The sequence below is a fragment of the Vanacampus margaritifer genome, chromosome 2, assembly GCF_051991255.1.
Source record: "Vanacampus margaritifer isolate UIUO_Vmar chromosome 2, RoL_Vmar_1.0, whole genome shotgun sequence".
Lineage (NCBI taxonomy): Eukaryota > Metazoa > Chordata > Actinopteri > Syngnathiformes > Syngnathidae > Vanacampus > Vanacampus margaritifer.
Window position 1 is genome coordinate 18,134,207 of NC_135433.1, and position 236,543 is coordinate 18,370,749.

General features: G+C 40.2%; 13 protein-coding genes, 1 long non-coding RNA gene, 1 other non-coding gene and 1 pseudogene across 25 annotated transcripts; 11 read left to right on the forward strand and 5 right to left on the reverse strand.

Moving 5' to 3' along the window:
• Positions 1–32,600: 32,600 nt before the first annotated feature.
• On the reverse strand, positions 32,601–35,351 carry LOC144042639 (uncharacterized). The gene is made up of 3 exons (XM_077555471.1): positions 34,780–35,351; positions 34,405–34,519; positions 32,601–33,341 (listed from the first exon to the last, which is right to left on the reverse strand). The coding sequence occupies exons 1-3, from the start codon at positions 34,794–34,796 to the stop codon at positions 33,132–33,134; spliced, it is 342 nt and encodes a 113-aa protein (XP_077411597.1). The 5' UTR covers positions 34,797–35,351; the 3' UTR covers positions 32,601–33,131.
• Positions 35,352–36,027: 676 nt separating this feature from the next.
• Positions 36,028–49,094, forward strand: hid1a (HID1 domain containing a). The gene is made up of 19 exons (XM_077557115.1): positions 36,028–36,208; positions 36,614–36,763; positions 37,668–37,838; positions 38,146–38,262; positions 40,315–40,421; positions 40,508–40,624; positions 43,304–43,511; positions 43,591–43,647; positions 43,721–43,861; positions 44,354–44,444; positions 44,876–45,027; positions 45,102–45,180; positions 45,251–45,415; positions 46,443–46,670; positions 46,772–46,908; positions 47,501–47,587; positions 47,687–47,778; positions 47,854–48,012; positions 48,122–49,094. The coding sequence occupies exons 1-19, from the start codon at positions 36,143–36,145 to the stop codon at positions 48,183–48,185; spliced, it is 2,388 nt and encodes a 795-aa protein (XP_077413241.1). The 5' UTR covers positions 36,028–36,142; the 3' UTR covers positions 48,186–49,094.
• Positions 49,095–49,934: 840 nt separating this feature from the next.
• otop2 (otopetrin 2) lies at positions 49,935–56,094 on the reverse strand. Its single transcript, XM_077557118.1, has 7 exons — positions 55,848–56,094; positions 54,738–55,120; positions 54,505–54,641; positions 53,145–53,203; positions 52,934–53,058; positions 50,586–51,388; positions 49,935–50,175 (listed from the first exon to the last, which is right to left on the reverse strand). Exons 1-7 carry the CDS (start codon positions 55,898–55,900, stop codon positions 50,005–50,007), a joined length of 1,731 nt encoding a protein of 576 aa, XP_077413244.1. The 5' UTR covers positions 55,901–56,094; the 3' UTR covers positions 49,935–50,004.
• On the forward strand, positions 56,028–63,362 carry LOC144043473 (uncharacterized). Its single transcript, XR_013291111.1, has 3 exons — positions 56,028–56,076; positions 59,990–60,599; positions 62,815–63,362. It is a non-coding gene; the product is annotated as an uncharacterized LOC144043473 (long non-coding RNA).
• Positions 57,915–63,391, reverse strand: LOC144043466 (tripartite motif-containing protein 16-like). 2 transcript variants are annotated; one of them, XM_077557123.1, is made up of 6 exons: positions 62,786–63,391; positions 61,891–61,986; positions 59,903–60,136; positions 59,561–59,729; positions 59,412–59,477; positions 57,915–58,489 (listed from the first exon to the last, which is right to left on the reverse strand). In XM_077557123.1, exons 1-6 carry the CDS (start codon positions 63,125–63,127, stop codon positions 57,954–57,956), a joined length of 1,443 nt encoding a protein of 480 aa, XP_077413249.1. In that variant the 5' UTR covers positions 63,128–63,391; the 3' UTR covers positions 57,915–57,953. The 2 variants fall into 2 exon arrangements, with proteins under 2 accessions (XP_077413249.1, XP_077413250.1); XM_077557124.1 differs by lacking the exon at positions 59,903–60,136.
• Positions 63,392–64,412: 1,021 nt separating this feature from the next.
• On the reverse strand, positions 64,413–78,859 carry ush1ga (Usher syndrome 1Ga (autosomal recessive)). 3 transcript variants are annotated; one of them, XM_077557128.1, is made up of 4 exons: positions 78,425–78,859; positions 68,655–69,063; positions 66,756–67,549; positions 64,413–65,111 (listed from the first exon to the last, which is right to left on the reverse strand). In XM_077557128.1, the coding sequence occupies exons 1-4, from the start codon at positions 78,586–78,588 to the stop codon at positions 65,108–65,110; spliced, it is 1,371 nt and encodes a 456-aa protein (XP_077413254.1). In that variant the 5' UTR covers positions 78,589–78,859; the 3' UTR covers positions 64,413–65,107. The 3 variants fall into 3 exon arrangements, with proteins under 3 accessions (XP_077413254.1, XP_077413253.1, XP_077413252.1); XM_077557127.1 differs by having other exon boundaries at positions 68,610–69,063; XM_077557126.1 differs by lacking the exon at positions 64,413–65,111 and having other exon boundaries at positions 66,752–67,549; positions 68,610–69,063.
• A 5,131-nt stretch (positions 78,860–83,990) lies between these two features.
• Positions 83,991–89,830, forward strand: LOC144043460 (proton channel OTOP2-like). Its single transcript, XM_077557117.1, has 6 exons — positions 83,991–84,449; positions 84,522–84,658; positions 84,745–84,803; positions 86,739–86,932; positions 87,015–87,886; positions 88,535–89,830. Exons 1-6 carry the CDS (start codon positions 84,026–84,028, stop codon positions 88,703–88,705), a joined length of 1,857 nt encoding a protein of 618 aa, XP_077413243.1. The 5' UTR covers positions 83,991–84,025; the 3' UTR covers positions 88,706–89,830.
• Positions 89,831–90,790: 960 nt separating this feature from the next.
• On the forward strand, positions 90,791–99,461 carry dnaja3a (DnaJ heat shock protein family (Hsp40) member A3a). Of its 2 annotated transcripts, XM_077557121.1 has the most exons (12): positions 90,791–91,035; positions 91,326–91,450; positions 91,527–91,610; positions 91,690–91,896; positions 92,409–92,561; positions 95,798–95,945; positions 96,015–96,079; positions 97,388–97,516; positions 97,608–97,723; positions 97,816–97,913; positions 98,894–99,020; positions 99,129–99,461. In XM_077557121.1, exons 1-11 carry the CDS (start codon positions 90,813–90,815, stop codon positions 99,004–99,006), a joined length of 1,461 nt encoding a protein of 486 aa, XP_077413247.1. In that variant the 5' UTR covers positions 90,791–90,812; the 3' UTR covers positions 99,007–99,020; positions 99,129–99,461. The 2 variants fall into 2 exon arrangements, with proteins under 2 accessions (XP_077413247.1, XP_077413248.1); XM_077557122.1 differs by lacking the exon at positions 98,894–99,020.
• A 497-nt stretch (positions 99,462–99,958) lies between these two features.
• Positions 99,959–109,295, reverse strand: hmox2b (heme oxygenase 2b). 6 transcript variants are annotated; one of them, XM_077557132.1, is made up of 8 exons: positions 109,209–109,248; positions 109,079–109,122; positions 108,664–108,762; positions 106,962–107,061; positions 104,326–104,545; positions 103,758–104,249; positions 102,614–102,737; positions 99,959–102,433 (listed from the first exon to the last, which is right to left on the reverse strand). In XM_077557132.1, the coding sequence occupies exons 4-8, from the start codon at positions 107,030–107,032 to the stop codon at positions 102,306–102,308; spliced, it is 1,035 nt and encodes a 344-aa protein (XP_077413258.1). In that variant the 5' UTR covers positions 107,033–107,061; positions 108,664–108,762; positions 109,079–109,122; positions 109,209–109,248; the 3' UTR covers positions 99,959–102,305. The 6 variants fall into 6 exon arrangements, with proteins under 6 accessions (XP_077413258.1, XP_077413262.1, XP_077413257.1 ...); XM_077557136.1 differs by lacking the exon at positions 109,079–109,122 and having other exon boundaries at positions 104,326–104,443; positions 109,209–109,295; XM_077557131.1 differs by lacking the exon at positions 109,079–109,122 and having other exon boundaries at positions 109,209–109,295.
• A 1,435-nt stretch (positions 109,296–110,730) lies between these two features.
• Positions 110,731–120,807, forward strand: tedc2 (tubulin epsilon and delta complex 2). The gene is made up of 9 exons (XM_077557130.1): positions 110,731–110,962; positions 111,348–111,391; positions 112,954–113,464; positions 113,694–113,747; positions 113,833–113,911; positions 115,483–115,627; positions 118,538–118,630; positions 119,391–119,578; positions 120,505–120,807. The coding sequence occupies exons 1-9, from the start codon at positions 110,859–110,861 to the stop codon at positions 120,646–120,648; spliced, it is 1,362 nt and encodes a 453-aa protein (XP_077413256.1). The 5' UTR covers positions 110,731–110,858; the 3' UTR covers positions 120,649–120,807.
• trnat-agu (transfer RNA threonine (anticodon AGU)) lies at positions 111,063–111,136 on the forward strand. The gene has a single exon. It is a non-coding gene; the product is annotated as a tRNA-Thr (tRNA).
• A 6,412-nt stretch (positions 120,808–127,219) lies between the features above and the next one.
• On the forward strand, positions 127,220–131,272 carry LOC144043472 (transmembrane protein 100). The gene is made up of 2 exons (XM_077557139.1): positions 127,220–129,612; positions 131,196–131,272. Exon 1 carries the CDS (start codon positions 127,476–127,478, stop codon positions 127,842–127,844), a length of 369 nt encoding a protein of 122 aa, XP_077413265.1. The 5' UTR covers positions 127,220–127,475; the 3' UTR covers positions 127,845–129,612; positions 131,196–131,272.
• Positions 131,273–139,247: 7,975 nt separating this feature from the next.
• On the forward strand, positions 139,248–155,536 carry ccnf (cyclin F). The gene is made up of 17 exons (XM_077557116.1): positions 139,248–139,499; positions 140,197–140,348; positions 140,488–140,594; positions 140,677–140,744; positions 142,566–142,762; positions 142,994–143,047; positions 143,185–143,289; positions 145,739–145,816; positions 147,509–147,663; positions 147,757–147,921; positions 148,051–148,174; positions 149,526–149,703; positions 149,790–149,877; positions 150,600–150,699; positions 150,785–150,918; positions 151,785–151,960; positions 153,815–155,536. The coding sequence occupies exons 1-17, from the start codon at positions 139,487–139,489 to the stop codon at positions 154,279–154,281; spliced, it is 2,361 nt and encodes a 786-aa protein (XP_077413242.1). The 5' UTR covers positions 139,248–139,486; the 3' UTR covers positions 154,282–155,536.
• Positions 155,537–156,398: 862 nt separating this feature from the next.
• abca3b (ATP-binding cassette, sub-family A (ABC1), member 3b) lies at positions 156,399–201,106 on the forward strand. Its single transcript, XM_077557111.1, has 31 exons — positions 156,399–156,665; positions 157,548–157,630; positions 160,193–160,439; positions 165,140–165,267; positions 166,146–166,311; positions 170,868–171,127; positions 171,231–171,347; positions 171,667–171,787; positions 174,806–174,979; positions 175,194–175,375; positions 177,300–177,446; positions 177,537–177,666; positions 178,874–179,028; positions 181,466–181,621; positions 181,705–181,915; positions 182,016–182,166; positions 182,247–182,345; positions 185,008–185,206; positions 185,282–185,588; positions 187,438–187,711; positions 188,017–188,221; positions 188,293–188,512; positions 189,489–189,647; positions 189,777–189,949; positions 191,981–192,115; positions 192,245–192,439; positions 194,128–194,315; positions 195,500–195,670; positions 196,721–196,917; positions 197,005–197,078; positions 198,156–201,106. The coding sequence occupies exons 2-31, from the start codon at positions 157,577–157,579 to the stop codon at positions 198,285–198,287; spliced, it is 5,127 nt and encodes a 1,708-aa protein (XP_077413237.1). The 5' UTR covers positions 156,399–156,665; positions 157,548–157,576; the 3' UTR covers positions 198,288–201,106.
• A 3,279-nt stretch (positions 201,107–204,385) lies between these two features.
• LOC144043462 (cytochrome P450 2K1-like) lies at positions 204,386–222,875 on the forward strand. Its single transcript, XM_077557119.1, has 10 exons — positions 204,386–204,528; positions 206,540–206,881; positions 206,944–207,106; positions 215,811–215,960; positions 216,790–216,950; positions 217,862–218,041; positions 218,241–218,382; positions 220,537–220,721; positions 221,098–221,239; positions 222,503–222,875. Exons 2-10 carry the CDS (start codon positions 206,666–206,668, stop codon positions 222,688–222,690), a joined length of 1,527 nt encoding a protein of 508 aa, XP_077413245.1. The 5' UTR covers positions 204,386–204,528; positions 206,540–206,665; the 3' UTR covers positions 222,691–222,875.
• A 69-nt stretch (positions 222,876–222,944) lies between these two features.
• On the forward strand, positions 222,945–229,824 carry LOC144042729 (cytochrome P450 2K1-like; annotated as a pseudogene). The gene is made up of 7 exons (XR_013290969.1): positions 222,945–222,960; positions 223,828–223,962; positions 224,792–224,954; positions 226,785–226,904; positions 228,352–228,581; positions 228,669–228,801; positions 228,846–229,824. The product of XR_013290969.1 is annotated as a cytochrome P450 2K1-like (transcript).
• The last annotated feature ends 6,719 nt before the right edge of the window (positions 229,825–236,543 follow it).

Below are 236,543 nucleotides of genomic sequence, written 5' to 3' on the forward strand. Positions count from 1 at the left end.
CAGCGTTGCCAACTGCACCTTTCCTAATTAAAATCATTACAAATTCCAGACGCACCATAAAGTATTAAATGAGGCTTGCGTGTGTTTCTACATATGCAATTGTTCTCCTTACAAGCGAGGCTGGCAGTGTACTCATGGATATGACACAAACTAGATTAAATTCAACACAAATGTCAGGAAACTTGTTTTACCTGATGTTCTATGTCATTTATTGAGTGTTTGCGTGTGTGAAGAGTGTGCACGCTCGGTGTGGTTTCAGCAAGAGCAATTTGTCTTATTTGATATAATTGATGTCAGACACGCGGCGTGATTCCGTCGAGGATTGGTTTTAAAAGGCATGAGGAAAAAAAAGGCAACAACAAATGATCTCAACAAATGCTCTATGTAATTAAAAGAGGAAGTTTATTAATTACGGCTGAAGTCGTTGCCTAATTAGTCGTACAGTTGATTATTGTGTGTGAGTGAGTGGGGGTGGGAAGCGCTGGAACGTTATTCTTCGAGAGGATTCAGTCACCAAATTAAAGGTTGAGTTTCAAAACCACTGTCCCATTGGAAATGTAATGAATTCATTCAAATTATTAACAGTACAGAAAGACTCACATTTTAACATTTTTAAAGTGCCAGCAAAGTAAAATAAATAAATAAATGATTGTAAATTTGAGACACCATAGAAAATGTTACCATCCCTACCAAATCTTAATGAATAAAAAAAAGCCACTTTATAGCTTAATGGAGGAAAATCAAGCTGTTCCGTGCTGAATATGCAAAACCACGCCTCGATGAAAAATAGATGCTAATTCGTCAAGCACAAGAGTCACCAATGTGGTGTCCACACGACCAGGTAGCCCCCAAGGACCACATGAGTAGCCCATGGGCCTGTTCTAAAGTTCTAGCTCACCACCGAGACGCAGGTAATTTCGTTGTGTTGGTATTCTGAAAGATAGTGCCACTGGATGACCAAACCATAGCATTGATAGAGGCAAGTTAGTGGGTGCAATGCCAATGAAATGATTCATCCACAAATAATTTAAACTCATTTGTTTATTAGTCCGAATGCGAACGTTACAGAAGTAATTGGCTCCCGGAGCCCGGAATGTTTTGAAGGATTTATTTTTTTTATTTTTATTTTTGCTGGCTCAAAGGACCGGCGGTTCCGATATAGGAGCGGCTAACTTAATATAAACTGAAACGCTACACTACAATTATACAATAAAAAATCACCTGGAACTAATTATAACTAATGTAACTGCGAGTCAATCTGGTGACCGTCGTTTGTATTATATATTACTTTAGCTTACGCTAAATGCTATCACCATTATCCAACCATTTTTGCTTGGCCCCAGCAGCTATTGGAAGCTGGCTGTGTCGTTTGCCTCACGGTCCCACATTGTAACATTGGAAATAGGGGTGTTAGAAAAAATCGATTTGGCAATATATTGCGATATTACAGCACGCAATTCTCGAATCGATTCAATATGCGGCCGAATCGATTTTTAAACATACATTTTTTATAGAAATATTCAACAAAACTCTTCTTAGGGTTAGGAGTCACACATTAAGCATGGAAGAATGTTATATTAATGGAACATTAAGCCTTAATATTTTATTTCAGTGCTGTTCAAACATGAAACAGACTGCGACGGGTTTGTCAAATGCAGTGGCTCAGTTATAAACCAGAATTTTCAGATAAATACATTTTCATACAAATCTTACAGTGTACATGTACAAGTTTGCTAATTAGTATTTTCTAAATTTGAGTAAAAAAAAAAATCGCAATAATCAATTTACCGTATCGGGATTCATCGGTATTGAATCGAATCGTGACCTATGAATCGTGATACGAATCGAATCGCCAGGTACTAAGCAAGTCACACCCCTAATTGGAAACGTGCTGCCAGAAATGGTCAGCTCACGTTTGTAAGTACGTTCGTAAATAAGCAGAGGTGGGTAGAGTAGCCAAAAATTGTACTCAAGTAAGAGTAGCGTTACTTCAAAATAATATTACTCAAGTAAATGTAAAAAGTAGTCGTACAAAAAAATCACTCAAGTACAAGTAAAAAAGTATTCGCTGAAATAAATACTCAAGTACTGAGTAACTGCTTGAACATTAAGTCTGATTTATTTTTAAAAACAATGTTGCATGCTGGCATCTTCAAATCATAAAATAAAAAATAAAAACAAAAATAAACGTTTTGAGCTCGAACAACAGTGCAAGCAGAGACGTTAGCCCAAGTGTAGATATTTTTATTTTAGCCTTCCGAAAAGGCTCAGCAGGACACACACATTGTTATGGCTCATGTTTGTCTTTGTTTGTTTATTGAACGTAAGACGACAGGTCATAAACCTGGAAAAAACAAATAGAAATAATATCACAACGATATAATGCTAATATTACATGTATCATTATACAAATACATGCACTGTATACATTGTGTTATTTATGGTTTAAATGCATGTTCTATGTTTCATTTGATTTCAAATAACATCTATTTTTTATTACAACAAAGCTGATGCACAATAATCGCTATCTAACCCATAATGCTTTGCAAGGTTGGCTCATGCGCACAACGTGTCTCTTCTGCCCGTCACTGAGTCAAACAAACGTGCTACGGTTTACCCAAGCTTCACATAGAAATCTTCTTAGTGTAAGCACTGCACGCAATAGTCACAAGGTGTGTTTCCATTACCCTCAGTTTTGCGCAAAAGGCAAGTTGGTAATGGAAACACATGATTTTGGAAGAAAGAAAAAAAACACTCAAATATCGCAAAAAAAAGTTTTAACGCTCTCATGAGGTGGTTTTGAGCCGTTTCGAAATAGAAATATTTTGCAAAAGTGTAATGGAAACACTTTTTGCGCATTCCCTGTAGTCATGTGACCCCCGCCCGGTCACAGAGGAAATAAGTTAGGAAGTACGGGGCCACTCGCGTTCGTGTCGGAGCTGCCTTCCGGGGGGATAACAAGTATTTTTAAGCACAAAGCGATTAGCTGTTATGGAGCCAATATGCCGCCATTCAACGCACGTCCCATATCGTTGCATGAGAAATGTCCGTTGCCCCTGGCAACGAGCAAACAAGCGACATGAGGTGCACGTCGTCTTGAAATCCATCCGTCCGCACCATAACACGAGATATAAGCGCGCGCGCACACACACCAACACCAAATGGCCGAACCCGCCAGATGAGGGGAGGGAGATGTTTTTAAAGTAATATTAACTCCAGGCGTCTGTCTTCCGCAAACATCATGAGCACCTCCTACAGAACTGCGAGATTGCGCGAGACGGGACATTACGAGAATTGCGCCTCAATGTGTCTGCAGAAATGCTCCCGTACAGTCAGTCAATTGGAGCGCTGACGTGAAAATACGGTAAATTAAATACATGAATGGGGCGGCGGCTAACGACTCTAGTGAGCCCAATGTATCGGAGTAAGAGTAGCGTTTCTTTTTCACACATCTACTCAAGTAAAAGTAAAAAGTATTGTGTGGTAAAACTACTCTAAGAAGTTTTTTTTTTCTCAAAAAGTTACTCAAGTAAATGTAACGAAGTAAATGTAACTCGTTACTACCCACCTCTGTAAATAAGTGGCCAAAGTGGGCACACCAGAAGGCGCAGCACAATGATTGAATTCATGTCTCCTCTTTAGTCATTGAAATGCATACTCTGGAGGGTTTAAGTCTGGAGATTGACTAGCGAAGTCTAAACCCTTTATGTTTGTCTTCCAGTTGTGAGGTTCAGGGCTTGAATTTCAGGCTTTCCTGTATGCTTGCATGTTTCCCGGTGCTTGCATAGATTTTTTGCAGGTACTACGTACTACGGTTCCGCTTTGGAATAGGATGCTTAGTTGATTCAGATTTGAGGGTTGGTTATGGATCCCAGAAGGTACCCACAAGGGTTGAGAGGGTTACTTTTCAAATGTAATCCATTACAGTTACAAGATACCTGCTAAAAATGTAGTTAGTAACGTAATCCAAGTACCATAATATCAAAGTAATGTAACTGGATTACTTTTGGATTACTCCAATATTGAGTATGCTCATGAAGACAAAATAATAATAAATATCACCACAATATATATTCTATACATTGTGCCCCTGCTATTTGCGGGTGAAAGGGACCTGGGCAGCCTACAAATAGTAAAAATCCTTGTGTAATTAAAAAGCATGTAGTAGGCTATTGATTGATTAATTGATTGATTGATTGAAGGCCATATGCTGTGGCCCGCGTGTGGAGGACACGACTAGTCAGTTTGTTTGTCGCCACCTCCACAACATGTAGCAACGGTCCCACTTGCGCGGGCGTGCACGTGCTCTCTCTCACTCTGTCCTTCTCTCTCTCTCGCCCTCTTTCGCACTCTCTTTCATCGTAGAAATTGTAATCCCTCAAAGTAATCCCCATTTTTAATAAATGTACCTGTAATCTGATTACATGTTTTTTCCTGTAACTGTAATGGAATACAGTTACTTTTTTGTTTGCAATGTGATTACGTAACAGCGGTACATGTGTTCCGTTACTCCCCAAGTCTGCCCACGACAGGCACTTTTCCCCGACAAAAGAGCCTAAACATAAGGAGCGATTCTCTGCTACGATATCACAAGTGAGAATTCACAGGATGGCAATGAAAAAGACAACTGTGTAAAAGCTGTAATGCTCGGCGTGTCATCAACAGCAGATCATCAACAGCAGAGAAACCAGTTCTCAGGTTCATAAAGTAAACAACCGTGACCCAAGTTTCAAGCCCTGAGGAAAACATGCCAAACAATACAGTTCATTGATCTGTAATGCCTTTCCTTGTATATGTCACAGCATGCAATTAAGAAAAGAGCATCATTCTGTCGTCCAAAGTAGAATGTGTCGTACTCCACAGCAGCGTTGTCATCAAGTGTAATGCTCTCCGCTCTTCAGTTTTCACTTTTACGCACACACACACACACACACACACACACACACACACACACACACGTGTCAGTACTTCTTTCCCTTCCATTCTAGTCATGCCAAAACAAGGAAGAACCATTCTTCACGCTGCAACATTGAACGGACTCTGGCAAACCCTGACGAGAATTCGCTAGTTTTGCAAACATTCGCCCCTCACCGGGCTACAAGTGCTCTTTTGCATGTTTTGGCACAAGCGATGGATTAGTTACTTAGGGTGCACTCACACTAGGGCCATTTCTTCCGTATCGTACTGAAGCTCACGTTTGCTGCCTCCTTTTAGATGTTAACTGAGCTAAAGTCTCACCAGATTCGTTGTCCGTGATTTTCTTTTTCTTTTTGAGATTATTTTTTTCCAGAACATTTGAATAATGCATTGGATTTATAGAGCGCTTTTTTTTTTGGACACTTCACAGTGGTTGCATTATTCGTGCACCCACACATTCACACTGTGGTGGCGGTAAGCTACTTAAGTAGCCACAGCTGCCATGGGGCAGGCTGACAGAAGCGTGGCTGCCAGTGTGCGCCTACGGCCCCTCCGACCGCCACCAAACATTCGCACTTTCCATACACCAGTGTGAGTAGCACTGGAGGCAATGTGTGTCAAGTGCCTTGCCCAAGGACACAACGACACATGACTTGGGGAGAGCGGGGGTCGAAACAGCCGACCTTCCGGTTACTAGACGACCGTCTCTACACCCTGAGCCTAAATTTTAGCTTCGCTCCAAACTGTAGCACGACAAATACCTCTGCTATTTCCGGATTTCTCATGAGAATTTAATAGGGGAGAAAAGTGACACGTTCTCTACTTCAACGTGAGTGTGAAAACCGCAGCAGTGATACATTCCCACCATGACAAATTCCACAAATATTGCCGACATGGTGTGTAGAAAGTGCTCGTTTCGACACAAACATAAGAAATGTTGATCTCATCTAAATAAAAAGTGATCCTTCATTAATGTCTCTAAACTGCCCATATGTGTTAGTTAGTATAGTTGTTTGTTTGTCTATATGTGCCTTGAGAAGAGCAGGCGACCAGTCCAGGGTGTACTACACCCCAAAGTCACCTAGGATAGGCTCCAGATAATCTGACAGCCTCATGAGAACAAAGAAAATGGACACAGGGATGTAAAGCCGTTGATGAACAGCAACTGAGTCGTCCACGTAGCACAAGAGGACCAAATAGTAACAGTGGGCGTTTTTTCTAGAATAACCCATTGTGGGGACCCAATGTCCCAAGAAAAAAAAAACAACTATTTTTGGACAAGTATATTTGTGGAACAGGACCACTTGCTTAACGGATAACAGAAATGTGGCTGAGGCAAGCGAGTGAAAAATGGATTTGGGAGAGATACGTTTGGGTGGGGTGCCTCCTCCTCCGCCGCCGCCGCAGCCGCCACCGCTTCCCGTCCGGGAAAAATCCATTCATCATTTTTTCACGTCTCCGTGTCGTGGCTTACTTTGGCAATAGGCACGAGTGTGGCAATGATGACACGCTAGATTGATGAGGTGCAGGCAGGGGGTGGGGGTCGGGGCGGGGGGGGGTATGGTCAAAGCAGATGTGGCGTGAGATGGGGCGCGGACGGATCACAGGAGGTGGGGGCAGGGGGGCCAATGAAGGTCATCATGTTCTCCAGTGCCCCCATTAACAACATGCACTCAATGGAGGCTGCACACACACACACACACACTCACTAACACACATCCACTCCACGTGGTAAAGTGCAGCACTTAGATTATTTATACTGACCATGTGATGGCAAATATCAGTGAATTCTTTCAGGAACAACAAGCAGAAACTCGCCAGGAGGGCATCATGGGATATAAAGTTTGGAGGACATTTGCTGTCTACTTGACGGATTAGTTTCTTTTCACCAAACGTTTTATGCCGTTTAATCTTCAGCGGCATCCATGGAAAAATGATGGTGCCATCAAAGTCTGAGGACTAAAAAACAAATCCTGAAAAACAACAAGTAACCACAATGCATCCTGCTGTTGTGCCTACCCTAACCCTATCTCAAGTCATATTTCTCCTTTGAAACCAATGGAAATGCCATTAATTACATTTAAAAAAACTGTTTGTTTTTTTCAATTCAATGGGCATCGTGCTGCTCCTTCCAGTGCGCAGACATGCAAATACACATGGAGATGGTCACAACTCCTCAGCACACTGTAATAATATTACTCATTTAGTATAAAGAATATATGCCTGTGAGTATTGTTAGATTGTCTGCCGACCTATGTTGAAATTCTCAAGTTCTCACAAGACCTCTGACATCAGTAGGCCTACGTCACTTAAAAAAAAAAAATCACTGATACTCCCCTTTGCCAACTGGTGTCAAGTAAATTCACAATATAAACAATTCACATTTCAGTTTTTATAAAGACTTCTGAGAGATTAAATGCAGAAAAATGGCAGCGAAAAATGTCTGTTTCTGTTTATTATATATTGGGATGGGTAAGTACTGTTACCAGGTATTGGTATTGAGCTAATACCCAGCCTTTTTTTCAAGGTATTGCGATAGCTCTCGATACCCGTATTGGCTGCCCTCTTGAAGCTGTTTTACGATCAGAAAATGGAAATTAGGGGAACAGAAAATTGTCATAAATTTCTTTCTTTTTCTTAAACATGCTATATTGGGATATTATATTATGGTAGGTCTTTCCGCAAAATTATCATCATCATTGTCATTGTTTTTGGGGGAAATTTAAGAACGAAAAGTATTAGTAGTATCGGGATCTGTGACAATTTACGAGTTGAGTACTTGTGATGGTATTGGTCTGAAAAAAAATATTATCGTAGATCTCTAATTATATATTATGGGCATTTGTAGTTCAGTGTTTTGGGGTTGCGGTTTGATCTGTTTTTAGACTTGCATTTGCAATAGGGGTGGGAATCTTTGAATGTCTCACAATTCGATTCGATTCCGATTTTTGGGTCTGTGATTTGATTCAGAATCGATTTTCGATTCAGACCGATTTTTGATTCAAAATGATTTGATTGACAATAATTTTTGCTTCAATCTATAGATGTGCAAGGAATTGTAATGATCTACTCCAGTCTAACTCGCTAATGCTAATTAATGCTAATGCTACTCGCGGCACTTTTATCACTCAAAAGAACTGCACCACACTGCAAAAAAAACATTATGAACAGCTAAGCTGTCAATCTAATAATTGGAAGATGTTTCAGTTTTAGATGGTCAAATAAGAAGATTATTGTAAAGATATTTCGGGACAAATTGTTATAGAGAGCAGCTTTAACATTTTGCATTGCTGCACCCCCCTGGTGGTGAAACTGCTCGGCCAGACAGTCAGCGGGAAACACAAGAAACTGCAAGGAGGTAAGTGAAACCAAGCGGAACTAAACAGGAGCCGTAAGTAGTATCAAAAAGGTGTTCTCGAGCCCCGCTTTGCAAACTGGCACATGGCGCTTCGTGGTAGTCGTCTTCCCAACTCGGTAGTTGATCAGAACCAGGTGGGTTGGACAGCCATGTGCTTTCCATTTGTGCAGGATGTAAACGCGTTCAATGAGATCCAAATGTGTCTGCCAGAGTGCGGAGGGGAGGGAGGGGCAAGTGGCAGACGTTCAAAGGCCGTTAGATTACGGGCGGGATTGAGAATAAAAACTTCACTGGCTGGGATTGGGCCATTAAATTGGTTGATGTGCGCGAATTGATGGGATGTGACTGTGGTGTTCATTAGCAGCTGCCTTCTTTTGTGCACACACACACAAGCACACATGCAGTTGTGTTCAGAATAACAGCAGCGGGTTATTTTATAACGTAAAAGTGAAAATCCTTATATGGTAAAAATGTATCCGGTGTATAATTTCTTTGCAGGATGGTAGGAAAAATGAATGTTAAATAGCAACATCTGCATTTTTTTTTTTGTTAAGCCAATCACTACATATCAGTATTGTTTCTTAGAACGGCTTCACTTCTGTGTTGCATCAAGCCCACAGACGTCTGGCCAAAAACGATAAATGAATGAAGCTCAATACACGTACAATAGCTTTTATTCCCTAGATTTTGCTGTCCTGTGAATCACTTCATGGATATCTAGTTATATAAGCACGGTTGAGAAGTGCTTTACATCTTTGTTGCATGAGGTCAAAGAACTTGTGGCAAAAAAAAGTCAGTTTAGCACCAAATCCATACAGTAACAATGATTCCAAATGTTATGCTGCCCTCTGAATCAGTGACTTAAAATTTAGTTTAAACACTGTCTCTGAGAACAACTTCACATCTGTGTTGCATGGAGTCGACCAACTCCTGAATAAATGTCAGTAAAGTTCACAAATCTGTACAACAGTATTAAATGTAATGAGTTGGTCATCCTGTGTATCACAAATGTTGTTATATAAACACTGTCTTTGAAAAGTGCTTCGCATCTGTGTTGCATGGAGTCCACTGAAATATGGCTAAAAGTCAGTAAAGCTTGAAATGCGTACAATATATTTATTCCCACGATTTTGTGGTCGTGTGACTCAAAAAACTGATATTTTGTCATATAAGCTCAGCTCCTAAGACATGCTTCACATCTGTGTTGCATGGAGTCAACCGACCCCTGGCAAATTTAAAACAAAACAAAAGCAGAATTTAAATTAAAAAAAATTGACAAATGTAAATCCTAGATTTGGCTCACTTGGAAGTTTGCAAATCCCTCATCAGTCACTACTGCTAAGAAGCACGCACGTAAAACCTTAAAGACTTCCAGGCGGCCTCACCTTATTTTTGATTGGCCGCCATAACGCCGCCGTGGAAACGAGTACGCACACATGAAATGCAGACGCATTTAGGCCCGAGCCCAAAGAGAACCGTCGTAATGAGCAATTTCACACGCTATAAAAAGCGCACAACATCAGGCCAGACAGATGCGCCGGTTAGGTGATGACAAAGCATTTACAGTTGTGGAGTTGGAGCGCGTGGAAAACACAAGAGCGAGGATTGGTTATGATTGGTCTCGTCTTCGCGCCGTAGTGGATCACTGCCACCGTTCTTATTAACGCTTGCCGATGCTTAATGAGCTCATTAGACGCCACCGTCGGCTGATTGATGGCAAAACGTGCCGGGCCCAAGTGAGACGTATGAAAGCGGAAGGTGATGGAGGAAAAGACGAGCTCGCTCACTCACAAACGAGAAAAAAAGACCATGCTGTGAGATTCCAGTGACCTGACTTATGGGTTTCTTGAAACAAGTCACTGTTTATTAGATTTTTTGCTAGAGTGTTTTTTTTTTTTTGCCAGATAGTGACAGTACCGTACAGTACTTAAAAAAAAAGAGGCTTAAAGCAGTATTGCCACCTTTAATTGCGCAAAAGCGTACTAGCTTAATGCTAACAACAAACAATACACAACACTATAGACGGGCTAGGGAATGAGGACTCGTTTTAGCCCTACTTAAGTAGTATCTTGGAAAATCATGCTTCTCTGACCCCATCTTATGCCTGTGATTGAACTTTTAATCATAAATTCTTAACTTTGACGTGGTGTACCTAACATTAGCCAAGTATTGCGTCAATCATTTGCTCATGGAGAAGCAAGGATCGGCTCTTGCAAAGGAGAGTATTGTAGCTTCTTCGCCAATTTATCGCCGGTTAGCAAAAATGAAACTCCTCAACTGCGTTCAATTGTGTCCTTGGCACCAAATTATTACCAAGGATAGATTACAAAAGCAAATGACATTAAAAAAAAATAATTAAAAATATTCTATTATATTTTAAAGGAAATAAAAACAAGAGGGTGTTGAAAAAAAAAACAATGACTGAAACTACATTTGAGATTTTTAGAACTAAGTAAAACTAAGTACAGTGGCTTGCAAAAGTATTCGGCCCCTTTAAACTTTCGGACCTTTTGCCACATTTGAAGCTTCAAATAAAGACAACATTTAATTATTATTATTTTTATTTTATTTTTATTTGTTGAAGAATCAACACCAAGTGTGACACAATCATGAAGTGGAATGAAATTAAATCTATTTGAAAGTTTTTCATTTTTTAACAAATAAATAACTGAAAAGTAGGGCATGTGAAAATATTCACCGCCCTGAGTTAATACGAACCTTTTGCTCCGGTTACAGCTGCATGTCTTTTGGGGTTTGTCTCTATCAGTTTTTGCACACAGAGAATACATTTTTTGCCAATCCTTCCTTGCACAACAGCTCCGGCTCTGGTTAGATGGAGAGCATTTATGTACAGCAGTTTGCAGATCTTTCCACAGATTCTCAATTGGATTCAGGTCTGGACTTTGACTTGGCCATTCTAACATCTGGCATTGTTGATTTTGCTTTATGTTTACCACCATTGCCCTGTCTGAAGGCAAACCTCTGTCCAACTCTCAGGCCTTTTCCAAAAGTAAAAAGACTGCAAATGTTAGTTTTTCTGATACAGTACTGATACTCTCTCAATTTCAACCTGATTGAAAGAACAGTGCGCCACAAGATGGTAAAGCTTGTGAAATCTTTTTAATCCTAATCCTGCCTTAAACTTCTCCCACAACTTTGTCCTAGTATGTTCCTTGATTACACATGTGGACTCTATTAATATGTTTATCATCATCAGACATTTAGGTCAACATTGGATCATTCAAAAATCATCAGGAAACTTCTGAGTCAGTTGGCTGCACTGAGAGAAAAGGGGATAATAAACAATGAATAATTTATACTAACCTTATTATTTAAAGCCATGAACCTATTCATATAGAAAAAAACATTAAAAGCAACAAGTGTACTGTAAAGTACAGCACAGCTATTTTTCTTATTAAATGTACAAAGTTAACAAGTGTTTATATGGGAACTGTGTGATGCGTAACTCGCCCCCAAAAAAACAATTTTTTTTAAGCGACCTCTCCATGGAAATCGCGGTGTGGAACGTCTCACACACGAAAAACTAAACCAAAACCTAACCCTAAAACAAATTTTTTTTAAACTAACACACCCGCTCTAAAAACAAATTCAAAGTAACTGATTAAAAAAAAAAACACTACTATTATTTGATTTCTAAAACTATTACAAACCTGAATGGCAGCAAATGGCGACACAGCGATAGTGTTATTGCTTTGACCTGAACACAAAACAGCATTAAGGTGAGTTCCAAAAATCTATAACTAGACAAACTTGTGAGTGTCAAACTGTAAGTATGCGAAGGTTCACTGTCCTTTATGAACATTCACCTCTCAGCAGTCACACAATGAAACAAACACAGTACACCTGTGCAAACATCAGGACTTGCGGGAATAAAAAGACAGTGCTGAAGGCAAAACGTCGCTGTTCAAATGATACCCGAGTTCATCCATCCGCCGCCTCGTCAATAAAAGTCGTGTGAGCGAGCGAGCGAGCGACGTGGTCATAGAACAAAGGAGGTAAAAGCGGGGAAAGTGGCCGGAGCACAAAGAGCACAGCGATGTGTACGGGAGTGTGAACGATGTTATTGGGCTGGACGTTTGCTCGCCCCCGGGCCAGCTTGATAGGTCATTGTGTGTGAATCAGACAGTGGAAGAGCACCCCCGCCGGTGTCGCATTCCCACCGCTGATCGAAAGAGGGAAAAACATGCAAGAGAAGGTCAGCGCTAAAGCTAAAAAAGCAGCCAGGCGCTCACTTTTTAGCTCTCCGTCCCCATTGGGCCAGATGTGCTTTCAACTCCAGCTGTTGCCAGACGTGGATATGGCGCCATCTGCTCCAGCGCGTGTGACAACTGCATGTATTTTGTAAGAATCAAATAGAGTAACTTTGCCATTTGTGATGCTGATCCCGGTGCTCCATGACAGGATCACTGGACCGTCGACAATCGTGTTAAGTTTTATTACACAGGAACCACATTTGCCAACTACACTGGCTCTGCTTCTGTTCATGTACAGGGGCGTGCAGAGAGTCGGGCCGATGGGGCTGTGGCCCCCAGGCCTCTACTTGAGGGGGGCATCCCTCCTCCATGTAAAAATGTATTCTGCCATGTGATATTAACCTTGCTCTGCAAGATGAATTCTCGCTGTATTTGGGAGTTCACAAACTCCTGAGAATACATCTTGTACCGAGCCCGTTGATTTCCACCGACCAATCACAGAGCAACATTGTGTTTGGGGGCAGCTGTGACGAAACCAGCAAGCCAGCGCCGACACTGGGACAAGCAAACAAACCTAACATGGACAAATGGATGCTGCAGTGAATTCTGTTCTTGCAGAATTACTCACCGTTTCCTCGTTGAATGTTGAACAGCGAGAGGCACTTCATGCATTTTTAGCTGCAAAAGATATTCATGCTTTTTTACCACCTTGACGACAACAAAGACGACATTTTCATCCGTGGCCATGATTGGTCAAAAGAAACGTGCACAATGCCACATTTTCCAATCAGCTCGAGGTATTGTACAGAATGTCTTGCCTTTCCCGAGCAAATCACCGCGCAGCAGTCCCAGATTGATATTGTGGAAAACTCCTTTGAGTGAATCTCAATATCAATCTGCCTATTGCCAGATTAATGTGATATTCCCCAACAATTATGTAATACTCCACAGCAGTGGTCCCCAACCACCCGGGCACGAAAGTAGACTGGTGCCTTATACTGACAATATTATTAAGTTTTAATGTTAACTATCTGGCAAGTAACTATGTTTGGTAAATTGAACATTACTTACCTGATAAGGAACCACATTTGCTAACTTAAATACAAACACTTTGTTGGGTGAGTAACAATGGTAACTTCCAATGCTGGCTCTTTTTCGGATAATGAACAATTTGGTACCTTTAATGTTGACTTTTTCTGAGAAGGAACCACATTTGGTAACTCACGGTCATCTATCTGATAAGGCACCATAGCTGGTTAAGTAGAATTTTAATTATCAGACACAGGTCCGATATTTGGCCTTTAACTTTAATGATTAACTCAATCAGCTAAGGCAGCATATTTAGTAATTTAATTGCGAACTATTGGTTGAGGAACAATATTTGGACATTTGAATGGTAACTTTTTACTGGGTGAGGAACAATATTTGGTAAGGTATGTGAATGCTAACTTGTGAAGCCACGAGAACCAAGTGATTTCAATCAGTAAAAAGAAATGTTGAAAAAAATGTGGTGACAGAAAATGTTGAAAACGGCTTGCATTGTACTCCAACAAATGTCTACTTGAAAGTTCCAAAGAGGTTCATGCTCTCCTCTGAATTCAGCCACAGATCTTTTCAAAGCAGCACTTACTCTTCCACTGCCTTGACATCATAGCGCATACAGTATATTTCAATAAATAAAGCCAGAGATGTGACTGATTTTTTTTTTTTTTTACTCAGAAAGTGATCTTTTGTGTGATGCCGGCCTGTAAAAGCTGATGAGACGTATAAAGCCATAAAGTGTTATGAGAGCCCCGGAGATGGCAGATTAAAACGCGTGGGGGCAATTTCCAGCTCTAACGCGGAAGGCCGCCGCTGATCTACAACTGCGCTTTGCTTCGGCAGCCAGAGAGAATGGCTTGTATTTCAGCAACCTTCATAAAGCCACTTCACCAAAGGGAAGCGGACAATCAATTAATGCCCCCCTCCGCGGCAACAATGGCGCGCCCGGACCGGGAGAAATGCTTTAAAACCTGCCGTGCGCGACCCCTGGACTGGCATTGAGCAGGAAAATCCCCATCTTTTTTCCCCCCTTTGAATGCCCCTCGGCTTTCTTTGTGTGTGTTCTCATGCGCCGTACGTGTGTTGAAAGGCAAACTATTGAGCGCACATCCTTAAAAGCCAATGAAAATAAAGCTGGGGAAATGGTAGGCACTCTGAAGCAACAGGGAGGAAAGCACCGAAGCGAGTCTGAGAAAGCAAAAGGGAGACTTCATAAGGTTTAGCGACCCTCCTCTCAAATATACGCCGGTCATAAATCCCCCACTTAATGTCCTCTAGGCTTCACTTTTTACAGCCGGCGACAATGGCGCTGAGTGAGGGCCTATTTTTATTTTATGTTAATCAACGCGCCAACTTTCAACACTCGCGCATGATCTCCACTTCCAGTAATGGAAGTTGACGTTACGCTTTGTTTCATCACACCAGACGCTCATAACGACAATTAATCCTAACGTTAGCGCCGTTAGCAAACACACATGTAGCGCACATGGCCTCCATGCATGAGGCTGTGAAAAGCGCCACATTGGCAATGTGTGCACAGATTCTACTATTGTTGCTATGTACTGTATGTCCTGATTTAACCATGCAACCCCCACACGGAGTATTAGGGTACTGTTACATCATTGTTATATATGTTGTTATTGTTATATATACATCATTGCTGCACTTCTTATTTATTTAATTAGAATTTTATCTCTTTCTATTCTGTTGTTTTCTCTTTACTGTAAACTGCAGCTGGACGGAGTCCAGGAAAAAGTTCCCCACGGGGAAAGTAAAAGTATATCGTATCGTATCGTATCGTATCGTATAAGAATAAATTTGTGTAATCCGTTAGCCTAATAGCATAATTGCCATTTTTGAATGTTCTCGGAAAAGGTTGTATACAACCACTGGGGATTACCTGAATAACTGAGAATCTACACAGAAAATGGGAGTAAAATTGCAAATATATTTCCTCCGCAGGGTCTCCCTTAGAGATAGGGTTTGAAGCTCGGTCATCCGGGGGGGACTCAGAGTCGATCCGCTGCTCCTCCACGTTGAGAGGAGCCATCTGATGTGGCTGGGGCATCTGGTTAGGATGTCACCTGGACACCTCCCTGGTGAGGTGTTCCGGGCATTTCCCACCGGGAGGAGGCCCTGGTGATGACCCAGGACACGCCTGGGACTTGGGAATGCCTTGGGACCCCCCGGTGGAGCTGGACGAAGTGGCTGGGGAGATGAAAGTCTGGACTTTCCTGCGAACAACCCCGGATAAGCGGATGAAACTTTAAAAGGATAAGGCCGTACTTAAAAAACTAACAATTTGTCTTATACAAACTCAAAATATTCAATAACAAATTTTAGACAGTTGTTTCTGATATTAACTTATACCTACACATACATATTCAGAAACATCATAATGTGATTGTCATTGTTAAATTTTTAGTGTTCAATCAATATACAGTAAGCAGTGTTGTTTTAACACTGTCAGAATAAATGTCCTTGAGTGTTAGGGTGGACGTTGACTGTAACCTGAATAGTACTACCTTGAGTGTTAAATTGACCACACCTGGCCTCATTTCTGGTGAAGGGGAAACTTTCCAATTTTCCAACGCGCTGGCGACAGGAGGCGTTTAGCTTTTAATTAAGAGTGTTTTAATTCAATAGCGATGCATCCAGTTGTTGTTGGGGTGGTGTGGATCAGTGATAGAGTGGTTGTCTCGCAACCCTGAGAGCGTGGGTTCGATCCCAGGCCAGTGTGACTATGACTAACGTTTACATGCAGTCAATATTTGGGTTAAGGTTACATGCGTGGTGGAAAGAGTTACTCCCATTTACATGCTCATTTGTGCTCGATTGGAATAACCCGTTCGGACAACGTAATTACGTAAGCAATGTCATTTCCGCTTTTAACTTACTATAAGTTCAATAAAATAAATATTTATGTCACTCACCACGCTAAATAAAGTAGTCGGGTTTCCTCCTGGCTCCAGAAGTGTGTTTCTTGCTGCGAGTGTCATGTTTGTTGACATTGACGTTGAGTATTTCCGGTGGGTTACACGCCAGAAGCACAGACTTATATATTTGTATTTACTGTATGTGTATATAGGCACAAACTGTGGTGTTTTCGCTGTAGAGAGACATAATAACGTGAAAATGCAGCTGAGAAATCAATGTATTTGAGGGGGGCTTTGTTAGCAACTAGGACGGAGCTACCATACAAGCCGTGACTACATAGACCAAGATTCTTTGCGAATCAAATAAGCGAAGAAGAAGAAAAGAAGACGAAGAAGAAAATAGCGAGCATGCGCACAGCGAAGAACATTGCCCCGATCGATCGAGATATTCCGAATGCGTTTATATGAGCAAGAATTCCGGTCATGAAAGGACTAGGAGTAACCCGGGCTCTTATTCGAGTTTATAAAAACCTGAATATGCTCTTATTCGGTTTTTTTGCGCGTGTTTACATGGCCTTACAAAACTCGAATATTGCCAATATTCAGGTTTTAAAAGGGTTACTGCCTGCATGTAAACGTAGTCTATGTTGAAAGTATCCTTATGAAAGATACTGAACCCGCAAGTTGCTCCTGATGCTGTGTCATCAGTAGGTGAAAAGGTAGTCAAAATTTGAAGCGCTTTTAGGAACTTGTTAGGTGGAAAAGCGCTTGTAACGAATACAGTGTTTGTTACGTCTACTTTGTATGGAGCACTTTAATATTCACTCAGCACTTTTGCAAAAGTCACTTAAGAGAATGATAATTTGCACAAGAAAGAGTCATTGCATATACTGTAGTTGTTAAATATTTATTGAACTGGTTGCCCACAGGTCTGGCCGTGACGGCAGCCGGGGAGGGCGCCAGCCTGTGGAATAGATGTGATTGAGCAATGTGCAATATTTTCGACCGTTTGTTTTATATTGGCTATTCTTTTGGGCGTTGTGTGCGTTCGGTGAATAACGTGCGAGTGGTGTGTATTTTACTCACATGCTCTTCTTGTGTCCAGGGTGGTGTCGGATCAAAAGAGTCCCAAGTCGATCAGACACCACTAAAAGGGTGTGAGCTGGTCCAAGTGGAGGAGTGTGAATTTTAAGGCCTAGATACACAAATCCAACGGCAGCGTTGGTCCGACGGCATGCGCCGTCTGATCAGTGTATAAATTACTGTCGTAAAGTCGGATCGAGTTGGAATACGTCGGGGAGGCATTTTCAGCAAATTCGACACGTTGAATCATTTGATCACTGTGATTGGCTGTTAGCTAGCGAATCAGCGCACGGGGCAAGAAGAGGAAGTGACGAACGTGGATAAACAGTACTAATGGAAAGCCTGTGCATCATCACCCTGCTGTACCCTGCGCATTTGAACGTACAATGTCTGTCTGGACAGATGATCGGGACTTTGTCTTTTTGATTCAAGAGATACCGGCATTGTATGATATTACCGTTATAGGGTATGCTGACAAAGGTATGAAAGCCCAACTATGGTATGACATGGGGACGCGTCTAGATATAGCAGGTAGGATTTACTTTTATACTTGAGAAGTATAGCAACGGTTTACGTTTTTATATCCCGCCCCTGTTAAGAGTTTTCCGGTTCCCTTTAGGAAAAATGACTACCGCCATCGATGGTATGGAAGGGAATTACTTCTCGCGCATATGCTAAAGGTACGTAATAGTCAGGGTCAGTGCGGTGTGTATTTACGTCATTGACGTGCCGACGTCTGGGCCGACGCAACAGAAGGTAGGCATCGGTCACATTTGGCCGACGTCGGATTCGGTGTATTTAGTATTTAGTTTGACTAGTTGGGTTACATTGGGGAAAGAGTTGTTAGTTTGTTAATATTTTTTTCGTTTTCGGTTATAGTTTTGCATTGAAGGATTTTAAGTTAGGCTAACGAGCTAATGGTTAGCAACTGTGGAGTTTATTGGTTTGATCCAATTGTCTTGTCCCTATTTAAGGCACCTGTAATCATTGTAGGAGAGACTGCTGCTGAAGACACCATGCTCCTGTCCAAACCACTTTTTTTGCACAGTGCACTTTTTTTGTGTTTTTGCACATTTGAAGAATAAAAAGAAAGAAAAGTGCCACCTGAAGCCAATTGCCTCCTCTCGTTTGTACTCACTATCCATCGCTCCAGCCTGTCTTGATCACAGTGCTATATGAATGCAGTACCATTTACCACAGTTAAGTGTAGTTTCACGAGGTAAAATGTTTAACACTGACACTAGTGTAATACACCAGAGTTAGTTAAGTGTTGTTTGGCAGAGTACTTTTTTTTTTTTAACACTGACACTAGTGAAAAGTACTTTCAACACTACTCAGTGTTTAGCTTTTTAACACTTTACAGTGTTGGAGTAACACTGGTTAAGTGTGGAAAAAAAGTAACACTTTGAAAAGTGTAAGATTTACACTCATTGGTGTCGATACACTTTTCTAGAGTTAGATTTAACACTCAATATTAATCTAACACTGGCAATTTTGCTGTGGAATAATTTAGTAACATGAAAATTAACGTATACTTTTAGTAAATTTATTTGCAAAATGAAGAGATATGATGTAAAATTTTTAAAGAAAAATAATAGTAATAACATTAAAAAAAAAATTTGGGGGTTATTCTGCAGGAGAAAAAGCATCAATGTTGGAGTTAGTCTCAGCACAGCGAAGCATGCAGCATGGCTCACTGTGGCATGCCTGTCATTATCTCCACTCGATCCAATGCATTACTCATTGTTTTCTTTGGAGGAACTTCTTTTGTTTAGCTTTTTTCTTCTTCTCTTGGCTCTGTATCCATGACTGTGTGATGTCATCGCCTTTCTCCTTGTTTGCCCCGCCGCCGTTTTACTGATGGTTCATCAAAAGGTCATGGCCCTGTGGCTCTTTACAGCATTCGTGTTTTTCTGTTTGAACATTTTTTGTACATGAATGGAAAAAGGTCAACTCAAGGCCAGGTAAGTTCTGCCCTCCGAGGGCAATGGCACATTGTACTTCTCTTTAGAAAGTCTTTGAACATCCACTTGGTCTTTTTTTTTTAAGTTGCTGGTGTGGTAGAAAAAGAGAAATGTTTGGTCGCCATGGTCTTGCTTTCACGTTCGACAGAGGGGTGATCATCAGCACTGCGGACTTGATAGATGTCTTTAATAACGGCTCTCCCTGCTTTTACGGCCCTCCAGGATTCGTTGTTATTAAGATGGAGGTCTTATTATGATGACCACCGCTTTCATTGTCTCCCACATCAGGTAACGCGTTGGTCGGAATCAACGCACTGTCCGAAGACCACACTCCTCCCCCACACCAGCCAATGAAAGCCCACCTCTACTTCCACGGATCATCCACTTGACTTCATGATGACTAGTCAACAATGCAGTATTTGGAACACGGCCTCCAGTAGGGATTGTGACGTACAGTGAAGTCATGGCTGGTCAATGTCAGATTTACAAATTTGGGAGTCAAAAGTTGGCAAATTTGCCATTAAATTAGGAGCTTAACAAAAAAAATTGTATTCTCTAACCTGATCTTTGAATCAGATTTTAGTCGCTGGCATTGGGCTTTCTTTATCAGTGTCACATTGTATACACATTCAGAAACCAAGCAAAAGCATTATGTAGTAAGATGGTCATCTTTAAATACTTAGTCATTTTTGTAGCTAAATACTGTCATGTTGTTGGACTTTCAACACTTAGTCCCTGTCAAAACATCAAACTAGTTGTCCACTCACAGAGGTGGCAAATTCAGGTCCAGAAAGTAAAAACTCAATTTGGCTTTAGCCCCAGGTGCTAGCTATCTAGCGCCCTAGCTAGCTCCCATGGAGCTCATTTACCTGCTAGGGCGCTAGCTAGCTAGCATCAATGGCTAAAGCCAAACTGTGGCAGGATTTTTACTTTCTGGACCTGGATTTGCCACATCTGCCTCTCAATCAAACTTCTGCCACATAACGTGGATGATCCACCTTCACGCATGCTCACACACTCATCTAATCACAAATCTAAGAGCAGCCATGTTAGATTTTTGATTTACAATCAGTGAGAGAGGATAGATAAGATGGTGGCATCCATGTGTGCTGCATCTGCTTTGGCTCACAATAGATGTGTCAAACTAGGAATCTGTCACAACAGCTCGACGGAACATCACTAAAACTACGACCACCAGTTTGTGTTGACTGTGAGCGGATCCAGCGATTTTGGGTTAGTTAGTCATCCTGTGCTATCTCATTCTATGAAGGGTCGGCATTTACCACTAACATACTGAAGGCCACCACTAGCAGTAGTCAGGTTTTTTTTTTGAAATTTTTAAGCAAATTTACTGAAAATGCGACTTATGCCCGTTTCCATCTGTTCTTCTTTTGCAAATATTGAGAGGTGACTCCGCCGCTGTAGGTGGCGGAATACACCATAGAGATGTGATTTGATGTGCAATGACATCGTAGTTTGCTTTTGTAATTCTTAATAAACCCTAGCGTTTCTTTGCTATTTTCCAGCTAAAATTGTATTATTATTGGCTTCTTTAATTAATTCCAAAAATATTTCTGTTTCGTCATCCCCCCAAACATACCTTACTTTATCGTCCGCCATTGCTTTGTTGTGATGTAACATCCGGTCAAAACGTGTGACATGTATCCGGTCTTGTCAGCGTTTAGTCACAAAACCTGTTTCCATAGCCAAAATTAGCATTTTCCTTTTTTCGATACGCTTCAAAATCTACCCCTTCTAAGCGTAAAAACGATTTTGCACATTTTGGTTACTTTTTCGAATTTCTGGCGTTTCCATTCAGTTTTATTTTCGCATATCTTGAAAATTCGAATGAAAATGGGTACGTAATGCACCTGCCAAAACCGCAACTGAGCACGAGCGATGCCACTCCTGCACTTTGATGTGCAGTCAAATGTTCTTTGTAATTCATCATCTTCAGAAATGTTGACATCTACGTACAGGTACTGTGCAGGGCGTATCCGTGTGCTTCGCGGTAAGATGTTTACTGCACTGAATTATTAAGTATACAACAACCCTCGAAAGTGTTTGGAATACTATTAAAGTGTTTTAAGAACACCGTTTGTTGTATATTTATAGATTAAGCGTTCTATAGGCAATTATAATCACGTCTGTTATTTGAGTTTAGGCTTGCATCCACCTCGATTACCACGGTATTTAAAGTAGCAATGATCCAATTGTCACTGGGGTAACTTTGTCCAACTTCCTGTTTGCTCTCTTACTGGGACACTTTTGGGTGTCAAGAGTGAAGGGGTGACTGGACTGTCTATAATTAAGTTGTATGAAATCCACCTGGTAACACATGTCCACGCTAAATTAATGCATGGCCATTTTGTTTTGTACAAAAACACCACTGAGCTCGATTCACAACAGCGTCAGATGATGACTTTAATGATCATTTGCAAGACGGAGACAGCAAGGCGGAAGTGGCGCTGGTCTGGGGATTAACATCAGGACGTCGGGAGCCATATTAGAAGCCATCACTGCTGCACAGCACAGCGCCAACACTTTATTGAGCTTCCATTTCTTTGGCGGCCACGCTAAACACTCTCCCCTAGTGACTCTAAGTAGCTCGGGCATAGATTTGGTGAGGGCCCATGTTTTATTAATTTGCAGATGAGCTCAGCTATTGATGGGCGCTGGCCGCCCATGGGTTCAATTAGGATAATACAGGGAGATGGGCAAATTATGGGCAGCTATTTAAGTGGGAGTGTATCTCTTCCTGACAGTTATAGTCCAAAGGTAACAAATTGCACCTCGGTGACTGCGAGAGGCGCCATCCCCGATTCTCCGTAGCAGGTTAGTGGCCACCCTCGTGCAGAGTCTAAAGCGGGGTAGGTACACACACATCGATCTTCAACATAAATGTGAAAAACCCTACACATTGTGAAGAAATAATTTGAAAGTGTGTTCCTACTGCTTTTATCGTATGCGGTGGCCTCCAAAAGAGCAACATACAGACCTACCATGTCTGTTGTAGTGCCAAGACTGACCTGTAGGAGGTAGCACAAAGAGCAGACTCGCAGAAGCTGGGCTAGGTGTTAGCTTAATTCGTAACTACAATGGAGTTGCAAACTCCTGTGCTTTTCGTTTTATTGAAGTGAATGACTTGTGACACATGCTTATAAACACTCAATATGACAAGTTTTAGATGGATTTTTGTCTATTTCGACAGGTACACGGTTCTGGCAAAATTGCAATATTGTTAAAATAAACACTTTATGGTTGAAGAGAGCCGGGAAAACTTTGTTTCTTAATTGACACCCACTTCATGTCATCAACAGAGTCTTTAGCCACGTTTCCACCGCAGGACGTTCGGGTATGGAGAGGGGGGGAGGGACTTTCACAGGAACCGTCCTCTCAGCCGGCCCGCTTGTGGCTGTGTCTCCACTGCGGAGTACGACCCATTTCGCCACGTCACGAGTTTTGATCGACACGGAATCGCCGTGCGACGGTTTCTCCCGTGACGTCACCCAAGCACCGCGCAGCGAAAATCACAACAACAAGGAAAGAGAAAAACTTAAGGTGGTTTCTGTTTTTTTATGCTTTTTATTTTATGAACTTGGCGTGGATGGACGGTTTGAGTGAGAGTAGATGGCGTTTAGATGAAGAATTTGAAAAGACTGACTCGCAAGTCGCGAGTTTCGATCGACACGTAATTGTTTCTGTGACGTCACCCAAGCAAGGCGGCGCAAAAATCAGAACGAGAAAAACTTGAGTAAGAGTAGAGTGGAACGAAAATAGGCAAAGGATTATTAGGAGAATTGTTTTGGTGGAAGAGACTTAAGCCGAGAATGCATCATCGTCACGCATCATCGTCATTTTTTATACAAAATAATTTTTAGCCAATCCGCACAAAAGCCTGATCGGGAGTTTATCGGGCTGGTGGAGTACCTACCCTCGAGTAGGACCTCCGCTCGTCCCCGTAAGTTCCTGTAAATGTGGCCTGATTGGGAAGGCTCCTGCAGTGAAGACGTGCACATACGGGGCTGGCCCCGTAAATTTACCCCGAAGTTCTTGTGGTGGAAACGCGGCTTTAGGCTCAGCCCAACTCGGTGTCGTTGCCACGCATAAGGTGCTTTTCCATTTGCCCACTTTCACACAAGACGGCCTTACTTAGCCCAGAGTGCTCACTTTTCCATTTGACTTTTTCGGGCTTGAGTGTTTACAATGAAACCGCTGTTCAGAACCCTCTCAGAGATGGTTTTCCTGGTTTTACATGAGCAAGACAGCCGTCAACAAAGTAATAAAAACAATAGCGCTTTACAACAACATTGAACCAACCACACCGCTCGCCGGGTCCCATTCATTTGACTGAGAGGTCTCCAGCTGCAGAAAGTGAGCCTCACCACTCCTCTGGCCCGGCGATTGTTGCCCACGGTGCGGGGATGGCGGCTGCCGGAGGACTTGAAAATGACGAGCCATTGACTTGAAGAGGCAGCCAAATAAATGAGACTGATCTCTCCATTCAGTATGAATGAGGGCTGACGGCGAGTTCTTGCGTGCCACTCGCAAAATCACTTTTGCACTATTTCGTCCGTGGCACATATGAAATTGTAAATATATGCGTTCTGCATACGTTTTCGTTGGCCAAAACCTCATAAGTCATAATTGGAGAAATTTATTATTTTATTTTTTTATCTATACTTTTGTATGTTATGTTATTGGTTGAACAATCATGCAGTTTTTGGGGTCTCTTGAATAGTGACGATTTTGGAGGTACAAGTTTTTGGCCCGACAGCAGCGTTATACCGTATTTTGGTCTTGAGGGCAGCCGGCTGATGGTTTAAAACCAGAGATTGATTTTTCGTCTTTATGTAAAAGCTTCTGTGCATTGACTAGGTTTAAGATCTACTATTGTCGGCCCGACCATTTTCAGCCACATCCGAGAATTGGGCCTATGCTGACTTTGATTGCAAAAGCGGTGATATACTCAAATTTGGCCCAATTGGCGGTATGTGTGGAGCGCACTCAAGCTCCAAAGTAACGAAAGAAACTGATAATCGTGATAATCGTTCTATTTCATGTCACAATCACGAGGTTAGTGGCTTGGTCAAACTCATTGTTGACCACACACACTGTGGAAGGATTTGCGATCGTAAATAATGAACAGGATTGCCGGCCCCTCCTGTTTTCAGATCAGGATATCAGAATATGACTTTTAACCAACGCTGCAGCACAGGATAATCTTTTAGAGCTATCTATCAATCGTGCCGTAGCTGATTTCACAAAGGAGAACCCATGTTCAAATTTGCTCTGATTGTCTGTATGTGAGCACCTTGCTAGAAGTAGCGCACTTAATGCTCCAACGGTCCAAACGTGAGTCACGTTTTTAGGGGCACGAGCCAACACTGGCCGTAAAAGTCTGCGGCGCGAGGGACAAAAAGACCGCGCTCAGCCTTTCTTTTCAGGCTTCTGGGGGTGAACATTTATGATGATCGATAGAGGCCTTGACTGTGACTCGGCTGCGCAATGAAAACAGTCTACTGTACATTGTCTCCGGCGCACATTGTGTGAAATTGAATGGGAGGAGGAGAAGGTTGGGGGGGGGTGGGTTGTAGCCGTAAAGTGGAAGCGGAGACACTGACCCGAGCATGCCGGTTATCTCAGAGACTGGCCAGGAGCTTTGCTTTCTGCGTGTGTGTATGGGGAAGTGTTTATCAGCTGTGTGTTTAGACTAGCTGAGCTGAGATTAGCCAGCGCTCGTCGCCAGCAAGCGCAATTGTCAGGGCCAGCGTGGACGGATTTGTACACAAGTGAAGAAGAAGGTCCTCCAGCTTTTACGCAAGTTGTAAGAGCCGTACCTTTTTATCGACTCTTAACTACCCTCTCAACCATACGGCAAGTTGCACTTTTACGACCTTTCAGTCTGAAGTCAGTCGGCTAGAGACATTTGAAGTAGTGCATAGCTCAAGTAGTACTTTAAAAACCGCTTGAGCTCCAAATCTGAGTTATGATTAAGGGGAGTTTAAGCCTTTATTGCGAAATTAGTTCACAACTGTGTGGTCTTTATGCCTGTTGTTAAACTGCAGCTCAGATCAGACAAATAATATATTATTGAAAAATGTAAAATAAATAAATAAAAAGTTATCTTTTTAAACATTTTTTTTATTAATATTTATTGTAATGATTAATCATGTAGTCAAATTGAGTTTAAGAATCTAAGACTTTTTTTTGTTCTTGCCTTCTTTTAAATGTTTTTATCTTAATACTGTATTTATTGTATATCTGACTGAAAAGGTTTATGAAAAAAATTCTATAAGGTCAAAAAAAATACGCAATTTTTTTAAATTTTTGTCTTTTTTAAAATGTTTTTAAATTCATGTTTTTATTATTTGAAAAAACACAAATGGGCCAAATTTGGTGTGATATATTCCAGTTAGCAAAAGTTTTTAGTAGATACATTTTTGCAGGGCAAACATGTGTGGATGTATTGACCTTTTGCACGTGATGTCACCGCCCTCATGGGAACGCCCCCTCCAGGACGCTGGACGGCAAAAGAACCACTTGTCTGTATTGTTGCCATTGAATCTCGCACAGCGTAAAGTCCTTCATCTAATCAATGATCTCATAAAATGGTCTTATGTTGCTGTGCGGTCGGTTGTCCAGACAGACAAGGGAGTAAACCAAATGTTGCTTTTTTTATCGCATACCTAGGGATAGGTCTTTCACTGCCACTGACGTTTAAAGACGTCAAGTAAAAACCTACGCTTCACTGCCAATGACATCAAAAGACGTCATCCAATGATTTTTTTTTTTTTTGAAACGGGTAGAGGAAACCCTTCCGCATGTCTGGTGAAAGTTTCAAGTCTGTCTGTTGTGCCTAAGGACTATTTTTGGCCCCTAGAGGGCAGCGATGACTCTCTTTTGACAAGATCGGGTGGGCGTCAGTAGAGGCGGAGCTAGAGCGTCGAGCAGGAGATGAGAATGGAAGACAAAGGAAAAATGGCGGCCGGTCGCGAGGAGCTCACGCCCGAGACGTTTTTTTCAAAGACCAAAAGTATCGCTGAAAAAGCACATTGTTGACGACGATGATCATCATCGATGATGAAGATGAGGGTGGTGACTCCGTGGTTGAGAAGCATTGACGCGGCAGTAGAAGACGTTAGATGGAGCTAGATGGAGGAGGGAACGGGCAATGGCGAGCGTTTGCAAGAAGCTCTACACTTACAAGACGAAAGGCATCGACCAACGCTAAAATAGTACATTGATGACGACGGTGATCATCCTCGATGATGATGAAGGTGAATCCGAGCTTGACGGCGAAATTGGAACCGCTGACGCGGCGGCTATGACGGTGTCGTAACGCGGAGCGCAACCGAACACGCACAGGCGGACGTTCGATCGGACGACGGAGAGTGCCCCGAGTCCAATGCATATTCATCGGAGGAAGTGTGTACAGTCTGCTACTTGCTTTTTATTCCCCGGAAAAAAAGGCCGTCAAGAAAGTGTAACGTTTGCACGCAAAACGGACCAATGTGAAAGTGAAAGTAAACTGTTGTGCGAGTCCTGGCGTCTCCTTGCACGCAGGAGAGCGTTACAAAAGGAAAAACTGTATTTGAAACATCCACATAATTGTAAGTAGTACCACAGTTGCACACATTTGTAAATAGTTTGCGAAATTGTTTTGTCAAATTGTTACACTGTTGAATGGAAATAAACGTATTTTGCAATCAAAAAACACTTTTTCATTGTTGGTGAAAGCGTTTTACAGAAGTAAAGCACTATTTAGGTGTTTGTGGCATCATTCATGGACAAAAAGATGTGTACAATTCACTAGAGTGCATGAAATAACATCGTTTCACAAAAAGCTCTTTTTCTCCGTTTTTTGTTTCAAAAGAGAGAATTTCGGTGAAAGTAACCATTTTCTATTGTTGATTACTGAAGAACGGAATAAGGTAGAAACAAACTTTTTTTTCTGATGAAAGATGAGAGTCCAATCTTTCATTTGATAGTATGTGTGTTTCCATAGTCCAAACACAACATTTTCTGTGGACCTTGAAAGATCACTCAAAATGCTTAAATCGGCTGGCAGTGGGGACAACCCGTTTCTGAAAACGTCTGGCAGTGAAAGAGATAATGAAGACAAAAGACGTCGGTCGATGGATAGCAGCAATCAACAGAAAGGACTGGCAGTATTCATGAATTTGCAGCGATCATTTTTTGCGCGGTTAGTAGATAAATGTTCATGCATTTTACTAGTAAACGTACACTCTAATAACAGAGGTGTCGAATTGCGTGTTTCAAATCACATCAACGAGCCAGATAGTTAGCGTCCACTCCAACTGCACGAACACACAGCTTAGTTTTCAAATGCACCTTCTTCAAAATTATTAAGTGCATTTGACTGTTTAATAACGGGGGATTTCGTCTTTGTGCTTGGAGTTTTTCACTCTGGAACCGGAGTCATATTCATGAAATGACTGCATATCTTGCCACTACGATAGTCATTTGTTCCATGCTAGTAAACGTAGTAACACAACATCATCACAGCGTTTCAATATAGAACGGAATGTGTCAAAATAAGTTAGTTGGCATGATAAACAAGTTTTACCTTTGCATTAAGAGGTATATTGTTCCCCGTGCGAGTGAAGCATCTCGTCCCAGAGACTCATATGATATAGGTCGTGCGCTGTGAATTTCGGCAAAGTCGGCGATTTGATTAACTTGGTAAAAACAGCAGGGAACAGAAGTTAAAGGGCTGTTTTCAAATTAGCGATCTCCAACTAAAGTAAATATCGCGCTCTATGAGTCCCGACTAAATGTGCCACTTCGACTGACAGGCGACCTTCGTTTGAAGTAATAGATTCCATGGCTTGATGGGCAATAATAACTTTTAATTTGTAAAATAGCAGTCGCTTAGTCACTAAGTCGCTCCGGGTCACGTCCACTTCCATTCAACACACATTTCCTTCCGCCGTCCATCATAGGGCAGTCACGTGATCACGTGACGTCGGTGCAAATGGTCAATAGGCATAAAAAAGACAAAATAACATTGATCAGCTCCCACAGAATTTGACAGTGGAGACAAAGGCTTGATTGTTCACAATTTTTATACACTTACCAATTTTCTCATTCAAAGTTTTCACGGTTCTTAACAACATTGCTCTGTGGTGTGTCAAATTCACAACGCATTTTCATTTCCACCCGAAGCTAGCAAAACATTCTATTCGCCACGCTAATCCATTACCAGGTGAGCCGAAAGACATAAATTGGCCAATTGGACGATGCAATTGCAAAATGTGTGATGAGCGATAAGTTTACTTTATTCTCTGAACGTCATTGCAGAGGAGTAAAGTCGACACAAGTCCATCTATTCGACTTGTAATGGGAAGACATAAACTTTGAAATCAACTTCCCTCCTGATTGTCATCCTGCGAAATACTTAAGCAACCTAACACACTGACCTCTCAATCCTTGTCCAAACCACCGTGTCCCCCCTTCAACTTTCCCCTTCGCCAACCAGGATGGGGCAATAGGGCACGGCTAAAGTGCGCGCTGGGTCATTAATTCTTTGCATGGTGGGCGAGCCTTCCCCGGAAAAAAATGGCGGCGGGGAGGAGACAAAGCAGATGTTTGGCTTGGCGTCGGAACCTCGCGGACGCCGAAGCCAACGGGCACCTCATGCCAGGCAACAGCTGCCCAAACATTCTGGCAAAGGCAGCTCGGATTTAGCTCGCTTCATTCTGCTTTCCATCCCGTTAGCCGTGACATTTTGGTTACGTTGAAAACACCCGAAGGCCCCGTGTGTCTGTGGAAACTTGAAAGGGAAGAGATGTTTCGCAGAGCTTTGGCATGGTTGCAGCATGAAAGTTGAAGGTGAACCCAGACGCTGATAAATAGAAAATACTTTTGTTGTTGTCACGTGGATGTTCTCGCCTTTGAGGAAAGATGAGTATCTGAGCCCAAAGGACATGGCCACAAGGAAAGGAGACACGACTAACCAATGTATGAGTTTTTTTGTTTCTGTTGGCCATAGTAAACATTTAACAATGTATGCGCATACATAGACCCCAGAACAAGGACAGTTCATTTAACGCTGTCTTGCCTCTCCACTCAACTGATATGAATCATTCATCACCGCCCACCTTCGTATATCTGTGTGCCACCTTAATGTACGTGTGCTTTTAAAGACACATTTCAAAAAAAAATGACTATCTTGGGAAAACTGATTCATTTCCATAATTCCATTCAAAAAGTTAAACTTTCATCCATTATAGAAAGTATTCATTTGTTTATTTTTTTCATAATTTGGGCTTCCACGAAGAACAGGGTTTCCAAAATTATAATACTGTTAAAACGGCAAAGTCAGATTTAGAGTAAATCTCATACAAACAGCCTGCACACAGATTCTTCTAAATTAGTTTACAGGAGGCAGAGTGTGCTGCCCTCTACTGAGCTTCTCGTGAACTTTTTGCCCTGTTGTGCCCTGCTTTATTCTTTGAATGCAAAGGAGTGGATTCCGTTATTTATTTATTTTTAAATAAGGGTGTTTTATTTTAAATAAGGAGTATAACTATTACAAGATATTCTATTAAATTATGGGATTGGAGGTTGAATGTTACAACGAGAACAAAATCATAACATTTTGACATTGAAAGAAAGAAAGAAAGAAATTTAATTTCATGGGATTTTTTTTTTTGGGGGGGGGGGAGTCACAAGTCACATTTTCAGCATTAATGTATTATTACTTTATGACACTGACTGAAGTTGTCATTTTTAGATGGGGGGGTGTAATATAAGAATAAATATGTAATTTTAATGAGGATTGTGAAAATGCATCTTCCTGTCTCCATATACAAATAGGACTTAAAACTAAGTGTTACTTATTTCCTGATCATATTTGGACTATAAAATTAGGACTTTTATCTCTTAATATTATGAGTATTATTATCAATAAAATTAAAACTTTTTCCCCTGACATTAATAGGGCTTTGATTTGTAAATTATCTTTATAATAATAAGATTATGACTTTATTTCTGAACATCGTTTTCTTTTTTGCAAAACCGGTTTTCTTTTTTATTTTATGTAAAATTTGAGCTTTTTACCCCTCATGATCAATTACGAATTTCCCTCCCAAAATGATGACTTTATTTTAATTTTTTTATCAAATGAGGACTTCAAATATGATATACATTTTTATGAACAGTATTAGAATATTTTGTCCCAATATTTTGGCTTTAGCTTGCTAACTCCTACTATGACTTTATTTTCATAAAATTTCGACTTCTTACCCCTCCCAACATTACAAAATTGTATTTGTGTAATCCTAAAACTTCTCCTAATATTATGTGTTAAAATTTTCCCACTAATTATTGTATTTTTTTTTATTAGGGCTTTTTCTCTTAATATTGCCCAAGCTGGGAGTTTGATTTAATATGTATTATTACAGTATGTAAATTTGTTTTCTGCTTCTAATGACATCCCAGCAATTAGTGCTGTTTATTTCCAAAGGTCCCGTGAAAGAGGTATTCCTCACAGAACAATAACAAGCACCGATATGAATGCCTTATGTGACTGTGTGTAATAATAACGAGGCCGTCTCTAGTACAGTAACAGCGTCATGAATCAGAGAAATGCCTCATGCTGAATTATCATCGGCTCATTCGTCATCTCTAATTTGGCATCAATCACGGGCGGGCCGACTAATGGGGGACCAGTCGCGGCTATGGTGGTAACCATGGCGACATCGGTGACACTAATACGCGTGATCTGTTATTGTGCGTGTGAGACAAGGACGTGTGGTGGGCTAATTAAAGAAGTCTTTGGCTGCTCCTGCCTTACACACAGGTCAGAGCTCATTAGTGAGGGTCTCAATGCATGGCCAGTCATTCATTAACAGACAGAATGTGAGCATTGAGACAGTTGCTGCTTAAGAGTTATGATGTAGAAAGAAAAAGAAAAGATAAGATACAGTCAGGTCTATAAATATCAGGACATGGACACAATTCCGTTTCTTGTTTGCTCAGCGAGTTAAATGCATGCTCAATCGATTTATGTCAGGTGATCAAATTGGCATTTGCTGAATATGAGCAGCTAGAACACTTCAGAATTCATCCGGCTCAAGTCAGGAAACAATTCTGTTGGGAATTTTTTCTTCTGTTATTTCATTTCAGATCCAAGTGGCGGCGTTTGGAGTCAAAAAGATGAGAATTGTGGTGATGCCCCAATAGAGATCCTGAGGTCACGTGACTTTCTCTGAACACTCCCCCCTGCGGCACGAAAGTATTGGCTACAATGGCAAAAACTAGCGTTTAGCCGTCAACTTTCCGCCCAAGAGCATTAACAGTCAAGGACATGATATACATAGGCGAGGTGGACATGTTGGATTGCCGATGAAGTGTCAGGTTTTTCCCAACTTGGCTACGCTGCTAACGTGGAATTACCTCCTATGTGGCCGGTGAGTGCTTTCAAATCTGACCACACAAAGTTTTACAAGTTTGTACAATTCGGATTTATTTCCCCGTTATGTGTGCTCAAAATGCCATCGAAGTTAACAGTTTCACACAAGTCTTGCAGTGTTTTTTAGGTACGTTAGCAACTTAGCAGCTGCTAAATCGGCCGCAGCCGCCATCATTTATACCATAAAAAGTTTATGGTGTTGGTCAGTTATTAAATTCAACTGTGTAAAATCTATTAAACCGTAGCAGCACAAATGAAACATATTATTTCCCCCTACATTTTACATTTTGTTAGCATCTGCTGATTTAGCCACCATGTACAAAGTGCAACAATGGCTAGCATTGGTTCCTTTTTTGGTAGCCTGGAGCATGCTCGATCCGTTTTTATGCCTCTTCTCGTTGTGGCAGCTGGTCCACAACAGCTGCCAATCATTGTTAAAGAATTGTGGAATTTGCAGTTTACTCAAAGTGGCAGATGCGTTGTCTATGCTGCCAAAATGGCTGTGCGAACGGCCATTTTGGAACGCGTGACGTCAACGTCAGGATCTCGATAGGGGCAACTTTTTCCCATACTTGCTAAGTTGCTTTAAGTCGTCTGGAAATCATCTTGGTGTTAAAGTATTAGATTTTTTTTTTTTTTTTTTTTTACATGCTCTTGTGGTTGGGAGAATAGATGATTGTTCCATTAATAAATAAATAAATACAAAAAAACAAACAAAACTTTTTATTATGAATTGACTTAAAAGAACAGTGTCAACATCATGTTCCATTCATGTACAGAACTAAATACAAGAAGAAAAGAAGAGGGGGAAAAAAACTGACAGGCTGAGCATTCCCTGGCTTTTAGGATGAAGAGTGCACATGCCTGAATAAACAGGCACAACAACATTAGAGGCTGCGCTGAGTATTTTTACTTGTTTAGTAGTCGATCTCTTCACTTAACAGAAAAAGTTCAAATATGCCGCTAAGGAAGGTGCAACTTGGAAATTATTATTATGTAGAATCTGGAGATGAGTGTTTTGGCCCTAACTACAAGGGGGGAAAGGACAGAAAAGTTCACAACCATGATCTCCCTGAGACTTTACAACCACCCAAAAATCCTAAACCAGTCAAAGCGGCTGGTCCTAAACTTGTCATTTAGGGAGCTCCAAGTCCAATTTTAGCATTAGTTTGATCCCACTTCTTAAATTATTGCTGACTCTTTTTCCTCCCTGATACCTGACCAGGAATGATAGCGAGGTCACAGCTGCGTCTCTCGAGTTTGGCAGCGGCTGTGCAGGCTCTGGAAGTGCGCCTCCCTCAGGATGCGGTTGATGTGCAGGTAGGAGGCGGGCGGTTCGCACGAGTCGCCGGAGCTGAGAGGGCTGCAGGGGCCCGCGGCGCAGCGGCTGCCGCTGCAGCTGCCGGACGCGTGCTCCGGACTGCTGAGGTTGCTGGAGCTGTTGGACCACTGAAACGACAAAGTATCCTCGTCAATCAAGTATTCTGAGCGGTGTCACACTCATTGACAGATTCAGACAGAGAGTGAGAGGGAGAAAGATCTTTTTTTAATTTTTAAAAAAATGTTTCAATGGAAAGACGCGCAGAATAAAAACCTGAATTTCGTTTGGACCCCACCTTTTTGGTAGACGCCGTGGAGACGACCCATGCTGTGCCAAAGTAATTACCCCCAGAAAAAAAAAACGCCGGCATTGAGACTGACTCCGATAATGACGAGGGGGAACCTGGCATGTTTGATGGAGAAATTGCTGAGCTGTTCAATTCGGATAGAGAAGATGAAGACTTTGATAGATTTGTGGATGAAAACTGATCAAACGATAGCGTGAATACATTGTTAAATTACTGAATAAAGTAGAACCAAACTCACTGTTTTGCTCCTGTTGTGTTGCTCCCGCAACCTGTTTTAGCAAGCATGCACCCAATAACGCGGTGCGCTTTATGTGGGTTACATTAAATATCGCCCAGCCCTATTTCACTATCTGCCAAACTGCTTTTTGTGAAGTTCGCTGCAAATATATAGGGCTCGTTTCTTAAGTGTCTGCTCACAAGTCTAGGCAAAAAAAATGAATAATTGACAAAATGACAGTTTTAAAGTACTTAGTAGTGGTTATTTTTCAATCACCCAAAGCTCTTCCTTATATTCTAGCTACTTTGCCTTTCAGCTCAACACATTTTTTTCCTTTGTCACAGTGTGTGTGCGAGAGAGTGCGAGTGCGTGAGTGCAAGAGAGAGAGAGAGAGAGAGAGAGAGAGAGAGAGAGAGAGAGAGAGAGAGACAGAGAGAGAGACAGAGAGAGAGACAGAGAGAGAGACAGAGAGAGACAGAGAGAGAGAGACAGAGAGAGAGAGAGAGAGAGAGAGAGAGAGAGAGACAGAGAGACAGAGAGAGAGAGAGAGAGAGAGACAGAGAGAGAGAGACAGAGAGAGAGAGAGACAGAGAGAGAGAGAGAGAGAGAGAGAGAGAGAGGGCGTAGTCAAGCTTGAGTACAGAATCAATTATGAAGGGTACCTTACCTCTGAGTCCCAGGCATCCCGTCCCGGCTCGGGGGAGAGTGGGTGAGCTTGGTTTGGCCGTTTGGCTTGAGGTACCAGATGGCCACTCTCATCACCACCGCTGTGCTGCCTTTTCCTGTGTAAAAAAACAAACAATTCACAAATGAACACAACATTAAATGTAACAGTAAAATGCATTATGATCAGCTTTACAGACGCCACGTCTATGTGTGTATCTTAGCAGGTAATGGCGTTCATATTGAGTCTGCACTTTTTCTTATCACTTGCTTATCAATGCTAACACGAATAATGACCTCCAGGCTGCCATCACTGTCAGCTGGTCACGTTAACTGGCGAGCTTCTAGTAATTATTCTAGCACCAAACAAATCACTCACCTGCTTTCGGTCAACATGTGATGACCATAAATGCATCAATGTCGATGAATTCCTTTAAGATTCTCCCTCTATGTCCAAGAACCTCGCTAGCAGTTAGCTTGCATTTGCCAGCTATTTGCAAGCTTACCTAGCTGAGTGGCTAATTGGGTTTTAAGTGATGAAATTAGCCATTGCTACTAGAGAGAAAATATTGCAATATAGATATGTGTGTATGGATACAAATTTTGCAGCTACTTTACATCACCTAATGGTTAAATGGTGTACAGTATCAGTATCAGTACAAGATGTACAAGTCAAGCCCTCTTTCTTGTTCGTCATACACAAGCTAATAACGTTAGCCTTTAGTTCGCTGATAAGCTCAAAGTAGACACCTAAAGTTCATATTTTTAAAAACGATTTAAACGTCTTTCCTGGTTGTGTTAAAATTCCTACACATCTGATTAAAGTACTACTATCAAAAAGCTTTTCGTGTTTAGAAGTTTTAAAACCCAACAGCTAACACGTCGTTAGCAGCCGCCGGCCGCTGCGCTTGTGTTTACATGCTACTACGCCTGCGCAGAGACCTTCACGGACGCATTTAAGAGATGTTGGAAAAATCTAAACTCCGTTTGGTGTCCTGCATTTTGTGTTCTTAAATAAATTTATAATAGCAAACAAAAAAAACATTGTAATAGTGATTGAAAATAGTTAAACATTTTGTTTTAGCTTTCAAAAAGCATTTCATACCATATTTGATTTCTGATTATTACTGTGACGGATTTAGTACATCGTCAGAATAACTTGAAGGCAACATTAAGTACAGCACAGGAGTGCGCGAGCCCAGCAGCAACCAATTAATTAAATCAATTTTATACCACTTATTCTTGAGCATTTATATTAATTTTAAGATATAAAGGACGCGGTTTAACATTGAGTTTATGCTTATTTGAGGGGTGAGGGAATAAAAGGTATCCAAAAGATGTTGCTGTTTACAAAAGCATCTGCTTTATATACGCAGCCGTCGCTGTTCTACTCATTTTATTACATTTAAACAAATCCTCATCATGCGTTTTGAACCACACTAAGTCAATAATAATAATAATAATAATAATAATAATAATAATAATAATAATAATAATAATAATAATAATAAATGGTCGTAATATTGATAAGAAATGAGTGAAAATCTCTAAAACAAAATTTTTTTTTACGTCATTTAAAACCCGGAAGTGACCAACCAATGACGTGAATACACAGCAAAACAGAACACCGCCCCCTTCTCCTATGAGTCAAGGGAAAGGACGCAGGGGAGATTAACAAGAAACCTCAGCGGCATCGGCGCCACACTTATTATTATCATTTATTTAAAAATAGATAATCGACAATGGGCAGTACCGACTCAAAACTGAACTTCAGGAAAGCAGTGATTCAGCTGACAACCAAAACGCAGGTTAGACGCTATTTGTGCAAATGTAAGCGACGAGCGCATAATAATCAGACAACGCGTTCGCAACACACTGTCCCTTGTTGCATTTAACCATGTAAAATAAATCCTTTGGCGTTTCCCGATTGAAAGACCGCATTCACCGAAATGAAAATGCGTCACGTTACCAGCATGGCGATAATGTCATATAATGCCATGCAAAATGTTTCAACAAAATTATGGCCTGGTTAAATCAAAGCTGCATGGTGTTGACAAGGATGCGGCAGGTGCACGGTGTTTACATTGTCATCATCACTCACTGGACATGCTACACAATAGACACGCAGTGATGCCTACAATGTACTGCCATCAGTGCCATGCCACACCAGTGTCTACATTTCTGTTTATTTAACATTTCCTAATGTTTTGCAGCCAGTAGAAGCCACAGATGATGCCTTCTGGGACATGTTCTGGACGGACAGCACCACCACAGTCCAAGACGTCTTCGCACTGGTTCCAGCTGCAGAGATCAGGGCTCTAAGAGAGGAGTCACCTTCCAATTTAGCCACCCTGTGCTATAAGGTAAACACAACATGCAAATTGTTGGCTTTGCCTGACTTTTTGGAAAGTGTGTCACGGTCCAATGCTTCCGAACAATGTTACGCTCTCAGATGTGGAAAGAAGTGAGTCACTTCCCTTCTCCTGCTTTCTTTTCCGCTTCCTGGCTCCTGCCTGTGGCCGCTACAAAGAATTGGTCGATAATACAATACAACCTACTTGCTCATGAAGTGTACAGCGAGTACCAGGATCTAAAAGTGGTACAAACCAAGAATGCAACACAATAACAATGAAAAAAAAATCTCTCTGGTCTGTTGAAATAAAAAATGATCACCTGGTGTGATTGTAAAATATATAGTGTGTTTTTAAAGCATCCTTAATTCTATACCCTAAACTTCAGCTTTACAGATGCCACATCCATTGTGTGCATCTCGACAAGAAAGGGAAGTAATTGTAGTTTTTATTTTGTCTTCAATGGAGAGAAAAAAGAGGGAATTTTGGTATGTCATTCATAAAATCATCGGGGCATGGCGTCAAATAGATGAGGAAGGGTAGAAGTTGGCGGAATTGTACCTTCTCGTTTCCAGGAAAGTTTACTTAACCAAACTTAGCGATTACCAGGCATTTTAATGGTAAGTCATTTATCTAATAAATATTACATTTGTAAAACCGTATGGTACTAAAAATACATTAAAATCAAATAATGACAGTAGAATATAAATTATCATTCAATAAAAATACATTTAAAATGTGTTAAAGTGCTCCACCTTAAACTTTGACAGTTTAGTAAGTACTGTATATACATATACAAGATTGAACACTTTGAACTGGAGAAAAGGTTTAGTATTCCATGAAGTGCAGCGGAAATAAATAAGAGAGGTTTCCGCAAGAATCACGCATGCCATGTATGTTTTGTGGCACTGGTCAGGCTGTGGAGAAACTGGTGCAGGGCGCCGACTCCGGCTGCCCCAGTGAGAGGGAGAAGCAGGTGGTCCTGAACTGCATTCGTATCCTGACCCGCATCCTCCCCTACATCTTTGAGGACCAGGACTGGAGAGGTTTCTTCTGGTCCACCGTGCCCGGTGCCGGCCGGGCCGGGGTGAGTGGAAAAAAACACAAGTTGTCGTGTGAGGATACGCTTGGCTTGCGTCACTCCGATGATGACATGGAATGAACGGTGAACGATGTTTCCTCATTCCAGATGTGGGAGTGATGATATTGTTTCTTTATTTTGACAGTGTAAAGCCCGCCACACATTTTTGTTACATGGTGACTATTAGCAGTTTTTTTTCTCCAATATTTTTAAATAATAATACAAAACTGTTCAATTGTATGTTTTTATGTGTGTCAACTGTATGTATATTCTCTCTGGAAAGTTTGAAAATGACAAGGTTTTTTTTTTGTAGGCAGAGGAGCTGGACGACGACGAAGGCGCTCGCCCCCTGGCCGAGTCGCTCCTCCTGGCCATCGCCGACTTGCTCTTTTGTCCCGACTTCACCGTGCACAGCCACAGAAGAGGCCCCGTAAGTCCTCTGTTGCTACTCGCTTCTGATGACCATGAACAGTGAACACGGATCGGATTTTACTGTGTATTTTTATTTTGTCCTCAACGTTTCCTCCTTCCTGCCGCAAATCTACCCCACTAAACCTGTTGCCCGAGTTGGCTTGAAAAATAAAAACAGAGCGTGATGACCCTGTCAATCATAACAGGAAAAGCGCTTTGTAACTAATGGGCCTAAAGGAATGTTGCAGGTCTGACTCAATGTGTTTTGGCTCTGATTCATGGAGTCATTATTTCGCCGAGTGTGATCGTCTTGGTGGAAAATGATTGCTTAACTGACGCTAATATCAGCGCCTGCAGGTCACACTTTGATTGGCTAGATAGAAGGTTTGAATTCAAAATTGGTACTTTTATGCTAATTAGAATTAGTGATAGACAGATATGTTTTATTCAGGGCTGATACCGATTATTAAGACAAGGAGGCCAGATAACCGATATTTCAAGTCGATATTCATTTGCAGTAAAAGAAAAAATATTTGCGTCAGATTGAACAACAAAATCAGGTTGAAAATATTGGAAAGTCCAAATTTCTCAAGAGCATATATATATATGTATATGGAGTAGACAGCTTTGTTTAAAAATGATCACATTTGCAGGGAGGTTCCCGGGTCATCACCATGTGTTAATCTAAAATTAAAAAAGTAAAAGACTTCCTAAAGTTTTCTACTGTCGCTAAATTTTTCCCAAAAATGTTCGTAATAGGGTTCAAAAGATCCTCGCAGACAGTGAAAATTTGTCTGAACATGTTAAAAATGTATTTGCAACAACCAACAACTGTCCGTGGAAATCTTACAAATCCTGATGAAAAGCCAAAATTCGCTACATTCGCAAGCATTTACCACTCGGTGAAATGCCAACTTTAATGGCCTTCATATTCGTAAAAAGGCCGATGCCGATATTTGTCGCACCGATAATCGGCCTAGACGATAATCGGCCTAGACGATAATCGGCCTAGACGATAATTGGTCTATCCCTAATTAAGATAGCGTCACAATGCCACCAAATATCTATCCATCCATCCATCCATCCATTTTCGTAACCGTTTGTCCTCACAAGGGTCACGGGGAGCGCTGGAGCCTATCCCAGCTGCCTTCGGGCAGTAGGCGGGGTACACCCTGAACTGGTTGCCAGCCAATCGCAGGGCACCAAATATATATATTTTAAATTTTAAAGTTACCACAGGCTTTTTCCTGGCTCAAAATGAGGCAGAGGTGGTATCATCCTGACTATGATGGGTGACACTGACTACCGATACCAGGTGTCGGTGCCAATACCAATTATTTTACTACTACTACGTTCTTGCGGCTGTGACCTATACCATTATCGGCCGCCCTCCTGCAGCCATTTTACAATCAGGGACTAGAACTAAGAAATTATATGAATACAAAGTTGCCATTATTTTTTGCCATTTTTTAACTACAATCATTTGAAATTCATCCACTAGTACATATTAAATTGTAATTATAGTTCAGCGTTGTTATAAAACACTATTATGTTTATTGTATATACCGTGTTTTTATGACTTTGGCAATGACTGGAGCGCGCCACCTCTGCCTCACAACCAGGAAATGGGCGTGCGCGACGCTTGATCCATGAACTGTTTCCTCATCGGTACATTTAAAGTTAAAAAAGAAAAAGAAAAAAAGAAAGCTGTTTCTTCTTCGGTTGTTGCTTCAGGTCTTTCCGGTGAACTGCTCTTGTTATAGTGCCTCCCTAATGGCACAACACTGCAACTGCAGTTAAAATGCGTTGCTGCTGAGCTCAATCAACACACTGTGTTGAGCGATATCAGTGGCTCAGGAGGTTGCGATCAAATAAGGTGGAGATGGCCTGAATTTTGTACACAGGAAAGACCTTGCAACAGTAAATAAATTAATAATGCTCACTCAAAAGTCATTTATATTTATAATTTTTTTACTCGAGTGAGTAAACTGGAAACACTAATCCATTCCATTCAATCCATTATCCAATTATAATTTTGGCTGATACAATTTGATGTGAATGTGTGTTGCAGGACTCAGTGGAGAGCATGCACTCCATAGACAGCTGCGAATACATCTGGGAAGCGGGAGTGGGCTTCGCGCAGTCCCCTCCTCTCAACTACATCCATGATTTGAATCGGTGAGTCCGACTTCTCCTTGTGCTTCGTTCATCTTGTCGGACTCACTTTTGACTTATTCATGTTGGTTGTATTTGATGGCGGCCAGCACGGAGCTGCTGAGGTTGTTGCTCACCTGCTTCTCCGAGGTCATGTACCTGCCAGCCTCGACGGACAACCACATCCTCAACCCTTGGGTGACCTTCTTCTGCTCCACCGAGAATCGGTGAGCCGACAGGTGCTATGTGTGTGTTCTCATCCCTATATGCAAGTGGTGGGCCAAACATTGAGTACTTGGGCCTTACGCAACCTAATCCACATACTATCATGTTGCAGATGTAGAAACCAAGAGTACACAAAACCACCATCTACCAGCTGTGCCATCAACGGTACATCATCTGGAGCTATATGCAATACATTCAATATATAAAACATGACAATCATGAAGAAAAAAAAAAAGGAAAGCACATTCTACTAACCAGAGGACAGATTTGCATTGACGCACGAAATGATGATGTGCTAACTGTTAATTTTTTTTACAATTACATTATTACTGGTTGTTTACAAAGTACTATACAAAGCTGTTTTGTTTGTTTGTTTGTTTTTTACAAAAACTATGGTTACGGGTTCTTGTAGGGTTCCACTATATGGTGTACAGACTAAGCTTCAAAAAGTGAAATCCGTGAGCATTTGCCCATGCAAGGGTTGTAACTGCCAAGAATAGCTCTAATATGGCGGCAAAAGACTTTTGTCTATTAGACAAGGTTATGGCCTGACGAAATGAAACTCCTCGCCGAACTTCAACTTGCTTTCTTGGAATGTGAGTGGTTGAGGGATGGTGGACCCAAATGCAGGGAAACAGGAATCAAGTGCAATGCGTGGAACTTTAATTTACCATTGGGAAAAAGGTGAGCAGATAACCATGACTGGACAGGACATGAGTAGACTGGTCGCCTTGACAGGACGTGACTGGTCTGGTCGCCATGACTGGACAGGACGTGAATAGACTGATCACCATGACTGGATTAGAGAGTGACGTGACAGAACTGATTTGACTGGGCTATGGCTTCTTGACTGTGACGAGGACGACTTGGCTAGGTGTGACGAGGACGACTTGGCTAGCTGTGACGAGGACGACTTGGCTAGCTGTGACTAGAACGACTTGGCTAGCTGTGAGGAGGACGATTTGGCTACCTGTGACGAAGACGACTTGGTTAGCTGTGACGAGGACGACTTGGTTAGCTGTGACGAGGACGACTTGGTTAGCTGTGACATCGACGACTTGGTTAGCTGTGACGAGGACGACTTGGCTAGCTGTGACGAAGACGATTTGGCTAGCTGTGACAAGTATGAAGTGGTTAGCTGTGACTAGGGCGACTTGGCTAGCTGTGACGAGGACGACTTAGCTAGCTGTGACGAGGACGACTTGGTTAGGACGACTTGGCTAGCTGTGACAAGGACGACTTTGCTAGCTGTGACCAGGATGACTTGGTCAGCTGTGACGAGGACGACTTGGTTAGGGCGACTTGGCTAGGTATGACAAGGACAACTTGGCTAGCTGTGACGATGACGTCTTGGTTAGGGCGACTTGGTCAGCTGTGACGAGGACGACTTGGTTAGCTGTGACGAGGACGACTTGGCTAGCTGTGACTAGAACGACTTGGCTAGCTGTGACGAGGACGACTTGGCTGCCTGTGACGAAGACGACCTGGTTAGCTGTGACGAGGACGACTTGGCTAGCTGTGACGAAGACGATTTGGCTACGTGTGACAAGTATGAAGTGGTTAGCTGTGACTAGGACGACTTGGCTAGCTGTGACGAGGACGACTTGGCTAGCTGTGACGAAGACGATTTGGCTACGTGTGACAAGTATGAAGTGGTTAGCTGTGACGAGGACCACTTGGTTAGCTGTGATGAGGATGACTTGGCTAGCTGTGACTAGAACGACTTGGCTAGGTGTGACGAGGACGACTTGGCTAGCTGTGACAAAGACGACTTGGCTAGCTGTGACTAGAACGACTTGGCTAGCTGTGACGAGGACGACTTGGCTGCCTGTGACGAAGACGTCTTGGTTAGCTGTGACGAGGACGACTTGGCTAGCTGTGACGAAGACGATTTGGCTACGTGTGACAAGTATGAAGTGGTTAGCTGTGACGAGGACCACTTGGTTAGCTGTGATGAGGATGACTTGGCTAGCTGTGACTAGAACGTCTTGGCTAGGTGTGACGAGGACGACTTGGCTAGCTGTGACAAAGACGACTTGGCTAGCTGTGACTAGAACGACTTGGCTAGCTGTGACGAGGACGACTTGGCTGCCTGTGACGAAGACGACTTGGTTAGCTGTGACGAGGTCGACTTGGCTAGCTGTGACGAAGACGATTTGGCTACGTGTGACAAGTATGAAGTGGTTAGCTGTGACTAGGACGACTTGGCTAGCTGTGACGAGGACGACTTGGCTAGCTGTGGCGATGACGACTTGGCTGTGACTAAGACTATACACACGAACTTCCACACATAACATAGGAAATGCACCCACACCGAGTATACAAACTCAACAGACTAATTACACTAACACTAATGAGACATGTCAACACCTGGAGAAGGGATGACCAGGAACACAAGACAAAAAACACCAACCACAGACAAAAACAACAAGAACACCCACAACAAACAAAAACCCAACCCCCACAGAACCGAAACATAGTAGATTAGTACACATACATACAGGAAGCCATGCAGCCAATATAAATATGATGAAATTAAAGATTAGACTGTTGGGAAATACATATTAGAATTAAGGTTGTATAGGTCAGTGCTTCTGATAAGAGTTTGACCAGAAGTCAAACCACAGCCACAGCATCTAAACAATCCAATCATTTTACACTGCTGTTGTTTTTCCTTGCAGTCATGCTTTGCCGCTGTTCACTTCATTGCTCAACGTGATAAGCGCTTACGACCCGGTGGGCTACGGCATCCCGTACAACCACCTGCTGTTCTCCGACTACCGTGAGCAGCTGGTGGAGCAGGCCGTCCAGATCCTCATTGTGACTCTGGAGCACGACGGAGGGCCTTCCCACTGCCCGTCGTCTGCGTCCAGCGTGGAGGAACACGAGGTTTGCCAACAAACACAACCGCCGATCGTTTATGGGTGTCGATGATTCACTTGAATAATTATTCCCTCCCTCTGCGCAGTCCACCGGCCCCGAAAACCTGTTTGTGAATTATTTGTCGAGGGTTCACAGAGAGGAGGTATGACCCAGACAACATCGCTGAGGTTACACGAGGATCTTGTGACTGAGGGTTTTGTTTGTGTTCCATTCAGGATTTTGACTTTGTGCTGAAAGGCTTGGCTCGTCTCCTCACGAACCCTTTGACTCAAACGTACCTGCCGAATTCCACCAAAAAGATCCAGTTCCACCAGGAGCTCCTGGTGCTCTTCTGGAAGCTCTGTGACTTCAATAAGGTAGGGGAGCGCTCACTCTTGCCTTCACAAGAATAGCATTTGGAAAAGTTCAAGTGAAGATCAATATGTTTATAATAGCTTGATTTCCATTTATGCAAATGCGTTGGCAACACTTTACTTTGTAGTCTGAATCTGAGTCGACCAATTCTGGTGAACTGCTATTCCAGATGTAAAGCAATTCCCCAAAGCATTTGTTATATAATTTCATATTACTTGAAAGATGTTTTTAAGGATTGTGAGGATATTATACTACTAGGATTTTGAGCTTTCCTCTTCTTTTGTCACAAACTGCTACTCCAGTTAACACAGATGTGCTTATAGCCTAAAACTAAATATTACTTCGAGTTAAGAGACATGAATTATGCCTTTGTGTCTTTGATGGCAGAAAAAAACCCTTTACCAAGCACACTGATAATATTTGGAACTGTAAACAAACATTCCATGTGATCTGAGCAAAATTAAAAGTCAGCCCATTTTGTGTTCCCATTCCAGAAATTCCTCTTTTTTGTCCTGAAGAGTAGTGACGTACTGGATATTTTGGTTCCCATCCTCTACTACCTTAACGATGCCAGAGCCGACCAGTGTAAGTCTTCTCGTGCATTTTTTAAATCAGAAACACCACCCCCCCCCCCCCGCCCCTTATCTATACCCAGCTCATTGGTTTTTACCCAACAAGGGCTAAAAACTACCCACAGAGATGATTTAAAGCTACCAAGAAGTTGTTACCGGGTTAATCAGTATATAGTAACTTATGATTAAAAAAAACAAACAAAAAAACATCATTTTCATCCTGACTAGGATTTGAACCAAAATGGCGACCAGCTTCAGTTCTTCAGTCCGCCCAAATCCAATCTTCAACCCAATCTGATGGGTCAAAAGAATTAACCCAGCATAAAAGAAACCCAATGTGCTAAAAATCCACAGCTCCTCAACGAGTGGGTTAGAAAAATCAAACAACCCTGCATTTCCAACTTCTAAAAGTAAGATGTTTTTTTGTTTTGAATGTGTGTGCAGCACGCGTGGGCCTGATGCACATCGGGGTGTTCATCCTGCTGCTGCTGAGCGGCGAGAGGAACTTCGGCGTGCGCCTCAACAAGCCCTACGCCCTCCATGTGCCCATGGACATCCCGGTGTTCACGGGCACTCACGCCGACCTGCTGATCATGGTGAGAGGCCCGACGGCGTCGCCACGGAGACCAGACCAGCCAACCAGCTGTCGCTCTGTTTGCTTACTTTGCAGGTCTTCCATAAGATTATCACCACGGGCCACCAGCGTTTACAGCCTCTCTTCGACTGCCTGCTCACCATTGTTGTGAATGGTGAGTCATTTGCCTGATTGTTAAGGATTTAAAAACAAGTAGTTCACTAAGAAGCATGTTTTCTTCTCAGTGTCGCCGTATTTGAAAAGTTTGTCCATGGTGGCGGCCAATAAGCTGCTCCACCTGCTGGAGGCCTTCTCCACCAGCTGGTTCCTGTTCTCCGCCGCTCAGAACCACCATCTTGCCTTTTTCCTCCTGGAGGCGTTCAACAACATCATTCAGTATCAGTTTGATGGTAAGGGGACCCTCAGAAAACGGAAAGGAGATGGGTGCCATGTCGGACGGAAACGTTTTATGTCCAAATATGGTTAATTGAATATTTTTTCACAAATCAATACTGTTAGTCTGTCTGCGCGTCATCTGTCACTCTTGCAACTGTTTGTGTTCAAACCCGCCTCCTCCCTCACTTTGCAGCAGCATTATGTCGTCTCAAGACTGAAAGTGTGAATGTTTGAGACAATAACAAGTGAAAATTGTTTGGTCAAGTACATTCGCTAATAATAGGAACTGGTCCGCCATGAAGTTAAGCTTGCATGCAAATTATTATCCATTGATTAAACTGCTTGGTCAGGTCATTGTTTTTTGTTTTAGTTTTAACTTATTTATTTTTTATTTTAAATTGAATCGCTCATGGCTTGGACCTGTAGAAGTGTTTGGGGTAGATGATGTAACAGTTGTTTGCTTTTGTGAAGTTTTAACAGCTTTTTGGGGGGGAGGACGGGGGCGTGTGCACAAACTGTGATGTGGACAGCTGGTGCAAACACGTGCAATCAATGACAACATCTTAATCAACATATTTTTTAAACATACTGAATTAGCAGTTGAAGATGAATGTTGGGTATCGTATTTGTTGAACGTTATATGCAGTTTAATGTATTATAAACTTAAACAATGCAGTGTTTTGTAACGTTTAAAAATCGTTGTAAAATTGGGATCTTAACATTCAAATGTATTTACAATTTTAATTGACAAATTTCATGTGATACATTTTCATTAAATCAAAAACCAAGTGCAAAAATCTTAATATTCAACTTTGACATTTGCATAAAAAATACTGGTGTTCTGTGTATCTTAACATTTAAAATTTTTATTGTCACTTTTGCTGTGAACCATGTTTATTTTTAGAATTTGATTATAACAAAAATACCATTGAAACATGCTAAACCAGTTTCCTCTGAGTAAAGAGCACGCTCCATTTTGCTTTCATTGCTTTGAGATGTGATTAATCAACCAAGCGATAAATTGCTGATTATCCTCCCCAGGGAACTGTAACCTGGTGTACGCCATCATCCGCAAGCGTAACCTCTTCCACCAGCTGGCTAACCTTCCGTCGGACCCGGCCACCATCCACAAGGCGCTGCAGAGGAAGAAGAAGTCGCCCGACGTCATCTCCCGCACCAGCTCACAGGAGACCGTCTCCATGGAGGGTTCCCGCCCCGCCGTGCCCGCGGAACCCGGCACCCTGAAGGCCAGCCTCGTTGCCATACCTGGTCAGTCAACCTACTTTCATTATCAAACAAGAAGTCTAAAAAAAAAAAAGGAGCTATTTTAGTTTGAGTTTTTTTGTTAAAAATAACCTTGTTTTGTACAGGCATTGAAAAACTGACTGAGAAGTCTCAGGTGTCCGAGGATGGTACCATGGTGTCCGTCCCCAAGATGGAGCACTCAGAGAAAATTGCAGCCAGCAGGATCAGCGACACTGAATCCAACTCGGGCAAAGACAATGAAGTCAGTGTGCATTTGTTGTTAAATGGGAAGTCAACCCCCCAAAAAATTTGGGCAATAATATGGCATTCGGGTTAATATTGTGTTAGTGGAATACCAGTTAAGCAGCAAAATCCAGCCGTTTTTATCCATCTCAAGGCAGCCATTTTGCCACTTGCTGTCGACTGAAGAGGACATTAATGTTGCTCAGGGCTCTGTTAACAACCAATCACAGCGCAGCTTCAGAAAAAAGGTGAGCTGTGATCGGTCATTGCTGGGCCCTGAGCAACTGTGATGTCATTTTCAGTCGACAGCAAGTGGCAAGATGGCCGCCTCCTGAGATGGATAAAAAAAAACGGCTGGATTTTGCTTCATAACTCATTCCACAAATGTGATATTAATCAGAATGTCATGTTTACACTAGTGAGGTCACATAGAACATATTATTGTATGTCTATTTAAGGTTGACTTCCACTTTACGAAAAGTGGGAAGGGCTAGATGAGCATTAGCGTCTTAGCTGCGGTCGCTGCTTTGTGGGCAACAATCCAAGTAGGATTGGGCACTTTGCTGTGAAGCTGAAGGAAAATTGTTTGTGTAACTTTTCGTTCCTCACAGGATGTTTTCTACACTGAGGCAGAAATGGAGAGAAGACGCTTGTCAAGTGCTTCTCCAGCATCACTGTGGACTCCCACACCAGACTGGGTCAGCAGATTTCTCTCTTTTTCACTACAGCACAGGAAAAATTCAAACCTACCTAAAAACAAGCATTTAACTCCGGTTTCCCGTCTTGGATCTTCGCAGGTCCTGTCCTGGAAGTGTAAACTCCCCTTGCAGACCATCATGCGTCTGCTGCAGGTGTTGGTTCCACAGGTGGAGAAGATCTGCATCGACAAGTACGCGCGTGTTGCATCAAACGCCTTTGCATGTCTTTACATTGATGATAAACGTTGCCATTGATGTCCCGGCAGGGGTCTGACAGATGAATCGGAGATCCTCAAGTTCCTCCAGCACGGCACGCTAGTTGGCCTGCTGCCCGTCCCTCACCCCATCCTCATCCGGAAGTACCAGGCCAATGCTGGCACGGCCATGTGGTTTCGCACCTACATGTGGGGTGTGGTCTACTTGCGGTGAGTACTGGAATGTATCCCCCACTATAAACACGGGTCTACTGTATTGTGATTTTAATAAGCGGATTAATTGTAATTGTGTTATATTTTGCTTCCCTCCACTCTCCAGCAACGTGGACCCTCCCATCTGGTACGACACGGATGTGCGCCTCTTCGAGATTCAGAAGATGTAGGAGTGCTTCAAGCTGACCGCATTGAACCTGCCTCATAATCATCACGACGCATGCCAAGCGCTCGTTTCGTATCCGTTATCAATATTGTTCATAGGCAACTTGTTACATGTTGTCATGACCTTTCTTTGCAGCTGGTTTTAGTTTTAGCTGAAAAATATCAGGTCAAGTTGGACACATGAGTCGACGTCGTCCTAGCGACGCCAGTTTTGGTGGTGTTTTTTGCCACTGCATCATGGGTGCATTGGTCTCCAATAAGCGAAGTGCGGATCTCGACTGCACGGTGCATTATGGGTAGCGGTGTGGTGCATTGTGGGTAGGCTAAACTACCATGCGGTCATTGAAAATGATTTGGATCTAATGGAATGAGCTCTGATTTCTAACATTTCAACCACTGGAAAGTTGCTGTTTTTTATTTAATGTATTTTAAACATGCATAGCAGGTGGTTTACTGACTTCGGGGGTTGACTTGCAAGCTGTACAGTTACGCAAAGACTTTCACCTCTCTAATCTCCACCATTCAAATGACGGTTAGTTGGTAGTCTCGCTTTTTTTGTCACGCATGCACTTTGCTTATTTGGGGATGCATTTTAGTTAATAAGCTAGTATGCTTGTTTGACACCTCGTGAATTTCTGGCCATGCCAATTGCCACAAAATTCAAGTCTCACACGTTATGCTCTTGCGGCTCACCTGTGTAAACATTTTAATCTTCTTGACATGCTTTAAAGTCAACTTGAACCTTTTTTTTTTATGTAACAGTACAAACGAGACTGGATTGTGGTGTTTCTAACGTTGCTTGTTTGAAACAATGTACCTTAAATTATTCTGAATATTCAGTATATATATATCGCTATGTGAAATGTGTTCTGAATACTAAATGCAGTAACTAAATATTTTGAGAGACACAAACATATGAAGTCAAATTGGCTGTTTTACTTTTTGACCAGAAGATGGCACTGTTTTCCTCCCTAAAGGCGCAAGGCCACATTTGTTTTTAGTTGGGCTGTGTTCAACCTGCTTAACTCTTTCACTGCTACCTTTTTAAAGCAGAGTTCCCCATATTGCCAGTTATTCTATATATAGCATTTGGAATATTAAGACCCATAGAATGTTCTGTAGCACTCTATACATCTAACCTACTCCATCCTTCAAAAAAGTAAATTTACAAGGGGGAAGAGTTTTTATTTTTTTCCTCTTTTTTTTTTTTTTTTTTTTAGTAAAGGGCAATAGAACGCTGGAAATGTTTTTGTGACACCTCAATATATAAATCAAAAACAAGCCTGAAAAAAAAAAAACACTGGATGGGAAAATGGAGGGCATTTTCACTCTTTGCTGCATCAGGCACACCATGTGGTGTATGGAAGAAGAAAAAAAACTGACATCTCTACAAAGATAGGGCTACTGCTTGCTCAGTTTTGCAGTTTTAATTCAATGTTTCACTTTTTATTGTGGTTGTGCATAACATCACTGCATCATACCAACAGGTGTCTCAGATATTTTGTCGCTCATTCAAGCGTGACAAACTCATTTTCATCACAGGCCACAAAGCATTTCCTGATACTTTGTGTTGTAGAATGCACTGTTGCAACAGGATTGCTAAATACAGTAAATACCCCTGGAGCTACGCGTAGAATTTATGCAACTTTGCATGACCCAAACAAGTTCTTATAGTCCAAAAGGGTTTCAGGTCAGACAACATGGCACAGCTTAAAAACATGTTTGGGCAAGCAGCAGAACAAAAACAAAGGAAAGAAACTGACATCTAATTTTATTGAATAAAATAACATTTTAAAAAGCTGCTGTGAATAAAGGGGGCAAGAACTACGAAATGACGTACACTTCAAAGAGACTGGCCACAGAGTGCATGCGGTAGAAGATTCCGAAAGGGAGTCCGATGTTGACGATGGCCGTCCACATGGTGAACTTGTAAAACTTCATCTCCACGTTGTGGTCAAACTGAGGCCGAGCGCCAAAGGCAGGCATGATCCATAGCTGCAAAGTCAACGACAAGCAGCGTTAAACCTAAAGGTCTCTTGTCAGTGATTCTCAGTGTGGATGCCCTCTAGTGGTACACAAAAGAATCACTGAATTTAACATCCAAACATTGATATACAGTATATACACAGCGGCTTGAACTTCTTTTTAATTCAGTTAGCACATTGTTTAATACTTTTTTGTTTTTAATCAGAGTATACTCAATTGATGGGATAATCAGTGGAATACTTGATATTTATAGTAGCTGCATCCGTACGTAGTTTAAAAAGTGCTCATAGCATTTGGGAAAGGGGAAAAAAACAAAATGCTGTAGCAAACTTATTTTGGAAAGGTCCAACGCAGCGCCACGCTAAAATAGTGATTCACCGTATGGATCGCGAAGCGCTTGGTGAGACTGGTGAACTTACAATGATGTTGGCAAGCATCAGAAAGGCGCACACTTCCTTCAGCACTCTCCTCTTCCAGCTTGGCCGCATGGCTGCCATCAGCCTGCATCTCGACTTCTGCTCTGTGATGCCGCCGGCCTGGCCGCGCTCCTCTAAGGCGTGGGCGTTGGTGTGCAGGGCGTCCTCCTGCATGACGTGGAAGGGCTCGCGGTGGAGGCCCTCGATGATGAAATAGTTCTGCAGGCACAGCTGCAGCACCATAAGGACGGCCCACGACAAGTTGAGGGCGTCCAGGTTGTCGCGAACCCCCGTGGCCACCACCGCCACCGCGGAGAAGTAGCTGATGATGAACTGGCCCATGGAGGCCCCCACTAGCAACTGCACATCCAGGCTGCGGGCGGGGTTCTTCTCGGACACGTGCTCGCGGCGGTCCAGTCGGTAGATGACGCAGCCTGCTGCGGTGGAGACGCACATGAGGCTCACGATCACGATGTTCATGACAAAATGGATGAGAAGGGCATCGCGGCGCACGGCTTGGTCGTCAAAGGTGATCTCCACCTCGTACACAACGAAGGTCACCACGCCCACCACGACCAGCAGGAAGCCCAGCACGGGGCCCATTAGCACCTCCCTGGGACGGAACTTGGCCCTGCTGCGGCCGTGGTCGTCCACCAGGCGGCCCACGTTCTTCCACATGACGTAGGCCATGGCGGAGGCAAACAGGCTGTACTCCATGTTGAAGGGGTACAGGTAGTAGAAGGCCTCCTTAAAGGTGCTGCATGCAGAGTGACTGCAGCTGCACTTGGACACTTGGTCATAACTGTCTGACATGGAGACAAAAAATAAAAAATAAAAAATGGATGCAGTACATGATGACCTCTTCGAGCCACATGATGCGCACAACATTGTGGAAAGACCACATATCACAGTCTAGTCTGAAGTCTAGACAGACAATTATTAAACACGACCATTGCACAGGGAACTTTAATTCATGTCAGATCCTTTAGATGCCGTTTTGGTTAGCAAGAGAGCGATGTATGTATGAGCGATAATGTGAGATTACTACAGATTGCTAGTGAGAAGATGTGGCAACTGATAAATATATGCACAGCATGTTTTCTTTTATTATATGTATATATTTTTCAACAAGGTTATTATAGTTAAGGAAATAAATTAGAATTAAAAAAAATATTTTCATTAACAAAATAAAATACATTCTTTTGAAAAGAAACAAACTACATTTTAGGTTTATAAAACTGTATAGCAAAAATGTTCACCTTTCAGGGTCCATTTTAAATGTATTTATTTCGGTATTGCTGTACGTCCATACAAAAAATGGAAAGTCAAACAGACGTTTAAGAATTGTAGCTTTCTTCATTTTATTCTACAATATTTAATGACTTTTTTTTTTAATCTTGCACTTGACAAATACAGCATACATTTTTTTAAATAAACCAATAAAAACTACCAAAGCATTTTTAAAAAAAAAAAATCAACTAATAAACCTAAACGAATTAAATCTAACAATTTAAAAAACTAAGTCAAAATTAAACAAACTAATGTAAAATCCCAAACTATAATAATCTGATGTAGCATATCGTTTTTATTTTTGTTATTTTTTACAGTTATATGTTTTGGGGATGAAACTGAATGCAAAAACACATAAATCTAAAAACGAAAAAGAAAAAAGAGAAATGGACATAAGTGTTTTTCACATAGCAGCAACGTTATACATTTTTATTTTAGCTTGTGATAACCACTGCTTTATTGTTCTGTGTCCTTGAGTTTCCTAAAAGGTGTTTGAAATGTATTACATCGATTTAAGTAGGGGACAGTTATCAACTCGTTCACTCACAGCCATTTTCACTGAAGCAACCACCTTTGCTCCCGGCTGTTTTACCTGATTGTGCGAGGCCCACAGAATATTGTGTTCTATTGCTATAAAAACATGGAACCTACCAAAAAAAATATATAAGATTAGAGTCTCTTCTTTCATCAGGGATTTTTTTTTAAAATATTTCTAACCGTTTCCGTTTTGTAACAATTAGCATTAGAATAGAGCTAAGTTTCATCATTATTCACAAATCTGTTTAAAACGGTGGGTAAAGAGCTTTTTTTTGGAACATGGCCCTGGTTGATCTCTTATACTCTGCTGCCACCTGCTGGCCGTTTGTGTAACAACTACCATTGCTTCAAGCATTCTCTTCAGTTCAGTGGCTGCATCAAAGCCTTCGGTATGCACTAGCATAAGAAAAACAAAAACGTTTAAATATGTTTTTGGGACCATGGCAATATTTAAAACAGAACTTACTTGTACGTTTTAGGGCGCAAATGAGTTAAGGTTCTAAACTACCTAGTAACTCGTATACCTCTGTACATCTTGGGTGAGATGCTGACGTTCAGATTGGGAGCGTCCATCTGGTGAATGGACTCCTCGGTGACGGTCGCCATCCACACCACCAGGTTGGTGGAGAGCATGAGCATGAGGCCGCACCTGATGTGCGAAGGAACGACCAATCAGGAGACTTGAAATGGCAACAGACCACTTTGGGAACGGAACTCTGAGGGTGGCGTTCGTACCGAGTCACGTTTGTGTGCAGCTGCACGCAATCTTTCGCGTGGACCCACAGGAAGTAAGTCTGAAAAAGAAATAACCAGTTAGACCAGACTGATATAAAGCAGAAAACAAACAAACATTTGAAAAAGGATTTTTGATTTACCTAAAGAATGGCTTAGAATTATTATTATTTTTCGATTGTTATATCTAAAGATTACTATAAGCAAACAATTTAAGTCCAGGATAGACTCCTAAAGCTATTGTGCTCTCTTGTGCCTTTTAAGTCCACTGGAAGATAAGGAAAAGGTGACCTACTTGACTCAGCACAAATGACATCATGCTCTTCTCACAAGGGTTAACGTTCTAAGCCAAACTATCAATGGTATTATTTACAGTAGTATTTTAAAGTTTCATGCCTTCACTAAGGATTGCCTTCTACACCAGAGTGTAAAGGAAGTTCTTCTTTGTTGGGCGACTTGGAAGCAAATATAAAAGACATACTATTGCCCAGCTAGCTCCTAGCTATAGCATTAGCCACGGTTGTGTACAGTGACAGTAGCAGTTGAGGCTAACGGCAGGTGTGCTATGAATGTAGTTTCTTATTATTGAATTTTGCTACTGTGCAATAAAGTTATTAAAAGAGCACCAGTAGCTGTTTCCATACAACCTCTATGGATTACAGTTTGCTCTAAGTAGCAGTTACATTAGGCTATACTTCACCAAATCCATCTTTCCTTTACAGAAACGCGCTATTCGTGTCGTTTTCGGATGTGGATACAGAGATCACACTAATCCAACATTTATACAAGTAAAATCCTAAAAATGTAATGAATTGATGGAGTTTAACCGCCTTAAAATAATGTATAAAGCCCATCATTAAATTTTACCAAATAAAATGCTAATCAAATTTTAAAAAAAGGGAACGCGAGTACAAAATGAGGAACAGATTTTTTTTCAAAACCTAAATACATAACAAAAAGAAAAGAACGGTGTACTTGCAACACAAGGTGTCAGTTTGTGGAACAATCTGGATTATAAAACTAAATCATCTCCATTAATTTGTATATTTAAAAAAAAAAAAAAAGTATAAAAGCACTACTATTGGAAAAATATACTGTATTTACAGTATATAGCACAAGGTCATGCCGTTGAATTATTTAGTTTGTTACAAAGTCTGCTTGCCGTAATTTATTTTGTGGTGTTCATTTTTTGTTGTTGACAAAGTTAGAAGTTTGACGTCTCTAAGTCCCCTTTCATAATAATTTTGGAATCCAATATTCTATTAGCTAAAGACATTTACTTTATCAAAACGGTTTTAAAACGGGGGATCACTAAACTGTACCATTTATCGAGCAATCAGAAAGATTTAGAAAGGAATGTAACCTGGGTGACTAAAAACACAGCTTGCACAGCAGGGAAGGCCACTTTGACGGCAGAGTCGCAGTGAAGGTAACCGATGTAGTTGGCCATCTTGAAGATATCCATTAGCAGACTGAGCAGGCCAAACAGCACAAGTCCAGCTAAAATATATATATGGATACATAACCATAATTCAGCCATTAATTAAAATCAATCTATATAGCACAGGATGATTCGCAACACAGCCCACTGTTTACCTCGGAGCCACACGGGCCCCGCGTGGCTGTCCTGAGTTATGAGGTCTTTGTTCTTGCGGTAGGTGACTGTGGTGTAAAAGAGCATCCAAAGCATGGTGAGGGCGAGGAGAACAATGAGCAAGATGTGACGGTGCACAGGCGTGACGGCCACGCTGTTGAAGGCGCTGCTGCTGACCAGCGCGCAGCCCAGGATGAGGACGTTGATGCACAAGATGCCCGACAGGAGCCAGCCACCACCGCGGTGGGCGCGCTCGGCCACCGCCTCCACGTGGTGCACGTCCGCCCGGGCCGCCTCCATGTCGTCCAGGTGCTGGATGTTCTCCATCTGGGCGGCAGTTTCGATGTTGGATGGGTGGGCCTCGGTGTCGCCGTTTGTGGTCTTCCTGCAGGTTCGCATTAGAAAGAGGCAAAATTGCAAACTAAATGTTTTTGTTTAAAGAATATAGCTTTTCATTAAAACACCTTCATTTTCCAGCTCATTCCCATGGAAATTTTCCAATTAGGATTTTTAACAAAATCCCCACATCCTACCATCCCATGGAAAATTACCAGAAATTTTCCACCCCTTTGCAACCTGAAAAACAAGAAAGTTTGGGTATTTTATCATATGCTCCCTTTCTAATGAATGGTGGTGGTCTCAACATGGGTTTTCACAAATAGTTCACATTTGAAAAGCTACTATTTATTTATTTATTTTTTACCCAATTTCACTTAATTGGTGTGAAAATTGACAAGGTCTTGACTTGAGTGAAACCTTAATTTCAGTCTGTCTGCTCTGGTATAGTCACAAAGAATCTTGATCTGGAGTGTCTCCAAATCCTGCAAGTATATCGTTGTTTTTTTTAAATCAAATAAACATGCCCAGATTTTACAAATAGTAAATTTGCTAGACAAAATCATAATTCTACTACGCAGCATACATGCTTTTAAGACATTTTTGTTTGGTGGTGTGAGCTTTTCAGATGTAAAATATGGGTCTTGCCCCAACACGTGCCCTGCCCAATCTAATGATATTCAATAGACTGTGTCCAAATCCTGCCTTAAACCCAGTCTAGGAGGAGCTTTATTAACAATATGTCAATTACAATTAGCATTTAGATGTTGCCTTACCTCGTACACAATAAATTGCAGGTCCTTAGCATCTTTTCTGCCACAGTTCTCATGATGTATTTTCTTTTAGCCTTCACACAATACAATAAAAAAAACTAAACATTTTCTTTAACAAATAATAATATTGCCAGGCTTTAAAGGGCTTCCTGGGAGATACCACCAAGAGAGAGAAAAGAAGCGTCTGGCGGCTGTGGCCGTACTCGGGGAATCCTTACGATACGACCACCAGGTGAGATTGGTTTCAACTGATTACATGACGTCACTTCCGGCTTGATACTCTACCGCAAACCTTTTTATGGCTGCGAGGTAGGGGGACGTGTATTTTTTTTTACCCAGATAGTAAAGACGTTTGTGATTAATAACAACAAGTTATGTCGGTACAACACTATATTTTCATGTAACTTTTTGAATGGGAAAGGGTGTCAAAGATAGAAAGAGAAAGAAAACCACACACGTTTTAACCGAGAGACTGCCAATTATGTCCGATAACGACGCAACCGCCGCGGCTACAATGGACGTTGTTGTCAGCGAAGAATCCTCAAACGCCGTTTTTGAACCGAAGAATTGAGAAAAATCTTAATAACAAACACCATGGTGCACTCCTTATTCTTGGTGGAGATTTTAATGAGTGTTTAGATGACACAAAGGATAGATACCCTGCTAGATTATCCCAAATGTCTACAAACAATAATTTTGTGTCTTTTTGATTGATGCTTGGAGATTTTTTTTAATCCTAATGTGGTGGAATTTACAAGGTGTAATAGAAGTATGATATTAAACTCTAGAATTGATTTATTTTTAATATTTTCATAATTTTTTCCATTTGTTTATCATCAATATGCCCCGTTAACAGACCACATGCAAATAATTTTGAGGTTGGGGGTAATCCAAGACAATCCTGGCCTAAAAGAATTACTTAGTGAGAAATCGTTTAATGAATCAATTCAAAGTTTAATAAATAACAGTCTAATTGAAAATGTTGACAATAACCTTTGCAGGAAATGAGAATTTTGTTAGATTATGTGGACAATGTCAAATCTAAAGCACTTATTTAGTTTTTGGACTGAAAATGAAATGCTTTGGACAACTGAGACGGACAGACTACACACTCGCAGCAGAACTGGGACGTAGCCCACACGTCGCAAACAGGAAACGGAAGCAAAGCTGATGTGTGAAATTCAGGAAGTCGGAAGTCCCGCCTCCTCCGTGGCATATACTCCATAGATGGCTAGCTACAAAATATATATATATAATTATATTTTATATATATTATATATATATATATATAATTATATTATATATATATATATATATATATATATATATATATATATTACTGTATATGAGGAGGATGAGCATGTCCAGTGGATCCAAAAATGTTGAAGACGTCCTCATAATATTAAATGTAAAAAAAAAAAAAAAAAGTTTCATAACCGGTGCTCTTCAAATTTGGCAGGAATTTTTTTTTGATTAATAAGCATTTTTTAGTAGGCAATTAATCATGATTAATCAGAATTCTAAGATGTGATTAATCTGATTAAAAACATAATCGTTTGACAGCTCTAATATATATATATATATATATATATATATATATGTGTGTGTGTGTATTTATTAATTATGAGTTATATTCATCAGATATTTTTTTCAAATCGCATACATAAGATAAGATCGCCAAACGCAAATAGTCCTGTACCACTTTGACAACTTCACCATGCAACTAAGTAAGTGCCACTGCTTATCAGAAGCTGAGGATGTGAGATCATCCTTGCACCCAACAAAACTTAATGCAGCTCTGCTTAACTTTGGGCTTTGACATGATAGCAGGGGCATCACACTCATGTGGGATGTGGATGTTTCTGTGTCATAGTGTTTCAAACAGCATAGACTGGTCATCACTTGAAAGTAGCTCTGGACCTTTACCCAGCATGGCTGATTAAGACATGAACCATATCATGTAAATAAGCTCTACTGTTACATCACAGTGGGTGGAAGTGAACAATGGCTCACTCACAGACATGTTTAGAAAAAAGCAGATAAAGGATTGTTTACAAACCAATACAAAAGTACATTTTCCATGGTCTGCTTTAATAATGGCAGGAAGCATCACTTTGTATTAACCAGACAAACTACATTCTCCTTCTTTGAGAGCCATGCAATGAGATACAATGGCTCAATGAAAGCAGCATTGTATTTATGCAGCAGTCTCATGGACCCGCTCACATGGTAAAACGACACGTGGCCGGCACAGAAGTCAACGTAAACGCCGATTCTTGTCACATCCTGAGCCTCCAATGGCGTTTCCACACCGGCGTGCCAGGCGGAGACACCTCGGCTGTTCCTCCCGACGCACCACGAAAAGTCGTTGGTGGTGATGCAGCTGGCAATTTCTTGACCCTTGCGCTCGATGCTCTTGTAGGTGACGCCCACGTGAGCCCCCTCGCCGCTCAGCTCCGCCTCGGCGTAGTGGCGGCCCTCGTAAATGCTCTGTGATGTCATCGCCTGGCGCCAGTGCTCGAAGCGATCGGGATGGTCCACGTAGCTGTGCTGCCAGGGGCTGGTGTTGGTCACCTTCCTGTTGTCCGCTGTTAGGCGCAGGAAGTTATGGACCGTGTCTGGGTCAAAGGTCAAATTCTTTGCATCTGAAGGGAAAAATATGTTTATATATATATATATATATATATATATATATATATATATATACTGTTACTACATTATTTAGGGATAATGCGCTCTGGGAGGAAATTTCAGGTTGAACCTTAAATGCACTACAGTGTTGTTTTGCGATACGCTCGACAGCTCGAGGTACAAGCTTTCGTCCAGCTGATATTTTTCTTTGAATTGCAAGCATAAACTTGACGAGCACTATTCAACTCACTCACTTTAAGCAGAACTTTGGCAAAAGCCCAAAAAATGAAAAACTAAAATAAGTCTTTAAGCTGTTTTTTTTTCACTCCCAGTTGAAGTTAACTGTAAGAAATAAAAGATTTTAAAAAAGCTGCACATTTTGCATAAAAAAAACCCACATGGTTAAGCCTTCAGTCTGGTAGCTTAATGCTAATGTTAACACATAATGGGAACCATATATACAACTTTTCAAAACAACTGATATTGAACACAAACGTTGCAGAAACTCATTTAAAAATTCAATATAACCGTCACAGTCATGACTTCTTTATCCTCTGCAAGGAGCTAAACTGAGCAGAGCCATCCATGTGCAGTATATCCGTCTGTCTGTCTTATGCTGCCCCCGGGTGGCCAAGAAGGGCAGCAGCACAAATACCATTTAATTGATGGCAAGTGGGGCGAAACATAGTTCATTATTTTGAATTCTATTCAATAATATCATTACTTAAAGTACAATATTACAGTGTTATTTTTTTCTCATTCAAATAAACACATTCCCGAATTGTCTTTTTTTTGGGGGGGGGGGGGTCAGGCAGAACGGATTATTGGCAATTCCATTCATTTCAAAGGGGAAAGATGATTTATGATATGTTTTATATATTTATGTATGATATATTTATTACATATTTATATATAAAACAGGAGATTTTTTTTTACATTTTAAAAAGTCTTCCGAGGTCTTTGGATCAGGCAAAAAAACTTGCGGCGTCTGGGGTTGGCTGCCTGGTTGACAGATAAATAGAAAACACAACAGTTAATCCACAGAGAGGATTTAAAAAGAATCACACTTCCCCTTTGCATCACACCTGGAGAAATGGCACTGAGCCTTTCGTGGTAGGAGGCGAGAATTAAGTCACACAGCTCTTGTGTGACACACGCTACGACCTGGACGTAAGAGTACACATGGTCCACACGAGTCACGCTGACGTTGGGCAAGCAAACGTCCGCCGCTCCCTCTTTCCACTGCGAGTATTCCTACAACAAAACAAAGGATACTGTGAACATAATAGCATATTTATTGAATACTTTTCCTCTATGAGCCTTTTTGTTCCATAATGCTTAAATCTGTGTACACTGTCCACTTTTGAGATTGCGTAAGAAGCCCTAATCCCCCTCCTGCCCAATTATATAACTCGTCTGGTGCTGACCTGCAGGAAGGACACGTCGCACTCGCTTCGCGCCACTTTGTCCATCCTGGCCAAGGTCTTACTAAGCTCCGCCTTCCTCTGCTTCAGGTGAGCCTCTACGCCCTCCGCCTGGCGCAACGCTCGCCTCTGCTCTGCCTCCAGCCGCACCGCCGCCTGCTTCCTGGCCTCCGCCACCGCCTCCTGCAGCCTGGAGAAGTGCTGATCCACCTGAGCAGACACCTCTTGCACCACAGACTGGAGAGCGAGCCGTAAAAAGGGTTTGGAAAACTGACAGATGTACCGAATCATTTTTTTATAACGCAAACAAACGAAAAAGTTGTAATGTACAGCATATGTAAAATAGGGTAACCCCAAACCTAAGTTTTTTTCAGTTCACGTCAGCAGCAGTCACTCGCTTTTCGCCAGCTGGAACGTTGATGCCTCTTGTTTATAAACATTATGAAAGGGTATATATCAACGGTTTCTGACTGTCATTGCGATGAAATCTTGTGCACAAGTCCACACCATCCAAGACCAAGACTTGCCCAAGATCAGAACTCACCAAGACCAAGACTTTTTAGAAGTTGAGAGACCAAGAACATGGCAGGACCAAGACAAAGGCAAGCCCAGACCAAGACAAGACTATGACGAGTCAAGACCGGGACAAGAACAAGACCATAAAATTCTACATAAAAAAAAATATGACAAGATTGAACAGGTAAAGTGCATTCTCTCTTAACTCATTCACTGCCATTGACGGCTATAAACGTCCAAAATTCATTTGAACTATTTTTATTAGTTTAACATTTTTTTTCCACTTTTGTATGTATGAAAATGTACATTTAGAACAGACGTAAAATTTGTGATTAATCGTGAGTTAACTAGTGAAGTCATGTGAATAATTGCAATTAAAAATTGTAATCGCCTGACGAGATGATTATTAAAAATTCGGGGCGCCAGGCGATTAAAATTTGTATTCAATTTTTTTTTTAAATAATTAATCGCATGAGATTAATAGTCAAGATTAATCACAAATGTTATATCTGTTCTAAATGTACAATAAAAAAAATCTAGGTTCTCATACTCTTGTTAACAAAAGTAGAAAAAAAATGTTAAACTAATAAAAATAGTTAAAATGATTTTTTGACGTCTATAACCGTCAATGGCAGTGAATGAGTCAATTTGAACGCTATTTTAAATAAATTTGACAGACAAAACACTGTATGTAAATCTTTCAAAGCACATTAAGCAAGAGTCTCAAATCTAAATTAGGTTTAAAAAAATCTTGCAAAAAAATGAATCCCTTTATGAGTTTTAAAATGAAGAAGAGCCGTTTAGTTGATTTGACATAAACTACAACCTGGAAGCATCTTAAGTTTAGCCTGCCACATAAATGTAAAGCACCCAGTCGCGACTGTAGCCACAGCTAACGATAGCAACAAAGACGCTAATTGTAGCAACTCACGAGCCATAGGAAAGTTCTTCATCAAACTGAACTCTAGAAAACCCCGCGTATGAGCAAGTTGACGAACATTCCTGTCAAGTGGATCGTTACAGGCCGATAAATACAGTTGAAGGCGAAGGAGTAATCGAGGCGTTGCAAACAGCGTCCACTGACCCATCATACAAACCACTGTGCGGGACTACACTGATGGCTAAAATCAGCAAGATGTATGACGGTGAAAAGAAAAACAAACTTGATTTTCTATTCGGGGGTGACGGTCACCTAATTGATGAAACCTTAAAAGCAACCACACACCATTATACAGATAATGTGCACTACATACAGATACTGTACATACAGACAGCGGAATAATTGGAAAAGGGAACAAACAACGTACATTAACAATGTATTTCAATAAAAATACCTTTGAGGACTTTTCTCAGCAGTTTTTAGACGAGTTAAAAAAAGAGAGATGAATTTGATCAATGAAGTACAGATCATAATTAATTAATCTCTCAATCATTTTTTTTTTTTAATCTCATAGCAGCACTATCTTAAATGTTACCTTCATGTTGTCATTGTTGCTCCGCAGCTTCTCCATTGCTTTTTCTGTGGCCACAACGCTCCGCTTTATGTCCTCGTGCTTTTTCTGCAGCTCATCCTGGAACAAAATAAAGTACAGCCAAATTGTTAACTTGGGCATTACAAGGACAATATCTGAGTTGGTCACAACTAGAGTGAGCTAACTAACTTTTTGTCATCGTTTGTTAATTTCAGAAATGAAGAGAAAAGGTCTTTCAGGTGAATACGGTCAGTTTTGACAAATGGAGGCAGTCCATTATTGCACACAGTACTTTTTTCTTTTTTGCTTAGGTGTCACTGCATATGCATGTTAGCATAAATGAATACATTTACTGTATTTTATTAAATATTGATAGATTCGACAAATGTTTGGACAACTAGTGTGCAAAAGTTTTATGTAAACAATTACTCTGCTCTGTTTTAAAAGACAAAATAGTAAGCCCATTGGAGTTCTTGGTTAAAATAAAAGACAAAATGGAGTCAGCCAAGAAAAATGCAAACTGGACTTAGCCCACTCTAGTGCTGTAAAAAAAAAAGACAAAATAGTTAGCCCATTGGAGTTCTTGGTTAAAATAAAAAACAAAATGGAGTCAGCAAAGAAAAATGCAAAATGGACTTAGCCCACTCTAGTGCTGTAAAAAACAAAACAACAACAACAACAAATAGTTAGCCCACTCTAGTTCTCAGTTTAAAGAAAAGATAAAATGGAGGTAACTAACTTAAGTTATCACCTTTAAAAGTAATAAATAAATAAATAAATTTATTAATTAATAACACACACAAGAAGTTAGCCCACTCCCGTTCTCAGTTTAAAAAGGGAAAAATGGACTTAGCCCACACGGCTCAGTTTGCAAATGTAAATGTAAATGTGTTCAGACCGTAATCTGAGCCCTCGCCTCCTCCAAAGACATAGTGGCGTGATCTTGGTGCCCCAGACCGCAGCAGTCGGAGCACAAGCAGCATCCGTCCGTCAGGCAGAAGCGCTCCAGCGGAAGACAATGGACATCGCACCTGCGTGCATCCACGTGACGCAGAGGTTCCACCAGACGGTGGTTCCGGAACTTGGCGTTCTCTAGATGAGGTCTGACGTGATCCTCGCAGAAGGATACCAGGCAGGTCAGGCAGGATTTGACTGCCTTACCCGGCTCGCCCATGCACGTATCGCAGGGGACGGTGGGCTCCTCTTGGCTGTTACAGCCGCTTGTCGCCATGTTTGTCATCGTCCTTCATCCGAGCCAAGTTTGTTTTTTCAACTTCAAAAGTCCCTTCGGAGTGTGAAAGAAAATACTTGCAAACCACGCCCAATGTATTATTGTCTCAGTTTACATTCCTCCCTTGAGTCTTCGCTTTGCCTCGCTAATTAAAAAACACACACACACACAATCCAAAGAGATAAAAGGAAGGAAATGAGGAGTGGACGCCGATCCACGCCTAGAGAATAAACTTCCTGTTGGTCATTTTACTTCAAATGGGAAGTATGTGAGTCTGGAGTCTGTTCTTTTTAAACGTTTCATGGCTATTTGAGCAGCCTTTTTGCAGGAGGTAGTGTTTCCTTTTGATTCTATATGGGCTATGGTGACACGTGTCTTGCAGAAATGATTCAATATGACCTACTCACTACACCAGGTCAATTATTGAACCACAATTTTCACAAAATAGTAAGTCCAGTTCCCAGGAATTTATTTCCAGATGTTTAAAACAAAAAGTTTTCCCATTAAACAATAAATCACGCTGCACGCCTACATTTGGGTTTTTCCTGTGACGATTACATTTTGAGTTTGAGATGTAACAACACAGAGATGCCCAGGCGTAAAATTTAGTCTTGTGTCACATTGACCCTGTTTTCAGTTCACAGTGAAAATAAATGCATTGGCTTCTTTGTTCTGTTACTTATTGAGAGGAGTGTAAAGGGCCTTTTTCGGCACGGGCCCGTATCATTTCTTATTTTGGACACGGGGGTGGCAGTTCTGTCAAGATGAACTCATTCAATGCCATTGACGGCTATAGACGTCAAAAATTCATTTGAACTATTTCTATTAGTTAAAAAAATAATAATCCACTTTTGCAAACAAGAGTATGAAAACCTAGAAAAATATATATTGTAAATTTAGAACAGATATAAAAAATCTAGGTTTTCATAAAAAAAATTTAATGAAATAAAAAAATGTTAAACTAATAGAAATAGATTACATGATTTTTGGACATCTATAGTCATCAATGGCAGTGAATGAGTTAAAAGAAAAAAAAGAGAAAATAAATTGCTCGTACAAGAATGACACAATGGCATTTGTCCGTTTTTTTCATGGAGAATGACATCATACCTTACGAATAGCCAAAAAGGACGGCGCCATTTGCATTCTAGGGCAGAGGTTACCATGGTGACTGAAAGTAAATAAAGTATTTGATATACACCTTTGGATCTGGATCTGTACCAAATTTTAACAGGTTATTCCTTGGCAGATGTCATGTTTGGGTTCTGTTTTTTCCTTGTGTGTCTCCCTTGGTCTTGTTAAGTGTAACAGGAGCAGCAAACATGACAGCAGAAGTATGGTACAAATTTCTTTTGTGCTATGTATTACTGAAAACAAACCACAATGTGAGTGTAATTGCTGTCAAATTGCAAAAGCTGAGAAAGTATACACAAACATGAAGCATTTATTACATGATGTAAACCAAATACTAACACATTAACACTGTGTTCTTGTGCAAAGAAGTACACAGAGACGATAAAATGTTTTCAAAGATATTGTTATGACGGACATTATCTATATAAATATTGACTCAACATGCACTAACCAGCATGTGCAAGTACAACAAATGATGATAGGCAAGTCCTATAAAGTTATCAAGGGATGCGTTCACACACTGGAGTAAAATCACTACTGCAAATATGCAGTCGTCCTGCCTTGGCAGAAACTAAACTTGCTATGTGTAAACACAAGGCCAAATGAAATGTGATATTACATTAACAACATAGGAGGAGCATGCTAGAAAAAAAAAAGCATGTCCAGTGTGTTTAGTGTAAAACAAGAGAATATACAGGCACGAGAGTCTCAGTCAACCCCACGGGGGCAAACATATCCCATGACACAAGTTTGTTCAACCATACAACTTTGAATCTTTACATGGATGCTCTCCATGTTAGAGGTAGATGGTTAAGTCAACGTCTCTCTGAAGCGATGCTCCCAACTCCGTCTGAATCATCTGCACAACACAATGGGGAAAAAACATGGCTAAAAACTGTCAACAGCATAAAAACTTTTTTTTTAACTGTAAACAAAAAAACAAAACGTTTTAGCACTCCAAACTCAGCGCAGTGTAGAATTAAGTTAACCACTGTTAATATTAAACATAAAAGCAATAAAAATGCCACCACCATAATGGAGACCTCTTTCAACACAATCCTATGTTGTCACTTGTCAAAACGTTATCGCTCTATGTCATCATGCCTCATTATTGAGCTACTTTGTTAGGCTACACTGTTATGCTAGGTCATTAGACGACATCATTACACAGCATTATGCTAAGCCGTTATGCTAAGTCATTAGGCTACATTGTTATGCTATATTGTTATTTTGTGGCGGCCGCGGCTCAGGGTGTAGAGGTGGTCGTCCAGTAACTGGAAGGTTGGCTGTTTGATCCCCGCTCTCCTATGGAAGGTGCGAATGTTTGGTGGCGGTCGGAGGGGCCGTAGGTGCACATTGGCAGCCACGCTTCCGTCAGCCTGTCCCAGGGCAGCTGTGGCTACTTAAGTAGCTTACCGCCACCACAGTGTGAATGTGTGAGTGCATGAATAATGTATCCAATCTATTGTAAAGCGTCTTTGAGTGTCTAGAAAAGTGCTATATAAATCTGATGCGTTATTATTATTATTATTATTGCTATGCTAAGATGTTATGCTATTTTTATGCTAAATGATGATGCGCAAAGATGCTACGCAACACCGTTACTCTACATAGTTACGCTAATTTGCTACACCGCGATGTTAAGATGCATTGTTACGCTCTTACGCTACGTTCTTACATTACCTTGCTGCCTTGCTATGCTGCATTGTTACGCTACATTATTATGTCATACTGCTATGCTGCGTTGTTGCGCTGCGTTGTAACGCTGCGTTGTTACGCTACGTTGTTACGCTGCGTTGTTACGCTGCGTTGTTACGCTGCGTTGTTACGCTACGTTGTTACGCTATGTTGTTGTGCTACGTTGTTACATTATTACACTATGTTATTACACTATGTTTTTAATTCTACTTTCTCACACTACATTGTCGTGCTACGTTTTTATGTTACGTTGTTAACCCTTTATGCTTCAGAGTTATGCTTGGGCATTATATTACGGCTTTATGCTATGGCACAATGCACCATTGGAACAGGTTGCAGGTTTGTGTGGATTCGGAGTGATGTCATTGAAGTACACATATGGAGCAAGGAAGCAGGTTAGACCTGGATATTTGAGCCGCTCAACCTCAACCTACGCAGATGTAGAGGTGTATTGAGACAAAGACTGCAGACATTCTTTTTATCCATGCTATTGCTTCAAAGGAAGGTCTAACATTCAGCTTTTGGAACACATCCGTAAATGCAGGCGAAGCTAGGCATAGATCAGATGCTGTCATCCCTTGTGACACTGAACACTACCTGAAACGTAACAAGTCATGTAGTGGGGGTTATGCATTAACACGTATCGAATCATCTGAATGGCTGTGTGGATGTTGTATCCTGCATTTGACTGCCGACCTGCCCAGGGTGTACAACGCCTCTCAACCCAAGTCAGCTGGGATAGGCTCTAACTCACACACAACTTGGAGGAGAAGTGCTCAAGAAAATAGATGAATGAACTACTTACAGTTCAGTGTCCTCAATGCACTCTGGGTCTTCTATGGTCTCAAGGCGTCTCTGACAGGCATCTAAGATCTTTTTCCTGGGTCCTAAAGGGATGTGGATGCTCTTGAGATCATGGTCCGAGCAGAGCAGCAGTGCTTGGAGGTCGATCTTCTCCCTCCTAAAGATGGAGAAGAACTCGCTCATGCTCTGCGTGGCCAAGAAGACCTCCAGAGGGCTGGTGTGGGCCTCGTCGTCATCGTCCAGCCCCAATTCCACCTCCTCCCAGGGAAGCTCCTCCAGGTTTCTCTCCTGCAGGCTGCGAGCGCTTCCGATGCTGTCCTCATCCAGGCTTCGGTGAGGGTGCAGTCTACTGCGTAGACGGACCGTGTTGCCTGAGCCATCAGTCCCGTCTGGATCGCCCAGGTCAAACATCCCCCCGCTCACGTAGTTCCTCCTGAAGACCATGGTGCCTAGACCGGGCCGGTTGAACAGGGAATCATGTCCCGAGTCTGTGCTAACCTCCGAGTGATCTGCATTGGTCCCGTGCAGGTCCGGCTCACTGATGGCACGTGAAATGGCGTCGTCATTGTGGTCTCTGAGAAACATGTCGCGAATGTTGCGGCGGCCATAATCCTTCGGATTGACGTATGTGCCAGGTTTGAGGAACATGACATCGTTGCCCAGTTGAAGTCCAGAGAGGGAGCGTACACTTTTCCTCCCGTCCTCATAGATCTTAAAGGTCCCATCTCCTTGTTTCTTTTTCTCCAGCTTCTTCTGGATCTTTGTCTTCCCTCGGTTTGTGGCATGAAGAGTAGCCTGCAGCAACACAGCAGAGACGTACTTCAGTTACTTACAGAACACTTTATGAGACCAAGAACATTTTGATCATTTTAACTTTGGTAACTTTGTTACTTAAACGGACCATACATGCCGATCCATATGTCTGCCAGTCTACTGTTTCACTGTGTTTGTTGGTCAGTCTTTCTATCTGTCTGTCCTTGTGGCACTCTGTCCTCTCTGTTGGACGGTCTTGTCTGTTGGTTGAGCAGTACTTATGTCTATCGATCACACTTTTGTCTCTTCATCTATCCATTGTTAATCAACCTGTCTTTCCTCTTTCTTTCTGTTGGCTTGTCTCTGGTCAGTGGGTTTATCTGTGTTCCATCTGTCCACCCTGTATCTGTCTGCCTGTCTGTCTATCTGTTTTTGTCTCTCCATCAGTCTGCCAGCTCTCAATCTCTGCGTGTCTGTATATTAGTTAGTGATATTAGTTGTTACATTAGTTGGTTGGCCAGATGTTGGCCTGTCTGTCCACCCATTTGCTTGTCCTTCCTGTATTTTATGTTCTATCTATCTATCTATCTATCTATCTATCTATCTATCTATCTATCTATCTATCTATCTATCTATCGATCTATCTATCTATCTATCTATCTATCTATCTATCTATCTATCTATCCATCCATCCATCCATCCATCCATCCATCCATCCATCCATCCATCCATCCATCTATCTATCTGTTATGCTTTTAATTGATTGATTGATCAGTCAGTCCCTTCGTCCAGCTGTCTGCCTTCTTTAATTGTATGTGTCCAACTAACAGTCCATTGGGCTCTCTGTTGGGCGAGTTTGTGTAGTTGGTATGTCATGTCTGTTGGTTAGAAGGGCTTTCTGTCTGTCTATCTTTTTTTACATCTCTCTTGTTGTTCTGTCCATTCGTCTGTCTCCCCTATATCTGTTAATCTATCTGTCCATCTTTTGATAGCCCCCATCACCCCAGCTTCATATAGCTATTGACATTATAATGAGTGTCCTATAAATGATTACTGCAAATCACTGTCATATTTGCTGGACAGTTTTAAAAGTGTTGTTGACCTGTGAATATGGCACACTGACGTCGGCTGCGTTGAAGTTGTGCACCTTGTGGCTAACAGAGCCGCTGCTGTAACTGGAAAAACTCATGACGTCCGACACGGATGCCTCGGGCACCTCCTTATGGAACTTCTTTTCCATGCGCTTATGGTGCTTCTTCTGCATCTTGGCGCACTCTTTGATACGCCGCTCGGCGTCTCGAAACGCCCGCTCTTTAAGTTTGTTCACTAGCTTGGGGTTGAGCCCCATTTGCTTGGAGGCAATGGAGTCCAGGTAGCGGACGCAGTCCATGTGATTCTTGGTGGCAGCCATATCGAGCGGCGTGTGGTAGTCATTATCCAGGCACCATATGTTAGCGCCAAACGACACTAGGAAGAAAAGGCAGTTGTGGTGACCATTGGCCGCAGCTAGGTGGAGTGGTGTGTTGCCCCATATGTCACACTTGTCAGGGTTCCCACTGTGAAACACAACAATATGGTTAGCTCCAAGATTGAAAGTTACATTTCCATCAAGCAGTACAGAACGATTCAGTTTGGTTCTCGATGTTACCCTTGCACTTTTGAAAGACAGGTTATTGGTGTACATGTTGAAGAAGTAAGGTGTGGTTCACTTGAGCAAATATGCACTGTAGTCCATTCATTGGTCAACAATGCAGGAACGCACCATTTGGAACCACAGTGCTCACCGTCATCACGGGTCTGGGGTGACTTGGACCTCCCTGCCACCTCAGTTCACCAGGAATCTTTATTATTTAATTCTTTGTAGTTGTAATTTGGAGAAGGCCCTTGTTTGGAGACTGTACCCTAGTGCACAATTCAAGGTCCATAAGAGTTTGGTGTAAAAGAACTTGAAAACTTGTACTGGACCTTAACTTTTCTAACGTGGCGGCACCCTAGGCTGTCAATTCACAGTCAATCTTGTTGTTGCCTCCGTGAGAGTCACACAGCGGCTGATCAGGCTGTAATTTGAGCTTCGGCTTGTCGCTGCTACTGCTTCACCACCTGGCTCGTGTTACAGGCGAGGCTTTCAAAAGGTTTCAGCAGGCACCAACTGCATAATTGTGCATGGCGGATGATGTCACACCACATTCCTCAAGTCTAACCATGATTGGTATGACAATGTGGATCTTTCAGATCCTGCATCACAAGTTTCAAAAGAACGTGTTGTTAAATGTGAAACCATTACGTATCCTACTAATATTTATACATTTATATCAAAAGATGTAAGTACAAGTAGCATATCTATTAGGCTACTAGTGGTAATATCTGGGTGCTAAATGGGTAACATTCTGTCAAGTTGTGTGCGCGGCAAGGGCATTTGTTTGATCATGTATGCGTGTACCACAAAAATGTTGTCACTGGACTCTGCTTCCATTATTACAGTGGTGAGAGCCACATAATTTTGTAATCTTTTTACATCTCCACCACCTTAAATTATTATCCAATTAAGGAACCAGGGAACTTGTTTAAATTGTGGGGGGGAAATGTATTGGCACTTTAAGTTCTGGCATGAATAAATGGGGAATTGTGGTTGTTACAGTCCTAATCACTGTTATTGGCACCCCTTCATTTTTTGCATGATCTCGATAATATCTTCAGAAATAAATGGAAATGTACCAAATTTATATCATCAGGACCTTTTAATTGGATGTCCAAAGTAATTCAACAAAGGAAATTGTTTTTCAACTTACATAATGTAATTCCAAAGAATAAATAGAAAACACAGGCTGCGCAGCAACAATGGCACCTCTCTTTGATATTTGGTTGCACACCCTTTGGCAGTGATGACAGCTTCCAAACGCCTCTTATAGCCCTCTCTAAGCTTCTTGCAACTTCTTCGCCTGGTATTCCCCCCCCCCCCCACTCTTCTTTTGCAAATTGTTCAAGCTATTGAATGTTTGCAGGTTTCTTTTTGCAATGGCACATTTCAGCTCATATCAAAGATTTCCAATCGGATAGAGATCAGGAGTCATTGCTGGCCATTTTAAATCAGTATTTTTTTGCTTTTTAACCATTCTTGTGTGCTTTTGGATGTGTGCTTTGGGTCTTTGTCTTGCTGGAGGACCCCTGACCTTTGACTCAAACCAAGTTGTCTAACATTTGATAGGACATGTCCCCCTAGAATTTCTTGATATTTCTCAGATTTCATGATTCCTGTGACACGGTCAAGGCCTCCAGTACCAGATGTAGCAAAGCAGCCCCCCAGGATGATGGATCCTCCACCATGCTTAACTGTAAGGAGGGTGTTCTTTTCCTTGGAAGCTTCATTGCGCTGTCTGTAATAAAACTGTCGGCGTGCATTGCCGAAAAGCTCAATTTTTGTCAGTCCACAGAACATTTCCCCAAAAGAATTGTGGTTTGTCCAGGTACTCCTTGGCAAAGGTTAGCCATTCTTTTTTATGTCTGTCTCAGGAATGGTCTTTGCCCATGAAGCCCTGTTTTTGGTTCAGTGTGTGGCGTATGGTACTTCTTGAAACCAAGATCCCAGACTGTTCCAGGTTGGCTTTCGGGTCTTTGGATGTTTGACGTGGTGTTTTTTCCACCATTTGCACCAACTGTGGAATATTTCTGTCATCACCCCCCCCCCCCCCCCACACACACACACACACATACCCACACCCTCCCACGCACACACGTCCATGGAGGTTCTGACAGTTCCATGCTCGTCAAACTTCTTAATAATATTACGCACTGCTGAACAAGGGCTACCAAAATCTTTGGAGATGGCTCTATACCCTTTGCCGGTCTTGTGTTTGCGAATAATTGCACTTCTGATGTCCTCAGACGGCTCCCTTGTATTCACGATTTTGACAAAGGAAAAGGAGATAACAGGTGTCTTTTAAAAACATCAAAGTCATCATTCATCGGTTAATTCATGTCAATTGGGTGCCGACAATTTAGAGCAGGAATTCTCATTTGTGATTTGCCAAAGGTGAGTCACAATGTATTTCCATAATGATTTACAGGAAAGGATGCCAGTACTAGTGACAGAGCACATTTTACGTTTACTATTTTTTCTGCACATTGTTTATTGTTTTAAATTGTTTTTTTTAATCATTTGGTCTCTTGGATAAAAAGTTCTCTATAAAAAAATAAAATGATTTACTTGATTCCTTTTTTTCAGAAGATATTCCACATTATGTACTTAACCTTCATGGGTGACAATAATGGTGAGCAGGACTGTATATGAATGATGTGCTACATAACCTAACCTTAATCAAACAGGTCCTCAACATGCTATAAATAAATGTCAAACAAGGACATGTGAATATCTGTGTTAAATTTATCATACAAAGTTATTTATGATGTTCCCAGCTCACGTTACATAATATACGGAACATGATAGCTTTATGTGTGGTAATTTATGCCCTGTCATGTAAAATGTTGGATACAAGAGATGGTCGTCCGTTCATTTACCCCTCGAGTGTCTTTTATCGTATTATGAGATGTTTGATTTTCATGATAGCCATTTGCCGAGCACCGCATCTTCCCCTCACACAGTCGTCATTATCATTCAATGGCAGTTATTTATGGTTAATGTTAGTAACGTTATGTCAGGCTTGTATCATTAGAGGATTACTACAGTATGTCTTTGGCACGTATAGGCCTGCGGGGACTCTTGTTTACACTGATTCCGTGGGAAATGGTGCATTTTGTTTTGTGTCGCACATGATTTTATTACTATTACTAGTTGTATTGTTGCCTTTGAAAATGACTGATTTATTGTATTGGATCAAATTAGATGTAGCACAGGTGTACCTCATCTGTCATTTTTGAGTGGGACAGCATCACAGTACCGGTACTTGAATTATTCCTCCATTTGACACCGTGTTTAATTAAGAGGCTTCATAATGGGCCCATTTTTCTGACTTGGACACAAAACAGGTCAGCCGTTAACGATGAGCCTGTTGTGTGCTTCACCATCCAATCAGTGCCTCATGCTATAGCCCTTTTACGCTGCCTGCAAAAGTCTGTATTTTTCTGCTTTTTCTCCTGTTCTGTATAAACTGCACTGACAGAGATTTGGGAGGAACCATTTTTGGCCTTCGTGCTTCGTCTGCAGTAACAGAGACAGAATGGCAGGATAGGGATATTACCGCATTTGTTTTACACAGTGACAGAACTCTTACAAAATGTGGGCATCCGAGTCTTAACAGGATATCTGACATCAAACCACTTTTGATTTTCAGAGAGAACCCAGCCAAGGCGGAATATTGCCTGAAACTGTGCGCACTTTCAGATGTCAAGTGTCGTTCAGCCACGTAGAGCGGTGACAGAAAAACAGCCAGTGCCCGTTTCTGGCATGTGCAATATATTCGGCCAAACAGGACAGAACTGCTAGTTTGCTACATGAATTGGTTTCCTTTCGTGTATTTTCTATTTATCTGGGAAGCATCTGCTGTTAAGTCAAACTGTGGCAGGTTTGATTATTTCTGGACCTGGGTTTGCCACCTCTAAAGGTTTCAACAAATTTGTTATTTCAGAAGTTCGTATCAAACTGCATACCTTTTGCATTAATCAGTAGCCAAGACGTAGCTCTGACCTAATGTATGTAGCAGAGGTGCAATTAAACGTTGGTACTTTAGGCTTGTTCATCACATTTGCATTTTACAAGGAATTTGCGTGGTTTAGCACACGCTTGTGGATACAATTCTCTGTTTAATCTAGACACATAGTGAAATTTTTCCAGTTATTATCCATCCATCCATTTTCTTAACCGCTTTTTCCTCACAAGGGTCACGGGGGTCGCTGGAGCCTATCCCAGCTGGCTTCGGGCAGTAGGCGGGGTACACCCTGAACTGGTTGCCAGCCAATCGCAGGGCACACAGAGACGAACAACCATACTCACAATCACACCTATGGACATTTTGGAGTGTTCAATTAGCCTGCCATGCATGTTTTTGGAATGTGGGAGGAAACCGGAGTACCCGGAGAAAACCCACACAAGCACGGGGAGAACATGCAAACTCCACCCAGGAAGGCCGAAGCCCGGACTCGATCTCACGTCCTCTGCACTGGGAGGCGGACGTGCTAACCAGTCATCCACCGTGCCGCCCCCAGTTATTAACATTAGCTAATTTTGCATTTTTTTGCTCATTGGTGCACAATGTTAGCAAAACTATGGGAACACGTTTTGCTAGCATTAAAAGTTGATTGCTTAAACACACGACATGCAATGTACAGTAAATGTCAGTATGACCGCTATGTGAGTTACTGTAAAGAAAAGGAAAAAAGAGGGCAACTATTAAGAGTGCAAAGGGTTTTCTTTCATTGTGTCGAATGATCAAACCAGTATTCTTTATAATTGACAGTAAATATTCATTCGTAGTAGATTTCAGAATCTTTACTAGTTAGCCTACTTAAGTGGTTGAATCAGTAGTCAGTGGTACCTTAACCTACAAGTGCCTCAGCTTTAAAATTATTATTAATATAAAATTTGAATAAGGAGCGAGCTTCAGATACGCTGCAGCTCGATCCAAGTGAAGAAAAGGAACCTGAGGCCGACATACAACTGTGTATAAGACCAAATGCAGCCATGCTGTTTTATCTGCTAAACAGGCAATCTACCCCTTATTTTATCAAGCGTGATCTTTTGTGATAACAGCCACGTTATAAAAGTCACAACGATCCGCACCAGCTCTTGTTAAAGTGTCACAGCAACGGCATACATAACAGTGCAACCATTTAGGACGACATCATAATTCACGCTCTTTTACGGGCCCCAACGTGGACGTTCTGGCCAGTGCGCAGTAAAATATTGAAGAGGGAACGCATGGCTGAAGAGCATTTAATGAAAGGCGATAACTCGCACATGACCTTGAACACGGTGGTGGTGTAGTTGTAGTGGCATTTCAGAGTAGACATTAAACCACCCTGCCTGGTGCTTAAAATGACTAACTATCTTCTGTCTTCATGTATTGCTCACAATTGAGGGGAAGCCATTACTAACAGTGTAGACAGGGAAATTTTCGTGCTCAAGGGCAGCAGGTGATTTTTTTTTTAAAGGACAGTTTGGCCAGGTCACTTGTAGATAAAGTAAAAAAAAAAAAAAAAACATAGGTCCCTTAATACTTCGCGGTTCACTTATCGCGGATTCACTATACAGCATTGCGGATTTGTATTTGGGCCCAAAACGGTCTCAACTGCTCAGTCAGCTGCAGCAATATTCGGCATTTTTCAAAGACCATATTGCCTTTCCACGTGTGATGTTTTTGTTAAAATAGCAGTTGCTGTAAATGTTCAACATCGATAGCCCTTCTATGACATTTTACAGTATGTCCCATGGGTGGGAACATGGGCTTGCACCTTTCAAGGGGTCCAAGGTCGATTTACAAGTTTAACATTGAACAATTCATCAAAAATAACTGTTAAATAAGGGTAATAATAATAATAATAAATATTTAATTGAATAATAACCTCACAACCCATTCTCATTGTCATGTTCATAGTAGTAAAATATTCAAATAATAAATATTTACAATTGTTTTAATTATTATTGGAAATACAATTACTTTATGAAATTTGAAAATGTTATGTTATGCTATGTATATTCACTTTACTAAAATATTTTATTTCATCATTCACAAATATGTAAATGGACAAGTATCCAATTTAACTGTATACTTAGATTTACATTATTATTTTTTTGCTATTAATATTGGCTATTGAACGATAAAATCTTGGTTAAAATACACTTTAAGATGCATAAACAACCCATTTTTCTGTTTGTGCCCCTGAACAAAGGCTCACGTTTTCAAACGAGTCACGCAACAAGAAGTTCAGCGCCATTGTTGTTTACAATGGCTCATTTTCAGCCTGCAGCAAAGCTTCCAGTCACGTGCTGGCACCACGTCTGGGGACCTTCATCCTCCTCCTGGCTAGGTTAACATGCATCTTAAAAGTTCTCCTGAGGGGCCCACATTTTTCGCATAGTGGACTTCGGGATGAGTCAAATACATGACATGGCATTGTTGAGTGGGAGATAGCATCACTATCAGAGGTCATTTGTCTTGTTGTTAAAAAATAAATAAATAAAACAAAAATGGGGGGGGGGGGGGGTAGTGCAAAGTCACATACTGTGTTTTACATAAGCAATCTGTTTTGAAGTTATCCAATGCAGTTAGATACGTTTCTATTTTTGGTCCAAACTGACAACTTTTACCACCACACATTCTGCCATATCAAAGATAACATTTGTAATTTGTGTCATCATCAAATCAATGAAATGAGACACGGATATGGATAAATATGCTACCAAAATTTGGTGGGCACTTTTTCCACCTCGTCTTCCGAAATGTTTCCTGAACTTTAATAGCTTCAGTAGTTTTCCGCCATAATTTAATTTGCACTTTCACCACCCACGTCTAACCCTTTCACCAACAACTTGCCATTGTTTAAGTCATTTTTGTGAAGTTGTGCCAACTAACAAATAAACATACAGTAGCAATATTAACAATAAGTAAGAGTGCTCCATTTTGAGATCAAGGCTCAAGGTCATTTGCCTTGTCATCCATCTACTTTAAAGTGCAACATGAAAGAAAAAGGTGTGACAAATCAATTAAAAACTTTTTCAACAAATAATGTGGCATATAACCTTCACAACTCAATTGGATAAAAAATAATCTTTTCGAGGTGAGGTGTAAAAATATCTGAATAAATGTGGTTGCACTAATTTTGAACGGTTCAGGTAATTTTCCTTAAATGTTTTGGGGCGATTTTGTTGTGGTACAATGAAACCAGGGTTAAACTTTTTGGCCTTAATTCCATAATGTGTCACAAACATGAAACTGCTCATCACCAAAACAACTTTGGGGTTATTTTTCTTCCACTAGTAAAGGATTATGAGCAGTTCCAAATACCAGTAAAAAAATTAAAATCAGGGCTCTGAGACAGAGCAAAAAATGTCAGGAAAAGTTTACGAGAACATTTTTTTTTAATTCAATTGAATTGAGTCAGAAATTACATTAGTGGTCAAAAAAGTTCTGATGGTCCCATTTTTTATGTCACAAAAACCTTGCATTTGAGCAGGTGTGTGTAGACTTTTTGTACCCGTTGCACTTTTTTTTTTTTATCAAAAACAAAAATCAGCTGTTGCAAAGATTTGCATCAACATCAAATTCATTTATAAGACTGAACTCGGACATTAAAATTAGTGTATTATGAAGAGGAATAAAATTATTTTGTCCTCTTTGCGTGTTCCAAAACTTGAAGACAGATTTAATGTAAGGAAAACCACCTTTGCAAAAATGATTTTAATCTAACAGAGATCTCTGGACATCGTGACAGGCTCCAAACATCACATAACAGGTGGAATTTCAGAGTGCCGAATGTGCCTCTTCCACGTGTAAAATGGCTTCTTATAGTTAAAACCGACCGCCTCTCTTTCATTTGTAGACAAAACATACTCTCTTGGTACTTTTCCGTGAGCGATGGCGAAAACAGAGTCAGGGGTGCGTGTTCGAAGCAGATTCTGTTCTCAAGGACCAAATGTGTTTTCCCACAGAGAAGGAACTTCTAGACCAAATAATATGTCCCAGCTTAAGGTCAAATTATACTCTACTTGCTTTACACATCTATAAAACATTTCAACATGGTTAATATAAAGAATTAAGATGTTAATAATGTATAACAATGGTTAATATATAAAATAAGGAATTTAAATGTTACTAATATCTAACAATTATTAAATCAGAAAAACAAATGTTCCCCCCCAAAAATGAGGAAAAATATATACAGTATAGAGAGATATGAATATCCCACCAAAATTAAATGGTCTCGTTTCCCATCACGCAAACTTAAATCCGTTTTTGCATAGTCATTCCAGTGAACAAATATTCCACCAGAATTGAATGGGCTTTTTTTCCACCCACGCCTTACCCTTTCACAAACTTTTCATTGTCATTGTTTCTGGTAATCGGATGTTTTTTTTTCACATCTGTAGTTATAAGAACTAAAAAATAACAAATAAAAGGTAATAGTGCTGTTTTGTGATTAAGGCTTTTTCACATGGCATTCTCAAGAGATGAGATCACCATTCGAGGTGCCCTCTTAAAAGTGCAACGTTAAAGAAAAAAAAGGGGGGGGGGGTTCAAATATTACTTGCATAAGAGCAACTTTTGTATCCAAATTTTACCCAAACAGTAATTAGTTTGGAAATGACTGTGTTAGTGTTTGATTCAAAACGTGTGCATAAATGTTGATCAGTTCTCCTAAGTCAGCTGATTTCCATGAATATCACTTTGCTTAAAAAGCATAGATTTGCTTACATTGAGGACTAAGTAAATCAGAAAGTTTTCACTTTTGAAAGACTGAAATTAGAGGATTTACATTTTTTTCAAATAGCCATAAAGACACTTCAAATTATTTGCCTTTTCTTTCCAGTTTGTGTGCAATAATGCTTCTTGGCATGACCAATGTTTTACTGATTTTCTGTGTGCAGAGCCACCATTGGTTATTTTGTTATTTTTGCTACTTATGCTTTATAGTCATTGTGTTTTACCGCAATATGATTTAGTTACAGTATGTAGTTTTGGAGTCAGTTCAGAGAAGAACAGTTGAATGTAATTATAAGATCATTTGCTCATGAAAGCTTTTTGTAAAGCCTCCACCCCTCTCCCCCCCACCTTCTACGCCTAGTTCTAATATTTTTGTTAACTTATGAGATTGCTTAAATTGAGGGCCAGACACTATAGAAACGCCTACACCAAACTACAACCACATTAACATTCCTTGCCCGGATTTGTATTTTAGTGTAAGTGTATTTAATGAAGTGGCCTGTGTGAGGTTTTTTTGTTTTTGTTTGTTTGTTTAAGTACCCACCCCCTCGCCACGATGAGCCGCAGAGCCTCCAGGTTTCCGTGGTAGGCCGCCCATAGAGTCGGTGTCATTCCATCCTCGTCGGGCGCATTGAGGTCCTTGCGGGTGGCCTCCTTCAGCAGGTCCAAGTAACCGTCCCGTGCCGCCTTGTGGTACCTGTCGTTCATGGCGAACCGTTAGTCCGTCCTCGTTCGTTTGGCTTCATCGGCACTGCCATTACCACCAGTACCACCACCTCCGCTACCGCTGTAGCTTCTCCTCGTCTGTATCCTCATAACGGAAGCCGAATTGCCGAGTTGCCGACCCACATGCACCGGAGCTTCGGGCGGTCGGTGTCCAGGCTCCCGAGTCCCGAGTCCTTGTGCGCGTCCCTGGTATCCAGGGAGGCGACGACGCGCTCGCTCATCGCTCAGGCCGCCTGAACAGTGCTCCCCCGTGGCCGACCTGCTCCTAAACACAAACACTAGTGACCCTCACAAGTATGCACGCACTTATTAAAATCCAAATACCACCACCACGGCTACTACTTCTTCTACTAATATTGTGGATACTAGAGATCACTGGTACCACGATTAGCTACTGCTGCTACAGCAACAAAAGGGTCATAATTGGAGGACATTTTACATCTCACAGTCTCACCCATCAAATTTTAAATAATCCACATGCAAAATACTAAAACTGGCAATTTCTAAGTAAATTTACTTGTCTTGAGACCAAATATAAAAAAATATAATAAGCGTAAAGAATGCTAGAAAATAACTTGTGGGCAGTATTTTATTTTGAAATGGCTAGATCAGAACCATCAAAAAGTCCAAAACGGGTCATAATAACGCCTAGGCGTTTTTAAAATATCAAATATGTCTGGAGTACACCCTAAAATGCCATTTTCTCTTGTCCCACCCCCCTAATGATCAAATTGAAGCTCAAATATAACAGTTCAAATCAAATGTAATTTTCTTTTTTTTTTGTAGGCTATTATTTGGTATATTGCTGTCTCGTAACTGTGAGAACGTTTGTTTTAATAAACATAATATTTCAAATATTAATTATTATACATGTTACGTGTGTCCCACATGCATGTAACCCCATTACTATGACCTTTTTAGCATTTTTAGAACTCAACTGAATAAAATAAAAAATCCATAGGTGAAATAAAAAGAAGCAACTGTAATAATGTGGTTGTACAAGAGTATACACCCTCTTCGAACTGGAATGTGGCTGACTTGACTCAACACACAACTCACACCATTCACGATGCCTCTGTTGAACCTTAAATAAACTTTAGCTGTTCTAGTCTTTTGTGCATCTTAGATAAGACCCCAGTTCCTGTTGAAGGAAAATAACCCCAAAGCATGATGCTGCCGCCACCACCATGCTTCACTGTTCTTTTGATAATGATGATTTTTTTATTTACTATGCAGCTTACTCATGTTGCATTTGTTTTTAAAATTGCTTGGCAGGCCGGGGTCAATGTCCCACAGGCACCAGGTTTCTCTCCAAAATAGCCAAATCATGCTTTGTTGGCAAAACTTTAAACCATTGACTTAGCTGTAAGGTGGAAAATTTGGGCCTCTTCTGTTACAAAGTTCTCTTCCTTAAAACTCATCCATGGGCTTTTGAAAATTTGACAGAAGGCAAACAACTGCGACTTAAATATATTTCCTCATTGCGACAGACTCACGAGCAAGAATAGCATTTGACGTGTGCTCAGTGCTCTCTTCATTGTTATTATTTTAAGCCTGGTGTCTCTGATGACAAGTTTGGGCATACACAAGGAAGGTTATTTTTCTCACACAAGCTGTTGTAATGTTTAAAAAGCACCTAAGTCAGCCTCACCCTGACAAGCATCTTGCACAGCAGCTCATTAAAGATAATAAGTAAGTAAGAAGTAGCTGCCGCTAGCTGATCACTGAATTCAAGTTCTCTCACACGGTACCCAATTGAAACCTGCATGACAATGGATAGAAATAGATAAGACTGAGGATAAGATAGATGTTGACTTGTGGGGGGGGGGGGGGGGGGCAGGTTCATGTGACTCGCCCATGAGCACGCACACACATGCACATGCACAAAACATCTTTATAGGGGTCTTGAATAGCATTAAAAACCTGAACGTATTCCCTTCAGGCGTGAAATCAAAGATAGGCAAATGCACTCGCTTCACACGCCTATTTGGAGAATTCCCATCATGAGATTGAGATCCTGAGGCTCAAGTCAAAGATCATAAGAATAAAGCTTTACCAGTCCTGCAAATGGGGCAATTATTATTTTACAGCAGCAAAGTGGCCAATAGCAGCCAGCGCACATGAAACAAAAACGTCAAAGAGTCACATATATCAACGGTAGACTCATATTTCCTGTTCTTTAGCCAATGAGACTACGGTAAGCAGAATGAACCCAAGGAAACAAGTACATAATGTTGTGTATATATGAATTGTAGCCTGGACATGAACAGATAGGATACATGTAGATGTAAACAGCTGCAAGAATAGCCAGTAGCATACATGTGCAGACCTGGAGGTGTTAAGCACTAAAAAGCGCGATATAAATAAAACTATAAATGCATCTGTATGTGGATATTGCACCTGAATAAATAGGGTATAGAAAGATGTGAATATGAACAGCAGTAACAATAGTCAGCAGCAATGTATTTAGCAAAAAACAACTATACATTTTCCATTAGTCTGCTTCAGTATCAGCGTATGTGGCTATTGTGCCTTAATAAATAAAGCAGATGTACAGTATACAGATGGGAATATGAACAGCTGCAAGAATAGTCAGCGGCGTTGTACGAAGCAAAAACAAAACAATAAATAACTATTAATGTATCAAATAATCGGCTTCAGTATTGTGGCTCCTGTACCTGGATGATTCGATTCTACAGTATAAACAGTATGCATATGTAAATGTGAATAGTGAGTAGCATTGGGGGAGTTTTTTTTTTTCTTTTTCGAAAAGAATCCAAAAATGTAGTATGCCCATCTGTCCAAGGAACTAACAGTGAAAAATATATTTATAGGAGTACTATCAAGCAAATATATACAGTGTAAGTACAGAATGTATCGTGTGTGTTCTGAGAAGAAACCGACTTCAGTGTACTTTGAAATTAGTGAGAAAAACATACTACCTGAAAACAGGTGTTGAACTTTAGTGGAATATTATGAGCAAAACAGGCCTTGTTTGGCCATAATATGGCTTTCTGCTCACGACAGATTTATTGACCTTTATGGCCCCTCCAGCTGTGTTTTGGATGCCTATAAAAGGGGGGATGAATACGTCTGCATCCCACACTTGCGGTCAGGTCACTCGACAGGTAAGGTCCAACCTCCACATTCACTTTTTGTTGTGTTATTTTAAACGAGTGCAAATGCATGTCACTGGTGAGAAGTAACAAGGTACAAATGCTTTGCTACTGTACCAAAGTAGACTTTTTCGGAATTTTTACATTTGACAACTTTTTACTTTTGCTCCCTACATTTGAAAACTCCATTTACACATCTACTCCTCACTTTGTCAAAATAGGCTTGTTACATAATTCAACCTCTACACACAATGTTCCAAAACAAGTAATAGAGAAAAGATTGATTGATTTATAAATATTTTGGGGACTTTAAAAATGATGACTAAACAGAACCAGAGAAGCAAGGTATTTTTCATCTGTGATTTATTTATAAGAGAAATGTGACTTCATAATGTTGCCAGGTCACTTTGCAAAAGAGATTGAAAAAAAAGTCAAAAAAAGTTAGCAAATGTATGTAAATGTACAAACCCAATTCCAAAAAAGTTGGGACACTATACAAATTGTGAATAAAAAGGGAATGCAATTATGTGGTTATGTGGAAGTGCCAAATTTTAATATTTTATTCAGAATCGAACATAGAGAACAGGCTAAAAGTTTAAACGGAGAAAAGGTATCATTTTAAGGGAAAACTATGTTGATTTTATATTCCATGGTGTCAACAAATCTCAAAAAAGTTAGGACAAGGCCATTTTCACCACTGTGAGGCATCCCCTCTTCTTCTTACAAGTCTGCAAACGTCTGGGGCTCGAGGAGACAAGTTTCTCAAGTTTAGAAATAGGAATGCTGTCCCATTCTTGTCTAACATGCGTCTCTCAAACTCTTCAACTGTCTTGGGCTTTCTTTGTTGCACCTTCCCCCTTTATGATGCGCCAAATGTGCTCTAGAAGTGAAAGAAGTGGACTGCTGGCTGGCCATTTCAATAGCCGGATCCTTTTCCTACGCAGCCATGACGTTGTAATTGGTGCTGCATGTGGTCTGGCATTATCGTGTTGAGAAATGCAAGATCTTCTCTGAAAGTGATGATGCCTGGATGGGAGCATATGTTGTTCTCCAATCTCAATTTACCTTTCTGCATTGACGAACCCTATACCATCAAAGATGCAGGCTTATAAACGGAGTGCTGATAACAACTTGGCTTGTCCTCTTGAGTCAGTATGACAGAGCGCCCCAGTTTTCCACAAAGATCTTGGAATCGTGATTGGTCTGACCACAAAACAGGTTTCCACTTTGCCAGACTCCATTTTGGCCCAGAGAAACGCCTGCGCTTCTTGGTCTGCTTTAGAAATGGCTTCTTCTTTGTACTGTGGCGTTCCATCTGGCAACGGCGGCTGACCCGGTGGATTGTGTTCACCCACAATGTTTTCTGGAAGTATTGCTGAGCCCTTTTTGTGATTTCCCTTACGGTGCACATTCCTGTTTGCGGTGCAGTGCCGTTTAAGGGCATCCAGTGGGTTTTTTCCGCCTTGACCCTTACACACAGACATTGTTCCAGATTCTCTGAATCTTTGGATGATGTTATGCACTGTAGATGATGATGACTTCCACCTTTTTGCAATTTTTCCCCGGTAAACACCTTTTTGATATTTCTCCATTATCTTTCTGCGCAAAATTGGAGGAATTGGTGATTCTTTACCCAAGTGCCATTGACTTTTCCAGCCTCTTATTGCTACCTGTGCCAACTTTTTTTTTAGATTTGTTGGCACCATGAAATTTTAAATCAACATTTTTTCCCTTAAAATGATACATTTTCTCAGTTTAAACTTTTGACCTGTCATCTATGTTCTATTCTGAACAAAATATTGAAATTTGGCACTTCCACATAGTTGCATTCAGTTTTTTATTCAAAATTTGTATAGTGTCCCAACTTCTTGGGAATTGGGTTTGTAGTGTATAGAAAAGCTGGAGCTAATTCAATTTAGCTTTTTTTTCCTTCCAATTCAATATGAGCACTACAAAAGTTAAAATCCAAAAAGTTAAAATCATATTTCAGTCAGATTTTTTTTTAACTTTCACTTTGGTAAAAGAGCTAAATCTTCTCTTTGACCTAAGCACAGAGCGTGAGAAGTGAGTATGGTGAATATGGCACCCAGTGGGAAATGCTTACTATTTGTTGATGAACTCAACTGAACCAGTGTTGCAATGTCAAAGTGGCAATTATGTTGGTACAATTCACGGAAAATTTTGCATGTGGGCGGGTTCTTCGTGGGGAATGAATGGCAAGCTTGTCAAACCAGTCACATCATAACACCAGACACGGATGCTGCCGCAAACTCACTTGCGATCTTTTGTCGCAGGGATCTATTATGTGCTTGAACACCGGCTACCCATGTAACTGTCTGGCCGACGGAAACACTTGTGAACCCTGCAGGATGAACAAAGACGGGGACGTTCAGGTGCACGACACCTTGCACAGCGGTGCGGCGGAGAACACAGGTGAGCCCGATCCCCTGAGCAAAATAACAAGTGCTCCGAATAAGGAAAGGGACAGAAACTGGGGATGGATTCTGTCCGGGGTCATCTTTATCAACATCCTCATGCTGGGTATCGCGCTGGTGAGCGGAAGCGCCTACGAGCACGTAGACATCAGCATGTCTGACCTCCAAGTTTTCCTTGTTATCATCCTCATCCTCACCTCCATCTGGATGATCTACTACATCATCTACACGGCCAGGATTGAAAACGCCGTGGCTTACAGGGACCAACACGCCGGACCCGTATGGCTCAGGGGTATGTAACCTTGACATGTCCATTTTGGGGGGACGAATCTGTGTCAATATTGTCCATATTCTTGCTCCGCAGGAGGAATGGTGCTGTTTGGACTCCTCAGCATCATTATGGACATTTTTAAGATCGCGAGCTACGTCGGCTTCCTCCACTGCGAGTCGGCCATCAAGATTGTTTTTCCCGTGATCCAACTTGTTTTCATTGTCGTGCAGGTAAGTCTCAGTCAAGTTCGCTTTCTAACTAGAATAGGTATCGGTGCAATGACTACAAATTTTTCAACTGGCAAATCTGTTTGTAGACGTACTTCATGTGGGTCCATGCAAAGGACTGCGTACAGCTCCAAAGGAACCTTACACGGTAAGTGATTTTAATTGTAAAAAAAAAAAAAAAAAAAAAGTACAGTACTAAGTCTTAACTTTGCCATAGTGACCACCCGTACCATAACGTTGGAGTCCTTAACTTTTGGTGGACATAGATAGATAGATAGATAGATAGATAGATAGATAGATAGATAGATAGATAGATAGATAGATAGATAGATAGACAGACAGACAGACAGACAGACAGACAGATGGATAGATTGAACTCTCTATTGACGTCACAAGTAGTTTTGAACTGGTTGTGCGACTCGTGCTGTATTTTCCACTGGTCAAATTCCAAACTACATGATCACATAGGTGTGAGAATAGACTCAAGTTCCATTTTATTTTACAAAGAAAGGGCTGCGTTTAAGTGTACATCGAATAAAATGACTGTCAATCTTTTTCAAATCCAAAAACAACAACACAATCTAAACAAAAGAGGAAAGCTGCCCCAACTGTGAGTCTTGAGGAACTCCTCTCTCCAAAGTCGGGCGGAAACTACAAGTCAAGAAAGTAGGACTTTAGAATGAAAACATTATAGATGGATTAAACTACAAGCACATTCTCACACTTACATGCTTAATGATTCGGTCTGATGTGTGGAGTTAATAGATATGGGTATAAGTGCCAGCTATAGCCTACATATCTTCTCGGGGGGGACCAGAAAACAGATTACAGTGCTTTGGTATCATTCACTTTGCTGTTAAACAAAGTTTAACATTAGGTCAAAAACAGCTATCCATAAAAACTACAAAACACAACCAAAGAAGAAGCCATTAAATTTGGGTACGGATCCAAATAAAGGTGACTTCCTTAGGAAATATGGCCGAATCAGTACATGTCTGTTTACAGGGTTGGAGAGTCCAGGTCCAGCAAGTAGAAACCCTGCCACAGATTGGCTTTAACCACAGGTGCTTCTACTCAACTGGCAGGTAAAGAAGCTCACCGCCACCTGTTGAGTAGAAGCACCTGTGGCTAAAGCCAATCTGTGGCAGGGTTTTTACTTTCTGGACCTGGATTCCCCAACCCTGCCCATTTCTACGGCACATACGTTAAAACAAGTCAAAAAGGACAAAAAATTTAATTACATTAATTGCGCGGGATGAGCTCAGATTTTAAATCAGAACATCTAAAGACAGCCTTTAAAAGTGTCCAAATTGTCAATTTGAAAGAAAGATTTTTTTTTCTTCTAAATATAGCTATCCATTATTACTGTCTTGCTTGTCATATTAAGATGAGATGGAGCCTATCCCAGCTTACTATCATGACTGGTAGTGAAACAATAGTGGTAATTTGTCATTTAAAAAAACAAACAAATGTTCAACTGTTTACAATTAGAACAGCAGTTAGACTTTGTGTCAGGTACATTACATTTAAAGCCAGCCTAAAAGCGGTCCTTCCGACTTTTGACCATTTTTTTTGTTTTGTATTAACATGCATGAGATAAAACTTGTGAACGATCATGAAGTTAAATAAAGGTTGATTCTACATTTGTTTGCGGAACATGAAGGTGTGTTTTTGTCATACCGGCGAAGCAATCGCAAAGCACTATTTTGCGTCACCGAGGCATCATGGAAATGTTAGTCAGAATGGAAGAAGTGGCACCGCCCTTCTGCTTAGTATTCTCCTGGATCCAGGAAGTAGCCTGCTAGCTGAATGAAACCCGGTTAAGGCACATATTTTACATTACAAAAATCTCGGTTGTACCTTCTGCCATCTAATCCAATAGTATTTAATTATTCTGCCTGTCACTATACGATAGATGAGCAAAGAAACATTATATGGAGTAAAAATGATAATAAATTAAGTGACATTGGATAACTTCCCGGTGGTTGGGTCTATGCCATGCCATATATGCCATATATGACGTTTGTTACCATGACCACAAATCAAATCCTCACAATGGATATTTTCATGATGGTTCATGCAGGTGCGGTCTGATGCTCTCCCTCTCCATTAATCTGGTTTTGTGGATGGCTGCGGTCACGGACGAGTCGCTCCACCAAACAAGCCACCCAGAGGGTGACCACGGCGGCGACCACGGCAATGACACACATGAATCCGACGACCACTACGACAACAGCTCTCACAAGATCTTGGGGCGGATGCAGTACATCAGTAAAGGTACACAAGAAGACATTTGACAAACTTTTATGGGTGAAACAAAATGCCAACATGCTAACCCCGTTCTTTCTTCGCGCCACAGCGAGTTACGGAGAGGACGGATGCGATTGCAGCCACACGTCCTGCAGCATGTTCAAAGAGGCCTACTTCTACTTGTACCCCTTCAACATCGAGTACAGCCTCTTCGCCTCCGCCATGGCCTACGTCATGTGGAAAAACGTCGGCCGACTGGGCGAGGCTCACGACCCGCACAGCCACGGCCACGCCCACAAGTTCCACCTCAAGGACGCGCTCATTGGCCCCCTGGTAGGAGTCCTCCTGGTGTTCTCAGGCCTGGCCACCTTCATCGTGTACGAGATGGACATGAATGAGGACGGAGAAGATGACCACAGCAAGCGAGACCAAGCGCTGTTGATCCACTTTATCATCAACATTGTGATTATAAGCCTTATGCTGGTGGCCACTGTGGTCGGCGCGACCATCTACAAGCTGGACCGCCGGGAGCACGACTCAGAGAAGAACCCCACGCGTAGCTTGGATGTGGGCCTGCTGGTAGGAACCTCTATGGGGCAGTTCATCATCAGCTACTTCACTATAGTCGCCATGGTGGCATCCGGAGCCCAGGGCCACCTTAACAGGCTCAACCTGACCTTGGCTATACTGATGGTGGTCCAGATCGGGCTGCAGAACTTCTTCATTGTCGAAGGTCTCCACCGGGAGCCTTTCCACGAGGAGCACCACACGCCGGTGACCTCAGTGACCAACATCTACGCGCTGGAGCACTACAGCAAAGAGCTGAACGGTCTGGAAGGATCAGAAATAAGGGCAAAACCGGAGCTGGAGCTGCCGACGGTAACGCCGTACGGCCACATGGTGCACTACCCACACAAACTGACGTGGAAGAGGAGGGTTCTGAAGGAGGTGTCTGTCTTTTTAATGCTGGCCAACATCATTGTGAGTATCCCACAAACACTATTTTGTTAAGGTGGCAAAAGTACATGTAAAACAAAACAAACGAAAAAACGGGAGAAGATAGCGGAACAGTGAACGCACCCAAACCAGTGAGTAAAAGGTTTTAAATTGCCTAAAGATGCCACAAGATGGGAACAAAATACTACTTATGTCTAAATGAACCTTTTCAACTTGTGTCGACATACTTCCTTGACACTACAATGCCACCAGATGGCGCTAAAGTCATACTGTCACTGGACAATATGTTAACAAAAAAAAAAAATCCATCAATAATAAAGAATTTTTTCAGATAAGGTGGAGAATTTCCAAGCGCCGGGAGCTTGTGTGCGTGTGTCTGTGTGTGTGTGTGTGGGTGCGTGCGCGCGTGTGTTTTCACCTCGCTTTATTTCATTGTGTTGGCGTCCGTGGAGGTTGAAAAGTCTATTTTGACAAAGTAAGGGGTAGAAAGCAAGGTTATCTGATTTCAAATTAAGAGAGTAAAAGTAAAACGCTGTCAGCAAAAAAATCAAGTTCAGAAATCTTCTTAAGTACAGTCACAAAGTATTTGTACTTCTTACCACTGATCTTTCAAACTCTTTCAAACCAACCAAATTGCTAACATTTCTTTCTTCTCTCATCTTTCTTCACCAGCTGTGGATCATGCCAGCATTTGGCGCTCGCCCTCAGTTCGACCACCCGGCTGAAACGGAATTCTACGACTTCAACATCTGGGCCGCCATCGTGAACGTCGGATTGCCTTTCGCCATCTTTTATCGCATGCACTCAGTGGCCGCCCTCTTGGAAGTGTTCGTCATCTCATAAATGGTCTACCTTGCTTGTTCATTCTGATTTTCTACCATACCAGCAGTCCCCCAACCTTTTATGTAGACCGGTTTCACATGAGGTGACTTTTTTTCGTAGACTGGCATGTAAACAAAAACAAATGATTGAAAATACAACTTACCTTTAACTACACTCAATGTAGTTGTTAGTGCTGGTCCCATCTTGGGGAAATTTTGAGCATGTTATGTCCAGTCTGCTCTAAAATTTTGTTTTGGGGCAGCTTTGCAGAAAATCCCACTTCACAAAGATAAGATGTTGGGAAAGGAAGGAAAGTATTTAGTGTGTATTTGACAATTCTGAAAGATTAATTGTCTGATTTGCTAGCTCACTGGTAACCATAAACCGGTATTTTAAGTAGGACTGCTGATTTTTTCTTAGATACAGTTGGTGGTTCTTTTTCATCTGTGTATCACACATCACTTGGTCTTGTTCCCTTTCTACAGAGGAAGTTTGGTTTTAACTCATTTTTGTTAGCTTGTGGGCTTATTTTTTTTCTTTATTTTTTTTCTGTTTATTTTTTACAGGATATATCGTATCCTGACTTGTGTACAGACACCTGATTTTTAAATCAAAACTTCTTTAAAACTCGGAGGAGCTATGCAATATATTTTTTTCTGTTTAGTCATTTTTTGCAGCCCGGTGTTTGGGGATCTGATCTATACCGTTTATCCTGTTCAGGATCACAGGGAAGCTGGACCTTATGCCAGCTGTCTTTGAGTGACAAGAGGGGAAAATGTTTTTTGTACCTTGGACTAATCGCCAGTTCATCACAAGACATGCTGTAAGACGGACAACCAGTCACGCACACAATTAAAAGTGTTCATGGCTAAATATACATGAGTAAACCAAATCAAGCAGTTGAAGAGAGAGGAAAAACATGCAAGCACCTTGTTTCTGTGCTGTTTAATTTGTTCGTACAGTATAAATGTGAAATGTTTTGTTTCTTTTCTAAAGACACTATCAAATTGCATTAAATTTATGACTGATGTTATTGTTATTGATGTTTTTTGTTATTATTATATGATAAAGGTATTTGACTGCGTAAATAAGTGTAAGTGTAATGTTTAAATGCTGGATGAGTGAAAATAAATTAATTGCACTGTTTATAGGCTTCAGCTTATGTATGGAAAAAATAAAAATAAAAATCTTAATAAAAATGTTTTGAGGTGGTGGTGATCATTGCCTTTTTTTGAGATGAATCCCTGTATTAGATTGCCAAACGGAAAAACAGCATTCCTGCCTTGTATTCTGACTGTGGTCACGTGAGGGAAGCAAGTTAACAACCACTTTCAAAATATCTTTTGAAAAATACAGTATGTTGCATTTTCAAATGCAGTGTCAAAACAGTTTGGCATACCCCCGAAAGCCCAAAAGCATATACAGCAGTTAGCTATGATGTTTCCTAGCCAAAGGCTGAGGTGCACTGTATTTGTTTCTAAAGTAGCTACAGCATAAGTGATGTTTCTTGATGCTTACCCAAAATTGCATGCTCTAAATGGGAACTCGATACACTTAAGTAGTGTTCTGAAAAATATCAGATTTTTTTTTTTTTACATGCAGTTTTTTTGTTAGCTGTCTGCGGCCCACTATTTGGTCCCAACTCACAACTCAGTTGAGAACCACTGCTTTAGACAACTCAAAAAGTATTAAGGATGTTTAGACGTTGATGCAATACAATCGGGACGTAGGATTGTGCTACTGAAATTAAAACATTTACTGCATTTTATGGGTTATATTTGGTAAATATAGTGCACTTTTGTTGCTGAGAAAGGGTAACAAGTTAACAACTCTGACTTTACTCACCTAGAAAAAAAGGACTCAAAAAGTGTATTCGCTTTAAAAACGCCAGCAGGTGGCAGCGTCGCTCTGCCAACACTGCTGACCCCTCAGAGTAAATAGTTTTAACGTTTAACTTTAAATTGGCAAACTCCCCCTCCCTCTGCTATTTAGATAAGTACTGTAGATTTATTATTTTCAATTGTTCATTTCTAAGAGTGCGTTTTTCAGTTTTCTAGAAGCTAAAATAACGCAATACAGTGACGTGACACTTCCTGTCATGCGCAGTGCGCCACGAGGTGGCCACAGTATGGGAATGATGGCGTCCTCAGCAGCGCGATGTTCCTCACGCTGGGTAACTGTCATCGTGTCCTCTGGGCATCACCGCTACCCCCGTGTGGCAGGTACAGTTGTCTCCGCTTATCGTGGCTCGCTGCGGGGCGTCTGCACGTTCGCAACCGGGATGCTTTGGAGCGGCGGGAGCTCGGCGTGTGGCGGTGCTGGGAAAGAGTTGACATTGAGGGGGCTACCAGGTACGTGACGTTTGGTTGTAGCATTGGGCTAAGCTAAGCTATGCTAGGCTAGGCTAGTTTATTTTGTTGTCATTTCTGTTTTGAGCTTGGACTTTTTCTTCCAACAGAACTTCTTGGTAACGTAACACATGAGTATTTTTTGAAGCATACATACAGGTCGTTTAACTGTGCCAGTGGATGTCGTCAGAGTTAGACAATGTTTTACTTATCTTTTTTTTGTTTGTTAGCATATTACATATACCTTTAGGAGGTTTTGTTGATTTGCAGTTATTGAACTGTCCTACCCATAGGTTTCAAAGCAGCCCAGTGCGCATTTCACACAAGCTCTTTGGCCAACAATAAGCAGGACTTCTACCAGGTCCTTGGGATACCTCGCACAGCAACCCAGAAGGAGATCAAGAAGGCCTACTATCAGGTCTGTTTTTACCGGCTAAATTTTCAGCTCATATTTGTCTGTACTTTCACAACCTTACTGTTTTGTCGTCCCCCAGATGGCCAAAAAGTACCACCCAGACACAAATAAAGATGACCCAAAAGCCAAGGAGAAATTTGCTCAGCTGGCCGAAGCTTACGAGGTTTGGCGCTATTACTGTTCTAGCTTTACAGTGTTCATTATAATACACAAGTCTCTATAATGCAACATTTATTTCCCAGGTCCTCAGTGACGAAGGAAAGAGGAAGCAGTATGACACGTACGGTTCTGCGAGCTTTGACACCGGACAGGCAGGAGGCGGGCAGCAGTACTGGTCTGGGCAGACACACAACGCGAACCCGGAGGAGCTTTTCCGCAAGATCTTTGGGGAATTCTCCGCAGGACGTGGATTCGGAGACTTTAATGCTATTTTTGATCAGCCACAAGAGGTCCGTCGCACAGTAGCTGGACCATGATTACAGTGGTGCCTTGAGATATGAGTGACCAAACTTTTTTCCGATTTGAAAAATTACCTAATTACAATTTTTTTTTGTTAACTCAATATTGTGATTATGATTTAATGCATTTTTTTTTTAAATAAACACAAGCAATACATTAATCTGCATTATAATAAACAATATCAGATTTATCATACATAAACATTCCAGTGTTTATAGGTTAGGTTTACACTAAAATAAAGCCAGGTGAACCATGAATTAATATGAAAGACAGTTGACTTAAATTAGAATGAACATAACAAAAACTTTAAACTAAACTTGCAACTTTTAAGTATTCACTGCTGCACTTCCACAAAATGCTACCTAACAAGTGTGGGTTAAATGAGCAAATTAAAGTTGTACTTTAAGGCACCACTGTATCTAATATTTGGTTATAAGATGCCTTTTTGAGACAAAGTATCTATATATACCCACAATTTGTGTTGTTGTTTTTCTATGCACAGTACATCATGGAGTTGACGTTCACTCAGGCAGCCAAGGGAGTCAACAAAGAGATGTCCGTTAACACGGAAGCTGCCTGCCAGCGCTGCGACGGGAAGGGCCACGAGCCAGGCAGCAAGGTTCAACACTGCCACTACTGCAACGGATCCGGCATGGTAATCTTTTCTTCTTCAATGCAATTCCTTTCATGCCCAAAAGCCTGCTGTTACTGAATGTCCTCAAATAGTGACGCTCTAATAGATGCCGTCATTAAATGCCGGATGCGCTGGTACCGGCAAATAAACACATCAGCATGGTTTTACAGCTGTGCAGTCACTACAAACAAAGCTATAACAATGCAAATTACAGTTAAAATGCAGAAAGTGAGACTTGAGCCTAGGGCCCAACCGATGTTGTTACTGTTATTGTTTTAAGGCCAATTCTGACATTTTGCAGAATAAAATTTCCGATAACTGATTAAAGCTGCTCTCTTTAACAATTTGCTCCAAAAATATCTTTACGTTAGCGTTTTTATTTGATTATTTACGACTCAAATGTTTTTCTAATAAGCAGTTTAACATAGCTGTTCAAAAAGGTTACGGCCAATAGTTTTCAGACTTGAGTTGTCCGCACACTGCCTGCGGATGTGACTTCATGTGCGCGTATCATATGAGAAGAAGGTAATGTGAAGTTTCATTTTTGGGCAACAGGTGGCGGTAGCGATTCGAAATTGAATTTTCTGTTCAGTAGCTTTCATGCAGAACATTTGACTTTGCCATTTAGTATTTGTTTCACTTTAAAATGGTGACAAAATTTCGCAAAAGAGACACTTTTTTTTATTGGATTGTGGTAATGTTTGGATGTCACTATCTTTGTCTTGTGTTCTAATGTGGAAAAGTGTATGTTGGCAACATTCATTTTGAGCTAGATACAAAAATGTATCGTTTGGACCGTTTTTCTCAAAACTAGGGATTTCAACCTGGTAACAATAAAATTGCTGTAACGATGTCATTTTTTAGGTACGTCCATGTGTTATATATCATTTTAACTCTTTGACTGCCAAGCGTTTTCAGAAAAGGGATGCTGTGAGTGCCAGCCGATTTAAACATTTTGACTGATCTTTCAAGGTCCACAGAAAATTTTGTGTTTGGACTATGGAAACACACATACTACCAAATGAAAGATTGAACTCTCATATTTCATCTGAAAAAAAAAGTTTTTCTACCTTATTCCGTGAATTTAGTGAATTTGACACCTTTTTTTTTTTCCATGAATGATGCCACAAACACCTAAACAGTGCTTTACTTCTGTAAAACACTACCACCAACAATGAAAAAGTGTTTTTTGATAGCAAAATACGTTTATTTCCATTCAACAGTGTAACAATTTGACAAAACAATTTGGCAAACTATTTACAAATGTGTGCAACCGTGGTACTATTTACAATTCTGTGGACGTTTCAAATACAGTTTTTCTTTTTGTAACACTCCGCTGCGTGCAAGGGGATGCAGCAGGATTTGCACAACAGATTAGTTTCACTGCGATTGCCCCTTCGCGTGCAGACGATACACTTTCTTGCCGGCCTTTTTTTCCAGGGAATAGCAAGTATATACTGCAGTGTGTGTTTGGCCATGTTGCCATCAAGTCTACTCTCAGGATCATGATACGGTGACGTTACGGTGGTGTTACGTCTGTCTTCCTCATGTCCTTCACTTCCTATACCGGGTGGTAAGAGATGTTCTGATCCATCGTATCCACTCCATTCATGGTGGCATCGTAGTCCAGAACCAGTGTCTTCTCCGTGATCAGACTGTACCCACTCCTCCGATGAATATGCATTGGACTCGTCCAATTGAACATCCGCCTGAGCGTGCTCGGTTGTGCTCCGCATTTTCCGGCGTTAGCATCGCTAGCCGGTGAGGCTTTATGACCTGATCATAGCCACCGCATCAACGCTTCCAACTTCGGCGTCAACCTCGGAGTCACCATCATCATCATCGTCGTCATCAATGTGCTCTTTAACATTGGTCGATGCTTTTCGTCTTTCAAAAAAATGCTCAAGCGTGAGCTGCTTGCAACCGGTCGCCATTTTCGCTTCCTCAGACATTCTCTCCACAACACTCTAGCTCCGCCTCACGTCTTCTACTGACGCCTACCCAATCAAAGAGAGTCATCGCTGCCATCTACGGGCCAAAAATAGTCATTATACTAACTAGCTCTGCTTGATACTTTCAGCACAGCTGGCCAAGGCTTTCCTCCACCCGTTTCAAAAAAAAAAAACATAGAGAACGTCTTTGGCAGTCCTCCGTAGGATTTTACTAAACGTTATTTAACGTTTTTGGCAGTCAGAGTTAAAGAGAATTAAGTGTAGAATTCAAATATATCAATATCTAAATTTAGATTTTTTTTTAAACATGAGGACCCTTTTGCCAGAGCTGGAAGAGAAATCATCAGATTGTTGTCGATTTTAAAATAGCTAATATCGGCCCGCTGATTAATCAGTCAGGCCTTAATTTAGACAAGCAAAGCCATGAGAACTGGGGTTATAAAAAAAAAACGCATGACAAACAAATCCAACATCAGCATGGTTTTATAGTTATGGCGCAAGTGCAAACTAAAACTAGTGTTTAGTTGGAGTGTTAGACAAACCAAATGAGAACTGGTTTGAATAAATACCCAAAGCGTGTGCCATCTAAAAATAGATTACATGGTCTAGCCATTCTGCAAGTGCAAGCTACAAATAAACATGTCAGCGTGGTCTTCTAGCCATGCAGCAAGTACAAACATTTTTCAGGCTTTATTCTATAGAAGAAAAATAAACACGAGAACCGGTTAAGAAAAAACAACACAAGAATACAACATGACAGCCAGTCTCACAGCCATGAAGCAAATACAACTTAATAACACAGTTCACGTCGGCATGGTCTTACAGTCCAACATTTTTTGGGCTTCATTCTTTAGAAACAAAAACCCATGAGAACTGGTTTGCGGGAAAAATAATATAATACATAACAAAGTAGTAAGTACACATTGGCACAGTCTTACAGCCACGCAGCTGTTGCGAAATAAAATGGGGCTTTAATCTTAAGAGAAAAAACAAGCCACTGGGTTGGCACGCACTCCGTTAATACTGTTAACACTCAAAGCATATATACAAAATACAAGTCTCCTTTCGAATGGGTCCCTTACCACAATAAATCCACACTACAGCATTTTCTAAGTTCAGGGGGGGGGACCCTCCACAATTTGCAGAAATAAGCAGCAAGAGCAAAATAAAAAAGTGTTTTACTTGTCACACTAATTTATACAAATCCGGATCTCCTTTCAAACTAGTGCCTTGCCACATTAAACACCTGTTACACAGTTGAGTAGGAAAAAAGAAATACATGCGTTTGTATTTCATTCCTCGCAGGAGACGGTGAACACGGGCCCGTTCGTGATGCGCTCCACGTGTCGACGCTGCGGCGGCAAGGGAACGGTCATTTCCAACCCGTGTCACACCTGCCGCGGGACCGGACAGACCAAGCAGAGGAAAACCGTCACGGTCCCCGTGCCTGCAGGTCTGTCACGCCGCAATTCTGATAAAAGTAACTTCACGTTGACTAACTGTTAAACGTGTTGTCCTTTAGGAGTGGAGGATGGCCAGACTGTGCGAATGCCTGTTGGAAAGAAGGAGATCTTCATCACATTTAGGGTGAGTGGCCACACGCCACATTCCAGTGCTGGGTGGTACGCCTCACCTCGTAGTGCCTCCATTTCTCCTCTCAGGATAGTTGGACTCATTGGTTGAACAATTCCTCTTCAACCAATCAACAGCTGTGTGTGTGTGGGGGGGGGGGGGGGTGGGTCAAATTAAATAAATGACTAACTTCAAAAAAAGAAAAATGTCCTTTGATAATTAACATTTACAGATTTCATAGGGGCTTCCATTCAACTATCGTTGGATGCAACGATAGTCTAGTTACTAGTAACAAGCAAAAAATAATGGTTGATTGACAACTCTGCCTTTGAGCAAATCCCACCTATCAGTTTTGCTCCCAAAAACGTATAAATGCGTTATATTTTAAATTTCTTAAGTGTCCCAAAGACGTATTTATACGTTTTTCTAAGAGTTTACTTTTATTTTTATGTTAGAGCATACGGAAGGCTTTTAATGTAGCCTCTCAACTGCAAAGAACGGTGGAAGAAATTGTAGTTATTACACAACTCGGCCAGCAGGTGGCAGCAGAGCATAGGAAATGAACCAGGACCATGTTGAAAAAACCCTCAATCACTCAGAATTCTAAATAGATTTGTGAATAATGATGAAACTTAGCTATATTCAAATGCTAATTGCTACAAAACGGAAACGGAAGAAATATACTTTTTTTTCCCCCTGATGAAATAAGAGACTTTAATCTTTTTTTTGGGTGGGGTACGTTTCATGTTTTTATAGCAATAGAACACAATATTCTGTGGGCCTTGCAAAATCAGTCGAAATCCAGTAAAACAGCCGGGAGCAAAGGGGGTTGCTTCAGTGAAAATGACTGGGAGTGAATGAGATAAAGGCCTCCTCTAATTAAAACGCCTTGCTTTAAAAAAAAATTGCCCTAATTGACAGTTACATACAGATTTCAAAAGGTTTTCGTTTTGAAAAGCTACTACAGATTTTGATGAAACTTCCTGTTCCAATAAAAGCCTCCTCTCTAATAAATGTCTTTCTTCATTTTAATGCCTTGTTTACGTAAGTCAGTCAAGGATACAGCTTTCAAAGTTTTTTTTTTGTTCTGGCAATGTTTCGAATGAAACGGCCTCGACCAATTACGGCCTTCTTCCAAGTAAACGCCTTCGGTGAAATAAATGCCAGGTTCACGTCAGTCACGTATACAGATTTCAAACGTCTTTCATCCTGAAATGCTCCAACAGATTTACGCAAAACTTCCTAGGTGCTATCCCGGGTGTCAAGTAACTGCCAAAAGTGGAATGTTTAAAATCCTTCAATGCAAGTTGTTTGTGGTTTCAGGTCCAAAAGAGTCCCGTGTTCAGGCGTGACGGCGCCGACATCCACTCGGACCTTTACGTCTCCGTGGCTCAAGCAATCCTGGGCGGCACGGCCAGGGCACAAGGCCTCTACGAAACACTCAATTTAGCGGTAAATGCTTCTCACGAATGCATCATGCAGACGACGACGTGTCATCTATTTGACTTTGATGAGAGGGATGCTGCTCTGGTACTTGGATCAGATCCCGGCTGGCATGCAGACAGACCAGAGGATCCACCTGGCAGGGAAAGGAATCGCCCGCGTCAGTGGCTACGGCTTTGGAGATCACTATGTCCATATCAAAATTAAAGTACCCAAGTAAGAAAAAGGGGACATGCGAATCTTCAATCGGAAGAGCTGACCAGTCTGGATGACGCCTTTTTTTTTATTTTATCCCCCCTCCCCCGCAGGACGCTGACAGACCGGCAGAGAGCTCTCCTCATGAGCTACGCCGAGGACGAGGCGGAGGTGGAAGGAACGGTTAACGGTGTCACAGCCACTACCACAGGTAAGTCAAAACATCTTTGCACCTTGAAATGAGTAAAAAATAAAATAGCACTCGTATTTCTACAGTACAATAGAGTAATAGCATAATTAAGTCGATGGGAAATTGGTTCATTATTGTTTGTCAGGTGTGTTTGCTTTGGCCACAAGTGGGCTGTATAATGCATACAGACAGAAACAAGCTAAACTGCACTGTCATTTTTTGCAGAAGATTAAAACTCATTCACTGCCATTGACGGTCATAGACGTCAAAAAATCATTTGAACTATTTCTATTAGTTTAGCATTTTTTTCTACTTACTAACGTAGATTTTTTTTATTGTACATTTAGAACAGATATCAATTTTGTGATTAATCGTGAGTTAACAATTGAAGTCATGCGATTAATAAGTAAGAATTTTAATCGTCTGACGCCCCTAATTTTTTAATAATCATCTCAATTACATTTTTTTATTTCACTAGTTAACTCATGATTAATCACAATTTTTTATATCAGTTCTAAATGTACATTTTCAGACTCTTGTTAACAAAAGTGGGAAAAAATGTGAAACTAATAGAAATAGTTCAAATGAATTTTTGACATTTATAGCCGTCAATGGCAGTGAATGAGTTAAGAATTTATGCCTGTCTGAGTATTGCTATATTGTCTGCATTCATATGTTGCTGGATTGTGTTAAAATATATGGTGTTTAAAACCATTTCGTGTTGTGGTATATGGTGAAGGTAAATGCTACAATGTGTAGTTCTCTTTTTGTCCGGTGTAGTTTGAGAGTAAACTTCAACTGGGAGTGGCAATAAAAAGCTTGAAGCTTCTTATTCTGAAGAATTGTATATTATCTGCCAAACCGCTGGTAGTTAAGTTGACTAAGTTGAGGTCCCACTGCACTTTGTAGTAAATTTTGTAGTAAAGTGGAATAGAGCACACCTGAAGATGGTTCATCGACTTTCCAGTAGTCTGTCTGACGCAGGGTGAATCTGTGTCCAGGTGGGGGCAGCAGTGGTAAACAATTTGAGAAAGGGCATGACATGAAGGAAGGCCAGTTGAAACGAGAGGAAGGCTTTTTCTCCACACTCAAGAAATTGTTTAGTTCTTCCTGACAGCCACAAACCAGGTAGGACGAGTACAGTTCATCTCTGGTTTGTGGCTATCGGGCGCCAATGTCCTCATAGCATTTCAAGCATATTCCGGTTTCTTCTTCTTCTCCTCCTCCACCATCCAGGTAAGAGGTCTTCTTGGAACTGAGAGGCTCAGTCGCCCAGCGCAGGTACAGCCATGCCGTCGTTCTTCCCTTACGCATCCAACGAAGCAAAGGAGATCCATTTCCGGCGGACTTACGCTTTGTCCATTTTAGCTCCAAAGACTATAAAAGATGGCTAATCGTAGCATTCTCCACCTGCACAAACGTAAATGACGTATGAAGACACATACATTAAAGGTTTGTCATTATGCGCCTTGCTGTCATCATGTTGATCCACTAATGTTATTTTATAAGTTTATCTGGCTTTCTGCGCAATCTTTAAATTTGTGTATATGTAATAAACATAAAACTTTATTTCCTCCCCCTTTATTCTGTGTCAATATATCCACGAACAAGGCACAACTGGACACACCTCGTGCAGCATAATAACGTAACGGTATTATTAAAAACACCACTTTAATGTTTTATTCACTCACAAGGGAAATTCACCTTTGCAGTATTCACACTTAAAACATGAAGCTATGGGGCATGCTGAATTACTGTTGAGAAAACATTAAACGTATCCATACAAGTTTTAAATCAGGATTGGAAGTGATGGGATGAAAAGTTCCTTATTTTCAAGAGAAATCACACTTTCAATAAAACTGGGTATTTAAAAAAAAAAAAAGTCATGCAGATTTTTTCTCCCTAAAACAAAGTAATTTATGTACTACATTCTTGGGGGGTTTATCCCTTTAATACGCCTTTTGTAAGAACAACTTTATTCAGCTCAACTAATAAGGACAAACGCTATATAAAATGTTTAAATGAAGAAAAAGTTAAGCATTTGAAAGAGAACCAAACACTGCATGTCAGTCACATGAGTTTTATTGTATTAGTTTTCTTCTACAATCCACTGCAGTGATTAGTTGTCCAGATGATAAGATGGGAGTCGTACAAGTGCATGCAAATGCATAAAAACATTCCACTTGTTTTCCAATAGACTATTGTTCTGTAGTCCCTGGAGTCATGCTGGACTGGTGATTTGCCCTTCTTTGACTGTCACATGACATACGAGTCTCCAAAATAACAACACATCACTTCAATGAGCGTGGATGGCCTTGTCGAAGAGCATTAAATCGGTGTTGAAAAAAATCCTTCGAAAGAGTAATATTAAAATGTGAAGGAAAAAACTGAAGTTAAAATTAACTCATTCACTGCCACTGACGGCTATAGACGTAAAAAATTTATTTGACCTATTTCTATTAGTTCAACATTTTTTTCCCACTTTTGTTAACAAGAGTATGAAAACCTAGAATTTTTTATTAACTATTACAGTAATGCGATTAATTACAATAAAATAAATAAATTGCCTGCCTCCCCTAATTTTTAACAATCTTTTCTTAAAAAAATGTTTAGGTTTTCATACTCTTGTTAACAAAAGTGAAAAAAAATGTTAAACTAGTAGAAAGTTAAAATTATTTTATAGGCGTCAATGGCAGTGAATGAAGTTAAACATGTCTGGTTTCAAATTAAAATCACAAAACTGTGCAATTACACCGTATGTACACAGCAACAATAAACCACTAACCAGCATACAGTATGAATTAAAGAAACCATGAATTTATCAATTGGTACCTAACCTGAGGCAGTTCCGACAAATACTCAAATGGGCCTTCATATACTGTCGATGTGCTTTCTAAACTTGATATACAAAAACAAAATGGCAACAATCTCCTTTTTCCATCATACGTAAAGTAATATTACAGTATTATCTATATAGGCTTCTTTGGCATCTTAAAGCGATCTGTCCATGTTCAGAGTCAAATTGCGATATAAAATAGGCAGTTTTCATTAATGCATTAAGCCTTGTTGCATGATTCCAATGTACTTCTCACTAGCACAAATTTGTATATATCACAGGGATGACGCTGTGATTCCTTAAATAGCCGCTGCTCTCTCATTATCGTCCAAATTCATAAATATTATGGATTGTGAACTTGTGATCTTGTGCAGAACAGAGGTGGCATCTGTAAAGCCGACATCTAGAGATTATTATACTATATTGTAATATACATTATTAAAATAGGATTTTACTTGTAGGATTTATTTTTAATAGGCTAAATAAATGCATCCATTTCATCTAATCAACATCTTAATGACTGACTGGTGCTTTCTGCAGTTGCATAAATGGCTACTATGAGAAAATGTGCTAGTCAACAATAAAGGCCCGCATAGGAATGATGAAATGTAATCCAACCTTTTTTTTTCGCAGTATGTCAACGCAGTTTTGACTTTATATACCTTAATATCAAATAAAAACAAAAGATTATAAGTGAGAAATAAACCGCTCTATTAATAAAACACATCTTCTTTCCTGAGTCAAATCGAGTCCCTGCATGGCCGAAAACACACTCTTAAGAACGCTCATCCGCAACATATGCATAATAGGTTTTACCAAGCAATTATCATTAACTCGTTCACTGCCATTGACGGTTATAGACGTAAAAAAATAATTTTAACTATTTCTATTAGTTAAGCATTTTTTTCTACTTTTGTTAACAAGAGTATGAAAACCTATTTTTTTATTGTACATTTAGAACAGATAAAATTTGTGATTAATCGTGAGTTAACAATTGTCATGCGATTAATTACGAGTAAAAAATGTAATCGCCTGACGCCCCTAATTTTTAATAATCATCTCATCAGGCGATTACATTTTTTAATTGTAATTAATCGCACGACTTCACTAGTTAACTCATGATTAATAACAAATTTTATATCTGTTCTAAATGTACATTTTCATACTCTTGTTAACAAAACTGGGGGGGAAAATGTTAAACGAATAGAAATAGTTCAAATGAATTTTTGACGCTTATAGCCGTCAATGGCAGTGAATGAGTTAAACATCATCTTTGTCTCAATGTACAGCATAAACCTGTGCTTCAATCATCTGTCAAGTTATGGGAAAGTGTGAGAAAACCTAATGTGACAACAATCCCAGGATGGATGGATGGTGCAAAGGAGGTAGAAAAAAAAGAAGCTTGATAGACAGGTGAGGGTCAATATGGTCCTTAAGATGAACGCATTGGAATTCCGCATCCAGGTGTCTTTTTCTCTTGCTGCACGAGGCAACTTTGAATACACTTGGTCTCCAAGCCTGAGAAGCCTTCTTGCTGCGTTCCGTCCTCCAGTGTTATTTTCTCCTCGGCTCCCTCCTCACATCACATACCAGGCGGCCAGGCCGGCTAAAGCGGCGAACCACGTGGCGATGAGGACCTGGCCGGTGGGGTGACGCAGGACGGCCATGGCCAGCTGGCACACGTACGCCGATCCACCCGTTGCCGCTAAAATGAGAGGAGCGATATCAATAAAGGTGCTCAGTAGGGCTGCAGCTGCCAAATATTTTTACAACTATTTTTGTGTCCAAACTATATGTCAAAATACAATTCTTTTATTCACTTTTTTTTTTTTTAAGGTGTGTTCACTTTCTATGTTCTCGCTAGGGGCTACAAACAAAAGCGTACCCATTTGGGCAGCATAATAGGGACATTTGCTGATGTCGCCTCCCGTGTCTCCATGAACGGGCATTGCTGCTTCGGAGACCTCCTCCTCGAAAGTTTTCCCGATTTCCTCCAGCTCCTCGAAAACCTGCCAGCATAAAACATTTGAAATGATTTCCAGCAGTGGGATGTAACAAAGTATTGTACTTAACTCATTCACTGCCATTGACGGCTATAGACGTCATAAATTCATTTGAACTATTTCTATCAATTTAACATTTTTTCCACTTTGGTTAAGAGTATAAAAACCTAGAAAACATTTTTTGGTACATTTAAAACAGATATAAAATGTGTGATTAATCGTGAGTTAACTAGTAAAGTCATGCGATAAATTACAATAAAAAATTTTAATCACCTGACACCCCAAATTTTTAATAATCTTTTCTTCTTTTTTTTAATGTAAAAAAAAAAATTTAATTATTTTTTTCAAATTTTTAATAATCTTTATTTTATTAAAAATTAGGGGCGTCAGAGGATTACCATTTTTAATCGTAATTAATCGCATGACTTCACTAGTTAACTCACAATCACACATTTTATATCTGTTATAATACAATTTAAAAAATCGAGTTTTTTATACTCTTAACAAAAGTGGGAAAAATGCTAAACTAATAGAAATAGTTCAAATGAATATTTGACGTCTATAGCCGTCAATGGCAGTGAATGAGTTAAGTAGATTTTGCAGAGCCGTGACCATTATGTTGTAATAGCTTTGGAGATTTTGTTAGTTTGTATTTATTTGGTTTTGCCCTTATTTAGTTATACGTTTCTTGTTAGTTTTTATGCTTCAGTCCAGTTAACTTTTTATTAGTTATGTTTTGTTTTTATATGCAGTATTTGTTGAGTATGATGCGGAAAAAAAGTGTCTACATGTTGATGCACCATTTGTGTTCAAATAGCCATTGCTTAAAGATCCAAATTTGTCTATGGTGTTTTGCATTGTTTGTTAGCATTAAAGGTATCAGACTTTTGTAAGGCAAAGTTCTGCATGTATGTTGTTTTAATGATGTAGTTTTATGCTTAGTTTAATAGTCAATAAAAACGGAAACCAAATGAATGCACTGCTGTAGGTGAGAATTGGACTTTCATACATTAACTGGCGTTTTACCTCCATGTTGAATTGAAAGGCCTTGACGGCCTCGTCCACCAGCCTCTTCTTGGCCTCGGCGTCCAGTTCCAGCTCGTTCATGCGGCTGCGGTAAAGCTGCTTGAAGGCCTTGGCGCTGTCGATGGCGTCGAACTGATAGAACTCCAGACCCTCCCCCGTAGGGGGGAGCTTCAAGGCTCTCTGCGCCACCTTCTTCAGCACCTGGCCCCCGGACAGGTCGCCCATGTAGCGGGTGTAGGCGTAGGCCACCAGCAGCGCCGGGTCCTCCCGGCCCACTTGGTGGATGCGGTCCACGTAGCGTTGGGTGGCCGGGGAGCAGCTGATCTCGCTCTGCCATTCAGGGCCGTAAAAGTATTCCAGGTCACGGGCCAGGGCCTCGTGGCGGTGCAGCTCGGACGGGAAATAAAGCGGGGCGAAATCGGGGTGCTCCTTATTTGTTTCAATTTCCTCTTCCATGGCGGTGTAGGTGTAGTAGAGAGCTACGGCGCCCAGCTGTGAGGGGAAATATCAATCATGTTTTCATCTCCGTCAAGCCCATCTGTGTTGCTTTCATCTCCTCCTGCCTCACCTTGAAGAGCTCTTTGCGGATTCGCCCCTTGAGGAAGTCCTTTACAAATTGAGTGTTCTCCGCCTTTTCATGAACCTCTTTGGTACCGGCAGCCAGCATCTCGGATAAATCATCGGGCCTGGGGAGAGGAAGGGAATAATGTACTGCGCTCGCTTTAACGCACACTGGTTCTTCTTTGTTTAAGCTTGATGCAGGTATGTCCAAACTTTTCCACTGAGAGCTGCACACAGAAAAACGGTAGCAAGGAGTGGCCCCTTCACCTTCAGTTTTACATGGTGAAAAACATCTCGAACTAATGTAGGTCAACATGGGTGAAGCAACATTAAAAAGAGTCAACATCTTAGTGTTCTGTTATCAGTGAGAAGGGAGTCATTGGTATCAGTGTGGTAAGTTCATTTTAAATAATTGAAAGTGTTACCTTTTAACATTCAGCTTTTCATTATCTAACAGTGTGATTGTTAGCATGGGAAATGTATTTTGTTTAATTAAAAAAAACTAACATTGTGCAGAATGCCAAATCTCGCTTCTTTTTTGTCATAAAGGCAGTAATGTAATATCTTGCAATGTTGAACATTGTCTTACTTTGTAACATTTTGAAAACATTTATTTTTAAAAAGTTGTAATATTCTACTTAACTCATTCACTACCATTGACGGCTATAGACGTCAAAAATTCATTTGAACTATTTCTATTAGTTTAACATTTTTTCCACTTTTGTTAACAAGAGTATGAAAACCCAGAAAAAATGTGTGTACATTTAGAACAGATATAACATTTGTGATTAATTGTGAGTTAACTATTGAAGTCATGCAATTAATTACAATTTAAAAATGTAATCGCCTGACGCAATTTAAAAAGAAAGAAAGAAAAGATTAAAAAGAAGGGGTGTCAGGCTTGGCCAGCTGTGCTGAAAGTATCAAGCAGATCTAGTTAGTATAATGCCTATTTTTGGCCCCTAGATGGCAGCGATGACTCTCTTTGGACAAGATTGGGTAGGCGTCAGTAGAAGACGTGAGGCGAAGCTTGAGTGTTGAGGGGACAATGGCTGAGGAAGCCATAATGGCGACCGGTTGCAAGCAGCTCACGCTTGAGCATTTTTTTCAAAGACGAAAAGCATCGACCAATGCTAAAGAGCACATTGATGACGACGACGATGATGATGGTGACTCCAAGGTTGACGCCGAAGTTGGAAGCGTTGACGCGGCGGCTATGATCACGTCATAAAGCCTCACCGGTTAGCGATGCTAACGCCGGAAAACGCGGAGCACAACCGAGCACTTCTGCTCCGGCGGACGTTCAATCGGACGACGAAGAGTGCCCCGAGTCCAATGCATATTCATCGGAGGAGTGGGTACAGTCTGATCACGGAGAAGACACTGGTTCTGGACTACGATGCCACCATGAATGGAGCGGATAAGATGGATCAACTACCCGGTATAGGAACTGAAGGACAATGAGGAAGCCAGACGTAACACCACTGTAATGTCACCGTATCATGATCCTGAGAGTAGACGGTTGCACACATTTGTAAATAGTTTGCCAAATTGTTTTGTCAAATTGTTACACTGTTGAATGTAAATAAACGTATTTTGCTATCAAAAAACACTTTTTCATTGTTGGTGGGAGTGTTTTACAGAAGTAAAGCACTGTTTAGGTGTTTGTGGCATCATTCATGGAAAAAAAAGGTGTCAAATTAACTAGAGTGCATGAAATAATATCGTTTCACAAAAACCTTGATTTCTCCGTTTTTTGTTTCAAAACAGAGCATTTGGGTGAAACTAACCATTTTCTATTGTTGATTACTGAAAAACGGAATAAGGTAGAAACAAACTTTCATTTGGTAGTATGTGTGTTTCCATAGTCCAAACACAAAATTTTCTGTGGACCTTGAAAGATCAGTCAAAATGCTTAAATCGGCTGGCACTGACGGCATCCCTTTTCTGAAAACGTCTGGCAGTCAAAGAGTTAATCGCATGACTTCACGAGTTACCTCACGATTAATCACAAATTTTATATCTCTTCTAAATGTACATTTAAAAAAATTCTAGGTTTTCATACTCTTGGTAACAAAAGCGGATTTTTTTTTTTTAAAACTAATAGAAATAGTTCAAATGAATTTTTGCCGTCTATAGCCGTCAATGGCAGTGAATGATTTGAAAACAAAATTACTTTTTTTCTCCTTCTTTTGCGTTTTTCACATTAAAATAGTGTGATAGCTTAAAAACAATATCTCGATCTTCTATATAATCTATATAATATAAAAATATAATTCAACATTTCCTGTCATTCTAAATTAAGTGCTGTGATATGTTTTAACATAAAAAATTTGGTATTTCTTGTATAAAAAAAATTATTATTTTATATATATATATATATATATATAAATTAATTGTATTGTGGGTATGTCTTGTAACCTACTCATGTGGGCAACATTTTATTTTATTAAAATAAGTGATGGAGACAATGCGGGGGTGGGTGGGACTTTTCCAGTTCGCAAATGGTCCCAGGGTTTAAATTTTGACAGCACTGCTTTATTGCATATACTCAGCAAAAAAAACACTATGTTGACATTGTAATTATGTGACTTTCCTTGTGTTGTGTTTTAAGAGATGCTGCAAAAACAAGGGAAGGTTAACCTGAGGTTGTCTCCTTTCTCCTCATGCACGGGCCCTCCTCCATTTGACACGTTCTCTGTCGTTGTGGCCATTTTGTCTGACGGTCGTCACCCCTAGAAATCTTTAGAAGAAGAGTTCAGCTGACATTTTGTGGAAAATAATGCACCACAAAAATCAAGGTTGCTAGTTATAGCAAACTTCAGTGTGATAGGCATACAACTGGAAATAGAAGTTACTGTGATATAGGAAATGGACTAAGACAAGTGCTCATCACAATACAAGCAAAATAATTCTGCATGTGTACATCACATTAGAGGCCAGCACAGTTATTTATGTAGTATGGATTTCTAACTCCTTATATAGAAATAGACAAGTTGTGTCTCTAAAGTGCCTGCCCATCCGTCAAGGCAGCTTTATTCATGTTAGCTCATTCACTGCCATTGACGGTTATAGACGTCAAATATTCATTTTAACTATTTATTAGTTTAACATTTTTTCCACTTTTGTTAACAAGAGTATGAAAACCTATAAAAAAAATGATAGTACATTTAGAACAGATATGAAATTTGTGATTAATCGTGAGTTAACTCATGAAGTCATGCAATTAATTACGATTTTAAAATATTATTGCCTGACGCTCTTAATTTTTAATAATCTTTTCTTTCTTTTTTAAATCGCGTCAGGCAATTAAAAATTTTAATTGTAAGACTTAAATAGTTAACTCACGATTAATCATAAATTTTATATCTGTTCTAAATGTACAATAATTTTTTTCCCAGATTTTCATACTCCTGTTAACAAAAGTGGGGAAAAAATTTAACTAATAGAAATACAGTAGTTCAAATTACTTTTTGAGGTCAATAGCCATCAATGGCAGTGAATGAGTTAGTAGCGCATTTCATATACAAGACTTTACAAATAAAAAAATTCAAGAGTAAAAGATAAGTAAAATAAATAAGTTGTTAGACGTTTGGCTTAGTCCATCACTCATGGGTGGCCACAGCGAGGAATGCAACTAACCCATGACAGAATTGTCTTCTTAAAATTGCTTAATGTACAGTGCAAAGACAAGATTTTGGAAAAATTTGGTTTTGCAAATCACTGCCGTCGGACTGAAACATTTTACTTCCAAAATAGTCACTTTTCAGGGGACCACAAATTAGCATTGCGCTATCAAAGAGAGCAATCCATTTTCAACACTTGAGCTTGGTCAATCATTTGTAAAAATACCATCCAAATGTGAACTGATCAATAGTATACATTTTTGAAAAAATATGAAATGTATCAAATTGTGACTTATGAACAAACACTTCTATGCCTGAGGCTGCGCAAGTCCCCCCCCCCCCCCTCTACTTCGCAAGAGGTGGGGTACATGTAATTTGCAATCCAAAAGTTCCGTCGACTGGGTGATCATCATGGCAGCACAATGTTAAATGGACGAGCCATTGACCCACCCTACACTTATATAATTGCAGTTTGCAAGACGCAAGGTCACTTGTCGCTTGCAAAGCTTCCTCTGTCTATTTGACATCAACATTCTGATGAAGTATTTTTACTTTGTTACTTGACCTCTTGTTTTGTTGATTGCCATTAATGCTCTGATTTAAAAAATAGTTTCTTACCAGTCACCACACAACACTTGAGTAGTTTTGCACTTACTCTTACTACTAAAGTAATATTGGTAATATATTACTTGAGTCCATTTTTGGGATATTCTACCCACCAGTCAGAGGATGTTCAGATCAGGATATGTGTTGTTGTTGATGTCCCTGAGATTATGTTGTTGATGATGATGCAGCGTCAGCTACTTTAAAACCAGACTCTGTAAAGTTGACAATGCAGCAGCAGGTTGAAACTAGCGGATACAAACAGGCCTGGTTTAGTTCTATAGTACAGGTCTATTGACACCACGGTAGCTTTAACCAGACTAATACTGGCAGACAAAAAGCAGCAAGACAAAGGCCTTATGTCACTCAACGTAGAGCCTAGGTGACATAGCTACAATTTAGTAAGTGATGATTAATTAGAGACATTTATAACCCTCATCTAAATACGAGTGAGATGTTTCACCTTTGTTATGACAACATTGCAATAAAACAACAGCTAACTTTGCTTGCTAACAATACACAAGCTAATACCTAGCAAGCTCGCGGACGAATTCCGTACCGAGGTGGTCGACAATCTATGATAAAAAACATATGTTTAAGCTTTTTCTTCACTTTTAAAATTCAGATTTAAAACGGCGTGTTGCTATAATGCCGTACTAACCTTCACTCCAGCCACTACGCGTCGCTCGGGTGAACTACAGACTTCAAGCTAAACAGACGTCCATTGCGCATGTCAGGCCCCGCCCCAACCCGGTTTTTTGGTGGTCACATGTTGTGGCCACGTGGTAAAAACAGGAAGTGGTCAGTGTGCCAGTTTCTAAACGTGATTTTACAGTAAGGAAATACACTAGACAGGTAATGTCTTTCAAAAAGTGGTGTCAAATAACTAAGCTAAAATAAGGACATGTCAGCGTGTTTGTATTACACGTGCTTAATGTTTTATGTAAACTACTGTGGTGCTTCCCAACAGATAAGATCATTGAAAACTGATTCTCATTTGCAATGCTCTACCGGCTGCAAACTAAACAGTAAAACAAAGCAACACAAAAACAAATACAATAAAGGGAATTCACAACAAAGTGTATATATAGTATGTAATACATTACATCAAATAAAATGTTGAATAAAAGGTTCACATCAGGCTAAAAACAGGTGCAGTGATCACTATAAACGGTAGGCCTGTTTGGATGAATGAGGTGAGTTTTATTACTTGATGAAGAGGGTTCCAGTCATATGGGCAGGGCATGCATTGAAAATAGAGTAGTAGAGTAGTGTGGACTTTGGGAATAGAGAATGAAGGTAGGAGAACCCAATATGTGTTTAGATGGATGGGTGGGTGGATGGATGGATGGATGGATGGATAGATAGATAGATAGATAGATAGATAGATAGATAGATAGATAGATAGATAGATAGATAGATAGATAGATAGATAGATAGATAGATAGATAGATAGTATTGCAAATTATGCAGTTAGGACGCTGACTCCCATCACTCAACTCAACTCTGTATTTATAGAGCCCTGCTGTTTTCCTAACATGCAACCCAGGGGCAGTAGATACAATGAAAACAACAGAGGCCCCACCATTGAACCCTGTGGAAAACCATACGTTCCGTGCATACATACATACATAGTCATATACAGTACATTAGCACGTAGCTGATTATGGGAGAAGAAGTAGGACAGATGAAGAAGTAAGGGAATATTGTGTGTATATGAATATTAGGGCACGTCATTAGTATCATGACAGATGGCAACGGATGGGTGATTTGATTGTTGGCAGGAAAGGAGCAAAATGCTGAATGTGATGAGGCATTGCTTCCAACGAGGCCAGCAAGCTGCTGTATTTCCAATGAGTTGGTTCTGGGAGCATTTCTAGTAAATTCAAGGAGAACTAAAACAGTTCACGAACTTGATCGATTCTTCTGTGAATTTTGATACATTGTATGAATGACTCAAGCGTAGCGGTGTCACTTCTTGTTCTCGCGAGAGTTGGCACACGACGATGAAGCAAAGTCACAATGTTGTTTTCTGTCATTGTTCTTGTGGATAAAAGTCATTTATATTCAGTAAAATGGGTATACATTGATTTACGAGCATTAAAAAAAAGATTTCTCATTGTTTAAATAACTGCCTTAACTTTTACTTCTTAGACTTTTACTTCCGCCTACGTCATACGGATTTGCGGGGTCGCGCTCTGTTTGTATTTTTTTTAAATAGAAAATATGACCGCCGACGGCAAATTTTGACACTTTAAATCAACTAATCCTAGTTTTAATGTTCTTTTAAAGTTAAGAACAGTCAAGAAGTATGTCGCTGCTTACCGCCGTCGAGACAGCCATAAGGTCGTGCAAAGACGAACAGGCGAGGGTCAATGGCCGCATTCAGTTTTACAAAGAACTACTAAAAAGCCTGTAAGTACACTCTGTTTACTCTTTCAGGCTTATTTTATCATTAGCGGCGTAATGACTTACTCACGATTGAATTCGATAATTATTGGCTGTTACGGCACACGGCGCTGTGGCTTAGTTGGTTAAAGCGCCTGTCTAGTAAACAGGAGATCCTGGGTTCGAATCCCAGCAGTGCCTTTTTAACGTAATGTTATTTTTCATTACAACATCAAACACTCATCTGGACGCTTTTAGTGCTGTAGTCATACATTCAGTTAATTGTTTCACAGCATTGATGAAAAAGTATAATGTGGTCAAATTACTGTCAGTGTAATTTGTCTCTATTGAATTCTATCTATAAAATTGCTTGCTTATGTATAATTACTTCCATTCTGTCTTTTACCTACAGGACAGCTCCTGAAGAACCAGAACCAACTAATGATGCTCCAAACGGTAATTTTAAATAAATAAACACAAGTTAAAAACAACAGAAAACTGTTGTGCTCAGTATAGGAAAGGTTCACTTTCTATGCAAACTGGTTCAAAGTTCAGCTCACAATTTTTAAAATGAACTAGTTTGGTTCATAGTTCATAATTCAACATTTAAAAAAAATTCTCATGCTAAAAAATGTATGTATATATATATATATATATATATATATATATATATATATATATATATATATATATATATATATATATATATATATATATATATATATATATAAAGCAAATTTTTCATCATGAGAAAAAAATTTTGTACACATAATAGTACACTATATAAAACTATATTATCGGCCATATCTTCTTGGCTCTCTTCCCTCCACCGTGCAGGAAATAAGAATACTGCTAGTATTATGACCACTGTTGTTATTGTTACTAGTCTCTTTTTTAATTGTCACTACATATAGCAAAACTGTAGCTAAGTTGACAAACTTCAGACACAAGTAGTACATTGCTCTTGTTTGCTCCACATGTGCACATAAAAAGCACAACGTCACAATAAAAGCACCGCATATTTTCATTTTACTTTGACTTCATGGTCACTGTACTAGATCATCTATACAGCTAGATAACTGCAAACTATGTACCGGGTAAATTGGTAGATATAACATTAGCTCTTTGTTTATATACAGTCCTGCTCACTGTTATTGGCACCCCTTCATTTTTTGCATGATCTCTACATTATCTTCAGAAATAAATGGAAATGTACCAAATTTATATCGGCAGGACCTTCTAATTGGATGTCCAAAGTAATTCAGCAAAGGAAATTGTTTTCCAACTTACATAATGTAATTCCAAAGAAGAAATAGAAAACACAGCATGTGCAGCAACAATGGCACCTCTCTTTGAAATTTGGTTGCACACCCTTTGGCAGTGACGACAGCTTCCAAACATTTCTTATAGCCATCTCTAAGCTTCTTGCAACTTCTCCGCTTGTGCTTCCCCCCACTCTTCCTTTGCAAATTGTTCAAGCTCTTGAATGTTTGCAGGTTTATTTTCCCAATGGCACATTTCAGCTCATATGAAACATTTTCAATCGGATTGAGATCAGGAGTGATTGCTGGCCATTTTAAAACAGTATTTTTTCCTTTTTAACCATTTCTTTGTACTTTTGGATGTGTTTTGGGTCTTTGTCTTGCTGGAGGACCCATGACCTTTGACTCAAACCAAGTTGTCTAACACTTGGTAGGACATGTCCTGTAATTCATTAAGCGTGTGTGGTCAATTATAATCATTACAACCTAGTTATTCCAACCACAAAGTGGCACAGGCTGCTATTTATTTACCTGAGGGGAAAAGAAAATGCCATTTTATTTGAGTTGAGGCGCTCATTCATTTTAGTGAATGATGCTGGTTGCATCACTCTGCAAGTAGCTGGCCGTCAGAGGCCATTATTTGAGGAAATATGGAGCTAATTAGATTGTGTAAGTGTACCCAATATACTGAATATGTATGTCTGTACACGTCGTGAAACTTATGTTGTGTGAAACGTCGTTTGTGTATTTGTTCAGACACAGCAACATCATCCCCATTGGAGACACATGAAATGAAACTGCTTGAGAAAGCATTGGAAAAAGCCCTTCATGTGCGCACTGGCACAAGGTTTTCCAGTAAATACCCCAAGGGAACAAAACCCACTCAATTTCAAAAGGACATTACTGCCATGCCCAAAGAGGCGACTTTAAAAGCCTCTGCTGCTTTCAAAGGAAACCAGACGACCATCAAATCAACTCTCAAGTCTGCCAGTAGTGACAGAAAAGTGCCCAAAAAGCCTGTGACATCATCAAGATCCTCAGCTGCCTGCGGTCCCGGAAAGTGTAAAAGCACCACCAGTAAAAATGTGACCAAGACCCAATCGAAGACCGTGCATCATCAGGCTGCAAAAAGTGTCCAGCACAATGCCTCAGTGAGCATCACTGGTGAAAATATCACGACGAGTGGTGAGCACCAGACCAAAGTTTCAGCTGCAACGTCACATGGCATAAGAGACGCGGGAGATCACAGCCTGCCTCAACCAAGAAGGTACGCCATGTTTGACCCAAGTAGTAATCTAACTCGTTCGTGTGAAATTGTGCCATGTTGAGACCATATCAAAACCTTTTGAAACTGTTTTACCCCTCCCACAGATATTTAAACTTATTAAAGGTCACTTTTTTGACAAATTAAAATCAAGAGGCGGGGCCTTCTGGGGCGGGGTTAGGGTTATGGTTATGATGATGGCATGATTTTCTCATAAATTGTCTCCTGCCAGAGAACAAAGCAACTTGAAGGAACAGTGGATTTGTCTGAGGCTCAAGCAAAACAGGTGGGCAAAATCACTGTCTTTATTTGTCCGACTGTTACCAGCTTCTTTCTCACTTTTCTAATTTCGCCATTTCCTTCCTCGCCAGAATGTGGGACAAAGTAATGGCCGCTCAAAGGAAACCTGTGCCCGGGAGGAGTCGCTTCATGGAGAGAATGAGAGCAACGGTATATCCTTCCTCTTTTCTACGCCTGTCAAACTGTGCTGGGAAAATTCTCACGCAGATTTTCCCCCTGCTGTGTGTCAAAAGATTTTCTCACAGGACACTTCTTTAGGGATACCTGCTTAATCTTCATGGGTTCTAATACAAAAGTTCAATTTTTTTTTTAAATCAGCTTTTGAAAAGCTGATTAAAGCTAAATCTTGATGGACTTGAATATTATTGTTGTATTTACATTTATTATTGTGGTCATCTTTGCAAAGTTTTTTTTTTTCCCAGCCACTTGGGATCACAAGGCGTTCCTAGGCCAGTCAGGAGACATAATCTCTCCAGCGTATCCTGAGTTATCACCCGGGTTCTCCTTCTGGTGAAACATGCCCATGACCTAACCAGACCAAAATTCTGCCAGAGGTGAGAGTTGAAACTCTTTTCAACTCCCACATCTGGGGAATCTAACAGACGTTGCCAGAAAACCCTCGCAATACATTTGGGTCCAAGTCAGTCAGACCGGCATCTTCCTCCACCACTGAAGGCACCAAACACACCGCCAGGTGGTGATCAGTTGGCAACTCCGCGTGTCTCTGCACCCAATTGCCACCAGACGCTTGGCAATGAGCCCCACCTCCAGGTCTGGCTCCAGAGTGGGGCTTAGGTGATCAGCGTCCAGGCAAGGAAAAACATTATCCATTTATAGTATCCCTCCCAGGGGCATAAAGCTCCAAGACAACTTAGCTCCTAAAATTTTAGGGACACACAAACCCATCCACCACTGTAAGGTGACAGTTTACGGAGGAAATGGCTTCAACTAACGATTATTTGATTCATTATTCAGTTTTTTGGAATGCATGATTTAGATGTTTTTTTTATTTAAATGTCATCCTTTCAATAACAGGACACAAAAATACAAAATGTTTGAAAATTGGATGGGAAAAAAAGTTTGAAAATATAAATTGAGTCCAATTAGAAAAATCGCAATAATTAAATTTAAAACCAAAGCACCCTTTTGGCTATGCAGCACTAGACTATTGTTTAGCATGTATGCCTCCCAGTCGAGATGTGTGCGAAGTTTGCATGTTCACCCTTGCTTGTGTGGGTTTTCTCCGGAGACTTCCTCCCACATTCCAAAAACATGCATGTCAGGTTCATTGAAGACTTTAGGCTATGTCCAGAATCATTCCCTATCCACTATACTGTATAGTGGCCTGTACAGTGGGTTCACTATTTTATAGTGCTGCTTGAATATCCATCCATCCATCCATTTTCTTGGCCGCTTTTCCTCACTAGGGTCGCGGGGCTGCTTGAATATGTACCGACTAAAGGTTATCCCTCAATATGTCCTTAATATATTACAAACTATGCATCTTGAATAGTAGTGAACAACCAATGATCATTAGAAAAACAATATATACCATGATTTGTTGTGCAGAATGCAGATACCAAAAAAGTAACACAACAACAACAACACAGATGGACTTACTGTACAGTGCTTAGGTTATATTACTTTTGTAAAATTGCTCATCTTTAATAGATGGATAGTTCTTATATTATGTGTGTTTTTTGTCATTGCGCCGTTTACAGTTTCCCAAGGACTGGCCACCTGGAAGCCCGGAGCAGATCGGAGGTCTGGTTGGCAGACTGACTCACCAGGTCGACGAACTGGCCCAGCAGTGCCAGACAATGGGCCTTCTGGATCCGCAGACCCCAGAGCAAGGCGCAGAACCGGGTAAAGTCCTTTAACGAGCGAATCGGAAAAACAACTCAAGCTGTTGAGTGATGCCGGTTGACTGCCAAATTCTCATTTCAAACCAATCTTCACAGATGGGAGGGCTTGTCTGCCTCACTGAGGTTCAAGGTTTGAATCTTCCTCCCACTCTCCAAAATAACTTGATAGGTTCATTGAAGACTCTAACACTAATTGTCCATTGTGAATGTGAGTGATTATTTGGTTACTGTACATGTGCCCTGTGATTGGCTGGCATCCAGTCCAAGGGTTCATCTCTCCTCTTGCTCACCAGCCATCCAAATTAGGATAAGCAGTATGGAAAATTGATGGTTGAAAAAATTGTAAAAAATCTATTCCAAGGTTGAACTCTCAGCTTTGTTGGTCTTTCAAGTAACATTTTAACATTCCAAACTCTCTTATAAGTGTAAAGAGAAGTTAACCAACTTGTAGTGAACTTAAAGTAAAGTAAAACTACTAAGACTCCTGACACTAATGTGAGGAAACCGCAAGATGTTTGCAGAGGGTTTCGGGCACCCAGTGGTTAAAATTGATATTGCAGGAATATTTACTTTTAGCATCTGCTTAGTAAAAATGTGTATAAAACTCATGTTAAAAAGGGTGTAATTATCATATTGTTCTAAGCAGCCTGACCATTCATAGTAGGTTAAATTTTTGGTTCCATGGGTCATCACACTTCACAATCCAGGTAGCCTTTTGTCATCACTGACACAATTCTGGTGACACATAAAGGGAAAAAAGGAAATACGCATGTTTGGATGCTGGCTAAAAAAAATGGCTGAAAATGGGAAAAACTCCACAATTATTTAAAGTGGTTTAGCTAAAGTGAGGAAGGGTGATTAATTGATTTGAGCAATTATTTGTGTTTTAAAAAAATACATGGGAAAAACAAATGCTCATATTATAAATTAATTAACTCATTCACTGCCATTGACGGCTATAGACGATATAAATTCATTTGAACTATTTCTATTAGTTTAACATTTGTTTCCACTTTTGTTAACAAGAGTATGAAAACCTAGAAAAAAAAATTTGGGGTGTACATTTAGAACAGATATAAAATTTGTGATTAATCGTGAGTTAACTCGTGAAGTCATGCAATTAATTACGATTAAAAAATTGAATCACCTGAAACCCCTAATTTTTTAACAATCTTTTCTTTAAAAAAAATTAAAATAAAATAATTGTAATTATTTTTTTCCAATTTTTAATAATCCTTTTGTTTTTGTTTTGGCGATTACCATTTTTAATCGTAATTAATCGCATGACTTCACTGGTTAACTCACGATTAATCACAAATTTTATATCTCTTCTAATACAATAAAAAAAAGGTTTTCATACTCTTGTTAACAAAAGTGGGGAAAAAATTTAAACGAATAGAAAATAGTTCAAATTAATTTTTGACGTCTATAGCCGTCAATGGCAGTGAATGAGTTAATAGCTGAGGGTGGGAATTGCAATTAGATTATTTTTCAAAATCCTTCAGCCCTACCTGCCACCATTGTGGTTTGTGTCTGAACTCTGAAGCACACTCGTTATCTCCAATTTTGCTCATAGTGTGTCTTGAAGACAAAAAATTATCAAGTTGCAGTTGGTATCTCAAAAAAAAAAAAAGTAAGACAAGGCATTCGCATGGTAAATGCACCACCGTACAAACAATGACAACATGGCTGTGAACAGAGAGGAGCTTGTTTGATGAAGCGTAAAGTGTGCCCAATTTGTTGGCTGATCGCTCCTCTAGTGAGTACTTCTCAAAAAAGGCCACTTTAATTTCCGCCAAGAAACAGACAGCATCTGCAAAATCAGCTTCACATTTTTCTCCAAGAAAGTTAGCCTGGCGGAAAGCATTCATTCACGCAGTAAATCATGCTGAACATTGCCATTTGTATGTTGCAGAAGCAGTGAGTTATCGATAGCCGAGGTATGTGCGTTCCAAGCCTTTGAAATCTTTTGCGGACCTCGTCTTGCCTCACGTGTACAACTTCGAGAAAACACTTATTTTCACATTATGTATATGTAAAGAAAAAAAAGAAAATGATTCAGCTCTGTTGTCTCTGTGGAAGTTGATGCAAGTTAATGCCGGGTAAAAACTTGTTTGGTATGAGCAGAAATGAATCAAATCCTAAAAGGGGGGAAACTAAAAGCAAAACTTTTTGTCATTCCGTTGTCATTTGCTTTTTCCATTAGTGAAGTATAAAAAAATCCATTGAAAGTAGAATTCGTTTTTTTTGTAACAAATTAATTAATTAATTTTAAAAAATTGAGAGAGAGAGGGAGATTTTACTCTAGTACAAGGCCATATCACCCAGCGTTACTTTGAAGCCTCCACTGCAGAGGTGGGCATCGAGGGCCAGAGTCCTGCAGGTTTTGCAGGTTGCCTTTCTCCAACACAGCTGATATATGATCAGCTCATCAGCAAGCTCTGCATAAGCCTGATAATGAGCCTGTTGATTGGAATCAGCTTGCGTTGGAAGTGAGAAACCTCCAAAACCTGCAGGACTACGGCCCTCGAGGACCGAGATTGCCCACCTCTGCTCCCCTGTATATTTACAATGTCGTGAGCTTTCAAAGTGTCATCCTGCCTCAATGATAAGAAGCAGGTTTGAGGCCATTTTTAATTAACCTTGACAGAAGAGTAAAGCATGCGAAGAGGAAGAACTTATTACATTTTGAATTCATTCCAGGCATTTTTATTTTTACTTTGACCTTGACAGAGGCCTAAGAGCTGCCAGGAAGTGGTTGGCTGACCAATTTACACTGTTGCGCATCTCATCTGCCCCATTTGAATATACCTTGCAAAGCCATGGGCAGCATATTTCCATTGAACAACTCCCATTTCATTCGCCTTAATGATCCAATTCAAATTAGTTTTGTTTTTTTAAATCACTGCAGGGATCAAAGAAAACAGGTGTTTCTGCCTAACACCAGAGAGACTGCAAATAACAGCACTGGAGCTCCGGAATATTACGGAGCGAGCAAAACAAGGTAGAAATTGAGCTCTTTTTTTAAAAAATTTTCTTTCTTCATATTTGTGCCAATTCCATGTTAACTCTTTCACTGCCATTGACGGCTATAGATGTCAAAAATTCATTTTAACTATTCATATTAGTTTTTTTAATTTTTATTTTTCCCACTTTTGTTAACAAAAGTATGAAAACCTAGAAAAAAAAATTGTACAATTAAAACAGATGAATGAATGAAATTTGTGATTAATCGTGAGTTAACTAGTGAAGTCATGTGATTAATTAGAATTAAAAATGTGAATCGCCTGACGCCCCTAATTTTTAGTAATCTTTTGGTTAAAAAAAAAAAAGATTATTAAAAAAATGTCTAGGTTTTCTTACTCTTGCTAAGAAACTGGAACAAAAAAAAAGTGGAACAAAATGTTAAACCAATAGAAATAGTTCAAATGAATTTTTGACGTTTATAGGCGTCAATGGCAGTGAATGAGTTAAAGGGAGCCAACACTGTGGTCATGTATTCCGCAGTAGATATGACTACCCAAACCCTAAACCGTTTTCAGATATAGTCAGATAAAGTATTTACTTGATTGATTAATTTCACACTTGATGGGTGGTTAGGTACTCAGGTGACCCATTTCTGTAAACAAGCAATTAAAAATAATGTTTTCATTTAAAAGCCGTTCTTGCTGCCATGGTTCGTCAAGCACATGACAAGCGGAGGCAGCAATCGTTTTAGAGTCATGGTTTGCTCACGCTCTAAAAATAGCCATATATTTCATCAGAGTGGGAAGCATGGGATCGATGGAGGCCGGAGGGAGTTTGCCTTTATGCCGCCGGGCCAGAGGAAGATGAGGCAATCGCGCCACACCTGCCCGTGACCATCACTTACGCCTCTGAGGCTGAGCTGCGACAGCTGGAGGCAATCAGGATGAGAGTGGCTCTGCTGCAGCAGGAGATTTACCTGCAGCAGGTGAGTGTTGCACACTGCACTCCTTTATGATTACATTAATATTAACTACAAAGTGAAATTGCACGTGAATGCTAAAGATCTGACTCCAGAATGAATTGTTGGAAAGTTGATTCAAATGGAAGAACATTTCCATAAATGTGGGATTTTTGTGGAAAATTGGAATGCTGAAAAATGAGGGAATCTGGGGAATGGGATAAATAGTTCCCAGGATTTCCTGAATAAGATGAACATTTGAAATGTGGAAGGAAGAGTTCCATATTTAAAACGTTTCTCAATTTGGGAATTTTCTTGTGAAAATGTCTGAAGTCGAGGAATGTGAGAAATAATTAGGTATGTGTGATGAGTGGGCTGAATAGTTTGAAGATGGAATGTTTTGAATCCATTGGGAAAAAAATGTCATGAAGGGTTTATTATGCAAAATATCTCAGATTTGAGAATTTTATCGAGAAAATTTGATATTTTGGGTAAATAGAAAAAACAGTGCTAGCGATTAGTATTGCTGTGTAGTATTAGTGCATTTTACAAGTATCCATGCATGCCTACTTCTCAACATGTCATCACTTGGCTTCACAGTTTGAAGATAACTTGTAAAAGGCGATAAATGTCTTGTTCATCGTCTTATATTAAAGAAAACTGTGTGTGTGTGTGTGTGTGTGTGTGTGTGTGTGTGTGTGTGTGTGTGTGTGTGTGTGTGAAACGTAGGAATTTTGGCAATGTGAAAAAATGCAAGGCTGAATTTCCTGAATTTTGTGACTATTTGGAAGTTCAAATCGGTCAAGAAATGTGCGAGCACAAAATGGGGCGAAATAATGAAAATAAAGAATTTGGTGTAAAACAGCCATTTAAATGCCCTTCATCTTTCACACAATAATTTGCTTTTATAAATGTTGCAATGAGCTGATAGTGTTTCCTCGTCCATGTGACAGGCGCTGCTGGACGCTCTGTCCCCTCAACTGGCCTCCATCATCCCTTCATGTACCAACTACAGTGTGCTGAGAGGCTTGTACTCGCTGCTGGGTGAAGGAGGTCAGCGTTTCCCTGCCATAGTCCTGGACTCTGAGACCGAGTAATGATTGCCCCTCTTTTCAAATCACTAAGTAATTGTTTTGTATGACCTTTTCCCAATGAATTAATGGTGAGCTTTTCATTTCTTGTATCATGTATGACGCAATGAAGATGATTGTAGAACTGAAATAATAAACAAATAAAAGAACCTCAACACTGTTTAATGGCATTCATTATTTATAATGCCATTCATCGGCCCATCCATTAACTTATACCGCCTACTCCAGCTGACTTTGAGCAGAAGGTGGACTACTGTACACCCTGGACTGGTCGCCAGTAAATCGCAAGGCACTTACTTTTTCAATGATAACTGAACCATCCTGGCTGCATAGTGTCTTTAACTCATTAGTCAAAAATTCATTTGAACTATTTCCATTTTTTTCCCACTTTTGTTAACAAGAGTATGAAAACCTGATGCCCCTGATAAAAAAAGAAAAGGAAATGTTCAGAATACCAAACCTAAAGTCATTCGCCGTCTATGATGCAGAGAAACAGCTCAATGTGAGGGGAGTATGAGTACGAAGTCTTGGGGGAGGTCTTAATGGGCTCGTGCCCATGGATGGCGCCGACCTTAACAGACGGGGCGACAGGTGGCTCTGAGTTCACGCAGCAGGACGTGGGTGTTCGAGGCCTATTGAACACATCAAGGCTGAGATGATACACATGGGGAGCTGCTGCTTGGCCGTATGCTACGGTCTGGAAGCTCCAACATTTCCCTTGTTGGAGAGCGGGGGTGGTGATAGAAAAAGAGCTGAAGTTCAAATGTTCTGGTAAGTGAGTCTTAATCAATAAAAGCACTCAAGGCGCAGTTGCAGGCTTAGAAAAAGTCAGACCTCTCCTCCAGGATCAGAAACGGCAGACAGCAACCAAGCAGTGTTTTTGTACTGCAGTGTAACGAAGGGCCGCCGATGCAGTGCCACCAGATCGCACATGGGTCCCAGTGGGAGTGGCGCCTACGCAACGCAGCCTTCCTCTGACCTGAATGCAGCTGATCAGCTCACTCCCACCAGCTTGACCTCACCCCACCCGAGTTTGACCTGTCTCATGCCAGCGTGCCAGTTTTCCTTCTCCCCCAAAATCCTTATTTTCCTCGGAGGAAGACACTTTTGTTTCCCATGTCGTCATGAGCAAACGTTTAGCTATCAACAGAATTGCTAATTTGTCAAATAACAGTTCTTTGGCGGCTTTTTGCAAGGTAGCGTTCATAGGGTTTGAGCATGACTGCAATAAAGCCCAATGAAAAAAATGACTGTGCTTGGCCAACTAGGTCAGTGGGGTGCGAATGTAAGTGTGAATGCTTGTCACAATGAACTAACTGGTATACCCACCTCTCGCTCAAAGTCTAGTCAATTTTATTTGCATATTGCAAAGTGACAACAGAAGTTACCACAAGGCAATTTACACATTAATCAGGTCAAGAACCACATTTCTCATATAATACTGTATACTGTATATCGTTGACGTGCGACATCTCCAAACCTTTTCAGTTAATCAAAATAAATCAGCATGTTTGTTAAGCCACTAACATTGTTTTGTCAAAGAGAGCAAGTCGTTTTTAATATATATATATATATATATATATATATATATATATATATATATAGATATTATTATTATTTTTTTTTTTTTATTATTATTATTATTTTTTTAAATGAGTAATCTAAATAATAATAACAGACCCATGTGGGGACTGGGGAATGACCAATAGTGCAGATTTGTGAGAAAATATGAATATTTTACATAGGATGCCGTAGCAAGAAGTGAAGCCACCAGCGACCATCTTGCGTTGCTACAAAATGTGCCTAAGTGGAATACACAGATTTCTCTGCGGCATTGTCATGTTATTTTCTGTACGGTAGTGTATATAATAAATGTTTTCAGCAAAAAATGAGCACAAGTTGTCAGGAACAGTGGCAACACAAGATGGCTGCCCCTGACTTCAGCCGCGAGAGGTCATCGTGACTCCAGGTTCTTTTATACGCCCATGCTCAAAGTTAGAAACCTCAAAAAGAATTCAGGCTCTGTGAGGTGACCATCTGCCTCGTCTGGTGGGTTTTAGATAGAGGGGCTGAGCAGCTGGGGGAAGGACGAGAGAACAATGGGCACAACAACAGCTGTACAAACAACAATAATAATTCCACGAAGGCGGCACAGCAAGAGAAAAAAAAGACAAAAAGAGAAATAGAAACAAGTTGGTAACATACTGCATTTTTGGTAATGAGATGAGAAGGATAGTGAAAAGAGAGGAATAAGCTCAGCCCCATCCATCTAGGCCAGGGGCCTTCAACTTGTGGCTCTGGAGCCACATGTGGCTCTTTAGTCCCTTTCCTGAGGCTCCCTGTGGATCTCTATAACAATTAGTAGAAATTAATACTTTGTTTACATGTTTATTTATTTTTTCTTAAATAAAATATTCATTTAATGAATTCATTATTCACATTAAAAAAATGACTTTTTTTTTTTCAAAATGACCTATGAATGTCCAAAAAGTAACCATAAAATGTCCCCAAAAAAACAAGAAAGGCAGAAAATTACCATAAAATGTCACTGGATTTGCTACAAAAGTCAGAAAATAGCAAATTAATTAAATAAAATGCAGAAAATATCATGTTAAAAAAGTTACTATAAAATGTCCCAAAAAAAAGAAACCTGAAAATGACCAGAAAATGTACATAAAATACCCCCCCCCCAAAAAAAAAGTCTGAAAATGTTTTGTTTTTTTAAACAACAAACAAACAGAAAAGAAAATGTATAAAAAGTAATCATAAAATGTCCCAAAACAAACGAAAAATCTATTTAAGAAAGGGCAGGAAAGAAAATGTTCAAAAAGTAACCATAAAATGTCCCAAAACAAAACAAAAAGTCTAAAAATGTATGAAAAATCACAAAAACAAATCCCAAAACAGAAAACAAAAGGTCGAAGAGAACAAATCTCTATTTATTGGATGCTGCATATTTTTCTGTTCTGGTGCAAATCTAATCAGCTCTTGGGTACTCAGTACATTTGACTAACACGAACACACTGTTTCCTTCGTCACAATCTTCAAATGTCAGACAGATTTTTGTTTGTTTATTCGGCCTAAAATGGCTCTTTTGACAAGAAAGGTTGCCGACACCTGATCTAGGCCTATGGCAGCACAACTGATGAGCCAGAACAAGTCTGAGTTATCCCTGAAAATAAGCTTGAATTAAAAAAATAATAATAATAAGTTTACACTTGAATAGTGAGGCCAAGTGGTAAATTTTACCAGTGATTGCATTTTTTTTTGCTTTTTCTTTTGCTATTTTTCGCTTGGGATGTGAAGATGCCGTATACAACTGAAGTTACACGAAGTAATCACATGCACGTTAAGATTCCATCCAAATATTAAGTTAGAGATTAATTGACTACCAAAAGTTTAAAGTGTAATGTTAATCATTGCCTCAAACAGGACAATTGGACCCTGGGCCAGATATTGCTTTTTCCACAAACATTTTGAGGTTGCAATCAGTTATTGCCGTGCTCACAGCTTTTCATTTGAGTGTTTTACATTCATGGCCCAAGAAGTGTTTTTTTGTACAAAACGCACTTTAATCATGACTTTACCTACTGCATTAGCATAGACTAGTAATACAGAGTGTCCATAAAGTCTCTTTACCATTTCAAAAATTTATTAAAAATGCAATTGATTAGATATTTTATTTAGATTTGTTCTATTGTATTCAGCGTTTATTAAAGTTTTTTTTATCACACTGCATTTGTGTGTTTCAGGGATCCTGTGTGTCAAAGGTCAAAGGTCGCCCACTCCTTCCTTTATCTAACACTGTCCCTGTCTCCATAAATTTCTTGTGCCATGCACGAATTGACAGACGTGATGGTGGATTTCTTCCATACTTAGTTCTGTAGTTCCGCTGAGTCTGCCTATCCGATTTTGTTTCAATAAACCATGAGACACATTGCGCCTTCTCTTGAGGGGTAGCCATTTTGTAGGGGTTCATTCAACATCACTTCTTTGACAAACAGGATCCCTGAAACACACAAATGCAGTGTGATAAAAAAAAAACTTTAATAAACGCTGAATACAATAGAACAAATCTGAATAAAATATCTAATCAATTGCATTTTTAATATTTTTTTTAAATGGTAAAGAGACTTTATGGACACCCTGTATACTATGGTACGTTCTTAACTACAAATTAGGGTTGCATCGCTGTCATCGGAAACAAAACTCATAAGTAAAACCCAGGACTTTTTGTAGCTGATTGAAGCTTCTCTGTCCTAAAAAAGATTTACTGGACAACTTTAGAAACTTCGCAATTAAAAAATGATGTCTTGGATTTTTCTTGTATTTGACACTCACTACGTTTACATGCAATCAATATTCGGGTTAAGGTCAAAATTCCAGTCGGAATAACTTGTTTACATGCGGACAGTTACTCCCGTATGCATATCCCGATCTAAACTGTGACGCACGGATGTCATTACGCAAATTGACCTAATTTCCACTTTTAATTCTCTATGATTAATAGAAGACATTCATGTCACTCACCACATTAATAAAAAATTGTCAGTTTCTTCCTTACTCCAAAAGTGTGCCGCTCTGCTGCGTCTGAGTTTCTCTGTCTGTTTACCTTTGCTAGTGTATTTCCGGTGGGTTGCATGACAGACGCACAGACATACAAGCGCTCATATGTGTGTTTATATACAGAAAATAATGTGAAATGCAACGTAAGATGGCCGCCACACAATTCAAGTAGTTCCTGTACTGTAGATCCCGATTCCTTGCGAATAGAGCATGCGCAGAACACAAACAAACTTTCCGTTCAGTAGAGGTTCCGTTATCCGTTTATGTAACCAAGTTTTTGGGTTAGAAAAAGGGTCTTGTTCAGGTTTTTAAAAGCATTTTTGATTTGACATGGCCTTTCAAAATCCAAATATTCCCAATATTCAGATTTGGAAAGAGTTATTGACTACATGTAAACGTAGACATTCTTAGAAAAAGGGGCATTGAGGGATGACACATTTCCTACTTAAAAGAGGCTAAAAAGAAATTCCACAGAAACTCAAATGCTCCCCCAGGAATCTGTGCATGCTCTTCAACATGTTGTTTTCCCCTCCAGTGCTCACAAAAACATTCCTCTCTTCCCGTTCCCCGCTTTGTTTCGCGTCTGCTCCTCTCGAGTTCTCCTTTGGAGCGACAGCTTTGGTCGCTTAGTCACTGTGTTGATCTGTTCAACTACATTTGGGTGTGCTCTATTCTTTATTTCCAGGGCGTTCCCCTTTCACAGAAGGGAAAGTAGTGTACTGTATCTTACAGGAAAAGAGCGTACTGTATCTTAGAGGATCTTCCACTAATGGAGGCATGGTTGGCATACATATGAGAATATTAGGTATCCAATTATCTCGTAATGTGGGCCTTGAGGAGCAGGCGTCCTTTTATCTAATCACGACGAGACAGCCAAAGTCATGCTATTTCCTGCCATTTTTAACCCTTAATTCATTTTGGCCGCATTTTCAGTCGTAAAAAGACTCACCGGCCGCATTAAGTACCATCTAATGAATGCTGTGGCAAAAAAAAACGCAGGTTCTTAGGTTCAGTGTACGAATCTTGGTCTTCATTTGTGGAGTTGGCATGTTCCACTCGTCCTTGTGTGAGTTATCTTTGGGTGCTGCAGCTTCCACATTCTAAACGGTCTGGATGTGAGTTCAAATGGTTTGTCTACATGTGCAAATCTGCGATTTGACCGGCGACTAGTCCAGAGTGTACCCACCAAATTTGTCCAGGTCACCTGTGGCGATGAGGATATGCTAGGCATGCTAGAAATTGGGTTAATGGATGGATATTGTTGGACTGCGTGGTTGTACTGTACCTAATCAAGCGTTTGGCTCTCATTCCCGCATAGTTGTAACATCAATAGACCAGTCTCGCATCATGTTATTCTGTCTTCTCCAAGGAACGCATGCCTACCTGACAAATGGAGAGAACGTCGCGGATCAGAGTCAGAGAGACATCATATGCAGACACAAAAAAAGTAGCAGGGCTAGTGGAAGGTTGATTTTATGTCTACTACTCCCTTTGCTTTTCATTCAACAAGACCCGGCATCACTGGTGTTGATTTGAGTAGGTGGAAAAGGAGTGGGGGCAGTTATATTATCATGTGCGGGAATGGTTAGCCGTATTTGTGCATTTAACGACATCTGCTTGGTGTTTTGGCCAGCCTCCATATATAGGCTCGCTCATTAAAAAAAAAAGAAAGAAGAAGGCGTGGGTAGATCGTGTCCACATGTGGTGCATCAGTAGTGAATTTTCATATGGTGGTGACACACCTTTGTTATTGCAGAATGGCGCAGTGCATGTCAAATTGACGACAAAGGAGGGATTCTCCTTCACACCGCAGTTGGCTTCTGGCTTTTTGTTCTCTAGTGAATAACATTGAAAATACTACAATTGTGATGTATTGATGAAGAGATGCAGGAAAAAGAGGGAGCTGTTAACTCTCCCCTTTCCTGCTTTTTATCACCCCCTATTCTCCCAGATTCAGAGTGGCCCGACGTCACGCAAAAGGACACCAATGGGAGCACTCGGACTTCCCCACAGCTCCTCCTCCTCCCCACGCTGCTTTATATGTGCCTCGCTACTGCGCTCAGTCCCAGTGCACAATGTGCTGCCTCAGAGTCACAGCAGTCACTGTGCAGAGAGACAGCCACAAAGGGAGAAGGAGCACGTGAGTGTTGTTTTAGGGACAACTTCTCCTGCTCCAGTCTGCAGAGATTTTGTCTCTCTGTTTGGACTTCCTCTTTCTGGTGTACTCTACAAAGGGGTTCAAGCGAAGATTAACCCCTGCAGCAAGGATGGGCTGCACCACAGGACCCCTTGTGTGCCAACCGCAAGAGGGCCAGTCCTTGGAAACCGGAGGCGCTAAAGTCCCTGAGGTGCTCTCCTCCTTGGAACGTCTGTCCCAGGCCACAGGTGGCATGGAGAAGTCTTGGTACCGCTGCATCTTCCCTTTCGGAATCATCTCGTTGGTGATCGGCGTGGCTGGGACGGGAGTTACTTACGCCTACAACGACCTGCCCCAGACCAAGGTGGTGTCACTGGTGCTGCTGGTTTCGGGGCTGTTGCTCCTGCTGACGGCTACCGTCTGCTGGACCGTCCACAAGAAGAAGAGGAGGAAAAAGAAAGAAGGAGGCTCGTTCGCTTCGGAGCAGTGTCCGCTGTGAAATGTATGCGAGGGGGTGGGAGGGGGAAGAGTGTTGTCGGAACTTCATAAACGGAGGTTTGGGAGTTGACTGAAGAAGCCAACGCTTCACCTGCATGTGCGGTAGTCCCTCTGCGATCCCAATTCCTGGAATTACTGATACAGACACTCCAGATCTGTTTAGTCTGGAAAAGGAGAGGTTTGCCGTGTCCCACATGCTCTTTCATCATCAGTAGGCACGTGTCTGGTGTCAAAACAACCTCCAAGAAGACACACCAAATACACGGCACACCGCGTGCATATTTACGCACGCTGGCAGACCTCCCTCGCTATGCAGAAGCAGGGCCAGAGTCACTGCTGGCGTCACCGGGCGCGTCAGTCGCGGGATTCCTCCCGCCCCAGGACAAGTGACTCTCCGAGAGGGCAGGAGCGAGGCCTGAAGACGGCAACCCGATACGTGGGCCGAAAGAGCAGCGCACCCACGTCAGCGCACGGCGTCACTCCCTCGTCCTGTGACACCGCAGCAATGTGTTGGGGGGGCTTTTTTATGCAACGAGAGAGTGGAACTTGAGTCCGCCAGGATCCCGATGGTATCTGTGTGGACGACGCGGCATAGGAGAGTAGTGCTCAAAATAAAAGTTTCCAGGACTTTTTATTTATTTATTTTTACCGAGGAACACAAATCTTTGCACAAGCAAAGCCTCCAAATGGTGGACGGAATGACGGACTTCCTGCCAAGGTCTCTGTGCGGGGTACCTCAGCTCCACACAAGTCAGGCCAGGATTACTGAAGGACACATGCCATAACTGGGACCCTGACTGATCCCGCTCCGCTAGGAGCCCCTCCCGCTTCGTGCCTTGACCAAGCACACATGGAAAAAGGCTCTGTCACATTCGTATGTTTCCATATGAACTCATGCCCCACTTGCCCTTGCGCTCACCCTCACACGTCTATACCAGGCAGCACTTTTTCATCCACCCCATCTGCATCTGGACATATCCCATTTCTTGACCCCTAATCGTTTTCACAGCTGAAGATGATTGTCAAGACTTCATTGAAAAGGAACAGACTTCTCCAAATAAGCTAGCTCAAGGCCCCTCCTGTCTCATAATGATGCCTTTTCCCCTTGAGAGGCAGTAGTGAGTCAATGTAGCGCTGTAGTGGGAACTGGTGTTGGTCGTTTGTATCCAGGATCGTATTCTTTCACTCATTGTTCCAAACTCATCATGACCTAGGCACTAACGTTAATCGGCAATTCCCATCGATTACGATGACCAGGGCTGCACTGGCACAAAGAAAAAATCATCCCTGACATTTTGACTTAAGCACACCAGCCTGGCCCAGCCCGACTCCTGTCCACCTTGCCTAAAACATACATCTGCCACTGATATCGACCGATGTTGGTTCAGTTTCCTATCTATTTTTGAAATTGATTAATGGACTAGTTGTGGGCCAGTCTCTTGGGGTAAAATGGAGGTAAATAATAATGCACTGCATCAGCCCCAAAAGACCACCGGGCATCTGCCCTGTATGCCAGATGGCCAGTCCAGCCCTGACAATGACCACCCTTCGTCGAGTGCGTCTCCATATTTGGCGAATGCTTTATGGCGCGAAGCCTCGCAAAAATACACGGAATGAGAGGGACTGTCTGTACTCACCCCAATCGACGGACATAAACGTGCTTCAATCAGTGCTCAGTCTGTGTATTTGTTCGAGGCTTCGCGTCAATGTGATGGGTATCGTCATCGACAAGAAAGGACGATTAGTTCAGCTCTGTTTCATGACCATAGGTGAGTTCTGAAATGCAAATTGATGTTGATTTTTTTTTTTATTCAATAAAGGTGAACACGCTCACTTGACGATGAAACGCTACCTCTTATTGGTTTCAAATGTGTAGCATTATTAACATAGCATGAAATAGCACAGCACACGCCATCTCAAAATAATTTTTTTCCCCTCTTGTCATGTATCGCATGTCATGAAAATACATGCAAAAAAAATACCATGTCAATTGCAATTAAAATAATAGTATGGAAATGTGGTCATCGAGGTCAGAAGTTTATGACAAAAAAAATCTCTGCAGTGATTAACATTATGTATTAAGTCACGCTTTGAGGAGACCATCTATAATGTGGACTTTTTCCATCCTAGTGAGTTTTCAGTGTTTTACCTTTAACTGACAGTAAAACTGATTTCACTTTAATATGCTCGAAGCGTAGCATAACATTCAAAAGACGGCGTATTAGGGCCACGTATAAATATATATTTTTTAGAGAGCGGGAGCAATATTCAGAGAAAAAAACTTGCAAATTTGCCGCTTTATAAAGTGGCAGATTTGCGAGAAAAAAACTCAGAAATTTACGAAAAATACACGTGGCGTAGCTATAGTCTAATCTTTAATCAATTGGACACTGTTTATAAAATGAAAAAGGCATGTTGGAGACGGATTCATTCTTAAATTTAAACTTTACTCGTCATTCACCGCAGCCAGAGCGACAACACTTCCTGATCCCCAATCGACTGACTAACACTAACCAATCAGATGCTAGCATACCATAGGTAAATGCAAGTGAATGACGGAGAGCAGCAGATTTGACACATCAACTTAGATACTTGTACAAAAAACAAAACCAAAATGTATGAACGTGTAAATAATAATTCTGGAAGCATAAATGTACAAGTAAATATACATTTTAACAAATTAACTTAAATGCTTGATCGTCGCAAAGTGAGGCGTCTTTGTCGCTGGCCAGTGGCCGTACACAACAGTTCAAAGAGCGAATGCTTAACATGATATGGTTAATCTGTGCTAAAGCAATTACAATCTCCTTATTTGGAAATCCGACCGAAAAGTATTGGCACAAACAGTAGTACGCTACGTGCATTTCTCGTAAATTTTTGAGTTTTTTTCTCGCAAATCTGCCACTATATAAAGTCGCAAATTTGCCACTTTATAAAGTCGCAAATTTATGAGTTTTTTTCTCGCAGATTTGCCACTTTATAACATTTTTTAACTCTGAATATTGCCCCCGCCCTCTAAAAAATATATATATTTATACGTGGCCCTAATACGTTGTTGTTTTAATCAAGATTTGTTTTTGTTGTTTTTTTAACTATTATTTATTATTATTATTATTGACTAGTGCAGTAGTATAATTTTTCTAGCAACACTTGGGGCCCTTTTTTCATGCCCAGAGCAAGTCTAGCACAAAGCCCAGTCTAACTGTGTGCATGGGTGTAGTTTTTGGTATTTTCATAGACACACAGTGCTAGAAATGTGCATTTTTGCGTCTTTGTGAGAGTGAACACAGCCGACTTGATTCCTGGCCAATCCAAGCGCCTCCTCTCATTTACTTTTAATTTTGCATAGAAGAAGTGCACGGTCTACTTGGCAGAAGATGGAAGCAAAAACAGACCCGCTGAAGTCCATGCAGGAGATCGGCACGCACAAAGTACGTATAAGAAAATGCGAGAAAATCTTATCTTACAGTTGATAGTTGGTTACTGTGAAGTAGACACTTGGAGACCGCCTTCCACCCGCAATTGTGCATCTGTGTGACTACCCTGTTGCCCGGCCCCCAACACGCACACACACACACACACACACACACACCCATAGTTGTTCTGCTGTCAGTCGACTGTTGTCATATTAATGATTGAAATGCGATGACATCCACTAGACATATCGGCAAGCACAGTATCTGACTACCTGTGCTTCAATCAAATCCACCAAAATCCTGTTACACCACCTCCACCACAACTTAGACCTGCTTTCAACTGGTCTAAGGTTGAGTCTACTTTCTGCCACTAATTCATCAGGTGCACCGGGGTTGTGTAATAGAAAACACCCTCAGTCCGCCTTGTCTTGTCAAATTCCCAAACACACAAACTAGACTTGCCCCGGCACAAAAATGAAGATGCACCAGTTTTTGCCCTGAGCACACACACTTATTGTCTATGAAAATAAAGCCCTTGGACTTTTTTTTCTCCAAATATAACTTTTGCTTTTCTGTGTGCTTTCAATAATAAAAAAACAACAACAACTGTTCCCTACAATAAACACTGCAGATGAATGTAGCCATCCTTTGTTCCATATTAACGATACTGGAAGCCAGAGTTTATTGTCTTAAACATCCTCATTGATACAGAGCCCCAGAAGAGACGTCAGGAATTTTTTTTTGTTATTGTTACCATCATTTCAATATAAAGTGCACACAAAATTCTCATTTGTGGCACGTATTTATTTGTGGCCAAAAGAGGTGGAACATGCACACAAATTATAATTTGTGGTCACAAAGTTGGTATAAAGTGCACAAAAAATACAAATTAATATTCATATGATTCCTGGTCAGTTGGGTAAGCGACTCGAGCGCACCTTCATATACATAGAAGTTGGGGCTAAAGCTTATATAATGGACAGGGATAGTATGATTGACTTTTATTATTATATTAAGAATAGGCCTATATAAATAATTGCCTAAATGCAAGACAACAAAGATTGTTGCGAGAAGTCAATAAGAACAGGCACTTTAAGGTGATTGCGTGTTGCAGATTCTAGTGAAGGTGTGTCCTATTTGTATGCCTGGGAGTCTGAATTGGGTATAATATTTAGGAATTGTGCACACTATGCCGGATTGGTGTCCACAATTTAGTATTGTTTGGCCACAAATTAGCATTTTGTGCGCACGTTTTATCTGTATTATGAGCAAAATATGTTTTCTCCTTGTCGTGTATGGGGCTTCATACTAAATCACGGATCACACAAAGGGAAAGTACAATGTTTTGAATGCATGTAAACCAAACTTGACATCCCTCTTTTACCCTTCAAAATAATTGATCGCTTTTGTGTTCATCTGGATTAGTCCTGCAATGTGCCTCTGCATCCAGAGGTAGCAGATACAAAACTAAATGCCAAAGTCATCCCTGGTTCATTTTTTTTTCTTTTACAACTTGCATGCATTTATTAGTGCCGTCAAGGTTAAAGCTTTAATGCTTTAACTCGCTTTAACTTTGACAACACCAAGTTCTGTTGCTTAGAGATTGTCAGAGAACGAATCCGGAATCGAATGAATCACGCTATAAAAATTGGGATTTTTTGGTCAGTAGAGTTTAATTAGAATTAGACCTGATCACACCACTTAATCTATATGTGTATCTTCATACAAGGTTGAACTCAATCAAAAAGATCAGTCAGGTGGGTTACATACATACTAACAATCAAGCTCAATATAATCATTTTCCCTCCCTTGTGATCAAAGTCAGCAAGCATCAGATACTCAAAAAGCTCTAAAAGATTATCATGAGCGATTATCATTTGGTGTGGTTTAGGAATGATTCTTCCTCCCTCCCTGATTGTATTTTCCAGCAGTCTGGATGCACCTTTGGCACCATGCTGGCTGTCACAGGCCAGTCCCGGTACTACAACTGCCGTCATGTGATGGCCGCTCACTTTTTACAAATCGGTTTCGATGTTAAAAATTATGTGTGTATCCTGCTTTCCATTATGTGGTTGTACAGTAATTGCGAAATTATTATTATAATTTTTTTTTTATAATAATTTAATTTCTAACTACTTGTAATCTGTGCCATCATGTTGCCATGATGCACTGATGACGAAGTGACCAGATGTTTTTAGGTTTTGTTTTCTCTTCTGCCTTTAAACATGAAAGTTTATGGAAAATCTACCTCTGTGCTGTATGTGTGTAGGTGGGGGAACACGGTAGTGCTATATTTTTGCCGCCAAGGACGGCCATGTTGTCTGCTTTTGCTGTTAGTGGAGATGTTTTGGTCCTGTATGTGACGACTTTGTATTTGGAAAGTATATTTCTACATAAATGTACATTTTACAATGGAGTAAATAAATGTTCAACAAAACACCTGTCCTCATTTTCTTTGCTTTGATTGAGCATTAAAAATATATATATTTTAGGCCACCAGCATAAATATGGTATGGTTAAATTCCAAAATGGATCTCTTTGTCATTTAGGACTTTACAGAGCATAACAACATTTTCAGAATGTTATATCTAAGATTTTAGCAGGCCAATGCTCACATAAATATCAAGTAAATAAAGGTTAAGAGACTAACGACTAGTGTGAAAATGAGGATTACTGTCACGTGTCTGTGAGACATTTTTGAAGGGCTTTAGTTTTAATATACCTGTAGTGGCCAGGTATTTTATATCACACTTTTTTAAAATGTTGCATAAAACATGAACTCTCCAAGTTTTGTGATGGTCTGTGTAGTGAGTAGTTTGACTTTATTTAACATTCTTATTCTTATTTTTAATTTTAAAAGTTAGGAATGTTAAAATTTTGATTTAAATGTTGAGTAACCAGGATGAGTAGTTCTACTCTTTTAAAGTGACAGTTTGTAAAATTTAGCGCCATCTAGTGGTACACTAATAATAAATCTTAAAATAATAAGCAAAAAAAAAAAAAGTTGATCACATTAACGTACTTAACTCGACCTGAAACGCCACCATTGTGCCATGGCAAATTATTATGCTGTAAGAGATTTCCAGGTCGTCAGGTGTATCATAGAAAAGTAAACAGGTATTGCACGGTATGTGACCGTATTACAGCTTAGTTTGACTTTTATGTTTTCCCTGAAATGAACACTAAACACTAGTGCTGGGAAACAGCTGTGTGTGAGTGCCTGCATGTGTGATGTTTATGTTTGAGCAAAGCGGGTGCGGAGGCTAAAAGGGCCACGGAGCACATGTGGTGGAAGTGGTTTGTTGCTTTGCAGGCCTCAGCACAGATGACAGGAAACAAGATGTGGGAGCATCTCATCCGCCTGTCCATCTCCGCCTCTTTCCCCGGACTTGGCAGTCAACGATATTTGATTTCATGCAATCTCGAAAGATGTTTGAAGTGGATGGAGAAAAAAACGGCTCGGCGATTTGGTTGGTTTAGTCAGGAGTTTCAAATAACAGTCTTTTGGCCCAGGAAATCTTCAAGGGAAAGCTGAAGAGGGATTTGGCTTTAAAGTCAGAATCGGCACTTCAGTTACTTTGCACACAAATACAACCAAATTTCCCTTACAAAATGAAATTTTTTTTAGTTACATTCCATGCTGTCATTTTGACTTTCAAATTTTGAAATTGCTTATGCTAGTGGCATTTCATGCCGTATTATTTAACAGAAGGTTAGTAAGTCAAATCAAGCTTTGTAATAACATTATGAAGGTGGTAATATTTTTCAGAAAAGTTGTGATATTAAAATAGTCATCTGGTTTCAATGACTACTCAAGAGGTGAGCACTTGCACTGGTATCGGTAAAAAAAAAAAAAGTATTGAACATCCCTAAAAAAAAATCAATGTTACAATTTTATTCTTGTACCATTTTAGTTTTTTTCCCTCTAGGACTTCCTTTGCATAGAATAACAACTTTTATATTACAATATTTTTATATAATTTTGCAACTTTGCTGCAATTTTTACTATTTGTTGATAAACTTTTGTTATTTATTTTCAGTGGTAATATTTTTTATTCAACAAAAACGTTTTGTTTGGTTTTTATTCACATAAAAGTACAACTTTACTCTTGTACCTTTGTTATATTATTACCCTTTTATTGTAACTTTTCATTATGATTTTTCTTTTTTGTGTGTCTTTTCAGTGTGGGCCTACACAACAAAATCGCCACTGTTAGATTTAACACTGAGAGTGTTAGATATAACACTAGAAATGTGTTTATATGTGTCCTCACCAATGAGTGTAAATCTTACACTTTTCAAAGTGTTACTTTTTCACACTTAACCAGTGTCACTCTAACACTGTATAGTGTTAAAAATCCACACCGGTAGTATTGAAAGTACTGTACACTAGTGTCAGTGTTAAACATTTTATTCTGCCAAAGTACTCTTAAATCTGGCATTTAAACACTTATGAGTGTATTTCACTAGTGTCAGTGTTAGAAATGTATCTCAAACTGCACTTTACTCTGGAAAATGGTTCTTCATTTATATAGCGTTTTCCCGCCTTACAAGGCCCTCAAAGCGCTTTACATTTTGACGACTGATGACACGGTTCAGTATCTTGCTCAAGGATACTTTGACATAGTCACACTGGCCTGGTATCGAACCCATGCTCTCAAAGTTTCGAGACAACGATTCTACCACTGAACCACACCACTCGAACAAAAGCAACTGAATGTATCGCAATTGAAATGTCGACAGCGTGCTGGCAAATTGGAAGGTTTTTCCTTCAACCGAAATGAGGGTGTGGTCAATTTAACACTCAAGGTAGTGCTATTCAGGTTACACCCAACATCCACCACAACACTCAAGGAAATTTACTCTGACAGTGTTAAAGTAACACTGCTTACTTCATATTTGATCCAACACTGGACATTTAACACTGATTTGATCTGCAGTAATGTTATGTAGATGCGTTGGGCGTTATTATAGTTTGATTAAATTCTTGTAATTTTTGCCAAAATCTGGCATTTCCTTTGAAGTGTGATAACTTAGTCATTTATGAATATTTTTTTCACTTTCAACCGCTCAAAATGTTCACTGGCATCAGACCTATCTATTCATATATAGTTTTTATTTTATTTTTAAAAGTTTTTTTTAATGCCCTCTATGGACAATAATAGCAGTATTATGCTAACAGCAAAATTAACTATGCTGTATAAAGGAAAAAATAAAGGTCTTATTTGAATATTTCATATGACATATTTAGAGGCTTGAATAAGTCCATAAGTCATAACAATATAATTTTTTTATGCATGCCCAGTTTTTCACAATGGCATTTTTCTGAATAGCACAAAACTCTTGTAATTTTGCCAAAATCTGGCATTCCCTTTGAAGTGAGATAACTTAGTCATTTATGAATATTTTTTCACTTTCAACCACTCAAAATGTTCAGTGGCATCAGACCTATGTATACATTTATAGTTTTTATTTATTTATTTTTTTTTAATGCCCCCTATGGACAATAATAGCAGTATTATGCTAATAGCAAGACTAACTATGCTGAATATATATATAAAATAAAAGACTAATTTGAATATTTCATATGACATAGTTAGAGGCTCAAACATGGTCATAAGTCATAACAATAGAGTTTTTTTATGCATGCCCAGTTTTTACACAATGGCATTTTTCAAAACTCTTGTAATTTTGCCAAAATCAGGCATTTCCTTTGAAGTGAGATAACTTAGTCATTTATGAATATTTTTTTCACTTTCAACCGCTCAAAAAGAGGCTCAAACAAGTCCATAAGTCATAAAAATAGAATTTTTTTATGCATGCATTTTGTATTCATGTATTAGCCTTTGGCGCCACCTAGTGGATTTTTGTGTTAACACTCTAAACACACAAATTCCTCTATTTTCATGTTTATGACTCGTCAAAGAAGCGATTGCATCAGTAATCACGGAAAATGCATAATAACACATCAGGTTTACAGCATATCAAAAACTGTGATTTATAATGGGAGTCAATGAGCCAAAATCGGGCATTATTACAACAACTTCGTGTGAATCTCTCCCTCCTGTTTGGTAATAATTATAAATTACAGCATGGCGCCAATTTGAACTTCTACATTTTTAAACAATCCTGGTAAAATGTCAGGTCTCTAGTGTATTTTTTTCAAATGCTTTTTCTTTGATGAAAAACAGAAAAACAGAAAAAAGCCAGAAAATGGACAAAACACGCCCAGGGGTTAAAAAATGTTTTAGGGGGATAGACTAGTTTTGCTCACATTTGGTGGCAAATGATGAGAGGCTGTGTTGAGGAAGTTAAAGTCATGACTCTACATCGATACTAAGCGAGCAAAAAAAAATACAGCTATTTTTTTTTTTTTTATAAATCATGAACCGTGGATGTATCTATTCCCTGGCTGTGATTATTCTTATCTGTGGTTAAATGTGCCGATTGATGTCGTTTCCCCTGAGCCACATGGCCACTTGGTGTTTTATTGAGTGTTCTGGGTGGAGTTTCCATGGAAACAGTGGCTGCATCCGCACAATAAGAATGTCACAGCCTCTGTTCCACCTGAGGTCACTTTTACTGAGTTGCAAGACAATTGGATCACTCAACACGGTGTGGCGTTAATTACATGTTGGACTAATTCATCATCATGGTCTTATAGGGAGATAACGGCATTGTTCTTCAAAAGCATCCACATGACACGAAGTATTGGATTATTTTTTTCTGAGAGGGAGTTTTCCTTGCCTCCATCTTGTGCTTGCTCATGCGGGTCCAATAAGTTTTTACCACCTAACCCTAAATTATACATAAAGTATTCTTAGCTTTCCAATCATTACCAACATTAAAATACAGTAGTGTTCTCGGCGTAATCGTTCATACAGATGCCGCAGAGTTACTTGTATGATTTGCCTTTCACAATTTTTAAATAGTTTTTTCAAGTTATCATTGATTGGATTTTGATTGAATGAGTGAGTGATTGAGATCTTGTTATCTAATAAGGCGCAAAAGGAGGGACAGCAGTAATATCGGGGAAACGGAACGTCAACATTTCATGATGACCCTGCAGATTTGTGGAAGCAATCTATTCCTTGTCCATGGCAAAAAAAAATGTTTTTTTACTCGCAATGCATTTGAATCGATACTTGTTGTAGACTGATTCAATGCCCTGAGAATGAAATTATCTGGATGAATAAGAATGTTTATAAGCAATGATTTTTACGTTAATATCAACCTGTAAACCATCAAATTCTGGCACTACGCTGAAAAAACACATACATATAAGGTGTTTGTTTTTTTAGCTAATTGTTTTGCTCATGTAGGCCATTGTGTCAGTTGTGTCCTGATTTTGTGTCAGAATTTAGCTTTATAACAGTGGCCATAAATGTATCTTTTCTTTTCAATAATTTTCCAATAAAAAATACAATATTTTTTCTTGTTATAACATGTTGTCAAAACAGGTATTTCTACATAACTCACAGTAAAGATTGATATTTACTTTTGTACAAAAGTGCATTTCTGAGTCTGTACTTTTTTTCTTTTGTTTCAGGAATCAGTACATTTAATTTTACCAGACTTTTTTTAAACACGTTTTTTATATATATAAACTTGTTTGACATTTTTAAGTTCACGCTTTACTTTACCCTTTTAACAAATCTGTGTATATCTCTTTAAATTTCGTACCTTTAAATTGTACATTATTTTACATAACTACGTATCCCACAATCCTCAGTACGATCAGTCAGTGGGCGTTCTTGATAATCAGATCAACCAATAGCATACCCTTGTTGACGAGCGCGTACTTCGAATCGCAACCCCTTTATCCAATCGCGATGGAGCATTTTCCAGTTTATAAAACTCCGGCCAATAGGACCGTTTGTGGCCACCGCCAGCCAATCGTGGTGGACCTGGGTGCGGCCAATCAAATCAAATCTAATGTTTAAACAGTCGGCGCGGGCGGTGCTTAGGGAGCTTCGAGGCGTGCCCAGCAAGGAAGGACTCATGGTGCATTGGTGGGATTTGAATTCGGCCAACAATTTCAAACATTAGTTATTAGTGTTGCTCCAACTCGGAACCGAAGGTGCAATTTGACCACAAGTTTCCCACCCCAAATAGTTTTAAATTTGACACTTTAGCCGACTTTGTCGTGAGGTTTAAGTTGCTGCTTGAGTGCTGTGAATTTCGCCGGTGGGAAGATTCAACATACTGTACATCGAGTACACTTGCAATGAAAGCCGGCGGTAAGTGTTTTTCCCATCTTAAATAACCTCTTGTGGATGTAAATGTTGTAGCTCGTACATGTGAAAGCCGTCGATTAAGAAAATGTTACCATTTGACAGAGTTAGCGCTGTTAGCTCGACATACAGGCTAAACGGCGCATATTAACACATTGGCCTCAGTATTTTTGTAAAACCATCTGACCTGCTAAGAGTTGAAATAATCTAAAAGTACACCACGAATGTTGAACAGCGTGGAACTTAAAGTTGAAAATTCACACCACTTGAGCCACGGGAGGGAAATTTGGGCGCTCACTTGGGCTGACTTGTTGAGCTCGCCAGCGAGCTACCAATCCACTCTACAGTCAGTTTAGCATGTTTTGTTTAAATAGTTTTAAACGTTAATCTCATTATTTAATCGCATTAAAATCGGTGGTTTAATGAGGTGACACAATGGATTGTTATCTCTGCTTTTGAATTGTGTCTGACGTAAATGTGACAAACCACGTAAACTTTAAGAATGGGGGAAATTGCATGATGTAGACAAATGAAAATTGTTTACAAAGTAAAAACTATGCTAAAATGCAACTAAAATATGCAGTGCTAAAATAACAATAAGATACAGTGGAATAATGTGTACAATGTTTGTGAATATGATTGGACTACATTTTGAAATAAAAGTAAATTTTCTGAATTGCCACTGCCTTTTTTTTGTTATCAGTCCACTGCCATTGCCCAAAATGCTACTCCGTCCCGGTTCGAAAAAGGGTTCGCCTGCGCACGACAAACACCACCTTGCTGAGTCTGCCTGAGGAGGTCCTTCTCTATGTGTTCCAGTACTTCTCTGCTGAAGACCTGTTGTCTATCAGGGCTGTGAGTCATCGTCATCATCATTCTCCAACACACACTCGACAAGTCCACGCCATTTTTTGCAAGCACACGTTTCGCCGTGCCCCCCCATCTGTTGTGCTTCTGCTGCTGTGTTGACTAAAGTAAGCTCTCCTGGTTGCAGGTTCACTCTCAGCTGCGTGACATTGTTGACAACCACGCCAGTGTTTGGGCCCGGGCCAGCTTCAGAGACACTTGGCCCTCCCCTGAAAATTTATGGTTATTTGAAAGGTAAAAACAAAAAATATCAGCAGTTAGTTGACTCCTTTTTCTCAGTGTTTTCTCTTACCTCTACTTTTTTTTTTCTTCACAGAGCCGCAGAAAAAGGGAATTTTGAAGTGGCTGTCAAGTTAGGGATTGCTTATTTGTACAACGAAGGACGTAAGTAAAATGCAATGTGTTCTGTGATGCTGGTCAACTTGAAAATACGTTTTGCCATTCTGTGATCAATTATTAAAGAATCTACTCCTGGACCAAACTGTCACTGTAAAAAAAATAATTAGCCCATGGCAAAATATGCCTCAACCAAAACTTGGTGGCTCAATCATCAGTTGCTTTTATGAAAATAGTGGCTTATCTGTTGAGTTGTTTTATGACAACAAATTACAGTGGAACACCCCAAAAGTGCTACAAGTTGGAGTTTAACCAACATTTTCTCAATAAATATCCCTCCAACATAATTTATAGTTCAGCCATTTATTTCAAAGTTTGTTTTATACAATGACAATTAGGGGTGTTAGAAAAAAATCTATTCAGCAATATATTGCGATATTACAGTGCGCAATTCTCGAATCGATTCGATATGCAGCCGAATAGATTTTTATCGATTTAATCGGGAATATTTAACAAAACGTCTTACTTAGGGTTAGGTTTCACACAATAAGCATGTAAGAATGTTATATTAATGGAACATTAAGCCTTAATATTTTATTTCAGTGCTGTTCAAACATGAAACAGACTGCAACCTAGGGGTGTGAATTGCTTAGTACCTGGCGATTCATAGGTCACGATTCGATACCGATTAATCCTGATGCAAATCTATAAATTGATTATTGCGATTAAAACATTTTTTTACTCAAATTTAGAAAATACTAATCAGTAAACTTGTACAGTATATTTGTATGAACATTTATTTATCTGAAAATTCAGGCTTATAACTGAGCCACTGCATTGAACAAATAAATTGCAGTCTTTCACGTTTGAACAGCACTGAAATCAAATATTAAGGCTTAATGTTCCATTAATATAACATTCTTCCATGTTTAATGTGTGACTCCTAACCCTAAGTAAGACATTTTGTTGAATATTCCCATAAAAAATGTATGTTTAAAAATCGATTCGGCCGCATATCGAATCGATTCGAGAATTGCGCGCTGTAATATCGCAATATATTGCCGAATCAATTTTTTCTAACACCCCTACTGCAACCTGTTAAATACAGTGGCTCGGTTATAAGCCTGAATTTTCAGATAAATAAATACATTTTCATACAAATCTTACAGTGTACATGTACACGTTTACTGATAAGTATTTTCTAAATTTGAGTTTTAAAAATCGCAATAATCAATTTTTAGATTCGTATTGGGCTGAATCGAATCGAATTGTGACCTATGAATCGTGATACGAATCTAGGCAATTACTAGGCAATTCACACCCTTAATGACAATAAGCATTACAGTGGAATACCCCAAAAGTGGTATAATCTGAGCTTCAGTCATGATTGAGATGTATGCATAAAAAAACAACTTGAAATTTCAACCATCAATTGCTTAGGCCATCCATTGTGTAATGACACCAAATTACAGTGGAACACCCCGAAGTAGAGGAATTTGGAGTTCAACCATCAATCACTAAGCACATCTATTGTGTAATGACAAAAAACCTACATTGGCACACCCCAAAGTGCAGCTATTTGGAGTTTAACCAAGATTTTATTTTTAAATTTTTGCACAAATGTACCTCAAACCGTTGAATTCAACCATCAATTGCTAAAGTCATCTACTGTGTAATCCCAAATGTTCCTGGGGAATGTTAAGGCAATCGGAACTTCAAACCATCATACTGCATGACATCATGTAAAGATTTCATGGGGAAAAATCTGGAAGTCAACCAGCGTCACGGATCGGGTCTTGTTCATTTTATGTGGTTCCACTGGAGCAGACGAGATCGAGACGTTGAGATCATATCATTCCCCCGCAACAGCGCTACTGAGCGACGAGGGCCGCGCGGACGTGTGCGGGCGCAAAGCGTCGCACTTCTTCAGCCTGGCCGAGAGCCTGCGCTCCCCCGCCGCCGACCCCTTCAGCTGGCTCTTCATCCGGCCGCCGTGGTCGCCCACCAGCAGCTGCTGCAAGGCGGTCGTCTTTGAACGCCTCAAGGCCGAGTGCAACGACAACAAGGTGGGCTTTGGGAAGCGTGTGGCCATAAAGTTGTACACTAGGGGGAGCGGAATGGTATTGAAATTGAAGGAGTTACTGAAACGCACGTTTTTGGGAGTGATTATTGATCGTAAACTGTGTTGGAAGCCACAGATAGAATACACTAAACATAAATGAGTTCAGCCAAAGTTTTTTTTCTATTTTATTTTTTTAATACAGTTGCCCCCCTCCCCCAAATCTTTGTTTTCCCAGGAGAAGAAGGGGCCCTTGTTGCACTGCTTGGCGAGAGTGTTACAGCTATTTGAGGTGAGTCCCACTTACTTTGGTCAACACTTCATTCAGACAAATTGCAGGCATGACAAAGCACTTCTAATTAGACCAGGATCCGAGCTGAAGAATTTAGAATTTTGTGAGTGATACTCAGTGCTCCCACCTTTCTCTAGGAGGATGACAAACGCGCTGAAGCCATATCCATGTTGGAAGAGTCTTCGCGTTCGGGTTGTTTGCAGAGCTCCTATCTTGTTTGGGAGCACAACCGCAAAGCTGCTGTGAGTTTGACATTTTCACTATTCTGACAGTGAACTTAAAAATACTTGACAATAGAAAGACACATTTCAAATATTGTCAACTTGTGACAAATGAATAGCAATCAAACTGAAAAAGTTGATATCTGCGATTATAAGTAGCAGCAGTAGCAGTGGTGTCCAAACCTCGGTCCTGGAAGGCCAGAGTCCTGCAGGTTTTGGATGCTCCTCTTCCTCCTCTTCTCCAACGCACCTGAAGCTCTGCATCATCCTGATAACGATCCTGTTCATTGGAACAGGTGTGATGGAGCAGGGAAACCTTCACAACCTGCAGGACACCGGCCCTCAAGGACCGAGTTTGGACACCAATGAGTTAAAGCCACTGAGCGCAGAAAATTGAATTTTGGATCGCTACTGGCCCACTCGCAGGCATGCACGCGCTCTCTCTCACTCTGTCCTTCGCTCTCTCTCTCTCTCTCTCTTGCCCTCTTTCGCACTCTCTCATCGAAGAAATTGTAATCCCTCAAAATAATCCCCATTTTTAACAAATGTGCCTGTAATCTGATTACATGTTTTTTCCTGCAACTGTAATGGAATACAGTTACATTTTTTTTGCAATCTGATTACGTAACGGTGGTACATGTATTCCGTTACTCCCCAAGCCTGTCTATCGCGGTACATATTGATCTAGTATTATGGCCTAGCCCTTTATGCAAACGACCATCATTAAGATGCCTGGCAGAGAGGCGTCTGTTGGTCAATAAGTCGTGGGTAGGGATCTGCAGTACCTCTGCGGTCACAGCGGACTGTGTTTTTGTTGTTTGTCGGAGGGGAAACCATTGAGTTTATGGGGACTTTTTGAAAGGACGGCATTCTCTATGGGATAGGTGTTGTTGTAAGACACCTCCTGTGTTTAACAGATGGTCTTTCCACCTAAACATAGATTTCTTCTCAGTCCTCAACCATATTTCTCCTCTGTCAAGAATATGTAGGTTGCTTGGTTTCCCCATTATGTGACTGCATACACCACCAGATTGCTTTTGTGAGAACGGGGTGTCAGCTGTTTGGTAGGATGTATCAGCCTTTGTTTTAGGGTGTTGCCTGGTTTGAAGTCTACTGGAATGTAATGGTAGTTTAAAAATCCTTCGGAGTTTCTCAGACAGACCTGATACCTATAGAATGGCAAGATTGTTGCATCTGACACTCGTTGCTTCTCTTTCACCTTCCTGGAGTCTTACAGTGTAAAGACTCACACTGTAATGTGTTAATGTGGGGGGTTGTAGTCGACTTGAAAAAATAGCTATTATCAGCAGTTTATATAACAGTACATCTTTTGTACACTTACTCATATTAAACTAGTAAAATATGAAATTTGAATATTCAATAGATGTATTGGGAAGGGGTGACTACTTTTGGACATGGACCCTTTTGTAATTTATTTATTTATTTTTAAACAGGCAATTTTTTTCCAAATGAAAATTTCTACAGATCTTCGGTCTTGAGTCATTTCCAGTTAACAGCTGAATACAATATAATTTTAATTCAAGATTTTGCTTGGCATGACTCATTTTTGGGCTTAACTTGTAGGTATTGTTATATATGCAAAGAGCTGTTTTCCCACAACACAGCAAAAGACAAATTAAAAAAATAATTGATGCCATGCATTGCATCCTGGCTGTTATTTTTTGTTCAACATATTTCAAATAAAATCAGTCAATTGTTTTAACAAGATAACATTTTATAAATGCCATTTGTAGGGGTGTGAAAAAAAATCGATTCGGCAATATAGCGCCATATTACAGCGCGCAATTCTCGAATCGATTCGATAAGCGGCCGAATCTATTTTTAAACATAATTTTTTTTTATGGGAATATTCAACAAAACGTCTTACTTAGGGTTAGGATTTACACATTAAGCATAGAAAAATGTTATATTAATTAGACATTAAGCCTTAATATTTTATTCTAATGCTGTTCAAACATGAAACAGATTGTTTGTTATAAGCATAAAGTTTCTGATAAATAAATACATTTTCGTACAAATCTTACAGTGTACATGTACAAGTTTATGGATTAGTATTTTCTAAATTTGAGTTTGAAAAAAAACAAAATCGCAATAATCAATTTATAGATTTGTATCGGGATTAATCGGTATCAAATCAAATCGTGATCTATGAATCATGATACGAATTGAATCGCCAGGTACTAGGCAATTCACACCCCTAGCCACTTGTGTCAGAATAATCGAAATATATGTATAGCATTTAGAAAAAGAGCTCTTCAAATCACGACAGCTATAAAATACATGAAAAACGTCTAAATTGGTCTTGTGTATTATAATTAACTGCGTAAACGGTATGAATTTGTTTGCGCCATACTAAAATGTTATTTAGTGTGTTATACCCCAAAACAAAACACCATTGATTTTCTTTTCATGGGACATGTGTTATTTGTGTTTCTCTTGTGACTTGCAGATGTCAGATCCAGGCCGGTACCTCGAGTGTATTCGAACCCTCAGGGACTGCGCTGCAAGAGGATGCTGGGAAGCACAGGTGTGTACGCAGGAATGTGTGTCCAATAGATGTGACAAACTTTAATTTAAAAAAATCAAGCTTCTGTGATGTGTTTTTTATTTTAAGTATGAAAACTAGCATTCTTTGGTATTGTACTAACATAAAAGAAACCACACAGTAATGATGTAGTTAAAGGTAATTAAGAGAATAATCCACCAGTTTGTAGATCTATACAATCAGCTTTGTTCTGCCCCTTCTGGTGTGTCATGGCCACTACAGGCAGTACAATACATGCATGAAGACACAAAGATGACTGTCAAATCCATTCTGTATGATACAGTCATTTTCATTGTTTTGCAGAGAATAAAGCCTATACAGCTATGAGTTTTATTCTTTTAGCTGTACGTCTTACTTAGTGCTGTCAAAGTTAAAGCGTTAATTAATCACAAAAAAATATCGCATTAATCACGAATTAACGCAGATTAATCGCACTATTAATTTTGATAATAGATGATCCTTTAGCGTGACAGCGGACGGCTACGTTTAAGGTAGCACAGGTTGTGTTTGAGCAATGAACATAATTACGTGCATTAAAGTAAAGCATTTCATAAATGTTTGCGTATTACATTTAAAATATCTGATCATGTCAAAATATTGGGGTCATTTTTAATGTAATCAAGTAATTAACTGATTTAAAAAAAAAAAAAGAAGAGGAGGATGAGCGTGTGCAGTGGATACAAATTATTTGAAGACGTCCTCAAAACATTAAATGTCAAAAGAATTAACACATAACCAATGCTCTTCAAATTTGGCGGGGGAAAAAATGTTGATTAAAAAAGCCTTTTTTATTAAGCGATTAATCGTGATGAATCAAAATTCTAAGATGTGATTAATCTGATTTAAAAAATTTAATTGTTTGACAGCTCTAGTCTTACTACAATTTTAGTGTGCTAATTAGAGGTGCAACGATTAATCGACACCTAAGCTAATATCAAATGAATCGAATTGTTTTTGACAATACATTAATCATTTAAGGCCTATTCTCAGATGTCTTTATTCTTCTATGAAAGCAGACTGGTTATCATTGTGTTGAATCAAAATAAGGCATTTACTTTTGTCTCATTTATGACGCGTTACGTACTTACCAAGCCAGTAAGCAAATCATAGAAAAAAATGTTGGTTTGCATTTTCTGCACCGTCAATTAAAAAAACTTTGACTGCCAAAAACGTTAAATAACGTTTAGTAAAATCCTATGGAGGAGTGCCAAAGACGTTAAAAGACGTTTGTTTTAAAACAGAGGTGAAACTAACCATTTTCTATTGTTGATTACTGAAAAACGGAATAAGGTAGAAACAAACTTATTTTTTCTGATGAAAGATGAGAGTCCAATCTTTCATTTGGCAGTATGTGTGTTTCCATAGTCCAAACACATACTTTTCTGTGGACCTTGAAAGATCAGTCAAAATGCTTAAATCGGCTGGCACCCACGGCATCCCTTTTCTGAAAACGTCTGGCAGTCAAAGAGTTAATAAAATCTGAATGAATTTCTGTGCCACCATCCACAACCAATAACTCAAATTTTCACTTGTAACTCACAATCTCAAATCGGCAGAGTGACAGTTGGCCTCCCTAAAAATTCACAAGTGGCGTCACTCTTCAAATGAGTGTACTAATCCACAGCGTTCTCCTTTTTAACGTAGGCCCCTAACAGCTTGCCTCTGTCCATGCAGGTCTCCCTGGCCAAAGTGTGTAGCAATGGCAATCCGCTGGGTTTAGAGACTAAAGCCTGCTCAGACTTGGTGTCGCAACTTTTCATCACCTCCCAAGAGGCAGAGCGGCGTGGCAGTCACAGTATCCTCCGACAGGGCATTAAGGACAGCATGAGGTAACGGCAAATCGCCCACGATCATAACGCTATCCCATCGTTGGCCGCTCGGTCCTCACTCTGTCCTTTTTTCTTTTTTGTCTCACTCTGTAGGTACATTCTGGTGGACTGGCTGGTGGAGGTGACCACCATGAAGGATTTTTCCAGCCTGACACTGCATGTGACCGTCGGCTGCGTAGACCGCTATTTAGCGCTCCGCTCCGTTCCCAAGGTTCGCCTTCAGCTGCTGGGGATCGCCTGCATGGTGGTTTGTACACGGTAAGAATTCAAACGACTTGCTTGTCATCCCTTTTTTAGGGTTTTTCCACACTCAAATTTAGGTAGAGGTATTTTGTATGCGGAAACAAAGAGCTGATTTTCTTCTTCTTCTTTTTTAAATCTTTGTAGCTACATCAGTAAGGATATTCTTACCATAAGAGAAGCAGTGTGGCTCACGGACAACACCTACAAGTATGAAGATCTGGTCCGAATGATGGGAGAGGTCGTCTCTGTGCTGGGCGGGAAGATCAGGGTGAGTCTAGACTCTAACTACCCCCCCAAAAAATCACACTTTTTTGTATTTATTAGTGTTTTCCCCAAATAAAACAAAATCACACCATTTGTTGAATAAAAAGTAGCCCACATTTCCAACTGTGAATTGTTTCCTGCAAAAAATAAATAAATAAACAAAACTAGTTTTTGGATTGCATTTGTTTAAACATCTCTAATGAAAAAGCTACGTTTTTAAATTGAGAATTGTTTTTTTATTTAAATAATAAAAAATCATTTATAGATTTTTTTTATGTCTTTCTGATTAAAAAAAAAGAAGAAGAAAAAAAGAAAATGTGTTAAATGAAAAATGTGAATCTCAAAAAGGTTTGGTTTCCTTTCCTTTTACCAAAGGCTCCCACCCCCCAAAAAATGTGTATGTATATGGTACTGTTAGGCCACTACAAATTAAATGAATAGTGACGAACTAGGAAAAATGAGTGAGTGAAGTGTATAAATAGAGTGAAATGGAACACATTCTTCCTGTTTACCTTCAATATTTAGTGTTTTATCCACTTTAATCAAACTATCCATTCTATTGCCATTCAAACAAATGATTTATTTTTAGTTTGCCGATCTTTAGGTCACTACCCAATGGACTATATGCTACGGAGGAGGAGGCGGCACTTCCGGGTTTTCACCCATCAACTTTGTTTTTGTTTCCGGTTTGCGACGTGTGGGCCGCGTCCCAGTACTTGCGCTTCCGACTTTGCTCCCCTCGGTTGCGCGTTCCCGTCGACGGGTGCGAGGCTGCGAGTGTGTAGTGTCTGCCTCGGTGTCCGAAGCATTTCAGATAGCCGAGACACCCTCCCGCCGATGAGCGGGAGCGCACGGTTGGGGGGATGGGTCGGGGGTGCGAGTGTTGGAAGTCCGTGGCATTTACCCCATTGGTTACTGTTGCTTTCACGTCATAATCACTGAGTCCATGGCTCGGCCTGACTCGGAGTTGACCACACATACGGATTTGTGATTTATTTTTATTTTTTTACATTTATGATTGTCTGCTCCAACCATATTCCTCAGCATATCAAGGATGAACAATCCCTGTTAATACACCCACATTGCAAGATAATCATTTTGACTAAAACGATAATCTCTGTCTTTTACTGATAGACGTGATCAATAGGGAGAGAAAAATTTCTTTCTGCCATGTGCGGGTGTACCTAATAAAGTGGTGGACAGGTCTATATAACGGGTAGTTAGTACACTGTTGTTTTAGTTGGTGACCCCAACAGTTTATTGCATCCTATTTACAGTGAGGTTACATTTATAGTCTGCCAATAAATGCATTGAACAAAACGCTAATTGTAGTTATTCTGTGCGGTCCACCTCAGAGCCCCACACTTCTGGACTACGGCGAGGTGCTGCTGTCCCTCCTCCCCTTGGAGCTCCGGACCACGCACCTCTTCAGCTACATCTGCGAGCTATGCCTCCTCCACTCCACCCTGACGACGACCCCCGCTAAGATGGCCTGCGCCGTGCTGCTGCTCACCAGAGCGCTGCATCACTACGGTAAAGCGCCGCCGTCCTGCCCGGTTGAGGAGCCGCATTTGTCGTTTTGCTGGCATGATCCATTAATTTCATTTTGATGTACGCAGCACCCGTCTGGCCCAGTCAGTTGGTGGACTACACCGGCTTCTCCAAGCAAGACCTCACCCAGCTGGCTACGCTGCTTTATGCCAAGTGGTAAGCCGCTCTCACGGCGCACAATCGCTCACTATTGCGCAGCCCTGCTTCACACGCGGATGCTTTTCCCCACCAGTATCATGGTTGATGTATGCCTCCTTTGTGCTGTTCGCTGAGCCGCTCGCTGCTTTCACTACAACCTATAATTTCCGTAGTTGCCAAGGAAACGGTCTGCGTTGATGGATTTTTATATTAATGTTGAAAAGTAGTTTTATTACATCTCTGCGGTAAAAGATTGTATGCTAGACTTAGTTTATCTGAATTCTTTTGATACTACTACAAACATTGCTTTTCCGATTAATAACAATTTTGTGACGGCGACAAAACGAATGCACTTTGAATTCATTGCTGGGGGAAATTGGAGAGGATTGTGTTCCACATTAGAGCTTCCACTGTGTTTTACTGACTGCACAACGCCGCAACCTCTAATCTTGATGACGTGCTTACCCTCCTTCTTATATCAAATCCTTCGCTTGGCATTAATAACACAGAAAATTGGAAAATAATGACCATCGATTAGTAATCTGTCTCTCAGCACGTTCAATGAAGTCCGACTCATGAGCTATAAGATTATTTCATGTCTGGTGGCCAAGGAAAATTAACCCGAATCCTAAAACATATTATTATTATATTTAACTCCATGGTTGATGAGCATTGCGGTTTGTCACAAAGAGTGCACGAATGCCATTTTCTTGACTGTTTTGTCCCATTTCCTTCCTCAGTTTCACTCAAGATGCTCCCAAAGATTACCGACACGTGTCGCTCACTGGCGTGAAGCAGCGCTTCGAAGATGACATCTACCAGCACATCAGCAGGGAGAAAGTACATACACCTTTACAGTCTCTTCAATCTCCCAAAAATATCATGTGTGTGTGTGTGTGTCTTAAAAAAGTGCTTGCTTTCCAAGGTGATGGATTATAAGGAGCTGTGTCACATCCTTGAGATTCCTGAAGTGGAACCTCAGTTGGAGCCTCCCAGTCCCACAGGCCAACCTGCGGACATCCACGCCTTCCTTGCCTCGCCTTCCAGCACCAGTAAAAGGTAACGCACACAAAATTCTCATCACAATACAGCTACATGATGTGAACATGCACCTTCTTTACAATCAGTTTCTGTAAACTGCTTCAAATATGAGCTAAAGTCAAACGTGGGGCTGCATGGCGAGCTCGTGGTTAGAATCTTTGCCTCACAACCTGAAGGTTCTGGGTTTGAACTGCTTATATGAGTATTTTTGTGCTCTTTTGACAAACACTGCTGTAAGATGCCATAAGAGGGGAGGAAAAAAGTAATTGGCGCCCAAAAAAAAAGTGTTTGAGATACATTTTGACTAAGAATAACCTAATTCAGTGCAGCTCTGCTTACCTGGGGCTTGAACATAACGGCTGAGGCATCACACTCATGGGGGGTGATTGGACTACTGTATTTTTGCATGATAAAATGAAGTCTGGACATTGTTTGAAAGCACTGTGTAATATTAAAGTATTAGTTTGGTGCCAACTAGGAACTATTTTGATATGAATTACGGAGCATCTGCTGCCAACGTGGGTCAGCTCTACGTAATTATAAACCTTGTTAGGGAGGCGTCAGTTACTCAAGGATTTTTGCTGTCCCCAAAAGGTTTACTTGTAATACATAATTGTATACGTAACTTGTTTTCTCGATTGTAAACCCAGTAAGTACAGTTTCCATAAAATGTCCCCTTTAAAGTACACAAACAAAGACAGTGTGTACAAAAGGTGTGAGTCAACATGACAAGTCCTCTTACTCCTGGCTTTGCTCATTTAGCTTGCATCACTTCAACTTTCCTCCTTTCATCCACAACAGACCTAAGCTGTTTAGTCCAGAAGGTGTTTATTTGATCCATCTGTGAGACAATCCAATGACTCACCCTCTCATCTCCTCCCAAGGAGGCGCGATGACGGCATGCAGGCAGACAGAGGCAGCCGAGTAACCACGCCCACTGCAGAGCTGTCCAATCAGGAGCAGAGGCTGCTGGGCGACATCCTGGACTGGAGTCTGGACACTTCCTCCTCCGGCTACGAGGGCGACCAAGAGGAGAGCGAGGGGGAGAAGGATGGAAATTGTGAGTCACATGGCAATACATTGGGAATTTGAATGTAGCTTGTGTTCATCCACCTATGGGTTTTACAAAAAAAAAGACGAAGCCCTTCCTCAGCTCAATGAACAGGCGAAGGCGAGACCTTTTAACTCATTCACTGCCATTGACGGTTATAGACGTCAAAAATTCATTTGAACTATTTCTAATAGATTAACATTTTTTCCCACTTTTGTTAACAAGAGTATGAAAACCTATTTTTTTTATTGTACATTTAAAACAGATATAAAATTTGTGATTAATCATGAAGTCATGCAATTAATTATGATTTTAATTGCCCGACGCTCCTAATTTTGAATTGTAATTAATCACATGACTTCAATAGTTAACTCGCGCTTAATCATAAATTTTATATAGTTCTAAATGTACAATAAAAAAAAAAAGTCTAGGTTTTCATACTCTTGTTAACAAAAGTGGGAAAAAATGTAAAACTAATAAAAATAGTTCTAATGATTTTTTTTTTTCAATTAAAAAAAATTTAATATATTTTTTTTTAAATACATATACATATATATATACACACATATATATATATATATATATATATATATATATATATATATATATATATATATATGCCCTTTTTTTTGTATGTGGGTGAGTATGTGTATGTGCGTGTGTGTGTGTGTGTGTGTGTGTGTGTGCGTGCGTGCGCGCGAGCGTGTGTGTATTCATCAGTTCACCTAAAGCCCATTAAAAAAAAATCCCATACTAATAATATAATATAATAATAAATTGCCAGATGCAGAAACATCAATGTAAGTTATCACGATGTAGTGGCTCTCGCTAACAGACAGAATTAAGTAACCGGAATTAGGTTAAAAAATTCTATATACGTAGACCATGTTTCTATAAATTTTGATATTTGGTTTTTATTTGAGGCAGATATTTTTTCCATTAAAATGTGATTTATGAGGAGGTTAGACCATTGGTCGATATTCAGAGTTTGTTTATTTTTCCAGTTAACAAGAATTGTTTTTTTAGCGATAGTAAGGGCTACAAGTGTAGATTGAAATTGTTTATGTGGTAAATCAGTTGTTGTTAGGTCACCTAGCAAACACAAGTTTGGAGATAAAGGTATCCTACAGTCCAAAATAGTTCTAATGATTTTTTGACGTCAATAGCAGTGAATGAGTTAATGGGTGCCTTGCTTTATTTTTCCAATTGGTACCATTAGACACTGTGTGCACTGTGCAGTCATCTAAATGCTATGAAAACAAAGTACGTATGAACACAATATCACTTCAAAGGTCAGAACAAAATAAAATAAAACATACAACTTATTTTAAGAAGCACAAAGAAAATTACCTCATTCTGCTTACCAAGCAAGCTCATCTAAGAATTAAGTCTTAAGCTCAGTTTTTTTCCTTTGAAACTTGTGTGGTTTGACTCGAGATTTTGAAATTACATTTCTATCTGATCATGTTTAAATGTGTCTATGTTGTCTTCTTTTGAAAGTCTCAGACAGAATTAGTTTCTTCCTAGGACATCTCGGCGGCATTGCCTCGAAAGAAGAAATGTCATTTACAAAGCGGCAATTGGCACGACATGGAGTACATGTAATTTCACACAATGTCGATGTTGGTTTGACGTATAAAATAGTGCCACAGTTGCTTCCAATACAATAGGAGAAGTGAATATGGAGTGTAAACATGACACTCAAAGGGCCTCGAAATTACTCGTAATGCATCTGCGCCATTAGAGCATGACTCAGCAGTCCATTTGGACCATTGTGTTACTGCCTGGAGATGACTCAGCACTCGTGGTCACGTTCACTGCCGAAACCCTGGGACTCATCGCACATCTTTCTCTTTTTGACAGTTTCCATAATATCCATCAAAATGGACGCCGTCACAAACGCTGGTCAAGAGAATTGCCGATCGCTGTCCAGCGACGAAGACGGCTTCAGCGAGGCTGAAAGAGACCAGGCCCGGCACACCAAAGAGCGGGACGGCCTTTTCTTTTCCATGGACCGTCACAGTTCGGGCTACTCGTCGGTGCAGAGCGTCAGCCCCACATCTTCGTCTTGCATCTCCACTTCTCTTGTCCAGTGCACGCTCCAAACTTTCCCCACTTCCCTCAACAAGGCCGCCTCCGCTCATTCCCAGCCGGGCTTCCGCCTTTTGGTCCCCATGCAAAGGCCCCGGGGCCACTCCAGCAAGCAAGTGAAGCGGAAAAACTCTGCGGCACACAGTGGAGGTGAGGTGAGGAGGGAAGAAGATGAGGAGGAGGAGGAGGAAGAAGAAGATGAGCAGTATTCATCCAATGTGGGCTTTCGGATTCTCTAGATTGCGAATGTCAGTCGGGATATTCAAATTTGGGTGCCATTTCAGGATGTACATAAAAGGCATGTTAAATTAAGTTCCCCTGTAAAGGTTGTTTTGCATTTTAGGTTCATCGTGAAATGTCATCCCATATATGTAAGAATGCCTTTTAGTTGAGCTCAAAAAGCCAAACAATCTCAATTTGGACCAAAGGCATTAATAAAATATCTTATTATGTAACAATATAAGTAATGGATGTATTGGTAAAAAGGGAAAACCAATAGAAACAATTTCATCGAGCATCAAAAGTATCTGAATTAAAAAAAAGAAAAGAAAAACTAAGTATGGTGGTGAGATAACTAACTGAGTGTACCTTCTTACACCTCACGTCGGGACCATCGCAAACAGGGCCCCCCTTGTACGCCATATTAGGTGCTGGTTTAGTTATTTAGTCAATTTGGTCCCATTCTGCAGAAAGATTGAACAAAAGGCGGTTTGTTAGTTCGCTAAATGTAACCTCTTGGCAGCACTGATACAGTATGTTTCATTTTTGTTTACAGGGGAAAAAAATCAACCATACCTCCCATAAACTAAATCCTGTGGTTATCTATTATGAAACCACTGGCTTTACTCAGGACCTTTTTCTTTAAAAAACAAAAAAAACGATGACCTCATTGGATGGTTGCAAACTGTGAGGAAACCTTAACTTGGGTTATTTTGGATTTTGTTAGTTTTTCAAATGCACTGTCCATACAAGCGCATCTTGTATTTGCCAAACCACTGAACACGCTGTGTGCCAAAGGTACTGTGTAACCATTTTATGTTAGGGGGGAAAACTGTGAATGTCAACATGTGCTCTTCAGTGATCGCTACAGCGCACTAAAAAGACACACTGCCAGTCTACACAATCAAATATTATTTATTTTTATTTTTTTTCCCCCCCCCAAGTAATTTTCTTGTGTAAACATGACTTTGTTGTTGGGGGAAAGAGGTCGGACACATGCAGGATCTTCATGTTGATGCTATGGTGGCTCACTGAACATTCATATTATATCAATATTAGTAGAATGGACTGGTTCTCTCGTGTGTTTTCTTTAATGTACATAGTACTTGTATGTTTAAGTGAGGAACAAATGTGCCACTACTACTTGAAAATGTGTTAAAATTAAAATTGTCATTACACACATTAGGCAGCATTTTTCTACCGTACAGTACACAGCTGTGATGTCCTTGAAAGTGTTTTTTCAAATAAATCCATCATGGATTGTGAATTTATTCTTTGGATCTGAAGCTTTTTCCAATTAAACTACAGTTAGACTTGATGTTTACTAATAAAATCACGCATAAGTGCTTGTCTTACTCCCTATCCCCCATTCAAATGCCTGTTTTTCATTAAATAAATGCCAACACTTTTTCTACCATTAAATTCACCTTTAATCTGTACAATTCAGAGCTTACTAGAACATCTTAACTTTATTTCTAATTCACCAGGTAATATGGTAGCTGGCAGGTATTTTAACAAGAGTTTAAATGTGATTGGGTCATTCTGAACACGACCACATCCCCAGTTGTAAGAGTGTGTGCACACTTGTGCGACCACATTATCTCTATTTTTTAAGTTGTGCAGACCCTCGTGAGAATACGGTGGATGGATGGAGGTTATAGGTCACAATGGCTGAACTTTGGAGTAACATTTTTAGTCTCAATTTTTAATGTAACATAACCTGGAATTTGAACAGGGGTGTGTATACTTTTTATACCCACTGTAGAAGATATGCAAAAGCCTAATCTTGCAATTCGAAAAATTTATTCTAGAGGAACTGACAATAGTAATTTATATTATTATTACGATATATATATATATATATATATATATATATATATATATATTTTTTTTTATATACGATTATTATGTTACTGTACTTAAGTAAATTTCAGAGTCAAATCAGATACCTGCTAGTCTTTTTACACAAATACCAGAGTGTGTACATATCCTGTACAGTAGCTATATAATGTAAGGGTGCTATTTTTACGACGGCGGTGACGTAGCCCAAATTATTTCTCGACAGATTGGCGCGCCGAAGTCACGTGAGCCCGGTGCTCCACTGTGAGTCACGTGGTGCGTTTTGTTGACCATTCCGCTGTAATTTCGCGATGTATCCGCGAGCTCGCCGCCTCTCGGGAGCTAGTGCGCCGTCATCGCCTCGCTAGCAGACTGGCAGGCTCGCAGGGCGAAACCCTGTGATGGGGGAATGCGAATTCTAATGCTATTACAGGAGCTCCGGATATAAGAAAGAAGAAAAAGGTCACAGTGATGTTTTTATTTTTGTCAAATTAAGTCAACGAGGGAACGGAGAAAGGGGACCGCAAACCTGTGAAGTTCACCTGCAAAGAACAACGATACTGAGGTAATTTTGCTATTTACTCGTATAACATGCCAAAAATTAACGTAGGATAATGTTTTAAAGGTGAAAGGAGGAGGCGTATCCGTGAGACTATGTAATTCGGCGAATTTTGACGCTGACCCTCAGTTCCATCTTTTAACATTCGTCAGGAAGCCTGTAGACATTGACGAGCAGGTTTGTTGTCCAACCACAGGACTTTAAATCCGCACTGGGCCAATCAGGGAGCACGGAGGCGACAACAAGGAACCAACGTCTTGAGGCGTTTCTGGTTACTTCTTTAGAATACTAATAAGTGGATATCAATTTACTAACAATTTATGGTTATTATGCTTAAGTGCGCAAGTATACTGTTAAAACCTAAATGCATAATGACGGTGAATTGCATTCGTTAAAAAAAAGGGGTGGGGGGTTGTTATCCAATCAAGAGGGCTAAAATCGCGATTGGCCAATCAGAGAGGATAAAGGCGGGACTAGGGACGAGTGGCAACAAGGAAACGTTCGCGTCTTGAGGAATTTTTATTTCTTAAAAAAATATTTCGTAAGAATACTGCCAAATATACTAATCCACTATATGGTTATTACACTTAAGATACTTTGCTTAAATTAAACGTGATAATGAAGGGACATTGCCGTTTAAAGAAGCCTTTTCTTTCTTGGTTGTTTTTCATATATCTTCCTCCTACTGGGATTTTTTTTGTCACCCTATGAAATAATTTCTATCCACTAATGACTTTTAGCCGCATGTTCGCCCTCTTTCTCTTCTTGCATTTGTTAAAAAAGAAACCGAGACCGCATTTCTCGATTGACTTTGTACCTCGTTGTAACTGTATACTTCATCTCGCGTTTTTGATTAAACTTTGCTTCCCCCCCCCCCCGCGCTACTAGCGTGACAGGAGTTCATCATACAGTTGAAAATGGCTATTGCAAGGCAGTTTGGACTCTTGGTCTGGAAAAACTACCTTCACCAGGTAAGTTGGATAAAGATGCATGATCTGGTGCAAGTGTCAATTGGGTGAGCAAGGATATGTGCATGTTTTTAGATCACAGCGGTTGTAAATTGACTCACACTGCTGATAATAGCCAGTTGAACGTGGACACTTTCATATAACATCTTTTATAAGTTTTATATGAATCTGTAAGGCATAAAACTGCATGAAAAAAATAACCTGAGATAATGTAATGGCACGAGTTTGTGCACCCTTTTATAACTGAGGATGTGGCTGTGTTTAGAATTAACCAGTTATAGTCAAACTCATACTAAATGAGAGTCATCAGACACTGATACCATTTAATGTTGATCTGATTAACCCTAAATAAAGTCCAGATGTTGACTATTAGTCTTTCCCTGACATTTGTGTAATCACATCTGAGAGCACAGGCTGTGGTCTGCAGTGTGCTTTCAAATCATCAGAAGGGTCTTATTGTTCACTGTCAGTCAGGAGAACGGTACAATAGATTTCCAAGGCATTGAATATGCCATGAAACACAATGAAGATAGTCATCATTAAATGGCGAAAATATGTCACAGCAATGACATTACCAAGAACTGGACGTACCTCCAAAAATGAAAAGAAAACTGGTCAGGGCGGCCGCCAAGAGACTGACAGAAAGCTTGTAGGAGCTGCAGGAATTTCTTAGTACATGACAACAGTCTTCCTTTATCATCTTACATCTGGCCTATGGGATAAGGAGTCAGAAGCCTTATCTTACAAAGAAAAACATACTATATTTTGTAAAAACACACCTGTAATATCCTAAATATAAGTAGGAAAATGTGTTATGGACCAATGAAATCAAAGGTGAACTTTTTGGTCATAATCCCAAAAGTTTTTTTTTTAATACCGCTTTCAACTCGACCATATGATGCGCAAAGCGCTTCACAATGCCAGCTGCTGACACGCAGGGCGCTGCCAGGTCCGCTCGGACCAAATTGGGGCTCAGTGTCTTGCTCAAGGACACTTCGACATGGTCACCGGGGTGAGAATCAAACCCACAACCTCACGCATGGGAGACGATCACAGGGGACTGTGGAGGAACTTATGAACAATTCAACATAGGAATCCGTGTGTTAGCATAAAACCTTTCGGGGTAATCAGAGTCAGGTGTGTGCTGACTCCCACTGAGCATGAGTTTGAATATGATTATGAACACAACCTCATCCCTAGTCATAAGAAGTTGCACATTGAACCACATTGTCTCAGTTGTATGGTTTACTTTCCCTCCTGAATTTTTTTTTTTTTTTAAATTGAGTTGGACAGGTTATGGATCACATTAATGTTGGAAAAAGTTTTGAAATTGCAAAAACTGTCAGTAGACTTGGACTTTTTATAACCCTTGAAGATGAATGTATGAATAGCAAATGGTACCGCATAATACCGCATATCTGCGTACGATATGTGATTGCAAGGCAGGATGCTATTGACTCACTTATGAATAGCTTCTGTAATGCCTACATCATGAAGATAATACATCAAAGTCACCCTCAACTAGTCTCTATGAGCACAGACTATTGGCACGTCAGGCTTTGTGCTTTTCTGAATGGTGGCTTTCCAATATCAGTTCAAGTTTGCACAATGTGGCACGTATTCCGATATGCACCCAGTGCTTTTTAGTACAGCTATGTTTTGTTACACCATTGAATTTTATTCTCAACTATCCCTGTGGCTTCACTCTGGTAAAACAGTGCAAATCTCAGCAGTGCATCCCTGACACAGGCTCAGTTTGTATGTTAAATGACCTCATCTGCATTACTAAAGCAACATGTTATACCAGACCATTTATAACAAACTGGTGTTTCCGGTCGTCCCTGTCCTGTAAGCTTGCTGTCAACCGCATTTAGCACTAAGGTGAAGGCGAGGACGCCATCTGTACAGCCGGTATATTGTGAAGCAGTATGGCATTGATTGAAATGTGATCACATGACCGAATTAACTTTGCACTAAGAAGTCCTTGTGTGTTCCAATCACTCATCACAAGAAGCCAATTATGCCGCCATTAGTTAGGAGGCGTTTTGTAAGAATGCGTGGACCCAACCTTTAATTTGTATTTATCAAACAATCCCATTTAAAATTGGGTTGTCTTTGTAGTGTTCTCTCTCCTCCCTTGTGGCTTCACGTCTTTAATTGAACCTTTTGATGTAGTCATTTAAATCTGGCAGTCATCTAGCGCCTCCTGTTAACTAAAAAGTCACCTTTTCGTACTCATTGTATCTAATATATTACAACTTATCCTGCATTAGAGATAATTGAGAAATAGACAATTTAAGATGTCTGTCAAGGGAAAGTAGTTCTTTGGAAGCTCATGTGATACCACAAAGCGCTGGATGGATACAGTATATCGCTGTAAAATGTAAAAGTAGATTTTCCGCAAACAAAGCAAAATTTCTTCTGAAACACTCAAGCCCCAAGTGGGATGTTTCCTACTTCCTCAGAAGCCTCAAATGTGGCAATTTAGTTCCTCTCGTTATGTGAAACCCATGACCGATAACACATGACCAATAACCCCATGATCTCCATTTACCCCCCACGCAGAAACGTCAAATCCTGGTAACGCTGGTGGAGATCATCTTGCCGTTGCTGTTCTCCGGCATCCTCATCGTGCTGCGCCAGCAGGTGCCTTTCAAGGACTTCCCCAACGCCACCGTCTATGAGAGCTTCGCGGTCGGCGCCTTGCCCAAAAACTTCCTGAGGCACTTGCAGTTGGCCTACGTGCCGGCCAACTCCAGCGCCGTGCGGCAGGTGGCGGAGGACGTGCGACTCAACTTAGCCATAGCTTCAGGTGGGTTGTAGTCGGGCACCCCCTGAGTTGGCAAATGGGTCTGCTTGCTGTCTAGTGTCCAACGTTCCATCCATTGTCTGTAGAAGCGGTTCTCAAACTTTTTACACCAAGTAGCACCTAAAAAAACAATTTGGCTTACCAAGTGTCACCATCATGACATAAATAAATGCACATGCCCGCTCATCCACAAACACACATTCAACAATTCTCAAGCGGACTTGAATATTTACAAATGATAAGTAAATCATGATAAATGCACACACACACATGTAAATCACAGCTAAATTTGTGGATCTGAAAAACGTGAAAATTGTGGATATATTTGTGTGAATAATTTTGATACAAATCTCACCCCCCCCCCCCCCCTCATACTATAAGATCATTTTAATGTCTTCCTTTAAAATTATATAAAACAACCAGCCACTGCTTGTTGCAGAAAAACATATTTTTACAGTAAAATGTTATGCAAATATATCTTGAGTCACTGTCAGTCTTTACGTTATACGAAACAAAGGTATGCTAAGTATGCTATTCTAAAAAAGAAAACAAAAAAAGAAGGTATGCTAATTAAGCTACACTCTAAAAACAGTTGGCTCAAAAATTGGACCGACCCACTAACTTGTATCAATTTTACCCAACTTTGGGTTGTTGTGTACAAAACAGCCCCAAAACTGTGTTGTTTTATACAAAACAATTCACAAAGTTGGGTCAAATCGACCCAAGTTAACAGGTCATCCTAATTTTGAGCCAGATTGGGTTGTTCTTGACCCAGCAGTTTTAAGAATGTACACTCTACAAACAGTTGGCTCGAAAATAAGCCAAATTGGATCAAAAAGGGACTGCCCAACTTTTTGGGTTATTCAATTGACCCAAATAGTTGGGTCACAAAAGTACTGGTTGCTTAGTACTACTATTATTACTAATTTAAATTGAACGAACTGTTTGGGTTGAATAACTCAAAAAGTTTGGTCTGTTCATTTATGATCACAATTAACCCAAAGAGTTGAGTATAATGAATAACCCACAAAACAACCCAAAATGATTTGGTTACCTTGTGGGTTATTAATTTCATTTGGCTCAAGTTTTTATGTTGAATTACTCGAAAAGTTGGGTCGGTTCATGTTTGACCCAATTCAATTGGGTGATTCTTTTAACCCAAACAGTTGGGCCACAAAACAGTTGTTTGTGGGTTGTTTATTTGACCCAACGTTTTGGGTTAAATAACTCAAAAAGTTGTCGTCCATTCTTGACCCAGTTTGGGTTATTTTTGACCCAACTGCTTTTAGAGTGTATACATCAACAAAGATGGTCATGCTGAATGTATCGCCTCCAAAAAAAAGGGTGTGACCTACTGAAAAAGTTTGTCCTACCAGTGCAACATTTAGTGTAGAGCCCTGAATACACAATACCATTTTTTGTTGTTTACTGGTTGGATGCTGTATAATAAAAGGGAGTGGGATGTTAATAAACACTTGATAGGCTGTGTAGATCAAGCTCATGCATAATATACAGTAACATTTCACCATACGAACCTCATTTTGGTGTTCAGCAATGACAGAAATTGGCTCACATGCCCAATTTGTTTTTGCCGGCCTCACAGTCTTGAGGAGGGAAACGGGTACTGCTTCCTTGACACCATTCTTATTCAAAGCTGGGAATACTGGTTGCTCTGGAAACTGGGTCAACAGAGTAAAAGGTGCCACGCCCTGCTCTCATTTCAAAGCGAGCTCACGCAGACGCCTGCATCCTTTTCTCAGCAGTTGCACTTGCCTTCTATGCGTGCGCGCTGACTGACAATTAGCCGCATTATGGAGCGAGTGGCTGGCGGTTGTCCTGTACACACCACAAGGTCTCCTTAATGAATAATTAAGACAGCCTCTCCATTCCCAGAGCCAGCAATTGGCAATTAGTACATGCGCACTATGTAGAACACCAAACCGGCACCTCAGTTGTTCTGTGTTAAAACGCCTGCTGATATTTCAAATGTCACAGTTATGGTTTTGAAATGTCTTGAGTTGTTTTTTTTTTCACGGCGTATTGCGAAACAAGAGATTGAGTAATCACAAATCTGATTTTAGACTTGCCAGAACTTGTGCTGTTGAGAGACACAGGTTATTACTGTGCTGTGTCTTGAGTTCAATACAGCAACAGTGTCAGTCCAACAGTGTTGGATTTGTTGGTAAGTTTATACCAATATTCATTATTACAACTGCTAATTTACATGGTCATAAGTTGGTTATTATTCATGGGATAATTTCACTAAACTACTTCTCAGTTTTCCATCCATCCATAATATTTAGAATTATGTCTCATCATGACTGTGTAATTATATGGATCTATTGATCCGTAGTAGAGCATAAGACTTGTTTTTCTCCCTCACACGATTTTCAGCATCAAGAAGCTTTCTGGTCAACACAGTGCAGTTACAATGTGCAGTACAATTTATGCTAACCATGGAAAAGCGTATGTTCTTGAGAAGCAATGCAGCGGCCTGTTAATACTGCTCATACCACTCTGATGAAAACACCAAACTCTTAGAGCAGGCGTTTATCTAGGGAAAGTTTATCTTGATGGCTGTTTTTTTTTTTTTTTTTTTAACCAGGCAGACATTTTTATTAATGTCCATGGGTAAACCACGGGGACAGGAATGAAGTATTTCTGATTAATACCTGAAATTAAGTAGAAAAAGGAAATCTATAGTGACTTTTTGGGACACTTTTTATATGTATTAAGGCTGTCAAAATGAGTGTATTAATTTTGAGTTAATTTAAACTTCCTTTAACACCATACATTTTTTTAACGCACGATTAATGACCGCCCCTTATTTAGAAATCCTATACTGGGGTTAATTGCAGTTGCAATGTAGCAGACACATCCACATCAAAATTTAGCAGTAATAAATGTAACAATAATGCATATATTTGTGGAGACAGGGGTCAAGGGTTATTTTACCATTTAAAAAATGTGCAGAATTTCACAAGTTACTTCATATGATAAACATTAGAAAGCTCTAAATATGAAAAGAAACTCCGTCTTACAAATGCAATTATGCCATCTAGTGGCAGAGAAATTACTTCAACACAAATCAAAATCACACTCGTTTTTTGCAGTGCAGTACATCTCTTTAATTTTAACAAAATTTTATGAAATTAATGTATCAATGACTAAAAGATGCAGCCATATTTCTATTAGTTGAACCTTTTTCAACTTTTATGTTAAGAAGCATATGAAAACTAAGAAAAAATATGTTTTTGTACATTTTACTGTGCATTTAGAACAGATATAAAATTTGCGATTAATCGTGAGTTTGAAGTCATGCGATGCATTACGATTGAACATTTTAATTGCCTGAGTTTGAACGTCTAGGAACTAAAACAAAAAATCGGAGTAAAAAATGCCTCACAGTTTGAACTCATTATTGGAGTTCAAACACCCAAACAAAGCAAACTAAGCCGAACATACCTTGAAAACGGGTAAATGAGCGAAGCCAAGTAATGCCGAATGCTCACGTTGCGGCAGTTGAGACGACGCACTGCTCATTTTCTGTCAGATTGTGAATACTCCCGGAGGTGCTCCATACTCGCGAATGCATTTAGATTTTTCCACAACAATTTACTTCGCCATGGGCCCAAGGAAAGACAACAGTGCCAGTGGCAGCAAAGAAAAACATACAGTACTACGAACCACAGTGGAATTAGGAAGGAGATTATCGCGCAGTTGTAACTACTGTGACCACTTCTGTAAATACTGGCACAAGGACCCCCCTTAGCTGTTCAACAACGTGCCTGACGTCAAACAACGCGCGCAAGGACCGCTTAGTAGTCTAACAGTATGTCCAATGTAAAATACACAAACTCAGCTCTGAACTAAAGCAAGCATTAACATAGCATTTATCATCCACTGATGCCATCACACCACAACAGGTAAAGTAAGGTATTTTTATTGTTTAAATACTGTACTGTAAATGTAAAAAACATAAATAGAAATTAAAATAGGAATTTTCAGTTTTTGGAGCATGGGAACGGATTAATTGCATTTACATTATTTCCTATGGGAAAAAAATGTTTCGGAGGTTGAACAATTTAGACTTTGAACACTTCGCAGGAACGAATTATGTTCAAACTCTGAGGTACCACTGTGTGTGTGTGTGTGTAAGTGTATATGTATGTATGTATATATATATATATATATAGTATTGATTGCATCTGTTAATGACATTTGTAAAACAGTATATCCAATCAGTGGAAAAGATAACCTTTTATTGACATTATATATGTAAATAGCTTATGATGACTTTTGCAATCACAGTAAAAAAAAAAATCATACAGTATATACATCTATATATACTGTATATTCTTCTTGAAAATGAGTCAAATAGCTCAGCAGAATAGCGTCTTGGTATTCATCTTGCTGTCATACTTTGTGTGTGTGTGCGTGTGTTTCCACATTTGTGTGTTTATTCTGTGGGTCTGACCCAGATTTAACCTCCTAAGCCTGTGTGTTAAACCCCACTGCACTCCAAATGCCTGCACGTGTGCGTGATAAGTGGAATGTAAATGACACTTGAGAAATGTATTTCTGGAATGGACAGAAATATGACCAAACACAAAAAGGAAGCAGAATGTGGTTTTATATTGCTGCGCTTTGGTCAGCGTTTGATAAGATTGGTTTGATAATAATGATAATGTCTTCTTTTCCAGTGCATGGCTTTGAGACGGAGAAGCACTTTGAGGACTTTGTGAAGAATGACCCTGTGTCTGGAAAACTGTTGGCCGCTGTGGTTTTTGAGAAGCCCTGCTGTCACAATGACGAGCCTTTGCCCCTTCAGGTAGAAGCGCCACACTATATGGATCATTAACAAAATATTAGCATCAGCATGCACTTTAATTCTGCCTCATGTTTCATCTTTCAATGCTCTTACACTGCATTGGAGTTGCAACCGTAATAATGGCATAATTAAACTCATGCTTCAATACCCATTGACATTGTCCTCCTTCTGGTGTGCCTACTTTGGCCACCAGGGGAGAGAGGTTTTACAAATAAGTGACTCAGGTAACTGCAGTAATATTAGTCATCTTTCATAGAGGATAAAGAATATGCCTCTTGTTTGTCTATAGTGTAGCAACCCTTTTTTGCGGTTCACGGGTTATGTAGTTTCCCATGGGCTGGGTGGGCCATGAAGGCAACACAGACTTTTTTTTTGTAGCGTCTTGCGTTTTGGTGTGGCGACGGCCAACGGTAGCTGTTGCAAATTGGCAATAAAGAGTTGTTGTGAACTCGCTTGGCCTAAACATTTCTCAAACGCTACAATATGTTTTGCTGCTCCGTTTGCTTTCCAACATCTGCTGATTGAATTGGATATTTGAATGCAATTGGTGCAGCAACAAGATTCAGATTTTAGTCTAAAAGTGGGGCTTTTCAGACTTTTCAACAGATGGTTGAATGCAACCCAATTGTGTCAAAAATGCACAGGGTTATGTGATGCAGCATTTTTGTGTTGCTGGTGAACAAATCAAACAATTTTGCTGTTAATGAATTATGAAAAACTGGTTCTACCACTAGTTCAACTACAGTATTTGCCTTCCCGGCTTATGTAATTAATCACCCAAACAATTTATGTTTATGCCAGCCTCACTATAATAGACTTGTCTTTTTTCATTTGTTTCCTTAACTTAACTTAACTTAACTTCTTTAACCGGCATACAGGTCAGCTACCACCTGCGCTTCACCTTCACCCCTCGCAACGCTCCGCCCAAAGAGAAGTCGGAGCTGGACCCAAACAGCGACTTGGACTGGCACACGCTCAGCCTCTACCCGCTTTTTCAGCTGCCCGGCCCGAGAGAACAATATGACAAGCATGGGGGAACACCAGGTGAGCGTCCTTCTTCGAATGGCCCTCTTCATTTTAACTCTGAGCTGGAAAGCACCCATGAGCGCCAACTCTTTACTGGCCCTGGGGGAAAGCTTGTTTAACAATGCAGCAGGCATTTATTCAGTGCGCTTTATTTTGTCCAAATATGGTTATTTGTTATAGCATGATTTCATAAAGGATTCAATTCATGATTTTCTTCAAAATTCTACACAAAACAACCTATAATGTTTTTTGTTTTTTTTACAACTCACATGCACATCATGTACATACTGTAAGATTGTAACACCCATTTAACATGAGTTTGAATATGATGGGTTTTTAGGTCTGGGTTCTAAGTCACATTAATGGTAGAGAATGTTTTGAAATCAATTACCATGGTCTCATTTGAAAACAAAATCATCGAGAGAAAAAAAAAAAGAGCTGGAATTTGAACAGGGGTGTGTAGACTTTTTATATTCACTGTAAAAAGCCGGGGGGGGGGGGGGGGGGGGTGCCAAAACACTGTAACATATTAAAGCTCCAAACTCCCTCTCTCCTTCCAGTTTCACTTGGTGCGGATCTAATTTCCTGTAATAGCAAAACAATGTCAGTTTTAATTCAGGTTATGAATGCAGAAAACCACTTTAGGGTGAGTCAGTCAAATTAGATTTTTCCCAAATGAAGCCCCATTCTTCATGTTTTCTTTGACTTTACTTCATAACTTTAAGTGGCCTTAAAAAGTCCATTTTATTTTACATCCTTTATCCACCAGATGCCCTGCACTTAATCTTTGCTGCCTCTTGACACAAGAGGCCACGTTTCCATGGCAACTGTCATCCCCCGCAATTGGCGTGACCCCCTCTTTATCGAGCTTTGGCGCGCCCTCTGTGCAGTGTGACATCTGCGAGACGTCTAGGCGTCATTTGTATACACCCGCAGTCGAGGTGTTTGAGGACAACTTTGAGGTTGTGAGCGAGGTGCATTGAATCCGATCACGGAGTAGATGTGCACCGCATGAAAAAACTGCAAAAAGGACAGTAGAAAATTTAGGAATAATAATATAGTAAAATAAGAAAATTTTACTTAAATAAGCAACCAACAGAACGAGAACATTTTACTTAAATTTACTTGTAAGTAAGAAAATAATATTATGCCTATATCAACCACAGTGGTCTTAAAATAGGGTTTTTAGACTAAAAACGTGACGTCAAAAATATTGACTTTTTTCAAGCTGTATTATACTACATATTCATTTACGTTTGGCCAACTTTGTTTGAGTGTCAAGCAGGGAGGTAACAGGTCCCATTTGTATTGTCTTTGGTATGACCCAGCCAGGGATCGAACCAACAACCTCCCAGTTTGAGGGCAGTCACTCTACCACTTGACCACTGAGTTGGTAATGCATTGACTGAAAAGAGGAAAAATTAGTTATAGTAAATATAACGAACATTTTAACAAGAAAAAAAATGCTAACAATAATGATCTGTATTGCACTTTTGTCTGTTTTCAGAATTGTATTTTTCCATTTATCTTATTACTAGATTATGCAAAATCTTCAAATAAGAAAATTCAACTTATAAAACCCCAGTTCAGGGCCTTTCATGTTGGTTAATCATCTTAACTCTTTGACTGCCAAAAACGTTAAATGACGTTTAGTAAAAATCTACGGAGGGCCGCCAAGGACGTTAAAAGACGTTCTCCAATTTTTTAAATTTTTTTGGGGGGAAACGGGTGGAGGAAAACCTTGGCCAGCTGTGGTGAAAGTTTCAAGCAGATCTAGTTAGCCTAATGACTATTTTTGGCCCCTAGATGGCAGCAATGACTCTCTTTTGACAAGATTGGGTAGGCGTCAGTAGAAGACGTGAGGCGGAGCTAGAGGGGACAATGGCTGGGGAAGGGAAGAAAACATGGCGACCGGTTGCAAGTGGCTCACGCTCGAGCATTTTTTTTTCAAAGACGAAAAGCATCGACCAACGCTAAAGAGCACATTGATGACGACGATGATCATCATCGATGATGATGATGATGGTGACTCCGAGGTTGGAAGCGTTGACGCAGCAGTAGAAGACGTGAGGCGGCGCTAGATGGCTGAGGAAGCGAACAATGGCGACCGGTTGCAAGCAGCTCACACTTGGGAATTTTTTTCAAAGACGAAATGCATCGACCAACGCTAAAGAGCACATTGATGACGTCGATGATCATCATCGATGATGATGATGATGGTGACTCCGAGGTTGACGCCGAAGTTGGAAGCGCTGATGCGGCGGCTATGACGACGTCATAAAGGTTCACGGGCTAGCGATGCTAACACCGGAAAATGCGGAGCACAACCGAGCACGCTCAGGCGGACGTTCAATAGGACGACGAAGAGTACCCCGAGTCCAATGCATATTCATCGGAGGAGTGGGTACAGTCTGCTACTTGCTATTTATTCCCCGGAAAAAAAGGCCGTCAAGAAAGTGTAACGTCTGCACGCGAAACGGACAATCGAAGTGAAACGTATCTGTTGTGCAAATCCTGCTCCCTCTCCTTGCACGCAGGGCAGTGTTACAAAAAGAAAAACTGTATTTGAAACATCCACATAATTGTAAATAGTACCACAGTTGCACACATTTGTAAATAGTTTGCGAAATTGTTTTGTCAAATTGTTACACTGTTGAATGGAAATAAACGTATTTTGCAATCTAAAAACACTTTTTCATTGTTGGTGGTGGTGTATTACAGAAGTAAAGCACTATTTAGGTGTTTGTGGCATCATTCATGGACAAAAAGAAGTGTAGAATTCACTAGAGTGCATGAAATAACATCGTTTCACAAAAAGCTCTTTTTCTCCGCTTTTTGTTTCAAAACAGAGCATTTCGGTGAAACTAACCATTTACTATTGTTGATTACTGAAGAACGGAATAAGGTAGAAACAAACTTTTTTTTTCTGATGAAAGATGAGAGTTCAATCTTTCATTTGGTAGTACGTGTTTCCATAGTCCAAACACAACATTTTCTGTGGACCTTGAAAGATCAGTCAAAATGCTTAAATCGGCTGGCACTGGCGACATCCCGTTTCTGAAAACATCTGGTAGTCAAAGAGTTAGTGTGGAAAATGTTTGTTTTAAGCCTCACCGTACTTAAAACTGGTTCTTAAAACTCAATGCCAAAACTACATAATTACCAAACAAGATAATTACACTAATTTCTGGACTACAGGCCGCTACTTTTTTTTAACTTGCATTCGACCCTGCGGCTAATACATAGGTGCGGCTTATCCATCAGATCACAAGGGGGTGCACTATAAAGGAAGCGCAAGAGCGTAGGCAGAGCAAAACAAACCAAGTGAGCCCAAATACAGTAGGAGAGACAGAACGAGAGTTTTGCACCCTCATTATGGAAAAGAAAGTAGCGGGAACCCGGTGCCCGCGGCTTATAGTCAGGTGCGCCTTGTAGTCCAGAAATTGCTGTAAGTACTAAGTATCTTAAAATAAGCAGAATGATCTTGTCTGGCAAATTTATTTTATGTAAAAACTTGTCAAAGCAAAAGGAGGAAATTTAGGTTAAATTTAAGACATGAAATCTTACTTAAGATTTCAGTTTTTTTATGAGTAAGCAGCAAATGGGCAAAAAACACATCCGTGGCCTCAAAGTGTCTTTCTGTGCGCACTGTTTACAAATCCAGGTTTTGTAACCCGAGCAGGAGCTCCTCAAAAGATTGTAGTGTTCACGGTTGCCATAGTTTCCCCTCAAGTCACAAGAAACAAGAGATACGTTACAATACGATATACTTTTATTTTCCCCGTGGGGAACTTTTTCCTGGACTCCGTCCAGCTGCAGTTTACAGTAAAGAGAAAACAACAGAATAGAAAGAGATAAAATTAAAATTAAATAAGAAGTGCAGCAATAAGTAGAAGACTTCCCAGAAATAAGCAGTTTGATGGATGTCGGCAGGAATGAGTTCTTGTAGCGGTTCAGCCTGGTTCTGGGGGCCCTGAATCTCCTGCCGGAAGGCAGTAGCTAGAGCTCATGATGCAGAATGTGAGTCGGGTCAGTAACAATTTTCTGTGCCAGTCCGGTGACGGACCGCTCATAGAGCATCTGTAGGGAAGGATGATTCCTGACCCCCATGATCTTCATGGCAGTCCGCACCAGACCGGCAATCTGTGACCTTGACTGCACAGTCAGGTTGCCGTACCAGGCCACAGTGCCGTATCTGATGATACTTTCCAATGCAGCCCGGTAGAACAACAGCATGATCCTCTGCTCCACTCCATAGACCCTAAGTCTTAAGATGTCCCTAAGATGTCTGTGTCCCTCCAGAGTCAAGACACTAGCGTGCTGAAAGTACAAAACTTTCGGCATGACGAATGTCATTTAATAACAGGTGTTTACTATATACATGGTCTAACCCCCTTTGTATACAGACAGAGGTATTGGGATGTCTGGCTGTCACTGAGATGAAGGAAGTGAAAATGGGAGAAATTAAGTTTTATCGTTCCAAGTTATCTTGTCACAAAATGATTCACACGCTGTACTCATAACTACATGGTTGCCGTGGCTTTATGAAATAACTGCTCCACTTCTCTTCCAAGGTTATTTCCGCGAGGGATTCCTGGCCGTGCAGCACGCCGTGGACCGAGCCATCATGCGCTCTTACAACAGAACCGCAGCCGACACGCTTCTGGGACAGACCAGAGTGGTCCTGTCCCGCTTCCCGTACCCTCCCTTCATATACGACGTCTTCATCCTGGCCATCCAGAACCAACTGCCCCTGCTGCTGGTGCTCAGCTTCACCTACACGTCCCTCAACATAGTCCGAGCCGTGGTCCAGGAGAAGGAAAGGAAGCTGAAGGTGGGTGTCGGAGTGATTTATTTTTATTTTTATGTTGAATTCAGGATTTGGGATTCATTCTGCATTCTAAGCCTTTTTGTTTGTGTTCTTTTGTGGCTCTCAGGAGTACATGAGGATGATGGGACTCAGCAACTGGCTCCATTGGACTGCTTGGTTCCTGATGTTTTTCCTGTTCCTGTCCATCTCTGTCTTTTTTGTGACTCTGCTCCTCTGCATCCAAGTGAGTTTGGACCTTGCAGCTCTTTTAAAGCGACAGTGTGTAATAATTGACCTCTAGATGTTGCTAATAGTGATTACTAGGCCTACAGTTATATAAAAAATGTACGTTTATGTGATTTTTTTTTTGCATTTTATTGAAATCAATAGTGGGTTTTTAAATTGAATGAATTACGAAAATTGGGAATTATTACACACTGTTACTTAAATGACATTGTAATTTAATAAACTTCACTCTATACTGCTACTATCTGAGTGCACTTATAGTTATTCTAATGGCACCGTTTGTAATGACAAGATCTGCATGTGTGTAATTGTTGTAGGTAAGTCCGAATGGAGCGGTCCTGAGTTACAGCGACCCCACGCTGGTCTTTGTCTTTCTTCTGACCTTCACCGTGGCCACCATCAACTTCAGCTTTATGATCAGTGCCTTCTTTTCACGAGGTGTGTGCATAATTGTGAATGATTGATAAATGGGGATTATTTTTTTATGACCTTTTTTATCTCAAATTGTAGCACGGCATCTTGGCGGTCAGTATGTCCACCTCACACCTTTTCTTCTGCCGCTGCTTGCACGGGTACTCCAACTTCCGCCACGTTGAAAAAACCTAGATGTTATCTTCAGTCAAGATTCTTAAAAAGTCTATAGCTCACCTCACTCCATGCACTCTAAAAACAGTTGGGTTAAAAATAACCCAACTATAAGTCAAAAATGGACCAATCCTCTGACTTGGGTTGATTTGACCCAACTTTGAGTCAAGAAATGGGTTTTTCAGCCTAAAACACTTCATGAATATTGGTCAGATCCATTACTTGGGTCAACAAAATGGGTCATTTTGTATAAAACAACTCAGAAAGTCGGGTCAAATTGACCCATAAAGTGGATCGGTCCATTTTTAATCCATAATTGGGTTATTTCTGACCCAACTGTTTTTAGAATGTGTGAATGTGAGTGTGAATAGTCTATATATGTCCTGCGATTCATTCAGTCCATTTTTTGAAGACTACAGTGTAGTCCTATTATTTTTACAGAATAAAGTCACTTCCACACGATATTACAATAATAAAATGGTATTTTTGAAATTTCACTTGTTAAAATACAACTTTCTATTCCCTTATTAAATTTTGACTTTGCAAGTCATAACATTATGACTTGGGGAAAAATACAAATTTATAATTTTTTATCTCCCCCCCAAAAAGCTGAATTTATTGTTGTCAATTTACAACTTTTTTCTCTGAGCGCACATATTAGTTAGGCATGTCGACTTATGGCGGTATTTGTGCCCATACTCTACGTCTAAACACGTACTTATACAAATGTTCCAATACTACGACAGCAATACCAGATTATCAGCCTGAAAACCTTTTTGGGCAGATGGGGGAGGAGCCATTCCACCCAATTTTCTAAAAGACAGTCCAGAGTAAAATCGTGAAGTGAGTGATGGTGTGAAAATGTATTATTTCCGTTGTCCTGCCATAGTTTGATTTTAGAACTGAAATGCTTTGTGTTACCGGCTATGTTTAAGTCAAGTGTGTGGCGAGACTGTAAGAAAAATTAGGCACAGAACAATTATCGGCCGGGCCGGTTATTGGTGCCGATATTTGGCATTTTGACGCATCAACGACATCTGCCTTTTTTAAAAAATCTGTTAGGCTATAAGAGCTCAACTCATGGTTTAAATGATAAATATATGCAGTTGTATGTTAAAATGTCAATAGTAACAAGTTGTTACTCTAAACTTATGGAATGTTTAAGTGAACTTTAAGTTTGGGGAAAATACTGAATTTGATTAAAATAAAACACTTTTTCATCACAATTGCAAGGCATAATGGCATTATAATGTATTGGTACTTACTTGGTATTGGCAAATACTCGAATATAGCTACTTGTACTTGTACTTGGTCTGATACAGTATGTAATTGATGGTAGTTAATTTTAATTGATGTTAGGATTATGAGTGGTTCCTTGGATAATATTTTGACCTCTAGGCCGAAGCTTTAGGCCCAACAAGTTTGAAAACCCCTGTCCTAAAACCACACACTAAAACACTATTAAAAAATTATATTTGTCTATCTACATCCCACCATTTAATAAAACCAGCAATGCGTGGAATGTGGTGGCAATAACTGCAACTATTAAAACAAGCCTTGACATAACATAAGAAGAAATAAGAACATTTGTTTTCCTCAGAAATTGCTTGTGAATGTTACAATGTGACTAGAGGGCAATAAAGCAGGCAAGCAAATGCATAACATCATATATCATAGCAATCCCCGGATGCGCGTTCCATGTCTCAGTTGCAAAGCTAATTAAAATGCTTGATAACAACTGTCCTAATTAGACTTGGGAGGGTATTGTGCTCGTCCAGGTGTTGTCTTTTGTGTGTGCAGCCGCCTCGGCACGGCGTAGACTTGCAACGCCTTCGCAAGCACACTCCAAATGTCACAACCGCGGGAGCTCTTTTGAGAGTTTCTATTTGTTACAAATGGAAGCACACTCTTTCATTCTGCTCTGACATTCATTTTTCTTGCTTTCAGACCTCTTCCAGTTTCATAATTTTCATCATATTGTGTGCGTGTAGTTGGGTGTTGCCAAGCTTATATATATATATATATATATATATATATATATATATATATATATATATATATATATATATATATATATATAAACTTTCATAAATTGGACAGAGTCCGCTTGCTAACAGAAAAAATGACGCAAAGTGAAGGTCAACCATGTGCTCATGAAATGCTAACATTTGAAAAAATATATAATCAAAAAAAAACCACTAAATATAAAAACTATAATCAAAAAATATACAATCATCAATCAGTGATGCATAGCACTGATCGATGGCTGATTCATTCAAATCATATCTAAGATTATCTTAATTCTTTACAATTCTAAACATTGCTTTTTACTTAAATGTCTTCCTGCTTGTATTATATAAAATAGGGAATTCTGAAAGGCGTGTTATGGTGAGTGTTATTGACTCTTATGTTGTGACAAGAAAAGCACGGAATATACTCCCAAACCTAATAAGACAACCTACTAGGTTGCTGCTATCTTGTATTTTTGCAGAGCATAAGAGGCAGTTTTATTGTCTGCCTAGTCCAGAGGACAGATGTTTCGAAGGCTAACATTCATAATTGTTTAGTTTAAAAAATGACATGGATATTCTTTATCTTGTTTTTCATACACAAGGTTTCCACAAATGCATTTCAGAGCATTTAGCGTATTTTCTTCCTCATAATTTTGTTGTACTGCCATGAAAGCACGATAAGTGCATTCTATTCTATTCTATTCTGTAGCGTTTCTCGGAGCAGCATATTCATTTTCTCCGGTCACCATGACAACAATTGAAAAATATGTCTTTCTTTCCACAGTTTTTATTGTCAGGCTTCATGAGTCCAACAAATATTTAGCATCCTTTCTTGCTGTCTTTTCTTTTTTTTCTTCAGCCAATGTGGCAGCGGCGGCAGGCGGCTTCACATATTTCCTGAGCTATCTGCCTTATTTGTTCCTATGGCCACGCTACGACCTACTCAGCCATGCCCAGAAGGTGTCGGCCTGCCTTATCTCCAACGTGGCCATGGCTATGGGAGCGCAGCTTCTGGGGATGTTTGAAGGCAAAGGTGGGTCCGGAGCAGACGTGGACAAACTTTTATGCACAAGGGCCACATTTCATTTTTAACACTGATAGATGGGACGGGTCATTTGTAGATGAGGTTAAATAATATTATTAAATGAAATAGTTTATAGTGAAATAAGAATCAATTCTCATCTAATTTCATGTTCTTGCAATCAACCGATCCGTATGTGTTTTTTTTTTTTTTTATTTCTCTGCAGGCACAGGCATTCAGTGGTGTAACTTGTTTGATTCTGTGACGGTGGACGATGATTTCTCGCTGGCCCAGGTGATGGGTTTGCTGCTGTTTGACGCCGTACTCTACGGCCTGGTGGCCTGGTATGTCGAGGCAGTTTTTCCTGGAGAGTACGGAGTGCCGCTGCCCTCGTACTTCTTCGTACTGGTATGCTACGCTCAGCTTCTCACACACAGATTCAGTACAAAATGTGATGAAAGGAACAGCTATCAAAAGAGCCATTTTAGGCCAAATAAATAACAAAAAAAATCTGTTAGGAGCCACAAGATTGTGTTGAAGGAAACAGTGTGTTACTGTTAGTAAAATGTACTGAGGGCCCAAAGCTAATTAGAGCTGCACCAGAACAGGAAAATATGCAGCATCCAATAAGTACAAATTTGTTTTCTTCCACCGTTTTTCAAATTTCTAGTATTTTGGGCAATTTTGTGGACATTTTATGGTAATATGGGGGATTTCTTCTTTTTTTGGGGGGATGTTTTTAATGGTTACTTTTTTTTTTTAAATTTCTTTCCTGCCTTTTTTTTTTTTTAAATCAATTTTCGGAGTTTTTGGGGGGTCATTTTGTGGACATTTTATTGTCATTTTTGTTATTTTTTTTGTTTATGTTTCAACATTTTACAATTACTTTTTAGACATTTTATTTTCTGCCTTTTAAAAAACAAAAACAAATTAAATTTTTTGGGGGGGCAATTCTACGTACACATTATGGTAATTTTCAGGATTTCTTCTTTTGCTTTTGGACATTTTTTGGTAGGGATGTTCAATCCCACTTTTTTCCCCCAGCTTGAGTAGCCACTGATACCAAATACTGATAGCACTACTACATAAAATTCACCCCAAAAATAACAGATAATTTTAAAGAAAGACCTTTATAGTATTACAATATAGTAATTTTCCTAAAAATAAAATAAAATAATGAAATTAATGGCAATTTTCTATTCCTATCATTTCAAATTTTTAGTTTCTGGTCATAAAACGGTCACTAGAGGGCGGACGATACTGGTGTTGGCCGCCATTTTAACGCTTAAAATAAGGCTGGTATCGGCACCAATACTTGGTATCGGTTCTTGCCCATCCATCCCTACTTTTTAGAAATTTTTAGGTCATTTTGAAAACCTTTTCATCCAATTTTCGTTGCTTTTTCTGACAGTTTACAATCTTGGCTCTGACTCTGACCTTTTTTTGAATATTAAATAAACAATTTTTTAAAATGTAAATCATTATTTCATTAAATGAATATTTTATGTAATAAAAATAAAAATGTAAAAAAAATATAAATTTTTACTAATTGTTTTTGAGATCCACAAAGAGCCAGAAGAAAGGGACTAAAGAGCCACAGGCTGCAGACCTATGAGCTAGTCCATTCCACTTCAGTGTATTGTACAAGTTGGTAGGAGAGAGGAGAAGCAACAATAACACAGGCCGAAATCCAGATTATGTTGAGATTGAAACATTTCTACAGATGTCGTCACTCTCATGTCCACGGGAGTGGAATGGAACACTCTGGGTTCTGTTTAGATCTAAGTCAGCACTCCTGACTGTGAAGCAGACCTACTAGCTTCTATTTGACCGTGCAGCATGAAAAATTAGCTTTTCAAAATTTGGTAAATTGCGTTTATCTCTCACCGCTTATTCCACTAAAGAACACTTCAGTCCATATGTCATTTTGGTAAATGTAGATTTGGTAGATTTAGGATTCACAATTGCTGCTCCCTGCAAGCAGCAATTACTGTAAAATGGTTTTACATTGAAAATATAATCAAAAAAATTTCCAGACAATTCTGATATAATTTTGAGCCCATATCGCCCACTCTTAGTTGTCACATTTGATTAAGATCTGAATAGCCTGCACAAATCATTACAGTTAAAAAAAAATCTATAAGCACCTAGATAATCCTTTGCAATTTAAATTAAGACACCCATTTCCACGGTATGGAGGGATTTTTATGACATCATGGCCTTGCAAATGACTTGTTTTCATCCATAATGAATGGAATGCGAGCTAATGAGTTTTGTTCATTATATTTTATTTGCCACCTCCTGAGTGCATACTCATCTTTTCCACGTGCAGCCTTCCTATTGGTGCAGCAGCCCTCGCATGGCTCTGGTGAACGAGAAGGAGGAAGAGGAAGACGCTGAAAAGGCTCTGAAAGGAGAGTTTATAGAGGAGGAGCCGAACGGAGTCGTCTCCGGGATTAAAATAAAGCACCTTGCCAAGGCAAGCATAGTAGACAGCAATTTAGATGTATTTATTTTTTTGACAAAGTGAAATATCTGTTGTCTAGAAATTGTTCTCGTTCCGTGGCAGGAGTTCCGAGTGGGCGGCAAAACCCGCAAGGCCGTGCGGGATCTCACGCTGAACATGTTCGAGGGGCAGATCACGGTGCTGTTAGGACACAACGGTGCCGGCAAGACCACCACGCTGTCCATGTTGACAGGTGACCACTTGCTTCGACATGCTTCAAACACGTGACGTTTCATAAACATATGCGTTGTCACAACATGATCTCAATGGCTTCACCCACAATAGCCCAAACGTCTCTTTAAATACGTATCCTGTAGCTGCCACAAGATGGTGGCCAAGCACTTAAAACAGAGAGGATTATAAAGCACTAATGTCGTGCATGTAGCATGTACACATATCATCATCCCAGGTTACATAAATAACTGTATTCAGTAGTTAAATTACTTAACACAAACAAACCACCGCCACATGAGGCCCCGTCAATAGGAGCACTAGCTTAAACAACACGCTAGCCCAAACTAGCATGATATCAGGCACGGGCACTCCAAAAAAATATGCACACTAGCACCTCACACAGACACTATTAATTCATTAAGCTAAAATCATAGCAATAAATGTTAGTGAATACAGGCAAAATTTCAGGGGCAAAGCAAAACATAAGTTTGACTTTGGATCTCAAACCTGGGTGGAAAAACACTAAGAACAGGGTAACCTAACAACAACACCAAGATTCTACCGGATTTCGGCATAGTAATCATTTTATTGCTTTGACTTGAGCACAAAAACGACAAATGTGTAGTGGTTCACTGCATGCTTACTGTAATGCTTTCACATGAGGGACATTTTATGATTTTTTGGGGGGCAGGTCAAATACATTAACTCAGTGTATACCTTTAAGTGTGTTTAGGTTCAAATATGTGTTGTATGTTGGGTTTTCTTTTTTTCGTTTTTTTTTCCCCAGTAGGTCTGGAACATATCCTCCACAATAAATGGGGGTTCAACCTAGGCAATCAGAGTGATGTCAACATCACTTCGTAAGCCTGTCTTTTATCTCTAATGCACCCATCTATCCTAGAATAGGGTCAATATGACCTCATCCTACCACATTTTCAGTTTCTAGTGCATCCATTAGCCTCACTGATGAGTTTCTTTATTTGAAGGCTTTGGAGCTCTTCAATCCGAATGAGTTTGTCTTCCTCTCTGATGTCAAGATGTTTTTATTTTTACGGCTAAAATAAGCCCTGGCATTGTAGTTTTTTCCAACCACACCGTTTCTTCGTAGAAGATGCTGCTTCACTCCTCTTCCAGGTTTTAGTAATGTATTAACCAAATTTCAGCGACACAGGATAATAAGTAGAAAAGGAGAGCTTTTAGTGACCCTGCTCTCTTTGTGTCCACAGGACTGTTCCCCCCAACCAGCGGGAGGGCCTACATCAACGGATACGACATCTGTCAGGACATGGCTCTGGTCCGACGCAGTCTCGGACTCTGTCCCCAGCACGACGTTCTGTTTGATAATCTGACCGTGAGGGAGCACCTCCTTTTCTATGCGCAGGTGCTCACACTAATACTCTAATTCTATTCTCATGACATTGATTGATTGTCACGTTATGACTTTTTTCTTAAATCAGGAATAAACATTTTCATTCCCATAACATTTGAGGTAGTAGTTTGGTTTTAACTCATTTGCTCCCAAAAACCTATAAATACATTCTATTTTAACCCATTCACTGCCATTGACGGCTATAAACATCAAAAATTCATTTTAGCAATTTCTATTTAACATTTTTCCCCCACTTTTGTTAACAAGAGTAAGAAAACCTAGAATTGTTTTTATTGTACATTTAGAACAGATATAAAATTTGGGATTAATCGTGAGTTAACTAGTGAAGTCATGCAATTAATTACGATTGAAACTTTAATCTAAAATTAGGGGCATTGGGTGATTACATTTTTTAATCGTAATTAATCGCATGACTTCACTAGTTAACTCTCGATTAATCACAAATTTTATATCTGTTATAAATGTACAATCAAAAAATTATAGGATTTTATACTCTTGTTAACAAAAGTGGACAAAATGTTAAACTAATAGAAATAGTTCAAATTAATTTTTGACATCTTCAGCAGTCAATGCCAGTGAATGAGTTAATCGTGAGTTAACTAGTGAAGTCATGCAATTAATTACGATTGAAATTTTAATTGCCTGACGCCCCAAAATTTTTATACATTTTTTAAAATTAATTCCCTGTCTTTAACTCTTTGACTGCCAAAAACGTTAAATAACGTTTAGTAAAATCCTATGGAGGAGTGCCAAAGACGTTAAAAGACGTTTTTTTTTCAAAACAGAGGTGAAACTAACCATTTTCTATTGTTGATTACTGAAAAACGGAATAAGGTAGAAACAAACTTTTTTTTCTGATGAAAGATGAGAGTCCAATCTTTCATTTGGTAGTATGTGTGTTTCCATAGTCCAAACACATAATTTTCTGTGGACCTTGAAAGATCAGTCAAAAATGCTTAAATCGGCTGGCACCCACGGCATCCCTTTTCTGAAAACGTCTGGCAGTCAAAGAGTTAACTGCTATAAACGTCAAAAATTCATTTTAACTATTTCTATTAGTTTAACTGTTTTTCCCACTTTTATTAACAAGAGTATGAAAACCTAGAAAAAAAATTTTTATTGTACATTTAGAACAAACATGCAATTTGTGATTAATCGTGAGTCAACTAGTCACTCGATTAATTACGATTAAAAATTCTAATCACCTGTCATTCACTGCCATTAACAGTTATGAACGTCAAAAATTAATTTGACTTCACTAGTTAACTCACGATTAATCACAAATTTTATTTCTGTTCTAATAAAATAAGAAAATTCTAGGTTTTCATACTCTTGTCAACAAAAGTGGGAAAAAAATGTTTAACTAATAGAAATAGTTCAAATAAATTTTTGACATCTATAGCCGTCAATGGCAGTGAATGAGTTAATTGACACTAATTTTCTACACTACTGGGCATTGAGGCTATGAAAAAAAAGTACAAAACTATTTTGCATTGTGTTTTTTTAAGCTTTTAAACTTTTTTTTAACTTTTTTTTTTTAAATTCATTTAGGACTATTTCTATTAGTTTAACATTTTTTCCCCACTTTTGTTAACCAGAGTATGAAAACCTAGAATTTTTTTTGATTGTACATTTAGGACAGATACAAAATTTGTGATTAATCATGAATAAACTAGTGAAGTCGTGCGATTAATTACGATTACAATTTTAATTGCCTGTCGCCCCTAATTTTTAATAATCATTTTTTTATTAATTTATTGCAGTGAATGAGTTAAATATTACCATGCTCCCAAAGACGTATTTATGTTTGTGTTTATTTTATTTTTATTTTTTTAGAAGGCTTTGATGCAGCCTCTGAACTAAAGAGAATGGTTGAAGCAATGGTAGTATTACTAGAAACGGCCAGCACGTGGCAGCAGAGTATAAGAGATCAACCAGGGCCATCTTCCAAAAAAAAGCTCTTTCCCCACTGTTTTAAACAGATTTGTGAATAATGATGAAACTTAGCTATATTCTAGTGCTAATTGCTGCAAAACAGAAACAGATACAGACTTTTTTTTTTCCTGATGAAAGAAGAGACTATAATCTTTCTTTTGGTAGGTCCATGTTTTTATAGCAATAGTACACAATATTCTGTGGGCCTTGCAAAATCAGTCAAAGTCCAGTTAAACAGCTGGGAGCGAAGGGGATTGCTTCAGTGAAAATGGCTGGGAGTGAATGAGTTAATTGGCATGAGTATTATTAGGGGCTCTTTGGGAGGAGTTGAACCGATTAGTCAATGTGTCGACTTTACCATTGCCTGATGAGAATTACAGCTTGATGTGGATTCATCGGATTCGCTAGTCACGTGTTTTGGCGTTAACATCAGAGACTGTTTGGGAAGTCCCTGGTTTAAAAGGATGGGCTCAATGTGCTGTGTGTGATTCAGCTGAAAGGATTCTCCAAAGACAAGATTCCAGAGGAGGTGGACAGAATCATTTGCATCCTCCACCTTGAAGACAAGCGAAATGCTCGCTCTAAGACACTTTCAGGTGGCATGAGGAGAAAACTGTCCATTGGCATCGCCCTCATCGGCGACTCCAAGGTTAGGAATCAATCACTACTTCCACTCGTGTGTGTTTTTTTCCATCCGTTGATCCAAATTGAATTCCACTTTTTGTGATCCAGGTGGTGATGTTGGACGAGCCCACGTCCGGTATGGACCCGTCGGCCCGACGCGCCACGTGGGATCTTCTGCAGGGCGAGAAGAGCGGCCGCACCATCCTGCTCACCACGCACTTCATGGACGAGGCCGACCTGCTCGGCGACCGCATCGCCATCATGGCTGGGGGGGAGCTGCAGTGCTGCGGGTCGCCTCTTTTCCTCAAGAACAAATACGGTCAGAACTATTGGATGCAGCTCTCCCACCAACCTACTGAGAACAAGCCCCATCGAAAATGGATGGGTTTAATTAAATACAGTATTGGTGTGCTCCCCAGGTGCCGGCTACCACATGGTGATAGTCAAAGAGGCTCTCTGCAACGTAGCCGAGATCACCCGCCTCGTTCACATGTACGTTCCCAACGCCACGCTGGAAAGCAGCGCAGGGGCCGAGCTGTCTTACATCCTCCCGAAAGAAAGCACCAGCAGGTTGGTCATGCCGATCATGCATTTGAATATCTGAATATCACAATACTCTAATATGGGGTTTTGCTCCCCCCCCCCCCCAGGTTTGAGCTGCTCTTTGCTGAGCTGGAGATGAACAGAGAAGAGCTGGGCATCGCTAGCTACGGAGCATCTGTCACCACAATGGAGGAGGTGTTTCTCAGGTCGGAATTACATTTACAAAATTGTCTAGAACTACTTGGGTACTGATTAATGCGAAGGGCTACCATCATATGCGAACAACAAGTTGGGCAAAAAAATTGCGAAACACTCAACAGTTTAACATTTAAAAGTTCAGATGAGGGCAAATGAAGTAGAACTGCAACTTAATTTCGTTCAGAGTCACACAGAGTCACACTTCTGAAATAACAAATCATCTCAAATTGCCTAATAATGTTTGCTATTCATTTATGTGATGAGACCAGGGTTATTATAGTTTTAAAATTTTCATTTTAGTTGGTTTTTATTTCATTTTAAGTTAGTTTTTATTTGTTTTAGTTATTTAAAAATGCTTATTTTTAGTTTAATTTTAGTTAGTTCCAGTATTATTATTATTATTTTATTATTATTATTTTTTAATGTGTATTACTTAAGCGCAGATGTGGCAAATCCAGGTCCAGAAAGTAAAAACCCTGCCACAGTTTGGCCTTAGCCATTTATGCTAGCTAGCTAGCTAGCTCCCTAGCAAGTAAACAAGCACCATGGGAACTAGCTAGCTAGCTAGATAGCACCTGGGGTTAAAGCCAAACTGTGGCAGGGTTTTTACTTTCTGGACCTGGATTTTTCACCTCTGCTTGTGCGTAATATTTAATAAACGGCATGGTAAAATGAGAAAAGTAGTTAATTTTTTACCTCGCGTTGCATTTCGTTGTCGCCTCGGAGCGACGTCATCTGAAGATGCTTTTCTATTGGCTGCTCCTAGATGACATCACTTCTGTGTGACACTTTCAAATGTCCTTATTGTGGTGAAATAAATCTACTTAAAATCATCCCCAAAAGTTCATGCATTAAATTAATTACCAAAGACTAAAACAAATGACATTTTCGCTATAATTATAGTTAGTTTTAGTTAGTTTTGTAAACATAAAATGTAGTTTGTTAGTTTTCGTTTTTTTAAAAAGCATTTTCGTTTATTTTATTTCGTTAACGAAGTAGTTTTTTTTAATTTTACTTTTAGTTTTTTGTTAGTTTTATTTAACTAAAATAACCCTGGATGAGCTGATAAGTTAATAATTTCTCACCAAAATATGGAAACAAATAATATTGATATGTAAGACTTTGTGCTATCCATCATTGCTAGTGTTCACATTTTCAAATAATCACTTCTATGGCATTTCAAGGAAATCACATTAATGTCCCATCACCCCTGGCCTGTCGTAATAGTTCAAACTACGGCCCAAGGGCCATTTGCCACGTTTTTTTTTTTTGAAGATCCTGTGCTCAGTGGATATTAAAAGCCTACAACCCCTTGTTCAAAATAAAAAATGAGATCAAGATGATTCCAAGACTTTGTCCATCAATAACGTGACCTATAAACTGTACTATTAAGTAAATCAAAAAAAAGTTTAATCATTTTAAGAAGGGTGATAAAAAACAACAACTGAGCTAATATTGTTGTGCATATGCGCTAGCCTGGCAAGCCACACCCACTTTCTTGAAAGAGAAAGTGGCCGGCCAATCAAATTAGTCTATTTGTGTGATGTCGTCTTCGTGAGCAACGTCACTCTTCAAGTTTTTCCCACAACGACATGTCATAAGTCAGAAATAACTCATCCTAAACTTAAATTATTACTTGAATATGACTTTTTCAATTAAATTACTTTTATTAAATCATTGTTTATCAAGTGCCTCTGATCCCCAAATAACATTAAGAAGCTCTAGTAGGCTGACATTCCTTTTATTGACTCTGATTTAACATGAATTTGAATGTGACAATAGTCTAAAAATAGATTATGTTCAATAGAAAAATGTTTTTTAATTCCCCAAACATAAAAAAACAAAACAATATACAGCTGTAATTGTAATTCAGTATTGTCAGAATCTGATACTGGCCCTACCATAGTTGTACCAGTAAAGAACAAAGCAGTTGCTATTTCTAAAAAAAAAATCCACTCATTATTTCCCTGTGTGTTTTGCTTCACACTGCTTAGTTCTGCTTCCCATGTAGTGCCTGCGAGTATCTATGGCAATAATTGACAGTGGTGAGCTAACATCGCGTGCTGCTTCAGCTAGCAGTATGTAACATTATAATTGGTGCCGCTGCAGTGCTGTTTTCCCATTCTAGCCTTATTATCCGCAAGTCCAGCTGGGAAAGCATCAGTGGCTGTGTGCGCGTGTGTAATAAATGTCCAATGTCAAACGTGACCATCTGTTTTGCTCCTTGAGGGAGAAAATAATAGGAACGGAAATGGTCCTTTTACTTTATTGTGTACACACAGACTATATACAGCTCGCCATTTGAGTTCCAAATGCATCTGCTGTGGGAGGATTTTCTATAATACTGTGTAGTTCATTTATCTGTTTTCCTGAAAACGATTGATGATTAGTAGGAGGTTGCCTAGCGATGGAAATTGCTCCAAAAAAGTCAACGCAACTCTCTCTATCACTTCATCATTTATTCCCTCTCTTTCTTTCTATTTCTTGCTATCTGCCTCTTTAGCTATAGCCTCAAATTGTTAGCAATTGCTTGGAACAGCCACATGCTGCTTCACATAGTCTAAATACATCCCATCATACTTCATTATCAGCATCATTATCCAAAGCCCCCCTAAAAGAAAAAAAAAAGAAAAAGATTTGTATTCACAGCTTGTTCTTTTGTGTGTTCAGAGTGGGGAAATTGGTGGACTCCAGTTTGGACATCCAAGCAATCCAACTGCCTGCCCTGCAGTACCAGCATGAACGACGCTCGCACGACTGGACCACGGACGACGCCAGCAGCATCAGTGGTATGACCGACGTCACCGACTTCACCGACAGCGGGACTCTCATCTCCGAGGACTGCTCCAACATCAAACTCAACACAGGGGTGAGATGACTTCAATCAAAGTACTTTGGTTGAGCGTTTTCAACGAAAGCTGTTTGTTTGCCCCTCCTCCATCAGGCGAGACTTTATCTGCAGCAATTTTACGCCATGTTCCTGAAGAGGGCGCTGTACAGCTGGAGAAACTGGAAGGTGATGGTGGCCCAGTTTCTCATCCCCTTGGTGTTCACCGTTCTGGCGTTAGTGGTGGCACGCACCCTTCCCAACCACAAGAACGCCTCTCAGCTGGGACTGGAGCTGCGTCGTTACGGCCCCACCCGGGTTCCCATCGCTCTGCAGTCAGGGGCGGGCGCTTTGGCCTCCGAGCTGGCCGACGTTTACGGCTCGCAGCTCCTCGCGCAGTACGGCCAGCTCGTTAACATCACGGGTGAGCGTTGTGAAAACAACATGAGCTTAGTTTAACTGCGGGCACAGAAGGGCTGAATGATTTAGAAAAATAATGTCATCCCAATTGCGATGTATTTCTTTTTTTCAAGATCGTCTTCCCATATGTTTTTTTCGCAAACAGAAGCAATAAGTTATTCTGTATTGCAATAAACAATATCAGATTTATTATACTGTACATAAATATTTTCTGTCTTATAAAAGTAAAGTAAAAGTCAACCCCTCCCCAAAAATTCTCGACAATATGTTCTATGCGGCTCCACCAGTCTAAATACGGTATTCTGGTGAATATTGCGTTCGTGGTAGTGTTAATTTTATCCGCCTTTTTTTTTTTTATTGTTAGTTTTTATCATAGTTAGTCAATCTCATCCCGTTTTTATTCAGTCCATTTTTAGTTTACTATAAATCTAGCATTTTAGTCTTTATTTTAGTCCAAGAAAACATAATTTTATCAATCTAGTTTTATTTAACAAAAAACTGTCAACGTTTCAGTCTAGTTTAAGTCTGAATAATTATTTTGCTCCTGGATAAAAAAAAATTAACATTTCGGATCTAAAACTATTTCACATTAAATTTTCTCTTAACTTTTTGATGAAAAACAACTTGACACACAATTACAGTATATCAACAAGTGGCGACTATGGCTCCATGCTACGAGCTAGTAAATTAGCCAGCATTAGTTAGCGGTCGGATTAACATTATTGCTGGAACGTTATAGCCGTTGAATTAATTTTATGTTCAGAGGTGGCAAATCCAGGTCCAGAAAATAAAAGCCCTGCCACAGTTTGGCTTTAGCACTTGGTGCTAACTAGCTAGCTAGCGGGTAAACGAGCACCATGGGAGCTAGCTAGGGAGCTAGCTAACTAGCACGACAACTGAAGCAATTAGCGATAAGGATTAAAGCCAAACTGTGGCAAGGTTTTTGCTCTCTGGACATGTATTTGCCACCTCTGGTTACGTTATAACTATAAATGACTTCTTTTTTTCTCAGCCTTTCACCGTGAGTCCACCTCCTGTCTGTCCCACGTGATTGTGCATGTTGCACTTGGTAGTTGCGGATTTGAAAGGGGGCGTGTCACTGTGTATCACAGGATGTGTCACAGTGACAAATTAGCAGAGACAAGATTTTACAAAATCATATCATTTTCATCTCGTTTTTGTTGATGAACTAAACTGTCCATAGATTTTAGTCCAGTTCTTATTACGTGAAGTACATTTTCATCTTGTCTTCATTAGTCGACAAAAATGCATACTGATTTTATTACCAGTTATTGTTTATTAATGATGTTAGTCTAGTCAAGTTTTCGTACGGTGAAGAATGTGTGTTGCCGAAATTATTTTTGTTTAGTTTTCGTTGACTAAATTAACACTAGTTCGTGGAATATGAGTATTTTACATCAAAATCCAGCAGTTTTTATCCATCTAAGGGGTCGGCCATTTTGCTACTTGCTGTCAAGTGAAAATTACATCACAGTTACTCAGGTCTCAGAGGTAACAACCAATCACAGCTCAGCTTTAGAAAACAGGTGAACTATGATTGGTCGTTGCCTGAGCCCTGAGCAACTCTGATGTCATCTTCAGTCGACAGCAAGTAGCAAAATGGCCACACCCTGAGATGGATAAAAATGGCTGGATTTTGCTTCATAACTCATATTTCACAAATGTAATATTAATCTAAATGTCATATTTGGACTAGTGTGGTCACATATAGAATGTTATTGTCAAGAAATGTTAATATAATGAACACTTTCACTCAAACAAGTGCGACATATTAAACACAAGTCAACAAAGCACAAGTCCGACTATTTTTTCATTCCCTCCTCTCCTCTCAGACTTCACCGATTACATCCTGACCCAGGCGGAGGAAGAGGGCGGCAGCTTTAACGAGCGCTGCGTGGTGGGCGCTGCTTTCCGCGGCAGCAGCAAGCACTTTGCCGAGGCGACGGCGTACTTCAACAACGAGGGTTACCACACGCCCGCCACGGCTCTCATGATGGTGGATAACGCTCTGTTCAGATTCCTCGCCGGGCCCAACGCTTCCATTCACGCCGGAAACTACCCAATGCCACGCAACCTGTCCGAGGCCGCCCAGAGCCAGCTCACAGAGTATGTGAATTGACTGCGGGACGCCGGTCCACACTTTGTCCAATGAGACATAACTGAAAAATTGTTGTGCTAGTTAGCTAGCTCCCTAGCTAGCTCCCATGGTGCTCGTTTAAATGCTAGCTAGCTAGCACCAGGGGCTAAAGCCAAACTGTGGCAGGGTTTTCAGTTTCTGGACCTGGATTTGCCACCTCTGAACATAAAATTAATCCAACGGCTATAACGTTCCAGCAATAAATAAGTTATAGTAATTTTCCATGTCCTTCCTTGGGCAACCTCCTGCTAATCGTCACCTTTTTTTTCCGAAGGGGAAAGACGGGCTTTATCATCGCCATCAACCTGATGTATGGGATGGCCTCTCTGTCCAGCACCTTTGCACTTTTGCTCGTCACCGAATCGGCCATCAAGTCCAAGCACGTGCAGAAAGTCAGCGGTGTCTACTTGTCCAACTTTTGGTTTTCGGCGCTGCTGTGGGACCTGGTCAACTTCCTGTTGCCGTGCCTGTTCATGTTGGTTAGTAATGGACAGACTTTTGACTAATACTCACGTTTGGACTTTGCATTACCGTTATTCTTCTCTGGCAGATAGTGTTCCAGGCCTTCAGCGTGGACGCCTTCATAAAGGACAACCGCCTGGTGGACGTGCTGCTGATGCTGCTGCTGTACGGCTGGGCCGTGGTGCCGCTCATGTACCTGCTCAGCTTCCTCTTCACCTCCGCCGCCACCGCTTACACCCGCCTCACCATCTTCAACATGATTTCCGGCACCGCCACCTTCCTGGCCGTCACCATCATGACCATCCCAGGTGAGAGAGGGACTTTTTTAATATTAAATTACACAATCAATTACTGCTTGAAATGTATGCTGAGTGTCATTTGCAATTGTTATTTTGGAAAATCAGAGAGCAATATCATTTGCATCAAAGTTCGCCCTGCAAAAAGTACTGTAGAAAATGTAAGAAAAAAATATAGTCAAATAAGAAAATTTATAACTTCAAATAAGCAAAATTATCTGCCAACAGAACAAGAACATTTTACTTAGATTCACCTGTAAGATTTTGAAAAATAAGAAAATAATACTAAGCCCATACCAACCACTGCTGTCTTGAAAATAGTATTTTCAGACTAAAAACAAGTAATGTCGACTTTTTTCAAGCTGTAATAAATGGAACTATTTTCTTAAAATACATGAGTATTTTTTTAAACATTTGGATAACTTAGCCTGAGTGTCATGACCTAGCTAGGAATTGAACCCACAACCTTGAAGTCTGAGGGTAGGCACTCTAACCACTAGACCGCTGAGCTAGTACTGAAACAAGGAAAAATTAGCTTAGTAAATATAACAAAATGTACCATATTACACTCGTCTGTTTTCATACTTGTATGTTTTCCCATTTATCTTATTACTAGATTATGCAAAATCTTAAAATAAGAAAACTTATGAAACCCCAGTTCAGGGCCTTTGATGTTGGTTAGTTGTCATCTTAAAATGTGGGTAATGCTTGTTTAATACTCACAGTACTTTTATACTGGCTGTTTACACTCAATGAGACTGCTTGATCAAATAAGATAATTAAGTAATAAGTATCTTAAAATAAGTACAATCATCTTGCCGGACAATTTCATTTTAAGTAAAAATAACTTAAGTCAAATCAAAATAAACAAATTTAGGTTAAATTTAAGAAATTATATCATACTTAAAATTTTAGTTTTTGCAGTGCGGATTGAGGTGTAACGAGCGTAAAACATACAGAAATGAATTTCCCTTTTATTTTCCCCCAGAGTTGCACCTGCAGAACTTGTCCCATTTACTGGATAAGGTGTTCCTGATCTTCCCAAACTATTGTCTGGGAATGTCCTTCTCCCAGTTTTACCAGAACTACGAATTCATCTCATTTTGCACATCCAGCCCACTCACACAGGCCCTCTGCAAGGTCTTAAGTACGTTCTTAAAGAAGTTTTTTAATCACTTTACTTAATCACTTATGATTCTGAGAAATGGGCAAACATTTTTTCACGGCACAGTATTGGTCATGTAAACATTTCTGCTTCCATTTTCTGTCATGTTAGATATCAAGTACCAACCCAACTACTTCTCCATGTCTGAGCCTGGCGTGGGCCGCTTCCTGGTGGCCTTCTCGATACAAGGCGTCGTCTTCATCGCTCTGCTGTTCGTCATCGAGCTGCAGTGTGTCCGCTCTCTCCGACGACTCCTCTCCTCCCTGTGCAGAAGGCGAAAACAGGTAGCGATTGTTGGAGAAAAGCACTGCTTTTCTCTTAGGTCAGGGCTCAGCAATCTTTCCTGTCAAAAGAGCCATTTTAGGCCAATTAGATAACAAAAAAATCTTTCTGGAGCTGCAAAACATTTGAATATTATGATGAAGGAAACAGTGTGTTAGTGTTAGTCTAATGTACTGAGGGCCCAAGTGCTCATTAAAGCTGCACCAGAACAGAAAGAATATGCAGCATCCAATACGTAGAGATTTGTTTTCTATTACCTTTTTTCCTCAATTTTTAGTTTTTGTTTTGTTTTTGTCATGCTTTGTTTTTTATACATTTAGATTTTCTGCCTTTTTGTCAAATTGCTGACATTGAGAATTTTATGGTCATATCAATCCATCCATCCATTTTCTTAACCGCTTATTCTTCACAAGGGTCGCGTGGTGCTGGAGCCTATCCCAGCCAGCTTCGGGCAGTAGGCGGAGGTACGCCCTGAACCGGTTGCCAGCCAATCGCGAGAATATTGTAGTAATTTTCCGCTTTTTTCTTGGACATTTTTTCTGCCTTTTTTGCTACCAATTTCTGACTTTTTTGTGTACATTTTATGGTAATTTTCGGGATTTCTTTTTTAAATTTTTGGACATGTTATGGTTGTTTTAGAACATTTTCTTTCCACCCTTTTCTTAAATCAATTTTCTGACATTTTTTGGGGCAATTTCATGGACAATTTATGGTAATTGTCTTCTTTTCCTCTTCCTTTTTGGACATGGTCACTTTTTTTTCTTTTTCTTTTTGCATTTTTAGGTATTTAAAAAAAAAATCATCTACCCTTCGTGTCTCTTTATCTGACAACTTAAAAATTTTGTCTGACATTTTTTAAATATTTATTATTAATTTTTTATTTAAGTACATTTAAAGATTATTTATCTAAAAATCATGTAGATCCACAGGGAGCCACAGGAGAGGGACTAGAGAGAAACATATAGATAGTGTTAATTTTATCAGACATTTTTAAATTTTGTTTCAGTTTTAGCACAGGTTCAATCACGCTTGGTAGTTTTTATCATAGCTCGCCAACCTCATCCCGTTTTTATTTAGTCAACTTTTTGGTAATTATAAATCTAGCATTTTAGTCTTTATTGTAGTCCAAGAAAACATAATTTTATTTCGTCTAGTTCTAGTCAACAAAAACTGTCAATGTTTTAGTCGGGTCAATCATTTTACCCCCGTATATTTTTATTGTCAGCAGATAATGTTCTAAAACTATTTAACATAAAATTTCTCTCATCTTTTTAAATGAAAAACAACTTTGCACACAAAATTACAGTACTGTATATCAACAAGTGGCTTCTATGGCTCCATGCTACAGGCTAGTAAATTAGCCAACATTATTTAGTGGTCGGATTAACGTTGTTGGAACGATATAGCTGTTGGATTACTGTTACGTTATTACTATATATCTATATATACATATATAAAACATTTTTTTTTAAACCTTTCCCCGTGAATCCACCTCCTGTCTGTCCCATGTGTTTGTGCATGTTGCAATCACTAGCTGCAGATTTGAAAGGGGGTGTGTCAGTGTGTCACATGACACACAATTTTTACAAAATCGTTTAATTTTTGTCTCGTCTTTTTTCATGAACTAAAATGTCTATAGAATTTAGTCAATTTTTACATTTTCATCTTGTCTTCATTAGTCGACGAAAATGCATACTGATTTAGTCCCAGTTATTATTATTTTTATTAATGAGGGTTTTAGTCTAGTCTGGTACTGTTTTCATCTGGTGAAAAATGTGTGACAAATATATTTTAGTTTAGTTTTTGTTACCAAAATAAACTCTAACTCCAGAGCCGCAGGTTGCAGACGCCTGTATTAGGTCATGCACTTTTTATTTACAGTAGGTACAGTAAACCCCTGCTATTTGTGAGACAGCCATGAATAGCAAAAATGTTTAAGCACTAAAATGTTCCGAGTTGTCTCCATTCATATTTGAACCTATGAGGATTTGTGACTTGTCGATGGTTTACTGTAATCCTCTTTTGTGCGTCAGTTATCTTTTATAGGAGATGCAGCGCTGCTTCCAGAGGACAGAGACGTAGCAGACGAGAGGAAGCGGGTTCTTGAGTGCCAGCCCATGGTGGAGTCCATGGTCGGGAGCCCCCTTATTCTACATGAGCTCAGCAAGGTTTGCAACCCTGGCTTTCATGCCTCATTCATATGTGTGAATTGGAATGTGTTTATGTGGCTAGATAATAGCTACTGAACACTGTACGTATATACACTACAGCAATATGGGATTTGTCTTTCTGTTCAGGTGTACAGCAGCGGACAGCCCCTTCTCGCTGTGGACCGCCTGTCTTTGGCCGTGGGTAAAGGGGAGTGTTTTGGCCTGCTGGGCTTCAACGGCGCAGGAAAGACCACCACCTTCAAGATGCTGACCGGCGATGAGAGCGTGACCTCTGGGGACGCCTACATTGACGGATACAGCATCTTGAGAGACATAAAGAAGGTAAGTGTCTTAAGTTCAGGTGGATGTCCCTTGTAAGAGTTGGGATAAAGTGAACCACGGCACAGGCCAAAGTATTAAAAGTAAATTATCATTTAGTGGCATCTTGGTTCCAAGAAATGATGTTGATGTGAGTTGAATCGCGCTTTATTTAAATCAAAGTAGTGCTTTGTCGCTATCCAGTGGCATCTGTAGGCAATTATAGAGGGGGGCTTCAATAACTCAAGGATTTTTACCATTTAGTTTTTTATTCAATGTTTTAAAAAAATTTCATACCCATGGCTAGCTTTAGCTTCAGCAAGCCAGCCAAAACAATAGACAGATAAATAGGTAGAATGTAAGTTAACTCGCTCTGAATTTTTAACTTTGCAAGGAAGATACCTTGACTAGCTTTAGCATTTGCTAACAAGATAAACCAATCAGTTCAAATGTGTGTAACAGGGTGTATTCAGACCAGAAAAGTCAATTTTTCGTTTGGTGTGGTTCTTATTCACACTGTGCTTTTTGCAAGTGGACTATATTGCATAACCACATGGACCCGCGTGACGATCTGTGCTCCCATTGGACAAAAATAACGAGGGATGAAAGCATAACCAAACCCGGAATTAGAGGAAAACATGAAATTCCGACGTGCTGCATTACTGCTCTGCATACTTGTGGCGTTATTAGATGCAAGATATTTACGAGCATCAAGAGTAGCTCATTCAACGGAGGTTCTGCGAATGTTTGCGAAGGTTTCAAATTTTGGAACGCTTCATCGATTGTGTGCAGTAACCGGAGGAGCAGTTGCGCTGCGCGTGCGCTGACCGCAGCATACGGATGATTATGAATGAATTTAGCACAATATTCACTACCGGGCAATGTTTCCCCCCTGCGATGCTTGGCTACGGTGGCTTGTTAAGCCCAAAAAGGCGCATATGTCCTGCAGTTGGAGCGGATCAGCCGTGGTTTTTATTCAGACTGCGAAGCAACCCGCACCGAGTGCGTTTGGAAGCGTACCGAGACCACCTCAAAAAGTGGGTCTCGGTCTGCTTGTTTGGTTCGCACCAGCATTCATTTGTGTGTATTCAGACCTGCACAAAAGGTCCGGATCAGCGTGGGAAACGAACTCTGGTCTGTTTAAAGCGGACCAAACAGGGCAGGTCTGAATACACCCCTGACTAGCTAGCCATAATATTTAACAATTAAGATGTAGCATCTGAGCTAGTTTTAGAATTTTCAGTATAAGTAGCTAACCAAATAGCTAGATAGATGAACGATTCTGAGACCATTTTATTGATGCACATAAAATTCAACCATAAAGTAATTTCTGGACTACAAGGCGCACCTGACTATAAGCCGTGCTAGCTAAATTTGGGGAATACTACACGTATAAGCCGCACCCGACTGTAAGCCGCAGGTGTTACCCCACCGTCTTCCCGCTACTTTCTTTTCCATAATGAGGGTGTGAATTGTCTCGCTCTTGTTCTGTCTCTCCTACTGTATTTGGGCTCACTTGGTTTGTTTTGCTCTTCCTGACACTCTTGCGCTCCCTTTATAGTGCGCCCCCTTGTGATCTGATGGATAAGCCGCACCTTTGTATTAGCCGCAGGGTCGAATGCAAGTGACAAAAGTAGCGTCTTATAATCCAGAAATTACTGTAATTTAAATATAGAATATACAGTAGAAGGCATTTGTCTCTTGTTTCACAGGTGCAACAGCGCATTGGATATTGTCCTCAGTTTGACGCCGTGTTGGACCATATGACGGGCAGAGAAACCCTGAGCATGTACGCCAGGCTCCGAGGAATACCTGAGAAGTATGTGTCGGGTTGCGTGGAGAACGTGCTGAGGTCTCTGCTGTTGGAACCACACGCGGATAAACTAGTGCGCAGCTACAGGTGAGCCAAAATGTCAGTTTTTCTAGACAATTCAAAGTTTGACCAAGGGCTGGAAGTAATGGCTTTCAAATAAAGTCCCAGACTTTTTTCTTAAAATTCCTATTTCTGATTTTAATAGTTTTCTTTTAATCCTTTGGTACTTGGAGAAATCTAATGACAATGGCATTATTTTAAACAAGAGTATCTGGAACATGCTCATACCCTACATTTTACCTCTGAAACACAAAGCAAAAAAATAATAAGAAGAAGAAACCCAAACAACTGCTTGTAACTTGAAAAGGGGTTACTCCGCAACCCTCCAAAAAATATTCATAAAACATTCTACCGTAAAATGTATCGATAAATGTAAATCATCTAACCGATTCTATTAAAAGAAACAATGTACAAATATCTCAATCTAGAGCAGTGGTGTCCAAACTCGGTCCTCGGGGGCCGGTAGTCCCGCAGGTTTTGGATATTTCTCTCCTCCAACACAGCTGAAGCTCATCAGCAAGCTCTACTAAGCCTGATAACAATCCTGTTGATTGAAACAGGTGCGTTGGAGCAGGGAAACCTCCAAAACCTGCAGGACACCGGCCCTCCAGGACCGAGCTTGGACACCCATGATCTAGAGCAAAAGAACAGGTGCTTAAGCACCACTAAAGGTCGATCTGTGCATCTCCAAAAATATTTGTGGCTTGGAAGCAATAAATCACTGAAATCAAGTGCAGCGTGATTGACCCCGTGATTGCAATCCAGCGGGTTTCCTTATTGTCATAAAGAAAACTCAATGTATCGGCTCATGTTGTTTGCTTCTGAGTTGAAATCAATGTTACTTTTCGGGCTGTAGTTATCAAATATTTTTGGTATTCTCATATCCTGAAAAAAAAAATTGATAAAAAAAAAATTGAGCATTTTTTTGTATTGAGGTACTCAAATTACTCGAGGACTAGTTTCAACTGACTGTGCTATTGTCACCTGGCTCCTCTCTTTTTGCAGCTGTGTCAGGAAAGACACGTTTGGAATTATGAAAGCCTCTAAAAGAAAATGTCCTGAATAAACTCTAAATAATCTAAAAAATCAAGTCATCACCCAGGTCTAGTTTGGCCACAATTAAATACATTTTCAAAAACGCTATCTGAACAAATCGCAAGGATCTAATGCAGCACTTGATAATGTGTCTAATCGCCACTATGCACACGCAGCGGTGGCAACAAAAGGAAGCTCAGCGCCGGCATGGCTCTCATTGGTGGGCCTCCGGTTATCTTCCTGGATGAGCCCTCCACCGGGATGGATCCTGTGGCCAGGAGGCTGCTGTGGGACGCTGTGACGCGCACACGAGAGTCCGGCAAGGCCGTCATCATCACTTCTCATAGGTGAGTCAGACTCTGAGGTTGTACTCGTGCTACACCAGGGGTGGGAAAACTTTTGTGCTTGAGGGCCATATTAGATGTTTGATCTATCTATCTGTCTGTCTGTCTGTCCGTCGGTCCGTCCGTTGGTCGGTCGGTCCGTCGCCGGACGGCCAGCTAGCTAGCTAGCTAGCTGTCTATGTCCGTCCAGCCAGCTAGCTAGCTAGCTAGCTGTCTATGTCCGTCCGTCTAGCTAGCTGTCTATGTCCGTCCGTCTAGCTAGCTAGACGCTAGCTATCTAATCTGTCTAATCTATGTATTTTATCAAGCAGACAAAAAGCCTTAAATACTTCACAAAAGCGAACTGCTGCATCCTCTTCCCAAACCCTTTCTCAATGGTCTTCGAGCCGAGCCATGAGTGCTAAAATAATATCAATGAGAGTACTAAGCAGTTTGATAGGCAACGATTAATCTGAAATGGGCCCACTCAAATGTATCTAACCTAACTATTTTTGCTCTAAAATATATTTAGACTTTCAATCTTGAGGTGACGTAATGCAGAATGAGGGGGAAAGGTGGAAGTTTTCTTAGGCACTTCTTAGATGGTTAAGCGTTCAAGAAAGTTAATAGATTTGCTTTTAACACTTGGTTGTTGATTAATAATGCTTAAAAAAAACAATGACGTGGGGACGGACGTACCAATAATATTGAATCATGAAAAAATATTGGGCGTACGAGGTTTCCCGCCTGACAGCAATAATGTGTAAAATATGTCAAGCTAGTTCAATTTCACAATCATTTTTGAAATTGTATTTATGATTGAAGAATTTCAAATTGATTAACCCATTTTGAATAGACCGAATGGAATTATATTCAATTTACAATATATGTAACCTTAATTTTATTTTATTATGTATAATTAATTAATTAACCTATTAGTTTATGAAATACACAAATAAAAAAATATATATATTAAATACATTCTAATATGCAGGGACTCAAAATAATCTACAGACTCTGTAATATTTTAGTAATCCAGCGTTGAATGGTTGTCATGCATCTGACCACCCCCAGTATGGAAGAATGCGAGGCGCTGTGCACCAGATTGGCCGTGATGGTCAACGGGCAGTTCAAGTGCCTCGGGAGTCCGCAGCACCTGAAGAGCAAGTTCGGCAGCGGCTACACGCTGCTGGCTAAAGTGCACATAGAGGCCGAGTTGGAGGACAGCGACCTGAAGCTTTTTAAAGACTTCATCGAAAGCACCTTTCCAGGTATGTGAACAGAAATGGACTTGACTTGGTTCTCATTTCATATTGACTGGCTTCACAGATTCAGCAGTGATTTGTCTTGTCTTTCAGGAAGCCAAATGAAGGATGAACACCAGGGAATGGTCCACTATCATTTGACGGACAAGACACTAACGTGGGCACAGGTATTGTCAACGGTGAAATGTGCACTTCAACTTTGGTTGGAGACCCTTAAATTGATGAGATGCAATACAAACATTAGACAGTGCAAGCTATTTTTCATGTAGTGGTATGTGTCTGTATTAGGGGTGTCAAAATTAGTTTAAGTTCCTTTAACGCCACTCTTTTCTTTTCTTTCTTTACGCGCGATTAATGACCGCCCCTGACTTGGAAAGACTGTACAGGGAGAATTCCAGTCACAACGCAGCACTCGCGTCCATGTCAAAATTTAGCAGTAATAATTTTAATAATAATGCATAAATTTGTGGAGACTGGGGTCAAGTTGTATTTTACTATTTTAAAAATGTGCAGAATTTCACATTACTTCATGTTAACGATTAAATAGCTCTTAATATGAAAAGAAACATGCACTGAGCTGTCACCGTTTTACAAATCAAATGATGCCATCTAGTGGCAGAAAAATGATTTCAACACAAAGCAATATCACACTTGTTTTTTTACAGTATAGTACATCTTTTTAATGTTAACTCACTTGTATGAATTAATTACTGTATCAATGACTAAAAGATGCAGCCATATTTCTATTAGTTTAACATTTTTCCCACTTTTATGTTAACAAGAGTGTGATTGAAAAATTTAATCGCCTGACACCTCTAGTCTGTTTATATTAGAGGTGGGACTTGATAAAAACAATTCATCTAATTAATTACAGTCCTTGTAATTAATTCTTCTTGATTCATCACATTCCCATCAAAAGTAACGTATGTACATGGAAAATCAAAAATTTGCAATGTATTTTCACCAGGTCTACTTCTTTTTTACATACAGCATGGGCATTTAAAAATAAATAAAATAAAATAATATATATATATATATATGTATATATATAATGTACAAAAAAAATTAGGACCAGTTCTCACACCAAGGATGCTAATTTCTTTATCCCCTTCTTAGTGTTTTGCGTTTTGTGTTAGCATTAAGCTAACAGATTTTTGTAGGGTTTTGTTGACGACCCAGAAAGCGCTATTTTAGGTAGTAGTGGTGTGTTTTTAAACCCCACCCTTTACGAATGTTTTCCGAAGGTGTTTGGCACCTTGGAGGCAGCCAAAGAGAAGTACAGCATCGAGGACTACTGCGTGAGCCAGATCTCACTGGAGCAGGTCTTTCTTAGCTTCGCTCAGTTCCAACACTGCAACGAAGGCAGGCGAAAGTAAGCCCCGCCCGCACGCCCGCCCGGCCGTCCCGACGCCCCTCTGACATCCATCTGACCTTTGCGCTTGTGTGTGCGCGTGCGCATGTGTGACCAGTGTTGTCCGTGCCATTGCGCTACACCACTGTTGCATAACAGACTTGGAAGTGGTTTAGCCGCAACACCTTTTTATGATCTTTTTAGTCAAATCAAAGGCAATGATGTCATTCATTGCTGCCGAGTTGCGTCCAACTGCATTTGTGTGAGTCTGTGTGTATTATTTAAAACTTTATTTTAGAATGTGATTATGTTTCAAAGGATTTAAGGAAAAAAAAAAAAGCCGCTGGTTTTATATGTTAATGATTGTTGCACACCTCAAAGCCTTATCTAACTAATGAGGGTTATTCTTTTTGATTTGGTTTTATTGCCTTTGTTTCAAGCCTTTGAAAGTTGACCGGTGCAAAATCATGTGATGTGTTCACAGTACACAAACAAAGTCAAAGGCCAGAGCATTTAAACTTTGTATTGCATGCCTAAGAATTGATTGGCTGAGAGAATGGTATTGACAACAAAAGCAGAATGTTGTATCATGTCTGGTACTGTGGAACCTCCAAAGTGGAACGCCTCCAAAGTGGTCCAAAATAGGCTTCGACAGTCGGCAAAGAGGAAAAGTGTAATAACCATAGAGCAGAAAATGCAACTTACAGGGATGTCTTTTTTTTTGTGTGCTTTTTTTTATGGGGATGCAACCCCGTTTTTTTTGTGTGTGTAAAATATTTTGGAGGTTTGTCAGCCTTTTCTCAAGAATTTTAGTTTTTACCTAATTACCCAACGTATTTCAATGGCCCTCAATTATACAACCATGCAGGCCTGCATGTCTTCTTTTTTCTTGACAATCGCGCCATGTTTTTGTGGTTCAATACGAAACAAAACAAAAATACAGTACGCACCTCAATACCCAATACAGGGTGTTTTTATGTATTTATTTTTTTAAATTGCAGCGCCCAGTAGATTTGTGGTGCTCTATCGCTTGGTGTGCTGTGAAGAATCGCAAACTCGTTTTTGTTTGAGCACCCGTTTTCATGCTTTAATTCGATGGGCATTGTGTGCTGAAAGAGGCTAAAATAATGTCCTCTTTTGCGTGTTCCAAAAATTTGGAGACAGACTTCTTGTAAGAAAAAACATCTTGCAAGGATGATTTAATAAACAGAGAATTCTCCCGTCACAGGAATACTGAACATCACGTATGAGGTGGAATTTCAGAGTGTCCGTGTGCCCCCTCCCTTGGGAGAAAGGGCTTCTTATAGTATCGAGCTTGGAAAGTGAAACGCCTTTTTAAAACACGTTATACAACAGATTTGCAGCTGTGCCGAGCTCCAGACAAAATATACTCTCCGGGTACTTTTTCTCAAAACAATATCTCACAAACAAGTTGAATCAGATTTAGAGTGGCCGTGAGTGATGATGCCAACAGAGTCAGTGTGTGTGGGTGTTCTCTCAAAGCAGATTCTGTTCTCACGAACAAAATGTGTGTGCGCAACACTGAGAAGGAATTTTAGACTAAACAAAGTGTATGGCTTAGGTTAAGGTCAAATTATACTGAGTTCAACACTATTTCACCTACTTTACACATCTATAAAACATTTCAACATGGTTAATATATGAAATAAAGAATTTAAATGTTAATAATGTCTAACAGTGCCTCGTCACAAACTACTGTAATCATGGATAATGATTGTGAGCATTCCTCTTGTCTGTCTGTATGTATTGCTGCCGCCTCAGATATAACTTAAGCTGTTTGAAGGTTTATGAGTAGTGCAATATTGGTGCAAGTTTCTTTAGTCCGTCTGAAGACATTTCCCATTATGCGTTTGCAGGTGCATGAAGCTAGCTGATTTTTTTTATAGGGGAAAGTTTAGTGAAATATACAACATGTAAGTCAACTTGATTAGAGTAAACGTCAACTGGGAGTGTCGGCAAACATCTTGAAGCCTTTTTGGGGGAGGAATTGGCCGCAAAATGGTGTCCACTTTTGCAGGTTCCACTGTTTATTTCTCAATGTGTGCTCCTTTCAAAACAACATGATGGCTGTGGCACCCCCCAAGGAAAAAAAATAATAACAATTTACCTGTTTGTGTGCATGTAACAAGACGGGATTTATCCCCTTTAAATCAATGTCTGATAGGCTACAATAGAGACAATAGAGAGTTCATGTGCTTCTAGACAAGCTGCTTTTTTCCTCTTTAAGCACCACAACCTTGTCCTAGACGTTCCAGAATAGATGCCTTTCGCTAATGGGGAATGACCAACTGCTGTTTATTCCTCTTTTAACCCGCGTCCAGAGCCTATTCCTATGTAGCTTTCTTTGCACTACTAAATAGATGTATTCCTTATTCATAGGAATTGTAACAGTAGTAATCTCTCCATCCTGATCGCTGATGTACAATATCATCTGTGGTGTACGACTGCGCGGCAGATATGAGATGAATGTATTTACCGAGCAAAAAAAGAAAAAAAGCAGCAGCAATCCATGCTTGTTGGCAGCATGAGATGCTTTTAGCGGAGCTTTCTTAAGGTCTGACATTCCACATTTAACCTCGCATTTTTTTCACATTGTATTTTGCACACGCCATGGCTTCTATGCACAACTTGAATTAAAAGTGCATAGTAAATGAAATGATGGGGGTTTGCACTGCTGATGGTGAAATATGCTGTATGATATTTAATAAGGGGATATTGACATCGTTTTACTGTATGGAGCTCATCTTGTTGACTGTATAATATGTATGTACCGTCATCTTCCTTTTTACATTAAATAACGCTCTATGCAAATGGAGGCAAACATGCTGTTGTTTACTGTCATTAGGTGTGTGACGAGAACAGATTGGAATCGGAAAATCGGGTTTGATTTTAAGATGTGAGTGCATCAAATTAAATCAAATTGTTCCACTTTAAATTTATGTGCCGTCCTTGAATCATATCACACCCCATGTATTGATCTTATTGGTAAAATGATAGAATGTTTTTATCTTTATTTGGAATATTTTTCAGATCTGTAGTGACAAATGTGATTTACTTTTTTATTTTATTAGTAAATGTTTATTCCCTTTTAATAATAAATGATCTTAACTCATTCACTGCCACTGACGGCTATAAACGTCAAAAATTCATTTGAACTATTTCTATTAGTTAAAAAAAAATCCCCACTTTTGTTAAGAGTATGAAAACCTAGGAAAAAAATCATGCGATTAATTACAATTAGAAGATTTCATCTGCGATTAAAATTTTTGATCGTAATTAATCGCATGACTTCAATAGTTAACTCACGATTAATCACAAATTTTTATATCTGTTCTAAATGTACAATAAAAAAAATCTAGGTTTTCCTACTCTTGTTAACAAAAGTAGAAAAAAAGTTAACTAATAGAAATAGTTAAAAATGATTTTTTTTTTTACGTTTATAACCGTCAATGGCAGTAAATGAGTTAATAGGGAACACATTTAAGGAATCAAGTAAACATTATTTGATTGTATTTCATTTATTTTCCTTTTAATAAAAGAACGGTTACAACATATGATCTCAAAAGGTCCTCCAGCTTCACCGATATCAGATCTTGAATTCAAAACCAAACCAACTTTCTTCAACTCACCTGCCCTGCAATAAATCTGGCATGTTAACCCCTGGTTCGAAGTCCCTCGGCAAACACACCCAATAACTTCCACCACATCACCAATAAGACCATCCTGTCTCCTACCCCTCAAATTGATAACCTTGAAGTAATCTTTGACACCAACCACATCAGGCGGCACCTTCCCCAGCTCATCCACGTCAGTCCTTCTTCTCATTCACAAAGCACTTTGTAGTCTGGCCCCCTCCCACTTTCTCTATGGCCCTTTCCACCTCCACACATCCTAATTCCTCATTCTTTCATTAAATGATTTTTATTTTTAAAAAAAAAAGAAGAAAAAAAGTCATTTATTTTGGTAGCCTTCATGGTAAATATTGCAATGTCATGATAGGCATATTCATCAACTATCATAGCGCATTTTTTTTTCCAATACTGTGCATTATTTATGTGATCAAGTCACCCTAATGCAATGGTAAATTGAATAATTTTGTGTCAGATTTATTTGGTGTGGCCTGTGACAAGAACGTTTATTTCATCATGGATATCTTATCTCAAATGTATGATGGTTTAACCCAGTTTTTAAATGGGGAGTGTTTTGGCCTGCTGGGCTTCAACGGCGCAGGAAAGACCACCACCTTCAAGATGCTGACCGGCGATGAGAGCGTGACCTCTGGGGACGCCTACATTGACGGATACAGCATCTTGAGAGACATAAAGAAGGTAAGTGTCTTAAAATCAGGTGGATGTCCATTGTAAGAGTTGGGATGCAGTGAACCACGGCACAGGCCAAAGTATTAAAAGTAAATTATCATTTAGTGGCATCTTGGTTCCAAGAAATGATGTTGATGTGAGTTGAGGCGCTTTATTTAGACCAAAGTAGTGCTTTGTCGCTATCCAGTGGCATCTGTAGGCAATTATAGAGGGGGGCTTCAATAACTCAAGGATTTTTACCATTTAGTTTTTTATTCAATGTTTTAAAAAAAAATCATACCCATGGCTAGCTTTAGCTTCAGCAAGCTAGCCAAGGAGCTAGGTTTAGCTTCAGCAAGCCAGCCAAAACAATAGACAGATAAATAGGTAGAATGTAAGTTAACTCGCTCTGAATTTTTAACTTTGCAAGGAAGATACCTTGACTAGCTTTAGCATTTGCTAACAAGATAAACCGATCAGTTCAAATGTGTGTAACAGGGTGTATTCAGACCAGAAAAGTCCTTAAGACTTTATTTTTCGTTTGGTGTGGTTCATATTCACACTGTGCTTTTTGCAAGTGGACTGTATTGCGTAATCACATGGACCCGCGTGACGATCTGTGCTCCCATTGGACAAAAATAACGAGGGATGAAAGCATAACCAAACCCGGAATTAGAGGAAAACATGAAATTCCGACGTGCTGCATTACTGCTCTGCATACTTGTGGCGTTATTAGATGCAAGATATTTACGAGCATCAAGAGTAGCTCATTCAACTGAGGTTCTGCGACGCTGTTTCAAATTTTGGAACGCGTCGTCGATTGTGTGCAGTAACCGGAGGAGCAGTTGTGCTGCGCGTGCGCTGACAGCAGCATACGGATGATTATGAATGAATTTAGCACAATATTCACTACCGGGCAATGTTTCCCCCCTGCGATGCTTGGCTACAGTGGCTTGTTAAGCCCAAAAAGGCGCATATGTCCTGCAGTTGGAGCGGATCAGCCGTGGTTTTTATTCAGACTGCGAAGCAACCCGCACCGAGTGCGTTTGGAAGCGGGCCGAGACCACCTCAAAAAGTGGGTCTCGGTCTGCTTGTTTGGTTCGCACCAGCATTCATTTGTGTGTATTCAGACCTGCACAAAAGGTCCGGATCAGCGTGGGAAACGAACTCTGGTCTGTTTAAAGCGGACCAAACAGGGCAGTTCTGAATACACCCCTGACTAGCTAGCCATAATATTTAACAATTAAGATGTAGCATCTGAGCTAGTTTTAGAATTTTCAGTATAAGTAGCTAACCAAATAGCTAGATAGATGAACGATTCTGAGACCATTTTATTGATGCACATAAAATTCAACCATAAAGTAATTTCTGGACTACAAGGCGCACCTGACTATAAGCCGCTCTAGCTAAATTTGGGGAATACTACACGTATAAGCCGCACCCGACTGTAAGCCGCAGGTGTTTTTAATGTTACCCCACCGTCTTCCCGCTACTTTCTTTTCCATAATGAGGGTGCGAATTGTCTCACTCTTGTTCTGTCTCTCCTACTGTATTTGGGATCACTTGGTTTGTTTTGCTCTTCCTGACGCTCTTGCGCTCCCTTTATAGTGCGCCCCCTTGTGATCTGATGGATAAGCCGCACCTTTGTATTAGCCGCAGGGTCGAATGCAAGTGACAAAAGTAGTGTCTTATAATCCAGAAATTACTGTAATTTAAATATAGAATATACAGTAGAAGGCATTTGTCTCTTGTCTCACAGGTGCAACAGCGCATTGGATATTGTCCTCAGTTTGACGCCGTGTTGGACCATATGACGGGCAGAGAAACCCTGAGCATGTACGCCAGGCTCCGAGGAATACCTGAGAAGTACGTGTCGGGTTGCGTGGAGAACGTGCTGAGGTCTCTGCTGTTGGAACCACACGCGGATAAACTAGTGCGCAGCTACAGGTGAGCCAAAATGTCAGTTTTTCTAGACAATTCAAAGTTTGACCAAGGGCTGGACGTAATGGCTTTCAAATAAAGTCCCAGACTTTTTTCTTAAAATTCCTAGTTCTGATTTTAATAGTTTTCTTTTAATCCTTTGGTACTTGGAGAAATCTAATGACAATGGCATTATTTTAAACAAGAGTATCTGGAACATGAAACACAAAGCAAAAAAAGAAGAAGAAGAAGAAACCCAAACAACTGCTTGTAACTTGAAAAGGGGTTACTCCGCAACCCTCCAAAAAATATTCATAAAACATTCTACCGTAAAATGTATCGATAAATGTAAATCATCTAACCGATTCTATTAAAAGAAACAATGTACAAATATCTCAATCTAGAGCAAAAGAACAGGTCCTTAAGCACCACTAAAGGTCGATCTGTGCATCTCCAAAAATATTTGTGGCTTGGAAGCGCATACCTGGGGTCAAAAGTTTGCAACATGTCAATAAATCACTGCTTGCGTAACATGTCTGTGGCAAAGTGCAGCGTGATTGACCCCCGTGATTGCAATCCAGCGGGTTTCCTTATTGTCATAAAGAAAACTCAATGTATCGGCTCATGTTGTTTGCTTCTGAGTTGAAATCAATGTTACTTTTCGGGCTGTAGTTATCAAATATTTTTGGTATTCACTAAGTTCTGGTTTCGGCAGGCACTACTTTCACTAATATTACAAGTCAGAACTATGAACTTGATGTAGATGATGACTTTCATGCTTGGACTACAAAGGATCAAAATACTTGAGAAAATGGGACTGTTTTATAAAATCTGAATTGAACAATTTGATATTGTTGTCACTGTGTATTCTCTGTACATACTCCATCTGTGACGCTGCAAAAATTGTATGTGTTTGTCTTTAAAAAATAAATAAAATAAAGTTTAAAAATAAAGTTCAAAAAAAGCGATGGTTTGAAAATATAAACACTGGCACCGCCACCAATTTATAGAAATAAAGTGTAGCATATTGATATTTTTCTGTTTCCTAATTGCAAGAAATCAATATGATCAGTGTCTTCACTTATTATTAATAAAAACTTAACATTATTCAAGTTAATTTGAGCAAATTTTCTATTTCAGAAGCATTGTATGCATCAAACTGCTAGCTTTTCACATTAATCAGTACTTTTAAGAAGTAGCTCTCAGTTTAAAAAAGATTGGGGAAAAGTGCAGTAGACCTGAACTTGAAAAAAAAAAACTCAGTTTAGCTTTGCTGATAGACAAGAAAATACATTTTGCTGTTGTAATGAAAATTTAAGAAATAAAAACTCTTAAAATTGTTAGTTCATTATATCGTCATATATACTTTATTGTTATTCATTTATTTTTTTAAGAAAAACTTTGCTTTAAGTCCCTGGGAGTAACTCGCAGCACACAAAAAAATGCTCCACAAAATTTGAAAGTTGCTCCTCAAATAAAGTAATCGATTTGCAAAACTGCTCCACAATGAAAAAAGAAAATTCAAGCCTCATTTTTGTTCAATTGTATTTTTTAATCGTATTTTCTTCTTTAATTAGTAAATGGCTAACCTATAAAATGTTAATAGGTTTAAAAAAAAAAAGAGGCCGCATTTTGTAACCATTTGTATATTGTTTCTAGATTTAAGAGGACATGTGTAATGAATTGTTTTTATTTAATTGTATTTTATTTATTTAACTTCATTCTGCGATAAGTGAATGGCTACAATGTAGTAATTGTAAAAAGTGGTTGTTGTTGTTGTTTGTTTTATTTAACCCTTTTTTGTATATTTGTTATTGGATCTAGGGGAACATTGTAATTTTATTATTAAACGTTTATTTTCTGCTAATTTCAATTTAGGAGCTAGCTAGTTAAAAGAAAAAAAGTATTGTTAAAGTTAGGCAAATTCTCTTTGTATTCTATATTGTATTATCCTTTTGATGTTTGTAGTTAAAAGCAAAAGCTGCTGTTGTTTTCATTCCACTAATTTCAAATGTACCTTTGTACCTTGTCAAACCAGTTCTTCACCTGTAAATGTTCACAACTGCTCCTCTTCTGAGCCAAAGTGGGCGTGGCTTGCTTGCCGTAGCCCTCAAGACAACCCTGATGAGAGTCACAAACACCTGAGTCCCCTCCTCAAAGCAACATGTCTCCTTTGGAAGACGCTTCAGCCACCTTGATTTCATCCAGCGCGACGCCGATTCTGGCGTGCGTCGCCGCGCTGTTCCTCGTGGCTTTCGCTTCGAAACGCTTCAACTCACCTCAGGACTCCACGAAGGAGCCCCCGGGACCGAGGCCTTTGCCGTTGCTTGGCAACCTGCTGCACCTGGATCTCCATTGGCTTGACAGAGCCCTGTGTGAGGTAAATGTGCGACTCCCTGCTCGCCTAGCTATTGTGTAACTAAGTCTCTCTTCTTCTTGTAGCTTGCAAAACGTTACGGCTCGGTCTTCACCGTCTACATGGGCACCAACAAAGTGGTGGTCCTTGCTGGATACAAGGCAGTCAAAGAGGCACTGGTTGGCCACGCTGTGGAGTTTGGGGAGCGCTATATCAGCCCCATTTTTCACGATAACAGTCAGGGTCATGGTAGGACAAGTCGTTTTAGCGTATTTATTTCTTTTTGCACATTTTATTCCTTATTCTCCAAATGTGGTATGCATCACATCCCTGCAGATTTGAGAAGGACTGCACGAGTGGTATGTGGGTTCCATCTAGTAGTACATGAAAGAATGAGTACTGAACTAACTTTCAAATTCAATATACATACATTGGAACCTCGCTTTGATGGACTAGTTGGGAACGGCTTGTGCATTAAAGCCAATTGTTACATCAAAGTACTTTTTTGTGGACCTTAAAACACCCGATACAAAATGCAAAAAAACACAATGCAAAATTGTTTTGTGCTTTTTTTCATAGCCTAAATGCCCAGTACTGTAGAAAATTATTGTCAATTAACTCATTCACTGCCATTGACGGCTATAGACGTCAAAAATTCATTCAAACTATTTCTATTAGTTTAAACATTTTTCCCACTTTTGTAAACAAGATTATGAAAACCTTGATTTTTTTTATTGTATAAGAACAGATATAAAATGTGTGATTAATCGTGAGTTAACTAGTGAAGTTGCTTAAAACAGTAGTCTTAACATTATGTGTATTTTAAAGAATATCCTGTATATATTTTTATGTTTTTATATTATCAACTGTCGTTTAGAGGCGCCGCTCAACTTTCTCAAACTGTTCTGTGTTTTTCCATGGCGTATGAAAACAGAAACTTAACCATGTTTTGTATGAAACGAAACTGAAACTTAACTGTAATAAAAGCGACGAGGTGGCCGGGGGAGGAGAGAGAGTCGGATGGAGCCGAGCGTGAGTTAAGGTCTCGCGTCTCCTCTCCTCTCCTTGCATTAAGACAAACAAGCAGCTTCTGCCTCCTTTTTCCTTTGTGCACGGTCGGTAACTAAGGGGATCTGTAATATCAGACCCAACATTTAACTGGTGTCGAAACCTGGGACCTGCATCTGGACGGACGACCGCCGCCGAACTGAGGACACCGAGAATCTGTCGACAGCGTCTCCCCTTGCGTGACGGGTCTCGTCGCTCCGGCCCCGGCCGTTCGCCCGGACACCGGGTCTTGCGAACCAGACCGGCACCGAGGACTAACAGGTATTATGCTGTTTAATTATCACGATTTACACAAAAGTTTGAAAAAGGAACACTAAATATACTGAAGAAGTAACAGAAAAATAGAAAAGTGGGGAGTAAAAGCAAAGCGCTTGGGCGTTGGCCCGTGAAGAAGAAAAACCCATGGTATATATGATCCGGGCATCAAAGGGATCACGGTTTTATTAGATGAGATCCAAAATACTTTTATTGACTAGTTTTTAACTTGTTAAATAAAAGTGTAGTTTTCGGGTGCCCGGGTAGAGGAAATTAAACGTTGCCGTAAATACGTAATAATTTACACCTCCCCACTCATTGTTTACCAAAATATCTGTGTTCAATATAACTAAGATTTATCTTTTATTTATGTGTTTGTGATAAGGAAAAGGGAGTAACTGCTGCCCGCTCCGGAGTAGAAACAATGGGCCAGTCATTGAGAAAAGAAATAGAACAACACCAGGATGTTAAGTTTATTGCAAGCTTTGACGCTAATGCGTGCAAGTATCTGGAATCCTGGGTGACCAAGTATGATTTTAACCCGTCTTTGAGAGATGTCAGGAACAAAGAGGAAGTTAAGAAAAGTTTAGTGGAGAAAAGAGCAAAGAAGATTAAAAAGGGAAAGAATGTAGAAAAATTGGAAGCACAACTACGTGCTGTTGAAGTGTGGATAAAACAGTGTAAAATGAGGGCAGAAAGCATTTTGGAAAGTAAAAAAAGAAAAAAGGAAAAGACAGAAAGAAAAATGTACCAGATGAAGATAAGACCAACGGAAGAAACCGGCGCCAGACGAAGAGACAACGGAAATGCACCGGCTGAAGTGCGACAGCAAAATGATCCAGAAGAGGAAGTAAACGTCAACCAACAGCGGGAACCGCCTACCCCGTCTACCTCCTCCCCAAACTCCACCTCCACGAGTTTTGGGGACGGAGCCTCCCCTCCTATTGGAAGCCGTACAAGATCAAACAAACCAACAGCAGACGTCCTGGCTGCAACAACAAAATTATACCCAGACATCCAGCAGGTGGCAGCATATCCCATGGTAGCTGTAGCCAACCCAGCTTATGGAATGCCAAACCCTGGTCAACCCGCTCATCCACAGACCTTGCTGCTCTATCGCCCATGGACCGAAGAAGAAAAAGTAGCCGCATGCGCATCAGTTCCTCCCATTGAAGATAACGTTGAAAAATGGGCAGCTGCAATTAGAGAACTACATGGATCCTATCACCTCAATGGCAATGAATTACTAAGTGTCCTACGTCTGACCGCAGGACATCGAGTCGGAAGATTCCAAGGAGCCTTTGCTCCAGCCAACCAACGAGGCCAAGTCTACCAACCAGGCCAAGAACTAGACAACGCCCTAAATACTCTTTTAGAAAGAGCCATCGCAGTGTTCAAGAAACCACCTGATTTAACTAAAGTCCGCCAATGCCGCCAAGAACCTGAAGAAAGCGCACAAAAATATGTGGACCGCCTCCAAGACGTACTGAAACTACATGGTGGCATCGAAGAAAGCACTGAGGCACAAAGCACATACCAAACATTACTGCGGGCAACATTCCTGGATGGACTAGTGGACGGTACAGTCAATTTTATCAAGAAACATTACCACACCTGGAGAACTGCCCCGGTGAATGATCTCGTAGCTTGGGCCTCACACGCTGAAGACCTAAAAAGACAAAAAGCGCAATCATCAGTCTTCAATGCCATGCACACATTTTTTCAACATGCCTCTCCTCCACCTTCTGGACCAATTTACTACCAAAACCAACCCAATCGGGGTAGAGGACGTGGACGCGGAAGAGGAAGAGGCCGAACAGCCACCAGACAGGATGTGTGCTACAATTGTGGCAAGTACGGCCACTTCGCCCGAGATTGCCGCTCCAAACAAAAAATTGAGACCCCAAAATCTGACCACTGGGATCCAACCGAATGGCGCGAGCAGGAAAGGTCAAGTGATGAAAACCCTGATGACACCAGAACGATCGTCGAGGTGCTTGACCTGACAGTCCTGTTTAGCCAGATGTCCTCTATTGACCCAGCAGTAAGAAAACTAGGCTTAGGGCCATTTACTACAACATTGAAATTCATTGTGGATTCAGGAGCACAATCCTCCGTGATCACTGATCTACCAACAGGTGTCAAATTGTCAAAAAGCACAATAATGGTCATAGGAGTGGGAGGTAGACCAGCCATCCATTACTTTACCGAACCACTGACCATTATTGATGAAGACGGAACAGAATACCCAGATCAAACTTTCGTTTACGTGCCTCGTTGTCCTGAAAACCTCATCGGACGAGATTTGATAAAAGCCATGAGCCTTGTATTAATGGTCGAAGGCTCCAGCATGGTCGTGACAAAAAGAGGACAAGAAACACCAATGCAGATGTTAGTACTAGAAGAAAAAGACAAACCACGCCCATTCTACAGTCTGGATCCGATCCAAAAAGGTCCAACATCAGTAACAAACAATCTGCAACAGATGCCAGAACAAATCCTACCAAATTCAAATTGGGTGCCCCAAACCACGTACCCACTTCACTCCACCATCCGCTTCGCCCCGAACAAAGAGGACAGAGACTTCTTTGATCAATGGTCCCGATTGACAACCATGCGGGCCCAAATAAAGGACCTAATTTGGGACGAACAGGCAGGATGGATGGCAGCCACAGTAATCTTTCCAGATTACATATATGCATTAACCACATATGAAGGCTTTGGCATTCCCTTCCACATTTCACTGGCAAAACCAACAGGCTGGAGATGGAAAGACATAGGATCAAAAATAAGAGATGTAACATGGTCCGAACAACGACTCCCGTGGACTCCATGTCAGGATGGAAGATTTAAACGCATCATGTCATCAGGAAACGTGGTCTGGAGGAAAAAACTAAACTGGGTGACAACATTTGTCCCCAGCACCCACCTAAGTACATGGCATCCGGAGGAAACCACGATCCTGGCACTAAAAGACGCCATGGATCAAATACCACCTCAGCTGTGGTCAGCGTCAAAAACCGATGTGGGCCTAATGACCACAGCCACAGAAGTAACAATTGAACCAAGAACAAACTATCGCCCACGAATCAATCAATACCCACTCAAACCTGATGCCAAAGAAGGAATCACACCAGTAATCATGAACATGGTAAAAGCTGGAGTGCTCATAGAAGCCCCCAAGGTAACTTGTAACACTCCAATCTTTGCAGTAAAGAAAGCAGACACCACGACCTGGCGAATGGTCCACGACTTAAGAGCCGTAAATCAGGCAGTAAAACAGAGAGCCCCCTGCGTCCCCGACCCCCACACTCTACTCAATGCGCTGAAGCCACAACAGAAATGGTTCACAGTAATTGATCTAAGCAACGCCTTCTTTTCCATCCCATTGCACGAGTCTGCCCGTCATTGGTTTGGTTTCACCTTTAATCAAAAGAAGTACACCTATACGAGACTACCCCAAGGCTATGCAGAGAGCCCCACCATTTTCTCTCAAGAAATCAACAACTGTCTGAGCCTCCATGAACACAGTGAAACCACTCAAATCTTGATTTACGTAGGTGACATTCTCATCGCCAGTCCAACCAGAGAAGAAAATCAAGAAGAAGCAGTGAAACTGTGTCAACACCTGGCAAAGACAGGAAACAAAGCCTCACTGACCAAACTACAGTGGACTCAGACCGAAGTAGTTTTCTTAGGTCACATCATATCGGCAGAAGGAAGAAAACTAACCTCTGATCGGAAACAAGCTATCCTTGATGCCCCCAAACCAAAGACCAAAAGACAGATGATGGCCTTCCTAGGCCTAGTGAACTTTTGCCGTCTATGGGTTCTGGATTTCGCCGAAATAACGCAACCACTGGTGGATTTAATTTACCAAGAAGACATCGCCCTGGCCGATCCCATCACATGGACGAAAAAAGCTAATGAGAAGTTCAATCAGATAAAACAGACCATCACAAGCACAGGCCCCTTGGGCCTACCCGACTACAAGAAACTGTTTACCCAAACAGTGGACTGCAAAGACGGATTCATGACATCCGTCCTACTCCAACATGGTACACAAATGCGACCAGTGGCCTACTACTCAAAGAAACTTGATGCTGTCGCCAGAGCCCTGCCCCAGTGTGTCCAAGCAGTGTGTGCCGCAGCAATGGCTGTCCAAGCATCCGCCGAATTGGTGTTGTTCCATCCCACCACTCTACTAGTAACACACTCAGTAGATGTTCTTTTGACTCAAACAAAGATGTCATTTCTCTCACCAGCAAGACATCTTGGCCTAACAGTTGTACTGTTGTCCCAACCCCATCTTACCATCAAGAGATGCAGCACTCTCAATCCTGCAAGTCTCCTCCCAGTGGAGACAGATGGGACACCACACAGTTGCACAGAAGCCACCGAGGAAATCTGCAAACCAAGAAGAGATTTGTTAGACACACCCTTACAAGAAGGAGAAGCAGTGTTTGTAGATGGTTCCTCAAGCAAAGATGAACTAGGCAACACCAACACAGGCTATGCAGTGGTCACACAACAAAAGACACTGAAGAGCGGACGATTAATAGGAAATCTGTCAGCACAAGCAGCAGAACTCATCGCGCTAACAGAAGCATGTAAATTATTCAAAGACAAAGCAGTAACAATTTGGACCGACAGCCAATATGCCCACTCGACATTGCACATCTTTGCCGCCATGTGGGCTCGACGAGGAATGAAAACATCAACAGGAAAACCTGTTCAACACGCCAAATTACTCACTGACCTTTTGGCCGCTGTACTGCTACCCTCCAAAATAGCGGTATGCAAATGCAAAGCTCACACCTCAGCAAAAGACGCCGTTTCTGTAGGAAATGCAAAAGCAGATTTGGCAGCCAAGCAAGCAGGCCAAGACAAAACAAAGATCGTCATGCTCGCCAACCACAAAGAAACACAACAACACAACAACATTCCAAAATAAGTACTAATTGACATGCAAAACAACGCTCCAGACAAAGAAAAAACACTATGGAAAATGATGAACATTGAACTCACCCCAGAAGGCCTCTACCACAAAGAAGACCGACCAGTCATCCCCCGCAGTCTGTTCCACGCAGTAGCCACATTGAGTCATGGGAAGTCCCATGTCTCAACAGGAGGGATGATATCTATGGTAGAACAGACAATGACAATACCACAGGGCTTACAAACCTATTTTAAAACTTTTTGTAGGTCATGTATGGTGTGTTGTCGTCACAATGCTCAGGGAAACTTAAGACCACAGAGAGGGAAATGCCCAGTGGGCTCCTACCCATTTGAAGTTTTACACATGGACTTTATTGAACTACACAGAAGTGGTCAGCACAAGTACTGTTTAGTGTTAGTAGACTCACTAACTAAATGGGTTGAACTTGTTCCTTCAAAACATCCAAACGCCCTCACAGTAGCTAAAGCTATTTGTAAACACATAATACCAGAACATGGCATTCCACGAGTCTTGTGGAGTGATAACGGTAGCCATTTTGTAAATACCATCGTTGACAATATGGCCATCCATTTAGGGATCACCCTAAAAAATCATTGTGCATATCATCCACAGAGCGCAGGCTTAGTTGAACGGACCAACGGTACTATTAAACTAAGACTCAAAAAGACCATGGAAGAAACCAAAAAACCATGGCCTGAGTGTTTATCTCTAGTAAAAACTTACATGAGAATAACGCCAAACCCACAAGGGATCACGCCCTTTGAGGCAGTAACAGGCAGACCCTTTGTGCTCCCCTTATGGGAAAATCAGCCATGGTCAGACAAAACAGGAGAGGCAGATCCACTGACTAAATGGTTATGTGACTTGTTTAAAGAACGGACTGTGTCAAGAGCAAATGATCTGCCCTCTACTTCTCTTCCTCCTGCACAGGAAACGGTGACCCCGGGTGACCTGGTGTTGGTGAAGGTGATAAAAAGGAAAACATGGTCGAGCCCACGCTGGGACGGCCCATTCGTTGTTCTCCTGACCACACCCACCGCTCTCAAAATCGCTGAGAGAGAGACGTGGATCCACCAGAGTCACTGCAAAAAGGTCACCGAACTCAGATAAGGGATTACCCCCTGATTCTTGTCAAAAAGAAGAAGAACAAAGGAGAAGATGACCCTTTTTCAGACATTGTTTGGACAAACACACAACAGGAGGGAATGTGAAGTTGCTTAAAACAGTAGTCTTAACATTATGTGTATTTTAAAGAATATCCTGTATATATTTTTATGTTTTTATATTATCAACTGTCGTTTAGAGGCGCCGCTCAACTTTCTCAAACTGTTCTGTGTTTTTCCATGACGTATGAAAACAGAAACTTAACCATGTTTTGTATGAAACGAAACTGAAACTTAACTGTAATAAAAGCGACGAGGTGGCCGGGGGAGGAGAGAGAGTCGGACGGAGCCGAGCGTGAGTTAAGGTCTCGCGTCTCCTCTCCTCTCCCAGCCGCGGTTGCATTAAGACAAACAAGCAGCTTCTGCCTACTTTTTCCTTTGTGCACGGTCGGTAACTAAGGGGATCTGTAATATCAGACCCAACAAGTCATGCGATTAATTACGATTAAAAATTGTAATTGCCTGGCGCTCCTAATTTTTAATAATCTTTTCTTTCTTTTAAACCAAAAAGATTATTGAAAAAAAAAATTGTTTTAATTTTTATTATTTTTTTATTAAAAAAGAAAAGATTATTACATATTAGGGGCATCAGGCGATTAAAATTTGTAATCATAATTAATCGCTTGACTTCACTAGTTAACTCACGATTAATCACAAATTTTAAATCTGTTTTAAATGTACAAAAACAAATCTAGGTTTTCATACTCTTGTTAACAAAAATGAAAAAAAATTGTCAAACTAATCGAAATAGTTCAAATGCATTTTTTTTTTATAAGTCTACAGCTGTCAATGGCAGTGAATGAGTTAATGTAAAAAAAAAAAGAGAGAATTTTAAAGAAAAGAAAAAGCTTGAAACTTGTTGGAAAAGTTTATTCCAACTTGCCATGTTGATGCTGGTGGGGATGATATTGACACTACTGGCTTTGGTAAAAACAGCAACCACAGATGTGAATAGGTCGGAGATGCTAAGCTAATGTCTATGCTCCTTACATTTGAAGGGACTCTCTTCCCTGCTAACATGGCTGCCATGTCGCTCCATAGGCTACATTGTTTTAATAATAATGGGAAAAGTCGCCCCTGCCAATATGGCTACCACGTTGACGTGCTTTTTAGCCCGCTCTAGTCTACTGTAAAGTCTGTCTATGACAAGAGAGAAACACAACAGACTTGTGCTGTACAGAGTTTTATCAATTTTTTGTCCATTGAGTTCAGGCTCAGTTGGTTCCAGGTCTGTTAAATCGAGGTTTCACTAGTCTTTAAGAACTGTTTTTCTTGGTAACATTTTCATTTTAACAAAAATATCTGCAATACATTTAAAAAAAGAAAGAAAAAAAGACCAAACTGTGCATGAACTAAATTTGACACTTTTTCTTTAAAGCACAATGTTAACCACAAGGAATTATCAACAAAATCGAATTAATCTTAACAAAAACATTAACCCCCAAAAAATCTATCTACAGTACTAACTTTTTACACCTGTATATAATAAAAAACATATCTTTCACAGGCATTATTTTTGCCAATGGGGATTCCTGGAAAGAACTGAGACGTTTTGCCCTCAGCACTCTGCGAGACTTCGGTATGGGCAAAAAACTTGCGCAGGACAAAGTCTTAGAGGAGTGCAGCCATCTCATTCCAATTTTCGAGAGTCATAAAGGTGAGCAATCCAATTTTGTCCTTGACCTCCGTTCTAATTTTATCGCTTTATGTCTAGCACTGTTCTCAAACTGGAAAACTTTAATGTAATGTTTCATTTAATAGGGTATGTTACGTACAGTACACGGTCTTATGCGGTCAAACATGTCCAAAAGTAAATATTATGGAATAATATGCAAGACCAAAACTACCATTGACAAGTCAGCAAATCAAATTAGCCATACACAAGACAAAAAAAAACGAGGAACTGTTATAAAAATAAAAAAAGTTTTTAAAAAAAAAAACCCCACAAATGCTCCTCATATATAAAAAATGTAGATTTCTTCCATGATTGGATTTCTTTTCACAAAAAGTACATTGGTGATTTGAGATTAGCTCGCAGCTATGAAGTCCCGAATGTGTTGCCTCATGCGTGTACATGCTGGGACTATGTCGTTGTTGCTTCTGATCCGCTCCATTTTAAGTGCTTGGCCGCCATCTTGTGGTATCTAGCGGAGCATTTCACAGATGAGATTAGTCATATATTGTTCCCCTACTGCAATTGAACAAGCTTTGAACTTTTGAGAGTCTGTTTTTGGTGTGGTGCAGTCTCATTTAACTCAACTAAAACGAGTTTTGAATGCAAACAAATCCAAGCGACTGGTTTTCTCACATGGAAAACAGTTATCCTTAATTCTCTCAAAAAGATTGAAACTGATGAAGGAGCAGAAGTCCAAATAGCCACGGTCTCGGTCATGCAGGCGTGTTTTAATTCACTATATGGTATTTCCTGTGGATTATTTATTTATTTTTATGTTAGCAACTTGGATTTCAATCAGCGTTTCCTTCAGGGCAACCGTTCGATACAACATCTCCGCTGAGTTGCGCGACATCCAACATCATCTGTTCCATCGTGTACGGGAACAGGTTCGAATACAGCGATCCTCGCTTCACGGCCATGGTGCAACGAGCCAACGAGAGCATTCGCTTGTCGGGTTCGTTGCAGATACAGGTGAGCTACATATGTGCATTTTTTTGCTCCCGTCCTGCTGTTCTAAGTCAGGGCTCCAAATTCGTTTGAGCTCAGGGGCCACGTTCACCCAAATTTGGGGCCTAATAAACTTTACATAACGACAGTTCAAAAGTGTTCCCAATTTTTTGGTGCAAATAATTACACCTACATTCTGTAAATATTCACATTACGAGAGAGGGTTAGGGCCAGTGAAGAGGAAAAAAAAGGTTGGCAGGACCTTATTCTCAGAAATCTGTCTTTAAAGTCAGAATTTTCACTTTATTTTCAGAATTATGACTTTAAAGTCGGAATTCTGATTTTAATCACAGAATTCTGACTTAAAAATGAACTTTAAAGTCAGAATTTTCACTTTATTCTCATAAACAAATGAACTTTAAAGTCATAAATTTGACTTTAAAGTCAGAATTCTGACTTTAATCTCATAAACAAATGAACTTTAAAGTCAGAATTTTCACTTTATTCTCATAAATTTGACTTTAAAGTCAGAATTCTGACTTTAATCTCAAAATTCTGACTTTCTGACTTTCCCTGACAAGCGCTACATCACAAAGTCAGAATTATGAGATTAAAGTCAGAATTCTCATTTTAAAGTCAGAATTATGAGATTAAAGTCAGAATTCTCAATTTAAAGTCAGAATTCTGTGGTTAAAATCAGAATTCCGACTTTAAAGTCATAATTCAGTCAGAATTAATTAATTGAGAATCCTGCCAACCCTTTTTTTTCTCTTCCCTGCCCTTATCTTTTTCCGTACACATTTGAAGTTATCTTTTTGTAAGCGTTGTAAGCAATCTGAAAATATCAATATTTTGAACCACTGTTTTCATTTACATAGACAATATACTGACAATATTTACTGGAGGTGGTAATTTCCATTTTGTTTGTGTGGCAGCTCTACAACATGTTCCCCTGGTTCTTCCGTTGGATCAAGCATCGGCAGATGGTTCTCAGCAACCGCGACAAGAACATGAAGGCCATAGGAGAGCTTCTGCAGCAACGGAAGGAGAAGCTTGACTCTCAAATGTGCACGGGGCTGGTTGACTGCTTCTTTGTCCGCAAGCAAAAACAAGAGGTGCATGACTTAGTGGGGCGGGGGAGTTCTCTTGTCATGAACCGATGCTGCCACACTAGTAAAGTTTTTTTTTAACACCACCCTATTAGTATAAAACAATTCAATGAGATTTATAGTACAGCGATGCCTAGCAAAGTCATTCATTGCATGCTGTTTGTAACCCACTCCAAGGTCTTAAACATGTGTCCACTGTCTGTAGGAAGCATGTGTTGAGCAGGGCCACTTCAACGAGCAAAACATGAATTTCGTGGTGGCCAACCTCTTTGCTGCAGGCACCGACACCACCGCCACCACGCTGCGATGGGCCTTGCTGCTCATGGCTAAATATCCACAAATACAAGGTAGGCACGCCGGCAGCACACAGCGGGAGTGGTTGGTTTAATAGGCTCTGGGTTCCAATCTGTGCTTGCGTGTGCTTTTTTCTCAGACATAAAAATGGGTCAGTTAATCGAAGATAAGATGAAAAAAGTTTAAGTATATATTTTTCTTAGTAACTCATTCACTGCCATTGATGGCTATAGATATCAAAAATTCATTTGAACTATTTCTATTAGTTTAACATTTTTTCCCACTTTTGTTAACAAGAGTATGAAAACCTAGAATTTTTTTTAATTGTATTAGAACAGATATAGAATATGTGATTAATCGTGAGTTAACTAGTGAAGTCATGCGATTGATTACGATCAAAAATTGTAATCGCCTGACGCCCCTAATTATGGGACTGCTGTGCGGAGCAAGCAGGCACATACTACTATCCTAGAAAATGGGAAAAAGCATTTATTATTTTCCGCAAAAATGCGGCCCGTACCGTAGATCGCACCGGCACAAATGAGGTATCAAACGATGCGGCTCGATCTGACTCGCTGCGGCATTATTTTTCTAAGAATTCCGAGTTACCATGGCGACGCTATTCCCCAAAAACTCCCCCAAAAAAGTCCTATTGAAATGAATGGGAAAAGGAAAGACAAAATCACACATCAAGTACCTTTTTCCAAGACACGCTGCGCGCGCATACGTTAACCGATCGATATGAATTTTAGCTCATTTTGTAGCAATTTTTCCCATCTTTAGCTCAGTGTCAAAAAAAAATGAAGGAATGAAAGCTCTCCCCCCTGTGCAGGTTCAAAGACAGTGAGCGAAAGGGAAACAAATAGCCTTTTAACATTGCTGTGTATTGTGTGTGCCAGAGTGGAGCAATTAGCCCCAGAGTGGCGGGAACCAAAAAATCTATTTCCAAAAGTTTCACTTCAACTTGTCACCATGGCCACAATCTTTGCTCACTAGACATCAAATTCTCACATTTTGTAGTCACAAGGGTCTGCTTTCAGACAAACCCACTTTTATTTGGCTAAGGTGTCATTTAGTACCTTTATTTTCACTTTAAGCGAGGAGAAATCGGACTTTCTCGCCTATCTTTTCCATGTTAATTTTGGCGACTTATTCTCTTCTTTTCTTATAAATCTAAAGTTTTCAACCTGCTCTAATTTGGTCATTTTTCATCCGATTAAGAAAATGAGAACATGCTCGCCTTCCCCAAACCCTTGCCGTTCTAACGAGCCATTTCTGGAATCTGCATCTTCAACCGTTAAGTCGTGAGAGGCTTTTGTTCGAGGTGTGCGTCTCTTATACAATATCAATGGAATGTGTGTGCTATTTGTCTCCCGTTTGCTCACTGTCTTTGAACCCGCACAGAGAGGAGAGCTTTCATTCCTTAAATTTTTTTTGGACACTGAGCTAAAGATGGGAAAAATTGCTACAAAATGAGCTAAAATTCATATCAGTCGGTTAACGTATGCGCGCGCAGCGTGTCTTGGAAAAAGGTGCTTGATGTGTGATTTTGTCTTTCCTTTTCCCATTCATATCAATGGGACTTTTTTGGGGGAGTTTTGGGGGAATAGCGTCGCCATGGTAACTCGGAATTCTTAGAAAAATAATGCCGCAGCGAGTCAGATCGAGCTGCATCGTTTGATACCTCATTTGTCCCGGTGCAATCTACGGTACGGGCCGCATTTTTGCGGAAAAATCTGTGGAATAATAAAGAAACGCAACAATAAACCCATTTTCTAGGGTAGGATAGTAATATGTGCCTGCTTGCTTCGCTCAGCAGTCCCATAATTAGGGGCATCAGGCGATTACAATTTGTAATTGTAATTAGTCGTATGACTTCACTAGTTAACTCACTATTAATCACAAATTTTATATCTGTTCTAAATGTACAAAAAAATAATTTATATGTTTTCATACTCTTGTTAACAAAAATGGGGAAAAAATGGAAAACTAATAATAAAATGCATTTTTGACGTCTATAGCTGTCAATGGCAGTGAATGAGTTAAAAAAAAATTATATATATTATTACTACAAAACTGTGTAATAATCAAGCGACACAACAAATCAATAATGAAATTTCAATTATCGTTTTTTATTGATTCATTGTTTCCAACTTAACCTGTGATCTCTTTATGAATATGCGAGAGACGGATGTGTTTGTTTCTAGAGCGCGTCCACGAGGAGCTGAGTCGGGAGGTGGCGAGCCGCCTGATTGATGTCGAGGACCGCAAGAACCTTCCGTACACCAATGCCGTCATCCACGAGATTCAGAGATTCGCCAACATCACCCCCATGGCCATTATGCACCAAACCAGCGAGGATATTACTTTCCAGGGTTATTTCATCAAAAAGGTCACTTAATTGCTGTTTTGCTTGCTCACCAGCGGTTTTTATGGTACTATATCTTCATGCTAACACATAATAGGAAATGCCATAGACAGGCTAATGAAACTAGCATTGATTATGGTAGCTATAAACCCAAGCAAACGGTAGCAACACATGAAAACAGTGCATTTCGTTTTTTAATTTATTTTTATTTTTTTGCAGAATGCAATTTGTCAAGGTGAAATCTATCAATTAGAAAATGCTGCAAAAAGGAGGTTTTGCGTTTCGGCCATTGATTTCTGTAGTTTGTAGTCTGCGAAAAATGACATGATCTGGCCCCGTTTGAGCAGTGTCCTACACATGCATGTACTCTTGAGCTTATTGGTCTATTCCTCACACACAGGGCACCATTGTGATTCCTCTGCTTTCGTCTGTCCTCTACGATGAGAGTGAATGGGAGACTCCAAACACTTTCAACCCTTCCCACTTCCTGAATAAGGAGGGTAACTTTGTCAAGAGGGATGCCTTTTTGCCCTTCTCTGCAGGTACAACCAGTCCCAACCTGTGTTGATTTGGCGGCCATTTTAGTTGAAAATGATTATTGGTCGTAGTCACGATTTTAGTCGTCTCAGTGTGTCTGTCTCATTTTAGTCCACTTTTAGTCACTAAAACCTCCTAAAGGGTTTAGTCACAATTTGTATAATAAAAATAATTATTTTTTATTTAACTCATTCATTGCCATTGACGGCTATTGACGTCAAAAATTCATTTGAACTATTTCTATTAGTTTAACATTTTTTCCACTTTTATTAACAAAAGTATTAAAACCTAGAAAAAACATTTTTATTGCACATTTAGAACAGATATAAAATTTATGATTAATTGTGAGTTAACTATTAAAGGCATGCGATTAATTACAATTAAAGATTTTAATCGCCTGACGCGATTTATAAAAAGACAAGATTAATAAAAATTAGGAGCGTCAAGCGCTGAAATTTTTTAATCGTAATTAATTGCATGACTTCACGAGTTAACTCAAGATTAATCACAAATTTTAGATCTGTTCTAAATGTACAATAAAAAAATTCTAGGTTTTCATACTCTTGTTAACAAAAGTGGAAAAAAATGTTAAACTAATATAAATTGTTAAAATGAATATTTGACTCACCATTTACTTAAGCTTTTCTCTCAAGCAATTGCTGTGTGTGTGTGTGTGTGTGTGTGCAATATTAAGTATGACAGACAACGCATTATTACACTTACTGCTCAGCCAAAAATCCCTGCATGTTCACAATGTAGCAGTAGCTGACACACATGAGATCATGAATTAACGTTGGCACAACAAAGCTAACTTTAGCTTGAAGCTCGCTAGCAGCCCATAGCTAACTTTCGCCTGAAGCTCGCTAACAGCGTAAAGCTAACTTTTGCCTGAAGTTAGATAGCGGCGCATTTGTGCGTTTGTTATGTTGAAAAGTTTACGCTTAAAATTAAATTTATCACAAGCCGATTGTTGAGTTAAGTCATGGATTTATAAGATACGCTATGTTAAGAGAACTTGATGTAGGCTAATTCGCCTTGGAATGAACATCGGGTGGCTATGATAGCCCTCACACATTTTTCGCTTTACACTAGTAGTGGTTTTTAGAAACACCACAGTTATCCAATGAAAGGCAAGGAGATAAATTGTATAAGATTAAAGTATTTAATTCTTCACAACATACGGACATCAAGCAACGCATACTGGACATACATTCACCAGCATATAAATAAAGCCCTACAAGGAAAATTACAGTTGTGTAATGTTGCAGGTCGCAGAATTTGTCTGGGTGAGGGTCTGGCCCGGACGGAACTCTTCCTCTTCTTCACATCTCTTGTCCAGCACTTCCGGTTCACTCCTCCGCCCGGAATTTCCGAGGACCAGCTGGATTTGAAGCCCTTGGTGGGTTTCACCCTCAATCCCATGCCCCACCAGCTGTGTGCCATCAGGCGCCAGTAATGCACAACTACTGTTCACAATGTTCCTTGAATGCAAATTACCTTATGTACCTTTTTTGTAATTACAGTACTCACCTGAATGAGGAACAATGTGTCACATCTATAATTCTGTATGCCATTTCTTGTCATTAAATTATGCATTCGAAATACTGTAGATATTATCATAAATAAATTGCAAACAAATCATTTCATGCTTTTATTCTTCTTCAGCAAATCAGTTTGTTTGTCGTCTTAAACGACACTTTAAATCGTTTCATGCAATATTGGGCAGGTAATATACAAGAAGCATAAAATAATTGATAAGAGGTTGCGATAAAAGCACCACTGATGAAGAAATGACTTACTTTTGGGGGAAATTTCCCGTAACTTTTGAAGTTTAAAGCCACACAAAGGAAAAATGTGGGGGGAGTGATGAATTAGTATATTTTGTTTTGATAAAGTACATTTTACCGTATTACGATAAGCAGTTCAGATAATGGTGGATGTATAATTCAAATAATATGCAATAAATCTCTGGCGCCATCTGCAGGTTTCAACATGCAATACAGTAGTTTGAGAAACGGGTGTTTTTTTAAACAACGTATAGACATCAACTTTTTAAGTTCCCCTGGCTGAAAACCACAGAAAATCTGTTATAAGACAATTTTCAAAGTTTGAGGCAGCTGCACAAGAGAAATAGATAAAAACACTTAATGTATCATTGGCCATATCAATGTAAATGTGTGGGGGTGGCTGTGGTTTGAAGAAATTCTCTTGCTTTAAATTTTACCAACCGCTTAGCTACAGTTTAGTGCACTGGAGCTTGAGAAATTAAAAAATGGGAAAAAAAGTGTGTTTTTTTCTGAACCTGCAAAGCTATTTAAACAGCCAAAAGGACAGTTTTGGGCTGCAGGGAGCAGAGAAGGTCATTATTTACCTGTGGTTGTACGTTGTCAGATTTTGTGACCTTTGTATCGCTTTTTGCTTTTTTTTTTGATTAGCTGAGCAGACTGCGCAAACACACCCATTAGATTGTGATTGGTCACATTTTATCTGGGCCACTCTTTAATTTTCTTTTTTTTTTTACAGAGAGCTAGAGATCACGTTGACAGGTGTTGTTGCCTGCCATTGCCATAAGATGTTTGGAGAACTCTTGCAGGTTTTCTGGCCCTCCACGTTCTGTATACTAACTTAACCTAAGCCCAAATTGCATCCTCAGGGGCCCAAACCGCTCACCCTGATTGGTAACCTGTTACAGGTGGATCTTAAGAGACTGGACGAGACGCTTCTCAGTGTGAGGGACTCAAGCAAATATTGTTGACTTTTTGGAACCATTCTACAAATTGGACATTTTATTACGTTTATTTAATTATAAGTAGTCTCAACTGGGTTGATTGGGTAACCGGTTTGGGAGGAACAAAGACAAAATTGATGCCTGGGGATCCTGTAGTGTCAGATGACACACTGTGACACTATGGCATACATCAGGGGTGGTCAATTCTCAAAATCCTGCCGGTTTGAGAGGTTTCTCTTCTCCAACACAGCTGATTCCAATTAACAGGATTGTTATCAGGCTTATGCAGAGCTGGTTGATGAGCTGATCATATGACTCAGGTGTGCTGGAGAAGGGAAACATCCAAAACCTGCAGGACTCCGGCCCTCGTGGACCGAGTTTACCCACCACTGACATACGTATATATTCCAGAAGTGACATTAGATATTCTTTCCGTAAGTCGCCTGCCTCTTTAAGAAGGCACACAGAAAAGATTTGGGAATGCGCGCCATTTTTTTAGATTTACCTCAGACACAAGCTTGTTCCCCAAATAAAACATATATTTAGGATACACACAGAAAAGTACAGAGACTTCTCAAGAATTTTGAGGTCCTTCTTCTTACAAAGAGCACGAAAGACCAGAGACTCAAGTTGCCCTTTGGGACAATAAAGTATGCTGTCCTGAACTGAACTGTACTGACCTGACAGCGGAGTGATTTCATGTAAGGTTATTACTATTTTCCAAAACAGATGTTTAATATCTTACTGCACTCAATTGTAGCAAGATGACAGCATTTGAGTTTAAGAAGTGAAGAATTATGTTTTAATTGAACTCAACTTTATTTGGCAGCTGTCCAAAACCTACGGGCCTGTTTTCACCGTCTACTCTGGACTCAAGAAAGCGGTGGTCCTGGCCGGAAGCAGGACAGTCTGACAGGCTCTCATTAACCATGCCGGGGAGTTCGGGGACAGAGACATGAATCCGCTATTCTATGATCTCAACCAAGGACATGGTAATTAAAATATTCTTTCCCCCTTCATCGTGTCTTGAATAATACACAAGTGAAAATGGGCTTGAAATTGTACACACACTTCCACATTGAATTTCGAGTTACTTCTACTCCTGATCTGCTACACACATAGATGTGAAACTTTGGCAGAATATGCATCGTCATTAAGTGGGCTGTGCTTTTACTTTTGCTACTAGTCCGTCACACGGTGGTGCTGTAAACAAAGTCGCATTGATGACCTGACATTTCTCACACAGGTTTGTCTAAACGCGCTCCACTAAACAAACAACTAACACAGCGTTTGACAACTTACCCACATTTTAAGTGTGACTAGCTTGAAATTGTACGAGGTACTAATGGCAAGCACGTTTAAAGTTTCTCTGGAATTTTCTAGTCACGTGTTTGGCAAGAGGTCTGCTTCTTTTCGAGACACTTCTCCTTGTGAACTATGACATACAGATTTCTGAAACTTTGGTAACACCTGTATTCCAACTGTGTGGGGTGTGCTATTACTTTTATGACAAATCCACTTCAAGGCGGCATTGTTATTCACCAAAGTTGCGTTCACTTTAAATTTGTCACACGAGTTCAACTTTATGTCTCAAGGCAGAGTCGAAAGCATGGTCACTGGTCGGCCATCATAAAGTGACACCATGCAGCTGCCGGTGGAGGACGGTATATTATATTCCCTCGCGCACAGCCTGCTGCCAAAGTCGCGGTCCCCGGGCTCGGCCGAGGGGGCCACCTTGAAAGCTGGACGAGGCGGCGGCGGATCCCTCACACCGCCAATCGAATGAATGCTGAATTTAAACACATTACTAAAAGGAGAGGAAAAGAAACTAATCACTTCTAAGCGGTAGCGGCGAGTGAAGAGGGAAAGCGCCGTTCGTCTTTGGTTGTTCCCGGTCCAAAGCGAACATTAGCTAATAGCTAGAAGGCAACACTCTACCTACATGATAACATTCAAGGACACTATTCAGACACAAAACAAAAGCCCATTTGAGGAATAGAGGAGGTTTTTCAGTCATGACTGCACCTGGCAGAAATTGCGATAACACTCACAAAGATACATCCGCAGAACGAAGCTCTACTGAGGAAATAAGGAAATTAAAACAGTTATGACTAAATCTGGGCAGAAGACCCTCTTCAATTTCTCTTTCGGACTCAAAAGAGTCCGACACATGAAATTAACAAAATTAAAAAAGAGGTACTAGCGGCGTCATCGTCGCAGACGGCTGGCGCAACATTAAGCAAGGGTTGTGTGGAAGGATTGGACATTATCATCTCATCAGTAGAATAGGAAGCAAAAGCACACAACAATGAAACATCCCTTTTGCAGTGAGAGAAGGTTGTTTAGCAGTATGTGGCATTAAAGAACAATTTGATTCATTGAAAGATTTTGCAGTGGAGTAAGCATATGTGTTCCACATGTTGATAGTTAAGGGATGTCCCCTGTCCATGGGGTGCCAGGGAGTTTGTGGAGAATCAATACTTCGCTTAGTACGATGTGTTGTGGTTACGTTCAAAATTGTACTGAGGGGCTTCCAGAGATACCAGATTGGCATAAAAGTCAATATGAGAAAGAGTGTCGTGATGTAGCAATAGTTGAAGATGCGTTCCCACTTCGAAGCCATCTCGAGATGATGTTCTTGAGTTGCTGCTGGAGGGCGCTGTCAGCTTCTTCAGGACTTTAGGGTAGACTGCCTGGTCCCAGGATGAGTCACCGGGATTATTCTGCCCGTATACCGTGAACTCAACCTTTAATAGAACAATGTCATGAACAGGGCGCAGCTGACACTGGACCAGTAGACGTGGTTTTCCGGTCGTTGTCAGGTGGTGGGATCGCTGAGCCTGAGGCAGATCTGGCGGGTCGTGTAGACGAGATGTGGAACCACGTGTCCCCTTTTCCGTGCAGGCGAACTGCAGAAGATGTTCTCTCCTTCACCTTGTGGGGTCCAGTCCACCTGGGCTCAGACCATTTTCGTTTAATTACTTTCAACCATACATATTCACAATCATTTATTTCTGAAGGAGCATCTGGTTGTTTTTTTGTTAGCTGGGAGTTAGTAAATGTTAGTTGTTTGAGTTCTGGAGGTCCTGGAACGTGCGTCTCTTCCAATGGAGCTGTTGGAGCTGGAAAAGGTCTGTTGGTGTGACATTCAAACGGGGTCCAGCCTTTGGCTGAGTTTAGTGACATTTGCACATTCATTAACGCAACAGGAAGAGCTTGTAGCCAATACAAATTTGATGAGGCCAGTGCTTTAGCCAATTTTTCTTTAATATTTCTATTCATTCACTCAACCTGTCCTTGGGATTGGGGATGATACACTGAACCAAATGTGTGTTTTAGCCCCAATGCTTTTTCTACTGCTTGTAGATGTTTGTTTCTTGAAATGGGTTCCGTTGTCTGATCTATTTTTTCTAGGAAACCCATGTGATGGTATGTAATGATTAATCAGATGTTTTACCACGATATTTGCTGTTTCTGTTTTACAGGCATATGCCTCTGGCCATCCTGAAAAAGAATCCACTATTACCAGCAAATATCTGTATCCTGACATCATCATTTATCATGTCAGTGAAATCCATCGAAACCACCTGACCAGGAGCAGTCACGTCCGGATCGTGAGTGCCCTGGGGAGGTTCAGATGTAGGCATAGTGTTATACCTGCTGCAAACACTGCAGTCCTGCAGTTCACTTTTAACAATTTGTCTCATGAATTGATGCCACCAGGTGTGTAGTCGTCTCACTTACATGGCATGTTCCATGGTCTTCAGAAATTAGATTTTTCTGTTGTTTCTGAGATGGAATACATTTACCTTCTTTCCGCCATATACCCGCTTCATCTTTTTACCTCCCTTTGGACATCCACACACTCTTTTCCTCTGGACTTGCTTTTTCCTGCCACAACTTAACTGTTCCTACTATCACCTCCTGTGGATTGTCACATTCAGACTCACTTACAGTTAGTTGGAGTGTAGGTCGGTACCCCGCAACCTTTTTTGCTGCTCGATCTGCTGATTCGTTTCCTGCTGAAAATCATTCGTTTGAGAGTGACCTTCACATTTTATTACTGCCACCGCTGTTGGGAGCATTAAAGCATCTCGCAATTTAAGAATATCATCCTGATGTTTAATGGGTGTACCGGTTATAGTTTGGAAATCGTTTCGCTACCATTCTTTTAATGCAACATGAACTGTCATGTGTGCATATGCCGTATCTGTGTAAATATTTACTGACTAGTTTTCTGCCAATCTGAGAGCTGCTGTCAATACCAAAATTTCAGCTCTTTGTGCTGACTGAGAGCCTAAAATTCTTGTATCACAAAGATACATCCGCAGAACAAAGCTCTACTGAGGAAATGAGGAAATTAAAACAGTTATGACTAAATCTGGGCAGAAGACCCTCTTCAAGATGCTTTCAATTTTTCCATCTCCCACGCAGATCAAGTCCAGGAGGAGCTGAGCAGGGTGGTCTCCGTCCAACAGATCCAAGCGGAAGACCGCAAAAACCTGCCTCACGTGAACGCTGTCCTCCATAAAATGCAGAGGCTTGCCAACATCGTCCCTATGGGCATCCTGCACCAAATCAGTCGAGAGGTCACCTTCCAGGGATACTTCATCCCAAAGGTACACTTCTTATGCTACCCCTCCCACACACTTCAAACCCGTTGATTGAACAAAAGAAAAGCAATAGTTGCCACTTGCTGCCCAAAGGGGACCGCCGTCCTCCCTCTGCTAACTTCCGTCCTTCATGATGAATGCGAATGGGAGACGGCGAACGCCTTCAACCCTTCCCACTTCCTGGATGAGGAGGGTAACTTTGACAAGAGGGATGCCTTCTCTGCAGGTACGCTCACCTTTTCCGCCATTTGACGCACGTCCCCTTCGCAGGCCGCAGGGCGTGTCTGGGTGAGGGTCTGACCCGGATGGAACTCTTCCTGTTCTTCACGTCCCTCCTCCAGCGCTTCCGCTTCACACCTCCACCCAGGATTTCCGAGGACGAGCTGGATTTGAAGCCTGTGGTGGGCTTCACCCTCAATCCCTTGCCCCACCAGCTGTGTGCTGTCAGGCCCCGCTCGAAAGCTAGTGGAAAGTTCATTACCTTTGCGCTCAATCAAATGTCATACAGTGAACCCTCACATATTCACTGTTTTGGCATTCCCCCGAGTTTGCCTATTCCTATTTGGAAAACTATCTTTTGTTTTTTGCTGAAAAGTTTGCTTTTTTAACTCATTCACTGCCATTGACAGCTATAAACGTTAAAAATTAATTTGAACAATTTCTATTAGTTTAACATTTTTTTTCCACTTTTGTTAACAAGAGTATGAAAACCTAGAATTTTTATATTGTACATTTAGAACAGATATAAAGTTTTTGATTAATTGTGAGTTAACTATTAAAGTCATGTGATTAATTACGATTAAAAAATTTAATCGCCTGACGCCCCAAATTTTTAATAATGTTTTCTTTCTCTTTTTTTTTGTTAATTCACTGCCATTGATGGCTATAAATGTTAAAAATTAATTTCAACTATTTCAATTAGTTTAAATTTGTTTCCACTTTTGTTAACAAGAGTATGAACACCTAAACATTTTTTATTGTGTATTTAGAACAGATATAAAATTGTTCATTAATCATGAGTTAACTAGTGAAATGATGTGATTAAATACAATTAAAAATCGTAATCGCCTGTCGCCCCTAATTTTTAATAATCTTTTTTCTTTTTTTTATGAATTTATGGCAGTGAATGAGTTAAAGGGGAAGTCAACCGTAAACATTTCTTGACAATGTGACCTCACTAGTCTAAACATGACATTCTGATTAATATTACATTTGTGGAATATGCGTTATGAAGCAAAATCCAGCCGTTTTCATCCGTCTCAGGGGGCGGCCATTTTGCCACTTGCTGTCAACTGAAGATGACATCAATGTTGCTTAGGGCTCAGGCAATGACCAATCACAGTTCACCTGTTTTCTTAAGCCGAGCTGTGATTGGTTGTTACCTGAGACCTGAGCAACATAGATGTCCTCTTCAGTCGACAGCAAGTGGCAAAATGGCCACCTCCTGAGATGGATTAAAAATGGCTGGATTTTGCTTCATAACTCATGTTTCACAAATGTAGTATTAATCAGAATGTCATTGTGTTTAGACTAGTCGGGCTGCATAGAACATATTATTGTAAAAAAAAATAAAAAAATGGGTTGACTTCCCTTTTAAGCAATTGCTATTTGGATAATAATATACACATGAAGGCATACAATATAACAATACCCTCGGACATATATTCTTTATCCATTCTTTACGGATTGTCAATACTGCTTGTCGCTAGCATATTGACCGACAATCCATTCATGTGTAAATCAGTCATAAATCCGTGCGTGCCGTCGAGTCGCGCCGGGAGCGACGCCATGCAGTCGACAAATTCGGCCTTCGGCGGACCCAGCCTTGTGAATTTGGACACAGGTTAAGTGTACCACACTGAACATAGACTACAGGAAGTAAATTGAGACTTGTCTTGGGACATCAGAATAAAAATGACAGGCAAGCATGTTAAAGGTTAAGGCTGTAAGACCATCTCCAAGCAGCTTGATGTTCCTGTGAAAGTGTTTTCTTTCATTAACAGGCGATATCAACAATTTTGTCCATGTGTGAATGCATGTGTTATACACTTCAATGAATGCACGGAATTGTTTTGCACAAACTGTGCAATCTTTACATTCTATTCAAGTATATTATTACTATTTGTTCCTAATAAGAACAACAGCGTAGCGGGCTATGTTTCTTTTCAAAAACATGTTTTGTATTGTCTTATTTGAATGTTGGAACAGATTAATGGCATTTACATTCATTTCAAATAAGAAAGATAATTTGAGATACAAACGTCATCAAACACCGAAGTAAAGACACCATTGTATTATATCATTGGTGTTTAAATGAAAGAAGAGCTGCATTTAGACACAAGTAGTCCTTTGCTGCTACCTTGTGGCATCTCTAGGTGTTAGATGCAGTTTCGAAAAGGGAGGGGTGGGGTTATTTGACTTCGATTTTCAATAGATGCCACAAAATGGCGGCAAAACACCACATAAAGCTCCTCATCTCACGTCAACATAGTTCTTTGGCAACAAGGCTTTGGGCCTAAGTGAATATTAGAGTTTTTCAATGAACACAACAGCGAACGACAGAGGATAGGTCTTCACTGTGCTGCCACCCTCAATTGAAACATTATGTATCTTGTACTTGAACACAATATGATATAATCTGTTTGTAATTGTGATTAGGAAAATTAGTTAATGTATTTTTTTATAGCTGGGAGTTGTAGAATAAATTTGCTAATTAAAATGTGATGAAATTAATCCATCCAGTTGTCCTCATTTGGGTAAATGGACTGATTTATATAGCACTTTATCTACACTACATGGTGCCCAAAGCGCTTTACAATGCCTCACATTCATCCATTCACACACCAGTGATCTACTGCTGCCATGCAGGGCGCTGCCGGGTCCACTGGGAGCAAATCAGGGTTCAGTGTCTTGCTGAAGGACACTTTGACGTGGTAATTGGGAGTGAGGATCGAAGCCACAACCTCACAGATGGGAGACGACCATTCTACCACTGAGCCATGCAGCCCCTATCAATGTTCTTGGAATGTGGGTTGAAGACAGGGAAAAAACATCCAAACCCCACAGGAAAGTCAATGCTTTGCGTCGACCTCAAAACTCACAAATGTCAACGTGCCAACCACTGGTGCAATGATAACGTTGTTTTTATTAATGATTTTACTTTAAAAATCGACTAATGAAAAACCTAAAAGTGATCCTCAAAGGAGGTGTCATATTAAATTAACTCATTCACTGCCATTGACGGCTATAGACGTCAAAAATTCATTTTAACTATTTCTATTAGTTTAACATTTTTTCCACTTTTGTTAACAAGAGTATGAAAACCTAGAAATGTTTTAATTGTACATTTAGAACAGATATAAAATTTATGATTAATCGTGGGTTAACTATTGAAGTCATGCGATTTATTACAATAAAAAAAAAATTCATCGCCTGACACAATTAAAAAAAAGAAAAGAAAAGATTATTAAAAAATTAGGAGCGTCAGGTGATCACATTTTTAATTACGATTAATCACAAATTTTATATCTGTTCTAAATGTACAATAAAAAAAATTCGAGGTTTTCATACTCTTGTTAATAAAAGTGGAAAAAATGTTAAACTAATAGAAATAGTTCAAATAAATATTTGACGTATACAACCGTCAATGGCAGTGAATGAGTTAAACATCCTTTTAAAATTACGCATCCAGTTAGGAGAGGCGTGCGTCCATTATGGCTGATTTTTGCACTACCAAACCCCAGAAATCGATTAAATTAAGGAATGCAATGCATCCATCATCCATCCATTTTCCGAACCGCTTAACCTGACGAGGATCACAGTAAAAATAAAATTTGAAGTTAGAGTTAAAATTATATTTAAAATAAAAACAATGAGAATCTAACAATTTACAATTACATTCTAAAATAACAAAAATAAAAAAATATATAAAAGTTATAATTAGACCTACAATTGAAATTAAAAATACATAATTTCAACTGAAATGTAAATAAACTGGAAAAAGCAAAGTAGGCTACTGTCTGTACTGTATTCAGGCTACTGTCTGTACTGTATTCAAGCGTGTGTGGTATGAAGCCTCGTGTTGTCGTTATTCCGGCGTCTACCAGCGAGTGGTGCCGTCGCGCGTTTGCTCTATTGGTCTTGTTTTATGGTGCCACGCGCGTGACACGGGGAGTTTCTCTTCCAACGGAAAATGTGGGCGCGTGCGTGACGGACGAACGTTACACACAGTCCCAGTACGCAGGCTGACTGCCCTGCGTTGAGAGAAGTGTCATCAAGAAACTTTTACAAGATTTGGACTAAAACCGAACTACCGAGATAAAAGTGGAATTATCAGCCTGCACTCGGAGAGGGTCACTGTGTGAGTGCTCAATTCTTTCTGTTTGTAATAGACTCACCTGCGCCGTCAGGATTTTATGCTTTGGATATTTAGCCTAGCACGTTCTAAATGCTCGACCTTGTTTTAACGTTGTTGGTTTTCAATGTCGTTTGGGGACTTTGTGTTAAAATGGCAGTCGAACGCTAATGCCATGTCAGTTTGACTTGAATGTGCTTGACTTTGAAGTTTGTTGCGCAAATCACGTAAACGCAGTGTTTTGTTTTTGTTTTTTTGAGAAACGTCTATTCAAAGCGTATGAATGGACTTTAGGGACAAATGGACGCGTTTGTGCTATAAATGGCTTGTGAGCCTACCAAAACGTCTTTAAGAGGGTGTGAATTATCTTGCTGTTTCATCTTTGGCAAAGAGAGCAAGCGCGCGGTCCTCTTGTTTATGACGTCACATAAATTGACGCTACTTTACCATACTAACAGTGGACCCCCGCATGCTCGCGGTTCGGTTTCTGGGAATTCACTCGATTGCAGATTATTTTCAATATTTTGTAAACTATTTCGTTTTGTATGTTTTTAAAAAAAAAATTTGGGGGGGGGGGGGGGGTGCTGGTGGTTATCCCCATTTTTCCAAGATTTTTGTTTTTATGTTTATTAACTGACATTCAGTGCCAGACATTTTCAGACTCTCCTCTACCTTAACACAATAAGTACCTGGGAATGATCGACTGACCTCTGAAAAATCGTCTTTGGCATTGAAATAATAAATAAAATTGACTTATGGTAATGGTTGGCCAAATGTCCAAAAATGTAGTGCAGCTGTGTTGATTGAGTTCAATGTATTTTAACTGCAGTTGCAGTGTTGCGCCATTTTGGAGGCGCTATGGGTTATATGCCACGTAGGAGGCGGGACTTCCGACTTCCTGGTTTTCACACATCAGCTTTGTTTCCGTTTCCTGTTTGCGACGTGTGGGCCGCGTCCAAGTTCTTGCTCTTCCGCCTTTGTGCCCCTCGGTTGCGCGTTCCTGTCGACGGGTGCGAGTGTGTCCGTCTCAGTTGTCCAAAGCATTTCAGAAAGTTGAGACGCCATCGGCGGGAGCGCACGGTTGGGGGAAGCATGGGTGGGGGTGCAAGTGTTGGAACGGAAATGACGCTGATGTGTGAAACCGGGAAGTCGGAAGTCCATGGCATCTACCAGATATCATCAGCAGTGTACTGGAAAGACCTGAAGCAACAACCAAAGAAGAAACAGAGCATGCACACGCCCAAAACATATAACCGTGTAGTTTGAGATGTGAATACACAATCCCAAAGCACAAACTGCCCAAAGTGCTTTGCGGTCATTAAAAAGAAAATATTCAGGGATAATTCTGGCCAGCATTAACTCATTCACTGCCATTGATGACTATAGACGTAAAAAATTCATGTGAACTATTTCTATTAGTTTAACCTTTTTTAATTTCATTTCATTTTTTTATGAAAACCTAGAAAAAAATGTATTGTACATTTATAACAGATATAAAAAATTTTTAGCTCATGCCAACGAGTGAAAGCCGGGCAAATGTTGATCCTTGATTTTGAACTCTTGACTGTGCCTATCAGCTTGTATATTCCCTTCAGGGTGGAGTGTTCGGGCAAACACTTCCGTTTTTTTTTTTTGGGGTGGGGAGTGGTGGAGGATGACGCCATGCTTGTCCCCGCGTAATTTAGTGTTAGCGTACGACACAATTGGGATGGAAACTGGAAAAAAAAAACTGAAAAAACTAAAAGTTCATTTGAGTGCACGTACTCGCACGCACACCATGCAGGAACTTGACACAGTGGCTGCAGTTACACTTTAGGCCAGAGGTGGGAGTTGAGAGAACAAATATCTTTCTTTCTTACTGATATACATGCTGGTTAGCTGATGTGTCAAATGACCGCAGTGTAGTGCCAACTATTGGCGAGGAGGACTTAATTCTCAGATTTATATTTTTTTAATAGTGCTGGTAATGGTATTGGGATGATATTGGCCTTAGTAATTACTTGATGTACTATAAATACGTGTTGGTTGTGTGCCCTTGAAGGCGTGTGGCTTATTGAGTGATGCTAGAAGATAGAAATGGGTTGGCCGCTTATTTCAGTGTGAGCGTCTGGGGGTGAGCTGCGGCCGACAGCGGTCTTCTCATTTAGTATGTTTGTCTTGTTTAACAAATGGATGAAAGTGAATTGGGGACTGGGATTTTTCTTGTTCACATGCAAGGGCATTACAGTACTTTAATAGTTAATATGCTTGCTATTTTTTATTTTCCATGTATGTGTATTGTGTAGACTCGCCGACATTACAGTCATTGTAGTGTTGCATAGGTTGAATCAAGGCAAAGGAACTGTTGCTTGTTGACGTTTCTTTCTTTCTGTCTTTTTCTTCTTTTTTAATTATGCAATCAGGCTAATGATAAAGTTTCCAAGAGCCAAGGCTCGACTTCCCTTTTGGTCTCATGCAAGCACATTTCATTGGCTTCTCTCATGATAGAACTGTAATATAAACCTATCATTCATGAAATTTGACAGTTTGACATTACAATTTTTTGGTTGACTTTATTCATTGCATAAAGCACAGCGACATATCAACACTTAATACCATGAGGGGCTATGCATTGCAAGCCCCCCTCCTGACTGGCTCTGCATGTCGCTAGCATTGGATGGAAAGCTCATAGCGCCAAAACAGACAGCCATTGTTGTAAAAAAGAAAAATGGATTGATCAAAATTGGATTTCGGCCTGACTCTCAAAGTGTGGTATGGTGAAGAATCACTTCATTTGTTTATTTAACCTTTATTTATCCATGTAATGATTGCTATTTACAATGCTGACCTGGCTGTAAACAAAATTTATATGGTCAATAGGGGTGTGAATTGCCTAGTACCTGGCGATTCAATTCATATCACGATTCATAGGTCACGATTCGATTCGATACCGATGAATCCCGATACGGATCTATAAATTGATTATTGCAACAAAAAAACAAAAAACTCAAATTTAGAAAATACTAATCAGTAAACTTGTACATGTACACTGTAAGATTTGTATGAAAATTTATTTATTTATCTGAAAATTCAGGCTTATAACTGAGCCACTGTATTTAACAAACAGGTTGCAGTCTGTTTCATGTTTGAACAGCACTGAAATAAAATATTATGGCTTAATGTTCCATTAATATAACATTCTTCCATGCTTAATGTGTGAATCCTAACCCTAAGTAAGACGTTTTGTTGAATATTCCCATAAAAAATTGATGTTTAAAAATCGATTTGGCCGCATATCGAATCGATTTGAGTATTGCGCGCTGTAATATCACGATATATTGCCAAATCGATTTTTTCTAACACCCCTAATGGTCAATCTTCGTATTTGGGTAGCAATCAAACTATTTTATGTTTGAGTGTCACTGCTAATTGAGAAATGAAATGACGTCCAACTGAGTGGCTGTACACAAACTGACACAATTTAAAATATATATATATGTATATACTTTAGTAGGCAGGGCATATGAAAAACAAGTTGTTTTTGTAATTCAACAGATTAAAAACAAATGGTCACTTTAGTGTGTGTGTTAGTGGTGGTGGGACAAAAGGGGCTTTTGCACAGTCTGCCATTCAAG

Excerpts from the sequence above, each read along its gene's own strand:
- LOC144042639 (XM_077555471.1), bottom strand. Across the intron at positions 33,342-34,404 it reads GGGATGCCTGGGACTCAGAG|TGGTCCAACAGCTCCAGCAA; the intron begins GTAAGGTACCCT and ends TTGTCGTTTCAG.
- hid1a (XM_077557115.1), top strand. The coding sequence starts at position 36,143 with ATGGGCAGTACCGACTCAAAACTGAACTTCAGGAAAGCAGTGATTCAG. Across the intron at positions 44,445-44,875 it reads CGATGCCAGAGCCGACCAGT|CACGCGTGGGCCTGATGCAC; the intron begins GTAAGTCTTCTC and ends ATGTGTGTGCAG. Across the intron at positions 45,181-45,250 it reads GCTCACCATTGTTGTGAATG|TGTCGCCGTATTTGAAAAGT; the intron begins GTGAGTCATTTG and ends TTTTCTTCTCAG.
- otop2 (XM_077557118.1), bottom strand. The coding sequence starts at position 55,900 with ATGAGAACTGTGGCAGAAAAGATGCTAAGGACCTGCAATTTATTGTGT. Across the intron at positions 55,121-55,847 it reads TGCAATTTATTGTGTACGAG|GAAGACCACAAACGGCGACA; the intron begins GTAAGGCAACAT and ends GCGAACCTGCAG. Across the intron at positions 53,059-53,144 it reads CTGCACACAAACGTGACTCG|GTGCGGCCTCATGCTCATGC; the intron begins GTACGAACGCCA and ends TTCGCACATCAG.
- LOC144043466 (XM_077557123.1), bottom strand. The coding sequence starts at position 63,127 with ATGACAAACATGGCGACAAGCGGCTGTAACAGCCAAGAGGAGCCCACC. Across the intron at positions 60,137-61,890 it reads GCAACAATGACAACATGAAG|TCTGTGGTGCAAGAGGTGTC; the intron begins GTAACATTTAAG and ends CTCGCTCTCCAG. Across the intron at positions 59,730-59,902 it reads GCGACGTGTCCTTCCTGCAG|GAATACTCGCAGTGGAAAGA; the intron begins GTCAGCACCAGA and ends GTTTTGTTGTAG.
- ush1ga (XM_077557127.1), bottom strand. The coding sequence starts at position 78,588 with ATGAACGACAGGTACCACAAGGCGGCACGGGACGGTTACTTGGACCTG. Across the intron at positions 69,064-78,424 it reads CGGCTCATCGTGGCGAGGGG|TGGGAACCCTGACAAGTGTG; the intron begins GTGGGTACTTAA and ends TGTGTTTCACAG. Across the intron at positions 67,550-68,609 it reads TCAGTGTGCCATATTCACAG|GCTACTCTTCATGCCACAAA; the intron begins GTCAACAACACT and ends GTGTTGCTGCAG.
- LOC144043460 (XM_077557117.1), top strand. The coding sequence starts at position 84,026 with ATGTGCTTGAACACCGGCTACCCATGTAACTGTCTGGCCGACGGAAAC. Across the intron at positions 84,659-84,744 it reads TTGTTTTCATTGTCGTGCAG|ACGTACTTCATGTGGGTCCA; the intron begins GTAAGTCTCAGT and ends ATCTGTTTGTAG. Across the intron at positions 87,887-88,534 it reads TAATGCTGGCCAACATCATT|CTGTGGATCATGCCAGCATT; the intron begins GTGAGTATCCCA and ends TTTCTTCACCAG.
- dnaja3a (XM_077557121.1), top strand. The coding sequence starts at position 90,813 with ATGGGAATGATGGCGTCCTCAGCAGCGCGATGTTCCTCACGCTGGGTA. Across the intron at positions 91,036-91,325 it reads GACATTGAGGGGGCTACCAG|GTTTCAAAGCAGCCCAGTGC; the intron begins GTACGTGACGTT and ends TCCTACCCATAG. Across the intron at positions 92,562-95,797 it reads ACTGCAACGGATCCGGCATG|GAGACGGTGAACACGGGCCC; the intron begins GTAATCTTTTCT and ends CATTCCTCGCAG.
- hmox2b (XM_077557131.1), bottom strand. The coding sequence starts at position 107,032 with ATGGCCACAACGACAGAGAACGTGTCAAATGGAGGAGGGCCCGTGCAT. Across the intron at positions 102,738-103,757 it reads CCTTTCAATTCAACATGGAG|GTTTTCGAGGAGCTGGAGGA; the intron begins GTAAAACGCCAG and ends TTATGCTGGCAG. Across the intron at positions 102,434-102,613 it reads CTATTATGCTGCCCAAATGG|CGGCAACGGGTGGATCGGCG; the intron begins GTACGCTTTTGT and ends CTCTCATTTTAG.
- tedc2 (XM_077557130.1), top strand. The coding sequence starts at position 110,859 with ATGTCGCTGCTTACCGCCGTCGAGACAGCCATAAGGTCGTGCAAAGAC. Across the intron at positions 110,963-111,347 it reads AAAGAACTACTAAAAAGCCT|GACAGCTCCTGAAGAACCAG; the intron begins GTAAGTACACTC and ends TTTTACCTACAG. Across the intron at positions 113,748-113,832 it reads CTGAGGCTCAAGCAAAACAG|AATGTGGGACAAAGTAATGG; the intron begins GTGGGCAAAATC and ends CTTCCTCGCCAG.
- LOC144043472 (XM_077557139.1), top strand. The coding sequence starts at position 127,476 with ATGGGCTGCACCACAGGACCCCTTGTGTGCCAACCGCAAGAGGGCCAG.
- ccnf (XM_077557116.1), top strand. Across the intron at positions 143,048-143,184 it reads GAGTGTTACAGCTATTTGAG|GAGGATGACAAACGCGCTGA; the intron begins GTGAGTCCCACT and ends ACCTTTCTCTAG. Across the intron at positions 147,922-148,050 it reads TGCATGGTGGTTTGTACACG|CTACATCAGTAAGGATATTC; the intron begins GTAAGAATTCAA and ends AAATCTTTGTAG.
- abca3b (XM_077557111.1), top strand. The coding sequence starts at position 157,577 with ATGGCTATTGCAAGGCAGTTTGGACTCTTGGTCTGGAAAAACTACCTT. Across the intron at positions 160,440-165,139 it reads CAACTTAGCCATAGCTTCAG|TGCATGGCTTTGAGACGGAG; the intron begins GTGGGTTGTAGT and ends CTTCTTTTCCAG. Across the intron at positions 179,029-181,465 it reads ACCTCCTTTTCTATGCGCAG|CTGAAAGGATTCTCCAAAGA; the intron begins GTGCTCACACTA and ends TGTGTGATTCAG.
- LOC144043462 (XM_077557119.1), top strand. The coding sequence starts at position 206,666 with ATGTCTCCTTTGGAAGACGCTTCAGCCACCTTGATTTCATCCAGCGCG. Across the intron at positions 207,107-215,810 it reads CGATAACAGTCAGGGTCATG|GCATTATTTTTGCCAATGGG; the intron begins GTAGGACAAGTC and ends TATCTTTCACAG. Across the intron at positions 220,722-221,097 it reads AGGGTTATTTCATCAAAAAG|GGCACCATTGTGATTCCTCT; the intron begins GTCACTTAATTG and ends CCTCACACACAG.